The sequence below is a fragment of the Microtus oregoni genome, unplaced genomic scaffold, assembly GCF_018167655.1.
Source record: "Microtus oregoni isolate MIOR12 unplaced genomic scaffold, Mior012 000000F_ref0000247, whole genome shotgun sequence".
Classification (NCBI taxonomy): domain Eukaryota; kingdom Metazoa; phylum Chordata; class Mammalia; order Rodentia; family Cricetidae; genus Microtus; species Microtus oregoni.
The window spans coordinates 19,439,863-19,728,220 of NW_024543059.1; the positions used below are offsets into that span (position 1 = coordinate 19,439,863).

General features: G+C 43.4%; 1 protein-coding gene across 5 annotated transcripts; it reads left to right on the plus strand.

Moving 5' to 3' along the window:
* Positions 1 to 1,220: 1,220 nt before the first annotated feature.
* Positions 1,221 to 152,856, plus strand: Sv2b (synaptic vesicle glycoprotein 2B). 5 transcript variants are annotated; one of them, XM_041648036.1, is made up of 13 exons: positions 1,221 to 1,365; positions 87,624 to 88,465; positions 108,371 to 108,551; positions 109,068 to 109,219; positions 118,403 to 118,536; positions 119,093 to 119,182; positions 125,718 to 125,828; positions 126,647 to 126,735; positions 129,712 to 129,876; positions 140,749 to 140,882; positions 143,239 to 143,439; positions 147,234 to 147,393; positions 150,039 to 152,856. In XM_041648036.1, exons 2-13 carry the CDS (start codon positions 88,015 to 88,017, stop codon positions 150,220 to 150,222), a joined length of 2,052 nt encoding a protein of 683 aa, XP_041503970.1. In that variant the 5' UTR covers positions 1,221 to 1,365; positions 87,624 to 88,014; the 3' UTR covers positions 150,223 to 152,856. The 5 variants fall into 5 exon arrangements, with proteins under 5 accessions (XP_041503970.1, XP_041503954.1, XP_041503986.1 ...); XM_041648020.1 differs by having other exon boundaries at positions 1,227 to 1,488; XM_041648052.1 differs by lacking the exon at positions 1,221 to 1,365 and adding an exon at positions 1,700 to 1,724.
* The last annotated feature ends 135,502 nt before the right edge of the window (positions 152,857 to 288,358 follow it).

Genomic DNA, 288,358 nt, shown 5'->3' on the forward strand with positions numbered 1-288,358 from the left:
AGAGCAGATCTTCAAAGAACAGGAGTTCTGATTCTGCTGTTCTCTCCCTCCCTCCCTCTCTTTCTCTTTCTTGCACACACACACACACACACACACACACATCTACCAATAACTTTGTTTTTTGGGATTAGGGTCTTTATCCTTGAATTTCAGATCCTCCCACGTCTGCCTCCTGAGTACAAGACATATTGACATAGGACTACAAACATATTGACAAAATAAACTAATTTTTGAATTATCTAGGCTTTTGGGATTGTATCCAAGAAATAATTGTCAAATGCCATGTCATAACTTTTTGTAGAGATTTATGATTTTAGCTTTTGTATATAGATATTTAACTTATTATAAGTTAGTTTTTATACATGAAAGGTCCAGATTCATTTTTTGAGCTATTCTCTCCAGCATAATTTTTAATATTACTTTAGTAATTTATTTACCCAGTTATTTATTTATAAACATTTGTGTTACCGTATCCTTTTTTGTTTACTTTTGTTCTTTAAAAATGTTATCATTTGGGATCGGAGAGATGGCTCAGCGGTTAAGAGCACTTGCTGGTCTTCTGAGGACCCGGGTTCAAATCCCAGCACCCATATAGCAGTTCACAATTGTTTGTAACTATAGTTCCAGGCTATCCGATGCCCTCTTCTGACCTCTGAGAGCCCTGCTCATGTGGAGCACAGACACCCTTCTCCCACTCTTCCCCTAAATACATTTCAATGGTTATTTTACTCTTTATTTTCTCCTACAAGGAGCCCCATGCTTGGAGAATGTCTTTCAGGCTGGCTGAATTGCGGCTGTGAGCCAGCTATGAACATGAGTTGAGGGTGTTGGGAAGAGGAAAATGCCTAGAGCCTTTCTCCAATATGTCCAAACTCTCCAAGTTTTCCTCACTCCCCTCTGGACCCTCCACCGGCTAAGCAAGCTCTTTTTCAGGTCCAAAGGGGTTAACAAGGCCAGAATGATTTGTCAACATCCATTATTTTATGTAGTTTGGGGAGAGCTTAATCCGAGGATTCCCCCTGCCTGAGAACTTTGTCATGTGACATACCCTGGTCAGGAGTGGGTGGGGATAGAGCTTGGAGCCACGTGCACCTTGTCGCTTTAGGTAGGGGTAGGGGGATGGGGAGAGCAAGATGATTACAGTCAACTGGGAGCAAACCTAACGGACTAAGAAGTTTGCAGATCGGTCCATCTGCAAATCCAGAAAGCGGAGGGCGGGACTTGGGAGTGGGCGCTGGCTCTTGCGCTCTGATCTTGCTGAAGAGAGGACTCACGAGTCCTGGGAGGGCTGGGGTGCTGCAGGGGGGCGGGAGCGCGCTTCACAGAGGCGGTGGCGGCGACGGCGACCAGGGCGCGGCGGTGCAGGTGTGTCCCAGGCAAGTGCCTGCCTCTCCCTCTCTTGGGATCCCCGGGGCGCTGCGTTAGCCGCGGCTGCCCAGACTGAGGCTGCTCAGCTGCTGCCGGGCTAGCTGCGGATTTTCCACCCAGGTAGGGAACGGCGATCCTTGCGGCGGTGTGTGCAGACCCGGGTTCCCAGGCCTGACATACTGAGCCCCACGCTGGGACCAAAGGGTGCGGTTGATGGGAAAATCCTCAAAGGACAGCGGAGTTGGAAAGCAGCACCGAGAAGGGAGCACTTGCTGCTGCCCCGGGCTGCGCGCTTCGCTTCTTTGAACGTGGCCTTCCCCAGGACTAGGAGTGAAACCGCGTGAACTATTGGCGCGGTAAATAGTTTCCCAACTTGGCTACTTGACATTTACATTGCTTTCCACAAGGTTCCTGGGCATCCCTTTAGTTTCGATCCTACCCCTCCTAAACCGGCTCGTTTTCAAAGGACAGATTAAATACATGCCCACACCTGCTGGCTCTGGACTGGGGTTTGTGAGTGTTGTGTTTTTCTGTGTGGAGGGCGCCCTCCGCGGGCGTGAGAGCCGTTTCTTAGGGACTCGGGATTTGTTGACGGATGGGTTTTAGCGCAAGGAAAAGAAGATAATTTGTTTTTCAGGGGATGGGTGAGCGAATGCAGTTAGCCAGGGAGGAGCAAGGCGCTGCTGTTCCTTCAGAGGGGTGGGAGATCTCTCATCGGTCGGGGTGCAGCAGAACGGCTGCCCAAACGCTGTCTTTTATCCAGAAATCGCAGATGCGAACAGACACAGTTTTAAAGGTAACTTAACGTCGATGTGTCGGGCTGTGGTAAGGTAGGGTGGGGCGCTGGGGGGATGCTTGCTCCTTCTTTAAAGCATGTTTGGAAGGTGAATGTGGGTGGTTCTGGGCCTCAGGGAGGGGCAGGTGAAGGATGAGAGATGAATGCATGTTGGGGAACTAGACGCTGCGATCAGCTCAGAGGTCTCTTGCCACGTTTTTTGCTGCCTGCCCTGTGCGGAAGAGGCTAGTTGTTCTGCTTGCTAGAGGATGCAGTTGATATGTGAGGCTCATGCTGCGTCTTCCCTGAGTCAGCAAATATGTACCTAACGTTAATACTTGTCAGAGGTGGGGTTGATCCTTAGGGGTGCAGAGGCGATGGGAACAGAGTCCTAACACTGCACAAGCTCACACCCGCTGAGGACAGACACCTGTAGTAAAGAGGTGTAAACAGTCTGAGACAAAATAAGAGTGGGTGACTGTGGAGAAGGGAAGGGGATTATTTAAAACGAAGGCCCCGTGGGGCTTAGTAGGGATGGGATTTTTTCTTGGTCCATTGGTCTTGAGTGACCCACAGTCCTCTCTCATGCCATCATCCTCACTGGCCGATGGGAAGGAAGGCTGACCTGATGTTTGCAGGACATGGCTAGTGCCAACTAAGCACTTGGCTGGCACCGAGGGTGAAGCATACCAATGCAGTAGAACTTTTCACTTTTAATCTTTAATAAACCCCTGAATTCCTGGACTATGGGAGACTGAAATAGCGTTTCATCACGGCAAGGTCTCTGGAAAACTCTAATGGAGTTTCAGAGTAGATCAACTTCTGCCTCCCTCCCTCCCTCCCTCCCTCCCTTCCTTCCTTCCCTCCTTCCTTCATTTATTGACTTATTTATTATTTTATCCCTGGCCATTCATGTCCCAGTACAGCTCAGGATGCCCGTCTACTCTGGGGGAGGAACATCTAGTCTTGGGCTTGATTCTTCTGGGACAAAAAGTGACCAGTGACAGAAAGAAATGCTCATGGAATATTCCTGTTGCCAGAGGTGTGCCTGATATGCATTTTGTAACCAAAACCACCAGATGATGTTTGAACAGTAGCCTGGCACACTGTAGGTAGCATGGCCTTGACTGTTCACAGAGAGCTGGTGTGGGTCTCAGGCAAGTATCTTAGCTTTTTTTTTGAGCTTTGATTCCCTGATCTGAAGCATTGGTGCTATCATGATGCTTATGCAAAACACACTTAAAAGCAATTTGTTCTCTGTTAAATGATTGTCGTGTATTAACCATCTGGCATGAAGTCACTACTTAAGAAATGAAAGTTTGTTCTTTGAATTCCTACCATGGTGTCAGGTATTTCCTGATATGTAAGTCATATAGAATTGAGCAAAGTGTGTGTGTAGATAATGAACAAATAAGAAAGTATATAGCCACTTATTAGCTCAGGGGCTATTGTGATAGAAAGAGAAAGCTGAGTAAAAAGCATGAGGAATGCTGTAAGGGCTTGGGGTGGGTTTATCATCATCTATCTATCATCTAATTATTATCTATCTATCTATCATCTAATTATTATCTATCTATCTATCATCTATCTACTATCTATCTATCATCTATCTATCTATCTATCTATCTATCTATCTATCTATCTATCTATCTTCTATCTACTATCATCTATCTATCTATCTATCTATCTATCTATCTATCTATCTATCATCTATCTACTATCTATCATCCATCTATCCATCTATCTATCTACTATCATCTATTTATCATCTATCTATCATCTAATTATCTATCTATCTATCTATCATCTATCTACTATCTATCTATCAATCATCTATCATCTATCTATCTATCTATCTATCTATCATCTATCTACTATCTATCTATCTATCTATCATCTATCTATCTATCTATCTATCTATCTATCTATCTATCTATCTCTACCTTTCTATGTGGTCAGGGAGATCTTTAACAACAAGGATATCTGATAAGTTCTGGGGAAAGTGAGGGAGGAATCCAGGCAGTGTTTGTCAAGTAACAGAACCCACAAAAGTCAGAGACAGGAGTCAAACATGTTCATACAAAAGCGAGAAAGAGACCCAGGAAGCTGAGTTGTGTGAACAGGGGGAGGGGTATAGTGGTGGGAACTGACTGGAAGACTGGAGATAACTTGACAAGGTCAATGTTGTTTTTCATCTTGTGATTTATGTTTATATATTTGTCACTAAGATATGGCACTGACGTCTTGTTTAAGGACTTGACTGAGTTCTGATGCTCTATGTTTTAGAAGAAGGTTATTTGGTAGGAAGTGGTACCTGGGCATTTCAAAACATGATTTAATGCAACAAGCATGAGGGATACATCCTTGCAAGGCAAACAGGGACTAAGGAGATGGCTCAGATTCTTAGAACCCAGACTGAGAGCTGTGTTTGCATTTGCTTCTTTTTTCAAATGGACCAAAGAGTCACCTTTAGCGAACGGTTCAGCAGGTGTTGTCCTTGCTAGCTCATGTTCTCTTTTCTTTGGCAAGAATTTCTGTGACTACGGAAAGGATGGGATCATCTGGAAATATACTGACCTTCAGTGCACCATGGAGTGCACTTACGTATCGCTGGGTGGCAAATTTATTTGGGGCTTCCATCCAGAAGCTTAATATAAAGATCACAGCTTGCTGCTTTGCCCTTTGGAGAAAGCAGTATTTGGGGATCTGAGGGCTCCATCAGTTCTCCGTGGTGCAATAAGCCCTACTGCAGTGTTTCACGAACAAAGTGGGGGTTGATGGCTGAGCACCTTGTCAAAGCATCTGTGAAATAGGATGCGGGGAGCTTGGGTCAAGGTCAGAGTGGCTGACTGGCCCTCATCCAATCCATCTCAGAAGAAAACATTTATTTCTGTGCATTTCCCCATCCACAGTCTGGCTCTTAGTCATACTTCTTAGTCTCAGAAACCTGATCTGTCTCTCCGGGCTATGTCAGAATGGCTTTGTTCATCTTCATGTCAGGCTATTGATCTGCAGCGGCTGAGACATTGTGTTCCACGGCTCGTCTATGCAGGTCCTGCAGACCTCATGTCATCCGAGCCACAGGGAGCAAAGCTGCTTAGATAACTACCTGAAGGACTGGCCGTACATCTTAGGGTTTGTCTTGCTATTGAGGCTATGAAACATGCCACCTTCAAACTCGCTGACCTTGAACAACCAGCATTTATCATTTTCTCTCACGTGTACGAAGTGGCTGAGAGATCTTCAGATCTGAGTTGTGCTTGGCTGGTCTCTGCTGTGCCTGTTCATGTGACTTGGATGAACAAACGGATGGGGAGTCTGAAAAATTGCTGATTTGGCATGACTTGGCTTGGACCATTATTGTCACTCATCTTTTCCCAGTATAGCTGGACATTTTTACAGGGCAAGGACAGAGAGCCAAGAGAAAGGGGAAGTGTGTGGGCTGGGGATGTAGCTCAGCCCGTAAGGCTTGCCTAACACACACAAAGCCATGAATTTGAACCCCATTACCTTATAAACTTATAAAATGGTGCTACATGTCTGAAATATCAGCATGTGAGAGATGAAGGCAGGATATCAGAAGTACAAAGTCATCCTTCCCTACATCATAAGTTCAAGGCCAACCTCAACTACATGGGATCTTGTCTAGAAAAAGAAAGAAAAGGAGGAGGAGAAGGAAAGAAAGAAAGAGGATGGAAATGTGAATGGTCTCCCCAAACCTAGGGGTAGTGGACAGACCATCACCTGATCCTTGTTTAGTAGCAAAAGCGACTTACAAGGAAGTCAGTGTGAGGTGTAAAGAAATGGATTCCACTTCTTCAGTTGATCTTAGCCAAGAGGTCGAGCAGCAGTTAGACTCAATATTACAAAGGGCAAGGTGCAGGGAGTAGAAGGATTTGGCGTGTCTGGCTCTTAATGCTTAAAGCTCCCTTAGGTATGGAGGTGAGAAGGGTTCAGGAGCCCTACCCCTAACTGAGGAACTACTGACAGTTGATAAGCAGAGTCAATTTTCTTTTAGGGTGTGCTTCCATGTAGGTCATTTGTGCTTTAGGAGATGGCCCAATACTGGAAATTTCATGGGCAGCACAAATTGGGCTTTATAGATGATAGATAGATAGATAGATAGATAGACAGACAGAAAGACAGAAGATAAACACACACACACACACACACACACACACACACACAGAACATGAAGTTGGGAGAGGCCGGGTTATGTATTAGAACTAAGAGTTGTTAGGAGGAAGAGTCAGGGTGAATCTGATCAAGATACAGTGTATGCATAGATGCAAGTCTCAAAGAATTAGCAAAAAATCCATTAAAATTTTAGTTCCCGTGGGTAAATCTCCTTTCTCCATGGACCAAGTTCGAAGGAGTCACCTTGTGGCTTTCCCCTGTGAGTGTCTTTTCTCTGTGTCTCCATGAATCTTTAGACAGTAACTCACTAAGTATTTATTGAAAGTTCTGTAGGGCCAGGCATGTCATAGTCAGAGCAAGCAGCATTAAACGTAGTGCAAGCTCCTCTTCATGAAACCTTCATTCCAGTAGGGGAGGCAAACATATAAATACACGAATATCTGTATACTATATTAGGCAATTAAGAAACACCAAGCAGGGCAAGGAGGAGGGAGGTACTTGAGTGGGGTTGGGAAGCAATGGCAAAGTAAGATGTGGAAATAAAGTGTAAAGATAGACAGGAGGGCAGGTGTGAGGACAGGCATGAGGGCAGATGTGAGGACAGGCATGAGGGCAGGTGTGAGGACAGGCATGAGGGCAGGTGTGAGGACAGGCATGGGGGCAGGTGTGAGGACAGGCATGGGGGCAGGTGTGAGGACAGGCATGGGGGCAGGTGTGAGGACAGGCATGAGGACAGGTGTGATTACAGGCATGAGGGCAGGTGTGAGGACAGGCATGAGGACAGGTGTGAGGACAGGCATGGGAGAAGGTGTGAGAACAGGCATGGGGACAGGTGTGAGGACAGGCATGAGGGCTGGTGTGAGTGAAAAGGAAGAGTGAGCCCCTAAAGACCTTTCAAGGCAGGGTAAACCAATGCAAAAGTCCTGAGGTAGCAGAGTGCTGACATGCTTCAAGTACAGGAAGTAGGCCTCTGTCGAAAGAGCCGGATGAGTAAGCACAAGAATTGGTGATACCAAGAGCATATCATGAAGCTGGGGAATCCAGGGCTTTGGGCGGGCTTTGGCTTTGACTTTGAGTGAGATGGGAAGGCCCCTGGAGGATTCTGAGCATGAGCTGCCTTTATCTGACTCATGTTTCATAGTGATCACTTGGGCTTAAGAATTTAGGCTAAGGACATCTGTCAGGGTGTGACCTTGGTGATTCAGGGATGGTGGTGGTCTGGACCAGATGGGATGGTAGTTGTGATGCTCAGAAGTGATCAACTTCTAGATATGTTTGGTGGCAGAGCAGATAAGATTTGTAATGAGTTACAAGAAAAGGGAGTCATTGCTTTGAGCTAAGGGCCTGGATAGATTAGCCATGACTGCTGTTGAAGATGAGCCCAGTTCACAGACGTATTTAAAGGCATAGCGTCCTTCTTTAAAGGGAAGAAGCCCAGGAGGGAGACTTAAGTTTGAATAGCATAAACAAGGCATTTATTTGCCCCTTCAATGTCACCGCTGTGTGGCCAGGGTCCAGAATCCTGCCAGCCATGTGCTCACTGACTGTCTGCTGGGTGAATGGAAGCAACGGTTTCACTAGAGGCGACTAAATGCTTGCTTTGGTGTCCCTTGAAGTGTAACTCCCTGAAGATATCCCTTTTCTTCTCAAGCTCTCATGGGAGACTTACTGTAGATCTTGGGGAATAAAAACCGGCTTTAAATGTGAAGGTTCCGATTGCTTATGTCTCACAGAAAGCAGCACGGAGCAGCAAAGCGGGAAAGAAAAAGACGTAGAAACCAAAAAATAGCTCAGGCTTACGGGGGGGGGGGGGGGGGAAGAAAAGATCCTCCCGGGAGAAGTGGCTGAAATTCAGGGGTGTGATGTTCTTGGATTATTATTGTACTGCTTTTAATTTGAGACGAAGCAGAAGCAGCAAGGAAGAATTCTGGAAGGGGGGAAAGTTATTTAAATCAACTTCTGCTGAGAGAAAGGCTGCCGCCAGCTTGCTTGAAGAATCCCACGTCTACAGTATCTTGCATAATGTGTTTCTGTTTATAAAAGGAGAGACTTAGGCAGTAGTCTTATTGGAAAATGAGAAGGTTGGAAGGGCTTGCATCCTAGACTAGGTGCTTTTTGATGACTCCTTAGAGAGTGGCTGGTTTGGGGTGAGCATGAGTGCATGAATTCTATCTGTAATATCTGGGGTAGGAGGGCTTAAATAAGAAAAAGTAGGTACTGTAATTGAAAGTGATTGCATGTGTGTGTGTGCGTGTGCATGTGTGCATACATGTGTGTGTGCATGAGAAAGAGACAGAGACAGAGAGTGATGGAAAAATGGAAACTTGTTATGGTTTAGTTTTAATTTATGCGAGAATAATTGCCATTACTATCTCAATCTGAGCACTGCGGTTACTAGAAAAGACCTTCAACAAGGTTGAGATTCCCTCATAGAAACAGAGGGTGGGAATGGTCATTTGACCCTCATCTGAGATTCCAATCACTCAGTTCTGCATCCCTTCCTCCCCATTGTATGCAATTCTGCTCCAGCTGCATATGGTCTCAGGGACTTAGGATACAGAGGTTGGAGATCTCAGGATGTAGAGGCGCTGTGGTCTGTGATTGGAGGTTGGAAGATTAACTGAATGGGGGATTCCAGGTATGTAGACACGGGAAGTCCTTATCCACGCTGAGGTGAGTACTTCCGCTGACGTGGTTGCTTCGGGGCCACCATCCTTCTGACACTAACCTCTCTCCCATGCTTCTGTACATAAACCAAATAAACTCATTGGTTCACCAAGCTCAACTTGGGTGCCCTGTTCGAGGGAGCAGACTTTGCTTACATTTCTAAGGGAAATTCACACAACACCCTTAAAGGTTCATCTGCTGGGGGCTTGGTCACTGGTGTTAGAGTCCTGAGGTGCTAGTCTTTAAAAGGTGGAGCAAGGTAGTTAGCTCATGGGTCCATCATCCTCCAAAAGCATTAGCATTGGCTTCATGGAGTGACGTAGCTCTCATAGGACCAAGCTGTATGAAGCAAGGCCTTTGTCATGTGTCTTGTTATTTGTCTGCCTCTTTGACATGTTGGGGTTCCCCAGAGGACAACTAGATATTGTCACTCTAGCCTCCCAAACTGCATGCATAAAGGTTGTAGCCCCAGGTGTTTTGTTATCACAATAGAAAATAGACAAATATAAACTCAGAAGAGGGAATAGGCTCACCTTGTTTTCCAATGGGGCTGCTAGGTCTGACTATAGGGAGTCTGGGATGGACCCATGGGTTTGGCAATGGACTGAGCTGAGTTTGAACTTAGGATTTGCTGGTATCTGCTTGTGTAAACTGGAGGCAGCTGTTCAGTTTTGTCAGAGTGTTGCTTCTCTCAGCTATCAAATGACAGCGATGATGACAATGGTGATTGGAAGATACCCAAGGGCTCTGCAGTTCTCCTCTCGTTCCTTGCTTTGGAATTTTGTTGAACTCAGTGTTCATTTGAGCATCACCATCAACTGGAGGCTGTGGCTATCCCATGTGAAGGAAGACCCAAGAACTCATGTGTGACACTGGTGGTGCTGGCTAGGGAATTTTTATGAGGCCTCTAGTGCTCATCGTTAGACAGATGAATAATGACGAGCCTTGTGGGCCATCTCTGGTGGAAATCAGTCTCTTTCTGATCCCAATCCAGCCTCCTGGGTCAGCTCTGCCGTGGGGCAAAGTGTGTTGGCATTTCATGATGGAAATCTCTCCATCACCTGGAGAGAATAGGTCCAGATTTTCTCATCAGATTTCCTGGGGATTGTTTCCTCCAAACCTGCCACATGGTCTTGTATGGGGAGGTTCTCTTTCTCGATACTGCAGATAGACATGCACTCGGTATGTGGTTATAAGATACACTAATTAGCAATCGCTGTTCTTCTTGTTCTACTGGCCAAGGATTGTTGTGGTTGCTCCTTATTGGCTTCGGCAAGCACTAAGCAGTTATGACTTGATTGTTGCCACATCACGAGCATTCAGGAGCTCATAGTTTCTCTCCTCCTGCCTTGTGCCTTTAGAAGCTATCTGTTTGCTGTAGAAATTTCTGCTGTGCCTGCCAGTCTTCAGAGCTTGTGTTGCTGGAAAGACAGTAGCGTTTGCATTTCATTCAAATTGAGTTCTCTCTCTCTCTCTCTCTCTCTCTCTCTCTCTCTCTCTCCTACCCTCCCTCCTCCTCCTTTTCATTTTGTGTGTTATGTGTGCGTTTGCCCATATGGATATGCTCACCTGTGAGCATGGATGCAGAGGGAGGCCAGAGAAGGACATTTGTCCTTCACTGTCACTTTTTGCCATAATCCTTTCAGATAACACATCTCCCTGGAGACTGGTGGCCTGAAAATCCTAGTGACCCTCCTGTCTCCACTGCCCACAGTGCTATGGTTATAGGTGTGTTTGTGATTGTGCTCAGCTTTTTATGTAGGTGATGGGAACCGAACTCATGTTTGCACAGCAAATGCTCTTACCCCCCGGTTTATGCCTGGCATCTAACTTTTGGTCCTTCTGCCTCAGTTTCTTGTTTACATTATCTTTCTTTTCCTGAAAAAAAAAATACTCCTAATACCATGGTGCCTGTCTAATGCCTCAGAACTTAGTGTCTTTAAGGACACCACATCTTTCTCCCTGCATCCATTTTAGGGAAGGGATAGCCTGAGGCGCAGAGAAAAGACCCCACAGACACAAGTACCTTTACACAACTGCATTTCCTTCTCCATCAGTTCTGCATAGATACAGGGCAAGGTGGTTTTTCCAAACTTGTAGCCTTATTCTTCAGGTGTCCAACAGTGGAACCCACCCCAGATAATGGTGCTGTCCACCACTTCTTTCCGGATGGACTGACTTTGCCTTAGGGAATGTTGGACAGATTCCCCGTTCAGATCTAGAAACGTCCAAGGCGATCGCAGGCCTGAGCTGGAGTGTAGAATCTTAGTGTTCCAGAGCTGCAGGGAGCTGAGAAAGCAAGAAATCTTTACTCCTTATTTGGCCAGGGAGGAGAAAATAGCTTATCTAAGACCTTACAGTAAGGTAATGTTAGAGAGAGGACCAGAGCCCACTGTGGGACTGCAGAAACACAACTTTCTATGAGACGTCGAGAGAGAACAGGAAAACGGAGCCTGGATTCCCTTCATCATTAGGTCAGACTGGTTAGAAGCTGACCAGATTTCCCAGGCCTTGGTGGGTCCCACAGCAGCTTCCCCTGAGTGTGTTAGTATTCTGGAACTCTCTGGGCTGTGCCCAGTGAAGCCTACTCCTGTTGCCACTCCTCCTGCCTTGCCCAAGGCCTCTGCTCTATTGGCAGTCATGGAAGCTGACTGTTGCCTGATCTGGGGTGTAGCAGATGGCACCGATGTGGGGAGCCCAGCTGGAATATGGCCAGGTCTGAGGGAGAGGAAAAAGCGATATGTTTTAGGCGGAGTTCTGGGCCTGGGAGATGGGCCTGGAGAGGACACAGTAATGTCAGGAGCTCCTGATCTTGACCTTGGAGGGCTCAGGGGACATTGTACTCCTATCCCTGTGATGAATGAGAATGTATCTCACACTTAGCCACTTAAATGTCCAAAGATTAAATGCATATTCTGTCTATCTATCTATCTATCTATCTATCTATCTATCTTCCATCCAGTTAGCTATTTAGCTATTTAGGTCTCAAACTTATGATCCATTGCATTGATTCCTCAGTGCTAGGATTACAGGTATGTGTCACCATGCTTAGTTTTACCCTTCCCCTCCTCTCCCATCACTTTCCTCCACCTTCTCTGTCTTGTTCTTCCTCCCCTGCCCTCTCCTGCTCCTCTCCTCTCCTCTCCTCTCCTCCCCTCCATCCCCTCCCCTTCCTCCCCTCCATCCCTTCCTTTCACCTTTTCTCCCCTCTTCTTAAGCTTTAAGGACAGGGAATCTACAAGAAAGCAATGGAAACAAAACAAAGCAGTAGCATGGGACAACAGCTAACAAGCTCCAGTAGAAGCAGGAAGAGCTAGCCGAGAGTGTGAAGCAGTGTGAAGACAGGCGGGGTGCTGAGCCAAGTTCGCCTCTCTGTCTGCATGATGGATGGGTCATTTGCTAGAGCTGACCACACCTCTAACAGAGAGGCTGTATGGGGCTCACAGTCTTGGTGGCCTCCTGCTTCTGTAGGGGCACTGCAGGGGTTGTCTGGGGCCAGGCGGTCCTGTCAGATTGAATAGCTTCATCTGTGCCACTCCAGTTTGGTTTCCTGTTTCTTCCTGTGAACAAGGAAGCCTCTCCCAGCAGACTTGACTTTTTGTCAGTTCTTCTATTCCTGAACCAGCTCTGCCTGGAAAACAAGGAAAAGGAAATCCCTAGAACAGCACTGCTCAGAGCCGATGATGTGGAAGTACTGGTGCCCTCTGGAAGAGGCATGGGAGAGGGGCAAGCTTCAACACTGCCTTCCCAGAACATGGAGGTTTTCAAAGGAGGTACTGGTTCAGCAAGTCTGGAGTGGGGCCTGACATCGAAGCAGGGAGCAACACAGGCTGCCTTGATTTCTCAGCCAGTTGCCTGGATTTTACGGTTCCACCTGCAGCTCTTCAAAGCCTTATCAGTTAGGAACTTCACCCCATTCTCCTCCTCCTGGTTATTCTGATTATATGAAAACCACATTATTGGTATCCAGAGAGCCAGGAGGAGGAAAACCCATCCACAGCTCTCTCTGTGGATGCATTTAAACCCACTGCTTTATTTTCTTTATTCACAAATAACCATATTTACTATGCACTTACTGGGAGATTGTTCATTAAAAACCTTTTCTTCCTTTCTCTGATCATGCACCGACTTCAGGTGGGCGTGACCATATTACAGTCCCTTTGTTGGGTGGCGAATGGCTATGAGAATGGATCTCTCACCACTGATTGGCCCTGTACAGGGCTGAACCGAGTTAAGAAACCGTTGATGTTAACCCGCTGACACCTTTGCCATGGTTAGTAGGATTATTACCAGCACAGAGCCTGGAGTTCAATAAACAATTTTTTGCAAGCTTATGGTAACACACTGTGGAAGAGCTAAAATGTTTCTCGGCCACACAGAAACAAAACAAAACAAAACAAAAAAAAAACCTATGGCTGAGATGACTCAGATTGTCTGTTCTTTTGCTATGTAAGTAAGTACAGGGTTAGGGTCTGGGGAGATGGCTCAGCAGTTGAGAACACTGGTTCCTCTTCCAGACGGCATGGACTCAATTTCTAACATCCACATGGCAACTCCCAGCTCTCTGTGATTTCAGGGTCTTTCTGGTTATTGCGTGAGTATAATATTCTCTAGCAAGAGACCAAAATCCAACATCTGCCTTTTCTTTCTCTTTTGTTTCTGACTCTACAAAACGTTGGGATGTTCTCGAATTTCCTATCATTTTGAGGTTTTCCCCGATTTGTTTACAGGCTACCTAACCTCATGCAAGATGTTTAACTGCTCAGGGTCAGCTTCGTCATCTGTGGAATAGTCTTTGTAAGATCTGCTTCCTGCATTTGTTGCAGAACCCGGAAGGAGGCGATGGTGTGAAGTCATGGAGCTGGGTACACCGTTTACAACAGGAGCATTCCCATTGGTCTGAGAGTTGAGGCTGCCATCTTGGTTGCTGTTGTAGCTCAGATGTCTAATGTAGTTACCTGCACGCAGTGTGTGTGTCCCTTGTTCAGTTAGTGCTAAACATGGAGAACCTGGAAACTGTGTGTTTCAAAGGAGGACCAATGGACGTTGGATTGGAGGATTTAGGAAGACAGTGGAGAACATGGAGGAGATCTTGGCTATCTCATCCCTTAGCTTTTAAGTGCTGCTTAAACTGTTGACTGAAGGGCGAGAGAGAAAGAACATAGGAGGAAAAGAATGTCTGAGCAAAGGTGGGGGCATGTTCCGTCTCTGTGTGCTTTAGGTGGCTCTATATTTGGACGGTGACTGTCTCAACTAAGGTTAATCCTCTTTGTCCGCGTCATCAGCCAAGGGATTAACTGCTTTAGACTCAAAGCTCCACTGGCCGAACAATGTGAGTTCTGTACTGCCAATGCCCGAGATTCAGGGGGCCAATTTCTATTGACCCAATAGACAAGGCTCCTTTGTGGGCATTTCATCCCAGTCCCTTCATGCTATGGAGAAAGAGACTGAGAGTCCAAGAGGGGAGTGACTTTCTACCCCAGCTAGAATTATGATCCGTAATTTCTGGCTTGAAATTCTCTGCTTTGTACTGCTCTGGTCTCCCATGGAGGAGTTGGGCCAAGGACCTTTGCTGAGAGAGCAAAACAGAGAGTCAGTGGGAAGAGTCCTCACCGGTAGGAATTCTCTACTGTGTTCTAGCAAAGTCGCCAGGTGTCTGTAACAGTTCAGCCCGCTGCCTCTCTAATACATGAGCTTTTGGATGCAAGAGGGATGGCCCCCATCATGATTTTTCTGACTTTTTGTGATTAAGATTCATATTCTGGGCTAAGAGAACTCTGTCTGGCCCAGCTGGGGTCCATGCTCAGACCAAAAGGCCTAAAGGCGAGAAGCCAAAATTGCCTGTGGTGAGGCTAGGAGGAAGCAGGGAGTGGCTACTCCAAGAAGAGGACATGGTTTCTAGGCAGGCAAACCCCACAGATACCTGGGAAACACTGAGCTGACTTCGGCTGAAATAAAGCTCATGGGACATAAGGTACATGGGGGGGGGGGGCGGCATCAAAGGCTTTCAAAGTCTGGCTATTTCTCCAGCTCTTCTTCCTTCCCTAAGGGATTCAAGTGTTCACGGCCATCTTGCTTACTGTAGGGTTGCAGTAAGCAAAAGTCATAGATGCACAATTTCTACCTTAAATCTCCTTTACTTCATTTATTTGTTTATTTATTCCATTAGTGTTATTTTGATGGCCCACTATGCCAGGCATCAGGTTTAGCGGTAGGCATGGAAGGCAAGATTTCTGTTCTCGGCGGGCGGGGGGGGGGTTATCACAGCCGAATAATTTATAAGAAATCCCTGCCCATGTACATAGAGCACACATAAACATTCTTGACACAAAACTTTTTATATTGTCATTCAGCATTGCCAGCTTGTTTATAACTAGAAGACCCATCTGCCCGATTAATACCCATCAGGGTGCTAACCCACGCCAAGGAAGTGGTGCATCCGGATTGCACTGGGTTGCTTTGCTGTAGAGCATGACTTTGCATGCTTTCACTGTACACAGAGTGCACTGGCAAGGGGAGGGAGAAACTCCACCCTGGGACCACATCGCCAGCAGCTCTGTCCCCCTGAGGCTGGCAGAGTGGGTGGCCTTCATTTGTGCCACTTCTGTTTGCAGGCTGTGAATGGGAGCTGGCACCGCGGGCTGCTTTGTTGTCGTGCGATGATGTTTGAACAAGGGGCGGCATATTGCTTTGCTATTATCAGTTTATTTGTGTAATCCCAGCAGCTGGCAGTGGCATAATAATTTTTCAAGTGAGGGGGAAAAATTTTGGCCATATTTGCTTAGAGAGAATAAAAATAGGCAGAGAACGAGGTAGGCCATGTATGACTGTGCTTCACAATGACAGGATTGTTCCCTGGCTAGAATTCCCAGTGGGGTTTCCTCTCCTCAAAGTGCAGAGAAGGGTCATGCGTCCTAGAAGGGAAGCCTATCTCATCTTTGCATGCACTGACAAAGCTAGAAAAATGGCCTTAGCTCTCAGGATTTGGTTAGGCTGTGTCTGATGAGGAACCTACAAGTAGCCCTGAGACTGAATCCCAAGTTAGTGCCAGAGAATCTAATAACACAGACAGTGAAGAGTCATCCTTTGCCCTTTCTGTTTTGTTGTTGCTCCATGGTGGTAAAAATGTTGTGTGTGGTGTCTTCAGGAATGTTATCTTATTTTCTAGTCATGGTAGACAGCTAAGAGGAATGCCAGAGGCCTGTGTTATTTTGGGGGGTCTCTGGGCATTACTGACCAACAATTCATAGGGAGCTGCCCCGTGCCTTGCCCTGGGAGTTTTGTTCAATAATCTGTGGCTTCCTGGGAGAAGAATTATCCACCTGTTCAAGGTGCCTCTCTTCAAACTCCCGTTTGTTAAATTATGTCCTTTTTTCTCCTTCCTTCCTTCCTTCCTTCCTTCCTTCCTTCCTTCCTTCTTTTCTCCCCTCCCTCCCTCCCTCCCTCCCTCCTTCCCTCCTTCCTTCCTTTCTCCCCTCCCTCCCTCCCTCATTCCCTCCTTCCTTCCTTCCTTTCTTCCTTCCTTCCTTCCTTTCTCCCCTCCCTCCCTTCCTCCCTCCCTCCCTCCCACCCTCCCTCCCTCCCTCCCTCCTTCCTTCCTTTCTCCCCTCCCTCCCTCCCTCCTTCCTTCCTTCCTTCCTTTCTCCCCTCCCTCCTTCCTTCCTTCCTTCCTTCCTCTCTCTCTCTCCCCTTCCTCCCCCCTCTCTTTCTTTTCTTTTTCTTTGGTACAGGCTTTCTTGACTATCTGGGAACTCTCTCTGTAGACCAGGCTGGCCACAAACTGAAACTATGTTCTCAGTTAACCTGCACAGCAGCAGCTTTCCATAGGAGCGTTTACAATCCTTAGTTTTGGCTAACTCTCCCAGCACCCCTTTGCTTCCTTATGCCAGTTTGAACCTTTCCACCCTTCCCCAGTTACCTCTCCTCCTACTTTCACACCCCATGTGCTCTATGCCCTCCCTTAAGACTACCATCTAATGGTTTCTTTCTAGTTCTTTTTTTTTTCCACTAAAGGCATTCCAAGTTAAACATACAAATCTGAAAATTTGATCCAAGGGTATACATTTGTGAGAGAAGATGTGTTTCTTGTTTTGCTGAGTCTGTGTTCCCTCACCCAGTACTCTCCAGATACACATGTTTCCCTATGAACTTTGTGCTTTCACGAGTTAGAGCTGACTAGAATTTCATAATGGAAAATAAAGCATATTTTCTCTATCCATTCGTGCTTGTTAGACAGAAACTAGAGTCATCTGAGAAGAAGGACCCACAACTGAGAAATCGCGTACATCACATTGGCCTGTGGCGTGTCTGTGGGGCATTTTATAGATTACTGATTAATGTGGAGGGCTCAGCCTGCTGCAAGCACTGTCATCCCTTGGCAGGTGGTCTACATTGTATAAGAAACCAAGCCAAGGATGTCATGGGGAGGGAGCCAGTAAGCAGTGTTCCTCTCTGGTCTCTGCCTCTGTTCCTGCCTCCAGGTTCCTGTTTTGAGTTCCTGCTTTGGCTCCCCTCAGTGCTGGACTGTGAAGTGTAAGATGAAGTAAACCCTCTTCTCCCTGCACTGGTTTCAGCCAGTCTCTGACTCCAGTGACAGAAAGCAAATGAGATCCTCATTCATCTGTTGATGGGGAGCTAGGCTGGTTCCATGTCTTTGTTCTGGAGAATATTGGAGCAATGAGCATGCATCTGCGAATGCCTCTGTGGTAGGAGACAGAGACACTCTATGTTCTCAGCCTCTGAGATCCCTCAAAACTTTCTAAGAGGTATCAAGACTGGCGTTAGTGCCCCCAGGTCTCTGTAAGAATCGAGCTCTCAAAGGAAAGCAGACTCCTTGGCATCTAGAGCAAGTGCTGTACAAGCCAGGTGAAGGTCCTGTGAAAGAGTCCCTCGTGGATACTGCAGGTGCCTATAGGAAGGTAGTCAGGACAATAACAGGTCCTTGGAAGCTTGATGACCTATGATGCTCTAAGAATGGGATGACTGTGCAAAAGAACTCTTGGCATGTGCCCTGACTTTGGACCATGTGAGAACACAGAGTGTCCATTTAGCTTGGAAACTGTGGTCAGATAGCTTAATCTATCTGGAGATTCAGCATCTATGGGGGAAGATGGCTGATAGTCCTAAGGGAAGAAATCACTTGTTTCTGTGGGTTCCGTGAGGGCTGGGGAAAGTACAGGAACCTTCCAGGAAAAAGCTGATGCTGGGTAGGAGCAGAAGCCCCAGGGACGCTGTAATGGTAGCTGAATCACAAAAGGGGACTCTCTGACCTTCCCTGAGGAGCTCATAGACAGGGAAGAGGGCCAAGGCAACACGGCGTAGGAAAACTGTCTATAGAGAAGCCGTCAGCATTAGAGGGCTGGTCTAAGTCACAAGGATGTCAGAAAGGAGCATCTCCCTGTCACAGTTGTAACTGTCATTGTTAGGTGTGTTTCACTTAGTTTCCCAGTGTGAATGACTTGCTAAATCTACCTCCCCTGCCTCTGCCTCTTCTTTATGGCTCTGTCCCTCCTCTCTGTAGCTCTGTGTGGAGCCTTTCACTATTTTATATACTGGCTAATGAGCTCCGTCTGCACAGAGGCAGGGCCTGGGGGGTGTGGGCGTGCTGACTGATCCGCTTCGGCTCCCGGTTCTTACTGTTAATCCACGGCTTCTGTCTGGCCTGCAGCAGATGGAACTCCCTGCAGGATGCTCGGGCCAGTTGCTCTACTTTTTTTTAGAATAAGGTAGAAACCAAAATACATAAATAAAATGCAGACAGGGAGCCTATCTTTGCCATGAACAAAAGGTTGATATTTCTGGGAGAGCAAGCGTTCCCCAACGGCAAGGGCTGTCTTTTAAAAGAGAAATCCTTTCCTAATTTGACAAGCTCTCAGCTTTCAAGAGGAGATTAGATGACTAAAGTAGATGAAGAAATAAATTAAGATTTATCTAAGGCACTTCACAGCTACGGCGAGCAATGCACTTGTTCTCATGGTTAGGTCTAAGCTACCCAGTGACCTGGCTGCGTTTAGCAAGAGCCCAACTCCCGGCTCCAGTTATTGTAAACTGATGTACCATTCCCAGTGTGATCTGGTCCAGTTCTTGTGTTTGTAAGGGAAAAGGAAATAACCCACGTTTATTGCTAAAGCTAGTGAGGCTTCAAGTTTTCCACCCAGGCACCTGCTCTCTTTATGGTTATTATTTTTACGATTGGAAAAATATTTGCTGTGGAAGCAGATTTGGGAGGTGGGAAAGGTTGAGACAGATGTCTTCATTGGGGCTGCTAAGTCACTCTCTGAGAAGCTCATTTACAGCTGGTGATGGGAGAGTGCTCCCCCTCGCACTTCCATTATATTTCATGAATACAATCATGAAAGGGAGCACCCATAATTTAAAGGGGCAGAGCCATGCTCCGCTGAACCGCACGGATCTCAGTTCTGAAAGGAGCCTCATCTTACCGACTCCCCTCCACTCTGCACCCACCCCAAGAAACCCTCCACTGATTATTTCCAAAGGGGGAAATCTGACATTTGAAATACTGTAAGATTGGAAAGTTTTTCAGCTCCACAGTGACACCGTAGGTGGAAAATTCCACATCTGACTTTATGTGTTACAGGTTGCAGTAAGAAACACAGACCTGTGAAGACTATTGTATGAGGTTGATTTCAGGCTGTGTATATAGGGTGCATGTAACTCTATTTTGTTTTTTTAGGCTTGGGTCCCCTCCCAAAGACATCTCATTATATACGTGCAAATATTAAAATATCTGAAATAGCCCTTGAAATCTGAAATATTATTATTATTTTTATATTAGTTTTTTTTGAGACAAGGTTTCTTTGTGTAGCCTTAGCTGTCCTTGAATTCACTTTGTAGACCAGGCTGGTCTGGCACTCAGAGATCCACCTGGCTCTGCCTCCTAAGTGCTGGGATTAGAACTGTGTAGCACCACACCCAGCTCCTGAAATAGTTCTTATCCAAAGCATTGTGGATAAGGGATATTCTTCAACCTCTATTTACGTCAATATTTTAGAAGTAAAATTTTGTTGACTTCTGTTGACTTCAGGAGTCTAGCCCTGAAGACTGTACTTACCATGTGTGCTCCAAAGACCCCCGTTTGTTAAACTCCCTCTGCTGTCTCTTGTCCTGTTTACAAGTGTCTAACAGGTCCAGGGTGTATCAGATGCAGATCAAATGAGCACAGGGGCAGACTCAGAGTAAAGATATATTTTAAAAAAAACCAAACCCTTCATGTCCTCCTAGAACACTTAGGTCATGATGCTCATAAATGGGGATCCCAGATGGCCTTCCTGGTACTGTCTGGGAATCAGGAACTGTGGAAACCATGCCCTTGTGGGAGTCTTTCCTGCTGCCTCAGCTCTCTGGTCCCTCCCTCCACCTGGGGGCCATTTGGACCCAGCTCCCTGTACCCTCTTTGTCATCTCACACCATGGAAAGGTAGCCTTCCCATTTCCGGCTCTGATTCCTCCCTTCTGGAGTCTTTTACTTGCTTGCTTTGGTTTTCATGGTGATTTGACCAAACTGGAGGTTTCCGTTAAGATCCTTTGTAGTTAGGGCTCACAAGCCCTAATTTTTTTGTCTGTTTCCACTCCTGCATTTTCCAAGTCATCTATGAAATAAACCCCAGAACCTAAAGGATGCTATAGCACATAAAAATAAGCCAGACACAGAGAAAGGCTGCACGACCTCACTTCAGTCTGGATCCTGAAATCTGAAAAGTTCAACTTGTAAAAAGTAGAACAGTGGTTATCAGGGCCCAAGGTCAGCGGTGTTTGGGAGATCTATCAAAGGATTCAAAGTTTCGGTTAGAGGAACGAATTCAAAAGATACACTGTACAATGATGTGGTAACTATTGTTAATAATCATCTTACTCATGGAAGTCCTTAGAATAGATTTTAATTTTCTTTTCCCCCAAAGTGGTTAAGTTCATGAAAATGCATGTATTGATTAGCTTAGATAGTTCCACAATGTATATAGATTTTATTTTTTTCCTCCCTTTTTGTTGAAAATAGATTTTTTTTTACATGCAATATATTCTGATATGGTTCCTCTTCCCCCAGGTCCTTTCAGGTCCTCCCTCCTTCCCCACCCACCCAAATCAGCATTCTTTTCCTTTTCTGTCATTAGGAAAAAAAAAAAACAGGTCTATAAAAACTAAAATACGATAAAATAAAAGCACACTAACCAGAATAAGATCAATCAATCAATCAATCAATCAATCAAAGAAAAAGCACAAGAAACACATACAGCCCTACCCCCCATCAATATCTGAGGCTGGTGGGAGAGATGAGGTCATAGAGAGGGAGAGCTGGCCCTGCCCCACATCAGATTCAGCACTCTGGAGCGCGGCCCCTGTACCATGCCAGGGCAACACAGCTCGTCCTGAAGGTGAAATGTGGGAGATTAAGCCTGCAAAACAGAAAAGCTTGAGAACTGGCCCCGCTCCTTGCTCGTGGTTGCAAGGAAGAACTCACCCTGGTGCTGAGGACAGGGGCGAGCTGGAAGGCTGATCAACCCTGCAACTACCCAGGGCCACAACTAGAGTTATGTGAGGCCCACCCCAACATCCACCCCACCTGTGATATTTTGGAGTATGCGAAGGGACCAGTCCTGCAGACCCAAAGCTGCAGGGTCTCCATAACATGGGGCAACAGCAGGATAACCAAGAGGAGTTCCAGTGAGGGCCTAGTATCTTTAATGTAGTGGAAACCAAAGACCTCAAACCAGACCAATGAATGACTCTTTGCAATGAACACTTGCAAGTAAAGATATATGGACAAGAGGGTTTACTGTGTGATTCCCCCTTCTCTCTTTTTTCCTTCTTCACCACACATTAAATTATAAAAGTTCTATTAAGATTTGTATGTAATCTTCCAGCCTCAGGACCCATCTGTTCTCGCTATTTATTCTCCAGGGAAGTCACGAATCTGTCATTTGTGAGTTTACAGTTTTTCATATCTGTGATGCCAGTGGTGATTCCTCTGCCAGGCTGCCACACATGACTCCCCACACTGGTCTCTTGGGGGGAAATTGTGAAGCTAATGGTATCTCCTTCCCCAGTAAGTGAGAAGCTCTCAACCGAGTGAGAGGCTCAGCATGAAGTCCCAGAGAGAGAGAGAGAGAGAAGAGAAAGAGTGTGGTCTGTGAAAAATCCACCAGACAGGTTTTCAGATCCACCAAAGGACCAGGGGCTCTTTATAATTCATATTGTTATGGTGTGGATCTGAAGAGACTCCCACAGGCTCGTGTTTCGACACTTGCTTCTAACTGGAGATATTATTATGGGAGGCTGTCAAACCTTTAAGACCATACTGGTGGAAGGGGGCCATTAGGGGAGGGGTTTTAAAGATTGCAGCCTTGAGCCAGGAGGTGGTGGCACATGCCTTTAATCCCAGCACTCAGGAGGCAGAGGCAGGCAGATCTTTGTGAATTTGAGACCAGCCTGGTCTACAAGAGCTAGTTCCAGGACAGGCTCCAAAACCACAGAGAAACCCTGTCTCGAAAAACAAAACAAACAAACAAACAAACAAACAAACAAAAAAGATTGCAGCCTTGAGTTGGAGAGAGTTCAGTGGTTAAGAGTGCTTGCTGTACATACATGAAGGCCAGAGTTTGGGTCCAGCACCTATACAACAAGCCTGGAAACCTACAATATTTGTAGCTGATGTTCTGAGGAGGACAGAGCTAGGAACAGCACTGGGACTTTCTGGTTTTCAGTGCAGTAGAGAAAATGAGTTGTAGGTTCAGAGAGAGACTCTATCTCAAAGGAATAGATAGAGAGTGACAGAGGAAGACATTTTATTTCCTCTTTTGGTCTCCATGTGTACACATAGGTATGTGCCCCTGCATATATGTGTGTGTACACACTTGCACAGGCACACAGACATACACACAAATAGATGAATCTTTAAAAAAAATTGTGGGGCTGCAGTGATGGTTCATCAGTTAAGATGACTGGATGCTCTTCCAGAGGAAGCGGGTTCCATTCCCAGTAAGTAACATCCATCTATAACTCCAGTTATAGAAGATCTTATACTTTTTCATGGGCTTTTAAGGCAATGCACACATGTGTAAACAGACATTGCTACAGGTAAAATGCCTTTATACAGAAAAATAAAAAAAAATATTGTACCTTTGCCTCTGGTTCAAAGTTCAGTCTGTGCTTCTGGTTGACCCTGATCAGAAGGGCTTCTGTCACAGACTCCTGCCACCGTAAGTTTTTCCATGCCCATGGATGCCCTGAAACATCCCCTCCCCCAAGATAGAACAAATTGTCCCCTTCTTAAGCCATGAGCCAAAGAACTATTTTCTCCCTGAAGTTGTCTGTCAGATAACGTCACAGTGGCTCAAAACCAACTAATATACATAATGAAGCTTTCTGCTCTCAGAAAATGCCACTCCCCCCAATTTTATTCATAGAAGAATGTATTTTTTTTGTTGTGTCTGCCATAGCAAAAAAAAAAAAGCCAGAGAATGATCAGCTTAAAATAAAAGAAGTTGATTTTCTCATAAGAGCCATCCCTGAATGGAAGTGACCATGTCCTTGGAGTCTTCCCTTTCTATGTCAGTGTCTTAGCTTTCTCTTCTTGTGAGTGTGGGAGCTGTGGGACTGTAACCCACAAAATGTGACAGGCTCATTTTGACTTCATTGCCCCTCTACAGGGCCTGACTTCAAATAGAATCCCTTTCTGGAGTTGAAGTGGGTTAGAAATTCAACACTGTCTTGAGAGAGTACACAATGAGTGAGCTTACGAGTGAAGGCATAAGCATCTTCTGGATCTTCATTCTATGCCGGCTCTGACTGAACTTGACTTCACATTCATTTCCTTCTTGTTTGGAAAGCACCTTATGAACCATACAAGAGTGATCCCAGATGACACTTGTATAATTATAATTATGAAGTCAGTACACACGCTAAGGTTTCTGTCAAGATAAAGTACAGACTAGAGAAATAAAGTCACCTTAAAGAGGAAAAGCTCCCAGCTCTGTTTTTCTCAAATGTAACTGGGATGAGTATATTATGACTAACAAGGGTAACAATAGTGGTGATGGCAGCTGTTTGCAGAGTGCTTCTTTTGATTGGTCTATGATCAAGATGATTGAAATGCGTTACTTATCCATAGTCAAAACTCGAAAGAATACAACCGGTCCTCTGAAGAGGTTGGCCAGCTTGTCATTTCAGGAAATGGACCTTCTCAGAAGGCAGCATGGACCATGTTTTCCAAATATTACCCCCAGAAAGGGCAACATTTTGCCGGCTAGCTCAGGAGTGAGGTTCCCTGAATAATACAGTGTTACTGTTGGCCTAAGGGCAGTGGGCATTTGGCTGGGGGCCCGGACACATGACTAATTTGCTTACTTTAGTTCTGTGACCCTCACCATTCTTCCTTGTCGAGATTTGCTCCCTGTGATACTTTGAATGTAATTGGCCTCATAGTTCATAAGGAGTAACACTATTAGGAGGTAGGGCTTTGCTGGACTAAGTGTGACCTTGGAGGAAGTGTGGTACTGTGGGGGTGGGTCTCATATATGTTCAGTCCTTGCCCAGTGAATCAGTCCATTTCTTGTTGCTTTCTGATCAAGATGTAGCCAGTACCATATCTGCCTACATGCCACCATAATCCTGCAATGACGTTCATGGACTGAACCTTTGAAAATGTTAAGTGAGCCATTCCAATTCAATGTTTTCCTTCTAAGAGTTGCCATGGTCATAGTGTCTCTTCATAGCAATAAGTAAAACCCAAACGAAGACAAAAATTGGTAACAGGGACCAACTGTGTACTGTGACAGGCCTGACCATGTGTTTATTTGGAGGAATTTGGACTTTGGTACTTTGGGTTATGAAAACAGTGAAATACTTTAAGCACTGCTTAATGGGGCACACTGGTAGGAACGTGGAAGATGGAGGTGCTGAGTTATTTGAACTATGGGGCACTCACTCAAGAGGTTCTAGAGGATAAGAATATTAAGTATGCTGCCTAGAGATCATTCTTGTGATACTTTGGTGAAGAAAGTGGTTATTGCCCTTGTCCAAAGACTCTGCTTGAGTTTTGGGTGAATTCCATTGACAGAAGAAATCTCAAAACAGTCAGCTCCAGCACCACGTCTGCCTGCATGCCACCATTCTCCCTGTTGATGATAGTGGACTGATCCTCTAAAACTGTAAGCAAACCACCCCAGTGAAATTTTTTTTTCATAAGAGATGCCGTGGTCATGGTGCCTCTTCACAGCAATAGAAACCCTAACTAAGATGGGGTGGCTACTGCAACAACTGACTAGAACCTTGGTACCTTAAAACTGGGAAGTTTACTCTTGCGATTTTAGAGGGTAGAAGGGCGATGATGTCTTATGAGTAGATGCAAAGAATCTTCAACAAATGCCAGCCTGCCAAATAAGGAACAAATAAAAGAAGCTAGTCACCATGGTACTTCTCCCATGATTGAAAAACGGATTTAACACTGATAAGTCAATCAATGGGATAGAATATGTCGTGAGAATGGAGAGTCCCACGTGATCATCTCAATAAATATGGAAGAAATATTTTAAGGTCAATATTGAAACCATTTCATGTTAAAAATATGGAATTTAGAAGCCAGGTGGTGGTGGCACATGCCTTTAATCCTGGCACTTGGGAGGCAGAGGCAGGTGGATCTCTATGAGTTTGAGGCCAGCCTGGTCTACAAAGTGAGTTGCAAAACACAGTCAGGGCCCTTACACAGAGAAACCTTGTCTCAAAAAACTAAATGGAACTTATGTCTAGAAGGGAAATTCATCAATCTACTTAAGGGCACCTGTGATGAATCCACAGTGAACGCAGCACTAGTGTGGAAGACTGAATGTTTTCCCTTTGAGATCAGAGCAATAAAGGATGTCTGGCAGTTCTACTTTTGTTCACTGTTGCAGGGCACAGAACATGGACTCAAATGCTAGTTCTGTCAGTCATTAGCTGTGTGGTTTGGGGCAGCTCACTAAGCCTCCCTGAGCTCTCCTCAGATCTGGGGTTTCCTTCAGACAATGAGATGATGACGATGTCTCTACTGGAGGGTTTCTGTGAGGACTCCACGAATAGTAGGTTTCCAGCTCTAAGCCAGGCATGTGGCAAGCACTCCAGAGATTTTTTTCCCTCCCCTTTCCCTTGCTGTTCACTTATTCTTCAAGAAAAGAGAAAGATGCACATGAACTGGGGAAAGGAGGAAGCATGTCTACGATGCTCTGGTTAAGGAACAGAGAGTCTGGAAAATAGACCAACGGAACCCTTTGTGCGTTCCAGAACCCTCTCATTTTGTCATGCCCTTGGTGTTAACGTGCCAAGACAGCATCCTGTTCTCCACACCCACGCATCCACAGTGCTTCCTCTGAGGCTGGCTCAGCCCAGGTGCTGATGAGAAAGCAGGGCGTCCACCCTTTCTTGATTCTGCTCTTTGAGTGGATCACACAACTCCTTGGGAAAGAAAAGGAGTACCCAAGGCTCACCCCCCCCCCACCAAGGGGGTTGATGTAGAAGGGTCTAAGAAGCCAGGGTGTGGAGGTGGGTGGAGAGGAAGGGGTGATATCTTTGGAATAGGGGTTCTTCAGGGCTCTGGCATGCTGCCTCCATCAATGGAGCTCAGGTGAAACCATTGTATATTGGAGCACAAAAAGTCACCAGTCCTTACCAGGATGTCCATGTTGACTCTGCAAAGCTGGGGGGATCAGAAGTAGGTCTCGGAGGAGCTCTTCCTTTCCCCATCATAAGCATTAAAGTGGGTGGCTGGGACACTCTGGTGAAGATGGCGAATTAGGGCATTTGGTGCTCTGCAAAGAAAAACATCCCAGAGTATCTGAGCCCACCCCTCTGGAAGAAAGGAGAAGGCACTCCTTTGAGAGTTCTTGTTGTGATGGGTCTCCCCCACCCACTGTGCTTCCCCTTCCCCAGCCCAGGGCTCAGTCAAACCTGGGATCATGGAGACATGGCATTTTCACCTTCTGGGGATGAATGCCATCACCTGCCACACTCAGTGTCTGGCTGAGATTTCCAGCCTTTCCCCAGGAATGTTTTTTGTCTCTTCCACAGTGAGTCACCCTGAGGCTGTTCTTGGGGAAAGTGGGATGGGAGTGCTGGAGGATGTGTCAGATTGCGAAGGATGTTCTGCTCTTCCTTCCAAAATTGACTTCACAGCTTGTAACCGTGAGTTTTCTGCAGAGTCGGAACAAGCAAATGGACCAGGACTCCCCAGGATCTGTGGCCTGCTTCTGATGGAAGCTGAGATCCCTGCATTGCCATCTGACCCTTTACCAATGAGAAAATCATTGAGAAAAATCAATGAGAAAATCAGACCTGTGCTCGTGTGTGTATGTAGATCCTGGGGATCGAGCCATTTCAACAAATGTTCAGTGTTCTCTGGCATCAGTGTATGACGTATTATGGACATGGCATTGAGGGCACTGGCACAATGTCCATCTCCTAAGATAGTGTGGAACGAAGACGGCAGAGAAACCAGCCAAGTGCCGGACTGTGATGAAGTAGAAAAAAATATCAGTTGTTTGGAGTAAGAGCTGGGGGAGGAGGGGGCTCTGAGACTAAGTGAAGGAAGACCACAGAAGCAGCAAAAAGGGAGGAAAGCCCAAAGTGGGGCATGGCCTGATTGCAAGGGCATGACTGCAAAGATGGGCAGAAGTCAGGTGGAAGAGACACCTGGAGGTACATCACGATGGACCCAGCCCAGACTGTGCTCTCATGGAGGAAGTTTGTAGACAATGTAAAGTTCCCAAAGGACTCTTTCGGAGTTATTGATTTGGTCTGTGGATGGAAGCAGTATGCCATCATGGTTTGAGACCATATCCTGGGGTCAGTGATCCTTGTGACTCTAGTGTGAGACCGTGCTTCCTCAGCCTCTGTTTCTTGATCGTGAAATAGGGGGATGAGCAGTGGCGTAGGAACAAGCAATAGTTTAGGGACAAGCCGTGGCTTAGGGAAGGCTGAGTGGGAGGGTTGAGAGCTTGTTTATCTCAGTGCCTGATGCTTGGGAGAAGCTCAGCAAAGGAAGCTCATGCCAACAACCTAACTCTAAGGAGATGCACATGGAGAGGGCAGGGTGAATGGGTTGGAAGGAGAGAGACAGCAGACCTGAATCACGTGCGCAGCTGCTGCCGGTATGCAGATAAGGCTGGCCAAGGCCCAAACCTGGATGACAGTGTGGGAAGAAGGAGGGACAGCAATGACTAATGCTGGCATGATGGAAGGGCTAGGGCCTGGCAAGTGTGGGGAACAGGTTGAGGAAAGTAGCAGGATTCAGCCAGCAGAAGATCCTTGGCTAACATGGCAGGGAGAATGGGTACAGAATCCCATGGTGAGTCTTAATGGGCCCAATGGGCACCTTAGTGGAGTCTGTGGCGTGATCATAAGTGTGATCAATGTGTGAACGACAGGCACGGTATGGCATTTTGAATGTATTTGGCCCCCATAAACTCATAGGGAGTGGCCTTGTGGCTAATTAGGAGGTGTGTGGTCTTGGAGGAGGAGGCTGGATGACACACGTCTTTAATGCAGACTATGAGGCTGGAGGGCACACCTGTCATCTGGGCCACACCTTCTGTTGGAAGTGTGTCACTGTGGGGGTGGTCTTTGAGGTCTTTTTCTCAAGTTTCACTCAGTGTGACAGTCAGCGGACTGCCTGTTGCTTCTGAGTCAAGATGTAGGACTCTCAGTTCCAGCACCACATCTGCCTGCATGCTGCCATGCTCCCCTCCTTGATGCACTAAAACCTCTGAACTGTATGCAAGCCAATTAAATGCTTTCTTTATAAGAGCTGTCATGGTCATGGTGTCTCTTCAGAGCAATAGTAAATCCTAACTAAAACACTTGGCTAGAGCCGAAGTTCTGGAACCAAAAGGAAGCTCCAAATAGAGGTAGCCTTAGAAACAGAGTGGTGTTGCGGAGCTGAGAGGGGAAGGGATGGAGGGAAGGGATAAGATGATCCCAGAGCAGGTGTTTAGTGAACTAAGAGGTGAGGTCAGGAAGTCAGGGAAGGGGAGCTAGAAGTGGGGTGAATTCACTTGAGAGGCTCAACACAACTTTCCTGGGGAATAAAGCTAGGGACTATATGGGGGCATTGGTAAACAGGATTGGGGTTCCGTTGATTCAGACATTGGTAGAGATTGAGAACATGTGTTTGTACTTAAACATTCTCTCTCTCTCTCTCTCTCTCTCTCTCTCTCTCTCTCTCTCTCTCTGTGTGTGTGTGTGTGTGTGTGTGTGTATGGTTTGTCTTTCTCATGAGTGTTTAGCAGTCTGGGCAATGGATAGCAAAGGATGTATTAGTTTTTTCCATGATGGAATACTTGACAGACAAGTTAAGGAAGGACTCAGTTCAGGTGAAACAGTCTGCCATGGTGGAGAAGATAAAACTGTGGTTTAGGATTCTACAGTATATAATGGTCAGGAAGTTTCTATGGCTACAGAATCCTCACATCCAAGAAGCAGACATTGGCAGGAACCAAGAACCCAGCCTAGAACTTATAAGATCTTCTTCCTCTTGAGCAATCTCCTTCTTCTGGCTAGGTCCCACGTCTTAAAGGTTCTACAACTTTCCCCCAAAACACCACCAGCTAGTGGCCACAAAAAGTGTCTAAATTAATGTGCCTATGTAGACGTTTCAGGCTACATCACAAAGGGTTAATAGCATCTAGATATTCTATAATGGCATCCTGTTATTCTTCATGGGAACAGGCACCATTTTACTTAAGTCAAGTGCACAGGGAATTGATAAGACAATGGTAAAGATCTACATTGTTCCATTGGCTCCTTTAATCCTGTTATACCCTTTAGGAGGGGTCCCATCAGCATTCACATTTTTGGGATAGCGAAACTGAGGTCAAATGGCTTAGTGACTTGAATAGCATCACACACACATGGAGGAAGAGGTGGAGGCAGAGAATTTGTAAGAATTAGATTTTATTTTTTTGCCTCCAGCTCATACCTACAGTGTAGATTTGGTCTCAGGGCTATTTAGACATCAAAGGGCAGCATTCCCTTTTGTGTCAGATGGATCAGGGAGGTAAAAGCAAGAAGGAGCAAAACGGAGTCGCCACCTGTCTGTTCCACTACTCGGAGGTGATACGTGTGGGAACGTTTTCCTTTTTTGAGCTGTCTGTTTAAATGCACAGGAATTGGCAAATTCTAATGACAGTCTATTTTGGAGGGAGTGTTAAATTATTCAGAGGGAGGCACAAATAGACTGTCTCCAGCAGCCTTGACTTCCTGCTTGAACTTGCAGATGTCAATTTGGTGGATTTTCTGAGGGTCTGCAGACGAGGCTCTGACCAGGGAGGAGGGAGGCGGCAGGGCTTCCATCCAGAGACCCAGAAGTGAGTGCTGGAGGGTGCTGTCTGCAGTCTTCAAGTCCGAGCCACCAGCCCCACCCCATCCCTTTTCTAGTCTCTAATCTGCTGGGCCACCTAATGTCATTTGATGTCATGGCAACAAAACCCCTAATTTGGGGCTTCTGGTTGCTTTTCTCATCTCTGCATGGGTGTCAGGGAATCTCCTAGGTGTCTAGACCACAGAAAGCTGGACCTACGGTGGTGTCCAGCACATATGGTTTTGTGTCCTCTGGGCTCTGCAAGGCCCAAGTGTGCAGGATGCTATTTGTAGCATAGATAAAAAGTGGGGCTTGCTGGGGAGCGGTAGAATGCACACCCTTCTGTAACTGCCTCTTTCTATCAGCTGCTGCTTCTCCAGGAACCTTTGTTCTAGAGAGGACACAGCAAAGACTCTGAGTGTCTTTGACATTGTTCTGACTTTTGGACTGTTCTGTGGAAATGGCTTGAGAGAGACACAGAGCAATAGGATAGCTGCAATGTAGGATGGTTATTCAATTTATGAACCAAACCAGGCTATCCAAGAGAGTGAAAGGGGAGTTCTTTAATCATGGTTTCATGACACGAAGCACTGTCCGGAGTAACTTGGGCGAACAACCACATTATCAAGACCAGGGCTTTGGAGCAGACTGTTTTGATGGTTGATAAAAAGACACAGTTTTCTCACCACAAAGCTGACCTCTGCTTCTCATAGGCAGATGGGCGCAGTGTCCATAGTGTGCCCACTTCAACTCCTAGGGCATATATTGTGATCCTCAACCTGCCTGACTGTAGAATGAGCTTGGAAACAAGCCCCGAGGATGGTCGGAGGGAGTATCTAGACTGGGTTAGTTGAAGTGGGGCAATATGCTCCAAATGTAAAGTCCACGGACTACCAGAGCCATCTTTCTCTGTATTTGACTAGGGGTGCAATGTGGTTAGCTGCCCTCAGCTCCTGCTGCTGTGACTTCCTGCTGGGCTGGACTGTGTGTCCTTGAACTCTAGGCCAAAGGAAGCTTTCCTCTCCTTTAGTTGCTTTTGTTAGCAGCAAGGAAAAATATATAATATATATATATTCCCCCCTTTCTTCTAAAAACAAAATAAAACCAACAGCAATAACAAAACGTCTTCCTCTGCAACAAAACCTGTTCCTCAGTGTCCATTAGGTAAGATTGCACCTGCCCTCCCCCCGTTCTTATTACCTGTCTTCTCTCCTAAAATTTCTTCTATCCCAGAAGTAGAGAATTAACTTTTTGGCTAGATCCTTCTGGGTTCCATATAACAGTTTCTCAATTGATTTTAATTTTTTCATTACCTCTCGAGTGATCTTTTTAGACCCCAGTATCCCTGCTAATTGCCATGGTTATCACTAGATTTTAGTAGCAGGTTGGGTACGGTCAGATGCACATGATTTGGGGCTAGTATTAAAGCCAAGGTGGAAAGACCACTTAAGTCAGGAGCTCAGGGCCAGCCTGGGCAATGTAATGAAACCATGTATCAAGACAAAAAATATTAATATCACAGATATGGTGTGTGTATGTTCATGTGTTGTGTACTATTGAGGAACTACAGATCACTGTGCTAGTTAGGGTATTTATTTGAACCTTCCGCCCTCCATGGCCTGAGGAAGCAATTGTCCCCCGGAGAACTGACTTTTTCTCCCCCCAACCCCCGCCAGGCAGCATCCTGCTGGGACACTGTGTAGTGTTTATTGCCACCATTTGTCACTCTTCCCACTCAGTCTCGAATGCTCCCACAGAGGGGATGCCACACTTCTCCACAGAGGCTTAGCAAGCCATGGGAGACTACATGATCAAGAGCCCCTCCCTCCAATCCCTGCAGCATCCTTGTGAAGCAATCCTTCCCTCAGGAGAAAGTCTAGGCTCAGAGAGGGTGAGTCATCATGATCGTGCAGTTGACCTGAAGACCACATCTGCACCGTGGCAACAACATCCTGACTCCTCTCCATCCATAGGGCTAGGCAGGGGCAATGGCGGCAGGCAGCGGTCATCACCAAGCTCCTGCAATGAGCCTGTTTGCTTAGATGCTCTGTGTCCTTAACTCTAAAGTAATGCCCTTGCTCTTGAAGAGAAGGGATGTGATAGTTCCAGAAACCAAAGATGAGTTTGCAATGACTGCTTTGTAAAGTCCATAAAGCCAGCAGCTCACGAGGGCTGGGTTGTGACCTGGGTCTCCCTCTCCCCAAATCCTTTCTGCTTCCCATTTAAGCAAGTCTCCCAGGAGATGGACACCCTAGCCTCCCTATACAGGAGGATGGGAACCACCACACCCCTAGATTTTTTCCTACTGCCATTTTATTTATTATGTGTGTAAGCATCCCTTTCTATACCCTGCATTTTTATTTTGCTTACTAGTTGTTCATATTAACAGGATATACTGTGGCATTTCTTTGCATGCACACAGCATTCATGGATCAAATGCTGCCTTCTCTATCCCTCCATGTTTATTGTTTCTCTACTGTTATATGAAGAGAAGCATAGATCACAATGTTCTGCAAACAATGCCTCTTTCCACCTTTGCAAATTACCTCTCTTCAGAGACTCCTGGGTTTCTGGGAATCCCAGGTTAGAAGCCTCTGCTCTCTAAAATGCCAAAGAATGATTTTTGTTCCTTGGAGATAGCCTAGCAGACTGTCTTTCTGGAAATCACACATGGTTTTGGAGTATAAACCTTAGAGATAACTAGGAACAGACAGGCCTGGCCCATCAGGCTGCTCGGTGGTTTGATGCAGGGTAAGTGTGCCTGACACCCAGAACAGAAGGAGTCAGTCTGTGGGTGGCTCACTCTCCAGGAGCCTTTGGTATATTCTTGGGGAAAGAACCTTCATCCATATGTGCTGATCTCAGTTGGCTGAGGACCACCGGGGAGGACACAGCCCCCTGGGATGCTCTGGCACTGGCAGAGGACCCGCAGTGCAACAAGGATCTTGGGAGCAGTTGACCTCCCATCTTTCATTGACTTAATTTGCTGAGCCTTGACTTGACAGCACAGTAGGACCAGGTGTGCCTTCCCCAGAGGTAGGCAAACTGGTTTTTATTTCAGCATGTCTGTCTCCTAGGATCAGGAATGGCAGCTTCCTTCTCTGGGAGAGAGAGGGATAGTGAAGTTGGCTTTCCTGCCAAGCTTTTGGCACATTGAATACTCTTATATGGGATCCAGAGAGGGAAATGGCTGGAGTCAGGAGGGTTCGAATGGGCTGCCCACTGTTCTCCTATGCCTACAGGATGCTGACCATGATTAGGATTTTGACAGCTTAAGGAAGCACTGTTTACTCCTGGATGAAAGTTCCATCCTCTGAAGTCACATCTCAGAGTTTGTTCTAAAAGAGCAGTGACAAACGGTGCAAGCACTTCCATCCACCCAGGTAGCAGGACACACTAGCTGTGTGTGAACCCATAGCTAGGTAATCACCCAGTTACAGGACACACCAGCGATGTGTAAACCCATAGCTAGGTGATCACACAGGTTACAGGACACACCAGCCACGTGTAAACCCATAGCTAGGTAATCACCCAGAGTTCAGAATAAAACAGCTCCCGGCCCCTTCTGGGAGAGGCTGGGAACCAACTCACTCTTTTGAAAATTAGCAAACAAGGGGCAAAGGGTTTGTTTTAACTTTGCCTTTCCCATACAGCATACCTTAGGACAACTGAAAAGGGAAGTTTTTCTTCATATAACTATTCCAGCTGATACATGAGGGAGTGATAGAATTAGAATTCTGTAGTCTCAATTGCAGAATATAGGTGGCGATCACCCGTGTGTGTGTGTGTGTGTGTGTGTTCATCCATGTGCATAAATACGGTGTGCAGAGATTAACATTAAATGTCTTCCTCAATCACTTTCTGCCTTAGGTTTTGAGACAGAGATCCTCACTGAACCTGGAGCTAATTGGTTGACTAGACAGTCTGGCCAGCAAGCTCTAGGATCCACTCCTCCCTAAACCCCTCAGTGCTGGGCTTATAGAAGTGTATCACTATAGCTGGCTTTTGGTGGGTGCTGTAATTCAGATTCAGGCCCTTGGGCTTGTGTAGCAATCACTTTGACAACAGAGCCATTTGATCTCTTGAGAAAAGTAGAACAAGGGTAACTATGAAGCCGTCTTGCCTAAAGTCAAAACAATGACAGCGACCCCCCCATTATGTTAACACTAAGTCTAATATGACCCCTAGTCCTAACTTAACCATATCCTTAACCAAAACTGTAACCCATGCATACCCTAAACCTAAACCAAATGCCTAATCCCTAACCCTAATCCTAACCCTAACCCAACCCTAGCACTAATCCCTACCCTAATCCTAAACCAGTGAATCTCAGTAAGAACATGTTTCTAATAGGACTCCCAGTGATGGCAGAAACATTGTGTGTGTGTGTGTGTGTGTGTGTGTGTGTGTGTGATCATGCACAGAATACATGGGCAGCCCAACAGGAATGGGAGCCTTGTGAGTGTTGAGCATTTGAAATAAGATTTGTGTTGCGGAGAACCAGGCGTTAAATTGTGTTATTCTTCAGTAATTCGAACTCCAGTAGCTGAGCTACTACACTGAGCAACGTAGCTCTAGATCAACCTTGCCAGCTCACAGGAGACACAGGGGACAGAAAACATGTGGAAGGAAATCATAAAAAAAAATAGCCAAGCATATTCCAAGGAAACTGGAACGAACCATCTGGTTTCATTATAAGAAGGCCACAGAGAACAGCATGAGGTCGTCTGGGGAGCATCTCAGTCACTAAAGATGAGATGTAGTCACCAGTGACAAAGTCTAGAACTTGTCTGGAACCGACTCTGAACAACTAAGAAAACTTGAACTCTGTATGTTCAATGTTACAAAACAACTGTGAATTTCTTAGGTGTGATAATGGTCAGTGGATTATTTTTAAAAAGAGTCCTATTATTATTATTATTGTTATTTTTTTTGTTGTTGTTATTGAGCTAGGGTTTCACTAGGTAGCCCTTACTGGCCTGAATCTCTCCATGTAGACCAGGCTGGCCTAATTCGCAGAGATCTTTCTGCCTCTTCCTCCTGAGTGCGGGGATTAGAGCCCTGTGCTGGGTCTGAGTCTTATTCCTGAGAGTTTGTTTGGAGTTTCTGGAGTGGGAGAATAGCTATCCTTGTATCTTTGACTCAAAAATGGTCCAGAGAACACAAGCCTCTACACTGAGTGGTGAGAGAAGATGGACACACTGGCCTAGCCAGATAAATAAACAGCACCAACTCTGGGGGTTGTTGGGGTGACAGTTGTACCCAAATGGTCCTCAGTTTCAGAGTCTGTCTTTAAAAAATAAATGCCACTGATATTTATAGATAAAAATCACAGGATATGGAGAACTGCTTCAAAAATCACTTAGTGGTCATGTGAGGTTGAAAAATTCAGTCAGGGTGCAAATGATACAAGATTGGAATGAGTTAATAATTGTGGGACTGTTTGGAGAATACATAGCGGCATATTATATTATTCTGAATGTGTCTGGTAGTTTTTATAATAAAATGTGAAGAGAAAAAGAAGTAAGGGACTTCCAAGGGATCTCTTTCGGATCTCGGATGAGAGCAGACACCATAGCAACAAGCAGCAGAAATCTCTAGCTGGAGCTAAGATGAGAGCTGAGCAGGGAGAGTGTGCAGTAGCATCCGGAGAAGATGCGCTGGGCCTCCAAAGGGCAAGCGCTGAAAAAACGTGGTCAGAGTCATAGCTGGGGAACAGGAAGTAGGTCTTCCTCATCCTGGGCCAGCTGAAGTGATCCCAGAGTCCCCACGTCTCTGGCCCTCAAGGAAAGCAAAAGCACCTTCCATTTATGGACAAGGGGTTTCCAGTTTCCACAGTTTAGTGAGTCAGGTATCTGAGTGTATTAAGAGGACTAGAAGAGGCATGGAAATCAGGCCCTTTAGGATGAAGGTGATGCTAAGGTAATTCCCAGGTGCAAACTGATGGCAGAAGACGCCCACCAAGACTGGGTTAGGGAAATAAATCCCATGAGCTCCCTGCCAAAGGGGAGGTAGGCATATCTGGCCTCCAGATTCTGTCTTCTCTTCCCGTTTCTGTAGTTTGGTGGATATGAGAGCCCGTGTTTCACCCGGAGCTTGGTCTCAATGATCTGGGTCAGTTGTTCTACAGTGTCTCAAGAATAATAGTGTAGAGTCCATCTGGACGGAACCTTCATCTGGTGATGGATGGAGATAGAGACAGAGACCCACACTGGAGCACTGGTGGTTCTACACTATTATTCTTTTTTTTTCTTTTTTTTTTTATTGAGAAAAAAAAATTTCCGCCTCCTCCCGGCCTCCCACTCCTCCCCCTCTTCCCCCACTCCTCTCCCCCTCCCTCTCAAGTCTGAAGAGCAGTCAGGGTTCCCTGCCCTGTGGAAAGTCCAAAGTCCTCCCCCCTCCGTCCTGGTCTAGGAAGGTGAACATCCAAACTGGCTAGGCTCCCCGGTAAGCGCACCTTGGGGTGCTACACACAGATGATTAGAAATGGGCTAAATTAATATGTGGGAATTAGCCTAGAAGAGAATGGGCCAAGCAATGATTAAATGAATACAGTTTGTGTGTTATTTCGGGGCATAAGCTAGTCGAGCAGGCGGCTGGGGTGTTGGGGACGCAGCCCCACCGCCCTTAGTACTACACCACCTGGTATGGAATTTGTTAGAAATTCAAAATTCTAGTTCCTGCCCTAAACACAGCAAATAAGAAACTGTTTTGGAACAGATGATCTGGTGACCCATCAGGCACCAAGTGTGAGAACCACAGGCGTAGGGATCATTTCAAGATCTGAACTGTAGCCACCCGGGCAGCAAGCATTTCCAAACTGGTATTCTCAAGCTTCTGATACATATTTCCTGACCATTGATTTGCTCATAAGGTTTTCTTAAGTGCAGTAACAGACAGACACAGGATATGGTGGTTTATGCTGTTAATCCCAGAGGCGGGGGCAGGCAGATCTCTGCAGTGAGTTTGAAACTAGCTATCCTGGTCTACATAGTAGCTCCAGGGTAGCCAAAGCTACATCGTGAGGCCCTGTCTCAGGCCAAAGGTCTGGAATACTTACTACATAGGACAGGGATTTCTCCTCAAAGGAGGCTTTAACTGGGCACATATCTCCCCTGGGATTGGTTTGTGGGGGTCCTGTGGTCAAGTTCTCACCCATGTCTGGTTGGAACTAGTTCTTCGCAGGTACTGGCTCATGCCCTGGGTGTCTTTCACCTGCTTGTAATCTGAGGGACAGCTCATTACTGTCGGTCTATAACAACATGGGAAGAGAGCGCTGCCATCCATCCCTTTCCACACTGGCCCTCATGGACCAATCAGAATTGACTTTGGGGCTTGGACCTGATATGTTTGTGCCACAAAAACATCTCCTTCTGCCAAAGGTGTGCTGGTACTCGCCCTAGTGAGTTTTTGCTATGCGTCAGTGGCTGCTTATCACTTTGTATTAAGCACAATAGGCCGGGTTCCTCATTAATTGTAATCTTGCTGAGAGTTGACATCTGGAGTGACAGAACTCCGCTTTCTTATGGCCACAGGCACTGCGCAGAATTCCCTACCGTCTCAGCTGAACATATGCTAGCTCTGAGATCCGCCACACTTCCCCCAAGTCCTCCTAAAATAGACCTATTATTGGGATGGGAGCTGGAGGTGCTACAAGCTCTGAGGTGGCAGGGTTTGCACTGTGGAATGGCAGAGAATCACACTTTCTTAATGTCCTCATCTGGAACCAGCTGCATTATTTGTAGGCTTTGGGGATGGGGAACATGGGAGGGTGTGACTCAGTTGAGAAAGTGCTTGCTGTTCAAGCATGAGGATTTGAGTTGGGAATCCCAGTTCCCACACCAAACCAAACCAAACCAAAAATCGACAGGGTGACCCTGTGCTCCTAACCCCAGCATTAGGGGAGGGCTGGAGGCAGGTGGAACGCTGAAGCTCATTGACCAACCGGTCTAGCGAAATAGATGAGCTTGAAGTTCAGGGAGAGAGTCTGTCTCAAGAGCTAACGGTAGAGAGCTATCAAGGAAAAACATCCAATGTCGACCTCTGGTCTCCACACACATGTGCATAAACATGCCCATGCGCCTCTATACATAAGTGCATCCTTACATTAACAAGTATACACACAGTGACACTCCTATAGATTATCTGTACCCTGTTCCCAAAGAATTCCCTTCCATAGGCCTGTGCTGAGGCACAAGAAACTCCAGTTTTGGAAGGGTTTTGGGGTGTAGCCCCAATGGGGTTGCTGTTGCCAAATTCGAACTGTTGCCGCCGGGGCTTGATGCTTCTGATCTTTGGCTGATGTCACCCAAAGTCTATTGTGTGCTTTTCTTCAGAAAGACCTGGAATTTTCCAGACTATGGCAGTGTCGTAGTGTGCTGTTTCCACCTAGTCCCAATCCACGTGGCAGGAGAGTCTGTCAAGAGAACAGACAGACCCTGCTCGGAAGGTTGGCTTTGCATTGTAGAGGCAATGACAAGGTGACCAAATCCTGGGAGCCTCATATAGTTTATCAGAACAACAGCAAGAATATCAGCCACCTCTGGGGCCTTTGGAGGGAAGGGAATGAGAGAACAGAAATAAAACATTGGGAGAGCTGGGGAGATGGCTCAGAAAGAGGTTGGGAGCACTGGTTGCTCTTCCAGGAGACCTGAGTTCAGTTCCCACCACATGGTGGCTCACAACCATCTATAGTGGGATCTGGTGCCCTCTTCTGGCCTGCAGGTATACATGCAGGCAGAACAATGTATATATAATAAGTAAATCTTAAAAAAAGAAAAGAAAAACACTTGTTTATTGCCCTGCAGAGTGTGCGCTCACTACCGAGTGTACGCGACAGCATTATTTCTCTTCCAAAGGGTTACATTGTTGAGAAAGGGTTTTCTGGACTTGGCTCACACTTTGACGTTTTATTTTTTCTGCTAAGAGAATGTGATGGTTAATACTGACGGCTTGACAGGATCAAGAGTTGCCCAGGAGACAAACCTCTGAACCTATCTGTGAGGGAGTTTCTCTGTAGACTGAGTTCACTGAAATACCTTAAATGTGGGCAGCACCGTGTCATGGTCTGGTGTCTGTACTGAATGAGGAAGCTAGCTACAGCATTGATCTCTGCTTCCTGAGGGCGGGCCCAGAGCGACCAGCTGCCTCCTGCTTCTGCTATCATGTTTTGCCTGTCATGATGGACTGTACCTAAGAGCCCAAAGGAATCTTTTGCTCCTTAAACTACGTTTTGGCATATATATATATATATATATATATATATATATATATATATATTGTCATAGCAATAAGAGAAGTAGCTAAGAAAGGGATTTAGAGCACGTTACATTTGGAAGATGAAAGTATTATCCTCAAATGTTTATGTTTGGAAGAATGATACACTCTAAGGAAGCACCTAGGGTCTCACAATGCCCTTGCAAGGGTTCTTCTGCATTCATAAAAAGAGTCACATCATACAGAGCAGCGGAGAAATGTCAGATGGCTTTCGCAGGAATACAGTACAGGCTGGATGTTTGCGGGACCCTGGAGCTCTATGGGTTTGTCTGCCTCAGTTCATTTGACACAACAGGGAGGACTGGAGAGTTTTTGTACCTCACAGGTGCTTTCAAAGGTCCCCTTCTGACTTGTCGCTCCCGCCGATTCTCCATTGCTACGACCGCTGCTGTAAGAATCTTCTTGCTGTTGCTTGTGCACAGTATGGCTGTCCTGGTCCCCCACTTCCTTCGCTGTTATGCTTAGTATGGCCAGTCCACCTCAAATGCAGGACAGTTTCTTCAGCTTCTACTTTTCGTTATTCTTTTCACTAACTCTTGTTCTCAGGTATCTGCTGCTCCACGTGAGATTCTGAGATCTTGTCCAGGGAAAACAGAATAGCTTTTTATGTAGAGATTATGTTGCTTGCTCTTAAAATGCTATTTTCCCCTCATCTCTCTCCAAGCTTAATATTTAAGTAATGAGATGCTGAACAAACATAGGAATGATAAATGTGGGTGTTGGCATTAGCATCAGAGAAACAAACTGGGTCCATGATTCTGAGAGTTGATAAAATCTCGTGACAAATTTATCACAGAGGAAAAGCAAAAGGAGGGGAAAGGAGGAGAGCCCAACTTTTATTGAATGATAGTGTCTCATATTATCCAAATGTGTGCACAACATGCCATGGTGTATACGTGAATGCCAGAGGACAACTTGTGAGAGTCAAGCTTATAATAAACCTTCTTACTTCCTGCTGAGCCATCTCATTGACCCTAGGTTGATTTTAACCCCAAATTTCCATTAAACTAAAGTCCAGGGATAGAAATTTATCCAATACACGAAATGCATGATCTGGGACCCAGCCCAGTGTGAATTAAAAATCCAAGTTCTTTGTTATGCTTAGTCACTTAATGCTTCCACTGTTGAAGAGAGCAAGGTCCATTTATTTTAGATCAATTGATATTATTATATTATATACATGTATGTATGTATGCCACATTAGTGCCTAGTACCTACAGAGGTCAAAAGGGGGCATCAGATCTCCTGGGACTAGAGTCACAGATGGTTGTAAGCTGCCATGTGGGTGCTGGGAATCAAACCCAGGTCTTTGGCAAGAACAAGTGCTTTCAACTGCTTGCCAACTCTCCTTTTAAAAATGAGGTTTAGTTCCATTCTTGTTTGTATCTATTTATAGAATCAGATGACAGTTTTAAAAGGGGCTGTCCATCAGAATCACCTAGCGAAGGTGTATTCAAAATCAGATAGCTGGGTCCAGCTAAAGAAAGCTCCAGGGAGCTTTCCAACAAACCGTAACACATACCAAGGTTTGGGGACAACTGGAAGAAGTAGTTGTGAAAGTTTGTGGGTTTTCATCTTCTGTTATCAGAAAGAAAGTCTTTTATCCTGTAGAGCACAATGTTCTAGTCACATGAGCAAGGATAATTCTCAAGCACTATCTTTAGGGTGTCAGAGCTATGCATCTTCTTTGTAACAGGGAAATGTTGTTCACTCCAACAGTGTTTCTGAGTGACTGCAGGAGACCAAACACATTTTACTTTGAAGGCGTTGGCTAATGCTTATACATCGGCAGGACATCCAGAGAGAGACCAAGGATGAGATTTAGTTGATGTAGTTATTTTAAGAAACCAAAAGGCAGACTTCAAGGCTGCTGTGTTTCGGGACTGTGGCATGCTTCAATATGCTTTTTCTTTGTACACTTAAAGCAGAAAAAACCTTCACAGAAATGTCAGTGGTGAGTACCACACACTGCCTGGTTTTGCAGAAGACTCACTCTCTTATCTTTGACTCTGCGGTTGATCTGCTCACTGGCTTTTCTTGAGAAACACCCCATGTATTCCATGCTGGTCTTTGAACTGGATATGTAGCTGAGGATGATCCTAAGCTCTTGATCCTCCTGTCTCTATCTCCCAAGTGCTGGGATTCTGGGCATGGGCTACTGTGACCTGCCTGTTTGTGTTTTGTTTGTTTGTTTTTAAAGTATTGGCTTCATTAGTCTCCTCTAAATGGATGGATGTTAGTAATAAATAATGAAAACATTTGAATGCCAGGAAAATGACATGCAATTTTCCTTCCTCCTTGATTTATTAAGCTTTCTTAATAATTGATGGACACATCTTTCCAGTGGCCCAGGGCCTTTCCTTAAAGAGAGATACACCACAGGCAATGCTTAGAGAGGCTTTCTGTGTTGGTGGCGAAGTCTGAGGGGTTCACCTCTCAAACTTCCTCCTTCCCAGCAAAGAGGCAGCTTGCAGACAAGGACACACTTTTCTCATCTCGGAATATAGAGTTGAGCCTTCTTTGGCTGCAGGCCTGTTTCTTTTTTTCTTTTTTCTCCTTTAAACTAGGAAGGCACTATAATTAACTCTAGCTTGTTTCTAATGGGATAATTAATGTGTGCCTATAGGAGATTACTGTGTCTCCTTAAGGTATGATGAATAGGATTGGTTTTCGTGGAAGCCACTTGGAACTCTAGCAGATGCAGCATTTGGTTCTGGAGAACTCTCACGCTGAATGGCAAGACATAACTCATTCTTCTTGGCAAGCTTCAGCAGGGATTAAAGTACAGTCCTCCTCAGATTCGTGCTGGGCTTGTTCTTTGTGGGCTCAGAGGATGGTGAGCAAGCGGGAAGCCACCCTTGCACAAACCAGTCGGATGCGGGTCTGAATGACGATCTATCGTGACTGGGGGACTCTTGGAAGACACTCGACCTCTGAGTCTTCTTTACTCATCCGTAAATGTGTCCTAGAGCTACTTCTTTGGTCTGAATCATCTCATTTGATGGCTGGGAAGCTTCTGAGATCCATAACTCAACCCACAAGCCTACAGGTGGGCTATCAGCCATGGTCCTCGTTAGATTCTGAGCTCTCTTCTCTCCAGATCGCCAATGCATAAGAATTTGTATTCATTAAAGGAATGAGAAGCAAATGGTCTTAGTTCTTCAGCAAGTGCCATAGTAGTGGAGAAGCTGGCATGTTTCTACTCTTATGCTTTTAAAGGAGCTTAGGCCTACTACCTAGATTTCCTTGACATCTTAACAGAGTTGGGTTTGGCAGTCCTTAGAGGTTACCACTGAGAACCAAGCTGTCACCTCCTGTGTGGTCCTTCTGGTCTTGGCATCCCCCGCAGCTCCTTGAGATGGGAGGTAGAAGTGAATCACCTAAGAGATGTGCTGGCCCCAAACCTTGCTTCTGCTCTTCTTCCCTAACACAAGGGACTCTCTATGGATTCTGAGTGAGGTCACCTCTTTTCTTCCATCCTTTCAGACAACTCACTCATACTCAGAATCTCTTTCTAGCAGGCCTCGGGCTTCTGGAACACACAAGTGAAAAACTCTGTTCTCTGTCCTTGGCCAGAAACCCCTCTGGATATCATAGGGCATAATTTCAAACTTGTTTGAATGGGGAAAGGAGAGTTAAAACATTGCAGATGCATGCGGTGCTTTAGCGGGAACAATTGGAGTGGACTCAGCAGGGATGGCTAGTGCTTCAGGGTTTGAGGAGCTATTGATTACCTATGGTTGTAAGACAGCGAGCAGGTATTGTTACATTGGTTAAGATGGGGAGAAGGGCAGAAAAACGGTTATTATTCTTTCTTTCTTTTCTTTTCCCTATTAACAGGGATTTCAAAAGCTTTTTCAGGCACCTCCCATCCAATGTGTTTATCTCTATGTATCGTTGTCTAAATGTCTGTAGCCACACTGTACTCTACAGGAAGCTGGCATGAAAAGACATCCAGGGAGGAGTGGCTTGGAACATAGGTGATCAGGCTGCTGAGTCTGGGGTCCTCAGAGACAGAGCTTGAGATAAAGGTTCGAAATACGTCTACACATGACGTTGTTCTCTGTAATATATAAATATATACTCTATGTGTGTGTGTGTACACCTATGTTATAGTGTATGTACACATACATCTATTCATTAGAAGGAGTTTTTTGGCATGATTTTGAAGGCTGAGCATTGTGTTCAATTGCCTGTAGACCCAGGAGAGCTGATGTTCAGTTCTGAGTTCAAGTCTAGATCAGGAGAAGACTTATCACCTATTAAAAAGGGTGTGTGTGTGTGTGTGTGTGTGTGTGTGTGTGAACTGTGTGGGGGGCTGTGGCATGACTGTAAGGGGATATGTGTGTGTAGGTTGTATGGGGGCTGTGTGGAGGGGCCTTGTGGGGGTTGTTGGGGGGCTGTGTGTGGGAGCTGTGAGGAGCCTCTTATTCTTTCATTCTACTAGAGCATGCATTGGATTGGATGAGGCCATCTATTTTGACCTGTCCTCTGACCCCAGGGTTAATCTCACTCAGACCTTCTTTTCCAAGACATACCCAGCATGTATGGTGAAATGTATGGACGCCCTATGACCAATTAACTAGGGAAGAGGGATTGTCAAGTTGGTGGCCACTGTGGAGCAGCTGGACATAATAGTGTTGGAACGATGCTGGGAACCTGCTGAAAACACAGGAGAGCCGTTTTCCTTTCACCCATCCCTGATTTGAGGGCTCCTGACAGATTCAGTCCCTGGTACCTCTGTCTTCCCATTGACTCAGCAAGCTGGGTTGGCAGAGAATTCTTCCAAGCAAAGCAATGCGGGTGCTGGAGGACCAGTGGATGCTGTGAAGCAGGTGAAGATGCAGTGGATGCAGTGACATCATCGAAGTCGTCCACACAGAGTGGGTTAAGACACTAACTTGCTTGTTGAATCTTCAATCACTGCTTTGAAAAGCCCTCCCCTTTCTCTCTCTCTCTGTGTCTGTATGTATGTGTATGCACCTGTGTGATGATGCCTGGAGAGACCAGAAGAGGGCATAGCATCCCCTGGAGCTTGTGTTACAGGTGCTGTGAACTGCCTGATACGGGTGCTGGGAACTGAACTTTGATCCTCTGCAAGAGTAATAATCACTCTCATCTGATGAACCATCTCTCCAGCTCCATTTAAGTTTGTTTCTTATATTTAATTATTTTACGTGTTATGACTGTTTTGCTAGTATGCATGTATGTGCACCATGTGTGTGCAGTACCCACAGAGTTCAGAAGAGAGCATGGGTCTCCTGGAACATGGTTGTGAGCCACCTTGTGGTTGCTGGGAACCAAATCTAGTTCTCTGCAAGGGCAACAAATATTCCTCACTTCCAAGAAATCTCTCCAGCCCAAGACTCCCACTTTCTTTATCTTAAAAAATTAAAATTATAAATTACAACCCTCAGATGTGCTACGTTGACTTTATTCAGGAGACATCTGTGCTCTTATGGGATTTTCTCTGGGGACAACCTACCAAGGCTGGAATAAGAATCCACTAGGAGAGTCCTGATTGAACTGTTGACTTTTCAGTATGAACCGAGGTGCTCCAGGATTTCATTTTTGATACGTTTGGAGCTTTAAGAGAGAACAAATGATACTATCATATTCAAGTTCAATGTTGGGCAAGGTAGCGCTGCCTACTGTTTTCAGATGAGAAAATGAGGCGTAGAGAGGGATTTGCTTCAATCAGAGAGCTGGAAGGTTCACGTGAATGGATGCAGGGCTCCAGAAGATGAAGCCTCTCTAAGTGGATGCAGGCCTGCCTGAAGATGAAGCCTTCCCAACACCTGCTGGTTCTTCCTTGGAATATGACCTTGCAAATACACAATATGACTTAATAATGGTATAATAATTATATGACTTAATAGTGGTATAATTATATGCTGCCTGAACTAATTCAAACTAGGCCAGTGGCTGTAAATTATATTTCTGATGGGGAATGTCTTGTACCAATCTCTCTCTCTCTCTCTCTCTCTCTCTCTCTCTCTCTCTCTGTCTCTGTCTCTCTGTCTCCTGTTGGTATGGTCTGACAGTCATGTCCCTGATTCAGTCCCAAGTTCATGGTGGGCTGAGCCATATCCATGATCTATCGATAGTTTCTCCTGAAGGTTGAAAATGTCAAACAACCTTAAGATCTGCAGCAGGGAAACAAGATGTGAATAAAACTTGGATCTCTTTTATTCTCTGTTATTAAGGTTGGCATAGAAATGGATCCAAAATGTGCCTCTTCTTTCTTCAGTCTGTTTCCAATCCACAGCCCTGCCCAAGAGAGCCACACTTCTCTGGGTTTGTATTTCACGGACACTTGACCATGAAAGAAGGCACCAATCTGACTCTAGCTTTGGTCTTGGGCACTGAGTTCTGAGGCTTGCAGAGGCTGTAGCAAAGCTCATTGCACAGTCATGTGTGAGCCTTAGGTTAGCCTAGCAGCAGAGCCCAGAGCAAGCAGAGAGCAGATGCTCGCAGGGAAGCAGGAACAAAAAGAACAGATGGCTCCGTGGGGAAGTGAGCCGGAGTCCTGCCTCGCCTTCCTTCCACTTTTCAGAGAATCCTGTGATTAAACTGAATGACCCTCCTTCGTGAGGCTGTAGAGAGGCTGTGGTCCTTTTCATCCACAGGATTCTTATCAAGTTGACTCAAGGAGAGCTGTGGTCTTGGCCACAGAGGCTGCCTTGTCAGAGCCGTGCTGCCCCGAGCTGATGCTAAGCAGTGAAGCACACCTGGGGTAATTAGAGCCTATAGGATTTCTTGAAACACTGATCAGGGCCTTAGCGGAACTAAACAGAGCCACAGATACCCAAACAGATGAACTGCATTATTAATGGTGGTGCAGGAAAGTGAATTCCAATTACCTGGTGGTTTCTGAAGAAGAGTTAAGTCACAGCTTGACGATGTCTCTCCAACATAGCCTAAGGATTGCAATTTCTTTGATTGTTTATTTCAAAGGATAAACAATCATTAAAAAAATCAGACTCAGATTAATGAACGTTAAGTATAAACAGCCTTGGTTCAGTCATCAATGTAGACAGCCTTGGTTCAGTCATCGTAAGATCACCAGGGACAGATCTATGTCTCCAAAAGGTCAGATTTATTGGCCCATTTCTATGATAGAGATGGCATGCTGGAACCGTGGGGCATTCCACCAAATACAAATACAGGAAAGACAGGAGTAGGGTAGGGTTTTGGGGAAGGGCAAAACTTTGGCGAAATGAAAATAAGGCTTGAAAGCAAAGCAGTGCAAAGTGAATTGAATCAAGCCTCTTGTTTCCTTGGAAACGACCAAGTTAAGGTGTTGGTGAGCGCTGCTGTCAGCATCACAGACTCCAGTGTCTGGAGCTGGAAACCAAGCTGTGTTTACATGTCAGTGAGATGTCAGGCAAGAGTGAGATGCTTCCTTCTCACAGATGCAATTTCCACCAGTGAGACTTCCCACAGTCTCTGATTTTCTAGATCAAGGCTTTTCAGGAAGCAGGGAAGCAGTCCTTCTGAAAAGAAGACGGAAAGTGCTGCATGCCCCGGGGAGAAAGGATGTCTCTTCTTGCTCTGCAGCTGGTCTTCTCTCTCTCTGCTTCCCAACCTGATGATTGGCAGGGTAGATTAATTTGTGAGAATAAATTTGTAAATTTTATGGAGGTCTTTGGTAGGGCATGTGATGGTTGATGTGGTGGGGCATGCGATGGTTGCAGTTTTCTAAAACTTGTGGTGGATTTCTTCCCCTTGCAAGGAGCAAAACCATGTAGTTGTTCTAAGTGGCTAGTGTTTGGAGCCGGATTGGGTAGGGGCCACTGGCTTTGCTGTTGTTTCTGTTGGAGTGTCCCAGTCTTAAGAGGTGGCACAGTACAGGACACGGTTCCCACTTCTGAGTCTTCCGTGTGCCCTTTCTTGACTTTTCCATATGGAGATTTTTATTATTATTTGAATATTAGAAGTATTTAAGTATTAAATGTTTCTGTTTAAATAATAGAAAACTATTATTTACTTAGTCATTAAGAAGTGAATTCACATCCTGTACATCTAAATGTATTACAAAACAAGCTACTAACCTATAATTACTACCACAAAAGCAAAATACTATGACTTCTGTAAAATCAAAGTGTCAAAATGAGAAGATGACCAGGTTCATCTTTCTGTTCTAGGTGATTGCCTGTTAAATTTCATAAGCTTGAGGTTTACCTTGCCTAAAAAAATGGTAGGGGACAGAAGAGTCTAACAAATGCCAGGAAGGTGTTAATTGTGTTCCAACCACACCAAACACACACCTTCTCCATTATGTGTTAAGAAAGATGAGAGAGGGCTGGAAGGAGGTTGGTTACCAGGTATCTTACTCCATTTGTGCTGTTATAGCAAACACCTAAGTCGGAGTAATTTATAAGTGATAGACACTTATTCCCCATAGCTCTGGAGGGCAGGAAGCTCAAGATGACAAAGCCATCAGGTTTGGGGTCTTGTGAGATAGTCTGTGTTTCCAGCATGAGGCGGTGTTATTCTGTCTTCACGCGGCAGGAATAGCAAGCCCGAGTTCTTGCATGGTGGAAGAGATGGGAGGATTAATGAAGTCTATAAATTCTTGGGAAAAATGATGGGAGTAATCTCTTCTCACTTCAGAACCATTTTCGTAGGGGATATGTCCCCACATCTGAATTTGGGAGGGACACATTCACTCAAACCAGAGCCCTAGGATTTAGTTTCGAGATCACGCCACCCACCCTCCAATGTCTACAGGACCTTGTGCGTCCCACTCTCTTGGGAAACTGGTACTCTCTAGGAGCTCTGGCTGCATGGTCACAGGCTCAGGATGGAGTCCAGTGCTGGTATTCTGTAGATGTGTGCCCCTGGGACTGGTATTTAACTCTCTAAGGCTCATTACCCTTATCTGTACAATGGGACAGCAGGAGTTATTACCGCTCCTGTTGGTTTTGCGGATTTGAGGAACTAATCCATGACAAACCATCAGCTCTGGGGTCTGCTGTGCAGATTTCTGTAGCTGTAAGCTGGGATGTTGAGATGAGCCTGTATCATGGACCTGTCAAATGATCAGTGCCTGAGTGAGTCTCTGAACCAGATCTGGGTCTCCAGAGATGAAGAAGCAGGACAGGTTGGCAGCTGAAGATCAGATCCTGCTGTATACAGAGCTGGAGACAAGGGTCTGATGAAATAGGGAAGGGACGGGAAGACCAAGAGACAGTACCAAAGGTGGGCATGCTGTCTTGAATAGGATTAAGGGGGGTGGGGTTTAATAACGAATCACAGGTAGAGGGCCCTGTGATGACAGTGCAGAGGTCGGAGCAATGCAGCTGCAGGCCAAGGAATGGTGGCAACCAGCAGGAACTAGATGAGGCCAGGCAGGATTCATTCCTCCAGCCTTCGGAGGGATGTGGCCTTGCTAACATGCTGACTTTGACTTCTAACAATGTACAGGGAAGTACATTTCTGTTGTTTTAAGTCATGATCCAGTTTGGTGTTGATTAAGTCTGTTGTTATGGCAGTCCTGGGAAACCAACAGACCTTCTGTCTAAGAACATGGGTCCTCAAGGCAGGCCTAGACCGCCATGAGGGAGGGAAGCAAACAGAGAGGGCTTGAACCTTCTAACCGATGGCTAATCACTTGCTATTGGTGAGTCACCTGTCCTAAGTGTCCCCACGTGTCCGGAAGTCAGCTTCCTGCCCGGCTCTTGAACTCGGCTTCTCACCAGGCTACCATCCTCCCCCTTCCCTCACCATATCCTACCTTTCACTATCCCAGAGAAACTGCTGAGGGAAGAAGGTTGGTACCAGGACTCTGACGGAGATAAATGGACACGGTTGTGGTCTCAGTGGAACACAGGAAGGCAGAGTTCTAAATAATAGAATCCCATCCTTCAAGGTCCACAGTAGACAGCTGTGTCCCCAGCTCCTGTTGAAAGGTGCCGGTAGCTTAACTCAATACCTTTGGTCTAGCTTATCAGGTTTTTGTGTGTGCATTCATCAGCATGTGGGGTCTGGGAACACAGCAAGGTAACTGTAGTTATTGTTCCTTACAGTTGGAGAGTGTGGCCAGAACTTCCCGTACGTTTTGTGTCTCTGGCCTCCTCTGAACCTGTGTGCAGGACCCTGTTATCATCCCTGGATGCCAAACAGGGCATTGCATCCTAGATCTGGGTGTGTGTGTCTTGGCATCTTGCATCTGAGTGTTCTTACTAAAACCTAAAGCTAGGGCTGGGGACTGACTCACCCGTAACTGCCTGTTGCAGGGGAGCCTGTGGTGAGTCCCCAAGTGTTCTTTAGCAAATGCACAGCTGACAGATTCCTAGACAGACCCAGTGATACCACTTGTGGGGGACCCGTTTTGCACAGCTGCAGGAACAGTTGTCTTTGGATAGTTGCTGTCAATTCTGTGGAAATCTTGTGGATTCAAGACATTTCTCCCTTCTATAGTATTCCAGTAGTGTAAACCTGACTTTTCCTATACGGAAAACTAGACATCTTCCCCCCGTACAGTGAAGCCATGGTGTGAAAGCATTCACTCAGCCAAACCTTTGTTCTTATCTATATAAAACTAGTCTCCCACAACTGTCTTTATTGACAGGATTCATTGACAAGAAAGGAGCCCCAAGCAGGGGGCATTAAGCAAAGAGACAGTATGTCTGCTCTAACAGCTGACTTAGGAAGGCATAATCTACTGGCCTTTTCTTTAACTCAACAAGCTACCAATGTTCTGCATTTACCCTTCATCTTGATTTCAATTACCATAAGATCATAACCCAGGAAATTAACTGTTTATGCCTTTATCCCTAGAGATAGAGGAAGAGGCTTGCTCCAAGTATCTGTCTGGGAGCTTCGTAGCCATGCCCCCTCTGAGCCGTAAAGCACTTCCTTGGGAGGTTCGACAGGTTTTTGTGATTCCATGAAATGAGTCGTTGTTGACTGTGTGAATATAAACTGGAAACCATGTGGGATGGAAAGAATGGCGAGAGAATAGCAAGAAACACCAACTGAGCATTAGCGAGGCCATAGAAGAATAAACAGGACACGATAGAAAAGATTTATATGAGTTGATTCACTTTGTTTTTACCCTCAGATTCTATTAGTCAGGTTTTTGCCTACTATAGTGATCCTTCTGAACCCTGAGAAGTTTAGTGGGTTTATCGCCAACACAAACCTTGATAGGAACCGTCTCTTCTCATGATATCCTTTTATGAAAGGAAGACAGCCATAGCAATGATAACGACAGCAAAATTTCTGCAGTTGAATTGTATTCGCTCCAAAGAACAAACTTAAAATAAGTTGAACCACTTGACCATGCTGGAAAGATCAGAGCTCCGTGTTTGGCTATCACGTGATGGTTCTTGTTCCTGGAGGTTTAAGAAACTCCTATCAACTCAATGGCTTTTCACGAATTTTAAAATTCTTGAAACCCACATGACTTCTGTAGAGATCCATGCTTGTCTTAACTTTTAAACTATCTTCCCTTTTCAAGAATCTATGGTCCCAGATACCAATGTCTGCACGATTTTACATAGTCTTTGAAGTAAAACAAGGGTTCCATCAGAGAGATTCAAGAAGGTCAAGCAGAAATCAAGGAGTGAAGGGATATTTTATGTTCTGGTCATGGATGGCTCCAGGCCACTGGAGGCTGGAGTCCAGCACCAATGTCTCAGAGGAGTTCAACTGCAAAGCCCGTGACACTAGAGAGTGAGCACTCCAGAGGTACCCCCAAGAGCTCTCCTGTCACACGGAGAAAGAGGGGCCCAGAAGAACACAGGGACTGCTTGGGACTGGAGCCTCTTGTGTGAGGTCAGCTGATGAGTGTGTGCACCTGGGAAAGGTTTATGAGAGACTTGGGGGCTTCTGGAGTCAGAGGACTACAACACAGTTGATCACGGGACCCACAGAGCCCCCATTTCTTTCTTTCCTAGTAATCCTTCCTAGGGGCCAACGTGGGGCCAGAAGCTGCCCAAGCTCTGGAGTTGGAGGTGGGAAGAAAATTTTGAGCATCCAAAGAGTTAAAGCCCAGGAGAATAAATGCTGGGATGCAGGTGCAGGAGCCAAGGATGTGGGAGAAACTTCAGCAACACAGAAGCAGATCAGGGAGGGAAGAGGCTCAGGAGAGATGGGTGCCAGTGACTCTGGGCTGTTACTCTCCCTGGTAACCGGCCTGCCTTATACACGGCCAAGTCAAGCACTCATGCCTCTGAGGTAATTTCTACTCAGATGCCCACGTCGGATAAATGGAGATGTAATCAATTTAGGGTGAAAACTGAAAGTTCCCGGGGAAGCTCCCATGACCTGCTTCAAGCACTGCCCAGAAAGCCTACAGGCCACGACATCCTTTCAGCCTCTCTTCTCAGGTATAAAACTCCCCGGGTTTATGAGCCACACAGAGAACTCCCTACTTCCTTTATGTGGGATGCTAATTGCAGTTTTTATGTTTCCATAAAGCGCTGCACAGATGTTTTATCTAGAAGCTAAAGGCTCAGATAACAGGGCAGGCACAAGCCAGGCTCTCGCTGCCCCAGCGTCTTTTGTTGTTGTCTTTGACCTTGGTGAAGGCACAGCAGGTCAGGAGATGGTCAAAGCTCTGTGCAGATCACACACTGAAGTCATGACAGAAGGTGGCAGGGGCTGAACTGGGAAATGCAGAGAGGATCTTTTTCTCCATTTCTGTCTTTCTTTTTTTGGAGCATTCTTCATCCATGGTCACTTGATGTAGCACTAACAGATATGGAGGGTGGACACACCACTTGTCCACACAAAGGACAGAACGAGTGATATATCAATAACATAGTCTTTAAAAACATATGTCAAGTGGAACATGCCAGACATACACACAATTATCTGAACCCATCTATAGGAAATGTTTGAAAAGGCCGATCCTCTAGATACAAATGTTTTTTTTTAGGGGGCTGGAATGGAAGCGGGGGTTAACTGCAGCAGCGTGGAAAGATGGCGCGTTCTAAGTCTGGGTTGTGGTGATGCCCGTAGAAATATATGACCTGTCAAACCTAGATATGACTGTAAGTTATCTGTCAATAAAGTGATAGAAAATGTTGAGAGTAAAGCAGGAAGGGTACAAAATAAAATATTTGAGTAGGACGGTTAAAGGTTTGCTTAAGCAAGAAATGACAAAGAAAGATATTCAACCACACAAATATTTAAGAAGTCCATGGCAAAGACACTTAAAAGTGAGGCTGGAGAGATGGCTGGGTGAACAAGAGCAAGTGCTGCTTTTGCAGACGACATGAGCTTGGTTCCCAGCACCCAGTCATAACTCCCACCCCAGATGTCTGTGTCTCCTCTGGCTTCTGTGGGCATCTGCACTCGTGTGCACACCATTCCCACAGACAGATATTTAAAATGGACACAAATCCTTTTAGAAAAATTGAATATTAAAAATATGAAAGAGGAGAATGCAGGTTCAAGAAAAATAATGGTGTCATTTAGGAAAGATAAATCAAGACTGTTGTATCAAAACTAAAACAGCAAAGAATCAGATCTCAAGTTAGCCCAGGTATGCACAGACCAACAGAGGGGGAGATTTGCTTATGTAGCCGTGTAACTAAAACCTTAAACCTTTCACAGGCAGTGTGAAACGTGAATAAATGAGTCTCTGGGGGCACAAATCAATCTATTTCTAGAGATTAATGAGATACTAGCTGTTAGCATTGAAAAATGTGTATTCCTTCAGTGAAGTCACTTCTGTTGGAACCATCTGTCTCCTAGGGAAAAGAAACATAGCACAATACGTTCAGGCAGATCCCTAAGATTGCTTGCTGGGTTACTTGAAAATAACAAGAAACAGGGGCATGCACATTTTTGAAAATATGGATGAACTAGAATACACTTTGCTAAGTCAATAATAATAGCAAGTTATTATGCAGCCTGGGAAAGAAGTGCAGCATTGATCTCCCTGACTAGGAAAACTATGTGCTATTGATTCATTTTCTAACTGTAACAAGCTGGGCACTTATTCTTCCTGACCATTGATTTCCTGTTTCTGTTGTTCTGAAGATGGGCAAGGCATGGCTGGGTTCACGGTATCACAGAAGTGGCACCCAGGCCAGCTGAGCTCATCTGGAAGCCCTGTAGGAAAAAGGGCAGAATTTGATACTCTGAGGTTGTAAGAGGAGGTCTCCATTTCCTTGTTTGTTGTCACAGGGCCTAGAATCCAACTGTACTGCCAGCCAAACGTCCTCCTCCTCCGTCTTTAAGCCCAGAGTGTCCATCCTTATACTTAGACTCTCTGATTTCTGTTTCTGACTTAATAGATCCAATTGTAATTGTAAACGATCATTGTAAGACTGATTATTTCTGCTTACTTTTTTCCTTAGTGTGTGTGCTTATGTGTGTGCACACGGACATATGTGTACACAGGTATGGAGGTCAGATATGGATTGTGGATGTCATTCCACACCACCTTGTGTTTTGAGACAGAAGTTCATTAGCCTGGAATTCACTGATTTGTCTAGGCTGATTGACTAGTGAGGCCTAGGGATCTGCTTGTCTCTGCTTCTCCTGGGTAGGAATTGCAAACATGTTCCCATTCTCAGTCTTTTCCTCATGGGGTCGGGGGTGGTGTGTGTGTGTGAACTCAGGTCCTTGTGCCTGCAAGGGGCGGACTTTATTGACTGAGCTATCTCCCCCACCCTATTTCTTTATTTTTCAGTGGAGTTGACTTGAGACCTTAATTATATCTGTAAAACCCATCACAGTTAACACTTAGATTTATTTTTTTTTTTTAGAAAAGACATTTTGTAAAATCTTATAAGTACTTTTGGTTTTCAGAAGATTGATTAAAACATGCCTGATTATGTTTTTAAATTTTTTTTTTAGATTTGTATCTTAACAGGGCTTCACTGAATCTCTCATAATCTATAACTTTATGTCCGACAGCAAATTTGAGAAAAATTTGGTAATTATTTGTTTAAATATTCCATTCCTCCTCTACAAGTGAAAGCAGAAAACCGGCAGTCAAGACTTCCCTTCACTGACTAGCCAATCTAGCCTACTTGGTGAAGTTCTAGGCCATGGGGAGACCCTGTCTTAAAGGCAAAGTAGATGGGTCTTCCTGACCTCCATATATGTGGGTATACCCAAAGTACACACACATACACATCAAACAAAATATTTGCCTTATCTAATGTGAAGTGGTCTGTGCCCCTCCCCCTCACATTTCTTCTATTAATAAAAATAAAAATTTCACAGCATTTTCAGGAAAAGTAAAGAGAACATAATACTTCTCTCCCTAGTAAGACTAAGTCCTGCAGGGCCTGACTTGTTTTTTCTGTGTCCTCGTAGGGTGAGTGGTCTTTATCTTTATTCCACAGAAAGAACTTGGGGTTTAGAAAGCTGAGGTGTTTTCCAGTGCTCGCTCAGTGGCTAATAAAGAACAGTCAGAATTCAAAAGCCATGAGCTTCCACTTTCTCTCCAGCTGACTCTGAGTCACTTATGCTGGGTTTGATGCTAGCTACTGGGCTAGGGACAGAAATGAGACTTTATACCTGCTGTGGGTCCCATGCACTGAGTTCACAACACAGTGTTATGTGTTCTGGACATTTCATTAAGAGGAACATGAGCGTATTTTCTTGTTAATGGCAGTTTCAATTAGGTGACTGGCAGACACTACAGGTTTTGTGGTTGTTTTGTTTGTTTTTGCCAAAGGCAGTTATTTAGGGTGTTAAGGAAGTTGTAAAAATAAGACGTGTAGAAGTGATGAACAGATAAAAACGTCAAAATTTTCAAAGGTCAGGAGGAAAACTCAATTTATGTTCCCTTCCATCCTTGGCAAATGATCACCTCCCTCCTTCCCTGTTTTCCTCACGGTGCATTGGGCTTGTTAGATCTGTTTGCTCATTGACATTCCCAGAGCTTTGGGCCTGGGCTTTTCATTTCCTTTGTCCTCTGATGAATCCCCTGACAATCACACAGGAAATGACTGTGAGATTCAATAAAATCATTGGGCAGAGGCACTGCAGTTAGGCAGGTGAAATCTCATGAACAAGGAATAGACAGTGTCAGAGTTTTCTCTAATTCATGGCTCTCTGGGAGTGGGGGATACACCTTAAATTAAACTTGTGACATACAAGGTCATGTATTTTAAACTGGACGCTAGAACTGGCCTTAGGTGCTACAGAAAGCAAATGTTTACCCAGCCCCAACCCAAAGCACTCTTGACTAGAATCTATGTCGTTAAGGGTAAAATATTTTCTGGTCAATAACTAGCTTCACAACAGGATATTTTGATAGTGGACAACAGAAACGCAAAGGGAATCACTTGAAGAATTCAAGTGAAGGGAGTGGTCCCCTTGATTAGCTAGATTAATTAATCCTCCCTTGTGTGTAGTCAGCATTTATCGTGTTCTTAATTTTTTTCCATAATTATTTGTCATTGAGCTCCCAGTTCAGAGGTTACCTTGCTGGCGACATCTCCAAAAACTCAGATTAATGAAAGCCACGCAAGTGATAACATTTCCAATAGTTTTCACTGGCCTGTGTATTTGTAACGTCCATCTCATCCTTGGAACATGCAATCCATGAAGGTGTTGATGGAGTTGGTTTCTCCATGCGTGTTAGAGTGTTACAGGTGTGGGGAACATGGCAGTCGTGTGTGCACAGGCATGGGGAACATGACAGTCGTGTGTGCCTCTGAGCTTGGTTTAGGGTTAACCAATATCCAACAGAACTGTGGCTTCGTTCCCTCCCGAATGACATTTGCACAGGTAGCAGGAAGTCCTTACAGTGAAGGAGTCACACAGAGGCTCAGATGCAGAACAGGCCTTTGGAGTCGTTTCTTCTAGGATGGATTCAGGACTGATGCAACTGAGATGCCCTGGTGGGCATGGGCACCCCTTTGAGAGGGGATGGGCTGGACCAACTGCAGAGTGTGGGGGCTTGCCTGACTTCCAGGGGAATCAAGTTCACGAACTTGTCCTTAGTAGCATCATCGGAAAAACTTCATCAATGCAACTGCATTCAGTTTCATAATCTAATTTCCATTACTGTAGACAAAAACTGCCCTATTTTGGATTTTCTGAGCTAGCTTTTCTTTTTTATCCAGTTATGGATGCATGCGCACACAAATTTAACAAATATTAGTTGAGCCCTCCTCCTCCACCGCTGTGCTCCTGCTACAGGGTGAGACTCAATTGTACTGCTGGGTCTGAGGTGAGCCGGTGCTCCTCACAGTGGCAGTTAGACAGATGGCCGTGAGTGAGGCCTTGGGAGACTTCTAAGCTGGAGAACAGCTCTCCCTGCTGGAACCGACCTTCCCTTTAAATCAGTCATGAGGAAAACAGTCCTCTTCCTGGCTCACCTACTTGAATCCATTTTGAAGTACCAGTATGCTTTTCATTTGAATCCACCCCTCCCCACCAAGAAAGACAGTGATATTGTAGTTCCTGATCTTGCATTTGGAGATACATGTTTCAAAATAAAATAATGTTCAAAATTTTAAGAGTTAATTTTCTCTTCTTTTAGATTTAAATAAACCCTCCCTCCCTCCCTCCTCCCTCCCTCCCTCCCTCCCTCCCTCCCTCCCTCCCTTTCTCCCTCCTTCCCTTGCTTTCTCCCTACCCCTGCACCTTCCTTTTTCTAGATAGGAGACTAGATATTATATTATAGAATATCTTATGTTTCTTTGCAAATGTTCCAACACGAGTCCAGCCTTGACTGTTACAGGGAGGCAATGACAGATATGATCACTCCGAGAGTGACTGCCTCACAATTATTCTGTCTGACTATTATTTATTTATTTATTTATTTATTTATTTAATGATAACCAGCTAAAAAAGCTTTTTGGGGTTAATCTCATCCTTGTACATTGTACACATGCCAATTAAAAATACCTCAAAATTATTAGAGGACTTAAAAATCGTATTTCCTATTGTGTATAGCAAGGGAAGATGGCCGATTGTGGTAGCTCACATATGTGATCCCAGAACTTGAGGGGCTGAGGCAGGAAGAGTGGTGTGTGTTTGAGACTAGGCCAGCCAAGGGAGTAAACCCAAGGATAGCTGGGGCTACCACTTAGCAAGACCATGTCTGAAAAAACAAACAGTCAAACCCAACCTCTAAAAAAAATCAAAACAAGAGAAATCAACAAATATTCTTCCCAAACAACAGCAAAATGAAAATAAAGGAGCTGAGGTAAAGCACTTGCAAGCATGAGAACATGAGATTAAATTCCTCAAAGTCACACTAAAAAGGGCACCTCTACAGGTGGTGGCGGTGCATGCCTTTAATCCCAGCACTCAGGAGGCAGAGGCAGTTGGATCTCTAAATTCAGGGCCAGTCTGGTCTATAGAGAAAATCCCAGGACAGCCAAGGGTACACAATGAGACCCTGACTCAAGAAACAAAAGAGAAGTAAACAAAAAGAACACCTCTAATCTCAAAGACGGCCAGATGAATAGTAGAGACAGGCCAGCTAGCTTGGCCCATGTTCCAGGCTAATGAGAGACCATATTTCAAACAGAATGTGGAAGGACCCCAGGGACCTACATCTGCGGTTGTCCTCCGGACTCCTTTCAGTGTGGTGCATGCCCGCCACTCCCACGAAGAGACTCAAGGATCAAAAGGAAAGGAAAGTAGTGCCGCAAAGCTCCAGAAAGTTCCTGATGCTTCTGCGCTCCCATCTCCAGCATTCTCTACCTTCTCCTTCCACATCCGCTCAATACAAACTTTGCTTTGGAAGCAATTACATTACATTTTTCTCCCTTATTGCGAAAAGCCCAGCTATCCAATATCATATGTTCCTAACATTTCAGCATTTTTTTCTATTGTCTCTTTAGAAACCCACGAATCCTGAGTCACGTTGCTTGGTTCATCCAGACTCCTCGGTTGATTTTTCTGCACATCCTTAGGCAGGTCATTTAATTTCTCAATGCTTTACTTTTCCATAGAAAGCTAATATAGAGACAAAGAGAGAGATACACATTTACATTACAGTAAATGGCAGCACTAATGGCGCCCATCTTGACGGATGGGAGAAAGCTGTAAGATGCTTGGCAGGATGCCTGGTACCTAGCAACCTCAGTTAAAGTTAGTTCCAGTGCCTTGCCTGAGCATCATGAATGAAAGCCAGGTGTGACAGCTGAGGAGGGGTGCCAGTTATTTATTGAAGACCAGTTTCCTAAGTTTCCTAATGCTTCCTAAGCTGTGCCCTTTTCCTTATAACATTCCCAAGGCAGCCTGCATGGCCTTCTGGTTGCCACTGTGGTTCCTCTCTGCTCTCCGACCGTCTCTCTGTTTTCAGTTGTTTGCTTCTTTAGCGCCCATAGGTGACTGCTTCCTTTGTGATCTTGAGAAGGGCTACCCGTGGCTCATCGGTTCTATCAAAGCGTGTTTCCTTTTACCATGGGCACCCCACTTACCTGCACAGCCTTCACCACCGCATTCAGAATTTGAGCACGTACGTGGCGGTCAGAGGATGACCTTCAGGTGTTGGGTCTCTCCTTCTCCCAGGTGCATCCAAGGGATCAAAGTCAGGTCATCAGGCTTAGCAACAAGTGCCTTTACCATCTTGAAAGTCTTGTATTTTTTTAATTTTTAAGAGGAGGTAATTATACCTACTTCAGGGTTACTAATCACTTTGTAGAAATGTGAGATTGTTCTAGATGTTTCCTAAAATTGAAAAAATAAAAGAACACTTACATCTTTTGTTGGTGACAGAGGTATGCCATGCCAACGAAATACACAAGAGAAACTTATTTTTAGGGTTTGTTTGTCTTTTAAAAGTAAAGCTTATTTTCGCACTGTAAAAAAAAAAATGCTTGTTTGAACCTGCTGAGTTCTTAGAGCCAATGCCATGCCTGGCTTGAGTCACGCACAAGTCATAGTTTCCATAAAATACCGACAGGCATTAACATTTTATAAACACTCATTCCTGTGTGCATGAATACTGCATTTTCAGAAAACTATTTGCATCACATTTGTGGCATATTGTAGGAGGTGAATAATTTATTTGGTGTGACTGCTTGAGGAAATATTTCTCTATTTTTGTGAGTGGATGCCTTTTCTCATTACTCAATAGATTTATTGCATGGGTAAAATGAATTCTACAAAGCTCTTAAAGGTTTTCTCGGTATGAGATGAATGTCGGAGTCTCAAAGTCAATCAATAATTTTCTACTTGACAACAGAGTTGGAGAACATTCCTTGCTCACTGCGACTGTGAGCAGCAGACTTGAGGTCATTGTCCTCTATCCTCAGCTGCTGCTACAGCTCACGAGCTTGGTGGCTTTGGGTTTCTTATCAGGAAGGCATCTGAGCTGAAGATATAATCCAATAGTTATCTGCTTCCTTTCAGGGCTCCAGGAAATGAACTCACGGCCTCCTGTGTGCTTAGTAAACACTCTGCCACTGAGTTGGATGCCCAACCCCATGATGACTTTGACTTCTTTGAGTGACCCAGGAGTGCTATAGCTGGCATACGATAGACCTACTTTTGTTTTTCTTCAGGAGTGCCCACACTAAGCTCCATGGGTGGCTGCACTATTTACATTCCCACCAGCAGCGTCTAAGGGTTCCCTTTGCACCACATCCTCCCGTCATTTGCTGTTGTTTGTTTCCTCAACAATCGCCATGCTGACTGGGGTGAGGTAGAATCTCAGTGTAGTTTTGATTTGCATTTCCCTAGTGAGTGATAACGTTGGACGTTTTTCTCCTGTTTATTGGCCATTTATACTTTATCCTTGGAGAATTGCCTGTTCATTAGCCCATTCATTGGTTAGGTTGTTTGGTTTCTTAGTATTTGGTGTTTTGGCTTTTTATGTTGTCACGTGTGTAGTTATCAGATCCCCCCCCCCCCCTTCAGTTGTTTTCCATGTTCTAGAGAAGCGTTGTAAACTCAGCCAACAGCAGATTTAATCAACCGGGGATGGAAAATATCTTTCAAAATTCCGAACAGTAAAACGTAAATGTTTTTATGTTCTGCACACTGCTGGCTCTGCTCAAGTGCCCTGGTCTGTAGCACATGCTGAGGCAGCCCAGCCTTTTTCTAACTCCTGCTACTTAAACGTTGCTTTTTTTGTGCCTCTTTTAAGTGCTATAGTGTGAGGGCTATGGTGGTTACACCTATATAGAGTAATAAATAAAACTGGGGATCATTTCTTCCTAAATAACAGTGTGGCAACTATGCACATTGCGTTTGTATATGTTGGTGTTGTACGTAATCTATACACGATTCAAAGTATAGAGAGATGTGTGTAAGTTGTATGCAAATAGTATGCAATCTTTTGCAGGCAACTTGAGTACCTGTGGATTTTGATATCCAAGATATCAATGGGAACCAGTTTCCCATAGATGAGTGGATGACTCTCTCTCTCTCTCTCTCTCTCTCTCTCTCTCTCTCTCTCTCTCTCTCTGTGTGTGTATGCATTTCAAATACTTCTGACTTTATAAGGTCAACTTGCTCTGAATTAACTTACTAACACAATCTAGTTCTAAGAAATTTTCTCCTTTAGAATATTTTGATAACTATACATGATGATGGTAACTCTTTCCATATGTGTAGATCTGTTATAAAAGTTTTTTAGAGTTTTAGAATTTCCTCTTGAAAGATTTTATATCGTCCCTTAAAACAATTCTTTAATATTTAAGGAACTAATTATTATAGTATTTTTACTTGATTTCATAACCATTTTCTTGTTAGTTTTTGATAATAATGATAGATGGTGTTTCCCTTGGATCACTGCATCAATATGAATGGCCCCCAATCCTGTTGCTCTCCAGTGATAATTATTATGTGTTTTCATCCCCCCTTCCTTTTTTTATTCTTGCTTAACTGCTTTGGCAAGGCTAGTACTATGTTGTACAATTGTGGTAACAGTGCGCATTCTTCTTTCTTTATTTCCCCAAGATCTTTTATTTTCTCATGGGCTTTGTCGTTTCCTGTATGATTTTGGTAATTATTATTTATCCATCATCATAAAAATGCTTACTTGGGGTGCTTTTAGTATCTTCACATCTCCATTTTGTTTCTTCCTTTTTTTCTCAAAGATAAAATATTTCTTAATTTTCAGGCACATGGTGCTGATTTATAGTTTCTGTTTCATGTCCCAAACCATCGTCCCTAGATGCTTTCCTGCAGGCCTGGTGCATGTCATTCGTAAATGTCCCTTATGCATAAGCAAACATTTGTAGCTCTACTGTAATGTGACTTTTTCTACTTTATCTATTTCTGGAAGGAATTATTAAAATCTTCACTTCCTAGGATTTGTTCATTTGCTTTCCTCCGTGAACCCATGAGTGATTATTTATATCTGTTGCGCTATGTGGAGTTTCACATTCATGACAATTACAATTTTGTAGGGTAGGGTTTCTTCTGCAGTAAATACTAAACCTCTTTGCTTTTATGTCAATTTGACCTCAGACTAAGATTATAAGCAACTGATGACAGCTGAAGAGGGAGAATTGACTTTCCAGGGAATGACCCACTTAATTGATTACCCAATGCAGGATCATCAACTCTGAAGATCTATACACACAAAAAGAGTGGAATCAGCATGTTGTAATTGTATATTTGTTTTACACACACACACACACACACACACACACACACACACACACACACGACAATGGTAACGGGGGGAATGAAGAAACTACCAATCTGAAAGTGGGAGGATGGCACAACAAGGGCAAGAAGGAGGAACATAAAAGGAGGAAAGTTATGTAATTATATTTTAATTAGAAATGTATTAAAATAATAATAAAATATGAAAAATCAAAAAATGTTGTAATAGTTACTTTGGATTTTTTGTTCCAACTTTTATATATTTATTTTGAAAGGGCACAGACTCTTTGACCAAACTTTGTTCACATTCCTCTTAACTTTCTTTTTATCTAAGTCTTGACCTTGACCTGTTGATCCAGTTCCAGCAAAGAATCTTGAGGAGTCAGGTTAGAGAGTACCCTCCCACCCTTGATGTATTGTTATTCCCTATGTTATGCACAAATCCTTGGCCCCCTTTAACAGGAACCACATTAATCCAATTTTAGTAACTTTCTGGCCTTTGTTATTTAATCAAGTTCTTGCATCCACTGTCTGCTTATTTTGCTACTTGGTTGACCTTGCTATGCTTGGATTCGAGCGCCACTGTGTGTCAGAATGTCCTTTCTGTACTGCAGTAGTTCAAGAGCAGACTACCTTGCCATTTTAAACAGATACCTGCTGTCAAGTTTCTTTTCTATGTAACCTTTATGTGTATTTTAATTAAAAGAAATTCTAAGCATCAGGTTGTTGATTTTTCCCAAGATACAATTTGACAATATTTTAATTGCTAGTTGAAATTTTTATAGGAGTTTCAGTTATTATGATACTTCTTATTGTTGCACCTCATTTAAGATTTTTGTATCTCTTCTGTGAATCCTTTTCTCATTGTTTTTGGAGAATTTTGTATATGCATACAATATGATTTCATCATATTCCCCTCCCACTCCCCTTTGTCCATCTGCATCCCCCTCCTGAGTTCATGCTCTCTTTATAGATAGAGGTGGGACCCAGTGTGCCTGTCCATCATCCATCCTTGAATGTTGACTGTGGTCATGTAGTGATAACCATATTGTCAGAAGTATCCCGAGGAGCAGTGGGGTTCACTCATTATTTCCTGTAAAGCAGCATTGACCTTGATTTGTCTTGACCTTTTCCAAGTTGGTTATCAAAAGAAATCCAAGAACAAAATCAGAGCTGGGGGGTGGGGCACTCTGAAAGATGGATACGATGGAGCTGATGGGGGTTTTCTTTGCAGGGCATAATCAAGAGGCACTGGGCACTGTTAAAGATTTGAGGCCTCTGAAGGTTTCAGATCTGTGATGAGAGCACAAGGACATTTGCCAAGGCAGAATGAAAGTGGCTTTCATCATCTCAAAGTTGTGTTACATCTTCACTCTATAACATTCTCAGCTTTTATATCTGCCCCTTTGTATTACTATAGTACTAATTCTTAAGTGAAATGCATGCAAAGTGGTCACAAAAGAGATGAATGGGGGAGACATGAACGCGGTGAATATATTTATCGTCTTGGGAACTCCGTCCAGAAAAATATCTCAGAATTATTCTCTGCATACTCCAGTATGAGTAGGCATATGAAACCTCTTTTTTTTTTTTAACCATGAGTTTCCCTCTTCTTTTGCAGTATAATAATGGGATCTGAAAACACACACTTAGAGTTGCTAGCTGACAGTCAATGGTGAAGAATCAACAGAGATTTTCTCTACTAGGAACCTAGTTAATGGCCACTACATGACAGCTGATTTATTCCAACAGACTGTATCAGTTGGAATAAGCAAAGGGAAACTTTTCAGGTGTCTTGTACTAGCAACCTAGAGGGGAGGAGGCTGTGTCTTAGTTCGAGTTTTTATTGCTGTGAAGAGATGTCATGACCACAGCAACTCTTATAAAATGAAACATTTCCTTGGGGTGGCTCATTTACAGTTTTAGAGGTTTAGTTCTTTATCATCATGAAGGGAGCATGGTGGTGTGCAGGCAGATGTGGTGCTGGAGCTGAGAGTGCTACATCTTGCAAGGCAACAGGAAGTCGACTGCCACACTGAGGGAAGCTTGAGCAAAAGAGTCCTCAAAGCCTGCTCCCCCCCCACACACACAATGACACACTTTTGCCAACAAGGCCACAGCCCCTAATAGTGCCACTTCCTTTGGGGGCCATTTTCTTTCAAACCACCACAGACTGTGTTTCAATTAAACAGAAATGACAGGAAAGGCGGAAAAGGAAGAAGATACTTAGTTGTGACAGAGGTGATTGACAGAACAGTAGACATGGCATAGGAATACATAGCATCTCCCCAGGCTCTGCCTTTTAAGGCATGACTTTGCCAGCCTGCTCTATCTCTGAGCTGCTTCAATTCTACTTGCACTTCTAGTAAAGTTGGGGAAATGTCTTGGGCAGTTTGTTTTCCCCTTGTGAATAAAGCTATTGTAAATATTCTTATTCCTATATAAACATGTACTCCAGTTTACCTAGGCTGAAGACCCAGCAATTTTTCCCCAGAGTTATAGCTATTTCTAGGTTAATTAGCTTGCCTGTCTTTGGAAGTTTCTAGAACATTCCAGAACAAATTTTTGGTGGTTTCAGATGAAGGCCCCCTGCCTCTGAAGAGCCTATTAGGCAAGGGAGGGTTCCATCATCCAGGAATCCCAGTGGGGATATACATCCATATGAGATATAGAATTAAGTAGAGAAATTCTCTATTCTGGCCAGGTGGTGGTGGTGCATGCCTTTAATCCCAGCACTTGGGAGGCAGAGGCAGGTGAATCTCTATGAGTTCAAGGCCAGCCTGGTCTACAGAACTAGTTCCAGGGCAGGCTCCAAAGCTACAGAAAAAACCCCTGTCTCGAAAAACCAAAAAAACCCTTTATTCTAGAAAGTCTGGAAAGTCACTGAATGAATGAAGGCACCAGCTTTGTCTTTAGGTCCTGATACTGTTACTCTTTGCTGTAGGAGGTACTGGTTGAGCCTTTTTGTATGGGTAGATCATGAAAGATTGTTCATTTTCCCTAGTTGAATTTGGCCATAGTCATGTGACCAGTTTTGACTGATGAAATGACATGTGTCCATGTAATTGTGTCCTTAAGAGTAAGCTCATGGTGTTCCAGGTCCTGTTACCCTCTGCCACTATGACCGTGATGATTAAGTTCAAGGCTGCTTCTGCTATGGTCTTTAGCTCTCAGAATGAAGACTGTATGGAACATACTATAGAAGACTCCCAGTCAACTTGTATTATTCTCTCTTTTAAGTCATTGATATTTGGGGGATATTGGCTAACACCACATAGCTTTGTATGTTGTTAGTTATAAAAGCTTTTATTCTGTATCCTTGAGCTCATCATGTACATTTGTTGACTTACAACTTCCAAATGTTTAAAATGAGGGAAAAGGCATCTATTTGAGTTGATGCAACCTGACAGGATTGCGAAGACTGAAATAATCAGTAGATTGTTAAACAAACTTTGAAGATGTGATGATCTCTAAAACTATGAGATTTGGTTTCTGTTGTTGCAGTGTGGTCTAGCCTAATATTCATGTGAAGACAGGCTATGGGATTAAGTAACTAGGCCACTTAGTAGCTGTATGGCTTTGAATAAGCTACTCAAGTCCTCTGAATCCCCTCAGTTCTAACCTGTGCTTGGCAAATGGTACCCATGATACAGGGTGGGGTGCAGGTTAAGTGGTTCCAGCTAAAACACAGTGACTCATCAATTCCTTGATATTGTGATAATAATAACTTGTTACAGATCTGCTAAAACTGTATTCTTTCCCAGAATCAATCAGTGGACACAGAGACCATCAAACTTGTTGTCTTACTCTTGCTATAAGTCCTTGAGTTGGGGAAGGATTTTATTTGATGTAGTTGCAAAACATTTGTTCATTTTACTTTGTGCAGAGCAAAGTATGGTGTAGAATAATAATTCTACAGATATATGTATGATATGAATATATACATATATTAGAAATAAATATAATTATAATAATAGAAAAGGCCTCGCACTAAAAATTACACAATAGAGTGAGAGATGGGCATCTCTAAGCATCATCAAAATATGATGTCATGAGAGCTCCTGTACAGAGTTACTCAAAAATATGACAAGAACACAGATGGAAGAGTGATATAAAATGTTCACGCTGGTGCTAGTCAAAGTCTTGGAGAGAAGATGACATTTAACGTTCTTATTTTTAAGAGATGGGTTGGACACCATTGGAAATGTGTGGAAGGATGGCGCTGACTGGGAGATCAGTGTGGATGTGGCTACAAATGAGATGGGATGCCTGACAGAGCCAGGATGGAAGGTCCTTGAGCTGTGTGGTAGAGAACCTGGCCTTGTGTCCTCAGGCAAGGTGGGATGGTGTGCTTGGTTGGACAAACACCAATGATAAGAAGGCAGAAAACCCAGCAACATTATAAACGATCCCTATTAATATATCAAACACAGATCTCATTTACCGGGCAGGATACTCGTTTCTTCATAGTTTGTTGGGTGGAAATTATATCAAAATGAGAAATATGCCAGTTAGCCTTATTAATGAGTTGATGTGTCACCCCGGTGAGTCTAGGTGCCAGCCCAGCAGGGGCTCAGGAAGATGGTGATAAGAATGCTGGTTACTTTTTATGGAATGCCAGTAGTGTGGCAAGTCCTGTGACACCCACCTCCCAAATAGTCCTGCTACAGGGCAAGTGTGCAGAGTCCTAAGGATTTTGTCTCTCTTCTGCTTAGCCTGTTGACTCTGACTGATAGCCTTCAGCCTGTAGTAGATTTTACTTTTTTCTGTTTTTATTTATTAATTAATCAACATAATGAGATACTCTGATTATTCCTTTTAATAGTAAAATCCCAAGTCTTATAAAGGGAAAATACTTAAATAGAGGAATATAAGGGAATATAACCAGATAAATTAGAGTTATATACATGTTATGGCCAAATCTCCAAAATGCATTATTGGGTGAAAAACATTCTTTCTGGATTTATTACTTATGCAGAGTCTTTGTTTTATCTATCTATCCATCATATATCTGTCTATCTATTATCGGTCTATCCATCTATCATCTATTATCTATCTATCTATCATTTATCTATCCATCTGTCTATTGCCTGCCATTTTTTAGACAGAGTCTCATGAATCCTAGACTAGACTCAATTTACAATCTAACTCAGGTTGCTCCTGATATTCCTTATTCCACCTCCCAAGGGCTGGGAACACAGGCATGTACCACCATGCCCTACTAAAGTTAAAAAAGCACATAAGGTGTGCTTCTAGGGAGGATGCACTGATTTGTGGAGAAAACAAAAGCTAGTGATTCTTTGAAAGGAGGAGAGGGAAATATAGAAAATATTCATAAAGGGTCTTCAATTTCTTATCTTCTGTGCTTACTTTTTTTTGAGATAGGGTTTCATTGTATAGCCCTGGATGGCCTGGAATTCATCACATAGACCATACTGGGCTTGAGCTCATGGAGAGCCACTGCCTCTGCCTCCAAAGGAGGAGTGGGATTAAAGATGTATGGCTCCTTTGTTTTAAGAGAAAGACGGCAAGAAAGCAAATGTTGAGATTAGATGAGGCTGGGCAAGTGTATCCATGGTGGCTTATTGAGTTATTCTTTCTTCTTATTTCTGTATCAGAAACTTAGAAACATTTCACAATATCCTAGGAACACCGGTGGAAATACTTTCATCAAGACACAGAGGTCTATCACCAAGGACATTCTCTTTGGTGTTGGGGGGGGGGTTTGATTATTTCTTCTCTGTGACAGTGTTTGCTTTGCATCCATGATACATGTATGTAGGCATGTGTTTGAAGGTCTGATGGAGAAAGGTAGTATATTGGCTCAGATGGAGTGTTACGTTTGTACCCAGACCTAAATGTTTATTGCCTTTAGATTAAACGTAAATTATAGTACTTTTATGAATAGAGGGGGCTTCTTCTATGGATGAGCCTGGGCTGCAAGGACGAAGGGCATGGGCTGAGAAGAAGATAGAATAATCAAGAGAAGGCATTCTGTCCAGGACAAATGGCAGCGACAACTCATTATAACACTTGGGGCTATGTGGATGACTGGGACCTGACCCAGAGCAGGGCAGCTGTAGGCACATGGTAGGAGCTAGAATCTACAAACTTGAGACTCTGAGCTACATGAAGATGCCCCTCTAGGCCCTGTGGAATCTCCTTTGGTTTTCAGATACATACTTAAAGCTTGTGGCAGCATTGTCATTATTAAAAAATGCAGTTTTTGTTTTCACACCATCTAAATTATCTAGAGGTAATCTCAGCGAGGCTTGAGGGAAGGATTTTCAGAAAATAATTGACTCTTATCTATACCCATCACTCTCCAGGGAGAGAAAAAGAACAAATGACTGTAAGATTTGCTGAAAGGAGGAGGGTATGGTAAATGGTGGAGTAATGCTACTGTCTGCCAGTGTGCTCAGGAGACGGGGACCTAAGTGTGGTGGTGGATGATTCTCTCTCTCTCTCTCTCTCTCTCTCTCTCTCTGTGTGTGTGTGTGTGTGTGTGTGTGTGTGTGTGAGAGAGAGAGAGAGAGAGAGAGAGAGAGAGAGAGAGAGAGAGAGACAGACATGGCATGGACACTTCTCCATGTTTCCCTTTTCCTAGGTAGGGATGAGTCTTAGTTACTCATTATTAAATATTTTTGTGTTAACCACTGTGCTTCTGGGTATGTTAAGCCCTCAAGCATCTTCAAATAAAGCAAATATTTTGAGAATCCCAGTGACAAGCAGTATGTTTCTTGGAATTTGTTTCTAAGTTACCATTGAAGCAAGACCACAGAGTAGGAGCTCTGAGGAAGCATTATAGGACCTGGGTTCAGAACCCATGTGGGTCAGTGGGCCAGTCATGTGACAGAATGGTGGCCCAGTGGTGTTTCTGGTCACGAGCCCTGTGGGTGAGGTCTTGACAGCTTATTTCAGACTGGAGGTTATTTTAAGGTCGTCTGACGAGGATAAAGCAAATTTGAGCTGTCTGGGCACCGTGGCAGCTGGGGTGGGGAGGTGCATTCTCACGGAGGGGGTCTACATGAGTAAGCACCGTGGCAGCTGGGGTGGGGAGGTGCATTCTCACGGAGGGGTCCACATGAGTAAGCACCGTGGCAGCTGGGGTGGGGAGGTGCGTTCTCACGGACGGGTCCACGTGAGGATAGGCTTGCAGACTGCCAGTCTTCCAGTGAACGACCTGGCAAGACAGGCATAGCCCCACAGTTCCGGGTCTGCTTTCTTCTCAACATCTGCTAGTATTGACACAGACTGTCCACGTTTGTATATCCAAGGTGCCTTAGAAAGTTTAGGGGCAAATTCTGCTATTTCTCGTATTCTGATGCGTGATGCTTCGCTGAGAGATTAGGTTTTTTTGGAGGGTATCCGAAGATTTTCTTCTGACCCCAGTCTGGGCGGATATTTCTCCTGAATCCAGTATTGCTCAGCGAAAATTAAAATTCTTACCTTTGTAGGATATTCCTCCACTCGAATCATTAGGAACCTAGATTCAACAAGAGTTTAGAGATGTTTGTGGGGACATATGGCCTTAAAACATGCTCAGATGTGGTGAGAACAGCTCTAACACCTCTGTTCTGTTGCTGACCTTCGAGCACGTCTTCCTGGAATATCAGAAAGGGAGCTATGGGGTACAGGAATGGTGACTGCCAGAGGCCCGTGTGTGCGTGTGTGTATGTGTGTGTGTGTGTGCGCATGCATGCACATGTGTACATATGCATAACATTTGATATGTTATATATTTGGTATGTACAATACCAATATATGTATTGAGACAGGATCTTGCTATATAAAGGCCAAGTCTTGCTAAGAAGCCCTGGCTAGCCTGAAACTCACTGTGTAACTCAGGCCGGCCTCAAAATGCCACATCCTCCTACTTCAGCCTCCTGAAATGCTAAGACGGCTCTCAGCTTCAGGACGAATTTTGACAGGGTCCTGGTCAGTGTGGCAGCTCTGGTGTCACTCAGGGATGGCAGCTGGAGGTCAGGCAAGCTGGACTAGGCTGATCCATTGTGAATATGAAAACGAAAAAGCATTTCCTACCGTATCATGAAAATGGAAGACAAGAACTCTAAGATAACCATTTTATGCTTGGATTTTGCTGCATGCTGGCTGCGTTTTCACAGACACACGAAAAAGGACAGGCTGTTCTCTCTGCCTTGGACATTCCCCCATCCCTCCCTCACCATCTGGCTACTTTCTAATCATCTTTCAAAGATAAGCCCAGGATCCCCCAGATCCGGGAAGCTAGAATTCAGAGCCACCCAGTTGCTTCTCCCTGGTCTCTTCTACTAAATATGAACTTTGAAATTTCAGATGGAGAGCTTTCTTTTCATTTTTAAATCTGGACACGGTGCTTCTTGATTGAAAGCAATTGTTTTCTAAACACACATGGTCACGCTTGCTTCTCTTGCTTCCCGGCAACGCTATGAGGTTAGCACAAAGGTTTTTCCCATTTTACAGATGAAAAGGATGAATTTCAGAACGGAGGACCCAGCATCTCACCGAGGGGCTTGCAGCTGGGAGTGGGACTGAGACTTAACTCTTGGCATCTGACTGTGGAACCTGTGTTTATAACTAGCCTGACCCAGTCTGCTGCCCCACTGCTTGCTGACCTCTGGGGTAACTAAGCTAAGTTGCATTTTGCTCCACATCACCTGGTCTTGTACTACCTTCTTGTTCCTTCCTCAGACCCCTGTATCTCAGGGCACAGCCCTCTCCAGATGCCGAGGCCCAGATTTTGGCGTCATCTTTGGCTTTTCCTTTGCTGTCACACTTTGATCTATTTGCCCCATCAAAATGACTCCACCTCTTGTTTGGATCTTTCCGTTCCTAACATGTCCTTGAGAAGATCTTGATCCAAATGGCTGCCACTGCTGGTTCAGGTTGTGACCAGAGGCCTCCCTGCTTCCTTCTGGTCTCAGAATGCCCTTGAGTCTGTTTTCAATAAAACAAAACAAAACAAAACAAAAAAAACAACCAGAGAAATTCTTTTAGAACTTGCCAAACCTTGCCAGACCTTTGGTCAATATCGTTCATGACTTCCAACTTTGCTCTTGTGTCTTTTTTTTTTTTTAATTGAGAAAAGGAAAAAAAAAAAACAACAAGTTTCCGCCTCCTCCCAGCCTCCCATTTCCCTCCCCCTCCTCCCACCCTTCTCCCCCTCCCCCCCACTCCTCTCCCCCTCCCTCTCCAGTCCAAAGAGCAGTCAGGACTTAACACAGGGCAGGGAACCCTGACTGCTCTTGTGCCTTTTATAGGACACTGTATGCCCTTGAATATCTGTGCGACTCAGTTCCTCTCTTTCACTCAAATACTACTCTATCTCCGAGGGCCTCCCTCAGTTCTCTACACAACACAGTCCCAGACTCCTTTTTCTCCTGAATTCACCTTATATTCCAATGCAGTCCTCATTTAACAAACACGTTCTCATTTATTTGTGTAATTTTTTTATTCTTCTTACCCAGGTCATTCTCTTCCCTCACTCCACACATACACCGGTAGGACCACCCCAACACTCCAGTCACCCATCAGAGGAGTAAACCTGCCACAGTACCTGGCTGGGATGAGGACTTCTGACTCCACTGTTTTAATCTAGGAGTTAATTTGCTGCCTGTGAAGCTCTAGCAAGTCTAGAGGTCATCGAACACAGAGCAAATTAATCTACTGGGAGTCTTAGCTTCCCCATAAAGAAGCTAGGACTCCATGCTGGATCTGATCTACAAGCTTTTCTCCTTGTGGCTTGTTGCCCATGGGTGATCATCCTGGGCTGTCTAACTCCTGTGGTCTCAATTCAGTAGGTTTGATCAGCGTTATCCTCTGTGGTGAAATGAAGGTGATGATTGGGTGATGGCTTTTGGCTTTTGCAGTTGTTTTAGCAAAAATGGGTCAAGCCTTTAGAGTAGTCTAAGTCAGCAGGCCTTATATACATTATGTATTTAAACATATATATTATGTGTATATACATAATTTCCAAATATAAAACTCTGCTCAGTCTGTATGATGTTACTTCTATGTATATGTTTTCGGGGATGACTATTTGGTATTAGATAACCAATTTGAGGCCTCTCTGCCTAGGAAGACATTCCCTCTCCTCCTCTATGTTCTTTCGTCACCTCTAGCTCTTAGAGTAGGGAGGAGGCCTTGTGAGCCTTCCCCCTTCACATTAGCATGTCTGTTGGTGTCATCCTTGTTCAGGCCCTGTTTGGGCATCCATGTTGGTAAGACTTCGTTGGTGTAGCTTCTGACATTTCTGGGAGACACATTGAGAGCTAATTTTTATAGTTGAGAAAGAGTGAATTTAATGATTTGCAGGAGATCTTTGTTTGGGTGGAGACCCAGGTGGATCTAATGCAGAATCCATCATGTCATGGGTGAAGCATGAAACAGATGTGTACGGAGAACCTCATGGATCCTGTAATGAGCATAGGCTACCAGTAACAAATCCTGAGGAGAAGAATTAGAAAGTAGTCAAACCGAAATGTTCTAACTGTTAATGTAAATAAAGGAGGCTTTTTTTTTCCCCCAAGAGTTTGGGTCTGGAGAGATTGCTCAGTTGCCTAAGAGTGCTTAGTGCTCTTGCACAGGACCCAGGTTTGGCTCCCAGCATCCACATCAGGCAGATTCAAACAGTTAGGAACTCCTGTTCCAGGGGATATAGAACTCTCTTCTGGGCTCTGAAGGGGCTTGCTTATGCATGCTGCATATGAACTCACAAAGGCTTACACATACAAACAAAAGTAACAAATATTTTAAGTAAAAGTAATTAATGGACAGGTCTTGCTGGCTGCTCTTTTTTTCTGTTGCCCCATCTTCTGGTAAGTGCTATGGAGGTGGTTCAATGCACATGATTTCTATCTCCTGGAGATGATCATTGAAAATGCATTGTTAATATCTTCTTCCAGAAACTTCTCCATGCATGCAGCAGTGGAGATGGCTTTTTCATACATGGATGGTACACAGGGCTGACTAGGGTCCCTGTCTTCATTTCAGCGAGAAAAACATCAGATATTGTTTTTGATTAGAGTCAGAGTGAAAGCTTGGCCATTTTCTTGGCCTTTAAGAAGGCTGTCTATCCATCTGAGCACGCAGTAGGTGATGCTTTCTCCAAGGCTCAGAGAAGAAAATCCTTTCTGAGTGAGGGGTGAGGGGGATGTAGAGCACACGTTTACTGAAGAGAATAATAGAGTTTCTTCTGGTTTGTCAAGACATGCTCTTAACATTACAAATGTTAGACCTAGTCCTTGATGTCTTTCCTCCTGAATATATTCCGCAGTCAGCAGGGTCTGGGGTGGAGGGGAGAGGTGGGGAAGTTGTCCTCTGAGTGATCTTGAAGCTTGATGGATTGATTGGTTGTCTCATGTTAGGATCTTTGACTTGTGTGTATCATCCCTGGTAGAAAAGGGGGTGGTGGTTCAGAGCTGGGGATATGCCTTCCAGGGAGGCTGGAGAGGACAAGAAGGAAGAATTAGGTTGAGAGTGAAAGCAAATTGGAAATTCTATCTATAAAAGATGTGCAGCTGAGGGCCGGGGCTCTAGCTCAGTGGTAGAGTGCTTGCTGAGTGCACAAACGGCCCTGCATTAAATTCCCAGCACCACGAGATTAAATGGGATCTAAAATAGAAGGGTGACCAGTTTTTCCTAAAATACTCTTATGCAGGTATTCTGAAAAGTGGATCCGAGAGTTTTGTAGAAGGTAGATGCATCGAGGGCAGATTCCTGGCTCAGGAAGGGATCACCCAAGTCACTATGCCTAGAATCAGCCCATGTGATGGGAAAGGTGCCCACTGAGGAGACGATTTGTCCTCTGCAAGCAGAGGGTGATGCTGTCTCTTGTGTTTTATCCACTCAGAAAATTCATTTCCTTACTGACCGCTAAGTTCATGGCTGAGACCCCATAACAAGAAACAGATTAACAAGAGAAAAGTATACACATTTATTTAGTGAACGCTTTGTGCAGCACAGGAGGCTTTGGCAATGCAACTTCAAAGCCGTGGGAAGATCCGTGGTGATTTTTTGTGGACAGTTATGCAAACATGTGAGATGTCCTAACGGGGGAGGATTTTTTTTTTCTTGGTGTTCCTTGTCTTTAATCCCTTCCAACTCCAGATGTAGCACAGACACCAGTCACGTGGGATGTCAGGGAGAAGGTCCGAGAGTTTTCCTCTTAGGTTTTATGGCTTCCTTTGGGAAGGAGATATGAGGGGTGTCTCATTTATACTCTGCTTTTGGGGAGACGGGGGCCAGGCAAATCACACACTGCAGCTTCGGCCGTTACCTCCATGACCAGGGTACCACATTCTGGAGCCGAGTTTCCTGCCTACTCCCAGTATCCTCTGTCTAATCTGATCTCTGGTCCAGTGCAAGCCCCTGGAACTTTCTCCACGTGCTACAAACCTGCTTCAGCCTGAGAAGTTGGTTTCCAATTCCTCAGAAAAGATCACAAAGCCTTCCCTCATGCAAAGCCTGTGTATGTACGTCAGCTTAGACGTACAACAGCTTGCAGGACCTCTTGCTTCTTTGGATTTCTAGGGAGAACCATCAGCGTGTGGTTTATGATAAAGAAGTATCCCCCCCCCCAATCACTGAAAAGAAAACAACAGGGTGTTAGCTGGTCTCAATGCAAGGGGAAAGTGGTTAAAACCCGCTTTCCTGGTGACAGTGTCTGGTCATGCAGCACGGAAAGACATCTTGTGTTTGGTTCCAGGGCTCCTGGTGACAGCAGCCAGCAGCACTGGGGGCGGATCCTGTGGCTGTCTGATGTGGGAATGTCCTTCCTCCAGTGATGTGCCATCTGCTTCTAGTAGCTGGGGGAGGGGCTTTGAGAAGCTTATGAAAACATTCCTGGCGGAGCTTCTCAAAAGAGACCCAGTTTGAGATAATCCTCTCCCCACCATGACGATTTAGAGATAGGAGGGACTATGTAAGGAGATATACACTCTTAATCTCAGCATCTGTGAGGTGGAAGCAGGTGGCTTGTTAGTTTGGTTTCTATTTGGTGAGATTCTGTCTAAACAGAAGAAAAAAGGGACAGGATAACAATGACATAGTATTGATGCTGTCTTAATTAGCACCCTCAGCTTGGTGGCTCTCTCTCTCCTCCCTCTCCTGCTCCCCATCAGACTCCTTTGACACGACACTGCTAGATGTCATAATAGGCTGTGTGAGTTTCCATCACTCTAGGGTTGACTTGGGCAGGAGTCTGCGCCAAGTCCTGATGCATGCTATGTGGGAGGCAAAGATGACGTATAGGTTGGACTCTACAGACCTCATGGGCGGTATGGTGCTCCCAATCTAGCAGTCACTTTAAGGATGAGAGACTGCCCTCTGTATCTTACAGGCTCTCGAAAAAATGTTGATATCGTTGGGCATCTCTCCTTGTCAAGTGTGTAGCCGTCCTTTACACAGGAAAGGAGGTATGTGTAGGAAGTCAGGCCTGTTAGATGGAAGTCACGTGATGTTTTATGAGACCCCTAGACCACAGTATTGTCTCTGCATCTCTGTTACCATAGTGCCTGATAGAAATAGCTCAGGGGAAGAATGGCTGACTGTAGTTTATGGCATTAGAGGGTTCTGCCCATCAGGGCGGAGTGAGGTAGTGGAGTGGCTCAAACCACTGTGGCTGAGGTGTGTGGCAGAGCTGATCATTCATAACAGTTCATCAGTAAGGAGAGAGAAAGAAGGAGAGGGAGAGGAAGAGAAATGAAAAGGAAGAGGAGAGAGAGAGAGAGAGAGAGAGAGAGAGAGAGAGAGAGAGAACCAGCCAAATATAATTTTCATTTCAAAGACCTACTCCTAGTGACCCACTTCTGGCAGCTGTGTCCCACCTCTCCAAGATGCCCAGAACACCCCACATAGTGCCACTAGCTGGAGACCAGTGGTTCAAAACATGACCCTTCAGATTCGACTGATAAAAGATATAAACCCGGGATGGAATCTACTCTGCCCTTCTCCATGTTTGTAACCCTGGCAACATCTTTTGGGTCTCTGAGCTCACAAAGGTCCTTGTCCAGTCTCTGGGAGCACTACGTGAGATTGTGTATTAGTTCCAGACATGGACTATAGGCTCATTAACACCTTCTTCCTTTGTTGTCTTTCTCTGTTTCTCTAGCATTTGGAGTAGAGCCCAGAATAGCACAAAATGCTAGGCTCTAGTGCTAAATGTGTTTGCATTCCCAGCAATGTTTGAGCCTGTTCTAATTACGAAGTTTATACATTGCCAAGGCTGAATTAGGGGTAGGGATGGAGAGACAGACAGACAGAGGGACTAATTACACAGAAGAAGTACACTGGAGTGGGGTGAGTATGTCTGGGCAGAGGAGTATCACAGGGCCAATATCACTCAGGGCTTAGTGATTTGGGATGATTAAGAGATGGAGGTAGAGACTGTGATGTATTGAAATGAGTTAAAAAAAATCATTTCAGGGAAATAGATTGGGCTGCAAGATCAGCTGTGAGGGCTCTATTTATATTTTCCCCATTGAGAAAAGTAAGGAGGTTTCCAAAGGCCCAGAGAGTCGCAGACTAACTCTGTGAGAGCAATAGCTAAGCGACTGAAGCCAGGGAACTGTAAACATCAGGGAGTGGTGACTTAGAGTGTGTGAGACGTACAAAGTACCCACTTTAGGCAGTCCTAAAAGGATGAGGTGTCTCCAGGACTGGACAAGGCAGGGCTAGTTTGTAGCCAAAGGTAGATCATTTCCAGAAGGAAAAGTATACGAACGCAGAGGCAGGTTAAGACACATGAAGTGGATCTTGTGGCTTTCCTTTGTGTGTGTGTGTGTGTGTGTGTGTGTATGTGTGTATGAAGAAAAGTCCAAAATCCATTTTATTATCTTTAGCAGTCTCCCAGACTTCCTTCAACTCAAATCCATAAAGTTATAGTTAATTTATAAGACAGGGTGCTGATTTTATGTTTAGTAAAAATTATACTTACTGTCTTACAAAGGAACAGGACAGTGGGAGCTTGTTAGATTCTCCTGGGTGTCTATGTGACTCCCAAGATTGACAGAACAGATGATGAGAGCAACAATGAGAACCGCGTGAGGCCATTTGCCTAGGGAGGAGCTGCCAGAAAGGGGAAAGTGAAGTTGAGAACTTGGATGTGCACCGCTCAGTGCAGGATAACTTGAGGTCACATCAAGTGTTTTGAAAGTCTTGGGAGGTGACTAAGGGAAATTTCCCAGCTGTTTGGAGGATGAAGGGCCTGGCGGTGTTGGGATGATTGGCATAAGAGATGTGGTAGAGCCATGCCAATAGAATGGTATAAAGTGCTTGGCCCTAGGCCTTAGGCTTGGTAACACAATGTAGAAGCTGATAGTGTCATCAGGCAAAATCTGCCAGCCATACAAGAAGGGAATCGTTGAACTCTCCTTCCTGGTTCATTTCGCAGTGGCCAATGCCATCTCCAAGGTCAGCTGTGATTTCATTATTGGCTTAGTGGTTTAATCTATTTGTTCTCTGTTTTTGAGACAAGTTTTCTACCTGTAGAATTATTTTTCAATCATCTCTATTTTGGGAAGAGAAAAAAAAACATATCTGAAATGCCCAGAAGGTTATAATATCTTTTCCTTTCTCCAGGATATTGATGCTTTCTGGAAATATGACCAACCATAATCAGTGGTTTCTTAGGGGAGCTTCTGTTGCGTCCCGCCAGCCTTTATGTCTAGTAGTACATGCTTCCATGGTAATAGCTTCTACTTTCATTTCTAAAGAAGAGTTATTTCTCAGATAGAAGAAACAGGAGCAGTTTCTGATACTTCCAAATCTGCTCCCTTCCTCCCCTGTCCACCTCCAAAGCTTCCCTGTACTGGCTTCTCTGCTCAGGCTTTGAGGTGTCAAGAAACTGATGCTTTCTCTCAAGTTCTTAAGAGCTGTGACCATCCTTCCCACCCTGTTTCTGTTTTTGCATCCGCATGTTCCTGTAGCCATCTTCCTAAATGTCCCCCTGCTGTGCTCACTGGCCACCATGGGGATCCCTCCACCTGACAGTTTGACGTCACCTGAGTTTGCTCAAGTTCATTCTCCGCCTCAGGGTTCGCGTAGGGAGTGAATGCTCCTAAGTGATCACTCAGGGGTGTCTTCGGTTGTGACTGACAGAAGATGTTCTTCATTGGGCAACCTTGCAATGGAAAAGCAGCATTGTAGAAAAGAGATGAAACCTACCTTGGACTAGGGACAAGGTGCTGCCGCAGGCTGGCCTTCCCAGTAGCAGTCGGTAGACTTCCATGTGTAGTCAATGTTTCCTGATCTATTGTTGGTTGCCAGGAACTTTCCATTTAGCAGCAGGCAATGCCATAAACATGGTGTGTGGGCAGCTTGGTGTAGGAGAGTTTGAATGCCGACTTCTGAATCTACCATCAATGGGGCGGGGGGCTTGGCAATGGACTTGCTCTCTTTGAATCTTTGTTAGGTCACCTTTGAAATGGAAAATTAAAGTTATCTAACTGCTAGTGTTGCAAAATCGAAGAGGAAAAGTTACTCAGTGCAGAAAATGTTTGTTTTGTACCTTCATGTGTTTGTACCTTTGGCAAAGGCCTTTCCCTACTTTCTTCGAAAATACCAGTTGAGGGGCTGGATAAATGGCTCCATCAGTAAAATTGCATAGTACACATATCCAAGGATCTGAGTTCAGACCCCCAACACTTGTGGAAAATGCCAGGCATAGAGTGTGCATCTAGAACTGAGCGTGGAGAGTGTGAAGACAGATGATCCCCAGAGCTCCCAGTCTAGCCAATAAGTGAACTTTGCCATCCGGAAGACTGTCTCAAACAATAAGCTGAAGTGTGATAAAGGGAAACACCAATTGTCAACCTCTGCCACACACACACACACACACACACACACACACACACCACAAACACACCCCACTCGCATATATATACCACACACACTCCCAAACTAAAACAAAATATCAATTCCATGTGTTCATTTAAAAAAGAAACTACAAAATGTAGAGCTCAATAAAAAAAAGAAGACATGGAAAACAAAAAGAAGAAAACTACATTATTACTGTACATGCTATGTAAATCATAAAAACAAAACCGAAGAAAACATTATAATATCCTGCTGCCTCCTGAAAGCATCCCTTTTAAAGGTTCCCTTTTAAAGGTTCTGAGCTTGAGGCTTGTTCCCATTTCACTAGAAAGGATGGTTAGAAAGATAGCAGGGGGCTGGAAGAGCTGAGCTGGTGCCTCTGAAGATTCCTGGACCAGTACAGTCACTCTTCCTCCTTGTAATTTGATGCTATTTAATTGTATAAAGTCATGCTGGCTACCATAAAGAGCAACATCACTGCTTTGGAAATTTTCACCTTAGTAATTCTTCATTTTGGGAACAAAATACGAGTGAGTCCCTGTGCCTCTGTATGTCAGTATGTGGAGGAGATTCAGGAGCTTGTGGAGTAAAGTCAGGACCCTAGACCAAGGTGACATGGGGATTCAGGGCAGGGCTCCAGCAGAGTGTGGTGCCCCAAATCTAAAGGCTCTCCCTGAGAAGACTTTGCATTTGGGCGGAGGTGAAGCTAAAGTCCCTATTGTTCTTCTGGCTGGGTTGTGCTTTGAGGCATACACGATGCATACGAGCAAGGCCTTTCCCCCTGTGTGTATTTACACAATGGCTTCTCTGGTTGTTGTTGAGTTCCTTCTTGGTTATAGGCACCAAACCAAGTTTTGTGAAATGTCAACTCAACTCTCATAACAACTCAGGAACTAGAATGTCACATTCGTCTCATTTCACACACGAAGAAACCAAAGCTTTACAGTCAACTATCTGCTCCTCTCAGGGAGCTCACATCCCTCCTATGGGTCTGACTCCAGTAGTTGGGCATCTCTTTAGCTTAAGCATCAGCCCCTGTCTCCTTTCCTTGTGGCTCAGCTCCTGGAAGAACCTAGGTGTTTGAAGGCAGGTGTTTCTTTGTAATATGGTGATTTGTTTCCAGGGGAAGATGGCTAAGGTCAGAAGTAGGTCTTTAACTTTGAGGGCGGGAGCTTGCTGATGCAGATTTAGTGCTATAGTGCACTCTTGTCCAGGAGTCTATATTTGTGCAGCACCAAGAGGCTTTTCCTGACAGAGCAGACCACACAGTGAAAAACACTGCCCGGGCTTTAGGATGCAGGCAGGAAGGGAACTAATGAACTTTTCACGGGGAAAGAGTGAACACTTGTTGTCTTAGAAAGACTCTCATCGGAGACTGCTTTCTCATTTCCCAGCCACCCAGACATGAATAATCATACAAAAAGTATATTAACTACAACATTGGCCAATGGCTCAGGCGTATTCCTAGCTAACTCTTATATCTTAAATTAACCCATTTCTATTAATCTGTGTAGTGGCATTTCATTTGTGTTTTAATAAATAAAGCTTTTCTGATAAAGATCAGAAAAGTATAACAGCCACACGGGCCAGCCTACAGATCAGGCAGCAATGACACACACCTTTAATCCCGGTAGCCACACTAGCTTGCCATAGAAACCAGGCGGTAGTGGTGCACGCCTTGAATCCCAGAACTAGAGAGGATTGTAAAACTGAAGGAGACAGCTCTCAGTCTCAGTCTCATTCTGAGATTCCTGGAGTCAGGATTGCCATTTTTGCACTGAAGTCAAGGTAAGAGCCAGTGGCTGGCTGCTTTGCTTTTCTGGTCTTCAGGTTGAAACCTAAATTCTGTTTTTATTAATCATGCTTCAAATCTGTGTATCACTACTAGGCTGTGGCTTACCAGTAAGGTTCTGGAATTTCCCCTTCGGTTGCTACATGGTATCTGCCTCACTCTGCCTTCTTTCTCTCTGCATTCAGTTTAGTTTTCCCGCCTACCTATATTCTACCCTGCCATAGGCCAAAGCAACTTCTTTATTAACCAATGGTAATAAAACATATTCACAGCATACAGAGGGGAATCCCACATCAAAAGACAACCCTGTCAGAGATATTTGCATAAAATAATATCTACAAATTTATATAATCCTATGGATATTATTGGCCAATATATGAATTCATGATTTTCCTAATATTTTTACTAATGTAGTTTTTTATATTCTTTTTTCTAAATGAAAGTTCTTCAGAGGCATAGTGTTTAAATATTGCCATACTATTTAACTATATAAATATTTTAAGGTTTGTCTTGCCCCCATTTAGCATATGACTTACTTCAATATTTATTAATATAAACAATGCTATAATTAACATTCTTCATCTGTTGTTGTCCTAGTTTTCCATTTTAAAAGCATTCTCTAACTTCAAACCAAGTCTGACTTTGTTTTAACAGATTTAGTATTACTTTAAAATATTTGTTTTAATTTCTCAAGAAAAAAAACCTGAGGGTTTCTCTGGTCTTCCTTAACTCCACTTGTTTCTCATAGCTTGGAACCCAGCTTTCTGTTCTAATACAGCAGAACTGAATTGGGTGGTTCAGCTATGAAGGGAGAAGTACCCTTAAGATTATAACACTACTGAACTAACATGGTCTTGAGTGGGGCAAATCCGGAAGTACTGCATAGATAGACGACATTTCATTTATGTGTTCATGGGCACATGGGCCTTTGTGCTATTCACTCTTTGGAACTGAGGTAGATGCTACTGCCGTGAACACTTGTGTACAAGTCTTTGTGTAAGCGTATGTCTTTATTGGTCTTAGATATATTTTTCCGATCGGAATTGCTGGGGTTTTGGTAAATACATGTTTAATATCGTAAGAGCCTGGCAAACCATTTTCCAAAGTGCTTGAGCCCTCGCCCACTCTCCCCAGCAGTTTCCAATGGTTCTGGTCCATCACCTCCTAGCCCACACTTGCTGTCATCTGTCTGTTGATTACAGTTAGAGTAGTGGGTGTGTAGCAGTGTCTTGTTGTTGTGCTAAGTAGGCTTTTGTTCAGTACTTACAGCTTTCAATTTGACAGGGTGTCTGTGAATCACCCAAAGAGAATCGTGAAGAAAGGATCCAGTGTTTACCAAATCTATTTGCTCTTAGAACCTTTTTTATCTCTCTTCAACGGATATGTTCAAGGCCTAATCATGTTCAGAGTTCTGGGAAAAATTACATCATTTGATTAGTATTGTTTTTTAACCTCCTTCTGAACAAGGGTCTATGGCATAGTGATTCTGAACCAAGCAGCTCGAGGAGGCTAACACTGTAACCTTTAAAGAAAGTCAGCAGGGGCTGGAGATATGGCTCAGAGGTTAAGAACACTGGCTGCTCTTCCAGAGGTCCTGAGTTCAATTCTCAGCAACCACATGGTGGCTCACAAACATCTGTACTGAGATCTGGCGCCCTCCTCTGGCGTGCAGGCATACATCGAGGCAGAATGCTGTATACATAATAAATAAATAAATAAATCTTTAAAAAAAAGAAAAAAAAAAAGAAAGTCAGCAAACAGATCCATACTAGGAGGTTTGGAAACCAGTAGTTTCTCTGTTCTTGGTTCCCCATCTCAGCCCAGGTGTGTCCAGATTTCACAGAGAGGAAGCTGGGCTCTAGCTGGGATGCTGGTTACATGTTAAGTCCCAATGCACAGATAATAATCATCACAGTGTCCGGATGATAGTAAAATGAGATTTGCATTGTTCCACCTGTGCGTGCTGGGAGTCATGGTGCCTGAGGTTCATGGATAGCTCACTGAATCCTCATGGTGACTTTATACAGGGGTGCTATTAACAGATGAGGAGCCTGTGTCAGCACTAAGAGTCTATGAGTAGCTTCTACATAGGTAGCAAGAGACAGCAGGATCAGAATTTGAATCTGGGTCTCCCAGACATCAGGGTGTTTCAAATATATCCTACTACCCCGCTAAAGAGGCAAAGAGGAAGACCTTTCATTTGTCCTAATCACACAGAAATGACAGAATTCTGGAAATACTGGCAACCTAGCATTTGGCTGCTTAGAATCATCATGGTTTCAATCTCCTTGTTCCTCCTCTTTTCAGCTACGGGGCACATTCTGTCCATTCTGTGCATCTCTTCTGGCACATGAGCCCTCCTTGTTTGACTGTTCGCATCCCAGATTTCTGTTACAGGCCAGGACTCACATCCCCACCAGTGAGACCTTCCCAGGCCTCTGTTCTGCACACCAGTTCCACTCATCTTCACAGTCTCTCTTGGCTCCTGATAGTTATAGAAAATTCTCGCCTCTGAGCAAAGCACTGAGATTGGCCTCTTTCCTCTCCCGTCCATCTCCTTGGTTTTCCCGCGTGGATCCTCTTGTGGGAGGCCAGCTGACTTCTCACTGGCTGTCCAACACTGGACGAGCTAGTCTTACTTCTAGGCCTTGCTCTCCAGCTTCTGGTGCCTCCCTTGTGGTACCCACGCTTCTCTGAGCCCCCTCTGCCTTTGGATGTTTCCTTACCTCTGGGATGCTCTCTCCGCAGATCCCAAGGCGCAGTGGCCCTCCTTCCTCTGAATCCCCTTAGAGAATCTTCTCATTCCCCTCTTGGTCACTTGTCTTGCTTCTTCACGCCCAGTCTTGTTCTCTGTAAATGAGGTCATTATGGGAGTGCCTCATGAGGGCTCTGATGCTGGTCAAAAGATGTAAAACATGTAAAGACATGATTAAACTTAGCCCAGGGGCTGACACAAAGCTGTAAGATGAGTGTTCAATAAATGAAAATATGTGATTGATAAATAATTAAGATTGTGCATCCATTGCTTCTCTCATTGCTGTGGCAAAATCCCCACCAAAAACAGGGAAGGAAGGGTTATTTGTGTTCACAGGTTGATGGTGCCAGTCCATCATGGTGGTGAAGGTTTTGACGGTGGGCATGAGAGGCAGCTGGTCACGTCGCATCCGAAGTCACAGAGCAGAGCACATGGCGTTTGAGTCTGTCTGGAACTCCAGCCCATGGGTTGGTGCCACCTCTCCTCAGTTGAAGCTGTCTTGAAACACCCTGAGACATTCCCAGGGAAGTCTCTCCGAAGAGATCCTAAATTCAGCCAAGTTGGCGATAAAGATTAACCAGTGTCAGCGTCATTGCCGAGGGATGATCTGTATTATTTTAACTTGACTTTCTCATGATGGCTCAGCTCCTTGAGAACGGGGTTGATTTTTCAACATTTACACAGAACCTTAAGCCCCAAAGACACTGGGAAATACATGGTGATAGTGGGCAGAAAAACTCGTGTGGGGATACAATCCTGCTCTTCATCAAGATTAGCTCTGCTGCCACCTGGGTGTGGGTTCCAGTTTCTTTGTCTCTGCACGACCCCTGCATCCTGTTTAAACTCAGCACCACACGTAGTTCCTGGTACTGCTTTTCTGTGTTCACTGGGCACATCCTTTTATCCTCCCAGCCCTCTGTCTCTCCACCCACAGCACAGAGAATCTCATCCCATTCTTGGTCCTGAGCATAGACGAGGAATTGTGGGAAGTGATCCCTTTGGTGCTTAGCCAGTGGCTGCTGCTGTGGGCCTCTTTTCATTGCTGTTTTGTTGATAAGCTTGTCGACTGTGTTCTTCCAAAGGCTCACAGTTACAGATAGTACAGATTTTGTGGAGCAAATCAAAGAGATCTGCCACGTCCCGGAGGCTCTTAGAAGTGCTGACTCATGGTACCAGCAGCTCGGTTCCCAGGCCATCTCAGAACCGTTGGCCTCAGGCTGCTGTAGTAGACAGATGACATTGCTGGTGAACGTCCACACCATCTTCCCTCCAACCCATCTGTCTCCACGTCCAGGTTTGCTTTGTTCATAAGATCACAATTGTTTTAGACTCACTGGAAAGTCCTGTTCTATCACTTCTGTAAAACCTTGGTGTGTGTGTGTGTGTGTGTGTGTGTGTGTGTGTGTGTGTGAGAGAGAGAGAGAGAGAGAGAGAGAGAGAATGCTGAGCCTAAAAACAAGTCAGTGGGCATCTTTTTCTCCCCCTTATTTTGTTGGAGCTCACACGTCAGTTTAATTTGCAGGTAGGCTAAAGGCCAGCAAGTCCAACAAGACTCCTGTTTTCTGACACCCAGGAGTTTGGGTATCTGAACACACCACCTCATGCCTGTGCACCAAGCACTAACCCACTGATCTGTCTCCCCAATCCCCCCAGTCTCAGACTCTGATCTTCCTGAGATCATGCTCTGAGATCCTGAGGGTTGGGGTTCAATTTAGTTTTTGTGATAATTTAAGCCACGTTGTTGCAAATGACTAATTGGCATGTTCTCTAGAAAACGTTATGTCGCAAAAGTAAATAAAAAATAAATTAAAAAATAAATAAAAGAGCTTGGCATTTGTCAATGAAAAATAAAAAACCAAAAAACTCTTGACACTGAAGCCCCTTGGCTTGCCTGGACTAGACATTTACAGTGCTTCTTTTAGCCAGCTCGGATGAGTGGGGATAGTTTTGACGAAGACCTGTTTCTTTCCACTGAGAAGGTTCCAGAATCTTTACCCAAAGTGGTATTTCCCACATATGCTTTCAGAATCAAAAACCTTTCATTCCTGGCTCATGACATTTTTGTGGGGCCTCCAGAATAGAACTAACCCAGCAGCTCTTAGGCAGTTGGCACGCTTTCTCCGTGTGACAGCATGCTGCAGAGGGCCCTGCTGTTTATGTGTGATGTATTGTCCTCCTAGGGTTCCTAAACACACGCAGTAAAAACCGATTTAGACTATTCATCTGACAGGATCCAGGCCAGCCTGGTCCAATAGAAGTTTATTTACTGGAGATGGTGAAAATTCTGCCGGGGTGGAGCGAGAGTCATTCTGTTAAGTATTCCTTGCTAGGTCCTTTAGCGCTATTGCTCCAGGTCCCCTGGGCTGGTAGCGGTACGGAGGATAAATGTCCAGGCCTGATTCCCACACTACAGTTTAGTGTCTTCTGAGGGACAGGGCCTAGGATTCCATTTCTAATGAGCCACCTGGGTGGTTCTCACTCACTCTGTGTTTGGGAGTCAGTGTTTCCTGTCATGATTCCGGGAAAGCATGCATTGTCTCATCGGGGTTAGATGATTCCCAGAGCCGGAGTCTCCCAAGGCTGAAGGTGTGGAGATCCAGGTGGCATTTGTGGGGCAGAGGGCCCAGAGACGGGCTGTGGGCAGGGGAAGAGTCTACCAGCTGCGGCAAGGGCATGTGAGCGCAATCCATTGTGAGATGACATCTGTTGAATGTGGAGGAGGACGGCAATTCCACGTGTGGAGGGGGCCTGGTAGGGGTTGATGGCTCTGAATTTGTTGGTAGGTGGCCTGAACTGAGGAACAGCTTTCTGTAAGCTCCTATGGAAAGAAATCTAAATATCTTTCCCAGGAAATCTGGCTCCTGGGCGCAGCTGGTGGGGAGAATGGCTGAGAGAGGGGTCTAGCCTGTACTGCTGAGGGTCTGCTCACTCAGGCGAAACCTTGGGCCTACTTGGGGAGCTGTGCAAACATTCAGATCTCTCATGTTCAGTAGGCCCTTCTGCGAGCTCTGGAGACTTCGTTTTCAAAGTTCCCATCTGATCTAATGAGTCGTTCACCCAGGACAGTATTTAGGACACAGCCTCCAGAGACCTGTGGTCCCTGCAGTAAATCCTGGCTTTGTGACGGCCTCGCTTCTGTTTCTACCTTCCTCTGAGTCACACTTGCTTTGTCCCCTAGATGATGTGTTCCTGCACCCCCTACTCTTTCCTCTTTCCCTCCCCTTCTCCCCCCTTTCTTTTTTCACTCTTCCCTACCTCCTATAGCGCTCAGGATGTAGTTCATTTTCAGGCCACATTTGGGAAGATGGTAAGCATCATTCAAGGATGCCTCAAATCTTGGGAGACTTGAGATTCTAGAAGAATCTTGGATGTTGGACTTAACAGAGGGATGCAATGATTAGAACTGGGTTATAAGACAGCGCCTTGGCCCTAGACAATACTGGTTCCTGGTTTTTCAGAGCTAGAACTAGGAAAATAACATTGCCTGGGATGATATTGACACTCGGGCGGGGTATTTGAAATATATTCTTATGCATCAAGTACTGTTGTCCTTGATTTACACAGGAGAGCACTGGCGCTTGGAAAGAGGTGTGTATGTTCATGTCTGTGGTGCATTGGAGTCATGTTTCACAGAAATCCAGGCAACATGGCTCTGGGTCTCAGACACTGTGTTCTTGACATTGAGCCAAGTACGAGGTCAGAGTGGTCCTTGAGCTACAGTGCTGATCTCCACAGCACGCTGGGCCTCCAAGAAAGCTCTCTAGGATATTTCTGGGCTCTGCATTTCTACATATTCTGTGCTTTGCATTTCTGGTTACTTGATAATAAAGTTGGAAAAGCATTCATTTTCACAGTGGAAATTGGCCTATAGAATACTTCCATTGATGCCAAAAGCTTGACAAGTTCAAAGGAAACCCATAACACAAAATTGTCTTGTGCTGGAAACCCCTTGGCTACTTCTTATTGTGTTCCTGTGTAAGATCTGACCTTTGACCAGAGAGCTCAAAGGGCTCTCTGCCCAGGGTTTCCCTTCACCTGCCTCACTGATTCAATACTCATTAGCTTATGTGAATTCAAATGTCTAAGATCTACTTTACCTAATGCGCAAAATACGGATATTAGTAAATACATTCACTTAATTCAGAGAGCATGTCAGAATCTCAGCCTTCTGTAACTATCCCCCTTTCTGTCTCTATTCCCAGGGCATCACCTTCAGTAGAAGGACAAATTACCACAGTCAGTGAGCTGCCAAGTGCTGCCCCCACCCTGTCAAAGAAAGCAGCTGGTCCTGTTTTTAATCAGCACCTCCCAGCACAAGCCTCTGGGTCACGGGAAGAACAGGGCAGGGTTTGAAACTTTCCGAAGACAATTAATACACACTGAGTGCAAAAGGCCACTTAGGTCGTCTCTGTATGAATCTGCTTAATTTGTGAGACACAAACAAGAGAGGTGCAACTTTCATCGAAGACTTCACACGGACCTACTCTCCATTGCAACCATACTATAGATGATGGTCATTGAAATAGCCCCAGCATTTACCACTGAGCAAAAGATATAGCTTGAGAGGCTATCGGACAATTCCAGAACCAAAGAATGGATGACTACAGGTACCGGGACAACTATGAGGGCTACGCCCCCAGCGATGGCTACTACCGGGGCAACGAGTCAAACCCAGAAGAAGATGCCCAGAGTGACGTGACAGAAGGCCACGATGAGGAGGACGAGATCTATGAGGGCGAGTACCAGGGCATCCCTCATCCAGATGATGTCAAGTCCAAACAGACTAAGATGGCGTCCTCCAGGGCAGATGGCCTTCGGGGCCAGGCAGACCTGATGGCTGAGAGGATGGAGGATGAGGAGCAGCTGGCCCACCAATATGAGACCATCATTGACGAGTGTGGCCATGGGCGTTTCCAGTGGACCCTCTTTTTTGTCTTGGGTTTGGCCTTGATGGCCGATGGAGTGGAAGTGTTCGTGGTGAGCTTTGCCCTGCCCAGTGCGGAGAAAGACATGTGTCTGTCCAGCTCCAAGAAAGGAATGCTTGGTAAGTAGAAACTTCCAAGGTTGTTTCCCTGTGACCTCAAATATGTGAAAGGAAAAAAATATACATATATACTATCTTCTTATATATGTAGGTATACACGCATATACATAATGCAACATACATATATTTATATATAAAGAGAGAGAGAAAGCCTGTCACCATTAGACACTTTAAATATGCCATGGTATCCTGTGAAATTATAATTTTATAGTCATTTGCCATTAAGACATTATTGTTTTATAGAAATAAATTAGTCAATTGATTGTGTCAGACTTACATAGCTAGTATTAGAACCCAATGACCTCTGCTTCCAGCTTCTCTTATACTAAAGTTAGTGGCTGAGTGCCCATGTGCTTTGGATAACTGAGGGCCTTGAGCAATACCCACAGCATCTCCGTGGGCAACTGAGAACCATGGGGTGAGGCCCAGATAAACTTGGAAGGGTAAAGGAGCAGCTTGCAAGTCAGTTAGCAGAGCAGCACTGTCAGAGCCAAGCCCCAGTCATCAGAGCTTGAGGCACAGAGGCTTCTGTGCAGTTAGAGAGGATGGGCACACATGGTGTGGAATAGAAGAGATTCATCATAATATAGCTAATGGCTCATCTCAGTCCCCAAATATCCCGAAAACAAATCTTCTCTCTAAATTTAGTGACCATGTAGAGCCCAGGAAGCCTGCAGCTATTGAGAATTTACTGTGAGTCAGTTTCTTATTGAAGATGAAAAATACTTCTGGCCCTCAGGAGTTCAAGCCTGTCTAGCCACCAAACCCATTAATTCAACAAATAAGTACATATTTTTGGTCTATTGTATGCTACTACCTGTGATACAGTCCTGGAGAGACAATAGCTCTTGTTTCTTAATATATATCATAAGGTCAGAAGGTCTTCATGAACACAGAAGTGACTTAACAACGTCAGGGGTCAGTACTAGCATGTGCCTGTGTGTTTCTAGACCTTGACTTTGGAGAAAGAGTTAGCAAATGGTTCTGAGATAGTACACATATTCGAAGCCCAGATGGCCCCTGCCACAACTATCCAAATCCAGGGCTGTAATCAAAATCATCTGGAGAAGACATGTGAACAAATGGACGTGAGTGTGCTCAGGGGGTGGAATCAGGGTCTGTGAGCTTTGAGGGCAAATCTGAAAAGAGTGAGAAAGTGTGTATATGGCGAAATAAGAAAAATTGTCACTGAGAAACAAAATGACATCAACCAAGACGACAAAACTAGCCAAACAAAAAAAGAATTATCTATGGGTCATTAAAACTTGTCTTATACATTTATGCTTAGCTATAATGCCACTTAAAAGGATTAGAACTCCATTAGACACGACCCAGAAAATCAAAGGAGATTGAGTGTATACAATCAGTATATCTCAAAGCGAAAAATGCTTTGAGAAGCTGGGAAGTCATTCAGCTTGTAGAGCACAGTAGAATTTTAGTTGTGTGTGAGCACACGTACATTCGTCCACACATGCACATACACACTACCCACCCTCAAATGTTGAACAGTAGATTTGTAACAATTTATTTATTTGTATTTTATATTCATGGTGTTTGGCCTGCATATATATCTGTGTGATGGTGTCAGATCTCCTGGAACTGGAGTTACAGATAGTTGCGAGCTGCCATGTGGGTGCTGGGAATTGAACCCAGGTCCTCTGGAAGAGCAGCCAGTGCTCTTAACCACTGAAGCATCTCTCTAGCCCTGAATAGTTGATTTTTAAAAGGGCAAACAAAAGAACAAAATTCCCTACTGAAACCAAGCCATCCCTAACCGACTTAAGCATTTTTTTGCATTTTTTCAAATTTATTTATTTATTAAAGATTTCTGTCTCTTCCCTGCCACCGCCTCCCATTTCCCTCCCCCTCCCCCAATCAAGTCCCCCTCCCTCATCAGCCCAAAGAGCAATCAGGGTTCCCTGCGACTTAAGTAATTTTAAGTCATCAGCTCATTTTGTGCTGTTCCCAACCGAATCCTAAGTCCCTGTTTACTCTGGCAATGCTAGTTAAGGTTTCATGCCCATCAGTATCTCTGGCACCACTGTGCCCAGCAGACTTATTAGCAGAGCTGCAGCACTGTGGCAGCTCCAGCCTCTTGCAGGGCAAATGCTGGGCAGAAGCTGAGGGCATGTGGTTATGATCTGAAGAGCCCACTCTGGTGTAAGTTTGTCCCATGTTTACCAAGAAGACGCTATGACTCAAACTGAGAAGGGCACATAGACCCTGAGCAGAGATTTCCAGAGGAGATTTCCTGTGTGGTCAAGAAAATGGGAGTCTAAGTGAATCCAGGTGGATGACTGAGAGCCTCAGCGTCACCTTGAAGACTGGTCACATGTAGACATAGATTCAGAGAGCCTTATCTAAGTGCCAAGCAGGGCATGTTGGCAAGATTTCCGACTTTGAAGTCTGCTCTCACTCTTTGGGCCCATCCTACCTTTTCCTTATACATGGGTTGCGGAGAAGAAGCCCTGCCCTGGAGCAGGCTTCTCTCCATGTGGGACCATGCGACCGTGAGGGTTTGGCAGCTAGCTATATCATTATCGGTCAGTGACCTAGGGCCAGTCCCAACTCTCGCAACTAGTTTTCCCGAGGACGAGGTAAGGATGATGGCACATTTGTTGTGAGGACTGAGATAATGCCGACAACGCGACAGGATGGATGCTTTCTAAACAGCCGAGCTCCCTTCTTGGTGCCATGCCACCATCCTGCCAGCCCTGGCATGGATCCAGACTGCACTGACATAATGGAGATCAGGGCCAGGCTGCCTGGTTTGAAGTAACACTCTGCTGACTCTTAGTGGGGAGACCTCAGGCAGGTTACTCAGCTGCTTCATGCCTTGGCTCCCTCCCCTGTAAAGTGTGTTTGATGGTAATGCCTGTTCCGTAGGATTTCTGTGTAGATGGACTGAATTCAACCGTACTTGATTTAATGTGTTTAACTTGGCTGACTTGCTGTCTGAACCTCACAGGTGCTCAAGATATCTTTATTGCTTTTGATTGAAGTTATTATTATTATTTACTTAATCTCTTGGTATAGTGAGGATGAGGTACCCACACTCAGGGGCAGATTCGCACTGATGACTTTGAATATGTGCTTCAGTCAAAATGATGCCTGTGGACCAAGGCTGCTTGACCTTAGAGGGCAAAAGGCCCTTGTGTTCCAGCATTAACCCAGAGTGCTTGCTCGCTCTCTCTCTCTCTCTCTCTCTCTCTCTCTCTCTCTCTCTCCTCCTCACCCCCCATTTCCATTCTGTTTTAAAAAGAAACTCTCTCAAGTGAAGTCTCTAATTTGACTCTCAATGAGTGGCCCAAGAAAACAACACAGAGAACAACCAAGGTCTAACTCATAGATCTTTTTTTTTTCTTACGGGGAAGAAATGAATCAAATTAGAAAAATTAAAGATGCTCTCTTGGTATCTTAGTTGTTTCTCTTGAACATTGTGTTCTAGCAAGTCCCTCATGAACATCTGCCTCACGGGGTAGAAAATAGGTTCAAGAACACACAGCCATCACTGTAGCCTCAGCTGTGCTTCTATCAGTGGTGGACACCTTTAAGACAAGGAAAATGTATCTGCTTGTTAGTTAAGCATGTCCTTTGTTCTTTTAATTATCTATTTCTTCTCTCTCTCTCTCTCTTTCTCTCTCTCTCTCTCTCTCTCCCTCTCTCTCTTTCCCTCCCCCTCTCTCTTTCCCTCTCTCTTTCTCTCTCCCTCTCTCTCTCCTTCTCTCTCTCTTTCTCTCTCTCTCTTTCTCCCTCCTTCTCTCTTTCTCCCCCCCCCTCTCTCTCTGTGTACGTGTGTGTGCACATGTTGGAGGAGGGCCGCTTGTTCTTCCCGGCTACCCAACTAGCTCAGACCCAAAATAATCACACAGAAACTGTATTATTTAAATCACTGCTTGGCTCGTTAGCTCTAGCTTCTTATTGGCTAACTCTTACATATTAATTTAACCCATTTCTATTAATCTGTGCATTGCCACAAGGCTGTGGCTTACTGGGTAAAATTCTCAGCAACTGTCTCCAGTGGCTCCATGGCTTCTCTCTCTCTCTCTCTTTCTCTCTCTGTTTTCCTTCTCCCAGGATTCAGTTTACATCCTCCACCTACCTACCTCCAACTACCAAAGCAGTTTCTTTATTCATTAATGGTAATCAGAGCATACGGAGGGAAATCCCACATCATGGTGTGTAGATTGTACATGCATGTGTGTGCTCATGTTTTGGGGACTCAGAGTTGATGTGAGATATTTCCCTTGATCTCTCTCCACTTTACCTACTGAAGCAGGGCTTCTCGCTAAATCTTGGAGCTCACCAGTACTGGCTAGTCTAGCTAGCCAGGTTGCCCTGGGACTCTCCTGTCTATGCCTCCTGAATACTGGAATGACAGGCGACTGCATGGCTGCCCAGCTTTTACATGCTTTCTGGGGGTCTGAACTCCAGTCCACATGGTTGTATGACAGGGCCTTTACCCATTGAACCATTGGCTCTTTTAATTTTTTTTTAAAGGAGCTAGGGGGTTGGCTCAGTGGGTAAGAGTATCTGCTGTGTAGGGAACCCAGTTTCAGGTCCCAGTATCTAGGTGACAGCTCACAATCGCCTTCATCTCCAATTCCAGGGGAGACTGCATTCTTTTCTGGTCTTTCTGGACACCAAGGATGCAGGTGGTGCCTTTATAGACATGTGGGAACAATACTTGTGCACATAAAAGGAAAACAGTCCCTTAGAAGTTTATAAAAAGGTTTTTGGCAATTTCATTCATCGAACTCACATACTAGAACACCACAAGCATGTGTTCCACTCTGAGCTCCATCTCCAGCACTTTTCTTCCTTTCTCTTTCTAAATTTAAACTGTTTTTGTAATAGGGACTCATATAACTCAGGCTAGTTTGAAACTTTTCATATCGCCAAGGATAGCCTTGAATCCCTGGTCCTTCTGCTTCTACCTCCCAAACACTGAGCTTATAGGCATGTGTTTCCATGCTTTACCTCTGATTGATTAAATATGTTTTATTTTTAATTATATGTACATGAGTGTGTATGCACATGAGAGTGCCGTGCCTGTGGGGGCCAGAAAAAAATATCAGATCCCCTGGGGATGAAGTTAAATGTGGTTATTAGTTGTCCAGCTTAAGTTCTGAGAACTGAAATCCAATCCTGTAGAATATGACCAAATGCTCTTAACCACTGAGAGCCATCTCTCCACCTCCACTTTATTCACCAGCGTGTAGACCACAGGATTGCTTAGGAGAGAGCGAGAGCTAAGGTTACTGACTGCTGTGTGTGGCGATGGCAACTTGATTCGCTGACAATGGAAAGCTGTTCAGTGTTAAACATCTTACATAACCATGTCAGTCCTGAGCTAGATGCTGGCAGTGGCTGCCTGTTAGCACCACCCAAGACGCTGTAGATGAATGTGTACCTGGACTGGGAACATGCCTTCTGCATAAGCGTGAGGACCTGAGTTTGGATTCCCAGGACCCATGTAAAAAGTTGGTAATGGTGGCCTATAACTATAACCCTACACTAGAGGAGAATAGTGGTAGAGAAAGGGGATCCCTAATGTTCATCAGCCAGCCAGCCAGTGTAGCCAAATCAATGAACTTGAGGTTCAGAGAGAGAATTTGTCTCACAAATAAATAATGTGGAGAGTGATGGAGGAAAGACAGTTAATATCTGCCTCTGGCTTCCACACATCTGTGACTGTACACATGCACATACATGCACACACTTATATTGATAGCTACATTCACTATACAATGTGCACATTTACCCACACGAGTATGCATGCACCTATGCTAGCAAGTATATACATTACACATACCATATACCGCATGCACACGCATGCGCACGCACACACACTCACACATATCTGGCTCTTGTGGGCTTCAGAGATGCCCGGGCCTTTGCTCCCTGTGCCATGCAAGGTGGCAGATGATTCCCACGTAGCTTCCCTTGTGTTTTCTTTGATAGTTAATCTATCTGCTGCCTTGGTTAGAATAACAGGATGGATATACATCAGAATCTACTCGGTGCTTTACAGATTTTCAACTGTTTTGCTGGTTGTTCTCATATTATTTTTACGTGACTCAGTGTGATGAGCACTGTATGAACCCCCAGTTCCCCAGATGAGGGAGGTGTTGCCTGGAGACCTTAAGTGATGAATGCTGGATTCCACTTCCTAATGAAGTTTCCTGGCCCTGTGCTCCCCTCATTGCTATTCATCCTTGCGTGTGTTACTTTCTGCTAATGAGGTTGGAAGGTCAACTTTTATCATGCACAGATTTCTTCCTGGGATGCCAAAGGAATGGAGGCTAAAGAGCCGGTGATTTCCCAGAACCAGTACAATCTCTGCTCGCTTTCTTCTAATTTATAAGCAAATTATAATAATTACACCACCACGACCGAGAGCTATAATTTGATAAGCTTGCTCCTTTCATCAATTCTGCATTAGTACCTGATCTGTGTCATCTCTAATCGCCACTGCAGCACGCAAGGTAAATATTGGCTTCACCATTTCACAAGTGAGAACCTGCAGACTTTAAGAGGTTAAAACAGCTTGTCTAAACTAGATGGAGACAAATCTAGGATTTGAAACTGGCTGTATCTAACTTTGCCTATTGCTTCTCCTTTCTCTTGCTCTATAATCCACGGAAGACTTTGCAGGGGCCATCACGTACATAATCTTAACCTTTTATGAAAACGCACCATGTAGTAAGTCACAAGTGAAGGTGTGGGGCTTCCAGCTGAGTGCTGGAATCAGCAACAACCCATTTCTGCAGGTGACAGGAGTCTCAGCCAGCTGTGTCACGAAGGACAGGAGACTGCAGGAGTCTGTAGTAATTCCTTAAGGCATAGACTGTCTACCCAGGGCAGGCCTCGCTCTGGAGAGTGGGGAAGCATCTGTGCCATCATGCACCTGGCTAAGAGGGATACCCTCTAAGTAAAGTCTGTCACCATGAGATACCACAGCAGCAGAGGCAACAAGTGCATCCCTCAAACTCCCCTCCAGCAACCACACTAGGTGGAGCACTTGGGTCCTATGTGGAGCTCATGACGACACAGCTAAAATGGCCCCCTCTAGGCTGGTGGGTCTAAAACCCATCTTATAAATCTTAAGCTGAACAAGCCCAGATGCTCTGATTTTTATTCTGCAGGGGATTGATTTAGTTCCTAGAGAAGGAAGGGTAAATGTCATAGATATTAACGGGGTTGGGCAGAGGGGAGAAGATATCTGGGTCTAGAAATGCCATGGCCTTTGACGAACCCCGCTGAGGTTCACTGAACAGACTGGATGGGCACACTCTCTTCTGGGTGGGCTGGGCAGGTTGCTCAGAAGCGCAGAGTGAGCACTTTGTGTTCCCCTGCAGGAGATTGTGCTGACTCAGAGGCACACATTAATCTCTGTTGGGGGTGTGCAGAAAATAGTCCAGAGAACTCTCCTCCGTGCCGTGGCCTCTCTGCCTCACTTCTCCTTGGCTCTGAGGAAGGGAACTATTTATTATCGTTGAAAGAGGATGTGTTAGCTGATTATAAGTCAACCATGAGGCCCAAGTTACAGTGTTGAAGGCCACGTGACATCAGCTGTGAAGAAGATGGATAACTTCTAGCATTTTCTTCATTTCTAGCCCTGGGAAACAGATCCCCATAGAGGAAGCAACTGGGTCAAGGTCATGAGTCCTGGAACTAGAGCCTGGGCCTCCTTGTTACTGGCTGTCTTAGTTAGGGCTTCTATTGCTGTCATTAAAAACCGTGATCCAAAGTAGACTGGAGAGGGAAGGGTTTATTTTATCTTAGGACTCTGTGGTTACACTCTATTACTGAGAGAAGTCAGGCCAGAAACTCAAGACAGAAACCTGAAGTCAGAGACTTAAGCAGAGGCCATGAGGGAACACTGCTTGGCTTGCTCTCCTTGATTTGCTCAGCCTGTTTTCTTATATACTGCAGGACCACTTGTGTAGGGGTGGCACTGCCCACAGTGGGCTAGGCCCTCTTACATCAACCATTAATCAAGAAAATGGCTACACGTTTGTCTATAGACCAATCTCAAGGGGACATTTTCTCACTTAAGGGTTCCTCTTCACAAATGACTCTAACTTGTGTCGAACTGACAAAAACCTAGCCAGATCACTGGCACGGGGCCCTTTCTCTACATCAAACCCTCTTGCTTTTGTGCCTAAAAGATACCTATAACCTGAAGCCAATCAGGTGATGTTTTTATCTGCGTGGTTTCTTTTTATAGGAGACAATATGTGCGCAGGATATATTTGGCTGCTTTCAACAGCGGCTTTGAGTCATAAAGGCATTCATTCCTTATTTACTGCTCCAGAATTCTCCCAGTATGTGTCTCCAAGCATTGAGCCAGTGACTTGCTGATGTCAGGGCTGTGAGGTTCACATCTCCATGAGTGTCTTTTCCATTTCCTTAAGGTCATAAGGTTGACACCCCAGTTCTAAGATCTCTACACACTACTCAGGACCAGTTTCTAAGTGGAGAAAGGAGAGGGATAGTGGACAACCTCCATTTCCCTCCATGTTCCCTTTTAGTCCACTTGGCACTTACAACATTCCTCATTGAACTTAGATTTTATGGACACTAATCAGAATCACTGCATACGCGTGAATTTCCTTGTGCCTCTCTTCTTTCTTAGATTCCGCACTGCTGTTTGTATTGGCTTCATTACCCATCTCTTTTTGCATCCTGTCGCTGAATGTGGCTGGTGAAAAACATGCACAGTTGTGTGCTGACCCTACTAAACTCATGATCAAGGACCCTCACAGGCTCTCTGTGCTACCAGTTATTGCTTTTTATTTCCTAGGTCTATTTCCTCTTCCACTGATGATGGTTGCTTCCTTCTCTTCTCAGGGCCTCACTCCCATGCCTACACGCTGACTTATGAACTCAGTTCTTCTTTCCTAAGACTAACAGGAGCAACCGGAAGAGAACTTCCATGGCTCCTCTCTCTACGACTCCCTGCCTCCTCCCCTCTGTGCTGCCACCTTTCTCCTGTCACTCTGGGGAGGGAACCTGGCCATTTGCATATTGGTTCTCATCACTACCCATCTTCCCCCAGGATATCACTTTTAAAACTTCTTATCTCCTGTGACATCAACAGGTTTTTTTTTTCAATGGTCTTTCCTCTGTATCAGCGCCCAGTGTGCTGCGGTTTCACCTGTGTTTACCTACATACATCTTTTCAAGTCTCTGTTTTAAGAAAACTCAGAATCCAACCCTCTCTTCCCATTCTCCCTTGAACCCATTTGAGCTGGGTTCAGTCCCAATCTGCTTCAGAAGCTTGCTCTTGCCTAGACCACTAAGTGACTCCTATGTGTTCAGCCCCGTGGTTAGATCCTAGTGCTCAGCACCCTGGCCTGATCACAGCAACTGTCCGCATTGCTGCTGCCCCCAGCACTCATTAGACTTCTCATCTGTCCCTGTCTCCCGTTCCTGTTGCTGCTCAGCGGCTGTGCCTTTCCAGTCTCCATCGCTAGGTTCTTATCTTTCTGACCTTTGAACATTGGGGTATTCTAGTGCTCAGTCACACCACGGCTACCCACACCTGTGGAGAACTCATTCAACTCTACTTTAATGTTGCCCTTCAAGTGGTGTTAATCTGTGCACCTTTGGAACCCAGCCACTTTGTCCTACCTCTGCTGCTTCCCTCTCTGCCCGTGTTGTCAGCATCATTCACTTAGAATATGTAACAACAGTGTCCTTACTGATTGTCATGGTCTCGCTTGTTGAAAGGAAAGGCTAGGGTGGATGCTTAGTCAAGATAGGCCTCTCAGAGCTAGGTTTGGAGCGTGAGAGGGACCAACCATGTAAAGACCTGCAGACAGAAGAATGATGGTGTGTCCAAGTACTAGAGGAGACACTGAGGCAGGGAAACATAGGACATCAACATCTCGGGGCCATTCAATGTAAAGATCACGTTAAGTGTATTTGGCAAAAGAGTGAAAATGAGATTGGACCATGAGTTATATTTTATTTTTAACAATATGAGTATTCATTTTATTAACATACTATTAAACACAAATCAAACAAGACACATGGGTTCTCAAGCAATAGATAAAAATAACTGTTTTGCTAGAAGAGTATTTAAAAAGCAGAGTTTTATTTAGCAATTCAAATTTCTGTCTCTCTTTGAAACTTTAATAAGATCGGTCATACATAATTCAGCAGTTGTTTGAGGTTAGGTGGTGTCTACTCCCTTTAGATGAAACATCTATCTATCTATCTATCTATCTATCTATCTATCTATCTAATCTATGTATGTATCTGTCATCTATCTATTTATTATCTATTTTCATATTCTTTAAAAATACCACTTTGTTTGTGTGTGTGTGTGTGAGAGAGAGAGAGAGAATCTGTGTGTGTGTGTGTGAGAGAGAGAGAGGGGGGGGGAGGAGAGAATGTGTGTGCGTGTGTGCAAGTTTCAGAGAAAACAAGAAGGTATATGATTCCCTGGAGCTAGAGTTACAGGTAGTTGTGCGTCATCTGATATGGGCTTAGGAACTGCATTCATGTCATTTGCAAGATCAGAAGGTACTCAGCCTCTGAGCCATTTCTCTAGCCTCTGTCTTCAAATGCTTTGGTTTTCCAACAAAGCTTCTGCCACCCACTCCTTATCAATGCTCTGCCAGCTTTGCCCATGTGTGCTACTTATCTTGTTCTGTAAACATCTGGTTTTGAAACCTCAAGGTCATGATGTTTAGTTGATTTTTTATTTTAGTTTATTTATTATTTGTTTTATTTTAGTTTAGATATTAAAAAGGATCCATGTGACCCCTCTAAGCATGTTCATGAAAGATTTAAAGTCAAAGAATAAAGTCGATGAAGAAAAAGAAAGGGTAAGCAAATACTGGAGACCTAAGAGACATCTAGCCATGGTCCTGTCTCCAGTCTGAGCTACTCAGATATGTGCAAGAAATTTTAACTTTGGAAGCAATCAAGGCAGAAAATGCCCAAAGGGCATCCAGGTTGAGTCAGTTGTCTAACAAGCTGTGTGTGGTCAAGCCAGGTAGACTAAACCACTACGCCACTGAGAACTGCCAGTTAATGACACTAGAGTCTTTTAGGAAACTTAGACTTTTGTGGACATCATAGATGCCCCTATGTTGAACAAAAGTCATAGGCACATATGTACCTAAGTGTCCCCAGAGACAAAGGTCTGGCTTTTCTTGCTATGAAACAACTTTGCCTGAACGTAGGCGATGCTGATTCCTCAAGAGGAGGGAGTCTGGTTCGGCCACTGGATGAAAAAGGTGTCTAGATTCTGGAAGGACAGATGTGGCACAGGCGGGAGTTGGATTTCTGCCAGTTTCTCGTCCCATCACCTTCTGATCATGTGATGTGCACTCATCGGCCCTGCCCCCTTCTTCCTTCCATTCCACATTCAAACGCTAAGTCAGCCACACTCAGATCCCACCCTCCTTCCAGACACCTGTCTGCCAGTGATCTATGTTCCTTCTCTGGATGCTAATCTTATCTTTTTCAAAACCTATTGGATTATGAACTTTCAGAAAGCAGAGATTTTTTTTTATTAAATACGGTTAAAGATTTTATTTATATTATACTAGCCTGTAGACTTTCCTTCACTAGAACCATACTGAGAATTGTCATTTATGTTCTTTAAATTTTTATTTATTCTTATTATTTTGAGATTACAATATAATTATATCCATTCTTCCTTCTCTTTCCTATCTCCAAACCCTCTCATATACACCTCATTTCTCTCTTTGAAATTCAAGTCCTCTTTTCTCGTTACATATATTTTGTTTATATATATATATAACCAAGCAGAGGAATTTTGACTTATTCATCTCCACTTCCTTGTCATGGAGTCACTACATATGGCTCAGCAAATTGCCATGTAGACTTTGGATCCTTCTCTAGATCTTCGTCATCTCTCAGCTTTACTCTGTGACATGAGCAAATGTTAATGGAGCACCTACTATGTGCTCACTCCCTACTCTGTGCTAAGTGTGTGACACATAGTAGGGACTTTAGCAGAACTGACAGGACTCCTACCGGAGTTCACACTCAGAGGAGTGTGATAGGCACTGGATATAAGGTTATCTAATAGAAAGGTGGGAAAGATGAGCAGAGTAACCATGTTTCTTTAGGACAGAGGTCAGCAAACTATGCCCCAATGTCCTGTGACCTATTTCTATTTGTACTGCTTAAAGGGAAGGACATAATTATTTTAAAATGTAATCGATGGACAAAATTGCACATATTTATGGCATATAATTTGGTAATTTGATACATGTATGTGATCTAGAATTAGTCGATCCAGAGAATTAGCATTCCTATATCAAGCATTCATCATTTTGCTGTGTTGGGACCCTTCCCACTCTTCTCTTTTTGTCCTCTAGCTCTCTGGAGCAGGTCTCATTGTACAAGCCTGGCTGGTCTGGAATTGCCTGGTAGACTAGACTGGCCTTCAACTCATAGAGATCTACCTGCCTCTGCTTCCTGAGTGCTGAGATTAAAGATGTGCACCACCACACCCAGCTCTTCTCAGACTTTCTAAAATAAACAGTAAGTCCCTGTAAACTCTAGCCTCCCCACCATATTCTAGAACACCAGAATATATCCCTTCTGAATGTATGTTTATATAAAGTACAAACTTGAAAATAAAAAAGGAGAGAGAGAGGAGGGAGGCCAGGATGAGGATAAGGAAGACAAAGATGAAGAAGAGGAAGCAGTGCAAGCCATATACAAAAAAACCCTAGGGGGTGGTTTATGATATAACTCCCTGCAAGTAAAATATGTACTTTCTGGCCCTTGGCAGAAAAATGTAGTGTGGTGGAGTTTAGAACATTGCGGATGTCCCTCTAATGGAAAGACATTTATAATCTGAAATTTAAGAATTGGGCTGCAGGAAAAGTTTTTCCATTTAAGTTTTATTTTTTTTTTTGTTAGAGAAAACTGAGAAGTATTTTCATCAAAGGAAGCTTTATATTGGAGCATGGCTCCCTCTCCATGTCTGGAGGAAGGCGAGCCTATTTAAAAGGCACGCTGCTATAAATAAGTACCTCCTGCAACTCTCTAGCCTCCTTTATGATTCCTCTCGTATATGGTTGGCTTGGTTTTAAAATGCCACCATTTCATCCTCAGTTCCCTGAGCCCTGACTTCCTAAGGCAGTAGCCCACCCCGGGGTGGACTCTTGATGACAATAGGAACATAGGGCGGTTGTACATATGCTCTCATGCTGGACCCCCTCCCGCCCCTTCCAGCCCATCTCTCAGGTCACCATGACAGCTCTGTAAGAAGACCACTGGCTGAAGTCTATAAAGATGTATCTGGCTAACCATCGCCATGTGGCTGGTTATTGTGCACAATGTGAAGATGTCTGTTTCTTCCGCCATGGCTGTCATTGAAGATGGCTTTCTTTTCCACGCAGAAGGAGTCCATGTCTTTGTTGCGCTGTCACCAGTTGGAAGCTATGGCTCCCCGGCCATATCCACCTCCATTTGACGTTATCAGCTCTATTCTTTATGTAGTAATCCCAAATTTTAATTACTAAAAAAAAATGATGAGGCCATTTCCCTCATCTCCCAGCAGCCTGTAAATGGAATTGAAGGATGATAGTGTAATCCTTTCTAAGTAGTCTCTCATCTGCTTCAAGCTAAAGTAATTTTTGAGAACTCCACTGCGCTCCAATTTTCCAAATTTATTGTCTTAATTTCTTTAGCTAAAGGCGGGTTCTAAATGAGTTTAGTAGTGCAGCCATTTCAGAGGCGTCGTTAATTTCACATCTCTCTTCCCTGATGGATAGGGTCGTTTCTCTTCCATTACTGCTCCCCAACCTCACTTAAGAATCTTGCTCTTCCTGTGCCGCCATTGGCTTGGACAGGGAGGTTTGCCAGTGGAAGCGCCAGGTTTGGTGCCAGGAAACCAGGGAGGCAGTGACCATGGACCCTCAGCCAGCATCAAGATTCTGGGAAAGTCATGAGCTTTCTTGGGGCTAAACCTTTATCTGATAAAATGAGAGGTGGTGGTGGAATTGAATATCCAATTTCTAAGACTTGCCGATTTCCTGGTGAGTCCAGGTCTGTCGGGGAATAGCAAGGACACCAACATCATACCAGTTACCTGGAAAGACTTGGGTGTAGAAGATGACTCATTGGGTGAGCGAAGTGTGTTTGAAAAGCATGGCTTAACCAGTGAAAGGAGAATGCAGCTAGGACCTGCAGGACTGCAGACAGAGAGAAGGTACTGGAATTATTATAATTGGACAGACCAGAGAAGGGCTACCCTGGAGCTGTGTTCCAGAAGAAGCGTCCTCGGATGGCTCACCCTGGTGTGAGAGAGGAAGATGGCACAGCGGGGCTTCTGCTAATTGGATCCAGCTGCTACAATGAGGGGGCATTGTAGCTGTCAGGGTGATAATGATGAAACCATCAGAGGTTCAACAGGATAGAATGAAGAGGACCTTCTTCTTCTCTCTATGGTCCTCTGTGGGAAGAACTTAGAGGGAGCAGCGTTAAGTAAGGTCCAGAAGAGCTTTGGAGATATGGGATACAGTAATTTAATGCCTGGTGCGGTTTTCCCTTCTGATCTAGCAAACGGGTAAACCTGGAAGCCACTTCCGGTTAAAAACATGTCTTGTGTGGTCCTCAGTAGATATCTGTGTTTAGGCTTACGCTGAAATTTTATACATTTGTTTATTTTTAGTGTGTGTGTGTGTGTGTGTGTGTGTGTGTGTGTGTGTGTGATGTGAAAACAGAGGACAACTTGGGGGAATTCAGCCCTCTCTTTCCACTGTACAGTCACAGAGATTGAATTCAGGCTGTCAGGCTCAGTGGTAGGCGCCTTTCTTTCTAAGGCATCTCCATGAGGCTTGTTTTTAACCTGAAACGCTTCTAAGTGAGACGTCTACAGAACCTCATCGTTCATGATTTGTATTTATTTAAAAAGTTTTGGAATATGGTTTGGAGTTCAGCAAATAGTTTATGAATGAGGTAGATAAGACCCACCCCCCAGAAGGCAAGAGATTTTTCTCCAAAACCATATACTTGGTAAATGAAATCTCTGGGTTCTGAGGCCAATGTCCTTCCTTCCTCACTGTGGTTAAAGAACATCAGTCCTTTTGCTATGCCATGTCTCTTTTTCTGAACCAGCATGGCCAGCCTCACCTGAGAGCTTCTTAGAGATGCAAGAGATCAGGCTTCCTCCTCTGTCACACACAGACACAGAGCTCTGTGCGAGCAGGTCCTACACTTTAGCCTCAGCTCCCCATCAGCCACTACCACATCAACTCTACTCCATTCCCACTCAGCTATATGCCAGTGGTGACCCAGACATACCAGACTTGCTTTCTGCTTTCCTGGATTTGCACATGTCACTGGACATTGTCTTGTGTGCGTATAATGTATGGGTATGTATATGTGTGAGCACTCAGGTATATGAGTGTATGTGTGTGTATGCAAGTGTATACAGTGTATGCAAGTGTATACAAGTGTTTGCAAGTGTATACAGTGTATGCAAGTGTATACAAGTGTTTGCAAGTGTATGCAAGTATATACAAGTGTTTGAAAGTGTATACAGTATATGCAAGTGTATACAAGTGTTTGAAAGTGTATACAAGTGTTTGCAAGTGTATACAAGTGTTTGCAAGTGTATACAAGTGTATGCAAGTGTATGCATGTGTATGCAAGTGTATGCATGTGTATGCAAGCATGTCCAAACTATGCTGTGTATTTGGAGATCAGAGGACAAACTGGGACTTCCCACCTTGTTTGGGATGAGGTCACTTTGTTGTTTTCCACTGCCCATGGCAAACTAGCTGGCCCATGAGCTTTTGGAACTCTCCTGTCTCAGTCTCCTGCCTAGGATTACAAACTTACACTTTTATGTGGGTTTTGGATATCTGAAATCAGATCTTTATGCTTGTATGAAAAGCATTTTTTTCTCACTGAGCCATTTTCCTAGCTGCAGGCAAGGTTTTTAATGTCCACTATAAGAAGAGTAGAACATTTCTCTCTTGGAAGCCTTGCCACACTGAATGATATTCCCTTTCCGTGATTTAATAATACTTGACCAATATATTTTCTGGATTTTGTCGCTTGGTGTTGATCATATTTTTATTACTTATCTCCTTGGAATGAAGGAACTATTCCCCAGTTAGCAGATTGTTCTGGAGGTGAATAATGAAGAAGAATGGACTAATATAGAGACAAGAAATCTAGCCAATGTTTATCTCGAAGGAGCAGTAACGTGTAATAGCTGTAGGCTCATTTTTTCAAATTTAGACAAAACTGATAGACTTTTGGCTGACCTAAGGAAAAAGAGGGCAGACTCACAACAATAAAGGGAAGAGGGGACATTGCACCTGACACCACAGAAATATAAAAGGTAATAACAGACCTCCGTGAACAGTAGGTGTCAACAAATTAGATGACCAAAAATAGATAAACCCATAGAAACATACTGCTAAGACCAGATCACAAGGAGCAGGAAACCTGAAGAGACTAAAAATTAGTAGAGATTGAATCAGTAATCAAGTACTTGTCAGTACAACAAACCCAAGACTTGATGTCTTCACCGGTGAGCCCTACCAAATAGCTGAAGAACTAATGGAAATATTTCTTAAAGTCTTCCCTTAAAGTTTAAGCATCTCCAGATGCATTTTTATAAAGCCAACATCACTGTGATGCTAAAGCCAAGCATATGCACTCTGAAAGCTGAAAAGAAACTCTTTATTTGCCGGCTAGCCACTGAATGGAGGAATTAGCCCAAATCATGTAACCCTGAGCTGTACAACTCTTGGTGTTTTATGCACAAAACCCACATCCTGGTTGATACACTTCAGCTAACAAGAAAAGTTAGAAAGAAGCAAAACTGCAGAAGCTAAAAAAGCAAGGTTAGTACATTTAGGGAGTTTCTCGGCCATATTCTGGAACCAGTGACCTAGCCTTTATTTCTGGTTTGGCAACCGTTGCTTGTAGAGAGAAGTTTCTGGTCCTGCAGCCATTCAGTCCCAAAGAAATACACAGAGGGGTATATTAATTACAAACTGTTTGGCCTCTTAGCTCAGGTTTATTATTAACTAGCTCTTAAAACTTAAATTATTAATTAGCTCTTACAACTTAATTAAATTCTTGTCTGTGCTTAGCCACATGGCTTGGTAACTTATCTCAGAGCAGCATTCTTATCTGACTTCTTCTGCAACTGGAAGGTGACTGCAGACTGAGCCTTTCCTCTTCCCAGAATTCTCCTAGTCTGGTCACCCCACCTATATTTCCTGCCTGGCTACTGGCCAATCAATGTTTTATTAAACTAATATGAGCGACAAATCTTGGCAGTGTGCAAGAGCATTATCCCACAGCAATTGCTGCCTGTGTGCTGGGTCTCAAGGCCTGAACAATGCTTCTATCATGGAGACAATTGTGCTAAAGTCTGGGGGCCTGTTACAGGCAGAGAGAGAAAACTCAAAGAAGATTATTATAGGTAAAATCCCCAGTAAGCATTTGTACAAAAATCATCAACAAAATATTACCAAATAATCACCAAATCAAATACAATTGCAAATTTGGAAGATCATACAACATGATCAAGTGTAGTTATTTTTTTCTTGCAACACAAAGACAGTTCACTATTTGTGTCTTAGGGTTTCTATGGATATGATGAAACACTATGACCAACAGCAACTTGACAAGGAAAGAGTTGATTTGGCTAATGTTCCCACAACCATAGTTCATCACTGAAAGAAGTCAGGACAGAAACTCAAACAGGGTGTGTACCTGGAAGCAGGAGCTGATACAGAGCCATGGAGGGGTGCTGCTTACTGGCTTGCTGTCCATGGCTTGCTCAGCTTGTTTTCTTATAGAAACAAGGGCCACTAGCCCAGGGTAGCACTATCCACAGCTATCTGGACCTTTCCACATTAATCACTAATTTAAAAATGTATCACAGGTTTGTAACCTTACAGACTGATCTTAGGGAGGCATTTTCTGAATTGGGTCTTCCTTCTCTCAGACGACGAAAGCTTGTGTTAAGCTGACATAAAGCTATCCAGAGCAATGATTAAAAACTTAAAGCAGGTCAGGTGAAGAAGGAATGCACATTGCTGTATTCGTATTCAAAGCCGTGAGTGACAAGCCCTGAGCCAGTATCATGCTTAATAGTAAAAGCTTTTTAATTAGACCAGGAGTGAGGTCAGGATGCTCCACTCTTCAGTTAGGACTGGAATATCCCAGTGAGAGCATTCAGGCAAAAAAAGAAAAATAAAGCCATCTCAATTAGGAAGGAAGAAACAAACGTGTCTGTTTGCTGATGATATAGCCCTATAGCAAATAAATAAAATAGAATTAAAAAACCTAAACACCATAAAAACAACCTATTATAACTAGTGAATAAATTCAGTTAAGTTGTAGCATGAGGAATCCACATGCAAAAATCAGTAGTGTTTCTGAAATATGTGAAGGATGAGCTATCTGAAAAAAGAAATTAAAACCATTGCCATTTATATAGCTTCAATAAATACTTCAGAGTATTTTAAGCAAGGGAATAAAAGAGCCACACACTAAGCTATAAAACGTTAAGGAATGTTGAAGAAGATACAAGTAAGTGTACGATGTCTCTTGTCCATAGACTGGAAGAACGGACACTGTTCAGAATCCTCATACTACCCAACATGCAATCCTTATCAAAATCCTCATACAACCCAGCATGCAATCCTTATCAAAATCCCAATGACATTTTTCTCAGTGTTAGAAAAAATATAAAATTTGTGTGGAATACAAGGCACTGAATAGCCAAAGAAAGCTTGAGCTAAAGGAACAAAATTGATGGCATCACACCACCCAACTTCATATATGTTTCAAAACTATAGAGATGGAGACAGAATGGTACTGGGACAGAAAGAAAGAATCAGTGGAAGAGAATCATGACCTAACAATAAAGCCACAAATTTAGGGTTGGTTGATCTTTTAAATATGTATATTTAGATTCACTTAATGCGTACGGGTGTTTTGTCTGCATCAATGTCTGTGCATCACATGTGTGCCTGGTGCCTGAGGAGGCCGGAAGAGGGTGTTGGGTCCCCTGCAACTGGAGTCACAGATGGTTTTGTGCTGCCATGTGGATGCTGGAAATTGAACCCAAGACCTCTGGAAGAGCAGCCAGTGCGTTTATGCACAGAGGCATCTCTTCAGCCACATGGTGGGTTTGTCTTTGGGAAAGTTGCCAGTAAAATGTAACAGGGGATGGACAATCTCGTGAATAAACAGCGTGGCGAACACTAGATACCCGCATACAGAGGAGTGAAATTGGACTCATCTCACAGCGTTATAAATTATATAACTAGAAGTCCAAACACTGTAACGTGACAACTCTTGCTCACGCGTGTGTGCATGCCAGTCAATGCTGTTGCCAATGGCTGTTCTCACATTTACGTTATTTTCTCCTTTGGCTATGTTTCCTGTGCAATTTACTCTGGAAATTCTCTCTTTAAACACCACACCTCAGGTGAGGTCCTTTAAGGTACACCTTTCCTTGTTTCAAAGCAAGATTCCGGCATTTTCTCATCTACAGATTGTGAGGCTAAAATGGAGGCCTTTAGAATGATGTTACAAACCTAATTTCAGTTCATCTGTGTTGATGTGTATACATGTGAAGCTGGACAGCTTATTGCTTCATTGAAATAGCAGCAAGGGTAGAAAATCACCTGTGGAGAGTTTCTGATTTGCCATGGGGATCTTGTTCCATCCCCTTTCTCCTGGGGTTGCCATGGGATTTCTAGGATGGGTAAAGTGTCCATTGGGTGACATGCTTGTGATCAGCACCTGGCTCGTCTCTTCAATTCTCACATATTTCACTACAGAGCCTGAGGGTGCAGTAGAAAGTTACTAAAACTCTCTAAAGCCTTGTCTTCTTTTGTTAACCCCCTTCTTTCTTCTTCACAGGGCTGATAGTCTACCTAGGAATGATGGCAGGAGCCTTCATCCTGGGGGGTCTGGCTGATAAACTGGGAAGGAAGAAAGTCCTCAGCATGTCCTTGGCCATCAATGCCTCTTTCGCCTCTCTCTCCTCCTTCGTGCAGGGATACGGAGCCTTCCTCTTCTGCAGACTCATCTCAGGCATAGGGTATGCACTGTTGTCCACTGTAAGTCCATCTCCTCTGGCCCTCTAGCTGCACGCGATACCTCGGGAAGCACTTGGATGAAGTGTTTTTGTTTGATTTTAAAGATGCTGTATTACAGTTAAGAGCAGGTGAGATGACTCAGTGGGTAGAAGTGCTTGCCACCAAGCCTGATGACCTGAGTTTAATGTCTAGAATGTACATGGTGGGAGGAAAGCACCAACTTCCACAAGTTTTTGCCTAACCCCTATGCATCGCGCCATGTCTTGTGTGTGTGCGCACACATAAATAATAAACAAGCAAGTAAGAAAATGCAATAACTTTCCAAAAGCCCAAACAACCCAAGATTGCTTTTCAAATGGAGGGGAAGCCTCCTTGCTGGTCTCCTAAATGAATAGACTGTCATCACAGAGCCAAAATGTGCAGTAGAAAGCAATTTGATTTCCTTTATGACCTTTTTTTTTTTTTTTTTAGTATATTACCTGATTGTCTCTTTCTGCTGTTTTTTTTTTTTCCTTCAGTATTGGGGGCTCCCTGCCAATTGTTTTTACCTACTTTTCTGAGTTCTTATCGCGGGAGAAACGAGGTGAACACCTTAGCTGGCTGTGCATCTTCTGGATGACTGGGGGCATCTATGCATCTGCCATGGCCTGGAGCATCATTCCACACTATGGTGAGCCACTGACTTAAGATAGCTCCAGGTTCTCTGTTTCTATGGCAACTGCATCCAATAAAGACCCAACTTTAGCCTTATTCCCTCTCTCATATACTTTCTGCATGTGACCTTTTTTTAGAAAAGAATTCATAATGTTGAATATAAATTCTTAATTTCAATTTAGAAATAACATCATCTCTTCCCCTCTTCTTTTCTTACTCTTTCTCCTCCTCCCCCTGCCCTTTCCCCCTCTGTTAAATTTTCTTTTACTTATGTCTCAGTGTGTGCTCATGCTTGTATCTGTGAAAGTGGGAGGACAGCTTGAGAGAGTCAGTGCTCATGCAACCTTCATTTTCTCTAACTCTCTTCATTTCAATGAGTCAGGCTTTGGGAGTCCCATGTTATAGATGACAAATGTAAAACAAAACAAAGTTGATAGAAATGGCTGACTTGCCCAAGGTTACACACCCGAGAGGGTAAGGCTGGGAAACTGGTAGTCCTTAAGGTGTTGCCCACTTCTTGTGCATTTTCTGTTTTCGTCCTTTCTTTTTAGATTTTGAGTTAGCATATAGAACAATGGGTGTCCTTGTGGCATCTTCATACTTAGGTGTTATTGTACTTGTTCTTGTTAATTCCCTTTTCCTTCTGCTGGCTGGTTCCTGTCCCCTAGTTAGTGCCCCACCCCAATTTATCATCACATGTATTCCATTGCTCTCTACAGTCCCCTGCCTCCTTGAAGAACTCTTCTTCCCTTCTCATGATCCACATACATACAAACATACACACATGCATGTACATTTAGGCATGCATATACACACATACACATACAAACATATGTGCACACATATAAACACACACGCACACACATTTACTTTTCTCTAGTCACCTTTTTTCTATTTTACTTTTAATTTTTTGATATTATAACTGCATTATTTCCCCTTCTCTTTCCTCCTTAACCCCTTCCATGTACCCACTTGCCGTCTCTCAGATTCATGACTTCTTTTTCTTTAATTGTTATTACATGTACATGTTTCTAACTATATGAATACAACCTTTTCAGTCCAAGAATTGTTACTTGTATATATATTTCAGGGTGTGTGTTCAGCCTATAAGAGAAAATACGAGTTCTTTATGTTTCTGACTTGTTTCACTTGATGCAAAAATTTATATTTATACCAATTCCCCTGTGAATGTTATTATTTTTCTTTACGAATACATAATTGCTGTTGTATATGCATTCTACGTTGTCTTCATCCACTCATCTGTTGATGGATGTAGGTTGATTCCATTTCCTGGCTATTGTAGATATTGTAGTGATAACATGGATGTTCAAGTGTGTCCGTGGTAATGCCTACATGGAGTCCTTTGGGTGTGTATCCAGGACTGGGAGAGATGATCCATATGGTAGTTCTATTAGTGTTTTAAGCAAATTCAATCCCAATTTCTATAATAGGCATTTACAGTAACATTTCCATCATCCATGAATCAGGATTCCTCTTTGCCTACACCATTGTCAACATTTTTTTTTCTTGAATCTCAGAGAGATTTTAATTTGTGTTTCCTTGATGGCTGAGGACGTTGAACACATTTTCTGGTACTTATTGGCCATCTGTTCTTCTTTTAAGAACAATCCATTCAGCCCATTAGTTAACTGGATGATTTGGGTTTGTTGATGATTACTTAACTGGATGCTTAATCATTGTAGTTCTATATGTACCCTGAATATGAATTCCCTGTCCGAAGTGTAGTAAAAAAAAGAGACTTTTATTCTGTATATGGCCTCTTTTATTTGGTAGTATTTTCCTTTTGTTGTGCCAAAACTTTTTTTTTAATTTTGTGTAACTCATTTGTCATTTCTTAGAATTGTTTCCTGTGTTGGCGGAGTCCTTTTCAGGAACCCGTTGCCTGTGCCCACATCTTCAAATATTTTACCTGTTTTTCTCTGGAAGCTTTATGTGTTTCGTTGAAGTCTTTGATCCATTTTGAATTGACTTATGTTCAGGTTGAGAGGTGTAGCTCCAGCCTCTAGAAGAAAACGGTGGAAATTGAGTTTTCCAAGCACAATTTGTTTAAAAGGCTGTCTTTCTACCGAAGCATGCTTTTGACATATTTGCCAAAAAAAAAAAATAAAATAAAATCTAGGTTGCTGTAGATGGGTTGGATTGTTTCTGAGTCCTCTATTCTATTTTTATTAGTTTACATGTTTTTTTTTGTTTTTTTGTTTTTTTTTTTTTTGCCAGCCTATGCTTTGTCACTGTGGCTCTGTTGTATAGTTTGAACTCAGGTATTAGGATACCACTTTGCTTCTTCTGGGTAGTTTGTGAATTTTAAGACTCTTCTTTTTTTTTTAGTTCTATGTAGACTATCATTGGGATTTTAATTGAGACATCACTGAATCTGCAGATTATTTTTGGTAACAGTCATTTTAATGACATCAATTCCACCCATCTGTGAGCAGGCCAGTCTTTTTGTCTAATACCATCTTCAGATTCTTTAAGTTTTCCCAGTAAAGGCCATTGGTCTCCTTTGCTAAGTTTAGCAATAGATACTTTTGAAACTATCATGAATGGGATTAAAAAGATTCCTTCTTCATAAGCTTGTTATCGGGACATGGTAGCACTGTTGACTATTGTGGGTTGGTATTTGTATGCTGAAATACTCCACTTTTGTGCCTGATGTCATTCTTGTTTGTCCACAGAGGTGAAGCAGTTCACAGTCATTTGTTAAGTCAGGGAAATTTTATTATCCTTCAATGAGTAAAAAAAAAACTGCAATCTTGGCAGAGATCTGGCAACATTAACTTTACTCACAGTTTTGCTGAGAGTTAAATGGGGGGAGAAACAGCAGTTTTGAATTTTATGAGGCCTTTTGAGTATTCTGGTAATATCACTAGCATCCTTCGAAAGCTTTTTTTTTTTTCTCCCAACTGTTGTTTGTGGAATCCTACAGAGCAGTAGGGAGGCACTGTCCAGAAACTCTTCTCTATGAGTTGTTTTCTTGTTTTAAATCAGTCTCTGCTGTGTGTGCTGAGCTCGGGGAGGCTGATGAGCATCTTAGTGAGAAGCAGTTGCAAGGTTGACGATGCTGCCGTGTTAGCTGGGGGCAGTATTGGGCGCATTACTGTGAGAAACTGATAGACTCTGAAATTTCCGTGGTTTAGCACAGTAGAGGTTGCCTCCTCCCATGTCAGGCTGATGTTTCTGGTTGGCAGGTGGCGGTGCTGTATCTGCAGTTTGGGGGCTCACATCTCGCAGTTCCGCCCTCTCTCACGGAAGACTGGCAGCGTGTTACGGCTTCAGTGTTCAATGCCCCTCACGGGCTCATGTGGTCTGAACCGTTAGTCCTCAGCTGGGGCTGCTGTTTAGGAAGATTGTGAACTCTCTGGTCATGGGCTCCAGCTGGTAGACATAAGTCCGCGGGGCAGGCTAGGAGGTTATAGCCTGCACTCTGAGTTTTGATCTGAGAGCCAGAATCAAAGCTTTCTCCCTTATTCTGTCACAGGGATGCGGAAGGTAGCTCCTCAACCTTGAGGATCATGGGAAGTTCTGTGCAGGATTTTCAGGGCCAATCAGGAAATGGAGGGTGCCACCCCTCCTCACATCCCATTGTCCCCATATCTGGGGTGTAACAAATGCAACTGCAGTGGGTTCTGGGAAACACAGGCCAGCTGGGAGTCTAGAAATAGAAGAAAGGGGTTTGGGAGTTTCAGGCAGTTGTGTCCATTTTTACTATTTGAGAGCCTACTCAGTCTCATATCATTAGAAGCAAGGAAAGTTAGGGATAGGTCTAGTGAAGAAAAGAGGAGTTTCCTGGCAATTCTTCCATTAGGTCATTTTCCATGACTTTAGGTATGAAATTGCGTACTCCTAATGGAGGCCTTTCTGTCCTTCGCCAGATGCATATGTTAATTTCCCACCAACTAGGTTATATGGTTCTGAGAATTAGAATTATTTTTATTTCTTTATTGATTTTAGCCACTATCCTTTCTATAACACCACTCCCTCTGCTAACTGACCTAAATGTGCTAACACCGCAGAACGATTTCCACATTTACGGGAACTTAACTGGAAAGCATTTTGGTTGGGGGCAAATCTGAATAAAAAAAAATAAGGATTCACTCTGAAACAATCTGAATCAAATCTGGGTGACATCAGTGGTACTGTGCAGTCTGGGCCACGCCACCCCATCTTTGCAGCCCCGGGTCTGTCACTCACAACACAGGAGAGAGACGTGATAAGAATTCACAGCAGACTCCCCACAGCCCACAGGACAGTGACTCCCGGGGTGCACACAGTGTGGAGAAGATTGTCCAGGTGACCTTAGTGCTGGAGCCAGCTTTTTTCCTGGAAGCAGTCACCGTTATAACCCATCTGTTTACAGAGGACATGGGCAAAGGAAGCGTGTCCTCAACTCAAGACAGGGAGCAGAGAGGCCGTGGCTTCCTCTGATTGGATCAGCGTAAAACCTGTTCTCCTCTCAACCGGTTGCTGTACACTGGAAGTTGCAGGTCCTGGGTGGACGAGAAGTACTTCCTCACCCATGGACTGGCTGGGGCCTTGGTCTCACCCATGTCATGTGTCTGCCACACAGTGGGAGAAGTGGGGAAAAGAGGGCAGGAATGGACGCTGTAAGAAGAGGTGAGCTGCAGTGATCATTACCACCTGCACAAGTTTATAAATCTTCACACACACACACACACACACACACACAACCCTGAATGCCTGGTTTCTTTTGTTGTTGTTGTTGCTTTAAGACAGGATTTTACTTTGTGGCCCTGGCTGTACTTGAACATGTGGCAGCCCTCCTGCTTCTGTCTCCTAACTGCTAGGATCACAGACATGCACCTCTAAAGGTCTCATTTTTAAGACTTTAGTGAAAAATTGAGGTGGAGAGCAAATGAGAGGCCACATGAGGGACCCTATGGGTGCTAACTGGTTACTACTGGCTGATAGCAGCTCTTGGGGCTAAATACTACACCCCAAATAAATGGGCACCTTCTTTATTCATATGCCTGTACGCAATCTGTGACTTTTAGACTCCAGTTTGAAAGTCGATGTTTAACCAAAGCCAGCAATGACTTAGAGGAAACTATTTGAGAAACATGGACTGGTAGAATCAGAATACAACAAAAGCAATTATATACTTTAAGCATCATTTTACCAGGACCAGATGTCTGATGGGCAGTGAACAGATATTTGATGGTGTTTCTCGAAATTTGGGCAACAAGTTCACTGAGAGAGAAAATGACAAAACTCAGAGTCTTTTGTTGTTGTTGTTTGAGAACTCATGGAGACAGCCCAGGAAAAACTAAAACCAAATGGGTATATGATGGAAGAGTGGCTCTCATTGAAATCATCCCCGCCAGATGTTTGTGAAATCCTGACACAAAAAAGTAGGGCAAGCTGAAAGATCAGCCAGCAGAACACTCCCCGCCTCTAAATTAATATTGTTCCAAATATTTGGAAGCAGTTTATCCCTGAATTCTAGTCTATTTAAGGCCCTAAAGATGTGCCTAATGGATCACAGAAATGCGAGGAGATATTTCACACATATTATAATGAAGAAAAAAATCTTTCTGATGGAGGATGCTGTATAAATATACCAATGTCTGTCCATCTTTCCTGGTCTTCCATTTCAGTCCAGGAAAGTTTTCACCAACTTTGCTTCTAATGATGCCAGAACTGGGTTTGGACCTGCCCAGCGAATGTAGACATACTGCTATGGTTTTATCTTCCCTTGGCTAGTGTTACTCCCAGGAGGAAGTGAAGGCTTTTTAGTTAAAAATAAAATGAACGAACCAACCCCAGTGAGACAAGAAGAGACCAAGCTATGCAAAGAAAAAGAGTCTTCGCTCTATGGAATACACTCGTTGAGGTGTGAGTGCCCTCGCTCTATGGGGTGCACTGGGTGAGGTGTGGGTGCCCTTGTTCTATGGGGTGCACTGGGTGAGGTGTGGGTGCCCTTGTTCTATGGGGTGCACTGGGTGAGGTGTGGGTGCCCTCACTCTATGGGATGCACTTGATGAGGTGTGGGTGCCCTTGTTCTATGGGGTGCACTGGGTGAGGTGTGGGTGCCCTCGTTCTATGGGTGTACTGAGTGAGGCATGGGTGCCCTTCTTGTAGTCAAATGTGCCTAAGGGGCCACATCTCAGCACCTGGACTCCTGCTTCGCTATTCATTCAGGTGTGTATCAAGTAGGAAAGTTCGTAGCACAGCAGATGCGGGTTCAAAGTCTACTGTGGAGAAACAACTTGAACCATGATGCATAAAAATCTTAAGATGATAAGCCTCCCACTACCCGAGCCAGCCATCAAGTGTTTGTTTTAAACTAAAGAACTACAAGTTTTGTATCCAAGTAGCTACTGCCTTCTAAATGTTAGGAGTGGGTGTATTTATTTCTCAGGCCTTATCTATTAAAACACTGATTGGGCTGTTTTTAGATAAGCCCCAGGGGGTATTGTTACCAGAGTCTTTGCTTTTCAAAAGTAATCCATCCATTTTATCCAGAGACTATGACACTAAACGTCACATAGTTAATTATGAAAATGTTGACTCTAGTCTTGAAAAAGGTGAGTTATTATGGATTGTCAGGAACGGGCATGCATAGCAAACTTGCAGGAGACCATTGCCTGCATTCTGTCGCGGTGAAGACCCATTAAGATAAGACATGGTCAGGATTTGAACTCTGACCTATGTGACTACATAGTCCAAGCTCCTCTTCCCATTGTGCTGTATTGCTGCACCTTAAAAGTGGGGAGTTGGTTCATCATGAAGACATTAAAAATTAGTGCTTGGGTAAACTAGCACAGCCACAATGGAAATCACAGCAGAGTTTCCTCCCTCAAAAAAAAAAAGGCAAAATAAAACTAGGGATCTCCTATGATTCAGTTATACCCTTCCTAGATGTCTGCCCAGAGGAATCTAAGTTAGCATACTGCAGAGGTGGGTGAACATCTGGATTTACTACAGCACAATTTACGGTAGCTGAAGTATGGAACCATCCTGTATGTTCATCAGCAGGTGAACGGATAAAGCAAATGTGGTGTAGATACAGAATAAAGGCTCATTCAGCCGTGAGGAAGCACAGCATTGTGTCCTTTGCAAGATAATGGATGGGGTTGGAGATTATCATTAAAGTAAGCCAGACTCAGACAAATATTACCTGTTTTATTTCATATGTACAGGCTCGATTTAACTATGTACGTATGACATGAATGTAGAAGGGGACACTTTGGGAAGAGAAGGGATCATAGGGAGGGGCACATGATGGGGTATTGGGATATGAATATAGAGTACCGGATGCTTGAATGAAAACGTCACAATGAAACCCAGAGCTTCATGTGATGAGCACAAACATGCTAATAAGTCCTCAAAACTGCTTTCTGAAGGTAGCCTCTGAAGAAGAATCTAGCAACACTTTGCACAACAACAGCTGACAAGACCTACTCACCTCCTGTTCCCATGGTAGGAGGGTCATCTGAATGGAGGAGAACGGTTGCTTTGGATAACATACACAGTCATGTCGGGACTTTCCACTTCTCATCGGGGCCACCTGGAGCTGGTGGGGGGAACCCTGACTCCTGAGGCACCAAGCTCTGGTTGATGCCATCAGGATCTCCTGAATTCCCATATCCCTCCCCTGCTCCCGCCAGATCACACTCTGGGCATGCAGGCTCACTAGATACCTGTAATCAAGACAAGAGTGGCCCTTTACACCATGCTGGTCTGTGGGGTGTGTCTACCACGTGGTATAGGGCTCCTTGCTCACTAGGAGGAGAAGGGCATCCAGTGAGAATGCCTTCTAGGCCACTGTTTGTGGTGGTGTGCCAGTAGGGTATCTTCAGTTAACAGCTTGTTCACTCAAAATCCAATGTCCATACAGGGCTGAGAATGTAGCTTCGTTAGGACAGTGTTTGTCCAGTGTGTACAAGGGCCTGAATCTATCCCCAGCACTACATAAGCTGGGTATGGTGGTGTATGCCTGTGATCCCAGTATTTTGGAGGCAGAGGCAGGAGGATCAGAAGTTCATGGTTAGAGATGGAGAGATGGCTCAGTGGTTAAGACCAGGTTTGGATTCTCAGCACCCACCTAGTGGTTCACAACCATCAGTGACTCCAGGGTATCTGATACCTTCTTCTGACCTCCTTAGGTGCCAGGCTTGCATGTGCTGTACACACATCCATGCAGACAAAACACTCATGGACGTAAAATAAAAATAAATAAATAGTTTAGATAAAGGTGTTCAAGGTGATCCTTGACTAACTACGTAGTGAGTTCCAGGCTAAGTTGAGCTGTATGAGACCCTATCAAAGAAAGATAAAAGATAGAGGTAAAAATAAGACACGGATGCTGATTCTCTCTTTTAGATAAAGTCTCACTGTGTAGCCCAGGCTGACCTTGGACTTACAGTAATTCTCCTGTATATTGAATATTCAGCCACCTGAATATTGAGATTATAAGCATGCACCCCATGTTTGATGGATGTTGTTTTTCTTTGTTTCCTTTTTCTTTTTTAAATTCTTATTAAATTTTTGATTTATTTTACCTACCTCCCACAGTTTCCCCTCCCTCCTCCGCTCCCATCCCCTTCCCCCAACTCTCATCCCCCATTATCTCCTCCTCCATCTCCACTCAGAAAGGGGCAGGTCTCTCGTGGGAGTCAATGAAGCATGGCAAGCAGAGGCAGGACCAAGCTCCTCGCCCTGCCAGGCAGCCCAGCATGAAGAATGGGTTCCTAAAAGCCAGCTCGAGAGCCAGGGACAGGTCCTGATCCCACTGCTAGGAGTCCCACAAACAGACCAAGCTACACAACTATCACACACATGCAGTGAGCTTGGGTCAGTTTCCTGCGGACTGCCTAGCAGTCAGTTCAGAGTTCATGAGCTCCCCCAAGTTCAGGTCAGCTGTCTCTATGGATTCCCCTGTCATGTCCTTGACCACCCCCTTTCTGGCTCATAGAATCCTTATTCTCTCTTCAACAGAGAGACCTTGTTTTTTTCTATTTGTACATTTATATAAGGTTCTGTAAGTGCCAGGGCTCAGGGTTTGTCAAGATGCAGACTTCTAGTTCATCCCAGAGTACCGGGGAGCCGTCATTTTTCGGCAGCTTCTTCCAAAAGGTTTGCGTGTCCTTGAGACCTAGTTCTTCTGTTTCATCTACCGCGGGGAAGCCTGTTCCACACGCCTTCTGCTCCTTTCCAGGCTGGGGCTTCAGCATGGGGACCAACTACCATTTCCACAGCTGGAGAGTGTTCGTCATCGTCTGTGCTCTGCCCTGCACCCTGTCCCTGGTGGCACTGAAGTTCATGCCGGAAAGCCCCAGGTTCCTGCTGGAGGTGAGTCTGCAGCGGCTGCGGGAGCCCTGGCCTTAGTCACTCAGTCCCCAGCTGCGTGTTCTCTCCCCGTCGCTTGCTGCACGCTAACCCTTGATTATGACCTTGCTTATCGCTAAATCTGGCGCCCTTCCTCTTGGTGACAGTGACAGGCCAGGGGTTGAAGCTCACGGTGAAACAGGAGGGGGCTCTCTCTCAGGGTAGGAGGGACAGCTCCTAGGCTACCTCATGGTCACCTTCTCACAGAGTCCTGAATAGGAGAGATCCTTCACGTTTTCACAAGCTGTCCCCCCCCCACCACCACCCATGTGGCCCTAGTGAGCTCTTTGGTAAATGATAATAACATGTGCCATTTACCCCTTGAAGTCACAACCTGGTTGTCTTTCCCACACAGGTTGGGGACTTGCTGTAGGGTGCCATAGTTGTCCCCTATGGCTAATGGGTCCATGTCCAATGCGCCAGACCTAGTGCACTGTTTAGGGGTGTAGGGCTTCCCATCCCAACAAAAAGAAGGCGTATGCAGCCATGAACTTTCGTGTCCCTATCTTTGGATTTTCAGATGGGCAAACATGATGAAGCCTGGATGATTCTCAAGCAAGTCCATGACACCAACATGCGGGCTAAGGGGACCCCTGAGAAGGTATTCACGGTGAGTGTGCTAGCCTGGACCAGCGAGGCACTTTGCCACTGTGTGTTGCATGGAACATCAACTTTGTTGAAAGAGGAGTATTTCTATCACTTTTATACCAGGAAGATCTCTTCATTAGAGTTATTCTTTGTATTTTGCATGTATATGTGTGTGGGGGAGGTGCACATGTATGTATGGCTATGTGGGTGTACATGTGGAGGCCAGAGGTCAACCTCGGCTGTCTTCCTCGCCACTTTCCACCTTGCTTTGTTTGTTCATTTGTGTGTGTGTTTAGTCTCTCACTTTTTAGTTGGATCTCCACAAGCAGTTTAGGCTCTATGGCCAGCAAACATGAGGGATCCACCTGATTTTCAGCTCCCTAGCATTGGGATGATAAGGGCACACACAGCATTCTTACTGTGGGTTCTGGGGTGTCACGCTCAGGTCCTCATGTATATGCAACAAGCACTCTGTTGACTAGCATCTCCTCAGCATCGTCTTTGCACTTTAGTGGCTGTCTTTCTAGATTTTTCCTTAGGTAATGCTATTAGAAAATTTTAACAGAAAGAAAAACTAACTAGGGCAGGCAAGACAGCAAAATGGTTCCATGGGTAGAGGTGCTTGCATACAGCCTGATGACTCGAGTAGAATCCTTGGATCCCACAAGGTGGCGTGAGAAAACTGACTAGTGGGAGTTATCCTCTGCTGTTCACATGTATGCATGCACTCATGCACACACACACATGCATGCATGAACACACATACACACACTCATACACACACATGCATGCATGAACACACACATACACACACTCATACACACATGCATGCATGAACACACACATACACACACTCATACACACACATGCATGCATGAACACACACATACATGTACTCATACGCACATATGCATGCATGAACACACACATACACACACTCATACGCACATATGCATGCATGAACACACACATACACGCACTCATACGCACATATGCATGCATGAACACACACATACACACACTCATACACACACATGCATGCATGAACACACACATACACGCACTCATACGCACATATGCATGCATGAACACACACATACATGCACTCATACACACACATGCATGCATGAACACACATACACATGCACTCATACACATGTACGCATGCACGTGCACACACGCATGTGCATGCATTTACACACACATGTGCACTCATACACACATATGCATGGATGCACACACGTACACATGCACTCCTACACACACATACACATGGATGCACACACACATATGCACACACACACGTATGCATGGATGCACACACATGTACATGTGCACTCACACACATATGCATGCACTCATACACACATGCATACACTTATACACACATACACTCACACACATGTACACATGCATGCACACACACATACGCATGAACTCATACACATATACACATACACATGCATGCACTCATACACACATGCATGCACACGCACATACACATGCATGCATACACACATGCACGCACACACATGCACTCATATACACATATATGCATGCACTCATACACACATATGCATGCATGCACATACATAAGCATGCACACATACACACACACACACACACAGAACTATGGGGCTGGAGAAATGGCTCAGTGGTTAAGTTGCTGTTCTTGCAGAGGACTGGGGTTTCATTTCCAGCATCCACATGATAGCTCACTGTAACTTCAGTCGTAGGGGATTAGACCTCCTCTTTTGGCTTCTGTGAGCACCAGGCATGTGTGTGGTGCACACACAGACACAGCTGCAGGCAAAAGTCACCCCTGTGACAAAGTGAAAATGAGTGAATTTAGGACTACCTGTATTCCTATGAACAACAGCACACGTGAAGATTTGGGTGTTGTATTTGGAAGTGTGCACTATCGTTTTCAGTGCTGCCTCGTAGTCTTCAGAGCCATCGCTTCCCTCCATTAGCCTCTCATCGTCTGTTTAATGGACGATGCCACCATTTTAACGAATGTCAGTGCTCAGAGCAGTAACACTGTTTTCAACATGCCCCTAATGCCAGAGGTCCGTTTTCACTCTTTATTGCCTTGTTTCTATGAATGTCATTGTGATGAATCTTCTCATTCATGTAGCTCCTTTCCTGTCACGCTCTGCAGAAATGAAATTACCAGCTCAACTGGTATGGAATTTTTATTATTCGTTTTATTTTTTGAGATTATAATATAATCACACACACCCATCCCCTTTCCTCCCTCCAAACCCTCTCATATAGACTTCTTTGCTCTCTTTCAATTTCATGGCCTCTTTTTTTATTAATTATTATTACATACATACAATAAATACACACATATATATTTCTAAATGCTTAGAAACAACCTTGAGATGAATTGTCAAGTTACATCTCATTAGAGTCCTGTCACTCTTCAAATCCATAAGTAGCAAGCTGCCCATCTTTTCCCCACCCTGTCAGCACTGGCTGTTAGCCTGGGTTTAGGAACCAGGAAGTGGTCATTTCCACGAAGAGGTCCCTTACAGAGAGATCTGTGTGTCTGCTTGCCATACTTTGTAGCCAAACACAAGTAAGCCTTGCTACAGGCAGCTCTTCACACCTGCACTTAGTAGGTCCATTCAGATCCACATCCAATCCACTTCCTCCGAGAAGCCCTCCCGCGTGAGCAACCACCTAACTCCCATCCCCTAACGTCTCCTTGCTAATGTGCTGCTTAAAGCTTTGGGTTCCCAGACAGCAGCACGTGGTAGCACACGGGTTCCCTCATGGGAAAGGAAGACAATGTGTCTGTGAAGACAGTTATTACAGAGATTAAACAAAGCACCCGAAACAGTGCCTGCCTTGGAGTATCATAAAATATTAACAGTTATGAAAAATGTTATGACATATATTTTGCATAAATTACCTCATTACAATCTTTATAGAAAACTGCTTAATGGCATGTTGGCCCAGTTCTGATGCTCCTAAATTATTTAAAAATGATAAGCATTTGAATTTACTTTTAATTTAAAATCTTTATAAACACATATATTGTATATATTAGCAATGCCCCCTTTCTCCCCACTCCCCTTCTCTCTTCCCTTCCATTACTTCTGTTGGCTCTCCTAGATACTTTTCCTTGTTCTTTTATGTGACCAATGCCTTCATTACTAAAGTTCATTGCGAAGCACAAACAGCAGAAATACTGCCGATGAAGATGTGAAGGGTTGATGGGCCTCCCATGATGGAGGAAGGTCATTGGCTAATAAAGGAACTGCCTTGGCCCATTTTATTGGTTAGAGGATAGGTGGGAGGAGTAAACAGAACAGAACGCTGGGAGGAAGAGGAAGTGAGCTCAGTCTTGACAGCTCTCCTCTCGGGAGCAAACGCCTGAGAGAGACGCCATGCCCCGCTCCCGGGATGAAGCTCCGACCCAGGATGGACATAGGCTAGAATCTTCCTGGTAAGCGCACCTTGGGGTGCCATACACAGATGATTAGAAATGGGCTAAATTAATATGTGAGAATTAGCCTAGAAGAGAATGGGCCAAGCAGTGTTTAAATGAATACAGTTTGTGTGTTGTTATTTCGGGCATAAGCTAGCCGTGCGGGCGGCTGGGGTGCTGGGGACGGAGCCCCACCGCCCTTAATACTACACTTCCGTCTTCTAACCACATGCTCTCTGTGACAGACTGTGGTACCCAGGTGGGCTACCATTGCAGAAGCCAGGCATTAGGGCTTTCTCCTTGTCCATGCCATCATTTCTGCAGTCCTCACCCTGCCCTGTCCCACAGCCTGGGCAAGAACAAGTTCCTGGTACATCCTGGGAGATGTTTCCATCACTTGTTCTGCCTCAGCTCTCCAAATCCATCTCAGCTTCAGTGGCGTTTGGACCACATCACCTGGTGTGGAGCACATGTCGTCCAGACAACCACCTGCATCAAGCATTTGTGAATTTAGTGATGTTAATAAAAAGCTGATGATAAGGATTTATCACAACTACGGACTCTCCTAAGAGGTGTCATGATAAAAGTTCCTCTCCAACCCGCATCTGTGCATGCGTGCCTGTGTGCATGTGTGTGTGTGTTCTTATGCTTGGTCACCTTTCACACAGAAGCCTCTCCCAGGGCAACCAGACTATGGCTTCTGTAAGAATACTTGTGAAAAACTTGCTTGGCTTCTAAGACTGGCTGTCCTTTGTAGAAAAGTGATCCCACATTCTCACTTGAGAAAGAGCAAAGAGATAAGCTCCGGCACGTTTACAATTAGACTTTTATCTGAACAGAAGAGATTTGTGAGTCTGCAGCTCCAACCCTGAGGTGGTTGGGATGCTGCTGTGGGAGTTCAGGGGAAAGCTTTCCCGGGGAGATGTTGGAGCGTTCTGCTAGTTTCTCTACTCCTTCGAGGAAGTCCAATGACATAAGCAGCAAGCACTGCAACATCTAAAAGGTACAAACTAAGCCATTTGCTTCAGGACCACTCTTTATGTCAGGGATGGGAGCACACTGGGAAAAAAGTCCACGGAGAGAAATGCACCGGGCTCTCAGATGCCTGTGCATCTGAGATGGAGTTGTGTTTCACCCCAACACCTATGCTGCTTCCTAGACTGGAGGCCTCATATCTGCTTTTAGTGATTTTTGCCTAATTGGAAAGTGCAATTAAAAGGTTATAGCTCAACGTTCCAAACTGCCTTGTTGGTCATGAGCTTGCTGCAGTGAATAGATAGTCCAAGAAAGAGGAAAGAAGGGAGAGAGAAGGAAGGAGGACAGAAGGAAAGAAGAGAAGGGGGAAAGTGAGAAGAAAGGTGGGAAGAGGGAAGAAAGGAAGCGAAAGAGGAAGGGGAGGGGGAGGAGAAGGTGGAAAGAAGAGGGAGAAAGGGGAAATGAAAGGGGAAGTGGAGGAGAGGGAAGGAAAAAAGGAGAAAGAAACAGAGAGCTGATTGACCTCAGGCAGCTGGGCTGACCTTGGCCGTCAGTAGGTGGTGCACACTCAGCCCACTGGACAGGGCCACCAGCTGGTTCCTGTGTGTCCCCTAAGCACTCACAGTGCACTCTGCAGCCTAAGAAGGTCAGGTCTGAATCTCTGAGGTGAGCGCCCACCCCCAACTGACCCGAGCTTTACAGCTCTGATATACAAACCCACGTGTTCAGACAGCCACAGCCAGAAGCTTTCCCCTGCAGACAAACCCCTGGAGGGTCAGGACCTTGGAGCATTCTGCTGAGAGCTTGTGTTCTGCAGGAGAAACAGGAACACAGGCCATATGCTGTTCTCCGTGGCACCAAAGAGAGTGTTCTAATTAATTGTAAATTACAGCACTTGCGCTTCAAATCAACACGCCCACTCTCCAGGACTGGGAACAGGGTGTTATTTCCCCAAGGAGCAAAGCAAAGAAAATTTACACCATAGTGACTACTTTGGTGATTCGGAGTACAATTTATTAAGGGGCTTTCTAACCCGGAGGCACCCTTTCCCTTTGGCCTCCTCCCGCGGTAGCTGGTGCTGTGATTTCCAAGGGGCTATTTGATGATTTGAGGCCCTGTTCCATCTGCTGCCGCCGGGTCCTTCTGCTGAGACTCCTATGACATTTGCCCAGTTTCCCCGGCTAACCCCAGAACAAAGAGCATTTTTCAAGGCTGTGCAGCCGGGAGGCCCAGACTGCACAGATGTGACCGTCAGCACATTGTGGATCAGGCGTCTGGCCATCCTGAAGGTTGCCCAGCTCCATCTGTGTTTCTCTTATACATCTTCTCACTCTCAGTTCATTGGCTGGAGAAAGAGATGGAGAACTCGGATCTGTTTTTTTATCTATTCAAATGCTTTCTTAGAGAACAGATAAAACTGCTTCTGAGTTTTTTGAGCACACTCCTCTTCTGGTCCTGTGACTTTGGGGGGAATGTCGGCCTTGTGGACCTGGATAACTCCACTAAAGTGGTTTGCATGGTCAGGAACCTCCTAAGCACTCACTGGGTCTGCAATCCAACGGTCGGTTTAAGGATCATGTTTCTTGAAAGTCTCTGTTTTAGTGAGTGAGGGTTGTTTGTGTTGGGCTTCCCATGTTTTTCATGTCCTTGAGCGGAACACACTTTACCTGACTCCAAAACTCGTTTGTACCAAGGAAGCTGCGATGTCATGGCAACCGCGATTCCTCTCATTCTGTTGGGTTTTTCAAACTTCTTAAGTAGCAGCATCTCTCCTTGACACTGTTGCCAGGCTGTATTCCAAACTTCTGTGATGGTTATACCCACTCATGTACAGGGGTGAATTTTAAGGCAACACCGTCTCAGTCAGTCAACATATTATGATCCCGGTAATAAACATTTCTTAATGTCTTGATTGGCCTGATTTACCGGGAAAATTCTAGTTCATTTTGCTTGCAGTCAGACATGTCCATGTGGGAAGGTTCACTCTCATGCAAATCTTTGATTAAAAGTCTTAACTAGGGGGATAGGCAAATGCTTTTTGAATAATAAATAATTCAATAAAGCCAATTGCATTAAAGTAAACATTGAAAAGAAAACAAAGAGAAATGGCATTGAAATAGCCACATCTGTCTTTGTCTTCCAGGTTTCTCACATCAAAACACCCAAGCAAATGGACGAATTCATTGAGATCCAGAGTTCAACCGGCACTTGGTACCAGCGCTGGCTGGTCAGGTTCATGACCATTTTCAAACAGGTACACACTCTGTGAACATGCATAAGAGTCTGTTATTTCAGTGGGTGAAGAAGAAAGATGTCATAAGCATCCTTAAACTAAGGCAACATACAGAGAGCAGGCAGCCCCGAGGAAGGTGTCTGCTCCATGCAAGGTCACCTCCAAACTTGCCCTGTGCCTAGAGATGTCAGTGCTTTAAAGTGTGGTGTCTTTGCCTTGCTGTTCTTTCTGGTTTTGACAGCCTAAGCAAGCCTCCTCCTTCCCAGCAATTTCTCTTTAAGTAACCCACAGCAAGGAAGACGTGACAAAAATAAATGACTTTGGGATTTTAAATGATTTGGGGAAGGAACTATAAACAGTGATTCCGTTTTGCCAGGGGTCTTTCAGGCAAAGATCAAGCCAGTTGTTGAGTGGGGTAGCCAGCTAGCTTCTCCTGAGACTCAGTGGGTTCGTGCTTTATGGTAAATAAACATTTAAAGTGTTACTCTGCCCATGGGTTGTGTGGTGGAGGTGGGGTAGGGTGGGGGGGTGGAACTGACTGTTACAGGTTGCTGAATGCTTTGGAACCCAAACTCGGTGTGCTTTTGGTCACATGCACCCAAATCCAATGTTCCTTGGGGAAGGGGGAGGGAAAATTACAGGACTGTTGATGTTTAAGGCTAGCCAGAAAGAAAGGATGGATTTGCCTTGTTATGTAGACAAGGCTTCTTCCTTTAGGAGAGGATGGGCTGCCCCCTTCTTCTGTGATGTCTTAGTTACTTTATTAGCAAGTCTGAGGGATATGCTCTATCTGTTGCCAGTCCCTGGCTTTAATTGTCCTTCTCTGGTATGGGTCTTAGGTCTGGGACAACGCCCTGTACTGTGTGATGGGACCCTACAGAATGAACACCCTGATTCTGGCAGTGGTCTGGTTCACCATGGCGTTAAGGTAAGTTCCACCTCACGCCAGTCCCTCCGCAGCCTGGTTTGTTGATGGAGGCTTATAAATTGGCCAAGTGCAGTTGGCATCAGAGTGGATGTTTTGGATCACACATCACGAGCAACCCTGTCTAGTGGCTTTTGTGAACAGAGACCTCCCTTAGGCCAACAAAAATCCTCAGAGCAGTCAGGAGGAGGAGGCAGTCCAGCCTCGGGCTAGTCTTGTTGGGATTGCAGAATGCCTGAAGGTTTCCTGTGGACTAAACAAGAGTCTGAAGGAAGGAGAGGCTGACTCTTTTGAGCTTTCTCTTCCGTCCATGCTGAGGTATAACTGGCAAATAGGAAATATGTTTAGAGTGTACAACTGAATTCTTCAATATACAAAAGTGTCGTGAAATAATCAAGCTAACGGTAACATGTATCACCTCGATATCATCATCATCTTCTCCTCCTCTTTTCCCTCCCCACACTTAATCCCAATGCTTTCCTCCTTAGCAGAGTTCAAGTAAGCACTGATTATCGGTTGTGAACTGATTGTTACTGTTAGCTATAATTGTTAATTACTGAGCTTCTGGGTTTTTTAAAAACCAATGGCCCTTTTTCTCAGAAACCCCTGAGCCAATATTTCCTTTTGTCTCAGTAGACAGATGGCAGTCTTTTTTCCTGTTACTAAGGAAGTGAGACCGCTCTGTCGGTTTTCACTCACTTGGATTCACCTCCACGCTGAAGATGCCTGTACTTTCCTGAAGGCTGATGTCTGAATAAAGTTTCAGCTCCTGCCCTACTGTGCCCAATGATACAGAAAAACAACTTACAAAGAGCTGCAAGTGGCTCTGGTCTTAAACTGCAGCCTGGTACCCCAGATAGTTCTTGTCTTCAGACAGCATCATCTTGCTCCCTAGGGGGGCTCTGGAGGGCACTACAGCACGTAGAGCTGTTCAGCTGTCTGCACAAAGGGTAGCTGCTACACAGTGCTCAGTTAGCAAGATTGTAAACTTAGATCCGTGAGATTGCTTTGTTCTACAGCCTATGACCCCCTCAACCCCAGAAAGGCAATGGGCTCTGGTGATCTCTTTGATTATGGGGTAAATATGGGCGAATCTAACATCATTCAGTACCTGGATGGAAGGGATGGACTCAAGCCTATTTGAATATAGAGGAAGGCTGACCCTGATACGCTCAAGTTTCAACATTTCAGAAGTCAGATATGGTGCGCACTAAGAGCCAACTCACCGGCAATTAATCAGTGGGCTTCATTTATATTTATTTATGTTGAATTTAATTTACTTGAATAGGTAATGCATTTCAAAAGTTGGAATGTTAGGGAAATCTTGCCTCCACTCCCGCCTCTTCCACCCACTCCCTTCTGCCTCTACTATATAATCATCTTTTATTTCCTGTTTATCACTCCAGTGTTCCCCTTTTTTAAACAAATGTAAGCAAATGTATACAGATATCTATAGATATTTCCAAATGTCTATGTATATATGTGAGTGTTTCCTAAAATGTATGTATATGTAGATTATTTCCTGAGGCTTATGTATCTATGTAGCTGCTTTCCAAGATCTATGTAGCAATATAGCCATTTCCCAAGGTCTGTGTATGTATGTAGCTGTTTCCCAAGGTCTGTATATATGTAGATGTTCTCATGATCTGTGGTCTATGTATGTAACTGTTTCCCATGGTCTATGTATGTATGTATCTTCTTCCCAAGGTCTATGTGTATGTATAATGTGTAGATGTTTCTTCTTATTCGAAGGAAAACATTTTGCATTTGCTCATTGTACTCAGTTATATTTTCTGAATATCAATCCACACCAATCAACCAGCGTTATGTTTGCTTGCTTCCTTCCCTTTTCTCTCCATCTTCTCTCTTTTCTCCTATTCTTTTTTCCTTCCTTGCTTTTCTTTCCTTGTTTTGAGATAGGATTCATGTAGTCCAGACTGACAGGAAATTCACAATGTAGCTGAGAGTGTCCTTGAACTCCTGATTCTCCTGCCTCCACCTCCTAAATGCTGGAATTACAGGCATGTGCTACCTAACCTGGACTTTCCTTCTTTGCAGTGGAATGATATGTCTGGGTCGTACCCCACACTACCCCATCACCCATCATTAACCAAGGCTCCCTTTCTAGACTCCTGCGAGGTGCCAGATTTTTGCTCTTGTAAAGGGTGCCACATGGGGCTGGAGAGATGGCTCAGAGGTTAAGAGCACTGGCTGCTCTTCCAGAGGTTCTGAGTTCAATTCCCAGCAACCACATGGTGGCTCACAGCCTTCTATAATGAGACCTGGCATCCCCTTCTGGCATGCAAGCACACATGGAAGGAATGCTGTACACATAATAAATAAATAAATCTTAAAAAAAAAAGAGTGCCACAATGCCTAGTCCTGTGTGCAGGACACTTTACAATGGGACTGTTTTGTCAATGGATGAGTGATTCAAGGGTCAAAAGAGATAAAGCCATCAGAAATATTTTTAGACACTCTCCAGGGGGGCCATCTTGTCTACCCAGCCTTTAGGAACGCAATGATGAGGGCTTTATCCACTGAGCTGTTTGTTCAGAACCCCGTTCCTTTTTCTTTCTTTCATCTGACCAGGCTGGGTAAGAGCTGCTAAGTCAGTGGTGATGAGCATGCTGCCTTGCTCCTCACACTAGGTGGAAAACCTTTAGTATGTCCTTTTTTTTTTTTACTACAATTCTGGCTTTTTAATTAATATGTTTTCTGTAGGTTAAAGAAGGGTCCATCAGTCCATAATTGTTGGTAGTTTTTTTTAAAGTAGCAAATGAGTTTTTAAATCAAATGGATTTCAGAATGCTATTTTCTTTTGCCTCTTAGATGTGTTAATGTGATGGACTTTGTATTTTCAAATAATGAACAGAATTACTACATTAAGTCTGATCTACGTTAAGTCATCGATGCAGATTCTGCTGCTGAAGACATGAGCGCTGGGGCTTCTCAGACCTCCTGCCTTCTCTCTTACAGTTACTATGGCCTGACGGTGTGGTTCCCTGATATGATCCGGTATTTCCAGGATGAAGAATATAAGTCTAAAATGAAGGTGTTTTTTGGTGAGCATGTGCACGGGGCCACCATCAACTTCACCATGGAAAACCAGATCCACCAGCACGGGAAACTTGTAAATGATAAGTAAGTGTGTGGCCACGGGCTTTCCCTGGACCTCAGTGACGGTCCCTGGGGCTTCCCTTGGGAGAGAACACGGGGAAGATGAGAGTCCAATGTGCTAAGGATAAGCTCCAAGGATAAAGTGGTCCTCAAACCCATCCTGGCTGCTAGAGACACTAGTCCCCCCTATGACTGAATCTGTATTGCACTAACCCCCAATCTCCTCTCATCCCCTGACTATGAGATGACATTTGGTGGCGGGTGGCCAATGTGGCCTTCTTTCCTGAGAACTTGACCCTTTGATGAAAGGGAACAGAAAGTCACATGCCATTATGGTGCCACGTTATTCGCTAGGATGCCCATGCCCTCCTCTGAGCATGAACTGTGTTTATCAAGCTCTCAGAGAGTAGCTGACGGTCATGTGAGTGACTACGGGCTATGCCATTGAACCAGGAAATAAAGGACCCATGGCTTTTAGTGCTGAGGTCTCTGAAACAATTTGTGGCCTGGCAATTGAGCTTTTTCTTTGATTCTGGAAACTTCTCTGTGCAAGGCTATTATGGAACTACCTTGTGTTAGTCTTCAGAAGGTGAACCGGGATGCTCTGTGGTCAATGGGAGCCTTGGCATCAGGGGAGAAATCAGCGGAACATCAGAAAGGTTCTGCCTACATCTTTATGAGGACGCTTCCTCAGTCCATCTCATGCATCTCTGTGGTCCTTGGACAAACGAACCGGAGAGCTTAGCCCACTAATTTGCCTCTCTGAGGCTGCCCTCTGGAGGTGAAATGGTAGAGACAGGCGGGGCATTGGATAAGCTTTCTCTGGGTCATATTGTTCTTCAAGGTGAGTATGGGTCCCTTGAAGTCTGCCTCCTGGAACTGTAGCTAGCAAAGTCCCTGAGTCCAGTGGTGTGTGAATGACCATAGAATTATGTCGAATTGTTGGAGACGTCACGGCCTAGACACATCACTGTCAATGCCATAACCTCTGTGTTCATCACAATACAACATTGGCACCATCACCAAGCACTGGAGTACATGAATTATCACTGGTTACATAACTTCCCCTTTGAGTTCAGTGTCATGGACTGAGTCGAAAGGACACCATGCTTCTCATCTTGTGTTATGCTGCCATCTGCTGCTCAAGAAGCGACAGTGCTTTTTTTCCTTCGAAGCCCAAGCTGTAACACCTGGGCATCTAACCTTTGTGCCAGTATTCTCCTGGGACATTATGCCCACATTGCTACGCTAAAATTTAGATGACCTTGATTTATTTTATTTACTAAAACATACAGAGGAAATGACTTCTATATAGACGGGCCTTGGACTTCCTCCATGTATTGAAGGTCCCACTAAAAGCTAACCCTCACCCGCTGAGAAACCTATCTGCTTGACCTCAAGAAGAAATGAAAACACCCAATCACCCACTGACTCCTAGTGCATCTTATGGGACACAGTGCCTCTGAGGTCCAGCATACTGTTTACCCCAGAGCTTGTTTTTCAAAGCGCAAGAAAGGCAAGGAATTAAATTCATATTTTACACTCTTAGCCAAAGCGCCAGTTCAGGTTACACTTACTAGCAATTAAGAAGAAGAGCAGCTCCCATCTGAGTATGTGTTAACTAGGAACTGAGTAATTAATGTGCCTCCAGCTGGGAGGAAGCAGTTTAGCTGGACTGGCTGGTGAAAGGGGCAGGCTTGGGGAAGGGCACCAGGGAGAGCTACCTGACTCCTGTCTGCCATAGTTCAGGGCCCTGGAAACAATGTCCTGATCCCCATCTTTCCTCACTGCACAAGGAAAGTCAGGGCTGTATTCCAAACACTCGGGATTGGACCCGCAGTTGAATGCGTCACCGTTCACGCAGGTGATTTGCCAGCAAGGAGCAGAAAGGCAAAGTCAACAGGGCTTTCATTAAAGGTCAGCTGTGGGCAGCTCAGGGCGAACGTGAGGCTTGTGAGATTCACCTGTAAATGAGCACTGTAGGAAGCAGGGAGAGCAGGGGAGAAAGCAAAACCACACCAGGAGCAGAGGTGGATCTCATGCATCCATGAAAGGTCCCCATGCAGTTGGGGCCCCTTTTAGAAGCACATACATGGTTTTTAACATGCAGTGTGGCTAATTTCAACACAGTAAAGTCCCTTACAAATGCCAGCAGTAGGTGGTGAGCCCAGGCAGATGCTGGGATACACTGGGATGTCTATCCTGAACAGTTACAGTTCAGATATGGACCACGTATCAGATTATGAGCTAAAACTTAGTACGGTATCTAGCTTTATGTGGGTCCTGTGTAGTTTTTGTGAGAGTCTTTCTGGATACTTTGTGTTTTGGTTGGGTACTAAAAATAGGATTGCTTTCTCCCAAAAAAAGGTTTGCAGACATTATTGTAAACCGACTCTAAGTTGACCTCTGCAGGCTGTGACACACGTGTGCCCCCACCACACATCACACACTCACACACATCACACTCACACACACATCACACACACACTCACACACTCACACACACACTCACACACACATCACACACACACCACACACACACACATCACACACACACATCACACACACACATCACACATACACACATATCACATACACATCACACACACATCACACACATCACACACTCACACACACTCACACACACATCACACACACACATATCACACACACATCACACACACATCACACACACACATCACACACACATATCACACACACACATCACACACACATCACACACACATCACACACACATCACACACATCACACTCACACACACATCACACACACATCACACACACATCACACACACATCACACTCACACACACATCACACACACACACACATCACACACACACTCACACACACGTCACACACACATCACACAACACACTCACACACACTCACATACTCACACACACATCACACACACTCACATACACACTCACACACACATCACACACACATCACACACACATCACACACACATCACACACACATCACACAACACACTCACACACACTCACATACACTCACACACACATCACACACACTCACATACACACTCACACACACATCACACAACACACTCACACACACTCACATACACACTCACACATTTAAAATGTACAAAGAAATATTTAAAAGTATAGAACAGTGGTTCTCATCCTTCCTAATGCTGTGACCCTTAAATACAGTTCTTCATGATGTGGTGACCCCAATCATAAAATTATTCTCTTTTCCACTTCATAATTTTGCTATTGCTAGCATTCATAATGTAAACATGTATGCTTTTTAATGGTCTGAGGCGACCCCTGTGAAAGGGTTGTTTAACCCTCAAAGGGGTTGCGACCCACAGGTTGAGAACTGCTGGTACAGGGAGAACAGATATTTCTTTTTTATAAGTTGATTTTCTTTTTACATTCCAACTGCAGTTTTTCCTCCCACCCCTCCTCCCACCCCTTATCCCCAGCTACCCCCATCCACTCTTCCCAACAGGTAAGTACTCCCATGGGGTGGCAACACAGTATGACACATTAAGTTGGGGCAGGATCAAGCCCCTCCCCCTGCAGAGAATATACATTGAAGAGTAGGAAAATAGAGGCGCAAGAGAAAAGCGAAGAGGACACCAGGGGCCAGGCACCCAGCCCCACAGCCAGAAGCCAGGGGCCAGGCACCCAGCCCCACAGCCAGAAGCCGAGTAAGAAGTAAAGAAGAGGTATAAAGGTAAAGCCCAGAGGCAAAAGGTAGATGAGATATTTTACGTTAAGAAAAGCTGGCAAGAAACAAGCCAAGCTAAGGCTGGGCATTCATAAGAAAGAATAAGTCTCTGAACATTTATTTGGGAGCTGGGTGGTGGGTTCCCAAAAGAGAAAAGAGTAAACATAACCAACTACAGATTGATTGGGGGGTGACAGGAAGTCATTGTCCTTCGTGATGTAGCCACTGAGTTATCACACTCCCATGGATAGCTTTGCACCTATGTCTGGGTTAAACCCAGTGAATCAGAAAACAAAACCAAAACACATGAACGTAGAGTAGAGACTTGGTAGGAGGGTGATGCTGGTGGGCCTTGAGCGGGTAAGAGAGGGCAGGAGATGCATGTGCCTAGAATGTATTTGATACATAAGTGAAATTGTCACAGGATACATGGATTTTTAAAATTTGGCTCATAAACAAAAAACAAGTTGTATAATAATTTGCAGCTAGGGATGGTGGTAGCCAGTTGTAATCCTAGTGAGACGTGAGAGTTGGAGAATCAGAAATTCAAAGACATCATCAGCTACATGGCAAGTTTGAGTCCAGCCTGGGCTATATAAGGCCCTGTCTCTAAATAACAATAATAATAGCAATTAACATATACATCTATAACATACTACATATACCTGAAATATGACACATATAAAAGCCAATTGTGAGATGCTTGTAGATATAGAAATCCATTGGGGAAACACAAAAGCATATATGAATATGAAGTACCAACTATGACAATGGTGACCATTTCCTCTGGAGAGAGACAGGAGTAGTGTCAAGAATTAAATTTAAGGATCTGGGGGTGCGGTTCTATGGTCAAACACATGCTTAACATTGAGGGGCTGGGATCAACACCAAGCAACTTCCTGTCACCAGAAGGAAACAGGGTTAACAAACTGAGTATGTGAAACCTAAGTTAGGTTAGTTTCTAGAGGTTATAAGTTTATAAAGCTAAGTGCCCTGAATAGTGCCATCTGTATTACTCGCTCACCTCTCAAAGTATAGACTATTCTACCATAAAAAATAAAAAGAAAGCAAGGCAATAGGATTACAGAACCAATAGTGAGGAAAACAGGAGCTCAGATGGATACACAATAGTAAATAATAAATAGGATTCCTATATATTTACAATAATGTCTGCAAACCTTTTATTGGGAGAAAGCAATTCTATTTTCAGTACCCAACCAAAACACAAAGTATCCAGAAAGACTCTCATGAGAACTACACAGGACCCACATAAAGCTAGAAACTGTACTAAGAAGTTTTACCACGTAATCTGATACGTGGTCTATATCTGAACTGTAACCTTCAAGTGTAAGCTGTGAGGATAGACATCCCAGTATATTCCAGCATGTGCCTGGGTGCTGTAGGAATTCCTACCGCCAGTAGTAGCCTTTAAGTTACCCACCCATTTGGGCATGGCCTCTTATACTGTTTATGCCAATGTAAAGTGTGCATCCGGCCTCTTTTCTGGCTGCCGGATTCGGTTGCTGTTCCCTGTTCCAGCAGAGAACTGTGATCTGTGAGTCTACCTCTAAATAAGTAACACTCGATCATACTCAATTCTGAGCTAGTGTGGGATTTCTTTTAAGCGTCCTTCTTCACCTGGGCTCACCACCTACCGCTGGCATTTGTAAGGGACTTTACTGTGTTGAAATTAGCTACACTGCATGTTAAAAAACCATGTATGTGCTCCTAAAGGGGGCCCTGACAGCATGGTGACCTTTCATGGATGCATGAGATCCACCTCTGCTCCTGGTGTGGTTTTGCTTTCTCCCCTGCTCTCCCTGCTTCCTACAGTGCTCATTTACAGGTGAATCTCACAAGCCTCATGTTCGCCCTGAGCTGCCCACAGCTGACCTTTAATGAAAGCCCTGTTGACTTTGCCTTTCTGCTCCTTGCTGGCAAATCACCTGCGTGAACGGTGACGCATTCAACTGCGGGTCCAATCCCGAGTGTTTGGAATACAGCCCTGACTTTCCTTGTGCAGTGAGGAAAGATGGGGATCAGGACATTGTTTCCAGGGCCCTGAACTATGGCAGACAGGAGTCAGGTAGCTCTCCCTGGTGCCCTTCCCCAAGCCTGCCCCTTTCACCAGCCAGTCCAGCCAAACTGCTTCCTCCCAGCTGGAGGCACACTAATTACTCAGTTCCTAGTTAACACATACTCAGATGGGAGCTGCTCTTCTTCTTCCTCCTTTTCAGATTTCCCCCTTAGCCTCCCAGACAGGGTCTCACTATGTAGCCCTGGCTGTGCTTGACTCACTACATCCACCAGGGCAGCCTGACTTCACAGAGATCCGCCTGCTCTGCCTTCAGAGTGCTGGGATTAAAAGCCTGCGTCCCACATCTGGCCTGGTCTGTGTTGTGTTTGGGTATAGGATGCTTCTTCTACCTCCTCTTTCTTGTGCCTCTTCTGTACTTCCTCTGTGAACCTGTCAAGTTCCTTACAAAACTCACTGCTTTGTTTTCCTGTTCCTTTAGGAACATTATTCAGCATCATCTCTTCAACTCTTTCTTCTGCCAAATTCTCTCCCGTTTTCTCCTTGAGTGATCATCTGTCCCGTATTTCTCCCCAGCATTTGCCTGTTCTTTTCTGTCCTTTCTCTCTGTGTTTCTGTGGTAATTTCTCTTGAGGGTTGGATAATTTCAGCCATTCCTTCTGTTCGTTGTGACAAGCATCCTAATGAGTCTATCAAATGCATTCTTCTTAAAAGGAATTTTCTGTAGTCATTCTTAGACAGTTTCCTACAAGTGCAAGCCGAGTCTTGGTCATATCCAACCCTAATTTTCCTCAGACTCTCTCCTGGGATCTCACTAGCAGTCCCTGCTTCACCTTCATCTCCTCCTACCCCCTCTTCGCCTTTGCTTTATAACCCACTAAGTTCAGTTAGTGCTTCCTGAATACACATGGGTATGGGATCACCCACCGCGGCATGGACCACCTACAAGTGGGCATACTCGTGATGACAAATGACTTTCTCTACCCCAGCAGCCATCAGTTTCTGATAGCTCCTTAGCTAGGACTAGAGCTCAAGGACCCCCCCCCCATCCCCATCTATGCTGGCCTGTTGACTGGTCTGTTGACTGGCGTGTACTTGTGCAGGCAGTCATAACTGCTGCTAGCTCACGAGAGCAAAAGCCCTGTCATGTCCCTTAGCCAGCATTTCTCCTCATTCGTCCCTATACCTGAGCTCTTACACGCTTTCTCCCTACTCTCCAGCGGGATTCCCTGAGCCTGGATGGTGACTGGATAGTATGGACTCTGTCTCGGTAATGATAACTCTCAATTTTAATCATCAACATTTTCTTGAGAGCCACTGTTATATGGATGACACCATCAAACCACAGCCACACGGAGGACTACACTGATATGAGTCCCGTGTCCTTTAGATCCCCTGGCAGGCAAAGCATTGATTCTAAAGGAGATCAAAATAGAGTGTTCAATAATGTCTTTTCTCAAATTTTAAAATGTATTATTTAGCATTGTCCTTTGACGATTTCATACATGCACGAGATGCTCCATGTGTCTTCCTTCCCTCTCACTCCTGCCAACCATCCTCACATATTTATGCCTTTGTATTTGGTCTGTGGCCCACAGGGTTCACCCAGGGCTGCCCATATGACCACAGGGTTGGAACTATCCCCTGGAGCCCGGTAGGCTCAGCGGAACTATCACAATCATTTTCTTCTAGACTCTGCATTATCAGTGGCTTCTCTTACCTTGAGACAGGATCTCACTATGTGCCCAGACTGGCTCCGAACCCATAATCCCCTGCTTCCATCTCCCAAGTACCAGACTTGAAGGTGGATACCCATGTCCCTGTTTTTTTTTGTCATGTTGCTTTCAGCTCTTGAACTCTCCAGAGTGAGGAATCTTGGGATGGCTCAGTGTGTAAATTGGCATTGGGAGAGATGATTTATGTAAAGAAAGACCCAGAAAATATGTGTTGGTCCTTTCTCCTTTTATCCTTTCCCTCATAACTTTGGCTTTTTATAACCCACTTGGAGATACATTTTAAGGTCTGCCTGCGTCAGACTCGTTTTTGATTTATGGCTCGGCTTTCTCAACCCCCCTTGGAAGAATATTAAAATACCTCTGGAGGCCACATCATCAGCCTATTATTATATTAAAGAGAAAGATATCTTAAGGAAGGAAAAGGCTGAGACAGGAATAGCTGTGCAATATTTGAAACCACAGACATCTTCCTGTAATAAAAGTGCCCCAGATAGCTTTCTTTCCCTCTCTTCCCCTCCCTTCTCCTACCACCCTCACCTCTGCCCCTTTACCCTCTGTGGCAGGATTTCCTGTAGGCCAGACTGGTCATAGATTCCTTGCTGAGAGTGACTTGAACTCCTAATTTTGCTGTCTTTGCCTCTCAAATGCTGGGACCCCGGGGTCATAGGCATGTGCCACCATACTCTTGTCCCCCCCTCAGGTCTCACTCTGTGTCTGAGGCTGCCCTCACCTCACAGCTGTTCTCCTAACCCAGCCTCCTCAGTGCTGTTTTGACAGGTGTTAGCTGCCATATTCCAATTAGCTTGTCTCTAGAAACGAAGTTCAGACGCTAGAAGCTGGAGTTTAAATGCCCATTCAAATTTGTGCCTAAGGAAAAAAAAATGATTTAAGTCATTGAGAGCACAGCATGGAGGTCCTTGTGTCTACAGATTTCCAGAGAAACAAGGAATGCTAAGCATGCCGGGTTGTCTGCCCAGGGGGGACAATGTCAAACCTGTTCTTCCATCCAGAAAGCTGGGAATTGGAAGTGACTAACCCCCTTGTCATTTGTTGACCATATCAAGACCCTACAGCCAGAACTGGAGATCTAAATGACTCTTCCGTTATCTGTATAGCCAGAGGATCCCACAAGCTCTCACAACCAGGACCAGAGCTAGCTAATAGCCTAAGTGACCTCTATGCTGTCTGTATGACGGAGGGCAGGTCAGGTCCTTCCTCTATAACCTAGAAACCATCTTCTTGGAAGAAACAACTTTTACCATGAGTTAAGTTTTCATGCAATTATGCCTTCTTGTGCACCGGTACTTGTATTACACCAGGAAACTCTTTCCCAAATTATACTGCGCTTAAATTTGTTGGAAATAAACTGCCCGGGGTTCAGACTCCCTGAGCAGACTCTTGGTCCAGGTTGATGAAGTCAATCTGACCTGAGTTTTCATTCTCACCTCTTCGTGTTCCCTTCCGTGCCCGTTGTCACCTCCTGCAGGGTTCCCTTCACGAAGTAGTTTTATTTTAGACCAATAATCACAACACACTTTGAAAGTGTAATGATCTGGTCTTTGCCTCCGGTGAATATGATATATATATTTTGAGAGAGGTTTCACTGCATATCTTGATCCTCCTGCCTCAGCAACCCCAGTGCTGGGATTACAGGTGTTCACCACCATGTCCAGCAAGGGAAACTGAATCTCTCAGTAGTTTCCTAGTTTTATTCTGATGATGCGGTCAGGGGCTATCACTGTGGCAAGCTCTAGTTTGGTTCAAACCTTCTTTGGGGGAGGGAAGTACCTTTGCAGAGCCAATGATTTGCATCTCTAGGTCAGGCTCTGGGCAGGGTATGGTGGAACACTGGCCATTCTGTGTTGTCAGAAAGCATACCATCTGGGTGCTGAAGAGGAACAGTGGCCCTCAGCACCCCACGTTTCTCTTCCTTTGACTCCACTGTATGGCAGGGGTCTACTTTGCTTGAAGTATCGCTTCTTCTGTCCACTTAGCCTGAAGGGTGGCGAACATAGTTTTTCTCTCTACTCGTAGGATGAAGTCCCTATGAGTTCTAGTACCATGCTCAGAAAGGGTTGGCTAAAGATTGAACGTACTGAAGTATGAAGAGTGAGTGGTTTGTGATTATTAACTAATGAGAACCTATCTGAAGGCATCCTGCCTAAGCATTTGACCAAGCTACAGAGAATCACATTAACATGTACACAGTGGAATTCCTTTCCATCTAAGTTAGCATGGGCTTGGAGGCTGAACCACGTAGCCTTCCAATGTGGCTGTGCCTCTTAACTACCTAGATGCCTTCCTTGCCCGCTTATTATTAGCTGCCTATTTTTAAGGGAAAACAAAACCCCCTGCATACCCTTGGTCTAAAGTGAAAAGCTGACCCAATTTCTATTCTTACTACAACAATTTCAGGCACCGTGACTGCTTTCATTTTGTGGTATAACTGTGAAAATACATTTGGGAAAATATGTGTCATATTCTGTCAACTCTATTTATATCTTGATTTTAAATATTTTTATTTTATATGTCTCTTTCTTCTTCCCTCTCATTTCCTCATTTCCTTCCAGGACAGAGGCTTGCTTGCATCCCAGGCTGTCTGGAAACTCACTAGATAGTCCAAGCTGATTTTAAACTCAAAGCAGCCCCCCTGATTCAGCCTCCCAAGTGCTGTGATTACAAGCATGAACCATCATGCTTGGGTCACTTAATATATCTTAAACATTGCTCCTTATTAATACAGAGATGTCTGTCTTACTTATTATAATGGCCATATAGTATTACACTGTATGATAGCTCTTTGTCATCTCTCTAGCTCTCATGAATATGCAGATATACACCCATAGGTGAATAGATATAGTAATCCATTGATATCATAAACAATATTGCTATAAGGACCAGTAAATGTATCTCCTTGAATATATGAGCAAATGTGTGTAAGATAATTCCTAATCAAGGGAGATGTAAGATTTAAGTTCTGTGAAAATGTCCCCCAAAGGACCTGTGCTGATTATTGTCTGCTATGAATGTACAGGATGGTACCCATCTGCCTGGGGATCTGCATGGGTTCCAGGCTCGTGGGAAAGTTGGCTATAACTCCATTTCATACTCTCCACACTTCTGTCATTCTAATGGGAAGGTCCGTGGGTCTGAATTTGGGAGCTCTGCCGCCGGTGCAGCGTCCTCCACGTACACCCGGACCAGATGTTTCTTCCGTGGCCCTAGAGTTTATTGTCAGACATAGAAACACAGCTGAGAAATGGGACAGTAGTCTGGCTTGAAATTAGGTCCTAGTACCTTTGTCACGGACTAGTCGCTCTTGTCCTCCTGTGTTTTCCATGTTGGTCCCCAAATGTTCTTTTTCTGGGAAGCTTCACTCAGGGACGCTGTCTTTCCCGCAGGTTCATAAAGATGTATTTTAAACATGTCCTCTTTGAGGACACATTCTTTGACAAATGTTATTTTGAAGACGTAACATCCACAGACACCTATTTCAAGAACTGCACCATCGAGTCAACCATCTTCTACAACACAGGTAAGAAGGTGGGTGCCCTGGGAGGAGTACAGAAAGGTGGCCTGGGCTTTAGAAGCCACAACTCAAAGCCAGGTGACCGTGAAAGTGTTCGTAGTGAAAGGACTCATAGTCATGAATGCCCCAGCCTCAGTGGAGAAGAAATGGCTTCTACCCCATACGTTAGGTGCCCTATGGAAGTCTGGCATTTGTCTGATCTATATCTCAGCTTTTTTCACATGTCAACTGAAGCAAAACTCTGGCCCAGTGTCCTCATCTGAATGGGACTGCCTTTTTCTGAATGAGACTGATGCTACTCAAAACGACATTATGACAGTCATAAAACCAGCATTCCAGGAGGGCTGCGTTTTCAACCTGGATTCCTTCCTGGAGACCTTGCATAACTTAAAACTTGCACAATTAAAAACTGTTTTTTGTGATACTAAATCAAAAGGGAATGTTACCTCTGTTCAGACTTGGCACATAAGGCAAGCCACTGAGAGCATTCTAGAATTTCACCGTTTCAGATTTTCATGAGTGAAAAAAAAAATCACAGAACTCTTCTACTCCACCACCCTTGCTACTTCTGCTGTGCTCATCATAACTTAACAACCTCTTCGGTGCAGCTGGGACACACGGGAGCTCATTGAGGAGGAGTACCAGAGCCTTCCCTTCAGGGTCTCAGTGGAGACATGGATTCTGATTATCCCTACCTTAGAGCTGAGGAAACAGACTTAGGCAATTGATGAGGGCCGCAGCTAGCAAGGAGTTGGCATCAGGAGCTGTTTCTTGATTACCTGGCTCAGAAAGCTGTACCCTGCGTGGACTGCTTGCTTCACATCCATATTTACGCTTTCTCCTTGGCATCCATGCCAACAGACCGTTCACACAGCGTCTCTGCACCTCACTCTCTCAGCTTCAGAAGTTTCGATATCCGGTCCCTAAAATCCTCCAGCCACTAATAATCTGTTATTGGACATATCTTCCTGGATTTCTGCCTGGATTTACCTTAAAAATAACCAATTCCAGAAGTTCTCTTTGTCATTAAAAACGGCCATATCCTTTTATTCTTTGAGGTGTCAATGATGCTTCTTCATCTGCATACTCATCATAGGCTTTTTTTTATTTTTTATTTTTTTGGTCGACATTTGTAGTTGGCTAATGTCACAGCTGGGAGAAGCAAAGGCCATAGTCAGTGTATGCCTTCAGTTGTGTGTGAACATATGGAAGCCGGAGGTTGACGTTGAATGTCTTTTTCAATCACTTCTCCGCCTTACTTTCTGAGACAGGGTCTTTTACTTACCCTGGAGCTCACCGATTTTGCTAGACTGGTCAGTAGGTCCTAGAGATTGTCCTGTGACCAACTCCCCAAATCTAGGATTATAGGCACAGGCTACTCTACTGGCTTTTTTTTTTTTTTACACAGGAGCCAGGGATCAGAACCCAGGTCCTGATGCTTGCTTGCATGGCAAGCACCTTATGACCTGAGCCATCTGGCCTCGCCAACCCCTGTATGCCTTTGGTTTTATAGGCAGACATTCAGGGAAATGAATGCTCGCGATAGGGTCAGCTGTCAAACCCAGATTTCTCTACTTAGTATTCTTTCTACTCGGAAAGTTCGTACTTGATGGTGTCGGAAAACACGTGAGTTGTTTTCACAGCAAGGGGTTTTTACTTTTGAGAAAGTTTAGGGTGTTTGAGTAAGCTACTGCCTGGGCTCTGAAGTGGACTTCAGGCTGCCCCTAATTCTTGTGTGTGAACAGTGTGTGTGTGTGTGTGTGTGTGTGTGTGTGTATGTATGTGTGTGTGTGTGTTCATTCTTTCACAGACAGCGCTTTGCCAGTCCCTAACCCCAAAGGCCCTGGATGATGTGCTTACCACATAAGTGTGAGGGCTGGAGTTCCCATCCTCAGAATCCATGCAAAGATTGATCTGGTGTGACTGATGCCTGTCATCCCAGCACTAGAGGTGCAGGGACAGGGGGTCCCCAGGGCAAGCTGGCTAGCTGGAGTAGCTGGAATAAGTGAACTCCACTTTCAGTGAGGGACCCTGCCTCAACAGACAAAGTGGAGAGTGGTTGAGAAAGACATCCAACAACTTCACGTCTTAACATGCGTGTGCACATATATATACCTACACACATGTGAACACACACACTCGTGTACATACCACACAAACATACACAAGTGAAAATATGTCTCTAAAATTGGTATCAGTTTTGTTTCTTTTTGTGGCAAGAACTTGAACATTTTTGGCAAACATCACTCTGACTTTGAGGTTACAGGTTGTTCATAAAGAGGGCATTTCAGTGTCATCTGTCTGTCTGTCTTTCCCTAGCTCCCAGCCACTCACATGAACCAAGGCTTCTTTCTCTCTTCAGACCTGTACAAGCACAAGTTCATTGACTGTCGCTTCATCAACTCTACCTTTCTGGATCAGAAGGAGGGCTGCCACATGGACTTTGAAGAGGACAACGATTTTCTGATTTACCTCGTCAGCTTCCTCGGCAGCCTGTCTGTCTTGCCTGGGAACATAATTTCTGCCCTGCTCATGGACAGAATCGGAAGAATCAAGATGATTGGTGAGTTGCTCGCAGTGGAGCATTCGGGTCTCCTGACCACAATGGTTTGCTTCCCTCTCTTAAAGAAAGATTTCACGAGGTAAGGCTGGACCTACTGCTGTAAGACCAACGAGGCGCATTTGCAGGATCCGAGGGTTTCATAGAAAGACTTTGAGGGTGCTGGGGAGGGGTCCTGCATCATTTCTAGGGTGTTCTATTAGCACCCTCTTAGCAGTGATCAAGTAGACCCACACAGCTGCTTTATATTATAAAATTATTTAGAAAATATATTTAATGTGCTTCAATGATAGTTTGATGATTCAAGGCAAACCATATTATTTTTCATATTTAAATAGCAACTTTCTGTTGATTGATAGCGGAAATGAGAGGGGATGACAGACATATTGGGACTATGATTGAATTCTATTATATATGTATGAAATTGTAAAAGAATAAGTGAACAGTTAAAGAATAAAAACTATTTTAAATTGCATAAAAATAGTTTAGGCTTTGTTGGACTGACTCATGTTGAAATCCTTGTACACACGGCCATTTGATTGTGAGCATATGCCTTTCCCCGGGTTTTGGTTTCCTAATAAGATGAGGTGTAATAGCTGGGAGGATTTTGTGAGGGCTGAACATAAGACAGTCAGAACATTGTATTATTCCCAGCATGTTGTTGGCTCTCTGAGTGGCATCTGCATTCACAGCTGCCCTGCTTCCTTGCAACAGGACATGCGCCATCCGATGCTGAAACACAATGGTGTGAGGGGGTTAATAGGAAGTGGAATGTGTGCATTGAGGGCCGGGGGTCTGTGTGCTAAATATGAGCTAAGACCAGAGCTAGGAAGGCGGGAGGCACATTAATAAAAAAAAAGGCCATTAAGGATCTGCCCCCAGGATGTTGCTGATCAGGAAAATTAATACCAAACTGTCCAGTGTCAAAACACAAAAGGAAACAAAATAAGTCACACTGTCCATGGGAAGAAACCTTTCTTTGTGTTTGGATGTCATTGGATATTATTATTATTATTATTATTATTATTTATGAGATGAATATTCAGAATGGTGAACACAAGGTGTGCCTGTGGCTTGGCTTTTTTGTCTGATCAGAAAGATGGAACGTCATCTTCTGGGTACAACAGATAGAGTCATATTTATTAGGGACATGTCCTTGTTAGTTCAGAAGTCTCTTCAAAGACACACACACACACACACACACACACACACACACACACACAGAGAGAGAGAGAGAGAGAGAGAGAGAGAGGAGAGAGAGGAGATCGAGAACACTAGTGCTAGCACCCAGGCTATGGCTTTCCCTCACCATTACAAAAAGGCCCGGAGCCATGGACCAGCTACAGCACTGTGAGTTCAAAAGCAGCACTAGCCAATCCTAGGTAGAATCCCGACAGGATGCAGGCAGCTGCTTTAAGGCAGTGTTTTCTGGGGTCCTCAGAGCAGCCTGGCTGCTGCAGCTTTGTCCAGCTTAGTCCTTGGGGCTCTCATCTGGTTGCAGTCATTTCTTATTAAGGACAGTATAGAAGTTCTCTTAATGAGCTTGTTGCTCAGTCATTTATTCATTTAATAAACATTTGTTTATACAGTCCTTACTCTGCACCAGATGGGAGGAAGTAATGGGAATACAACAGTAATTGAGACCGTCAACATCCTCATGTTTAAAGACCCAAGGATAGATTGAGAGAGACAGACATAAGCTAGAGATTTCATTTAACTAACACTGGGACGCTTATTATCCGCCAGGCTGTGCTCCAGGCATTTCATAAGCACTAATGCATTTGAACCCTCACCATAACATAACCCCACGGGGCAGGTACTCTTTTTATTAACATGTGACAGATGAAAAACTGAGACCCCGCAGAGAGGGTAAATGAGCCATTCAGAGTCACACAGATAGCAAGTGGTGAGGCTTGAATTTGAACTCAGACCTCTTAATTAGATGAGGCATCAGGATCATGGAAGTGAAAGGGCAGTGGGTCAGGAGGCTCAAAGGTAGGAACAGTCAACACGGAGTCAAAAAAGCTCTCCTAGACCATGGCTTGGTTCAACAATGGTGTTTTATTCATCAGAATTTATTAGCTGAGCCTCACATTGGTCCCGCTGAGGAGAGCGTGCCTTTAGGGGAAACTGTTCTCAGGATTCTTGTGGCCCATAGATGCCAGCCTCCTTCTCCCATGATCCTCTCCTGGCTGTTAGAAAGAGCCTGCAGTTCCTGCCTACAGTTAACAGTTAACCGGGTGGACGGTTATCTTTCTCTAGTTCTTTAGACAGAGGCCCCAATAGTCTTAGAGCCCAAGTCCCAGGGTTCCCGTGTGACTTCAGGGTGAGGTCCTGTCAGGAAGCAGTTTCTCCTTAGAGGCAGATGTGCATTTGGATCCCTGGCAAGGAGAGGCTCTTTCCTCACCTGCTCACCCACCTGCTTGCTGGAACCCACTTCTTTTACTTTCTTTCTTTGGGGTCTGCCCTCCTTCATTCCTTTTCAGCCTATAGACATGACCAGAACTAACCAGAGGCTTCCCAAACTCTCCTGAGTGGACTTCCTGGGTTCGGAAAGGGTTTGGTACAGCCCTTTTTAAATGGGGGCCTCTTATCACCAGCTCAGTTGGTGGGGTCCTAGTCAGCGAATTCACCCGGGATGGCCTAGTGAAAAGACATTGTGGATGGGCAGCTTTAGACGTATGGCCAGGCTTGGGAGGACAAATGAGGGAGGCAAGACTCTCGCTGGCAAAAGTGGGATGACAGTTATCCTCTGCTGGCAGGAACCAAGGGAGAAAAACAGCATTCACAGAGCCTGGTAGCGGAAAAATAACCTGCAAGGCGCTGTGGTCCCAGAGGGATGCAGCCATGGCCAAAACTGAAGCTCCTAAAATGAGATAGGAATCACGGAGCATCCTGCCCCTCTCTCTTCCCATAAAGGTGATAATGGTTCTTGCAGGTCAGCTTCTCAGAGGGTTGCAGTAGGACTGTGAGGGCAGGGAGATCTCTTGGATGGAGTTGGGGGTGTCCGAGTCATGATCCTGTTGCTGTGATAAAACATCCTAGACTTTCCACTTAGAAGGAAGAAATTCTTTTGATTCCTGACTTCAGAGATATCGGTCCATGGTCCTTTGCTTCCCTTGCTTTAGGGTTTGTGTTGAGGTGGAACATCATGGCAAGGAGATATGGACGTGCAAGCTGCTCACCTCACAGTGGCCTGGGAGTAGAGAGAGCCTACTTTTATTATAAAGCTCCTCCTTCAGACTCTAATAAGCTATGAATCCATAGTCCACAAATGATTAATCCACCCATGATATCAGAGGCCCCACATCTGAATTTTGCTGTTTTGTGGCTAGCCCTTCAGTCACCACATGTGCTTTTGGGGGAGTCATTTAAAATCCAAACCAGAACAGGTTGTAAGCGAAGCAGAATAGCCCTTCTGGAATTTTTCCTTGGTAGCTTACCTACAGGTGTGTTCACCCTGGAATGTAAGCTACATGAGCATGGGTTCTTAAGTTTTTATTTTACATTTCTTTAAAAAAGGCTAAATTTTAATATCTTCAATTTTGAGTTATATATAAATGTATATCTACTCTTTTCATGTGCATATGCCAACATTCACTTTTCCAAGTATATATAATTGTATTTAAAATATGTATGTGTTTGTTCTTCCCATTTGTGCTCTTTTCAAGCTGAAGATGGACCTAATAGCTCAAGTTACTTCAGCTGAGGCTGTGAGGATAGAAGATGGGCAATCCTGTGGGGGAACAGACTCCAGGGCACGGGCTTCACGTTTCTTTTGACCCTTGTCTCCACAGGTGGCTCCATGCTCATCTCGGCAGTCTGCTGCTTCTTCCTGTTTTTTGGCAACAGCGAGTCTGCGATGATTGGCTGGCAATGCCTGTTCTGTGGGACCAGCATTGCGGCGTGGAATGCTCTGGACGTTATCACGGTGGAGCTGTATCCCACCAACCAGAGGTCAGTTCTTCCCCGGATTTCGCTCCAGGACTTGTGGGTCTTGGAGCCCACGTTCCAAAAGTATCCTGGGGATTTTCTCTCCAAGATGGCGACAGAGGCCTGGACCTGGGCAGGCTAGGCTGATAAAGATAAAGCCTTGTGTATAATGCAGTCCTCACGGCAGCTGAGCCCAGACTTGCTGATGGGAACTGAGGAGAAAAGGTGAAGATTTGGAACAGCATGGCGTGGGGGCACACAAGGAGGAGGTGAGCGGAGGCAGAGCGGTCCAGGACTGCCAGGGTTTACGGTTTGAAAGCAGAGGGTAGAGGCCATTACTCAGTAGGTGTTTCTCTTCATGAAGGGGATCTCGAGTTGTAAGTACGACAGAGAACTGCTCCTAACGAATGGGCATGGTACGGAGGATGGGTAAATGGAATTCTGAAAAGTATTTTAGTGACATTCCTAAAGTCTATGACAGAGCATCTGGGGTTTGGATGGCTATAGTTGTGACCTCATACCAATATTTGAAATACCATATACCATATTTGACCAAATACCATATTTGAAGCCTCTTTCCAGAGCCAACGAATGCTAAGTTTTACAAATAGCAAGGAACAGGACAGTGGCCATTATTGAACGGGGTGTGGCTTTACAGGTAGGAAATTTAGGAGGGTGAAATAAAGAAATACTTAGAAATAATAGGTGACCAGGAAAAAAAACCCCTTAGAACGTGTTTAACTGTATCAATAAGGGTAGAAATGCTATCAAAGTACATCTGATAATAGAAGTTATAAAATACCTAAAAACCAACCTGAAACATTCATGAATAAAACCATAAACTTTTACTACAACATAAAAAGAGACATAAAATAGAAATCAAGGCATGCTTCATTATGGATGAGACAATTTAATCTTAGAAAAATGTCAAGTCTCATTTAATTTTTCCAAGTTATAATTAAAAATTCAGCCTTTTTCTTTCCTGCAAACTTAGAAAAATCCTTTTAAATTTTATTGAGGAAAGCATGCGTCCGAAAATAGAATAACATTAAAGCAAACACAGAAGGGCCAGGGCTGGGATTGGGGCTTATAAGCCACCATGTGTTAAGTATTTTCTTGGCCAACAAAGCTCTCTGCTGACACAAATAATCCCAATCAGACCAAATCAGACGGAATTAAAAGATGCCTAGGTTTAATGGATGGCAATACTTCCAGGTGGCCCCCGGAAAACATAGAAGGGAAAAGAGGGGAAAGGGGAGACCACAGGGAACCCAGAGACCACGTGTTCATTCTCTGGGGGACAGTCTAATAGCTTGTGGGAGTGGTCTTGACCTTCCCTGGGGAGGGGTTACTGTTTGGCAGGCTTTCTTGGAGGTGGAGTTTGGACTGAGGCAACTCCCAGGGGAGGGAGCTTATGCCAGGAGCTGGGGTGAAGCCCCCAGCTAAATATTCCAAAGTTTTTTTATAAAGGGGTGCCAGGGAGCTGAGGTGATGCTTCCGACCAAACACCATGTTGTTCAGGTATAGATAGCAGTAGAACAAGATCTGTAACTGTAAAGCTATGCTAACGTTCTTAAACTTTTGATATCAAAAAGAAACATTTCACTTCAGCCAGGGAATGCCCAACTTAAGAACACTGTCTCCGTAGACCAGTGGTTCTCAACCTTCCTAATGCTGCGACCCTTTACTACAGTTCCTCCTGTTGTCATGACCCCCAGCCATAGTATTATTTTCGTTGCTAACTTCATAACTGTGATTTTACTACTGTTATGAATTGTAATATAAATATCTGTGTTTTCTGATGGTATTGGGGGGATCCCGGTGAAAGGGTGGTTAAACTCCAAGAGGTGTCGTGACCCACGGGTTGATAACCTCTGGTATATAGTACAGCCAGGATCAGGACAGGCTGTGTGGTTCCTGATGGTTATCACTGAAAAGCGATCTAGGGATAGGGATAGGGTACTGGGTTCTATGGTGAAATTACGAACAGCCTGGGGGATTAGGCCCTGCATATGCTCTTCATTAGCCCCTTGAGCACATGGCTTAGGCTCCTATGTTATTACTATCCTTTGTCTATACTCCAACACAGACAATCTCTGTTGCAGGAAGTAAGACAAAAAGGGGAAAAGAAATAAAGGATGGGAGAGCAAAAGCCCACTCAAAACCTTCGGGAAATTTCTCCATAGCGGTAGCGGCCTCTTGCACTTTTGTCTCATTGGCCTAAACTAAGTCACGCCCACACAGCCAGCAGCAAAGAAGTCTGGGAAATGTAGTCTTACACTTGGAGAGCTGCTTTTCAGGACAAGCTAGCAGTCTTTGTGTTGTGAAGAAGCTGCACTCACACTTTATTTTGCATGCAGCTTGATTTCTTGATATAGTTCTGTAAGCAAGTACTACTCTTAGCTATTTTATTAAGAGATAGGCTTGGGAAGATATAGAAACTTGATGGCAATACTCCAAAATGTTAATAGTGATTATTAGTCTAGGTGTCCCTGCGTCTTTATATTACTCAGTATTTCCAATGTTGGCGAAAATGAAAACATCGTTTTTATATCTAGGTAAAAAACTCACGGCCACACCCCTCCTCTTATGACAAGGTCAGAACCTAGTGCAGCTCGACTGGTGACGTCCAGAACCTCAAAATTCTCTCCTATGTTCTTCTTTTGCAGGGCCACGGCGTTTGGCATCCTCAATGGATTGTGCAGATTTGGCGCCATCCTGGGAAACACGATCTTTGCTTCCTTCGTGGGGATAACTAAAGTGGTCCCCATCCTTCTGGGTGCCGCTTCTCTGGTTGGAGGTGGCCTGATCGCCCTCCGACTGCCGGAGACCCGAGAGCAGGTCCTGATGTGAACAGCCCCCTGGGAGAAAGATGGGAAGATCTTCTCCAGGACGCCCCAACACAGCCACACCTCCTGCCTCTCCCTGTCCATGCGCATCATGGGCAGTGCAGGAGGAGAAATGGACTTTGTAATCCCTAGTTTAGGACCCACTGCAGTTGTCAATACATGCCTAACTCAGGTGATTGACTAGGGGTGTCCTGAGTCACCCCTTAGGATCCCAGAGCTGTGTGTTTCTCTTAAGGTCTCTCCATCCAAGGCATGGAGGGGGAGGACCCTCCAGTAAATGAATACGGTGAGCAGGGAGTATATGTTTCTCTAAATGAGGTGCAAGGAATTATTTGCATTTCAGACTGAAGTTGAGGACAGGAAACATGTTGAGCTCCTCCACGTAGCTCCTGGGAGCCCTGTGACCTGGCAGGTTGCCTTGGTTGGGAGTTGGAGCCATCACATGGATACTGGGTGAGGAGAACAGGATTTACGTTTGCATTCAAAGTATGACCTAACATACTTTCCGTCTGAAAATTGGCACAGTAGTACTGAAGATATTCTGATATCGGAAAACCAAATACTTAAGCAAATTCTGTATAGAGTGACTTTTCTACCCAAGCGTCCTCAACTTTGCACGATACACCAAGAATGATATTTATTATGACTTTGCTCGAGTCAGAAACACTTAAGGATGGGTGTTCTGTAAACTCAGTTTGTATATAACAGTTTTGAGGTTTTATTTTGACAAATGGTAGCTGCTCACGTTGTCAGCGTTTCAGCCATATTTGGGGAGGACTTGCCGTTCAAGGTCCCAGGACACTAGGTGCAACTGAATGACATTTGAGCACAATTTCAATACAGCCTTCTAGCTCGTTGTCAAGAGAATGCACCAAGTAAGCCATGGGCAGTTTTCTCCACCTTGGGACTTTTCAGTTTAGCGGGGCAGTTCCTTTTCTCTCCTATGTCAATCACTTGTGAAACTCAAATCCAAGGGCCCTCTGACTGCTGGCGCTCTCTATATAGAGACTAAAATAACACAGCAACGGACTAAGGTTGGGAAAGTGTTCTTCAAAAGTGCGAATTCTTCCTGTTTGATTTGGCAGGAAAGCACAGTGGACATTATGATGTTCAGGCCCTACGAGAAATTTGCGCTTCATGTCCTGGTCGAGGGCTTCTGAAACAGGCCGTTAACGTGGAAGTTAGGAAGTGATGGGTGTTACGTACATTCACTTCTTCAGCGTTCTAAGGGATCTTTCCTGAGATCCAGTTCGTACCGTGAATGTGGAAGTAGGTGGGGAGAGGAAGTCAGGGCAAACTGCTCTGTTTGGTGTCATCTGTCATCTGAGGTCTTCACTCGATGCTGAAAGAGCAACGTGCTTTTCGTCAGGACAATCTAGCAACAGTGGAGACAGGGAGGTAGGTGTTCCTGTCACTAGATCTGCGCTTGCCTGGGCCAGGGAACATCAGTCTCTAAGAACTAGTTTGCCCTCTTTATTTGCAGCATACCCAGGAGCTGCAATGTGCTAAACTTTGCCTATCAGATACCTCCCCAAACCTAAATGAGACTAATGGCTATGTTGAATGTTTTCTCAGTTTGGTGGGAATGCTTCGTTCCCATGACAGCTCAAGCCATCGTTCTGTAAATCCTTGAGTATAAATCAGCAAGGGGAAAGTGAATTCTTTTTTTTGAGATCTTCCTTCCCATCTTCAAGTCTGGCTAATATGTTTACTCTGCTTCTCTGGTCCCCACCTCTTGACATCCCCACTACTTTCTGTATAGGGAAGGAAGATGTCACATCAGCTCTGATGTGACACCCCGATTCCCCCAAATATAAATATATATAAATATACAGAATGTATTAATGCTTCTCCTGGTGTTTTATAGACATTAACTAACACAACACTCTGTTGATAACAAGAGACTTTCTGTAATATAGCTCTAATATCCTTCCTCATTTTCTCGTGATATGGAATGCATCAGCTAGGACCATGGGAGAATTGTGTAAATCTGTGATTACACATCCCTTATAGCAGTAATCTTTAATGGGATAATACAACCCAGTGAGCAGCTGCCACTTAAGAAATGTCCGAGGCAGAGTCTGCCTTTCCAGCCGGGTGGATCTTGCAAACTTTAATCTTATTGCCTTTTGAGTGCGGGGGTGGCTGCAGCCCTTTGTAGATTAACCCTGCTTAGCTTCTAAGCTCTGTCTAAATTGCGTTTATGGATCCCTAAAAACCATCTACCTAACCAACCAAGGGCAGTTCCCAATCCATTACTTGGGCTGTATGAAGGAAGCAGCCATGGTCTGTAGCCCCTCTCATGAAGGATTATCTGGCCGTGGTACCTGGCCACCTCATAACTCCTGTCACTCCCAGTGAGATGAATGTGTCTTTAAAAATAGTCTCTGTGGCAGGTCACCGGGGGATAATGTACAGCACTCTTAGCCATCCATCTCTCGTTTTGCCCCGAGAGACTCCTCATGGCATCCTTAGAGGGTGAAAGGGCAGGGCCGTTCCCTCATTGAACCAGACTGTTCACAGTTCATGACATAGTTTACGATGGTCAGTTTGGGAGTCGTTACTTTCAACTGCGTTGTGTTATCTCTTGATGCTGAGTTTTGATCTTTCGTTTTATTAAAACTAATTGGTGAAAGAGGCGTCCTGTTTCTGAAATTTGTAGCACAAGAGTTTGAGATCATGTAATAAAGAACTCCATTCTCTGGGTTCCCTGGCTATTGGCTCATGGCAGAAACAATAAAAATAACTGTTAAGTGAATCTCTAAGAACTGAGGCTAGAGACCATTTTTGGGCACTACTTAGGTCTCTTCTGTATTCCTAAGCGACCGAATTCTCCCTTCTACCTTTCTTAATTTTTCATATGGGGACTTTGAGAGGTTGGCCGATGTGACCCAGCCACCCATGGTGCTAGGATTATGCAAGGATGTAAAAGGCCTATTGTGATGCTGTCTCTTTTTCTGGACCAACTCTCCCAAACCTGCCCTCCTGGAGGTCCCTCCCAGTTACTTCCACATGAACACCATTGATCTCCTTTGCTGCAGGGCATGCTGGGAAATATATTTATGGGGTGCATGACCATCATTTCTTCAAAGTGAGGTCCTTGGTACAAAAAAAAAGAAAAAGAAAAGAAAACAGACCAGTGAATCATTCTTCTTAAATTTCTTGTTCATCAGCATCATCTGGACTTGGGACTGGGGTGATATCTCAGCCAGCAAAGTGCTTGTTTGGCAAACATCAGGCCCTGAGCTTGTTCCCCAGGACCCATCTAAGCTGTACATGGTGACTTGGTAATAATTCCAATACTTGGGAGGTGGAGAGAGGAGGATGCGTGGTATTGACAGTCAGCCTCGTCTCTTTGGGGAGACCCCAGGCCAATTAGAGACATCAAGGAAAAGGTGAACAGTGCTTGAAGAATGACACCAGAGAATGTATCTGGTCTCTACACTCACATCATGTGTACACGCACATACACGAACACAAATCTGAACGTACTGCTTGGCCCCATCCCCCAGACTCTGACTTAGTATCTCAGACTCTGGCTGAGAATCGGCACTTTAAACTCTCACGTGACGTGGGTGGCATTAGTCTCCAAAGCGTGTTTGGAGAAACACAGACTCCCTGTCTTTAGCTAAGTACTTTGGTTTGTGGGGTGGGGGTGGGGTGTCAGAGTCCTTTTTTTTCCCCCTCAGTATCAGCCCAACCAGAATCTCGTGTGAGTCCATAAGAAGCAATAATACCTTTTCAAAATTTCAAAGGTTTTGACTAGGGGCAGACATCAGGGACTCAGTGGTGTCAGTGGTGACATTTTCATGACTGTGGTTTTCCTCAGGTCTTGGCCTCTGGGCCATGTCCAGTGGTCTAGCTCTGCCTCTTGCTAGACTCTGGGGATGGCTTTCATCTGGGATTGCTGGTGTTTACCTTGATTATTTCCACTTGGTCTGTTGTGGTGTGGCTGTGTTTTTAGGTTTTGGCAGACAAATATGCCTTTGTGGTATGAACTCCCCAGGGCTCCATAGTGACAGTTTGACCCTAAAAGCTTTTCCCTACCTGGTGATCATGACAGACTGAGGTAGAGTATGACCTGCTGACCATCAGCTGACCTTGCGTGGTGACACTCTTGACAAAGATGGGAAGCTTTTTCCATTAGAGACGAGGCAGGTTTGGGTACCTTCCTCCACGCAGACCTCACGGGACACAACTTTTACAGAACAGCTCCTGTCCCTTTGTGCTGTCTCAGGTATCTGATCCTAGGAGGATTTTTCCCAAGTTAAAATGCTGTGCGACTGTGTGGGTAGCTCTGTCATCTTTGGACATAGCCCAGAGCCATTAGCAAGTCATTCGCAAAGCACCTTTGAATTCAAGCAAGCTTAAAGCACATTCTGTTTAATTTGCAGAGGCATGGTGATGAATTTATATGCATGGCTTTTGTGCAGCAGGGGTGGGGGAGGCTTCCCCAAAGGTCAATAATGGGATGAAACATAGTCTAGAACTATGCACAGATGTGAAATAGAACAATGTGCATGGTAAAAAAAAAAAAAAAAAAAAAAAAAAAAAAAAAGAATATAAGTTGTTTGTAAGTTATGGGTTGGGTGGGGAATTTATTTAGCAGATCCATCCCATAACCTGTGTAAGGTTCAGTTCAGGAACAGGGGGTACTCATAGTCACCTCACTTTAGACATTTAGCTTCCCAGCTGCCCTCTTTCCCTTGGGTACCATGGGTTTAACAAACTTTAAAGAGGTCGAGGTCACAAAGACACACTGAGAGATCTTCTCCTGGAGTTAGTGTGGCCACCATGTTCAATAATTTCACGTAGGGAGGGACATCTACTGGATCACAGCCACTGTCACTTTGGAGAGCAAGCCACTCAGTAATGACAGCCCCTACCTTCTCTTACGATAAGCGTGCTCGGCAGTTCAGATTTCTTCAGATCAGCACTTGTGATGGTTTCAGCAGTCTGAACAAAAGGGCTACAAAATTGCATTTTATTACATCCAAAGGGGGGGGGGATAACTATGTAGAGTTTAGTAGCTCGAGTTAGCCTCCCGACGGTGCATACTTAAGCGTGTGTTTAACCAGGGAAGCAGGTGTGTGCTGAGAAATGAGTGTTGGGCAACCCTGAAGTCGTGCAAGCATCAGAGTGTGTGCCCACACACACACAACTGGGCACAGAGTTATCAGGCAACCCCATCTCCGAGGGCCATAATTATCTATAGAGTTCACCTCCACCCAGCACAGATCTATATATCAAAGTACGCTGCACACTATAAATATATAGAATTTGTGTCAGTGCTAAAGGTAAATAAATGAAAAAATGGCTTTCCAAGGACATTCTATCACGAAGGAATTGAGGAGGAAAACGCTGAAGCAATTGATGCACGGATTGGAAATGAGTCTTGCTGGTTCAGGTCCTTCTCCCGAAGCATTGCCAACCAAATTCTACTGGTCTCTAGAATGCTGGCAGGGAGAGAGCTTTCGTTAGAAAGAATGTGATGTGCTTGCTGGCATGGTACCAATGGTCTTAAGAAGGCTCCCTTTAAAGCAACCCGCGTTTTTCACACTGAACAGCGGAGATGGGATGTTATTGTAGCTCGTGATTTTCAAGGGATTTGGGTAGTAGGTTGCTTAACTGTGACTGGTGAGCCAGAGAAAGCATGCTGTGTAGGTAACTCTGAACACATGTGTCCTTATCCTGGGAGATTAGTAGATGACTTGAAAGGAAGCCCAACATCTTAAAATTATATTTCGGCAAAGTGCAACGTAGGTCCTTATGACATAAAAACAGGAAAAATGCCTCACAAAACACACCCACATACCAGACACACACAGACACCATTTTTTTGCCTAATTTACATGCCATGAATTAGTTTTAATTTAGTTTATTTTTATATAAGACCAAAGCATGGAAAGATACTTTACAATTTGAAATATTTATCAGATAGCTGATGCAAATTTACAAAGTATGCTTCATTTCAAATAGGTCAAACAGCAACGTGAGTGATAAGTACATTTTAGACTTCAAGAATGGAGCTATATAAGGTTATTTTTCTACATGAAAATATGGCACAGACAGATCCTGGAGGTCTTTGACTTTTAACAGACTAGAAATGTCCTTCTGTGTTGTTCTCAGTGGGTTAAATAGGTTGAGGCATGAGAAAACAGAGTTTGATGGCTTATAGATCTCAGCAATACATGTTGGTGATCTTTTGTCTTTCCCCAATTCCAAAGTCATGTCCTAAATTGGGAAAGTTTTAGGCCCTAGCGAGAAAAACCTGAAGACCTAACGTTTTTTATTCTTTGGTGGGAGACAGTCCTCGGAAAGTGCTGGTGCTGGAGGGAGGACGAAGTATGTTTGGATGACCGTCTCCATTGCGTGTTCCTAACAGAGTGCTTGTGGCTGGGCAATGTACGATGAAAAGGTTAATAAGGTTCATGATTTTGGTGGTTGGGAAGTTTAAGTAGCAACGGTGCCAGGTCTGTCAGGGACTCCTTGGCTATGTCACACCACGGCCGGTGACAAAGTGTGATGAGAGAGAGGTCACAGGGTGGGAGAGGAAGAAAGTTGGCAAGGAAAGGGCCAGGCTCACTCTTACAATAACGCGCTATCTTTGGGACTAATTCACCCCCATCAGATCTAATCCCATCTGAGAGACGGACATTTATCCCTTCCCGAGGGTGAAGTGTGATCCTATCATTTCCTCCCGCTACCTACCACACCCCAAGATCCTGCCAACCTTCGGAACCCTTGTATTGGGAACTAGGCTCCAACATGAGTCTGGATGGGGACAAACCTCATCCGAACTATAGCTGTGACTGTTACTGGTCTAGGGATGTCCACAAAGTAGTTTCGCCAGTAACTGCCACACAGGTGCCTATCCTAGGGCTTTTAGTAGGTGAGATGTTACCTCTAGCGTTTTAGATGTGAATCATGGAGGAGGCTGTCTGCGGCAGCCTAGGTAGCCTAGGTAGCCACAGTAGCTTCAGGTACTTGGGAGTCTCTAGTACTCTTGTCTAGTGAAGGGTGAAGAATAGTTTGTAGGTAAAGGACACACGGGGAGGATTTTTTAAAAATTACCATTTAAGGTCAGCACACAAAATAATGGGTTTCCTCATGGAATCTTCATGCATGTGTCCTGTACTTTGTTCTCGTGTGTTTCCGTCTCGCACCGCCTTCACTAGGCCCAGTCCTTCCCTTCTCCGAGCTGCTTCCATTTATTCCGCCTCGTTAGTCCATCCTTGTGCTTTATGACCGCAGGTCTTCTGTGTTCCTCTCCATTCCACCTCCACCCATCTCCTTTTCCCTCGTGACCCACCCAAAGAAGGCATTTGCGACACTCCTGGTGCCCGATGACATGTACTCAACCACATCAAACGGATGATATGCTTCTTGGGAAGCCTGTCATCTTCCTGTAAAATACCTTTAGGACAACTTTGCTTTAGTCTTGTGTCACAAGGGCCAGTCCTATGGTACCAAAGACGGAACAGTTTCTAATAACTGGGGTCAAGGGTTGGGGCACAACTTGGGAAAAGCTCTTGAGCCTCTGGCATTCATAAAGCCCTGGCTTCAATCCCTGGTATGAAAAATCCAATTTTCAATAAAAATCCCTATCATCAAAACAAATTCAGTTGATGGATGCTGTGGGAGGGGGAGTCAGCTTTCCCCAGGGCTGTGGCTCCATGGGTGTTGCCTTGGAGATGGTCTTACACCCATGCCCACAGGGGTAAGGGTAGAGCTAGTTCAGCTTAGTGGGTTATTTGGGGAACTGGATGAGGTGAAGTTGGGAGTGGGATACTGGGGTTTAGGGAGGAGTTAAAGGGGGCGTGAGTGATGGATACGATCAAAAGACATTGCATATACAAATAACAGTGCTCTCACCACCACCTGTGCTCTGTGTAGCAACCCACTGATCTCCGAGAGAGGCCTGCGTGGAGACTGGCTGTCAGTCAGGAGTGTTTCAGGGCCAGCTGGCTACTGTTTCTAAATTAGTAGCCATCTTAAATGTAGCGCTGACACAAGACCATGGCAGGAAAGGACTTGCCTCTTCATACATCTGTGGCTTCTTTGTGTGGTCACAGTGGATGCTCCTAAACGATGGAGAGACGCTGGGTGAATGCTGAGACTAAAGACATTCAATCCCTGGGTTGGTTCAGCCCTGACACAGGTTATACAGTAGGGAAACTGCAGAGCTGGTTGGGTGTCTGGAGTCCCTTGTTGGCTGGGATTTTTAAAAGTTTTGTTTTAGTTGTATGTGTTTTTATTTTATGTGTATCGGTGTTATGCTTGTCTGTGCACCACATGCATGCCCAGTGCCCACAGAGGCCAGAAGAGGGTGTTGGATTCCCTGGAGAAGGTTGTTAGGCGCCATGCAGGAGGTGGGTCCTCTGGAAGTAGCAAGCAGAACTTTTCACCTCTCAGCCATCTCCAGCCCGTTTCCTAGAGCTTTAAGGCTTAATTGCTAGGTAGTGGCCAGAACTGGGGCATCCAGGAGGGACCTGGCTCTTTGCTGACTGGTTAGGAAGTACGGAAACACGGTGCGAATGAGATGAGTAGGCGCTCCAGAGGCGCGATGAATCAACTCCACTGAGGTCACCTTTCTGGCGGGGTTCCCCAAGCCACCTGCCAAGTCTGCTGAGGCGCGCCTCTAATTAAACTCCGGTCTGAGGATGCATGCGGCTTTACTCCAATACCAACGCTAGAGGGCAGTAGCTACCTGTATCATGCAAGGCGGCTTCTCCAGGCTTGGTTACCACGTACCCCAGTCTCTAGCCCATGGAAGAAGACAGCTTTTGAGGAAATGCTTGTTTCCCACTCTGTTGTTTAGGAAGCATGTGAGTGTAAAGATGATTCCAGAAGACATTTTCGAAGGACTTTGGAGTTCCCTCAGACTCATTATAATGTTAAGTCTGAAACTCGGGAATTTCTTTGTCTCTGGAGGAATTCTAGATTAGTAAGCATTTATTAAACACTGGTGTGGACATGCCCTGCCCCATCCTAGTAGACAGCTGAGTTTGAACCCAGGCATATCAGCTCTTCGCTGTTTCTTGTCCTTGCTTCATTTCGTATAGTGGAAACCTCTGGGTGTGTTTGGAAATTCACGAGGATAATGTGTTTAAACAAGAAGATCTCGCCTCTTCCACGTATGGAGGTAATCTTGACATCAGCTGATTAAAAACCAGATAGAGCCGCTGACCTCGCTCAGGTCACGGAAATGGGCATTTCCCCCCACAGCAGAAGCTCTTCCTGGGAGCCCCGGAGTCTCTTGGGTGTGCTTGTATAATCTAGAGAAAGGCTTTGAGGTCTCAGGATGGTTGCTTGATCTCATTTGCTTCATATTTAGCATAGAAAGGGTTCAGACAGAAAGGGCTGGAAAGTGACCACGGGGTCGAGAACAGTGCCCACCTAAGAACACGTGCGAACTGAAACACAGGCAGAGAATCTCGACTGGATGCGAGAAATTGCACATGCCCTGTTGGCTGTGTGGCAGGGTGACAGACTTGAGGCTCTGTTTTGCTTACTGCTCACCAGTGGAGGGAGCAAGTGAGCAGCAGGTGAGTTGTGTTTTGCTGAAGGAAACATGGGTTCAGGGTTAATTTACAGGAAAATCCGAGAAAATTGAGCTCAGCTTTGAATGAACACTTTGAGATACCAGCAACATGGTGGCTGAAATAGGGAAGATGGAGAGAAGATGGAGAGGAGAGGAGAGGAGAGGAGAGGAGAGGGAGAGGGAGAGAGAGAGAGAGAGAGAGAGAGATCAGCGACATGGTGGCTGAAACAGGGAAGTTGGAGAGAGGATAGAGGGAGAGAGAGAGATATCAGCGACATGGTGGCTGAAACAGGGAAGTTGGAGAGAGGATAGAGGGAGAGAGAGAGATATCAGCGACATGGTGGCTGAAACAGGGAAGTTAGAGAGAGGATAGAGGGAGAGAGAGAGAGAGAGAGAGAGTGCTTTCCTGAGATTCATTCTCATCTGATGGCCCATGAATATTGCTTAAGCCCTTTGTCAGTTCCTAGGGTCTAGTAGAAGATCCAGGGTACTGAAGAAGCCATAATGTTTTCAGAAAAATGGGTGAGGGGACTTGGAAATTTTCTTAATTCTAGTCCTTTTGTGTTACCTTCATGACAGTAGCTTGTGTGACAGGATTCTTTGACTTTCAGAGCAGAGATCAAAAATGAGCACACTAGCAGTCAACAGCTTCCCATCTGGGGGGTGGGATCTCATGAGTTTCTTTCCAGTCGATGCTGGGATTTTTGACTGGCTTGATTTTGTGCAGGTCTTGCCCATGTAGCCACAACCACTGTATGTTCACGTGTGCAATGGCCCTGCTGTGTCGGCCTAACACTGTTTTCCTGCAGACGTTCACTGCTTCTGGCTCATGCCATCTTTCCATCCTCTCTTCTTGATGAGCCTTTCCGGGAAAGGGTGTGATATAGACGTCTCATTTAGAGCTAAACATTCTGCCTTCTCCTGTTTTCTCTCTATTGGTCATTTGTGGGTTTCTGTATACATTTCCATTTACAGCAAAATGAAGCTTCTTGGCGGTGTGGTGGGGGGGCTGTTCACTGGTGTGGGCTCCAGAAAAATTGGCATGGAAGCCCCCTTCCCCAACCCAGAAGTGATCTAGCTATACCATTCTCATAGACAATACCCAAAGAGCTCCATATCTCGCAATAAAAATACAATGTTCATTGCTGTTCTGTTTACAATAGCTAGGAGATGTGATTGATGTCTACCAACGGATGAGCAGATAAGGAAAATGTGGTATATTACACAATAGAATATTATTCAGCTGTCAAGAAAAGCAAAACGATGGAACTTCCAAGTTAAAGGAGGGATCTGGAAATAATCATTTTGAGTAAGGTCACCAAGACCCAGAAAGACAAATATTGAGTGTTCTTTCTCATATGTGGATGCTACATTTGAATCTTTAGATAGGCATGTTTAAATTTGAGTACTACGTGGCTCTTAAGGACCCTGAAATCCTACACAGACATACTTCCTGACCAATAATATTTCCCTTCCAGTTCATGATGGGGCAAAACGATATATATTCAGTAATAACCATCCTTTAAAATTTGAATTTCAACCTTTTCCTGGCAGGTGGTATGCAGTATGATTAAATTCTTGTTATGTAGGGCATTGGCTGTAAGCTGTAGGTTCTTGTCAGCCACTAAGTGAGATGCATTAAATGTGTTCTCTCTCTCTCTCTCTCTCTCTGTGTGTGTGTATGTGTGTGTGCGCGCGTGCATGCATGTGTTTGAGTGTGGGTACATATATGCCACAGAGTGTGCATGGGGTTCAGATGACAACTCTGTCTTTACATGTGTTTGGGGGACTGAACTCAGTTGGCCTGTCTGCATCAAGCACTTTTGCCTGCTGAGCCGTCCCGCCAGCCAGTCATTGTATCTTCCATGGCAGAGTGTAACCCCACTCAGAGCTGACTGGCACCTGCATTAGCAGTACCAGTGTGGAGAAAACCCTAAGGACCACGGGAGAAGACCAGATGTCGTCTGGGGTAGGAGACCTACAAATGTATACACGGAATAGTTACTGGTTACATGCCACATGACGTGACCGGAGGAAAATGAATCATCTCACCTGGAAAAGGAGATGTGGAGAAACTGGACAAAATTCAGTGAATTATTTTGTCTCCAAAAGTCTGGGCATTGACGTTTCATTGAGGCAGCAATCAATGGTTCAGAAGCATGGGTCTTTATGCATTAGTCCTTATATATTATATTTTTAAAATCAACCTTGTTTCAAAGACCTTCTGCTTCCTAATTTTGTCAAAGAAATTCCTGCAAGAAGAATAGACTACCAGCAATTTGCATAAGCTTGCTTCTGAAATCAATAATGTATTTTTCATCAATTTCTCCGATCTAATTTACACTGCATATAGGATTTCCCCCCAGGAAACCAGGCCAAAAAGAAAGATGCTAAAGAGAAGAGAGAAAGAAAATGACTGAGATCAGGAGGGCAGAAGGAGACAGAAGTCAAGACAAGAGCTTGGAACAAGGCCAAGTCAGAAGTAGGCAGCAGGTGGTTCCCAGGGAAGCAAGAAACAGGTCATCACAAGAGATTCTACAACTACAGAGAGGAAGCGTTTGGAGATCCCGAGTCTTCCAGCAGGGGAAATGAAAAGGTCCAGCATGTGAGTCAGACCTGGGGCAGCACCATGCCTACCAATAGGTCAGAGGGGCAGAAGGTGATTCCAGAGGCAGGTGCGCGAAAACCATCACAGTACAGTGCCTGGCAAAGATGCTGGAGAGGGTATTTGTATCCTGGGGTCAGAAATGGATAGTCCATTCACTACTATACCCTTACCAAGTGACCAAGCATTCAGGAATGCATCTACTATCCCCTTAGTTGTTGGTAACGTCTGTGGATGCTATGGCCATCAGTTGCACAGGCTTGACAACCTTCTTGCCGTGAACTCCTCTTGCTTCCCGCTACCCTTGAACCCACACACAGGTAAGGAAGGGGATGCCATGTATCCACTGGCTTTTGGCTCTTGGTGGTCCACTCACTCCCACACCTAAGGCCTTAAACTGCCCTCCATTTTATATGTAAGCATTCGTTAGGATGGCCAGTCCTTTGGTCATGCCGTGCAATAGTGGCTAGTGAATACACATGGTGTGAGTGTGTGTGTGTGTGTGTGTGTGTGTGTGTGAGAGAGAGAGAGAGAGAGAGAGAGAGAGACAGAGAGAGAGAGTGTGTGTTCAAGGGTAGAGGGAAGCAAGAGGAGAGGTCCTTGGAGGGTGTCTTGAATGTGCCATTGCAGAGGCAGATAAGTGAGCACACAGGACCCATGTTGTAACCAGCGCTTTCTCCACAGAGGGTGGCAAGGGCCTGGAGCAGGGGTCTCCCATTCTGCTCTTCAGAGGTGATGTTTTGTAAAACACAGGCTTGGACTTTCAAGTCTCTAAACTTCTACAGGTCAAACTCCTCTTGTCTTCCACATTATTTTATACTTATACTGTATACGCATGTGTGCGTATACATGCATACACTTGTGTGTGTGTGTGCATGCTCATGCCAGAGTATGTGTGTGACCATCAGAAGACAGTTTGCTGGAGTCATTTTCTCTTCCCACCATGCAGGCTCTGGGGATTGAACTCAGGTCTCAGGCTTGGCTTCAGCTGTCCTTCCCAGTGGGCCATATCACTGGCCTTCCTCTTGTCTTAAAACAAGGAATTTCCAGTCTGGCTCAGTCTCTGGCCCCTGAATGTGGATCTGGCCATGCTTGCTTCTCCCAAGGCATCTCTTGGGGTCTCTCCTCTCTAACTCAGGTGTGGCCTAACTAGCACCTTTTGTGGGATTCTTATCTCTTCTCATTGAAATTCAGCTCCTGGTCAAATAATGGGCCCCCCCAGATTACGGAATGCAGGTATTTGCTGCCAGGAAATTCAATTACCGTGTTGAAAGCACTAATTACCTGCCTTGAAAGCCAACGTGATCCGCCAAGAATAGTTATTACTGCCAGGAAAGGGAAAACAATCAGGGGAGTGTGCTCGTCTTTGAGGCCACCTTCAATTTCCAGTTTCTGCTGCAGCACAGAGGGAGGCTGTATGAATTTCTCATTCTCAACCCAAAGGAAGCCTTCAGCTGCAAACAACCGGCCTCCCATGGATGGTGTCTACCTTCAGTGTGAATACTAATTAGATATAGTGACAGAAATACAACATGGAGGGGGGGTTCATACAACTTTAGTGTCTGTTATTTTCAGCTCACTTGAAGTACGAAAGTCATTGTTGGAGGTGTGGCTGGTGGGTGAAACTTGTGCCTCTTTCTCTCTCTGTGTGTGTGTGTAGCGTAGTGACTTTCAAGGTTACTATGACTACGTCACATAACTCCCTTGGCACTTGAACAGCCTGTAAAGGCCACAGCAGGGGGAGGGGCTTGACAAATCAGAGACATGAAATCAGAAGGGGTTACAAATTCCCAATTTGGAAAACTGTATTTCCTTAAATACCTCTACCATCTGGGCCCATTCTCTGGGAAGATGCTGTACTCCAGATGCGATTTTGTCCAACAAAGCAGAGTTATCTTTAGTCAAGTAAGATTAAAGGGACCATGGCTGAATGGAACTATTTAAAAGAAGGCCAGGACCCTGCTCTACAGTGGTGTTTCACTTAGTGGGCACGGTGGGGGCCTCCGGGCCACAGAAATAGGCCGTACCTTCAGTGGGAGTGCTCCTTGTTGAAGTAGGGCGGATGAGCGTACAGGGAAGGTTCCCTTTATCATCGTCTCTTACTCCTTCTGGAAAGCTGAACCTGCCACATCCCCTCCAGGTCCACTTGGGCCTCACTCAGGCCACAAGGTTTTTGATAGATTCAGGACCACCATACCAACTCTTATTATTTTCTTATTTTATATTCTCCTTTCTCTTCTAACACCAGCCTAGAACGGGAGAAACCTGGCAAAGGAGAGAGAAGAAATAACTGAAAGTTATGGCCCTATACCTCAAAATCCAAATAATTTATAAATTTCACTACTTATAGGCTTATGTTACTTTTTAATTCATTATTTTCCCCTTTCTATTGTTCCTTCTTTCCCAACTTACCTGAGTCCTCTTATTTTTCTGCTTAAGAAGAGCTTAACTGGAGGGAAACACCCATTCAGGACAGTTCACATCACCTGTGCAATTCCCTTTTCATTACCATGCAAACCGGAACTCATGCCACCAGACTCTGTCAGCAGAGTCTCTAGAGTCCTGTCTGCTCTGACTAGGGGAGCCGCTCTGCTCCTCAGCTCTGCCGTGGCTGTCTGTGAAGGTTGTGTGTTTGAAATTCTCCCTATGCTCTGTATTCTCATCGGTGTGTCTGGTTCTCGGGTTTCGTTGTTCCTCGGGCAGTATTGTTTTTCCTTGAGTGCATTTGTCTCGATTCATTCATTGTGTTTTCTTGTTGTGTTGTTTGGTCTCATCTGGATCCTCTCTTCATAGTAAAGGAGAAATTCCTCCGTTCTGTTGGCTGAGGAAAACTGTATTGCCCAAGGTTGTACATCTCTGCTGGGGCAGGCACACCCACCTCTGTTGACACTGGAAACAGGACAGCCTGGGCTCTCACCCCAGACTTCTTATAGAACCAGCACAGTCCCTTCCCCTGCCCAATTCTGTTTCCTTTCCCGCCACAGGGAAGATCCCGAGTGCTTCCTAATAAGCATCCTGCAAACTACGGCAGCTTCCTGCGGAGCAGAGGAGTTGGGTCATTTCCAGCTTTCTGTCTTTTCCACTATTGTTGCCACGCACGCTCTTCTAGTTCTGTTGAATGTGCATCTGCATCTCAGGGCAGGGCCCTATAGCCCAGAGTGGAACTGCTGGAGTTTAGAATTAGCAAACACTGAAGTTGAACAGACACTGTTCAGAAAGTTTCCAGAGGGGTTTGTAGCCATTGTTGTCTTACCAGCAGTCTGGTTGCTTTATGTCCTCACCAAGGCTTGGTATTGCTCCTCTGTATATTTTAGCTACTGTGGTAGGCACAGTGCTTTGCATGTAAAATGTGCCCCATGGGCGCACATGTCTTGCGAGGTTATGGAACCTTGAGGTTGGGCCCAGTTAGAGGAGGTGGGACACTGGGGGCTAGACCTTAGGGGAACGTGCCAGCTGTTCCTGTTTCCTGCTCTGGGAGAGGTGAATAAGCCCCATAACAAGCCCATCCAGACATAAGCTATTATTCCCACCTCCTTACATTATGAGATACTTGGTCACAGGAAGGGGAAGAATAACTATCGGGAATATCATTCATTTCAACACGACATTTAATTGGCTTTTCTATTCCAGCCCAAATACATTTAAAGCATTTCTCTTGGACTCTGAGGAAGACACTCTTTGGTTTTAAGACTTAGTTTTGTGAGGAAGCAACTTTAGAAAAATTAAGAGGAAGTTATAGCAATTTCCCCACATGTAACCCACAGAGACAGTCTCCCCTGGAGTGGCACTTTGGTGAACTTACACCGACACACGGTTGTCAACCCACGTCTGCAGTTTGCATCCACGCGGCTCTTGGAGTTGGACGGTCGATGGCTTTTCATTAATGCACACTGACACATGTCCGTCATTAGGGAACCACGGGGGCATTTCCACCCTGCTAGACATCCCCTGTGCTATGGGCGCTCTTCATAATGATCTTATTTGCCTTCTTTCAGGGAGGCAACAGATGTTCCTGGGGACAGATGTTTACTAACTTTAGTGCCTTTCAATCTGTCAAATGTAGTGAAGACTGACATTGTTTCCTGTGGGCTGGGACTATCACTGGGATCATTGAATTGCCATGGTACTCCAGAGTCAGAGGTGGCAGAAACTTAACGGGAACCCCCAGGGCAAGCTCCCACAGGACAAGGGATGTGTGGTGAGTAGCAGAAAAGGATTTGGAGCCAGGAAAGGGAGTAACGACCCCTGCAGAAATCAGATATAGCAGCTGATGATCAGAGGTGAGACATAAAAGAGGATACATGCTTGAATTAAAAACTAATATGAGTCTAAGCCGACTGCTGTCTAGTGGGGTAGCCTTGAACTAATGACTTTGAGCCTCAGTTTCAACATCTATACATGAACAGGTCTGGAGTAAAAAAACTCTTATTTATTTATTTATTTATTTATTTTTACTTGTCATGGTAACAAGATTGATGGCAAACATTTATGCAAGGCTAGTGACCAGACATCAACTTCTGGTGCTAGCATGGAACTGTAAGAACCCACTCACCAGGGAGAAAAACTCCTGGAAGCCAAGTGAAGAGGTCTTGATGGCCAACAAGTGTATAGAGCTACTCACTCCTGAGTAGCTCTGTGGATGTTGACTAGGAAAAGGGGTGTGTTTGCTTATTCCCTTCCTGTGAAGAGAGCTCTCTCCTTCAGCATATGTGCTGACCAAATTCACTCCTCTTCTGAAAGCTGCAGCCAAGAACCCAGGAGTCCCTGTCTTTTAGTTCACAGCCGGAGACATTTCTTTGGGGAGGAGCAGACACTAGCATTCTTCTTGTTCCTATCCATTTGCCATTAGGGTGAGTTCCGGTGAGAGGCTTCCTTCTGCTCAGCCTGCACTGTGGATTAGGGCAGGTTGAGGATATCGGAGCCCCCTATACACCCTTTGTTCCAGCCTAGAAGCCATGAGTCCATTTCAGCAGGCAAGCCACAAAGACCCCAAGCTTTAGTACCCTTCTCACCGAACGTCCGTTCTAGAGCAGAGAAAAGCTGACGACATTCTCACCTCACCTCCAGAGCTATGTCATAGAGAGTTTGCAAAGCTGTTCACAAAGGAGGGAGATACTCCTACTCTCTTCCCCAAGCAGCTGATGTCATTTGAAGTGTGATGTTCAAACCCAAGGACCTTCACAGATGCTGTGGGGAGAGACAGTTGACACACAGACTTTATGGTAGCATAGCTCACACTGTTGGCTGGCCAGTTTGCTCACAACTGGAACTGGAGATCCCCCTTGGGGCCAAAACAAATCTCTTACATGAACATCAGGAATCCGGCTGGATTATGTCTGAGTACATTTCTACCTCGGGGGACTGTTGAAGGTGATGGAATTAACTAGAGTCTTCTAGTAGAGCTAGACTTCTAGGAGAGGTAGGGGAAGGAAAGCAAACCTAATGAGAACCTCTACCAGGTGACTATGTCACACCCAAGCCTAAACCTCTCTAGGGAACAGCATCAGGTATTACACTCACGTTAAATCCAGCAGCAACCGAACAACAAAAAATAAGAGAAAAACAAAAATGAGCTTTTCGGGGACACTGGTATCCAGAGCTGTTATGATCCACCATAGAAAAGATTTAGTTTCCACAAGGAAATTAGACGCTACATAAAGAAACATTCCCTACATGGCAGTTTAGATAAGCTATTTTCCCATAAAAGTAATGGCTAGAAAATTATATGTTGTTTCTGTAAATCATTTTGTGTAGTCTGTTAGATTTATTAATACTGTCTGCTTGATTCCAAGAAGCTGGGTACAAGCCACGTTTTCCAATGGGCAGTTAAATTAAAGGGACACATTTGTGTTATAAACTAACACCATTTAGAGAGGCTTTTCACTTCTGAAAACAAATACAGTCTCCAATAAAATAGCCCAGGAAAATATTTATCTATGTGCTGGATGTCAGAGAGCTGGCAAAACTGCTTGTGAGAGAGATAAGATGCTGTAGATACGTGTTTTAAGTATTTATAATAAAATTTGTATTAGTCTCATAGCCTTATTATTTTTAGGGTAGGGACTAGTCTAGTTCAGAGGGAGGGTCTTCATAGTAAAAGAGAAAGGATGCCAAAGATGAACGTGTTCAATATTTTTATTTGATCATAATTTCCCACATATCAAGGGTGCACTAGGTGGGCCTCTCCCGTTGAGATTCGCCAGATCCCAGCCCACTCCCTATGAGGGACTCTCAAGCTATCATGGCTGAGGGACCCAGACCTGTCCCTTCCTAGAGACCGAGCAGCCTCCCCTCCCCCAGTTGCATGACTGGGACCCACCAGTTGCCCCCTCTCGCTTTGAGACTCAGGACCAGTCTACATTGCCAGGGAAAGTTTGTTTCAAGTGTGAATGGGAAAGCTTTAGATTCTGTGGGAGTATGGCTCAGGTGAGCATAAGACCTGGGGTTTTATTCTGGGTCTGGGCTTAAATTCTGACTCACTGATTCCATTGATGTTGTCCATAATGATGATAACAGCCAACTGCAACATTTCTCAATGATATGACGTTATAGTTTCGATGGGTATTTAGTTGATCTCGTAAAAATAGGGCATGCTTAAGAGTTCCCTTTTCAACTTGGCATTGGCATAACTATAACATCTGAGAAGAGAGAACATTAGTTGAGAAAATACTTCCATAACAGTAGTTCTCAACCTGTGGGTCTCAACCTTTCCCAGGGGTCACCTAAGGCCATTGGAAAACACAGATATTTATATTATGATTCATAACATTAGACAGATCACATTTATGAAGTAGCAATGAAAATAATTTTATGGTTTGGGGTCACGACAACATGAGAAACTGTATTAATGGGGAGCATCACTCGGAAGGTTCTGAACCACTGCTTTATAAGATTGGTCTATAGGCAAATCTGTGGGGAATTGTCTTGATTAATGATTGATGTGGGAGGACCCAGCCCTTTGGGAACAATGTCACCCCTGGTTCTGAACTGTCTAAGAAAGAAAACTGAGCAAGTCATGAGGAACAAGGAAGTAAGCAACTTTCTTCATGGCCTCTACATTAGTTCCTGCCTCCAGGTTCCAGTTCTGCTTGATTTCCTGCTTTGACTCCCCTCAGCGATGGGCTGTGCTTTAGAAGTGTAAGCCAAGTAAACCCTTGGTTCCCCAGCTTGCTTGGATCGTGTTGATTCATCTTAAGAATAGAAACCTAAGACAAAGGGGGTAGAGAGTAGTTGCTAGGCTTGAGGGAGCATGGAGAGAGAGGTTGCCCACAGAGAACAAAGTCAAGTAGACCAGCTAAGTTCTGAAGTTCCGTTACGTGGTAGGCTAGGCTGACTGCAGCCAGCAACTGTGCACCGTGCTTTCAAAACAGCTAGAAGAGAGGGCTTTGTGATTCTTTCACAAAGAGTGATAAATATTTGAGTTGATTTGTCAGTTACCATGATTTTCTCATTACACAATAGTTTTGTAGATGAAAGATGGCATTGTTCCCAGTAAACTATGTGTCAATTAAAAACAGAAGTTAGCTCCCCAAACACGCTAATATTTAGTTCAGCTCACAGGTCTGTGGGACAGCATGAGACTGGGGGAATGTGGGATGGGCGTTGGGGATAGGATTAGCTGCATTTGACTTAGAGGGGGTGGATCTAATTCATGCCCCGCCCCCACGAATACTAGACTAGTGAAGGCAGAAGGGCGAGGTTGTAGGTCTACCTGCAAAAGCACATTCCACACCTCTTCTGGCTTTTGAGCTGCTAATATCCTAGGAGCCCAAAAAGCCTTCTAGCTGAGCTCAGGAGCCTGTGGGGTGTGTGCTCTCACGAGGAGGTTAGAAAAGGTTATGGGTGTGCAATCCTATTGCTGGAGAAAGAGTTAAGACCTGGGACCATAGCTTGATTTATTGTTGCCATCTGTCAGCAATTTCCTTTGTGTCATATGAGGAAGGAAAGAGAGAGAGAGAGAGAGAGAGAGAGAGAACGAGCTGTCCACCTTGTAATTTTGTCCTGCAAGCTAGTTGTACTATTGTAGGTACTTTCCTTAACATTTCATATATAAGCACTGGCTATTAACTTCCTTCCTTTATAAAAGTTATCATGGATAATATGTTTCTCTGATGCTCAAATTCTTAAATGATATCATTAAATTGATAAAATAAAAGGTACACAACAACTTAAAAAGCTTTTTTTCTCCAGTACACTAGTACATAATGGAATTCTACTCATTGTGCCTAGATGTTCCCATTAGGGATTCAATTAGTTCGAGTTTCATAGATATCTTTGCAAACGTGTGTAAGTGAGTGAAACAATCTTGGATCTTGATATTTAAATTTTTCTCATATCAAAACATCATCTGAATTCTTTTCTCCTTCATGCGTCATGGTTGTGAGCTACTTGGTCACTTCACGGGACCACAGTGAGGTTTTACAGTTTCATGGAGAGCTTCTGAAGCCTACAGACTGAGCATCCATTATCTGAGCTGGTGTCCATTGGCTTCTGAGGATTGGCACCTGCTGAGTGACGACAGGGAAGGTCCTGAGGCATGGGGACTCTCAAGCACCCATAAATCCTCTCTTCTCTGAGAAGTCAACAAGTGCATGAGGAAAGCAAAATAGTACTCTGTGCTATATTAGCATCACTGCTGCCGCGGGAGGAAAACAGGGCCGTCTGCTTGTCAGCGACAGTCACGCCCTGCACCAGGCTCCGACCCCACTGCCCCAACTTTGTGATCTGAAATAATTTTAGCCAGACATAGAACTGAAACTGAGGCTTAGTGAATCTGATTGTGCTGTTTGAGCCTATTTGCTAACATTTAACTCGTACATGAAGAGAACTTAGAGCCACTTTAATGAGGATCCAACCAGTCAAGGAAGTCTGTGGTGGATGAGCGCTGCTATCTAGGCAGATTTAATCCACAGCCTTAGAGAGGCTAAGTAACCCTAAAGGGGGACAGGGATGCATGGATTTCTCTGAGAAAGAAAATAGATCTTCTGGGTAGACTGGGGACAGGCAAGGATGGGAACATGAGGGATTGGGTTGGGAGGGTGGGTGGAGGGGAAGAGTAAGGAAAGAGACATCTTGATGGGGGGTGTTTAGGGGTCAGGTAGAAACCTGGTACAAGAGAAGCCCTCATTTATCCACAAGGATGACCCCAGTTAACTCTTAACAATAGTAGTTAAGTAACTTGAACTGTGATTAGATTGTTATCAGAGAGTCTTCATCCAGTGGCTGATGAGATAGGGGAATCCCATTGAAGAGAGGGAAGAAGGATTGTTTGAGCAGAGTTGTGTGTGTGTGGGAAGTGGGAGGGGTTGATGGGGTGGTGGTGGGTGGTGGTGGGGATGTGTCAAGGTCATTACAAGGAAATGTACAGAAACAACTAACCGGGGCTCAAAGGGGCTCACAGACTCTGTACCTATAGCTAGGGAGCCTGCGTGGGGCTGACCTAGGCCATCTATATATGTGTGACAGGTGTGTAGCTTGATCTACTTGTAGGACTTCTAGTGGTGGAAGTGGGGCCTGTCCCCAGTGCTTTGGCTGGCTTCCAGAAACATATTCCTCACGCTGGGCTGCCTTGCCTAGCCTGAATACAGGAGAAGAGCTTAGTTAGTCCTACCCCAACTTGATCTGCCATCCTTTGTCGATACACATAGGAAGCCTGCCCCTATCTGAGCAGAGACAGAGAAGGAGTGGACTGGGGGCAGCTGTGAGGGGTAGGTGGGGGAAGGGAATGGGAGGCGAGGAAGGAGGAAAGGTGCTTGGCGTAGTTCATGACAGAGAGCATTATGTAAGTGGAGCTTTCATTATTTTAAGACCTCAGTGAACACGGAGAAAATGAGACGGCACAATGAATGTTGCAGCGTATTGAACTGTACATTGTTATAGTTATTGTTACTGATGCCGGTGCTAACCTCCCTCCATAGCTCCTGCTGTGTAAAATGCCTGGGTGATAATGATGAAGTTCTTAAAGGTAGATAAAACCCTAGCCTGTGTTTTCTCTTCCTGGGTTTGAAGTCTTCTGTGTAAAATACGCTTTAAAAAAAATGTTGCTTTATCATGTGTGTGTGTTTCTACATCTTCAGATCACAGGACAATTTTGCCTAAACAGCTATAGAAATTTTTCTGAAGCTTGGGATTTCATATGGGGCCAATCACTGGTAGTATTTTCAACTCTTCTGAAATAATACTAACGAAGAATCATCCCTCCTCACTCCTGAGAGATGTGACCATACTTATTAATGCCCCCTGTATATCAGAAATTTATAGTGTCACTGGAAACATTATCCTCAATAAAAACATATTAATAGTTACCATTTATTGAGCATCTAGAATGCACCAGACATTTGGAAAATAAATCATTTCAAATTTCTATTATGGAATACGATGATTATCTCTGATTTCAGAAGGGCAGGTTACAGCTCGGGTCTGAAGACTTCTGGATGTCACTTTGCGAAATTGTGATGGGTGAATTTGGCATTCTTTGCAGCACTTAAGGGGATTAGATAAGAAGAAAGAAAAGAATCAGTCATTAAAAGGGGATACATTCATGTTAAAATTTAGAAAATGCTTCCTAGGCGTTTCTTGTCTGAGTCTTGATATATAATAACCTGGGCCAGCCTCTCCTCATGTTTGCTTCTCCTGTCCTCTTGGGCATCAGGACTGTGTGAACTCCTGCGGCTTCTCTGCTTTCCTGCATTTTCTACTATCTCTCTTCCCTCCACAGTGGGCTCCTTTGCATGGTTGACTTGCATCTGCCTTCTCCCATCAATTCCCCCTCTCCCCCCAACACACACACCTTTGGACAGGATCAGCCACTGCTTTTTTTTTTTTTTTTTGACTCCATGGAGTGTTATTCCACACTCATTCCCTGCAGTTAGCACACGGAGTTCTAATGGCTCAGTAAGAAATGGAATGACAGAGCAAGGGCAGCCCCTCTTTCAGATGAGTGTTAATACAGTCTTGGCTTGTTCTGATAATTCTACTTGTTCTATTTTATGCGACTGTGTGTGTGCGCTCCCATGTTAGCTCACATGCGTCACATCAGTTCAGGAGCTACGGAAACTAGACGAGGATATTGGGTTCCCCAGAACTGGCATTACAGACACTTGTGAGATGCCACGTGGGCACCGGGAACTGAACCCAATACTCCGCAAGAGCAGTGAACACTCTTTTTGGGGGGTGGTTTTTCAAGACAGGGTTTCTCTGGGTAGCTTTGGAGCCTGTTCTGGAACTCGCTTTGTAGATCAGGCTGAACTTGAACTCACAGAGATCCACCTGCCTCTGCCCCCCCCCCGCCCCCAATCCCCCCAGTGCTGGGATTAAAGGCGTGCGGCACCACCGCCGGCGCAGTGAGCTCTCTTAACCACTGTCAGGTGAGATGAAGAGAGGAAGTACGCTGTCTTATTTTTAAAGCAATTAATCCTCTCTTCCTTGCCATGCTGGTGGATTGACCATAGGGCCTCCCACATGAGAGCCAAGCACTAAAACCCCGAGCTATACCACTCCACCCCAAGAACCCTATAGGATGCCGGAAGGCAAAAGGTAGTTTGTGCCCCCCCCCTACTTAAATGCATGCTAATTTGCAAGCTGCCCCTATTCTCCCCACTTCATCAGCTTCATCAGTAAAGTCACATCGTGTCTTCTCCCCAAACTGATTGAAATAAACATCAAAATAATCTCTTGATGTGTCTTTGCATTAGAAGAAAATGCCGACCACCGACATCTCAGCGTCTCCCGTGTCTTTCCATCTAAGGCTTGCTTTACACAGAGCATCTACCTCTCTTTCTTTACTCTGTGGGGAATTCTGCGTTTTCACGCCTTACAGAGGACGGTTAAAGGAAATCAATTACGGTCAGACCTGTGAAGGGAGTGCATCGACAGAGGGGGGATAAATGAACAGGGATGTTTGTCATCATAGAAGCTGAGCGGCTGCCATTGCCTAAATCACCTTTCTCAGGCATGAGACTGACAGCCGCAAGCAACCTGGGAGGACGTGGTGAGGGAAAGGGTTGGCGCTTCAGCATGCTCTCAGGCTTCATCTCCCACCAGCTGGTATAGGGCTCAGGTGTTCAGTCAGGTGAGACAGAGAAGCGGAGTGCACCCACCGAGGCAGACAGGCTGCCTTGTCTTCCCCTAGCAAACTGAAGTCTAAAGCTGTATCACCACCAGTCACAGTGCTCAACAGAACTGTGCTCAGCATGGCTAGCCTTCCTGAGTGTTTTGGGGAAGTTTTCTTTAGGGATAAGATAGAAACCATTAAATGCAAATTACGACTCACTGCTTCTAGGAAGGGTCTGTTCAGGCAGTATATAACAGTGCTGTAGGACAATGAAGAAAGCAGCCATTGGACTTTGGGTCCATACAGGGAACTGCATCACCATCCTGAGAGTTCCAGGCTGGGCCATGTAGCATCTTCATCCCTGTCTACATCTCCAGGCCCATCTTCTTCTTGCTACATAAAAATGGAGGGAGTAGGTCTTAAGACTTCTCAAGAACATCTAAAAGGCATCTTTGCCTTTGTCTATGTATTTGTGGAGGTACACATGTATGTCAATGCCTCTCTCTTCGTGTGTGTGTGTGTGTGTGTGTGTGTATGTGTGTGTGTGTGTGTATGTGTGTGTGTGTGTGTGTGTGTGTGTGTGTAAACCAGAGGACCTCAGGTATTTCTCAGGTGCCAGTCACCTTGGTTTTCTAAACAGGATCTCTCACGAGCCTGAAACATGCCAAGCAGATGAGTCTGGCAGGCCAGTGAGCACTAGGAACCCACCTATTTACTTGTCTCTAGCACTGGGATTACAAGTGTGTACCAACACACCCACCTTTTTAATTGAGTTTCTGGGGATTACTTGTCTCTTCATTAATGCCTCTTCATCCTGATGTTGGGCTTTATGATTCAGCCTTTTTTTTTAATTTATTTATTTATTAAAGATTTCTGTCTCTTCCCAGCCACCGCCTCCCATTTCCCTCCCCCTCCCCCAATTAAGTCCCCCCCCCCTCAGCCCGAAAAGCAATCAGGGTTCCCTGTCCTGTGGGAAGTCCAAGGAACCCCCCACCTCCATCCAGGTCTAGTAAGTTGAGCATCCAAACTGCCTAGGCTCCCACAAAGCCAGTACGTGCAGTAGGATCAGAAACCCATTGCCATTGTTCTTGAGTTCTCAGTAGTCCTCATTGTCCGCTATGTTCAGAGAGTCCGGTTTTATCCCAGGCTTTTCCAGACCCAGGCCAGCTGGTCTTGGTGAGTTCCCAGTAGAACATCCCCATTGTCTCAGTGTGTGGGTGCACCCCTCACGGACCTGAGTTCCTTGCTCGTGCTCTCTCTCCTTCTGCTCCTGATTTGGACCTTGAGAATTCAGTCCTGTGCTCCAATGTGGGTCTCTGTCTCTGTCTCCTTTCATCGCTTGCTGAAGGTTAATATTCAGGAGGATGCCTATATGTTTTTCTTTGGGTTCTCCTTATTTAGCTTCTCTAGGATCACTAATTATAGGCTCAATGTCCTTGGTTTATGGCTAGAAAACAAATATGAGTGAGTACATCCCATGTTCCTCTTTTTGTGTCTGGCTTACCTCACTCAGGATAGTGTTTTCTATTTCCATCCATTTGTATGCAAAATTCAAGAAGTCCTTGTTTCTTACTGCTGAGTAATACTCTAATATGTATATATTCCATACTTTCTTCATCCATTCTTCCATTGAAGGGCATCTAGGTTGTTTCCAGGTTCTGGCTATCACAAACAATGCTGCTATGAACATAGTAGAGCATACACTTTTGTTGTATGATAAGGCCTCTCTTGGGTATATTCCCAAGAGTGGTATTGCGGGGTCCAGGGGTAAGTTGATCCCGAATTTCCTGAGAAACCGCCATACTGCTTTCCATAGTGGTTGCACAAGTTTGCATTCCCACCAGCAATGGATGAGTGTACCCCTTTCTCCACAACCTCTCCAACAAAGGCTATCATTGGTGTTTTTGATTTTCACCATTCTGACAGGTGTAAGATGGTATCTTAAAGTTGTCTTGATTTGCATTTCCCTGATCGCTAAGGAAGTTGAGCATGACCTTAAGTGTCTTTTGGCCATTTGAAGTTCTTCTGTTGAGAATTCTCTGTTCAGCTCAATGCCCCATTTTATAATTGGGTTGGTTAGCCTTTTACGGTCTAGTTTCTTGAGTTCTTTATATATTTTGGAGATCAGACCTTTGTCAGTTGCGTGGTTGGTGAAGATCTTCTCCCAGTTAGTGGGTTGCCTTTGTGTCTTAGCGACAGTGTCCTTTGCTTTACAGAAGCTTCTCAGTCTCAGGAGGTCCCATTTATTCAATGAGGTCCTTAATGTCTGTGCTGCTGGGGTTCTATGTAAGAAGTGGTCTCCTGTGCCCATGTGTTGTAGAGTACTTCCCACTTTCTCTTCTATCAGGTTCAGTGTGTTCAGACTGATATTGAGGTCTTTAATCCATTTGGACTTGAGTTTTGTGCATGGTGATAGATATGGATCTATTTTCATTCTTCTACAGGTTGACATCCAGTTTTGCCAGCACAATTTATTGAAGATGCTCTCTTTTTTCCATTGTATACTTTTAGCTCCTTTATCGAAAATCAGGTGTTCATAGGTTTGTGGGTTAATGTCAGGGTCTTCTATTCGATTCCATTGGTCGACTTCTCTGTTTTTATGCCAATACCAAGCTGTTTTCAATACTGTAGCTCTGTAGTAGAGTTTGAAGTCAGGGATGGTAATGCCTCCAGACGCTCCTTTGTTGTATAAGATTGTTTTGGCTATTCTGGGTTTTTTGTTTTTCCATATAAAGTTGATTATTGTCTTCTCCAGATCTGTGAAGAATTTTGATGGGATTTTGATGGGGATTGCATTGAATCTATAGATGGCTTTTGGTAGAATTGCCATTTTTACTATGTTGATCCTCCCAATCCAGGAGCAAGGAAGATCTTTCCATTTTCTGGTGTCCTCTTCAATTTCTTTCTTCAAAGACTTAAAGTTCTTGTCAAATAGATCTTTCACATCCTTGGTCAGAGTTACCCCAAGATATTTTATGCTATTTGTGGCTATCGTGAAAGGTGATGCTTCTCTAATTTCCCTCTCTGTTTCTTTATCCTTAGTGTATAGGAAGGCCACTGATTTTTTGGAGTTGATCTTGTATCCTGCCACATTACTAAAGGTGTTTATCAGCTGTAAGAGTTCTTTGGTAGAGTTTTTGGGGTCGCTTATGTATACTATCATATCATCTGCAAATAACGAGAGCTTAACTTCTTCTTTTCCGATATGAATCCCCTTGATCCCCTTATGTTGTCTTATTGCTATTGCTAGAACTTCAAGCACTATATTGAAGAGGTATGGAGAGAGTGGACATCCTTGTCGTGTTCCTGATTTTAGTGGGATGGCTTTGAGTTTTTCTCCATTTAATTTAATGTTAGCTGACGGCTTGCTGTAAATAGCTTTTATTATATTTAGGTATGACCCTTGTATCCCTAATCTCTCCAAGACTTTTATCATAAAGGGGTGTTGAATTTTGTCAAATGCTTTTTCAGCATCTAATGAAATGATCATATGGTTTTTTTCTTTCAGTTGATTTATATGCTGGATTACATTGATAGATTTGCGTATGTTGAACCAGCCCTGCATCTCTGGGATGAAGCCTACTTGATCATAATGGATAATTTTTCTAATGTGTTCTTGGATTCGGTTTGCCAGTATTTTATTGAGAATTTTTGCTTCGATATTCATGAGTGAGATAGGCCTGTAATTTTCTTTCTTGGTTGGGTCTTTGTGTGGTTTTGGTATCAGGGTAACTGTAGCTTCATAAAAGGAATTTGGCAATGACTCTTCTGTTTCTATATTGTGAAATACATTAAGGAGTATAGGTATTAGCTCTTCTTGGAAGTTCTGGTAGAATTCTGCATTGAAACCATCTGGTCCTGGGCTTTTTTTGGAAGGTAGATTTTTGATAATGGTTTCTAGTTCTTCGCGACTAACAGGTCTATTTAGATCGTTCACCTGGTTTTGGTTTAGCTTTGGTATGTGGCACTTATCTAAAAACATGTCCATTTCTTTTGCATTTTCTAGTTTTGCGGCATACAGGCTTTTGTAGTAAGATCTAATGAGTCTCTGAATTTCCTCTGTATCTGTGGTTATGTCCCCCTTTTCATTTCTGATCTTATTTATTTGCGTGTTCTCTCTCTGTTGTTTAATTAGTTTGGATAGGGGTTTGTCGATCTTGTTGATTTTCTCCAAGAACCAACTTTTTGTTTCATTGATTCTTTGGACTGTTTTCTGCGTTTCTATTTTGTTGATTTCCGCCCTCAGTTTGATTATTTCCAGTCTTCTGCTCCTCCTGGGCGTGTCTGCTTCTTTTTTTTTCTAAAGCTTTCAGGTGTGCTGTTAAGTCTCCGATGTATGCTTTCTCTGTTTTCTTTAAGTGGGCACTTAGTGCTATGAACTTTCCTCTTAGCACTGCTTTCATAGTGTCCCATAAGTTTGAGTATGTTGTTTCTCTATTTTCATTGAATTCCAGGAAGACTTGAATTTCTTTCTTGATTTCTTCCTTAACCCAGGTGTGGTTCAGTAGTTGACTGTTCAGTTTCCATGAGTTTGTCGGCTTTCTGGAGGTAGGATTGTTGTTGAATTCTAACTTTAATCCGTGGTGATCTGATAAGACGCAGGTGGACACTGATATTTTTTTGTATCTGTGGAGGTTTCCTTTGTTTCCGAGTATGTGGTCAATTTTCGAGAAGGTTCCATGGGCTGCAGAGAAGAAGGTATATTCTTTCCTATTTGGGTGGAATGTTCTATAGATGTCTGTTAAGTCCATTTGCTTCATTACCTCCAGTAGTTCTCTTACTTCTCTATTAGGTTTCTGTCTGATTGACCTGTCCATTGCTGAGAGAGGTGTATTGAAGTCTCCTACTACTAGTGTGTGTGGTTTGATATCTGCCTTGAGTTTTAGTAATATTTCTTTTACATACATGGGTGCTTTTATATTAGGGGCGTAAATATTCAGGATTGAGACATCATCCTGACAAATTGTTCCTGTTATGAGTATAAAGTGTCCATCTCGATCTCTTCTGATTGATTTTAGTTTGAAGTCAGTTTTGTTAGAAATTAATATGGCCACACCTGCTTTTTTCTTAGGACCATTTGCTTGAAAGACCTTTCAAGACCTTTCCCAACCCTTTACTCTGAGTAGATGCCTGTCTTTGTGGTTGAGATGTGTTTCTTGCAAACAGCAGAATGTTGGATCCTGTTTTCGTATCCAATCTCTTAGCCTGTGCCTTTTTATAGGTGAATTGAGACCATTAATATTAAGTGATATTAATGACCAGTGGTTGTTCATGCCAGATATTCTTATTGTTTTTGGAAGTAGAATTTGTGTGTCTCCCTTCTTTGAGTTGTGCTAGTGAAGGGTCGCTAGATGCCTGAGTTATTGTAGGCAGTGTTGGCAATGTTGGATTCCTTGGGTTGCGGTTTTCCTTCTATTACTTTCTGTAGGGCTGGATTCGTGGCTACGTATTGTTTAAATTTGTTCTTATCCTGGAATGTCTTGGTTTCTCCATTTATAGTGAACGAAAGCTTGGCAGGGTATAGTAGTCTGGGCTTGCATCCATGGTCTCTTAGCTTCTGCAGTACTTCTATCCAGGACCTTCTGGCTTTCATTGTTTCCATAGAGAAATCAGGTGTAAGTCTGATCGGTTTACCTTTATAAGTTACTTGGCCTTTTTCCTTTGCAGCTCTTAGTATTCTTTCTTTAACCTGTATATTTTGTGTTTTGATTATTATATGGCGAGGGGATGTTTTCCTTTGATCCAGTCTGTTTGGTGTTCTGTATGCTTCTTGAATATTCAAAGAAATATCTTTCTTTAAGTTGGGAAAGTTTTCTTCCATAATTTTGTTCAAAATATTTTCTGGGCCTTTGAGCTGTGACTCTTCTCCTTCTTCTATTCCTATTATTCTTATATTTGGTCTTTTTATTGTGTCCCATAATTCCTGAATGTTTTGTGATGAGAATTTGTTGGCTTTGCAGTTTTCTTTGATCAGAGCGTTTATTTTCTCTATGGTGTCCTCAGAATCTGAGATTCTTTCTTCTATTTCTTGTATTCTATTGATTATGCTTGTTTCTGTAGGCTGTGCTCGTTGACCTAGATTTTCCATATCCAGCTGGTCCTCAGTTTGTGTTTTCTTCCTTGCTTCCATTTCAGTTTTCAATTCTTGAACTGTTTCCATTACCTGTTTGATCGTTCTTTCTTGGTTTCCCAGGGTATTATGTACGTATTTACTCATTTCTTCAAATTTTGGTTATACTTCTCATCCATTTCTATAAGGGCATTTTTCACATGTTGTTTAAGGGACTCTACTGCTTTCAAAAAGTCAATTTTTTCCACTTCTTCTGTGTTAGGCTGTTGGAGACCTTCTGTTGTAAGATCATTGGGTTCTGGTGTTTTCATGTTGTTTTTCAGATTATTGGGTGAATTCTTTCCTTGACGCCTGCCCATCTTCTCCTATCGATGCTATCTAAGGGGTCTGTTAAAACTGGTTCAGGTTTCCCTGCTGGCCAGGGGCTCCTCTTACAAAATGCCCTTGCTCTGTTTCCTGGTTCCTGCCGGGGGGCCAAGATCCCTCTCACCCCTCAGAAGGGTCTTCAAGAATAGGACCCGGCTCCTCCTTTGCCAGGGACCTCCCCAACCGAATGCCTACCTCTTTGGTTTAATTGTAGTGGGGCGATCTGTTCTCGGTGTTTCGTGTTTCACGCGGTCCCTGCAGCCTGCTTCTACTGCTGGGATGGTTCCCGCCACCAGCAGCCTGTGTCCTCTGCTGCCGCTTAGGTCCCAGCGGTTCCAGCCTGTCCCAGTTGGTCCCCGCCGGCTGCGCTGGGCGTCCTCCGGCCGCCTTCCGCCGCCCGGCCCGGTGTTCCCTATGATTCAGCCTTTGACCTCTTCAAGAGTTTCCTTTCTTTCTGAGAACTGAACATTTTTAAATTATTATTTCTTAATAAATAGTATAAAGGTTGGTGATTTTCATTTGTCGTTTTTAAAGTTGACGTTTCGTTAGAGGGTTCTGAGCTTAGCTGCAGTTACACCTAAGTGAATGATGACCCTTCAGTAGTTAATCATTGGACATGGTATTGTTTAGCATCACTTAGGTACAAGCAGAAGAAAATAACACTAGTAAATTATATGTCATATGTTCATTTATGGTTCTGATATGTATCATAAAATCCAAGAACACAAATACGACCAAGTCTCAGGACCCTCTAGGTCAAGAACTTAGCTCTCAGGGTTGACTGTATTTCTTTTATCTGCCATTCTCCCCACATACTGACTACTTTCTTCTCATATCTATGTGTATGATTTATTTCATGTGCAATCCATGCCACAGAAGATAGGACTATAAATATGCCCTGAGCTCCCAATCAAACAGTAAGCATTTAAAGGCTGATTTTCTGGATCGAGGTCCAAGACTGTCATGACAGCACTTTGATTGGCCTGCCATGGATAGTGGCCTAACTAACAGGGCTTGCATTACATCAGTCTGGATGAAGGGACTGGATATGACAGGAAGGCATTGGAGGAAAGCCATGGGTTCTGAAGATGAAAAATAGACATGAAAAGTAAGAAATGTGTTCATATAGTTAGAAGCCATTTCCTAAGCAAACATTGATTTTGTTACTTCCAGTAAGTTAAGTCAATTCATTTGAATTAATTAATTAATTGTATGTATCTGTTTGTTTTGTTTTCATGTGTGTCTGCACACCGTGTGCATTTCTGGTACCCTCGGAGTCCCTGGGTCTGGTTTTATAGATAACTTTGGTCTGGGTGGGGATGCTGGGGATGGAACCCTGGTCCTCTGGAAGAGCAGGCAGTTCTCTTAACCATAGAACCTTCTCTCTATCCTCAAGTCAATTCAATTTTGCAGGAAGTAAGTTGTTGTAGATATTTAATCTATGAGCTGTTAGCTTCTATTAATTGAATTTAGTTACTTAGAGAAATCAATTCTTTCCTCAGACAACCATTCACTGAAAAATATCTATTTACATTGATCTTTTCATAAGCACATAAAGGATGAACACATTTGAGCTATCTCTCTCTCTCTCTCTCTCTCTCTCTCTCTCTCTCTCTCTCCATCTCCCCTCTCACTCCCTGTGTGTGCATATGTGTGTCTACTCTTCCAGTTCTCAAAACTATCACATGAGAAAACTGAACATGTAAACTTGCCCAAAGAGTTTGAAAAACTGTCCAAGGTCAAGACATAATAAGTTGTGGACCTTATATTAAAGAAATGGAGTTGTTGGGGAGAGATGTACTTAAATTAATTATGTCAACTAATAACACATTACACAATGTGATATAATGTCCTTGCATTTATAGGAAGTTTAATGACCACATAAACTAATTTCATAGAAAGTATATATTAACATAGACAGTTACTACTGTTTCACTATCAGAGAAAATTATTTTAAATGTTCCCAATAACTTTTTGTGGTAGTCTGTTTAGAAGTAACTATAAAAAGATAGTGAGAAACAAGAAAATTCAGAGGGGAGTCAGATATAAGAGGACAAACTTTCTCAGGATGGTACCAGAGGACAGATCCAGCAAGGATTGGCTTCTGATTTTGTTCCACTGGGAAATCCTGCTGACTCTTAATTCAGCCTGTATTTGAGCAATGTGTCCTTCAGAGTAGTGACATACCAAAGTGTGGTCTCTGGATTCACAGCAACAGCGTCCTCTGAGGTATCCTGCCTGAGGCAGAGGTGAAGCAATATACAGTGGCAACTGCTGTGGATCCATCACAAGTCACCAGGAATGCCACCTTGTTTTCAATGCACCACTATATGAAATACTGGGAGAAAGTGACCCTGCTGGCTAGAAAGACCCTATATACATGCAGTGTTTCTCGTCATGTAATCATATTCATTTGCAGAAAATTTTATACGTGCATAGCACATTTTGGTCATCTTCACCCTATCACTCTTTCTCTGTGATTCCTCCCAGACCCAACCTCACGACTGCCTCCCAACTTCATGTCTTTTGTTTTGTTTTGAAATTTGTCGAACTCAGTTAGTGTAGTCCATATATGCAGGGGTGTGAGGCCATCTCCTGGAGCATGGCCAAGCAAGCAGGCCACACCTATAAAGAAACCTGACTCTCAGACAGAAATAAAGAAAAAAAATACTTGCTAGAATTCAAGGAAAACGAATATACAACATAACCAAACTTATGGGGTACAATGAAAGCAGACCTAAGGGGAATGTTCATAATTAAGTGCCTACATTAAAAGCAATTGGAGAAGTCTCATAATAGCAACTTAACAGCACACCTGAAAGCTCTAGAACAAAAAGAAGTAAGCACACCCCAGAGGATTAGATGGCAAGAGATAAATTGAACTGAGGGCTGAAATCAATAAATTAGAAACAAAGAGTTGGTTCTTGGAGAAGATCAACAAGATGGCCAACCCCTTACCCAAACTAATTCAAAAGCAGAGAGGATATAGAAATGAACTAAATCAGAAATGTAAAGGGAGACAGAACAAGAGACACCAACAAAATCTGTAGAGTCGTGAGGAAATAGTTTAATAATCTGGACTCCACCAAGTTGGAAAATCTAAAAGAAATGGACAAATTTCTTAATAGACACCACTTTCGAAAGTTAAATCAGGATCAGATATGCCATTTTAATAGACCCGTAACTCCTAGTGCAACAGAAACAGTCACTAAAAGTCTCCCAACTCTTAAAAAGACAGGGTTGGATGGTTTTAGCACAGAATTCTACCAAACTTTTAATGAAGAGTTAACAGCAATACTCCTCAAATTATTTCACAAAATAGAAACAGAAGGAACACCGCTCAATTCATTTTATGGGCCCACAGTTACCCTAATACCCAAACCACACAAAGTTTCAACAAAGAATGAGAATTACAGACCAAATTCCCTTATGAACATAGGTGCAGAAATACTCAATAAAATACTCATAAACCGAATCTAAGAACACATCAGAAAAATTCTAAATGGAAGGTCTCAATCAAATCCCTCCCTTTAGAGCTCAGGGGAATCCCAGGAAAGAGGAGGTGGAGTGATAGTAAGAGCCAGAGGGGATGGAGGACACCAGGAGAACAAAGCCCTCTGAATCAACTAAGCAAGGCATATATGAGTTCATAGAGACTGGAGCAGCAAGCACAGGGCCTCCATGGGTCTGCACCAGGTCCTCTGCTTACGTATTATAGCTATTAGCTTAGTGTTTTTATAGAACTTCTTACTTTGAGAATAAATGGGTCTTTGACTCTTGCCTGCTCTTGGGACTCTTTTCCTCCTGTTGGGTTGCCATGTCTGACTTCAATATGCTAGTGCTTGCTTTATCTTACTGTATTTTATTTTGTTATGTTTGGTTGTTGTCTCTTGGAAGTCTGCATGTTTCTACTGAGAGACAGAAACTGAGTGGATCAGGAGGGGAGTGGAGGTGGGAGAAACTGGGAGCAAAAATGCGAAGGGGAATTATAATCAGGATATATTATATGAGAAAATAATCCATATTCAATAGAAGGAAAAAATATTTTTGTGGGAAAAAAGGAAACCTGTCTCTCCTCCTCCCCAGGGGCTATCGACTTTCAATAGTCGATCTTAAAGTTAAAGGTGGGACCTAGTGAGCCCCTCTCTCATTCCTGCCAGATTGTTGAATGACTTGATCTTTGCAGGTCTTGCATAGACAGCTACAACCACTGTGAGCTCATAAGTGCATGATTGGCTCTCCTATCTGTGCAGTGTCCTTTATTTAGAGATCTCTGAACCTGTGTTGGAATGGTCTTCACTATCCCTTACTATAAGTTGGAAGCAGAACTGAATTTAGTTATAGGAGAATCTGCACTGTGTTGGTTGGTGAGTGAGTGTGTGTGTGTGTGTGTGTGTGTGTGTGTGTGTGTGTGTGTGTTGGTGGGTGATATCTAAGTGAACGATATCTGAGCCATATACACATACTTCTAAGGTTTCTGAACTGCTCAAGGGGACCATCGACTGGGCCTTTCCATAATCAAGAGAACTTAATTTTGGTGAAGCACCCCTACTTACCAGAGGGTGAATCTATGGTAGGCATAAAAGAAATGAATCATAGAAATCATCCAGTTTAACTCCACGTGTTCCTTTTGCAGATAACAGAAACACAACTAAACCCTCAAACATGAAAATGGTTAAAGTACATAGCTACCGAATACCAGCCAGTCTCTAGGCTTTCAGAAGGATTTCAGAAGTGCACTTCCTATTGCTTCCTGCCAGTGCCCCTTTATCTCATTGTTCTCACTTTCATAATAGGTATGACGTTTATGTTCTTACTTAAAATAGAACTTGCCAGAGACAAAATGCACATCAATTGAAAAGCATTTTTACAGATTAAAATGTTAAGAGCATCCAAGTTATTATTTTCACCATTGATTTTATTATCAGATCTGTCCTGTATATTAAATAGCCATCAGGCACAGGATTTTAATGCTAGATGGGTCCTTGGAGGTTGGCCTTCCAAACCCCGATTTTGCAAATGAGGACACCAGGACACTGAGGCCCAGGGAGGCCTATGTGACCTTCGGAAGGTCACAGGTAACCAAACAAATTCTCTTTGGTATTGCCTCTCCCTGAGGATCCACACTTCAGGGAGTGCCCTTCGAATGCGTCCCTAAGAGGTGACTGAGGCTGATGTATGCTTCCCATGTAATTTCTCCTCTGGTATTTGATGTCACACGTGGAAGCACAAGGCCAGAGGCTTGATAGCTCCTAAATGGATCTTTTTCCATCTTTTCTGGGGGTCTTTTTGTCTCCTCCAAAGTCATAGATTTTTGTTGTGTTTTTTTTTTCAGACTGGGAATTATGAAAATGATTTTGAAGCAGCAGATTACTTATGAAAAACTGTAAGATATGGTCTTTCTGATTTCTTTTCAGGAACTGTGCAGTTATAATTGGTATACTTCTGGTCGATTTCTAGCAGAACAGAAAACTCAGTATAAAGAGAAAGGCTCTTCTTGAATGTATTATCTCTTTCTTTGAAGAGTAGAATTTATTTCTCTCACATTGTAAACAACCTTTTCATTGCAGAAAAAAAATGAAAAAAATTCTTCTTTCTGGCATTACAGAATACTCTGTATTCATCTTGCGTATTTCTACCTTAATCCTAAAGTCTGCCAATTGGGAGCCCTGGTTCTTTGGCTGGAGAATGAGTTCAGAAACCAAGATTTGGTCTCTAAGTTGTGACCTAGGCTAACAGAAAAAAGAAATATGTTTGTGTTTATTAACTGTCATGCACCTATCCATGGGCATGGTGGTTATGCCTATATTAAAAATGGCATGAGCTTTTATTGATGTCTACAGCTTCAAGTTATTACTACATAGATCACTGTAGTCATCTTGTCTGTTTATCCTGAATTTCCCACTCCAGTAATGAGAAACTTGGCTGGCACCATCTTGCTATCCATTTATGTAATTGTTCAGTTCTTGTTGACATATGTAGAGATGCTATAATTCTTAACTTGGTCAAGACATTTTCCAGTATATTGTTTTTTTCTGTTCATATTAGTAGTTATTACAACAATGATGGCATGCAAACCTAACACTAAAAATCAAAATTCAATAAAATTCTTCAACTTACATACCGATAAACCTCAGAACACTTGAACTGCAGTCATCCCTTCCATTTTTTGTTAAATGGCACTTTAATTCTCTGTGTATGTGCGTGTTCACCTATTCACATGTATACGTTATTGCATGCTCTTTAGATTACATATAACTATGCGTGTAGCTTTCTTTATTCCCCATTCGTTCTTAAATCTCACCTTGTAATTTCATTTGAAATGTATCTTTTAGCATTTCCTCCAGTGAGAACTTCTTGGTTATGAATCTCAACTGTAGTTAGTGTGAAGAGTTTTTACTTTGTCTCTCGTTCCTGACACATACTCTTGTCAGGTCTAGAAATTTTGGCGGCCTTGAAGTTTCTTTCAGCTGCCAGAGGACAGCAGTGTTCTACGTTGGCTTTTCTTGCTGGTACAGAAATCCATCATCAGTTGGCTATCCCTATGGAGGGTGATCTGGCTCTATGCCTTTTTATCAATTTCTTTTGGCTAACTAGTTCGACTGTCTCAGTTTGGCCATGTTACACCTCTCCCCACCATTTAAGTGTGTACGTGTGCATATATATGCATGCACACAGGCACACACACACATACACACACACATGCATACACACGCACACATATACAGACACACACACACATCCCTTTCCACACCCAAAATTCTTTTTATTTGTCTTGATGGATTTTCTAAACCTGTGTAGGTTGACTTAATACATCAAGTCTCGAAATCTCAGACATTATTCCTTTAAGCCCCGCCTCTGTTCTGTTCTCGCTCTTCTCCATTGGCTGTTCAGTTTATGCTTACCTGTCTTTGTGTTGTGTCTGGGGAATGCTATTTTCTTTTCTAATTTCTTTTCCGCTCAGTCAAATTTACTGTCCAGTGTAACCTCTGAGCTCTTAGCTCTTATGTCTTCTTATTTGTATTTTATACCCAGAAGTTCTGATTGTTTTTCTTCTTCTTCAAATCTATGATAGCACGCTTCTTTTAGTTTCCTACAACCACTGAAAATCTCCACCTCTTATCTATGTAACTGTAACAATCTCGGTCATTTTATGTTAGTTTATAATTGAGCTGTCTGCTCCCTGCTTCTGCTTTCTCTCCAAGTGCGCCTGGTTACCTTTGATAACCAACTTGTCACTGCCCTGGAAAATTATTTGACCAGATTCCCCTTAGTTCAAGGATCAATGTGCTTTCTGGGTTTCCTACAGAGGCCCTTACAGTCTTATTTCGGGCCCATTTTGGGTGAGGTGTGCCTGAGAATAGGAGGATAACAGGTAGTTTATAGTGTATGCCCCAGTCTTAATGCTCTTGGTCTCAGGGATGCCCTGGGCTGGAACTTCCCCCTTCTTGTTCTTCACAGCCATGCATCGGAGTCTAAGCCATTACCATTGGAAAACAGATTCATGGAACACATTTGGGATTTATGCACCATGTAATAATGTTGTGCATCCTAATATGCTTTTCTCTTAACATTGTAGTTATTTTCTGGTCTTATCAGAACTGCTTTTTATTTTTTTATTTTCAAACACATTGGTAACTGTTACAATTATTTTTTTTTCACACAGTTATCGACCATCAGTAAATTGTGGTTATTCTTTTAGATGGCTTATGATAGAAAAAAATGAAAATATCGAAAAAGCACAATTAAAATTTCAAACTGCAAATGGAAAACAGAAAATTTAATTTAACAGTTATAACAGGTGAAGCAAAAAAAATAAAAGCATATCAATTGCATGTAATGTAGCAGAGAGGACGTAGAAGGACACATGCTAAGAAGGGCCTGTCACTAGCTAGATCTTGATTTCTGGACTACCTTTCTCTGCTGTGTGCTGGTCCATGTGCCCATGTGTGTGTGTGCTTATGTGTGCATGCATGTGTGTGTGTGCGTGTGCTAGTGCTAGATAGCTACACCAAATGTCATTCCTCACCAGCCATTCACCTTATTTTATTAGTGTCTCATGTCCTTGGATATGTCAACGATGCTAGACTGGCTGGCCAGTGAGCCCTAGGAACCCACTTGTCTGCCTTTCCAGGATTGCAGGTGTTTGGCATTGTGACTAGCTCTTTAAGATGGATTTTATGGTTTGAACTCAGGCTCTCAAGCTTATATGGCAAATATTTTAACAACTGAACTTTATCCCTAGCCTTTAGGCCCCCTCCTTTTGTCCTAGGTGGGCACCCTGTACTGTCTCTTGCAGTTCTAAAGCTAATGACCATAAGAAAGTGAGGCCTGCTCCAGCCAGACTTCCTTCTTTCTAGAAGGAGTGCAAATTGCTATAATGATTCTAAAGACCAATTCGATAACATGTAGCACAATTAAGTGTATGGCTACCCGGCAGCCTGCAATTTCTAAAAAGCGTTTCCAGAGAAACACTCGTGCAGGCAGATAAAGATCCGTACATGAGTGTGTTTGCAGAGGGAAATCCTGGAGGCAACCCAACTGCTCATTCCTAGAAGAATGGGTAAGTAAAACGCGCCATGTGCAGATGACAGGATGCCACCCAGTAGCCAGAAGGAGCGAAAAGAGATACAAATAGAAATTTCTCAAGTACACAGTGTTAGATTGAACAAACAAAGATGAGATCCACAGCTTCGTCATGCCAACTGCTGCTAACAAAGCACCCCAAACTTACCGGCTGACTACCTCAACATTTTGGGCTAGCCCAAGCCAGGTAATTCTGCTAGCTTTTTCCTGGCCTCACACAATGATCCTAAAGTTGATTGACAGCGTGCCAGCTGTCTCCACTGTCTAAAATGGCTTCATCCACAAAAAGTAATCATTGACATTGGCTCCTCAGGTCCTGGAGGACCTCCTGACTATATAGCAACTGGCAGGTTAGCTTAGGTTTTCTCATGTAATGCTGGACAACATGCCAACACCAAGAAAAAGAAACTCCAGTGAAGAAGATATTATTAAACCTTTTCAGGAATCATGCTTGCTAAAGTCTCATAGAATAAGTTATATGCCAAGCTTTTGGGGCCAAAGATATAAAGGGATCCTTGATGGTCCAGGGTATGGTATGTGGCTCAATGGGCACCATGACTGCAATATCCTCCCTTCACTGTAGAACAAGCCTTGTTTTTAAGATGAATTGCAACCTTCCCCCCATTCATATAGTGTAGCTCTCTAGGGCTGGTGATGTAAACCTGTATTACCAGCACTTGGGAGGTAGAGGCAAGAGAATCAAAAGTTTAAGGTCACCTTTCGCTACATAGTGGGTTTGAGTCCAGCCTAGGGTACATGAGCTCCTGTATCAATAAACCAACCAACCAAACAACTAAACAACCATCTAAAAATTAAGGACAGAAGCCTTGGAAGAGAACCACATCACCAATTTTGGATCTTGGATTTCTTTAGTCGACAGAACTAACTAGGAAGAAATAAGTTTACTCTGTTTAATACACCTGATCCATGACATTTTGTCTGTTTCAGAAAATGAATATAATATTATTCAGATAAAAATATAAGATGTTCACTCAGAAGTCACACTAAACACATTGTATATAGATAAAATGGTAATTGAGCAAACATGTGTAGTTGGGAGATATGTGTACTACACTACAGAGTAAAAGGGCTTAGAAGGACAGAGGAACAAAGGAAATGTCAGTTTAGGAATGTTCTGAGGGGAGGGATAGTGCACCTTGGGCCAAAAAAAGTGTTCAAGAGAATATACATGAACTTCAAAGAGAAAAATAAAGTAAAATAAATGTATTTTTTCCCAAATTGAAGCAGAGTTGTTATCGCACAATAAAGTTTCATATCATTTAACATTTTCCAAGGAGATACTATTAATTGCACTGACTACAGGAAAGGAAACTGAGGCCGAGACAATGTTGATAAATTCCTCACAGGTGCATAGCAAGAAGTGGTGGTGGGGGGGAGAGATGAGCCCAATCTTTCTGCCTCCAATTTGTATGTTGGCATCTCTTCAGATCAGTGCTTCTCAACCCATGAGTCACGACCCCTTTGGGGGATCAGACAACCCTTTCACAGAGGTCGCATATCAGAGAACCTCCATAACAGATATTTATGATTCATAACAGTAACAAAATTATGGCTATGAAGTGGCAACGCAAATAAGTTTATAAGTTGGGGGATCACCACAGCATGAGGAGCTGTATTAAAGGGTCATAGCATTAGGAAGGCTGAGAACCACTGCTTTCGATCATTGTTTCCTTGGCTGCGTGTGCCCCTCCAGCTGCTTAGGCCTGCGCCTTGTATCTGCGATCTGATTTCTCTTTGTTCACGGCTGCCAGCACTATTTCTCGTTCACTCCGCTCTTTACACCCTGCTTTGCCTTCTGTTGTCTTCTGGTTCTGATTTATAGCCTGAGAAAAATCCAGAAGGTGAAGAGCAAAAGAATGCTGACAGCAATGGACAGAAGAAAGCAAGGTTCAGCCTTAACTTCCTCAGTTTTGAGCATGATTTTTTTTTTTTTTAAATAAGACCAGTGAGAGCTGATGGCAAGGTGGGGGTACAGTCCCAAAGCTGATTCCTTGTTTTTTTGACATTGGCCGTTGTGGCTTAGGTCACAGACTTTGGCAAATGTGGCAGATTCTGTCTTGCTGCCTGGGAGGCTAGTTTGTCAGAACAAGGGCTGTAATTTCTTGCACGAAATAATACTGCAAGATCTGAGCCCAAGTCAAAACCTAAGGTTTTAGCCAATGGTTGAAGGGAATAATAGCACATTTACTTGAGTTTTGATTGGTTCAGCTTTCAAATATGAATAATCATATCACCCTCACTGAATGCCGTGAGAAATAGAAAGCACTTTCGAAACATGAGCACAGCTAATTTTCCTTGAATCAGTCTGGAGAGAAAAGGCTTCAGAAAATACAGATGATAACAATGTTGTTTACATATGTTCACGGGATGCTGGTACTGTATATATACTGTATTTTTAATGCACTGGCTTACTACACTTTGAGATAGATGCTATTTCTTTGCCACTGTTTTAAAGATGATTAAATTCACGGGGTGGTTTTTCTCTGACCAGTCTTGGGCCCATCAGATTCCAGCGCTCTTTCAACCAACCCACGCTGCTGGTAAAAAGGCTCGGCTGCTGAATGAGGCTAATGCTTGCAGTAAGCATGATGGCATGGGCTAAGCGTGTCTGCTTGTTCAATTAGGTGTGAGGTCATCTGGAAAACAGAATGCTTGTATCAATTAATATGGAATCACAGCTTTGGTGACTCCTCAGGGGCTGCCTGAGATCCTTGCCCTGAATTGTGGGTCATGTTTTATTCACTGCGGTCACTCTCTTCTGTCCTGTGGGGATTAGAGTCTTCCCGGAAGAGGTTCTTATGGTCTTCAGCTAAACCACCTTTAAGCTCAATTTTCATTCCAAGATCCTATTAGCCGACCTTTGATATGGCATTGATAAGCGCCTGTCACTCAGCGATTAGTTTCTCTGTCATCTTCTAAGCCTAGCCAGTTCCTCTAAAGAATATATGAAGTAAAGTTTCTCATTTCAATCCAGGCTCCATGCTCAATTGATTATGCTGTATCTGGGTCACTAGAAGATCCCAGTTTGGGGGCTGGCAAGATGGCTCAGCGAGGGAAGTAAGGGTGTTTGCTATGGAATCTGATGCCCTTGGTTCAAGCCCCAGAACCCACGTGATAATGGAGAGACCTGACATCCCCAAGTTGTCCTCTGACCTCTGTGTGCTTACCAGGATGCATGTCCCAACACAAGATGAATAATAAACGTAAAATAAAACTCAGAGGCTGGAGACATGGCTCAGCAGTTGAGAGCACTTGCTGTCCTGGCAGAGGGTCCAGGTCTGGGTCCCAGCACCACATGGTGGGTTACAACCATACCGAACTCTAGTTAAAGGGGATCCAAAGCCCCCTTCTGACCTCTGTGAGCATGAGGTGCATATATGATCACATGTATACATTCAGGCAAATGCTTATATACTTAAAAATAAAATAAACAAATCAAGAATACATTAAAGATTCCAGTCAAAAAAATTTCAAGCGAAGACAGCATTTTATTCTCCTTTGGTATTTTGTCTCTTGGCTGGCTTCCTGCAGGATATAGTCAATGCATGAAACTTCCTCTTTCCCTTTCATGAAGAAAGAACTGAGAAATGGATTTCATTTCCCTGCCTCTGGCTTTATTTATTCAGCTATTCTTTGTTTTAATTTACATTTTAGAAAGAGTTCCCTACTTCCTCTCCCTCCCTTCCTCACTCCCTTTTCTCCCTCCCTCTATCCCTCCACCCTCCTCTCCCTCTCTCTCCATTCTTCCTCCTCCACCCTCCCCCTTCTATCCCTCCTATCCTCTCTTCTTCTTTTTTTTTCCCTAACCATAATGAAAAGTTGTATTTAATAGGTCATGTTAAGGAGTCTGATGAGGAACTTACCAAAGTGAAGTAATAAGGGCGGCGGCGTGGGCGCCATATGAAGTAATAAGGGCGGCGGCGAGGCTGCGTCCCCAACACCCCAGCCGCCTGCCCGGCTAGCTCCAAAGTATCATTCTGATGATCCAGAATAAAACAATGGGGCCAGTTGTTATAGCAGAACTTATCAGATATCGAGAGGAAGTTTGAAGCCTTGATTTGGGAATCAAGTCTCGAAATATTTTCTATTACTTTCTAATTGCTGATTAGTAAAATTGTCCCTTATATGTATAACCCAGGTTGCTGGAGTTTTTTTAAAAAATTACCACACATTAATTATTCAGTGAGTTTCATTAATTTCACATTAATCACGTTTATGGGTTCCACATATGCATATGATGTATCTGATCTTATTCTTCCCTCTACTCCCCTCCATTGCCCTCCTCCCACATCTCTCTCCTCCTTTCAGTGATCCTCTAGCTACCTCTACTTTCAAATTCTCTCTCTCTCTCCCTCCCTCCCCCCCCCCCTCTCTCAGACACACACACACACACACACACACACACACACACAGAGAGAGAGAGAGAGAGAGAGAGAGAGAGAGAGAGAGAGAGAGGAAAACTCAATGATTATCTTTCTGAATCTGGCTTATTTTGCATAATATGATCTGAAATTTTATCCATTCTTGCAAGTGTATTTGAAAAAAAATTAATACTTTTGCTAGCAAAGAAATGAAAATCAAATCTACATTCAGATTCCATTTCCTTTCATCCTGAATGGTTATCATCAAGAAATATAAAACTCAGAATTCTGATGAGGATGTGGAGAGAAAGGAACTTTTCTGCTCTTTGAGAGAAAATGTGAGTGATCTCAGTCACTATGGAAATCAGTGCAGAGATTGTGGGTGAATTATGTGTGTGTGTGTGTGTGTGTACATATTGGTATCAGAGTGTGTGTATGTACATATTGGTATCTGAGTGTGTATGTTTATGATGTATATGTGTGTATGTATGTGAGTTTGTGTGTGTATTTGTGCTGTATACACTATACCATGAGATTCTGAGCACTAATTTAGAATGATTGAGAACTGCTGAGAAGTGATCCAAGGAGAACCACATCCTTTTCCTCATGAAAGAAGGTTTGGAAGTGTCAGTGGAGGGCAGTGGAGGAAACAAGCTGATGGGTTCCATTCTAATCTCAGGGGCTCAGGCTGGGTGACTCCTTAAGTACAGAAATGCATAGCGTTTTACAGAACAGTGGGTCTATGGCTCAGGTGGGGACCTGGGACAGCGTTTGTCACTCTCTCAGCCTGTACATAATCCCCTTTTCTCAAAGCATTCTTTGACTTTGCAACAGCTGGCTTCACAAGAGAATTTATGCCATCTAGGGAATAATCAATGATTCGATTGTTTATCTCTAGTCTACAAAGCCTTACTGAAATAAATCCTGGCTTAACAGTTGATATTTTTCTTCTTTCTATTATCTGTAGTGACCCAGGACTTCCTAACCTCATCAGGCACAATGTCTTCAGCGAAGAAGCGCCATGCTTTGATATCCCTACGGAACAGAAATTAAAAAACCTAACAAGCTCTTTGAACACATAGTAGGTTTCAAATGGGGTTCAGTAAACAGAGGACGTTGTATGTGAAATAATTCATGGCTGTGTAGGGGGATTTGGGTGCTCTCGATTTTGTGTGTTGTGTATGTGTACATATATGTATGTGCACATGTATGTATGTATGTATGTGGAGACCAGAGGTCAGTGTCAAGTGGTCAAGTGTCTTCTTCAATCACTCTCCACCCTATTTCTTTTAAACATTTATTTTATTTGTTTATTTTGTGTGTGTGTGTGTGTGTGTGTGTGTGTGTGTGTGTGTTCAAGCCCTCTGGAGTGAGAGTATGGGCATATGTGTTCAAGCATCCACATAGACCAGAAGACAATGTCACATACCTTTGAGCTACAACTACAGATGGTTGTGAGCTGCCTGCTGTGAGTGCTGGGAACAGGCTAGTGACTTCTGGAAGAACAGAGAGAACTCTTAGCTGCAAAGCCACCTCTCCCCACTGCTACCTTATGTTTTGAGACAGGCTGTCTTACTGAACCTGATGCTTGCAGATTTGGATGACTAGATAAAAATCTCCAAGCATCCTTCTGTCTTTGCCCCTCTCACTTTCAGTTATATATATTTTTTATTTCATTTTATATGTATTCCAGGGATCCTGTTTAGGTCCTCATGCTTACCTGGGAGCTACTCAACAGAACTTCAGTTGGAATTACCTCCAAAGAGATGGTGTAAAATACACAGGGACTCCCTTTAGAGTCAAACAAACAAACAAACAAACAAGTAAACGAGCAAACAAGTGAAAATCCAACCACAAAACATTCGTTCATGATGAAACACTGACTGGTCCCATCTTGTGCAGGTCCTCTGCACGTCATCGCATTTCCTGAGTGTTTGCAGTGGCCACGCCATGCCTGAGTGCTCCACAGTGTTCCACGCTTCTACTGACTCTGCGTTCTCTGGTGAAATAGATTCTTTGGATGTGTGTTTGATTTGAGGTTTTTCAAAATAGTGCATTCTCCTGTCTCTCCCCCTATCCTGGCCACTCTTTCTAGGACTCAGCTTCAGTTCCACCAGCATTCTTAGAGTCTGTTAGTCCCCGCAGCTTTTCTCTTAATTCTCTTCACATCACGCTTCCTTGTAAGCAGAGATGGAGCTGTTTTGTTGTACCGACTACCTGGTATTAAATAACACGCAGAAGCTTATATTAATTACAGAATGTTTGACCTAAAGCTCAGGTTAATTAATAATTAAACTTAAATCAACTTAAATCAACCCGTTTCTATTAATCTACATTTTGTCACATGACTGTGGCTTTACCTGATCTCCAGTACATCTTGTTCCTCTGGCAACTGGGATGTATCTCTCTGACTCTGTTCTTCTCCTCTCTGTATTTTCAATTTGACTGTCCTGCCTGGCCTTATTCTACCTTGCTATAAGCCAAAGCATCTTCTTCATTAACCAATGAGAGCAACACATATTCACAGAGTATCGAAGGATTATCCCCCATCACTCTCCCTCCACTCAGTCAGCAACACTCTGGTACTGGTCGTGATTGTCATTAGCCCTTCTGCCTCTTCCTTCTTTTCCTCTGTTGTTTTTCCTAGACCCAATCCCAGAAGCCAACAGCACCTATCAATGCTGGTAGGAAGTCCCTTTGGCTCCACCCTCCCATGCCACCTGTCTCAGTACTTTGCCCAAGCAACTACTCACACTGCCTCTGGCTTTTAAGCACCTTGGCTCTGCCCTTCTGCCTGTCCTGAGACCTCACTCATTCAGAATAAGAAAAGCGAACTCATCTTTGATTGAATTGAAGATTGAGATTGATTGAGATTGAATTGAAGAAAATCCAAGTTGAAACAAGGATGGAAATAAAAAATTCAGCCATTCAATAAAAATCCTTACTGGAAATCCATACCAACAGAATCAATCAGGAAGAAGACAGAATGTCAGAGCTTGAAGTCAAGCCAGAGGAGTCGGGCTTCTCAAAGGCACTGACTTTTTTTTTTTTTAAACTCAGAAAAGGAATATCCAGGAACTTTGATGGGCATAGAAGAAGAATAATTCCAGGTTAAAGGCATAGATCAGATCTTCAATTAAAATCATAGAGAAAAATTTCCTAAAATGAAGAAAGGTGATGCCCATTCATATATAAGAGGCACAAAAATATCAAATAGACAGGGCCAGGAAAGAACCTCCTCAGGGCATAATTATACTTAAATGATAAATATACAGAGTGTTGCAAAAATTCAAGAGAGAGGTCCCAAGTCACATATAAAGGTAAACTTATCTCAGTAACAGCTGATTTGTCTATGGAAACTTTGAGAGCCAGGACTTAGAACAATGGACCTCAAGTCCCCAAAGACCACAGATGGCAACTAGACTAACTTACCCAGGAAAACTATTTGCTGTCATTGAAAGATAAAGATAAATTTTCCACGATAAACTGGATAAAGACATTCATGCCCATCAGACTAGTCCTACAGAGACTATTGGAAGCAATACTTAATCCCCAAGGGAAGATCAAGCATGACCAAGAGGTTACGGGAAAAAAAAAAACCCTTACGGGAAAAAAAAAACCCCACATATGATCAGGGAGTTTGTAGAGAAGGCATCATGAAAACACTGAGCATAAAGCAACAAAATGGTGCCAATCAACACACAGCTCTTCAAAGATTTAGATTCATGTGTGTAACTTGGAATAACATTAGAAACCAGGAAGGAAGGGACCATGAGGGGGAGAGGAAGAAAGAGTTCAAGGAAAGAGCTAGAACAAGACAGGTGAGGAAAGGGGGGTAGGGTGGGGAGGGAAATAGGAAGATGAAACAGAGTGTGTATGTGGAAGGGTACGTAAATAGTATGAAGTGTATTTGGAAAAAAATCATTTGGAATCGCCTTTTATAAGTTGGAAATAGAGAGATGGGTCATCATGTAAGAGCTTTGGATGCTCTTGCAGAGGACCCAGACATTTCTCAGCACCCACACGGCTGCTCACAATAATCTGTAACACAGTTTGAGGCAACCCAGTGTGTCTGGCATCTGCAGACACCGGGCATCCATGCAGTGCACATGCATACAAGCAGGCAAAACATTCATACATATAAAATGAAAGCAAATAATGGAAACAGTTTGATTGGAGTTACCACATTCAGCGGAACAATGGTCTTCCTAGAAACCCCTAGATTCTGCCCTCTAAAGGCCATTCTGCCCGGCTCACAAAGCACTTTCTAGATTAGATCATAGGGGTCTTTCTGTATTTTGTCCTAAAAACACCAAGAATTAAATTTAGAAGCAGGGAGGTCGTATTTTATGTCTTGATTTCAGTTGCTTTCTTCAACTTTCCAAGGCACATTTGTGACCTGGGTACAGATTCAGGCTGTGGGAGGAAGCCCAGTGTGTGTTTCACTAGATCATCAGATTTCCCGAAAGGGGATGGCGATACCTGGGAGTGGAGGGACCCACTACGTAGGAGCTATGGACACATTAGAGGGATCAAGGAGCTGAAAGCAGCTCAGGGAGAGAGTATTTGCCAAGTATAGAAGAGTCCCTGGACCCAAGACTGCACTTAAAAAAAAAAAAAAAGAACCTCACCCAAATTTCTAGCATACTGCTCATTCTATTGAATTTTTTCTCTAAATACATTTTTATTACATTTAGTTGTGTGTGTACGGTGTGGGTGCACAAGCCTTGGCCACTGTGTGGAAGTCAGAGGTGAACTTGCAGGTTCTTTCTGCCGTGTGGGTCCTGGGGATTGAACTTTTGTTGTCAATGCTCAGCAGGTCACTGAGCAAAGGTTTGTGTAGCTTAAAATTCTGGGTAATAGGGTTTTTACTATGGATCCTAAAGAACAAGCTTCCATTTCACTCCTTCTCATAGTCTTTGACACAGTTTCGCTTAGTGGTGCTGAATCTCTTACTTTTACCAAATAATCCAATTGACAGATTTACTTCACTGTTCCCTCCACTTATGAAAACATGGAAGAATGAATGTCTTTATTTTATAATTTTTTTTCTTTTGAGATGAGCATGGGGTGACAGATGCATTCTCCATAGGACTCCTGGAGACGTTACGGTGGTGACGCTTTCACAGCGCTCTGCACGGTGCCGGGGAAGAGCTCGTCCTTCTTATTAGTCATAGCTATTATTAGTGCAATTTCAAGCGAGCTGTGATTACACGCATGCCACTCAGGCTCAAACCTCCACCACCAGTTGCTAGTGCATGCTCACCAACTCCCGGATCCAGGTGGACACTTTCTACAGCGTTTGACGTCAAACATCCAGAATGTGAGGACTGTTCTCTTCTTGCTCAGGTTTTGTCTTTGCTAATATCTTCAAAAATCAACGAACCATGAAAAAGCAGAGCACTCTCAGAAGTGCTGTAAGTGGCAAACAGTCAAAGCAGATTCCTCCTGGTTTCACCGCACCAGGTGCAAGTCAGATATCTTCTTCTTCAGAGCCAATCCTCCTGCATCCAGAGGCAGTGCAATCAAGGCCAGGGCTCAAGTCTCTGGGTCTGTTTAATCCTGGGAGTGAGATTGTTCCCTGGGATCTCTGGCTGGGCAGTGCTTAATTAATTCTAATGAATGTGTGACCTCAGCCCTGTGCTTTTCTGAGATGCAACCAGGGGAGATAATCTCCCATCTCTTGGTTAATCAGTTTCATCATCGTTCTAAATTATACATCAGTTTTCATTGTTGACTGACTCCGTCTTTGCTGGCAGAAGTAACGTGGGTAATCTGGAAAGTCTTCAGCCTGAACTAGCTTTGTGGGAGCTCCAGTGAGCATATAACACCTCTGCTGGAATTAGTTCCTGGAGCCATTTGATTTCGAGATACTTAGTTACCTGAACTGTTACCCAGTATGTTCCAGGCTGTTAGACAATTGGCCAATGAATCTAGGATGACAGTGCCTGACTCCATTCCAAGCAAATTCTTCCCCTTTGGAGAAATGGCTTAGGGGCGAGAGGATGGGGCATGAACAGTGGGTTTGCATTTTGGCTCTGCCTCTCATGTCTTCTTGCTATAGAGATCAACTTAACGTCTTAACGCCAATGATAATCACTAAGCCATTTATATCAACACTGCTCAAAATGTGGTTCATGGGAGCAGCATGTGCATTTCCTGGAACCTTGCCAGGAGGTCAACTGTTTCACAACACCCTAGAAGTAGGAACCAGAGCCTGTACTTAATCAAAACTCATTAGTAATTTGCATGCTCCAGAAAGCTTGCAAGGCACCTATAATCACTAATCTCTTCTGCAGCGTGATGCTGGGGAACACTCATTATATCGACATCATCTCTGGTTATGCTGACAGATGCCTTTCTTTACGTGGAGCAATATAGGCTCAAGAGGTCAAGTAGCTCATTCATTATTAGACCAACAGAAATGGCCTTAAACCTAGTCATTCATCAAAGGAGATCTCTTACCACTATGCAACTAGAAGAAATACAGTTGGCCTTCTATAATCCAGGTTTTATTGTTAGTTTTGAATCAAAAGTATTAAGGGGAAAACATGTCAGAGCAGAAAGAACTGGTACAGATTTCTTTCTTTTGGCTAGGTATGGTAGTACATACCTTTAGGACCAGTGCTTGAGAGGCAGAAGTAGGAACTCTGTGAATATGAAGCCAGCTGGTCTACACAGCGAGTTTCAGAACAGCCAGGACCACAAAGAGACACTCAAACAAACAAACCGATCAGCCAACAAACAACTCCCCAACCAGATTTTCTTCTAAGACCCTTCTTCCATCAGGCAGTGGTGGCACACGCCTTTAATACCAGCACTTAGGAGGCAGAGGCAGGCAGTTCTCTGTGAGCTTAAGGCCATCCTGATCTACAAGAGCTAATTCCAGGACAGACTCCAAAGCTACATTGAATCTATACTGGAGGGAATGTTCTCTTTTGATCTCAGGATCCTAAAGCATCTTCGGCCAGGTGTAGCTGGCTCTGCTTCCTCTTCATCCCATCTTAAAGACCCCAATGCAGCCAGAATAAGGAGCAAGGCCCGGATATGACACTGTCCTGCTTCCTTCTTTGGATAGAGAAGTGTGAATTCAAGACTGTATCCCTTATTTCCTTTTCCCAATAAATGCCACATAAGTGGGCCAATTTGGGGGAGACTTGCAGTTTCGCTATTTATTTTATTTACAAAAAGGAGTCGTTAATTTACAAATATCTTAAAGGCTGGACAAGTTTCTAATTAGCCTTTAGCTTTTACAGTTTGGGTTTCTCAGCAATAAGGATGCTAAATCATAAAAGATAGGAGGATTGGGACGGGAGCTAAAGGAGAAACATGGAACCTGGATCAAATGAACAAACCCAGAGGCCGTTGTTTTAGACCCCAATTTTTCAAGTGTAGGTGTTTCAGATTCTGTTGGGTGATCCTCAGAGTACAGGTCAGATAGGAAGAGTACGTGACATTCAGCTACCTGGTAAACCTCATCTCGGATGTTAGAGGCAAGTAACTGTGAAGAAATGACTTGAGGACAAGATAAACAACCTCTGGAGCGGCTGGGCAAGGCTACAGAAAATCGGATTATCTGGTCGCATCTCTCCTTTGATTAATTCCCCTTAAAAGAGAATTTAAGGAACTGCTTTGAGCGTAGATTTATGGCTTGGTTTTAGGAAAAGACAGCCCCAAATTCAGGAGGATAGTGTGCCTACCCCTGGAAGCATCAGCATGGAAATTACATTAGCTTTTTATTGCTTCATAGAAAATTACCTCAAAACTGACTTAAACGGCAATAAACATTTGACTCACAATCCCCACACGCCAGGAAGTCATGAGATTTACGGGGGCACCTCTGATTCAGAGCTTCTTCTGAGCTAATAGTCAAGGCGCTGGCAGAACTGTGACCACCAGAGGCATCCCACCTGGGGCTGGAAGACCATTTTGCTGGAAGGCCCACTCCCCCAGCTCCAGGCCTCTCCACAGGATGTCTGTTTCCAGCCATTTGGAGCCTTGAGAAGTGCTATCGAGTGTCCTGAAAACAGGGCAGTTGGCTTCCCTTAGAGCACAGCATCTCAGAGAACAAGACGGAACTCTGAGAGCTTTTTCTAGCTCAGCTGCAGAGTTCTTCATTGTTCTTCATCACATGCTTTACAAGCCAGTCAGTCCCAGTCAGTGCAGGGTGAACTAGAAGAGACCAAACACTGGTATTTGTGGGTCATGGGGAGCTACTTTTTAGGTAGAATTCATTTCCCAAATTTTGAAACTTAATCACTGAGGCATGGGTATTGAAGTTCTGGTCCTGGAGTTTTACTTTCTTTTTAAATTATTTCATTTTAAAAATTGATTATAGCCCAGTGGTGGTCGTGCATGCCTTTACTCCCAGCACTCGGGAGGCAGAGGCAGGTGGATCTCTGTGAGTTCGAGGCCAGCCTGGTCTACAAAGCAAGTTCCAGGCCAGGTTCTGAAGCTATGCAGAGAAACTCTGTCTCAGAAAACAAAGCAAAACAAAATAACAAAATTTAGTTACCTATCAATGAATTAAAAATCCTCTTACTTTTTTATTAAGCTTTCATGCAAGTGGATATTGCATTTTGAACATACACCCCTCATTGCCCCCTATGCTCCCTTTCTGACTCCCTTGTTCCCCTAGACACTTATACCTTTAGTTTTTTTTGAAAACGACTTTATTATCTATGTGTCTATAGTGGCTCTTTATTTATTCTCTCTCTCTCTCTCGTGTTGCACAGGTAGAGGTCAGACAAGAAGCCTCTAGAGTCAGTGTTTCTTCTTTCACTACGTTGGCTCCAAAGGCTCCAAGGATGGATCTCAGCCGCTTGGTGACGGGCACCTTTACCCACTGAGCCAGCCCGCTGGCCCATGCTCTCTGCTCCCTGCTCTTAATCTCCAAAGATGTCAGAATAGATTGTCTCAAATCTTGGAATGCTCTGGGGGGTGGAGGAACCTGTATGCTGAGGACCCCAGTTCCAACTCTCCCTTCTCATTTGGGCAGGAACCTCTAAAGCAAGCAAGTCATTTCCCATTTCCCATCCTGGAAGAATGGATTTCAGATTTGCCCACCGTCAGCAATGCCGATGACTAAGAGGGATAACGGTTGGGGGATGCTTTGCAGACCTAAGCTCCATGAGCTCGCATGATGCTGTTTTATTTCCTCGTGAAAACATTGAAGCAGAGGAAGCCAGAAGGCAGGGTCGTTAGCATGAAAATAAAATTACCTGCTGCTCCTCGGCACATGACGATTTCCCAAAGAGGCTCTTTCACCCACCTGGAGAGGTTGTGATCTTTTGAGCTTTGCCAGGTGGTTCTTATAGTAAAAACTAAAAGCCTTGCTGTTTCACATGTTTGCTTTGCAATTCAGAAACCTTTTTTACTGGCATTGCGTTATTCGGGCTTCATTTCTTTCCCCCAGCTTAAGATACCTTGCTCCTGAAGTACTTTCTAGCCTGGTACCTTTTAGGAGTGTGAAGGTGCACTTAGAAGTGCTGGTCCTCACTTTCTGCCTGCTGATCAGGTGTGCCTTCTGTGAACAGGAAGTCGGAGCTCTTCCTTATCTGCTGACACATAAGACATTTGCATCTCAGAACACTCAAGTGGCTATCTAAAGCTTCACCACTCCGTGGGATGAATCTGCAAAAGCTTATCCTTGATTTTAGAAGCTGGTGCTCTGAGCTACTGAGATAGACAAAGATAATAACACTAATCAAAAGTGTCATCGTTAAATTTATAAACTCTATTATGTTTTCCTTATGCAAAGTACTGGAGCCATAAAGAGGTCGGAAATGTGAATTCCAATTCTGTGCAGCTCATTTGCTGGTGGAAATGGCAGATCAGACTAGAAAACTAGTAAATAATATCTTCTTGGAGAAGTAGGTGGCTTGGGGAACAATTGACCAAGGCACAGCCTTTTGGGGCTAAAGATGTGTGAAGAGGGGGTAGGGGGATTGCTCTGCATCGCCCCCCCCCCCCCCCCGTGTCTGCTCTCGGTGCTCTATTACCCAGTTCGCCAGCTACAGGCAAGGGGGGTTGGACGTTGAGAATACAGACGCAGACACAGACCGACACACGGACCTCGAAACGCTGGTTCAGAAAGCCCCAAGAATGCCCCCTTTATTGTGTTCAGGGGGCAGATTATATAGAGATAGCCACGCCCCAGCCAAACCCACCAGAAACCTCTCTCCTGCCATCAGGAACTCCTGAAGGTCTCGTGCTCAGAGCAGCTGTAGGCACTCAGCTCAGGGGAAAACAAGTTGTTTACAAGAAATTCAGGATCTGGGGTCTCACTGCTCCCAAAAGGGGATGAAGGTGATATCAGGAGCAGGACAGGAGGGCACACAATATCAACAGGATGAGGGGTGGGTGCTAAGCAGCGGTGGTAGGCAGGGGCTAGAATAAAATGGCCAGTTTATCTATAAATGATAGATCATCAATAGTGTATTAAAGCACATTTTAAAATACGTTTCATGAAGAACTAGGAAGAAGAGTTGGAAGTATCTAAAAAGAAAAAAGTTTAGGAAGCATTCATTACTCGGATTTGATCATTATATGTTGTATAATATATGTATCATACCTACCCTAGAAATATATGTCAATCAAAAAGAAAAATTATGTTCTTTTCCTGATTAAAGTATATATAGAAAACTTGTGAACAGAAGAGAGCAAGCACGAGGGAGGTCATGACAGATGAGTTTAACAGATAGCCATTCCTAAGGGATTAGGGGGTGAGTCGGGCTGGAAGGGAAGACAATTAGCATTGGCACATGTTAGGGGTAACAAGACTTGGAGATTTTGTAGAGGAATGCGTGTAGATTAAGGGTTGGCAAACATTTTTCTGTAAAGGGCCAGATTGTAAATGTCTCAGGCTTTGTGAGCCATATGGTCTCTGTTTCATCTACTCAAGCCTGCTGTTATAGCAGAAAAGCAGCTACAGACAACGTGTAAATGAGTGTGTGGGGCCGTGTTCCAATAAAACTTTATTTATAGATGCTACACTTGAATTCCATATAATTTTCATATGCCATGAGATATTATCTTTCTTTTGAGATCTTTCAGAAAGTACCTCTTAGTTCCTAGGTCTTTCACAAACATCCTTGGAAGCTTGTTTTCCATGCTGGTTATGGATCTGTAACCCCTATGGGGGCTCTTTGAAATTCCATGCCGTACCTCCCTGCGTGGACCTGGAAGAATTCCCTCCTGTGAATGGAAACATCACAGAGCAGACTTCTGCTCCAAGACCTCTTTCTCAGACTACAGCTGGACTGACAGCACACCCACTAAAACTAGAACTTCAGCTCGAGCAAGGAAATGTGGGCATCTTACTCATCCGTCTTCCCTAGCAGACCACGCTGAGATTTTCCAGACAGGTGAGGGCCTCACTAAACTCGAGACGCTGCTCTTGTTGTTGAGCCCCTTGAGTTGACTGTGTCTGTGTACACGGTTAATTGGATGGTTGAAATATACAGCTCAGAAGGAAGACCAGTGTGCCTATTGCCAGGTGGTGGCAGAGAAGGTGAATCAAAGGAAAGACATGAGGATCTGGCACATTGAGCTGAGCAGTTGGAAGTCAAATATCTTAAACGATGCTTCTGGGACTTTCATAGTTAGTGTACGTTCATAGATGTGTAGGTAATATTTGCCGTATCTCATTGACAATTCCCATAATCTTATTTTATGCACAGAAAGGGTAGCCAAGAGGTTACAGTTTAGAGTGACATAAATAAACAGCAACAGAAGTTGGAGTTTATACCATATCATTTGACTCAGAATGTCTTTTCTTTTTCCTGTTTAGTCTTTGATAGACTTAGAATGGGCAGATCGGAAGCATAGCAAGAAAGACATGCTTTGGACTTAGAGTCTGCTTTTTCTAAGAAGCACTGACTCTTTTTTTTTTTTTTTTTTTTTTTTTTTTTTTATTTGTAGCCCTGGTTGGCTTAGACCTTCCTGTGTATACCAGGCTGGCTTATCAAGATCACTCATTGAGATCACTTATCTCTGCCTCCCAAATGCTATTAAAGGCCATGCCAGGTTCAAAGCACTAACTCATTGCTTGGTCCTAGGGGCTACTAAAGCAGGTTAAAAGTGTGGCATTTCTACCTTCATTTCGGATTTTTCTACTTAGTAATCAAGAGTTTGTTAACTTCTATCTTTTACAACATCCTGTGTGAGACTCCTGGAATGGTCCATGAGGCTACCCAATTCCATCTTGCCTTTCTGACTAATTGGTCTTTCCTGAAGATGCTTTGGATACCAGAACACGAGGCTTGATGGAGTAATGCTGAATGACAAAGCCAGAACTAACTCTAAAGCAACAGTGAATGACCTTCTTGGTGCTTACAAAGATGAGCACGGCTCAGAAGTGAGGAACCAGACCACAGCTAGACCAAGATGATCTGGTTCACTAGTGTGGAAAGCTCTTTGTTCTGTGGTGTGCCTTTGTTCTCTTCTTATATAGCCCTAAGAATGCTGTGAATATCATAAAGATAGTATCTTGGATTCTTAGGTACCTCTTCCTCTTCTTCCCAGTGTGCCAAGTTAAAGCTATAGCTCCTTTCTTGCCTTCGCCACTCACGTGTCAGCTGACTTTCAGAAATGGGTAGTCAAGCCTTGTCCACTGTGACATCTTTCACACTAACGCTGATAACAAGGGGAGGGTGAATGGAATCCCTAGGAGGCTGCCAGGAGAAGCATGGCTTGGACACATTTGTTCAGCCTCTGAAGGACAAACGTTAGCATCCTTAGTCTGGTCCTGTTCCCTGTCCACCTCTCTGTTCTCACCTCCCTTTCCTATTTGTCTTGTTACCTACTAGTAAATACAAGCTATTATCACTGTACTAGGGCCGAGAGACATAAAAGCAAACAATTTAGGAAGCATGATTTTAAAACACAATGATCCAAATATTTGAACTTCAGTGACATTTGTATTCTGTCTTCTATCAACTGTTATTTTTATCAAACAGGGAAGAGCGACACTCAGGGGACTTCATGACTTTCCAGGTACTAGAAGGAAACCCTTGGCTTGTCTGAAATTAGGCTAGCAACAAAGGAAACAACTAGGAACATTAAGGACATTTTTCCAGTCTTGCTCCTTCCTTCCTCCATTCCAAATTATGCATGCTCCTTGAAGGTCACCTGGAAGCATATGCATGGCTAATCTTCTAGGCTTGAGGCAGTATGCTGGCTTGCTTTCTGAAGGATTTGGGTCTCCACTGTATGCTGGCTAGACAGAGCACAATCTATCAGCACCTAAAGCTACTTGCCATATCTTCTCAGATTGTATAGGAGTGTGTGGTCACCCTACCTCTGTTTTGCCCCCAGCCTCATTTAATAAATGCACCCCAGTCACACCACGTCGTTCCTCTTTCCCACCCAGCTAGCATGTGGCTATTGGTTTCTGTAAAAAGGCTCAGATGGGGGCTGTCCTGGGTGTATTTCTGAGTCACTGCTCAGTGGGGTGATGGGGTGAGCTTCCGGACATAGGGAAGCTCTCAGCATAGGCTAGATGTTTATGAGCATTCCAAAGTTAAAGAGGCCTTTTAACATGTATCCAGGGCAAATTCCTCAACCCCCTTGGATATTTCCTTTCTCCCCAGCCCTTCCTCCTCTCATCTGTGCCATTCACCTCCTCCTCTTTTCCATTTCTCCCCTCTTATCTATTTCAAATTCATGCCCAGAAATCCCTACCCCCTCAGTCATTTTTCGGAGCAATTTGACTCCATAATTTTTAGACTCTCAGAAGCCTTAAGGTATCCCAACCAGCCTCTTCAGAACAAAGGTGGATTTGACTCTGCCGCATTCTGAAGACTTATTTGTCTTTGTGATGTCATGTACAAGCTGCATGAGATGACATCAATTACTTTATGTCTCAGAATCAGTTTCAATGCTGTCCAGTTTGCTACCCCAAGGATCTTCTAAACGAACATATACAATAGCTAATAGGTGAGCAGTCAACTATAAACCAGGCACCCTGTTGAGTGTTTTATTTATGTGAATTCACTGACCTTTGTCATTGAAATGATTTTCAGATTATTAAATTGAGTATCTGAGCTGTTCAGTCACCTGCCTAAGGTTGTTTGTTTCAAAGAAGACGGAAGAAAGATGAAATTGAGCTGGGAGTGTTCTTTAGATCAGAGAACCTCAAATAATATCTGTCTCAGGTTAAGGCTGTTTGTTCATGGAATGAATGGAGCTGGGTCTTTCAGAAAACGGGAGACATTTCATGGGTTCCTCTAAGAAGAATTCAAAATTTCTCATTAAGTTGCCTTACTTGCGTTTATACTATGGATTAAGTGTGTTTCTCACACAGAAGTCTAGTGTAGCAGCTTTGGAAAGAGAAGAGCAAAAGAGAGTTGAGCAAGGCATTTGACTTCTTTCGGCAAGTGGTTATCAACATCACATACACACACACACACACACACACACACACACACATTGTAAGTCAGGGAATTCTCTAGAGGGAATAGAAAGGCATTGGAGAAAGGGTACTGAGGAGTAAATCATTTAAGATTACAGTTATGCTTTAGCTTAGGTTGTAAAAACTGGTCACGGGAAATCAATGGCATAGTAAGGTTGGTTACATTGTTCTCTTAAAGGCAAGTTAAACAGGCTGAAAACACAGTAGGGCAGCAGTTAAACAGGCTGAGCACACAGTAAGGTGGCAGATAGTCTTAAATGATCTCAAGGCACATTATTAACGTGGCTACAAGGTCTTGAAAAAGCTCTGTCTCTGGAAACAAAACACATCAGCACAACTTACCAACCGGTTTATTTATTAAGGGTGATCCTAGCCGTAGTAATTAGATAATAACGATTTGGTAAAATGTCACCATAGAACTCTTAGAGTTTTGATCGTGTCTCTTGTGCAGTGTAATGGCTGTATAATTTCTTATGACTCATGTTATTTCACAGCTGGGGATGTAAATCTATTTATTTGTGTGTGTGTGTGTGTGTGTTTGTGTGTGTGTGTGTGTGTGTGCGCGCACGCTCGCATGTGCACATGCATACGGCAGACATGCTGCCCCATGTGTTTGGAGGTCAGGGGACAACTCGTGGGAACTGGTTCTCTTCTTCTACCATGTCGGTCCTGGGGAATAAAATTAGACCATCAGACTTTATGGCAAGGGACTTTGACAGCTGAACTAAAAAATATTAATAACAAATAAATAAAAATAGACCCCCCAAATGGGGATTTTGATAGACATGTAGAATAGAGAACCACAAGATTTATATTTTCACCACATAAGTATATCCAATATTTTGTGAATTTAAGCAAGTTAATTTTACCAAGCTAATTCATTTATGAAACAACGATGCCCTTGCTACCTGTCCCTAATAGAGTGAAGTACTGTGTCGACATCTTATAAGGTTTTATAAATTCTAAGGTGCAACATGCATGTTTTCCCCTCCTTTCCGTTTAGATGTCGTGCTTTTCTGCCCTCTTTCAATGACCCGGCCCTTCATGCCTTACTAATGAACACACCACCTGTGCACGAACATTTGGCCAGTGGAAAGAGCTGAGTCTGCGATTGATGCTTCCCCTTAACAGCAAGGCGAGCCACTGCGAGCTAATCTGAAGCCGTGGCATTTTCAATTAGAAGTTTATAAGAGCAATGGCCACCTAGCTTCTTTTACTAGCTTGCTGGGATAGAGAAGATTTAGAGCGATTAGATCGGTAAACTGGCAATTTAACAGAAGGGTTCGAGAAGAGGGTAGAAAGAAGTGAGTGTTTCGGAGTTTGCTCGTATAATTGGATCAAGAAAGAATGGAGCGTGAGAGTAGTTACCAGGTATTTGGGAGACACCATATCTCAGCCACTTGCTTGCGTCACTGCCATGTAGACAGCATCCCCGCGTTTAGAGTTGAAAACCTGAGGTCAAGGTCTGTCACCCCCTTGTTCGCTCTGATGGGCAAAACCCCACCGAGCAGCTTTGATTCACGTTTTTCTTGTGCTTCACGTAACCACTGTACCCCATAGGTCTGCTGATTTTTCCCTCTTAAATATCCTGATCAGCGATTCTCAACCTGTGGGTTGTGACCTTTTATTTGGGGGGGGGGGAGGGGGGTTGAACAGACCCTTTCACAGAGGTCATCTAAGACCCACCTGCATATCAGGCATTTACATTATGATTCATAACAGTAGGAAAATTATAGTTATGAAATAGCAATGAAATAATTGTATGGTGGTGGTGGTGGGGTTACCACAACATGGGGAACTGTATTAAAGCTTTAGGTAGGAAGATTGAGAGCCACAGCTCTGGATTCTGGTTAGCCTTTATAGTATCAACCTGGATCTTACCTAGATTCCCACCCTAACGGTGTGCTGCGTCCAGGCTCTCTCCTAGTCTGTACGTCAGAATCTGGCCTCTTCATACTCTACTGCTCGGCTCTCCTTCCCACTCAGGACAGATCTGACTTATGACTGCGCGCACCTCCACATGTGATCTCACTGTGTGGTCTGCTTCTGATTGCCTTTGGGTGGGCTACTCAGTCTAGGGTTAGTAACCCACCTGGCAGTCAGTTATTCCAGGGTCACGGAGAGGCACTACCTGGAAGATATGAGCTAGGAAAGCGGAAGGAGGCTAAGCGAGAGTTCTTGTCAAAGTCTCCGTTTATTAGAGACGGGGTACAACTTTTATAGGGTAAAGAGTTGGGGGATGGGCACAGGGGCCTGGGCTCTTGCCGCGTGGTTCACGTTGGTCACATGGTCCTCGTTGGTCACGTAGGCAGGAGGTTATCTTCGGTCAGGTCACTGTAGGCCAAGAAGTCACGAGTTGACACACCTAGCTCCCTAGATAGTTTGGAATGTGGGGTGGGTTCCGCTAACAGATAGCTCTCCATAAACAGCCAATTTGGGTGTGGGGTAGGCTCTGTCAATAGAACGATTCCTAACACAATTATGGGTGTGGGGTTCTCTGCAGACTCCCCAGGGTGATGGTTCCTGCAATGATTTTACGAGGAAATTGGCTCCTAACATGCTTCTTTGTCACAGATCCTCAGTCTCTCACACTAGACATGGTCCTCACCGTCAACGACGGTGTCTTTTCTTGGGATCCTCCCTCCTCCTTACATCTCCTGACCTCATCCATCATTACTCTGATTTCATCTCTAGCAGCTCTTCCTTTGGGAACCAGACTCTGAGCTTTGACCTATGACCTATGTCCCCAGGGCACTCGTAGTCTCTGGGACATCCTTCACAGCATCAGTGATAGGAAGCTGTTTATACGGACTGGGGTAAGAGTTAGTATAAACTCTTGAACCTGGCTCCTTAAGGTGAAGAGGGGAAAACAGACTTTGTTTACTTCCGAAGTCTTGAGTGAACTACATCCTGGCTACAAAGGGATGGATTTTGCATTTTAACAAATCCCCCTTTTTCTTCAAAGGAGCTGGTCATTTTATTAATGCTAAAAATGAAGGCCATTATTTTATATTAAGAGTACCAGAGACTCGGAGTTAGAAAAAATTGAGGGACTTCATTTTAGACGTTGCAAGGCCGGGGAGTACCCTGGAATGGTAGGTGTACTGGGCACAGAGAAGAGTTCTTTACATCCAAGTCCCTCTCTCCCTTTCCTCACCCACTGAGTGAACAGGAGCAGGAAGAAGGAGGGGGAAAGGTGCAGAGGGGTCAGGCTCCCAATATCTGCCACGCTGCAAGTTAACAAGCTGACTATGAGCAAATTTAACCTAGCTGGGGCCTTAGTTTCCCCCTCTGAAAAAGTCAATGGAATGCTCTGAATTCCTTTAAATCCGACAGGCCGTTATCTGCCTCTCCACCAAAGAAAACACTAGAAACTACTGTTCACGTGTTCTTTCTTGTTGCGCTTTATAAATTCTGTATTACAAAGGTGCCATTTCCGACTTAAATAAGCCCTCTAGGAAATAAGTGTGTAATCATAACTATTTGGTCAGTCGAAAAGACATGAGGAGGGGGCTGGCTGTCAACAGTTCTGTGGATGGCACACTAATCCGGAGGAAAAGGCTTCTGCAAACACACGTTCACACGGCCATCATTCGCTTTCCATTTTCCTTCCTAACACAGAAGAACGAGAAGGATTTCTGATGACCTTCTCATTTGAACAGATGGAAAACCATGTCGTTAGTAAAGGGGGCATTTAATTGATGGATTACCAAATATCTCTGAGGATACACACAAGTTTTCAGTTAGGGATAATCAGCCGAGCAGAAAACGGTAACGTCTTAGCGGCAGAGAAGCGCTTCAATGCTTGTACGGTTTTTCTTTGTTGTTTGGTTGGTTAGATTTTCGGTGCTGAGCATTGAACCCAATTGTCTCCCACATGCGCTCTCAGGTGCTCCGTGATTGACAAGCGATACCCCTAGCCCTTACGTAGAAATGTGAAACAGAGCATTCAAGGTCATTGCCAGCTTAGGGGTCATAAGTATTTCCTTCATGTTCAAATATGGGTCTTTAATGCTGTGGCGGCAGCATAATAGGTGAGATGTGTTTGTTTGGGCGTATATTACCTGAGAGAAGGTCAAAGTGCTATCTATACAAGACTAAACTGTAAAGTTCCTCATTTCGTTTTCTTTTCTGCGCACGCACCTTCTTGCTGCCGCGCTGACATTTTCTCAGCCTGTCTGGGACTGCCCCTTCTTATCTATCACAAGAATGACCTTGCCAAACTGCTTAAACATTCCTTGTCTCGTTTTGTCTCCTCTATCATTTGGGGCAATGGTCTCGGCTTTTCCTGTTTGAGCTATTGCTACTCATGTTTCATAGGACGTCATCCTTAGAGATGATCCCCTCATGCAGGTGCTTGGCCTTAGATGTGGAGAAAGAGGCCAGAGTGGAAAGGAGCCAAGGATAACATTTTCTTAAAAGCCTGATTTTTTTTTCCTCTTTAGAAAATGAGGTTGCTCTTACATGTGAAGACATTGGTCCATCTAGGAATATGGATTGTCAGAGCTTTAGAGAGCTTCAGGACTGTAAGCTCGGGGCTATTATTTTACATTACAGGTTCCAGTCAGTGGGCTGGTCATGCTCCCCCCATGAGAATCTCGCGGGTGGGCGTCAATCATCTGGAATCACATTGTCCAACCTTTAGATCCAGCGGTCCCAGGGGAGCAATGCTGAAGATTTAATTGGAACATGTATCAGAAGTAATGTGGAATCTATCTCTTTAAAGTCTTCCTGGAAGGGTTCCTGCACATTTGATAAAACAGGCTGCATTGACTGAATGACTCTGACTCTCGCCTCTCGGTGGAAACATTTCGGGTCATGAGGTTGGTTACAACCTCTGTGTTCCTTCCTTAATAACCTTCACCCACAGAACGTACTGAAGGAACAGCACATGCTGCCTAACAGAATATTCTGATGACTATATGATAATATTTCCTTGAGATACAGATTCTAAAACTGTAATTTGTTATTAGGATATAAAAATTTTATAATGTTGAAGGTTATTTGATTTTTTTCATCAAAACCTTTTAAGCTTTCATTTAACCCAACTTCTACAAATATGTCATATTCCCAATATAGAATAATTGGCATTTAAGTAGAAATATAAGAAAAATGTCATCCATAAGCTCAATTCCAAATGTCAACAACTGTTAATATCTTGGTCTGTTCTTGTTTTTCTCTGCTGTGTTTTTAGTTTACATAATTTCATCATATGCCATGAAAATTGTGTTAGTTCTAAAATATTTTGTAAATATATATTTAATATAAAATAATCATAACATATATGAAAATTTAAAATGAAATACAGTAATTTATAATCTTACCAGATAGAAAGAGTAAGTATTTGTTTATTTTTCGAAATATTTTTTCTGTCATTATTATTAAATACTTTAAATGTGTATAAAGTAAAATAGTATAACCATCATCCATGTACTTATAAAAAAATTTAAATTCTCTTTCAAACACATGACTCATATCCTCTTTCTGTTGCTCATTGCTTCCTCCTATCCCTTCTTCCTCCTCCTTTTCTCCCTTTCCACCAATCTCCTCCCTCTTCCTCCTTGTTGGCAAAATAAGATATCACAACTGAATTGCCCTATGTCTAGGGTTTTTTTCCCCCCACGGTTTATCCATATTGAACAACTTAGCTCTGGTCTATAGAATTCCTTTGCTGAATGAAATTCTTCCATGTAGAGATGCCCCAGAGTATGATTAGAAGAAGCATTGCCATCTACATGCCCGTGCGGAAGCCTTAGTCATCCTCTCAAGGCACTTTCCAATACTTCAGGCGATGCCTACAATCATGGCTAGTATATGGTAAAATTTAATTATTTAAAATTGTGTGTGTTCATACGAATGCAGAGGCCCTCAGAAGTCAGAGAGGGGCTTTGAACCTTCTGGAACTGGGGTTCCAGGCAGTTGTGAGTCACCTGAAATGAGTGCTAGGAACCAAACTCAGGTCCTTCCTTACCAGGGAGAGCAGTATGCACTGAGCCATCTCTGCAGCCCTGTAAATTTTAATTTATAATAATAAGTAATGATAAAATAATATGCATGATAACCTAATATAATAAGAATTATTTGAAAGTCATGAATTACTTATTTCTGCAATCTTCCAGTTGGTAATTTTGGACCACAGGTAATTGAAGAAACCTGAAACCATGGAAAGAGAAATGGAGGACAAATGGGTCACTGTGTATGTTTCTTGAGAAGTACTGCGTTTCCTAAGAACTGACACATTGTTTAGAATAGAAGAAAAATCTTGCATACCGAGAAGCAAAATTTAAAACTGAGTTTGTTTGACACATCTTTACCTGCGAGTATGTGAACACACACACACATACACATTTTTTAGTGAGAGCTGCAAAGATGATTCAGTGGAAAAGGGCATTCCAAGCTTGAGGACTTGAGTTCAAATGTCTTAAAACTTGTAAAAAAAACAAAACAAAACAAAACAACAGGCCTGGCTGTGCATGCCTCTAATGTAGAATTGGGAGAATTGGGAGGCAGCAATAGGCAGTTGCCGAGAGCTCACTGGTCAGCCGACAGCTGAGCTTTAGGAAGAGACCCTGTGTCAAGCAATTAGATAGGAAACAATGGAGAGAAACACTTGATGTCCTCCTCTGGCTTGTGTGCCTTCACACATGGGTGTGTACATACACATAGTCATATGCATGTACACCATATACAACACACACACACACACACACACTTAAACTTTTCCTTTTTTTTCCTTTTTTCTTTCTTTTTTTTAAATTTATTTATTTATTTATTAAAGATTTCTGCCTCTTCCCCGCCTCCCATTTCCCTCCCCGATCAAGTCCCCCTCCCTCATCAGCTCAAAGAGCAATCAGGGTTCCCTGACGTGTGGGAAGTCCAAGGACCACCCACCTCCATCCAGGTCTAGTAAGGTGAGCATCCAAACTGCCTAGGCTCCCCCAAAGCCAGTATGTGCAGTAGAATCAAAAACCCAGTGCCATTGTTCTTGAGTTCTCAGTAGTCCTCATTGTCTGCTATGTTCAGCAAGTCCGTTTTTATCCCAGGCTTTTTCAGACCCAGGCCAGCTGGCCTTAGTGGGTTCCCGATAGAACATCCCCATTGTCTCAGTGTGTGGGTGCACCCCTCGCGGTCCTGAGTTCCTTGCTCGTGCTCTCTCTCCTTCTGCTCCTGATTTGGACCTTGAGATTTCAGTCCGGTGCTCTAATGTGGGTCTCTGTCTCTGTCTCCTTTCATCGCCTGATGAAGGTTAATATTCAAGAGGATGCGTATATGTTTGTCTTTGGATTCACCTTCTTATTTAGCTTCTCTAGGATTGCGAATTATAGGCTCAATGTCCTTTATTTATGACTAGAAACCAAATATGAGTGAGTACATCCCATGTTCCTCTTTTTGGGTCTGGCTTACCTCACTCAGGATAGTGTTTTCTATTTCCATTTTGTATGCAAAATTCAAGAAGTCCTTGTTTGTTACTGCTGAGTAGTACTCTAATATGTATATATTCCATACTTTCTTCATCCATTCTTCCATTGAAGGGCATCTAGGTTGTTTCCAGGTTCTGGCTATTACAAACAATGCTGCTATGAACATAGTTGAGCATATGCTTTTGTTGTATGATAGGGCCTCTCTTGGGTATATTTCCAAGAGTGGTATTGCTGGGTCCAGGGGTAGGTTGATCCCGAATTTCCTGAGAAACCGCCACACTGCTTTCCAGAGTGGTTGCACAAGTTTGCATTCCCACCAGCAATGAATGAGTGTACCCCTTTCTCCACAACCTCTCCAGCAAAGGCTATCATTGGTGTTTTTTATTTTAGCCATTCTGACAGGTGTAAGATGATATCTTAAAGTTGTCTTGATTTGCATTTCCCTGATCGCTAAGGAAGTTGAGCATGACCTTAAGTGTCTTTTGGCCATTTGAACTTCTTCTGTTGAGAATTCTCTGTTCAGCTCAGTGCCCCATTTTATAATTGGGTTGATTAGCCTTTTACGGTCTAATTTCTTGAGTTCTTTATATATTTTGGAGATCAGACCTTTGTCAGTTGCGGGGTTGGTGAAGATCTTCTCCCAGTAAGTGATTAAAGACCTCAATATCAGTCTGAACACACTGAACCTGATAGAAGAGAAAGTGGAAAGTACTCTACAACACATGGGCACAGGAGACCACTTCCTACGTATAACCCCAGCAGCACAGACATTAAGGGCTTCATTGAATAAATGGGACCTCCTGAGACTGAGAAGCTTCTGTAAAGCAAAGGACACTGTCACTAAAACAACTTTTCCTTTTTTGTAAAACTAGACTTTATACTTCTTGCCAATCTTTTTTGTGTGCATGTGTGTGAATGTGTATGCTTGGGTATGCGTATACATGTGTGCATATTCATGTGTAGGTTATAAGTCAACCTTAGTGATGTCCCTCAGGTGGCTGTCCACTTTATATTTTTGAGACACATAATAAATAAAAGTACAAAACCTCCTTTTTTCCTCCTCCCCAAATAAATGACCATTTATATATAATCTGACCAAATGCACAGGTTGTTTCTGAGCATGGATTCTTCTCTCCTTTGATTGTGAGCAAAGGTTCCATGCCATTATTATTTTTACACGATGCTATCTGTCAGCATCAGCTGGGTGTTCTAGAATATGGATATATTGTAACTAACTCTTCCAATTATGGGCAACTGGAATGTTTTTAGTTATTTATTCTATCAAACAACGTTATGGAAAACATTCTTGCAAATGTCTCTGGATGTCAGTGTGAGACTTGCTGGAGGATTGAGTACTCATTGTTACTTCTGTCACAGCTTTTAAAGCTCCTTAGGAACCAGTGACTTCTACATGGGTGTAGAACTCAGTGTTTAGATTCCCTTAGCATTAAGTTCCCGAGCATGGGGCAGTTAATTATAATTATCGGATAGGGTAGTTTTGAGGACTAATGAGATAATGTACATAAAGTCCATAGAGTCTCAACTGCCGTGTGGACTAGGCGGTCACAGTCTGTCCTTGGTCCCATGCTCTTGGATATTTTTCTGGCATAGACTTTTTTGAACCTGTATAGAAATGGAATCATGTAACCACTCCATGACCCAAGCTTCTTTTCATCAAGGAAATGTTTTTAATATTCATGTTGTTACAACTCCAATAATTCTTCTTCTTCTCCCTACTTCAGCATCTAGAAAAAAAGATTTAAAAAAGAATGAGACATTTCTACCCATATCAGCCTTTGGATAAGAGCTGACCCTGTTACCAACTACATCTAATAGGCTTACCATGGGGGAGTTATCGTATACCAGAGTATAGCAAGAAACACAATAGAAACAAAAATTCACAGTTTTTCTGTGTGAACGTCTATCATGTTGATTATATTTCTCAAGTGATAAACTGAAGTCCAGAGGCAGATCCTAGTCTTTGTTTTCTCGCCACCAGCTTCCTTCCACTCTTACTCTTATTATTTTAATTTAGTAATAATAATGCCAATTGAAATAATAAAGAAAAAGTAGGGACAGACACAGCACAAAATTTGATTGTGCTGGATCTAGCAGAGAGCAATTAGACATGGTATATTTTTTCCCTTTCAAAATTTCTCTGTGATTTTTCTCATTATTTACTCATTAAATAATAGCTTTACTGCTCCATATATTCTCTGGGTAATCTCAAGTGTTTAAAAATCTTGTTTAGCTTAATTAAAAATGCCCAACCAAAATAAAATGTTATTTTTACTTGTATATTTTAATATGCAGAACAATCAATGATAAATCATGAAAGAAGGAATAAAAGTCAAGTGGATGATTTAAAATAGAATTGTCTAAAGTATTTAAATAATTCAAAGGATATTAATACAAAAGGATCAGGGATAGCAAAAGCAAGAGGTAATATATAGCAAATTAAATCATTATTAAAGATAACAAAGTGGTTATATAAATCAATTATCCAAATATTTTAACATTTCATATTAGGTGTTGATAAATTACATACTTCAGTTAGAACTTCAGAGATTGCAAGAATTGGTGTTGAAACCCTTGATACCCAAGTACATGTGGTATTAAGAAGAGATTCACTTTACATAGAACAAAAATAAAGAGAAAATATAGCTTTTTTTGCCATTGAAGGAGATAACACGTGACAAGCAGGGTGTGAGCCCAGAGTATCTGTGTTCCTCTCAGATAAAATCCACAAACCAGCGAGCCATAGATAAAAAGAAGAAGGAAGATAGAAGAAAGAAGTCTAAGTACCTGATATCAGAGCTTAGATCTACACTTTGAAGAAGTGTGTGTATGGGGACTAACAGATAGTTTATAATTGTTACTGGTGATTTTAATACAGAATTCTTAGATGAAGAAAACAAAATATTTGTAATGATACAATTAATCTGAACAGTATTATTGAGTAACTCAAACTATCCCATAGAAGACTGTACCCCATAATATACCCAATAACCATAGAACACACATCCCTTTGAAGTACTTGTGGGCTTCATCAGCATAGGTGATATGCGCTGTCCTTAAAAATGTGAGACTCTACAACGGATGTGACTCACTGGTACCTATTTTTGGATGAGGACCTTGCTTTTAGGATGTGTAATTCAAAACACATATGATTAAATCCTTTATTTGAGGTGCTTCTATTTGTTATTTAAAACAAGTTTTCAAGGCTGTGTGGTGGTGGTGCACACTTTAATCCCAGTACTCGGGTGGCAGAGGCAGGTGGATCTCTGTGAGTTTGAGGCCAGAAGAACTACATGAGCTAGTTCTAGGACAGGCTCCAAAGCTACAGAGAAACCCTGTCTTGAGAAACGAAAAATAAATAAACGGATGAATGAATAGATAAATAAAAATAACAAGTTTTCCTTAGATATAGTGCTTCAGAGAACAACATGATTAGAAGACAGACAGACAACCTCAAGCAAAAAACAACAAGGACGTGACCAATGTTTTACCATTTGGAATATTAACACATTGAGCATAACTCAGCAACTACCTGGAGCATCATATTTACCACATGAATGGCCATGTGAGGGTGTCAGATCCCCTTGAACTGGAGTTACAGAGAGTTGTGAGCTGCCATGTGGGTGCTGGGAATTGAACCCTGGTCCTCTGGAAGAACAGTCAGTGCTCTTAACCTTTGAGCCATCTCTCCAGCTCCATGGACTTGAGTTTTGTACAGGGTGATAAATATGGATCTGTTTGCATTCTTCTATATACCAACATCCAATTAAACCAGGCCATTTGTTGAAGATGCCTGCTTTATTTTAAAGTGTTGGGACCTTTAAAATGAAGATTTTAGGTCGACATAAAAACTGTAACATAGTCGGGCGGTGGTGGCACACGCCTTTAATCCCAGCACTCGGGAGGCAGAGGCGGATCTCTGGGAGTTGAAGGCCAGCCTGGTCTACAAGAGCAAGTTCCGGGATGGGCACCAAAGCTACAGAGAAACCCTGTCTCAAAAAAACAAAAAAAAAAAACAACAAAAAAAAACTGTAACATAGTATTATATAATATTCTTATATCTCTAAAAATCTGTTCCATGTCTTGTGTTTGTTTTAAATACAGGTATTTCATTTTGTTGCTGAAATATAAATAGTTTCCTTGCTGAATATGTTTTAATCTGAAGGACATAAAATACATTCAATATGATCATAGATGAAATTTTGGTCATCACTTGAAGGTAGTAAATGCATAAACTAGACTCATAAATTAAATCAAATTGAAACTGTATAGTGTATGTCTCATGGCACAACAGAGCCAAAATAGAAATTCACAAATATTTTGGAAGGTCCCAAATATGTGGAAATCAACTGTACTCCATATGCCACAAGTAAAAATAGGAAATATTCTTATTTTAACCAAAACAAAAGCACAGCACATGGGCAATTTTGGAATATAGTTATAGTAGTATTTAGAGGCAGCTCATGGCTTTAAATGCTCACATTAACAAACAAGTAAGCTCTCAAATTAATGGCTTAAAGGTCCACCTGAGATTTGAAAAATATCTTTAAAATAAAACTTAGAGGAGGAAAGAAGAGGGACCCTAAAGGATGAAGAGATAGTAGAACATCTATGATGTGAAAATAATATGGGACAATGTGTACAGGGAGAGGAGGAGATGGGAATGGGTTTAACCAAAGCTAAGGGCATGTGAAAAATGTCTATGAAAACCCATTACTATGTAAGTGAGTTAATAAATGTAGGGTTTTTTTTGTTTTTTGTTTTTTAAAGAAAGGAGTTTGAACATATGTACCCTATGTGAGTGGACAATGCTTGACCTGGAAGACGTGGACTACAAAATGAAAATTTCGATGTTACCTCATTAGAAATTTTTGGTCATGAAGGCTCTAGAACCCCTACCTGCAAACGACAGAGAATATTGCCATTGGCCTTGATTGCACACCACAAATAGATGGTGGGAGCCTGTTGATGAAGATCTACCACACTGGTTGCAGGGCATAGAGAAATGAAGCTGTAACAGACCTGAAAATTCCCTCCATGCTGGGTGGCTTTCATAGTGATGGTAGTGCTATGTAGTCTGCTGGGGAAGAGGAATCGGCAATAGTCTTACCCAGTGGTGAGCCCTGAATGCTGTAGTCTTGAGCTGCCAGGAAACATATGTACGCTAGTGAATTAGGGACATAAAGACTATGGAGATAATTAAGCCCTTTCTGATTGGGTCTAATTCCTGCTTCATGGGATGGAATTGATTCCTGGTACTATAAACCTGATCAAAAACCCATGGCTCAGGGTATTCTAGGCCTTAGAGGAGAGCCCACTACCACTGCTTTTCTAAGTGGACATATTGCTGAAGTGTCTTCTGGTTTGTGCTTATAGTTATGCTTACACCTTTAGGAGAGTGCTGTTCTCAACCTTGATCAGAGAAGCTTCCTTTTGCAATGAGCAGCCATCAACACAGAGAAGCAGACACTCGAAACTGGCCAAAGTGCCAGGAATCAGTGGCTGTGATTGCTCAACCCCAAATGGGACATCTATACCAACCCCCTCAGTGCTTGTGGAAGAGGGGACAGAAAGAATGCAGGTTACTGCATTGGCCAGGTTACTTTGGTAAGTGGGTGAGCCTTTCCTGTGACAGCCCAGGTAAAGGGAGGTCCGAGCGAAAAGCTCTGCTGTTTTGCTCATGGCCTTGTATCTTGTAGGTGAGTTCATTTACTCTGCTGTTGCTGCCGCCACCCGCCGCCACCATTCCTTCACTGCGGCCATGTTCATTCATTCCACAGCCACTCCCTTGAAATTCTGATGTAGACTGGAGACTGGTGGCTCTCCAGGAGCACTCCATGCCCCCAGTGCCAGTTTAGGATGGTGGAGGCATCCAGCCGGCTGGACTAAGCAGTTGCCAGGTTCTCAGCCTCTCTCCAGTGCGGAAATAGCCATTGTGCAGAGTGACCTGTGTAAGGCGATCTAAGACATCTCTTTTAAACGTATATTCATTCTGTTGGTTCGGTTCCTCTAGGGGACCCCAGCTAATATAACTTTCAAGTTATAATGAATTTATCAGGATGTAGTGTCGTGGTAACCAGCCTAAACCTTCCTCGTACTTCCCATTTTCTGACAACCTCCACCTGAGAACCTACAGTGGACAAGGGAGAAGAGGGCAGCTATGGGCTTTGACTGTTCCCTGCTTCTTCATTGTAATGGCCGCTGGCATCTCTGGGGCTGGCTGGGAGGTCGTTCAGGAGAGTTAAAGTTACACAGGCATTATTGAATAGACCAGTCCTATTTCAGCCTCACATTCTAGGGTTAGGTGGGCACTTCTTGTGTATCTTCCCTGTACACAGGGCGGTCATACTGCAGCTCTATAGCCCAGGCAACATAGGCTCAGAATGACTATTTAGAATAATCTCGTACCATCTGGTCTCTGTGGCCCAGGGCAGCCTCTTCTGGCTGAAGTTGGCTTGCCTCAGACAGGAAACCTTTGAGGGTAGAACCTTTCCTGAGACGCACAGCTGACTGGCTCTTGCGGATGCCGTATTTGGTGTGTGGGATACACGCACAAACACACCATTGCTCTTCTTCTTTTTTTCTCATGTAATATGTTTTAAATTTATTTATTTATTAAGGATTTCTGCCTCGTCCCCACAACCGCTTCCCATTTCCCTCCCCCTCCCCCGATCAAGTCCCCCCCCCCCCCCCCCCCCCCCCCCGTCATCTGCTCGAAGAGCAATCAGGGTTCCCTGACCTGTGGGAAGCCCAAGAACTGCCCACCTCTATCGAGGTCTCGTAAGGTGAGCATTCAAACTGCCTAGGCTCCCACAAAGCCAGTACGTGCAGTAGGATCAAAAACCCACTGCAATTGTTCTTGAATTCTCAGTATTCCTCATTGTTCGCTATGTTCAGCTAGTCCGGATTTATCCCATGCTTTTTCAGACCTAGGCCAGCTGGCCTTGGTGAGATCCCAATAGAACATCCCCATTGTCTTAGTGTGTGGGTGCACCCCTCGTGGTCCTGAGTTCCTTGCTCGTGCTCCGTCTCCTTCTGCTCCTGATTTGGACCTTGAGATTTCTGTCCGGTGCTCCCGTGTGGGTCTCTGTCTCTGTCTCCTTTCATCGCCTGATGAAGGTTAATATTCATGAGGATGCCTATGTGTTTGTCTTTGGATTCACCTTATTTAGCTTCTCTAGGAACATGAATTATAGGCTCAATGTCCTTTATTTATGGCTAGAAACCAAATATGAGTGAGTACATCCCATGTTCCTCTTTTTGGGTCTGGCTTACCTCACTCAGGATAGTGTTTTCTATTTCCATCCATTTGTATGCAAAATTCAAGAAGTCCTTGTTTTTTACTGCTGAGTAATACTCTAATATGTATATATTCCATACTTTCTTCATCCATTCTTCCGTTGAAGGGCATTGCTCTTCTTATGTTGAAGTATCGGCCCAACTTATCTGAAGCATGGGCGTTCCCTATTAAAATCTTTCTTCTCCTTGCTCCCTAGTTTCATCTGGTCCAGTCTGTGCCTCTTGACTGCTGGCTCTATTCAGAGGCAAATGGCAGTTTCTGAGACTTTTCAGTCTTCCAAGATACCTGCTTCTCTTGCTGCCCCTTAGTTTGAAGTTCTTCATGTAGCTCACTTGCCCTTTAGGATGAGATAAAGGCATTTTTTTTTTTTTAAATCAGAAAGAGACCAGGAGGGGCCATCTACAGCATCTACAGATCCGGAGCCCCTCAAAGTCGATCTTCTAAATCTCTTGTGCAGTTTTAGCCAGACTCTCTGAGACATTGAGGTTGGTTAAGCCTATCTAGGAAAACCGCCCCCTGAGCAGACTCCTTCCAAGCCTTGCCAAGCATCTCTGTAATCTGACCTTACATGAAAAGAATCTTAACAACTAATGTTTAGCATTACTTCTCCTTTTCAGTGGCAGCCGGGAGAAGACAAGTCTCCTCTATAATAATAGCTAATCTGCTTCGCCTCACTGTCTCTCCTAGAGCTGGATGTTTATGAGGAGCAGCTGTTTGCTGTTTTGGAAGCAGAAGTCAGAACCCTGACCAGAAATGGGCTTTGGAGACCCACTAATCCAATGCCTTCCCTTCGCACAGGAGACATCAGGGAAATACAAGTAGCAGAAGTGATAAACTAATTTCTAGTTCACTGCTCAGAAATTAGTTTGTTTTTTTTTAATAACCTCGGTTCTGCCGGGGATATAAGAATGAAGGCCTCGTTTCCTCCCCATCTCTCTGCTGTGACTGAAGCTGTGCTTCTCTGTGGCTCATGCTAAACCTATGGGCTGTGAATGATGGAGAGCAGGGTGCCTTCCTGAACTCCTTGCTGGGACCTGCGGGCCACCTGAAGCTGACTGCTGACCTTCCCGTCAGCTGATGCCCCTGCTTGGCTGAGTCCCGTCTGCTTCACATTCAGCTGGAGGTGGGCAATGAGGAAGCAATGGTGCAGAGAAAGGGATCATTTGTCTGACAGCCTGGAGAAGCAGAGCCGTGGGATTTTCCTTTCTAGGAGTAGAATAACCTGTTGTCTCTCATGAACCCTGACTTCATTTAATACTGGCTGGTTCTTGTTTTGTGTGTCGCAGGGGGTGTTATTTAGTTTGCTCTCTGCTGAGTGGTAAAACAGAAAAAACATGCAGAGATTCCCAGGGTGGATGTTGGTAGAGTCAGATGGCAGTGGCCAGTGACAGACCGGTCACCAGGCAAAGGTCTTACCAGTGGGATTACAGCCTTGTTTTTCCTAGGGTCAAGGGCTATGCTTGTCTTATGGTCTTCTATGTAGCATGTCCTCAGAGGAGAAGGAACTGTGTAACTTCTGCAGCACACTGTGGGTGCAGTCCCCAGGCTAGAGATTTTATCGACTTCAGGGGATTTGGCATACTTGGGCACCTACCTGTGTGCAAATCCCTCCCCCCCCCCCCTCTCTCTCTCACACACACACACACACACACACACACACACACACACACACACTTCTTTTAGCCCAACATTTTGGTGGAGTATTTTTTAAAAGTGGGATATATATCAAAACATTTCTGAAAAACAACTGTATCTTTCATTATTATTGTATTATTGAGTTCCTTGTAGATATCGAGGCTGGAAATTATTCAAAGCTTTCCAAACTATTTTCCAGGTTCTGACATTGTTGTAAAGAGGTTTCGAACCATTTCGGTTTTTCTTTTATTGTTAATTAAAAAAAAAATCTGGGATCTTGTAATCTGCTGTGGTGTGGATTTCATGAGTTTCAGTGTGGGGAATGGGGGATTTTCTTTACTTTCTTGTATTCCCTTTCTGCCTGTCCCTATTTTTCTGGAATTCTGATCATTGAAACCTAAGGCATGTTCTAGTTTTCTTGTCTTTTTGCTTTTGGGTTTCAGCTTTAATTCTGTATGAAACAAGAGGCTGTTTCTACCAACTTTGTCTTCTACCCCTTCTGATGAAGATCATTTTTAAAAGGTACTGGTAGTATCTTCAATTCCTAGGAGTTTTCTTGTTTCTGAATTGGGTTCCTATCTCAAGAACACAACACTTACTTTTCTCTTTTTAAGTACACACAGGTGGTCTGAAGTTTTATCTCCCACTACAGTCCTCTTCCACTTAGGTTGTTTTATCTGCTGGCTCTGATTCATGCCATTTATCCTAGGAACTTTGTCCAGATGTCTGGTCACCCTTAGCTTTCTGTTCCTGCTCAAAGTGAAGCACCAGGAAACAAAACCCTGATAGAAGCCTGGGCTTGTTCTCTTGGAGAGAGTGAGCTGCCTAGTTCAACTGCTCTGAAATTGTTTCCCACAGTAACAGCATCATCATCTTTTGAAAGTCTTCCTTGGGCTGCTGAAACCCTTCTTACCATCTGCCTGTGTTGGTTACTGCCCTGGTTAGGACTAGGTGGGGAGAAAAGTAAAGGACCTCAGTATTCCATATGGAAATGTTCCCTGGTATGTTCTGTTTTAGCATTCCATGTGTGATAAGCTCTAGCCTGAGAAACCCCTCTCAATCCCCACTAGACTGCAGAGAAGAGACCTTCCATTGCTGTCACCACGGAGACAGTAGTCACCAGGCAAGAAGAGGCCTTGAGATTTACTTGCTACTTTAACAGAATTCAACTGAACTCAACACTTTCCATCCTTTTGTCTTGGGTACTAGAAGTAAATTATGTTGCCCTGGCTAATTTCTTGTTGCTGGTTTACAATTCTGAATATATCAGGGTACCACTTACACATTCTGCATGGTAGTCTACTAAACGTTACATAGATATTGTCTCTTTTTCTGATTGTTTTAAAAATGCATCTGTGTTAGAGTTTATTGCATCCTTTCCTTTTCTTTAAGAATATTGAAAGAGAACTTGACAATGATTTTGAAAGAGAGCAAGGAGAGGTATATGGGAGGGCTTGGAGGGAGGAAATGGAAGAGAAAAAATACTGTACTTTATAACCTCAAAAATAAAAAATAAAGTAAAATGTCTCAATTCCCCTCAAAGAATATTTCATTATTTTTTGAAAAATTCATACAATATATTTTGATCATGTTCACCCAAATTCTCCCTTAATCCCTTCTGGATCCATTCCATGCCCAACTTTGTGCCCTTTTAAATTTTTGTTTAATAATCCTGAGTGCAGAGAATAAGTGACTGAGGGGCTCAGCAACAAATTGGACATCTACATCACATCCCCTCCTTAAGGTTCAGGGACCATTGTGGAAGAGGAAGTAGGAAGACTGTAAGGGTCAGAGGTCAGGAGAACTGGAGTGATGCCTTCTGGACCCAGCAGGCCCACTGCACTCGTGAATCAGAGCTGAGGTCACCTGCACAAGGTCAGTCCAGTCAATATCCGTCATGGAGTGGGAAGGACCTCACGAGTCCTCGACCCTGGCTGAGGTGGTATGGACAGTTCTTTCCTTTCTCCTTGTGGGTCCTGAAGTCTAACTTAGATGGTCAGGCATACACCTTGACCCACTGAGCCATCTTAATAGCCCTAACTTAAAAAAAAAAGCATGTGATCCAAGCAGTGGTGGGGCATGCCTTTAATCCCAGCACTCAGGAGGCAGAAGCAGGCGGATCTCTGTGAGTTCGAGGCCAGCCTGATCTACAAAGTGAGTTCCAGGACAGCCAGAGCTGTTACACAGAGAAACCTTGTCTTGAAACACCAAACGAAACAAAAAAGAGCACGTGTCCATTTTTGCTGAAATCTATATATTCATCCTGAAGATTATAGTCTTAATATTTTGGCCAATCAGAATTTTCTATGGGGAGAGGGGATTGTCACTGATGAGTCCAGAGATACTGGGGGCTAGAAAGAATTTAGTTTTGTTTCTTCTTCAAAAAGAAACATTGTTCAGCCATCTATCTGCCAACCCACACATAGGCTGATTCTAGACTTGGCTGTTGTCAAGATTCTAGCAACAAACATGATGCTCAGATATTTCTGTGATAAGTCGTCTGTGAGTCCTTAGGGTGTATGTGGCTAAGAGCGGCATAGTGGAGTCATATGGCAATTCTTAGGAACGGACATACTGACTTCCACGGTGGTCAGAACGATTTATATTCCTACTAGGAGCACACGAGAGTTCCCCTGGGGCTCCCATACTCACCAGGATTTACTGTTGACAGCATTTACTGATGACAGTCATTCTGACTGTAGGGAGACTGTCAGAGTGGCCTTTGTTCCTTGATGGTTAAGGCTTTGATATAGCTACACGACAGACTTTTATTTAGCCATAAAAAGTACAAAATTATGTCACTTGCTGGTAAATGGATGGATCATCATATTCAACTGAACAGGTCCAACTCAGAAAGATGAATACCCAAAGTTTTCTCTCATTTGTGGGTCCTGGATTATAAATAGATTCCTATAGGACATGTAGGTTGAGGGGACACTGGGGAAGGAAGGAGATTAGGAGAAAGGAGAAGTGGGGAGAAAAGGAAAGATCTTGGGGGGGATAAAATTACGTGGTACAGTGAAAACCTTTTTATAGGGGCCGTCATCATGTATAATGAATTAGTGTCAGTAAGGTTTTAAATCTTAACGAAAGTAAACTAGAAATAATCATAAGACAGATTGTAAATATTTGATAGGAAGAAACCGGTTCAGGAAGCATCCCTGCCTTTCCAGACCAAGGCAGGGGTGTGGGGATGTCGGGGTGTGGGAGTGTGGGTGTATGTGTGTCAGGGTGTGGGGGTATGGGAGTGTGGGGGTGTGGGAGCATATGTGTGTCGGGGTGTGTGGGTGTGAGGTCTGTTGTCAGGATGTAGGGATATGGGGGTGTTTGTGTGTCAGGGGGTGGGGGATGGGGGTGTATGTGTGTCGGGTGTGTGAGTGTGGGGTGTGCGGGTGTGGAGCTAAGGAGGTGTGAGTGTATGTGTGTTGGGGTGTGGGGTGTAGGGGTATTGGGTATATGTGTGTCAGGGTGTGGGGCATATGTGTGTTGGGGTGTGGGGGTGTATTGTGTCAGGGTGTGTGGTGTGTGGGTGTGAGGTGTATGTGTCAGGGTGTGGGGAATGTGGGGTGTGGGGGTGTGGAGATGAGGGGTGTGGGTATGTCAGGGGTGGGGGGTGGGAAGATGCTCCTGTGTTCTGTTCTCAGTCTTCAGAGTGAAAGAAAGAAGCCTGAAAACAATGTGGTTTTAAGTTTCCAGAGCGATTTCTGATGATCCCGGAGCAGCTGGAGTTGGAAGGTGCGCTTGCGTCTGAGAGGCTCTTTCCGCCCGCGAGTTCGACATGCACATCCTTACTCTTCATCTTTGAGTCAAAGGGAGACGCGGGGAACTCAGAATAGTTTAAATAAAAGGAACAGGTCGCCCCCTCCTCCCACCCAAACAGAAGCATTGCTAACAGCTCCTATATTCTCTTCCCGTGCTTTATTCTAGGAACCCCTTTCCCCCTCAAGATATTTTTGTTCATGAAATTGTCTTAGACTATCAGTAAGTTGTCAAGAGGACCGCCCACTCTTCTCGCACCCAGCCTCTTTGTCGTGAAGGTGATTGACTTGAGAGTTCTGAATCTGAACTTTGCAGCGTTGATGCCACATCTTGTGTCTGGCTGCTCACTCGGCAGTGCCCTCTCTCCCTCAGCCTCTCCTTCATTCCCTCCCTCCCAGTTCATATCTGCAACCACATTCAATAGGTCAGGGCAGCCCTTGTCCGAAATATGTTACATCTCACTCCAAAACAAGCGGCAGCCGGAAATAGTCAGGTCTGCTTACGAACGGGATTTTCTTTAAGGATCGACAGTGTGTGTGTGTGTGTGTGTGTGTGTGTGTGTGTGTGTGTGTGTGTAAGTCTATGTGCACACATTGTGGGATTAAAGGACAGGTGCATTGTGGGAAGCTCATCCTGACTAAGAGCAGGCAGCTGTAGCATTGCGATAGGAGCTTGGGACGCTTCACGGAGCCAAAACTGTCAGAAACTGCTCCTGGGGTCAGAGTGACGACTGTAAGAGTCTGCATCCCTCTGACAACTGCTCAGAAAATCTAATGCAAGGAAGACAGAGGAAGAGAAGATGCGGGGCACGTTTCCTGCTTCTCTGTGGATGCTTAGCAAATGCCAGCATAGGCTTTACAATGGTGGAAGCAGCAGAACTGGGGGCCTGTGCCCTGATCTTGGTGAAGGAGGACCACCGTCCTGGCGTCGACCCAAACACGTGTTTTCATAGAGAGATTCTTTATTAATTGGGGGAAAAAATTAAAGTGGCTGCTTTCTGACTCAGGCAGAAAAACAGCAGCAAAATGACTCGCAGGTGCCATTCTTAAGAGGAGGCGAAGGGAAGGTCTAGGAGGGTGGTATATTTTGATTGGCATGTTAATAAGGTGAACCAAAGCGCGCGCCGCGGGGGAGGGGGTGTTTGCTGGACTTTAATTCTTTGATAGCTGGACCTTGGTCGTCAGCCTCAGGAGGAGGGATTTGCCAAATAAGGGAATGGACCTTGGGGCTAACTTCAGGAATATAATCCAGTGATTTACAGGGGAGATGGGAGGGGAGAGAAAAGCCTGCCAGGATCTGGCTAGGGCTAGCTAGAGTCCCTTGGAGACTTGGGAGAATGAATTTCCTTAATTTAAGTAGTTGAGGAGGCAACACCCTTCTCTGCATAATCCATGCTTCACCTGCGTCATTGTTCCATTTTCTCAAGGGATCGCTTGCTTGACTGTTTGTGCTAGGGATCAGCAAACATCAATGAAGGTATAGGTAGTAAATTTTTGGCTTCGTGGCCCATATGGTCTCTGTTGCAAGTGTTCCATGTTGCTATTGTGGTGAGAAAACAGCCGTGGCAATTCATATGTGAGGGTGGCTGAGTGCCAATGTAATTACATTTATGGAAACTGAAAGTTAACTTTCATATCATTTTACAAGCCATGAAATAATCTTAATCATTTGAATGTTTCAGCCACTTTGAAATGCAAACACCATTCTTTGCTCATGGTCTATACTAGCAGTTCTCAACCTGGGGGGCATAAATGACCCTTTTGGGGGCTGAATGACCCTTTCGCAGAGGTAGCCTAAGGTCATCTGGTATATCAGATATTTATATTATGATTCATAACAGTAGCACAATTACAGTTACGAAGTAGCGGCAAAACTAATGTTATGGTTAGGGATCAGCACAGCATGAGGAACTGCATTAAAAGGCTGCAGCATTAGGAAGACTGAGAACTACTGGTCTATACAAAAGAAAACCACAAGTGGGGGTTGGCTCCAGGCCATTTTTAGTCCAACTCTGGTCTGTATCCAAATTGTGGTACGGCAGAGGGAAAAGGGATGTCTGGGCCTCCTTCCATCCCCATCTTCTTCTTTATCTTTCATTGTGTTGATTCAGAAGTCCAAAATCTCAAGCCAAGAAAGTGAGCTGATTCTTCCTGAACCTGCCAGTGTCAGCATCAAGATAGGAAGCCAGCACTGAGTGAGTCCAGGCATATTTGGAGATTCTGCATGGTTGGAGCTTTGCTCTCGGGAATGACAATTAAAATAAAGTCACATTTATAAATTAATTTGTTCTTCTTGCTCAGTAATGATGCTTGAGTCAGGAACTTCTGGAAAAATGCATTGTGAGCAGGCGAATTATCATAGCAAAGACCCCATCTAACATGTAGAGGCAGAAGAAGGAAGGATACAGATTTTACAGTCAGTCAGATGCATATCTAGATCATGCCTGCAACGTGTGTTAGGTATGTCATGTTAAAGAGGAGGTCTTATGAACGTCCCTGTCTGGAAAGTGAGGCTGTGGGTACTTACCCTCTCACCAAGGTTGTGGGGACCAGAGATGCTGCACATAACAAATCCCAAGGTATTTAACAGTCACCACGTACCCTCATCAGGTCAAAGACAAGTTTGCCTAAGTCAGAGAATCTTTTTGGGATAAACCCTGAGACAATGAAATAAATAAATCAAGACATTTTTTCATTTCCAATTTTGAAACAGGTATCTATAGTATTTTTAAACTCTTTACTTTTTACTCTGTGGGGGTCCACCACCCAACTCTGAAATAAATCACACAGAGACTTATTTTTTCTTATGACGCCTGACCTTAGCTTGGCTTGTTTTTAGCCAGTTTTTCTTAACTTAGATTATCCCGTCTACCTTTTGCCTCTGGGTTTTTACCTTTATCTATTTTATATACTTTTCTTTACTTCTTATTCCATGTCTGGTTGTGTGACTGGGTAGCTGGCCCCTTCTTCTCTTGCTCCTAGATCCCCTTTTCCCAGACTTTTTCTTCTATTTATTCTCTCTGCCTGCCAGCCCCATCTATCCTTTCTCCTGCCTCTCTATTGGCCGTTCAGCTCTTTGTTAGACCAATCAGGTGTTTTAGACAGGCAAAATAACACAGCTTCACTCAGTTAAATGAATGCAACATAAAAGAATGCAACACTTCTCTGCATCATTAAATAGATGTTCCACAGCATAAACAAATGTAACACATCTTAAAATACTATTCTACAACACATGTCTTCTTTGACTTGGGGAATATTAAACTTTTCCACAGAAAAATGTGTCAGTTCACCTCTGGCTGTACTAGAAACACTGTTTCTGCACTTATTATTATCATTTAAATGACTGTTATTTGTCCAGCTCTTCTTGAACAAACCGCTAAGTGTCATGTTAGCCCTGCTTCTGCCAAGATTCTTCAAAGTATTAACAAACACAAACATCTCCTCATGCTCAAGGTAATGTACAAAGTATTATTCTATGTACAGCATATTGGATTTTATTTAAAAATGTTTTTCCCATATGACATGTAAGTCCATTATACAACAGCTGGAAAACACACAAAATAATGATGAAGTATTTTTTTTTTCATTTGGACACCACCCAGCATAACTTCAGATAAACTACTGTTCCTGTTTTGACATGTGTTGTTCTCTTGTTTCTGCTGTTTTTACTCATCTTCTCTGCACCCATGCTAGGACAAAGTGATGTGTGTTTCCTGAAATACTCACGTGCACAACTCATACATGTATCTTAAATGGTATCAGCTTATCATTAGCAATAATGAATATGTATTATCATGGATAAGTTGAAAAGTACTAAAAACTATTCAGGAAGCCGGGCGGTGGTGGCGCACGCCTTTAATCCCAGCACTCGGGAGGCAGAGGCAGGTGGATCTCTGTGAGTTCGAGGCCAGCCTGGTCTACAAGAGCTAGTTCCAGGACAGGAACCAAAAGCTACGGAGAAACCCTGTCTCGAAAAATCAAAAAAAAAAAAAAACTATTCAGGAGTTATGCAAGATACCCTATAAGCTCACCACACAGGAATAAAATTTTAATATCTTTCCTATTTTGTTTTCAGAGTGCTGAGACTACTGTATTCTTTGATTTTTGAGAATGGTTATCATCTATATGTAAATATATATATATATATGTGATTACCATCCTCCTCATATATGTGTGTATACAAGTATATTAGCCTTTTCCCCCGAGAAAAGATCGTTGCCAATAATTATATATACATAGTTTTAGGTGAACAGTAAATTAGAATAGAGAGTAGTAAAATAAAAGAGAATGTTCCCCACCCACTCAAGTGAACACTCCCTCTCTCCTAGCAACCGCCCCACTAGAGTAGAGCATCTGTTCCAGTGGATGAGCCAACATTATCATGCTATTTACAGTCCCTGGTTTACATTAAAGTCTATTTGTGTGTGTGTGTGTGTGCTGCACACTCTATGGATTCTGGTAAATGTGTTTCTAAACGTGTCCACAAAGCTCTCTGCTCTAAGCATCCTCTATCTTTTGCTTTTTCATCCTCTCCTCTTCTCCCATCGAAGGGATTAAGTTAGGTTTGGATTCTGGGTTGAGCTTTGTAAGAGGGTCTATTGTAAGTACAGCAAGGCTCATCCCAACTTTTGCTTTTCGACTCACCTGGTTATCTCTTCTTCCGGGATGCACCCTGCCATGATGCTGGCTCCCTAAAGAGACCAACGCAGCGGGACCCTTCCTTCCTTGGAAGTGTGGCCTCCAACACTATGGATTCAACAAACCTCTTCCTAAGCACTTAACTTTGAGTATTGTTATAGCAATGGAAAATGGTCTAACACATGCGTGTAACGATGCATTGTGTGACTTTTCTTCTTTAACCTGTTGAGGTTATGTGACAGAGAGTATTAAACGATGGATATTTGTACTAGGTTTTTTCTTTTTGGTCACCAACCAGTTCCCAAATCATGAGACAGAAACTTATTATTAGTTTTGAATGCTTGACCTTGCTTAGACTTGTTTATGTCTAGCTCTTTTAACTTGTTTTAGCCTGTTTCTCTTTATCTACCTTCTGCCCTAGGGCCTTTTGCTTTTCTTTCTTTCTTTCTTTTTTTCTTTCTTTCTTTCTCTCTCTCTTTCTGTCTTTCTTTCTTTCTTTCTTTCTTTCTTTCTTTCTTTCTGTTTTTCTTACGTTCACTGCTTCTTGTGTCTGCTGTCTGGAGGCTGTCTGGCTTCTGGGCTTCTCCCTTGCTCTCTCTCTCTTCCTTCTCTCTCTTCTTTTTCCTTCTCCTGAGCCTAGAATTTTTTTCCTATTTATTCTCTCTGCCTGGCAGCCCCACCTAATCCTCTCCTGCCTAGTGATTGGCTATTCAGCTTTCTATTAGACCAATCAGGTGCCTTAGTCAGGCAAGGTGAAACAAGGACAACACATCTTTATTTAATTAAACAAATGTATCATAAACAAAAGCAAGGCACATTTGCATAGTTAAAGCAATATTCTACAGCATAAGCAAATGAAACATATCTATGTCTATTTAAAACAGTATTCTATAACAGATATTCTATCAATTAATTTATTATATCATAAGTTTTATACCACAGTCAATGGACCTTATTCCTTACATATCTGAAATAAATCCCACTTGGTTATTTTATTTATCTCTTTTTTATTTTATATTATATTTTATCACTTAAAAAATACCAATCCAAATTCACACTCCCTCCCCTCATCCCACTCCCCTCCCACTCTCTCCACAACCTTACCACTCCACACCCTCCAATCCGAAGAGAAGGCAATGCACCTGGCTCTGTGGAAAGTCCAAGGCCCTCCCTACTACATCTAGGTTGACCAAGGTATACATCCAAAAAGTATAGGATCCCCAAAAGTCAACACATGCAGTATAGACAAATCCCAGTGCCACTATCAGTCTGCCCCTCAGTCTGCCCCAACTGTCAACCACATTCACAGGGACTAGTTTGTTCCCATGCTTGTTCACTCCTAGTCCAGTTGGAGTTGGTGAGCTCCCATTAGCTCAGGCAAACTGTTTCAGTGTATGAACCCCTCATGGTCTTGACTTCCTTGCTCATACTCTCACTCCTTCCACTCTTCAGCTGGATCTTGGGAGCTCAGGCCATTGCTCCAATGTTGTTTCCATCTGTTGGATGCTCAATTTCCATCTGTTGTTGGACGAAGGTTCTGTGGTGATATTTAAGATAATCATCAGTCTGACTACAGGGCAAGGCCAGTTCAGACACCCTTTCCTCTATTGCTTAAGGCCTTAGCTGGGGTTATCCTTGTTGATTCCTGGGAATTTTTCTAGAGCCAGGTTTCTTGCTAACCCCATAATGACTCCCTCAATCAAGATATCTCTTTCCTTGCTCTCATATCTGTTCTTCCTCCATCTCAACTATCCCATTCCCTCAAGTTCTCCTCAACCCTCCCCTTCCCCCCTTTCTTCTACCTCTTTTTATGAATTGTGTTTGTTTCAATAATATTTTGATGCAAGTGTTTATGTCCATGCTTGTGGAATTCTGGTATGTATCTTTTTCTTATTTGAGAGATACTAGTCTATTAGGGTGAGTGAAAAATATTTCTTCTGCCTTTGTCTTCTAGGAGAGATTGTAGGGAATTGTTGTAATTTCTCCCTTGCACGTTTGATAAAATTCACCAGTAGACCATTTGTGCGAATGCTCAATTTTGGAGTCATACACCTTTTACATAATCTCCTAATCTCATGGAATATGATTAGCTTCATAATAATAAATTAGGAGGTAATCCTGGCACTCCTAAACCCCCTGTGTGTCTGTCTCTGCTCTCGTTCTGACTATGGCTTGAGTTTCTCCTCGTTTTCAGGCTACACATTTGTCTTCCCTTCACTCCAACCGATCCGTTTTCGCAATTTTCATTTTATTTCTCAAGTTCGTTCTGCACAAATTTAACTTTCAGAGCACATAACCAGTCTCTTTATGACACTGCTACGGAATTCTCTTAGTGTGATAGGTTATTTTTTCCAGTATTATTTGTCCACTCATTTTTTTCTCACAACTCTCTGTTTCTCTTTCATGGAAAATCTCCTTTCACATTACACTTATTTTATCATGCTTATTTTCTACCTTTATTCCCTCCTCTGATGTAGTAGAATCATTAAAGTAATAGGATTGAAAATTAAACTGTGAGTTCTGTTCAGCATGCAACAAAAATCCATTGCTTTTTTATTTTCTGTAGCAGATTTGCTCTTTATGGACCATGACCTCCACAGCTAATTGGGCGACGTATGTAGTGAAAGGGATAGAGATAGAACACATACAGATGCTGTTAGTTAATGACACCTCCACTTCATCCAGCTTGGAGATGCTATTCCAGGAGACATGCCATCTCTCGGGAAAATGCTCCAGCGTTAGGTTCCTCCCAGCTCTGTTTCACGAGTCTTTAAGTTCTTAGGAAACAGGAAATTTGGATCCCTAAACCAGGCTCTGGATGTGTCCTGGTATATTCTTTGGAAGGATGGATGGATAAAATCTGGCTCAAACTGGACTGAGGTCCACTGGGAAACAATAGGTCTTGTTGGAAGCTAGTGCGCATCGCTGTGTCTGCTAGTGAAGTTCTAGTTGTTTGTCTCAGGTTTCAAGGTCCCTACACAGATACCTCTTTGTTGAGACTAGGTTCTGCTAACCCTTTGGCATGGTTGGAAGTCCACTATCTCTCCCAAGGTCACACAGAAGCATCCATCTCCCTTGAGCTGTTCTTGAGGTCACTGGCCCTGGGCTCATGGCTCTAGTCATATTTCTTGATATATCATATCTATTTTTATATGAGATGCTGCTTTAAGATAAAGGATGTAATATGCTTATATAATACTGGCCTTTTGAAACCTACTACTGTTACAATGAATATATGCAAGTAGAAGAGAAAAAAACCTAGTATCTTCCAGTCTGTCTAAGAAAGTGAGGAGAAAGTTCCACTAAGAATTCTGGAGTTACCCAATAGAGTTGGTGTTGTTGGTGCAGCCTCCTCTACTGTTTGTCTTAGCCAAGAGACCAGGTCACCATGTCTGTTCACAAGCTTGCCCTTCTCTGCTCAGATGAGTCATCTTTTGGTCCTAGTACTTTGCTTCCTCAGTGGGACTCCAACTTCCCTTTACCTGTGTGTAGATCCCTAGGCTCTTCTTACTGTAAAAATCTGAGAGTTTTACCTCAACACTTGTATGAGTTCAGACGTCATTCATATTTTGCATTTGATTGGACTAGCAAGAATAATTTTCTTCTTCTTTTTGAATTTCAAAATTTCTTTCACTTTTGACAGAGGTTGATTTTCACCCAAAGTATAGTTTTTGCTAATTAACTTTCTGGCTCTCACACTCAGGAGATTCAATGCTATGGTTGATGATCCATGTGGCAATGAGATTCATGGCATTTAAAAATACATCTGCCACTTCCAAGTATATCTGGTCACTGGCCATTTAGAATCTTCAGAGATGTCAGTTTTCTGAGGAAAACAGGAAAATTTTGACTTTCCCAAAGGTTTAGGGATTTGGCTGTGGAACCAGCAGAGAAGGTTTAATAGCTCAAAGGGGAGAAAGAGGGGCCATCCCCAGGGTTGGTGTGACTCACACATCGTACAAATACAAAGTCATTGGGAGTAATTACAAAATAAGAACATTTACAGGTTCTTTTTTATTCCTCAATACAAAAACAGAGGAGGTAGATGGCAGTGACTCAAGCGTCTTGGGAGTAGCATCCAGCACCCAGGACGATCTGGAGGAGGGAAGAGCATCAACTCCCATGAGGTCCTGACTTCCTTCCTCAAAGACTGCCAGTGGTTAGAAAGCCTTTGGCTTCATTTCCCGGACTTAACCACCACAAGCTGAGTAATGATTTTCACAGCTCAGTTGCTTCATCTCAGCTGGCAATGCTAAAAGCCGTTGCTTGCTCGGCTATGTAAGAGCTAACATGCAATTTCTTTTAAAAAGACTCAGGCTTCTTTCAACCCGTGCACCCAATTTATTGGCTCTTACCTAGTCGGTGTTCATTTTTTTTTAATGGTACAATGTGCTTCCTTCTGTTTCCTAGCTTCTTCCACGTGTGATCTCACAGTTTCAATTAGAGACAGTAGTGATGATTGGTTGAATAGACACATGTTCACCTTAAATCCACACTCTTGAGGTTGATCCTTAATTCCCTCTTCTACTCTAGAGCCTCTAGGAAGGACTCCCACTTCCCAAACAACAGTCTCTGCCTGAACTCTGTGGGAGGAAGCAGAAACTAGTTGAAGGTAGCACAAACTGTGGAATGGCAGTCCTGAAAAAATGTATTGGTGATTGCTAATTTAAATATTAATGGGTTCAATTGTTGTGGGACAATGGTCTGTACCCTGTCAATTGTATTTTAATAAAATGCTGAGCCGGGCCATGGAAGCACAAGCCTTTAATCCCAGCACTCAGGAGGCAGAAGCAGGTAAATCCCTGTGAGTTCAAGGCCAGCCTGGTCTACAAGAGCTAGTTCTAGGACAGCTAGGGAAACCCTGTCTCAAAAAACCAAAAAAAGAACAAGAACAAAAACAAAACAAAACAACAACAGCAAAAAAAAAAAAACCCAAAAACACTGAGTGGCCACTGACATCACATTGGATAGGGTGTAGCCATTTGGCCTCACATTATACAGGTTTTAGTTATTTGACCACATAGTGGATGGGTTGTAGTCATCTGACTTCACATTGGATGGGTTGTAGTCATCTGAGCTCACACTGGATACGTTGTAGTCATCTGACTTCACATTGGATGGGTTGTAGTCATCTGAACTCACACTGGCTAGGTTGTAGTTATTTGACTTCACATTGAATAGGTTGTGGTCATTTGACCTCACACTGGCTAGGTTGTGGTCATTTGACTTCACACTGGATAGGTTATAGTTATGTGACCTCACACTGGGTAAGTTGTAGTCATTTGACCTCCTGTTGGATAGGTTGTTGTCATTTGACCTTCGTATTGGATAGGTTGTAATCATTTGATCTCACATTGGATAGGTTGTGGTCACAGGACCTCACACTGGGTGAGTTGCAGTCATTTGATTGACTGTAGTCACACACTTCCTTCATCAAAGAAATCATATGTCCAAATGAAATTATTTTTTGTGCTTATGAAAGGGAGAGGATAGAATGGGAGTGGGAAGTGGACTTTCAACAACCTCTACAGCAGTCAGAAATCTACAGGTCTAAACCCTGGCTTCTTTCAGTGATGGGACGTGACACCGCCTGGAAGAGCAAGCTGAATAAACCTTTTCATTGCCCAGGTTGCTTTGGGCTGTGTTTTATTACAGAAAGAACACTTAGAATCTATTCAACACCTAGAAGTACATTTTTGTTTTCTTGTTTTGAGACAGGGCTTCCATCTGTATAGCTCAGGCTTGTTTTGTATTTGTGATTCTTGTTCAGCCACTCAAGTTCTGGAATTATAAGTTTGCACTATCACGTTTGCTTGACTACAAATGTTTGCAGAAAGGAAAACACATTAATGAATTTTTTATAGAATGTTTTTATAAGGTATCCTCCCCGAGTGAGGTTTCTGAGCTATTCAGTTTGAAAATGAATTACTTATTTAGCATGATTTTTTATTTATGTATATTAATATTGCTAAAGTTATATTAACATTACTCTTCTAAATTATAGTCTCTTCTGAACTGCCTGGCTCTCACTTGACACGCAAGTAAAATGTTCTGTGTGTAGAAGAAAGACAAGTACTGAAATCAGTCTTGTAAGCCTTTCACAGAGCAACAGCAATAGCTATCCAGTGAACAATGGACTCCTGAAATATTTAGGTCTGCGACGATACTACTGGGGTGTGGCAGAGCTCAGAACATGGAACGACTGACTCAGAGGGATTCAGGTCATGGAGTTTAGTTTGGTGCCTCTCCTCTACAGTTCTATTACAACACTCTCTCATAAACTGGAACCCCACCATGACCAGGCAATGGAGTTGGACACCATAAAATGAGACTCATTCTCAAACTCCTCTCGTGCTTCTAAACTGCTAACAGTAGGACATTTGCCCAAGGCAAAACTCCACTATCTGCTCTTTTCCTTTGGGTCCATACTAGAATTTGACCAGAATAAGTGGCTCCTCATCCATTCAATGAAATCCTGAAGACGGATAATTTCCTACGTGAATTCTGAAATTTGTAAGACAACCGTAACTGGGCATTCAGCCCGTTGCCATTTTGATTGCTGACCCATTCTTTGATGTTTCCTTTCTCTGCTACAAACTACAGGTCTCAGGCTGCCTTGCCACCTGACTGTGCTCAACTAATAAGAGGAAATCAATGGTGGATAAGCTTTAGTATTTCTTATCCACACCTGGGCTGTAGGAAGCACGTCTGTCAGTGGCTGTGTCTACTCAGGGATTTCAGATAAACTAGAAGCCATCAGCCTATGTTCCCAGACTTCTTCGCTGTGGGGTTAATTCCCTGGAGATAATCCCAGACTTATAATCTCCATCTGCAGTGACAGACTTTTTTCGTCAACAACTGCATACTACTTCAGAATTACCTTTTGATATGTTTGTTTATAGTTAATTAAGTGTTGCACAGCTTTCCTGGAAAGCTGCCACAAAAGATCCATGGGCAGACCTTTAGTAACCTGACCTTTCCCCTGTTCATCTCTATTCTTACTCTGAGGCAGAGTCCAGGGAGGCATATGTTGTTTGACTTAAAAATTAAATAACTGTAAAATTTGACAAGTAAATTGTGGACTAGGTTCTGATTGAGCTATCAGATCATGAGCTTGCTTGTACTGTCAACCCTACATCATCAAGTGGAGAGGGTCAACAGGAGAACAGACTCTAGAACTTTAAGGAGATACGCATCAAGCACAGAAGAAAGTGCCTTAGGTTCCCAGGGCACCTGCTCCTTTGGGGTTAGCACTGTCCCTCTGCACCATTCTTGCTCCTCAGGGACAGCATTCTATGACTGTTGGAGAGAGGAAGAAGAAACTTGGTGGATCGACGGGTTTGATGACAGGTTGTCCTCTGGCTGTGTAGCTCTGTCTAACAGCGGTGACAGGAATCCTCCAAGTGAGGATTTCTGGCAATGTATCTGGCTCCCTACTTCATACAAAAGACAGGATGAGCATAAGTGTGTGTCTACACCAATTTGTGGTACTGGTTTAATGTACGACTATAGATGGAATGAACTACAAGACTGGTTAAAAAACAGAATGGGTAAGAGGAATGTGGGCACAGTCCATGGAAAAGGAACAGTATTAATACAGTCATCACACAATATAGCTACCAAAGGTCTCCTTGTAACCTGAACATTCTCAATTATTAAGGGAAGAGGTTAGCCTCTTCTAGGCATACAAGACAGCCTCTTTTGAACTCCTTCATAGCATAAACAATCATATAAACAACCATTTTATGTGTAGGTATTCATAATAATAAATCATTTATTAGTTCAACTGAATGCCATGTATGACCCTCAGCAAAGTCAGTCTGCTTACTTACCACTCCTCAGTGCCAAGATCCTCTTCGGGATCAGTGCTATGCAGTCTGACACCAGGTTGCTTACACAGGAAGCAGGGAGAGATATATTTGCTCCACGATAAACAGCTATTCTGGAAAGTCTTTTGCCTTTTTGGACCCATAGTTTCTAAAAGCTATATTTGCCGTTCAGTCATCCGGTTCAGTTTCTCCTAACCACTGACTTTATAGTGGGGACTATTAATACAAGACTAAGAATTCAGTGTCTTATGACATAAAATTCTGACCAACAGATAAAGCTTTTGCTTGTAATGGCTATGAAGAGATGTGATCTTTCATCCTTAGAACTCTCCCTCTCCCTTCCCCCATCCTCTCTCTCCCTTCCTCCCCCTTCTCTGTTACTACTGCAGTCCTTTTGCTGTCTATGGCCATTACTGATGCAATAGCCAGAGACCATTTCTATGATTTTGAACCATTCTTTAATACATGCTAAACTGTAGCTTTGTAAGTAGCTCTAGTGTTATTTCGGGTCAGTTCCATACTGGTAATAATCAAGTAAGTAGCCAGGTGTTGATAAACAGCGGCTTTGTTTTCAGAGTAAATAAGAAATATATATTAGTATGAGTACAATTATTAACTTGTATATTGATCCCTCTTTATTTTTAATTCAATTTTTTTCTTTTCTTTTTAAGATTATAATATAATTAGTCTATCTCTCCCTTCCCTTTCCTCCTTCTAAACCTCCCCATACAAGAGACAGGGTGATCCAACATGCTCACACCTGAAAGGTGTGAGAGAATCTCTTTGCTTGGGATTCTAAACCAACATCACTTGTTGGTGCCTGTGTAAGTGCTCTCCTCTCGGACCCTGACTTTAACTCACTTTCAAACACTTTTACAAACAAAAGAAGTCTTTGAGAAGTCCACCGTCCCAGCCATGTATATAGGTGTCTCTGAACCATTCAACAGTCAACGCTCTAGCTAGAAGTTTGCCCCTCCGCAGCTGCTTCTCATGCCAGGCTGCACATTATGCTGCTTCCAGCAAAACTCTTTTGCAAATCTGTTCACAGCAGTTTCCCAGTGGCAAGAATTCAAGTCTTCAGCAACAAGAAAACTAGAGTTCCTTCCACATTTTAATCTGAATTCTTCATGAGTTTCTACCGTGTACAATGATCTCTTAAAACCAACAGCTCCATTTCCCCAAAGGTCATAAGCATGTGATTACATAAATGTTTTTATTTTTTCTAAAGCAAGAAGTGGGGGGGGGGATACCCTTTATTCAACTGGCGTGTGCCAGCTGGACACACAGCCATATTTATACTTCCGTATGTCCTTCTGAGATAGATAATTACTGATCTGTTCAGGACAGAGACCTGAGGCATCAGGAAGTTAGGTGACACACATCAGACCTGGGACTTGAGATGGTTAATCTTGTTTGTCAGCTTGATCAGACATAGAAGTGTATCTCTAGGTGGGGAAGACTGACTGAGGGAGTAGAGCCCTTCTCTAGAGTGGGTTCCTCTACCCACTGGTAACAGCCCAAAGAGAAAGAAGTATAACAAAAGCAGTGCTTCTTTTGCCTGCTTGCCTTCACTCCTTACTGTGGTTGCATTGACTCTGTTGCTTCTTTCATCCTTTGCTGACTTTGGAATGAAGTCTCTTTGCCCTTCCAGTGTGGACTAAAGATCAGCAGTTGTCCAGTTCTAGGCTTTCAGTGCCAGATTAGAATTGCTGAGGCTTTATGGACTTGGAAGGTACTGGGTCCTCAGTCTCTCCTGCATATAAAGAGTCATTATTGTGGGGCTGGAGAGATGGCTCAAAGGTTAAGAGCACTGGCTGCTCTTCCAGAGGTCCTGAGTTCTTCTATTTTCAGCAACTACATGGTGGCTCTCAACCATCTATAATGAGTTCTGGTGCCCTCTCCTGGTGTGCAGTCATACACGCAGGCAGAACACTGTATACACTGTATCCATAATAAATAAATAATTCTTTTAAAAAGTCATTGTTATATCACCTAGGTCTTATCTTGTATGCCAATTGTCTAATTCCCTGGGTGATAAATATTCATTCTGCGAGTCTGCAAATTTAGAGAATGCAGATCGATGCAGACCTGGAACAGAAATCCCTGAGTGTTTTGTGCTCACCTCTGATGCATCTGTGTTGAGCTCCCCTGGTCCCGTGTGTTTGATTCCCAGATGCAGCCAATAGCTCTTGTACCAATAGCTTCTCTGCTGCAAACAAACACTAACACCCTTCCTTTCCCTTGCAGTCACTTCCAGCTGTTTCTCTAACAATACAGGCTTAGAGTCATGAAAATGTTACTTCTTTCTGTACGGCATGAAGAACAGTGATTAACAGTCATTGAAGATCTTATGTCAATGTCTGTTAGTTAAATTACTTGCTATGCCCTCTGACCTCAGCCTAAACAATTTTGGCTTTGGCTTCCTATAATGCTCCTTGATTTTTTTCTATTTTAGGATTGTTTTTCTCTTTTCATATTTGGCTCTCTAGACCCTTGCTGTGTAAAGGGACGTGGGTGGGCCAGCATCACCATCTAGGAAGGTACTGCAATGCAGATTCCATGCTCTACTAAGCCAGGGTAATCTGTGTTTTCTCAGAAGTCTCTAGTGGTTACTGTGCATATTAATGTTTGAAAGTCACTTTTGGAAATATACTAGCAAGTCAGACCTAGCCAGGCATTTGTAGTCATATTTGAAATGGTTATGTATGTACTTATCTTGTCTATTCCCCTCCAGGTCTAATAAGACGACAGTGTCAACCCTTAAGAAAAAAGGTTGCTAACCTTTATTCTTGTACATAGATACCTCACAGAACTGAAATTCTAGAATTTCAAAATGATTTATTTATTTTGTGTGTATGTGTGTTTGTTTGAATGTATAGATGTACCCCACGTGCATGCCTAATGCTCTTAGCTGCCAGAGGTATTGGGGTCCTCTGGATGCCAACCTCAGTGTCCCCTTCAGGGTTCAGAAGAAGACTTAGAGCAAGCGCAGGACTTAGCTCTGAGGGTGAAATGAACTCTGCACTATGTACTGTTCTGCATCAGCTTCTTTGTCTTCTCCTGCTGCCCTGCTGCTTTTCTCCCCCTGTTCTGCAGAGTCTCCAGTTTATATCCACAGGCAAAACAAGGGCGATTCTCCGAGCTTGGATGTCCCTTTATCTTTGAAGGTCCCAATGTGATCTATATGAAAGACTCCTTTCCTGACTGCATGTCCTGCCAAATGGAAGATAGTTGCAGGAAGGTGGCTTCTGATGGATCTCAAGGAATGAAATGGAGATTAGACTGGGAACCAAGGTTATTGCCTGCGTGACTAAATTTCCCACTGGAGGTCCCAGAGTGGGGGGCATGATCCAATATACCAGTACATGGGAAAGATTTGTGCTAAATAATCCATACTCTGCTGAATCTTGCGCCAAGGGAGAGTGCTTATGGCTTCACAAGAGATCCACTGTGAGAATCAGTCGATATGCCCAAGATGGTAGGCCCAGTGCCTTGAGCACTGGGTTTGCCTCCATCAGAATGCATTCATCCCAGTGGGTCAGCCTTCTACCTTATCAACTGAAATCTCAGGGTGTGATTCCTGCAGACTGCAGCAAGAAGGAATCAGGTTATCTGGAGCTAGAATTACAGATAGGTGTGAACCACAGTGTGCATGCTGGGAACCAAATATGGGTCTTCTGCAAGAGCAAAAGATGTTCTTAACTGCTGAGCCATCTCTCAAGCCTCTGGATTAAACCACCACCACCACCACCACCACCACCACCACCACCACCACCACCACCACCAGTTCATTGTTTACACCCATATTCCATGAAAATGAGCACAAATTCAGTTCTACCTCTTCGTCTTTGTGAGCTTCTGTGTGTTTTGTTGTTGTTGTTGTTTATTTGTTTGTTGTGGAATATCATTTAACTAGGCAAAGATGTGTTACATTTTTTTATGCTGTGGAGTATTACTTTAACCATATATGTAAAGATGTGTTACATTTGCTTATGTGGCGTTTGTTGGATTATAAAAAAACTGGTTTACCTTGGCTGCCTAAGGCACCTGATTGGTTTAATAAAGAGCTGAATGGCCAATAGCAAGGCAGAAGAGGGATAGGTAAGGCTGGTAGGGTGAGAGAATAGGAGGAGAAATTTAGGCTTGGGAAGAAAGAGGAGAGGAGAGGATTGGGAGGAGAGAAAGAGGAGACACCTGAAGCAAGAAGTCAGACAGCTGCCAGACAGCAGACACAAGAAGCAGTGAAAGTAAGAGAGACAGAAGGAAAGAAAAGTAAAAAGCCCCAAGGAAAAGGTAGATAAAGAGAAACAGGTTAATTTAAGTTAAAAGAGTTGGCCAGAAAGGAGCCTAGGCAAGGCCAAGCATTCAAAAGTGATAATAAGTCTTGGTGTCATGACTTGGGAGCTAGTTGGTGGCCCAAAATAAAAAGCCTGGTACTGTTGTTGATTTGCTTTTACACTAACAGTGATGACTACCCCCTGTATTTTGTGCATGTGTAAATACAGGATTCCCTCTTGATTCAAAGCTCCTGGTAGACAGATCAAGGTGAGACTCTCTGGGAGCCAAGTCTTGAATGGGAACATCTGTGGGACTGGCTGAAGTAGTGCTCCCAGAGGGACTTGTGAGAAGAAAAGTGGGGGTTGGGGGGCAGCAGAGACAAGATGCTGTGTCTGTCCTGGACTTGACTTCTCGTCCAGCTGCTTCCATGCTTCCCTGCTATTGGCCGTTCAGCTCTTTATTAGACCAGTCAGGTGCCTTAGGCAGGCAAGGTGAAACAGCTTTTCATAACTAAATAAATGCAACACAAGCAAATATAACAGCACATCTTTACCTGGTCAAAGGAATACGCCCCAGAATAAACAAATGCGGCACATCTGTGCCTACTTAAACAGTGTGTAGATCCTAGAGTGTGAACAGAATCAAAGAATTATCCTACCTTGTGGCTGGGGTCTGGGAGTTTTTAACCAACGTATTAGTCCTTGGCCTGTTATTCATGGGGGAAGTACTCTTTGCAGGCTTATCTAGGGCAGGCTTCTCTATTGGCAGAAACCACCCCCCCCCACCCAGGTTTTGGCAGCTGCCATTATAGCAGCTGGTGGGACAGGCAGGTTGCTGTCATGGCTTTAACCTCGGTGCCCTTGGTCTCTAGAATAGTCCTGGGCACCTAAAAATCAAGAAGTAAATGTTTTACACAGAGATGCACCATGCTTGTTTCGTTTGGTGCTGTGATAAACTACTCTGACCAAGAGTAACAGGTAAAGGATAAGGTTATTTGACTTAAACTTCCAGGACACAATCCATCAAATTCAGGCTAAAGCAGGAAATGGACAGCAAACACCATGGAGAAATGCTCACTGCTGGTTTGCTGTCTGGCTCACTCATAGGCTCTTGTTCTTGTACAACTCAAGACCATCAGCCTGCCTAGGGATGGTGCTCCCCACTGGGGGCCTTTCTACATCAATCAACGACCATGACAATCTCTCCCAACCCCAAACATGCCCACAGGCTAACCTCATCTGGGTAGTTCTCAGTCCTGGCTTTCCTCTCAGATGACTTAACAAATTGACATTAAAGCTAACTAGCACGTACATCTTCCCAAAATACATCTTACTTCTTAATTAAAGTAGACTGTTTTCATTGTCTTTTTTAATGTTCATCCAATTAATAAAGCAAATCATCTCGGTAGTTAGGGTAACAAGTCTAATAACAAGCCTAAATAGAGATCCACATGGAAATACCCTGTGTACCGCCTAAGCTATAATAGGCAACCATAAATGTTAGTTTATTTCCCTTTAAGATTAAGTATGCTATGCATATTTTACTATGGAGAATATCAACTTCCCTTTTTATGGTTTCTAACAAATTCAAATGAGCTGAGAGAGATTTTAGCTGTTATTATCTCTGTGGTCTCTCTACTTGCTCTTCTTGAGGCTAAATAAGATGACCATCCTCAGAGCAAAGAGGCATGAGGAGCTAATCTGAGATATCATAATGATAATAACACTAGAAAATGGGTGAGATACATCACTGAAAATATTGTCTATTTTGCAAACAGTGATTACTGCCAGGAAGCTCATGCCTCTTGCAAGACAGGCAAGGGGCTGGGTGCCGTACACTGCCGTCAATAGCCAAAATAGTCCCAGACAGTAGTAGATACATGATAGGTAAGGTGCATAACTCACACAGTGGCAAAATGGAAGAGCAAGTAAGCACTTTTATATTTAAAAATATGTTTAAAGAAGTCAAAACTTTATGAAAAATTTACATTATAAAACTGGTTTTAAAAATGTGAGCTACATGCAAGAACACTGTCTCCCTTTAGTTCATGAGGTTTCTAAAAGTCTTGATTTCATGTATTAAATGTGTGTGTGTGTGTGTGTGTGTGTGTGTGTGTGTGTGTGCATGTGTGAGCATGTGTGAATACATGCACACGTTTGCTGCTTCCCTTATGTGGAGGTCAGATGACAAATTGAGGTAGTCAGTTCTCTTCTTCCATGAAGTAGTACTAGGCGGAACTAGTGGGTCCCCAGGATAGAACTCAGGTCATCAGGCTGTTTAAAGCCCAGTGCTGAGTCTTCTCATTGACTGGTTTCACACCTTCCTGTTGCTAGATAGTATTAATCCTAATTTTAGAAGTGAGGCCGTAACTCTCTGGAAAGCACAGAAAGCCATGGAATGTCGGAAGACAGGAAGACTCCGGCAAAGGAGTTGGAGGGCTGGAGGAGCCAGAGGGAGATGAGGACTACCACTCTGTTGACATCAGGCACCAGTGGCCTCTTGCTTCTCACAGTGATTACCTTTTCTAGTTAGTTCTTCCTAAATAAAAAGCCACCATTCAGAAGAGCCTAAGACACGCATCTTCACAGACCAAAGCCAGTGAGCAGAATACAGAAGAGTAGGTATGAGTTGCAGAGATGTGATGTGAATAGCCAGGACACCAATATAGCTGGGGAGCGGGGAGGTGGGGCTGCACCCTACTGCCCCGCTATAGAGTGCAGATGTGTAATGCAAAGCTCTAACAGTGAGTAACCTTCTTCACTCCACTTGAGAATTCATGTTTCTTAAGACCGAAAACTGCTCATTTGTCAGCTGATGCTGGCTCCTTATTAAACTTTAGAGATGATCTTTCAAGAGAGAAAAGAAATTTTCTCATATGGGCAACCTTATGAATACTAGCACTGATGCTGTATCTCAGCATTGGAACACCCTGTGGACATCTTCTGCTGCTATTCATTTTGACATTTTTTCAAGTTTCAGAAAGAGCATGTTTTAAACTGAAATAGCAATTCATATTTCTACTTGCCATAGCTCTGTTATTTGGTAGCAATTTTTAAAATACATTGACAGTTGTGTGGTATTGGAATATTTTCATTGTTGGTGCCCATTTTTTATGGTCACTTATCAACCATCCCTGAATTAGGGTGGACTAGAACAGATTAGATTAATTTCCCATTAATTTGGAACTCGTAAGTGTGTGTGTGTGTGTTTGTGTATGTGCTAGTGTGCATGTGCATGTTGTAAGCCTGGGATTGTATGGTTCCCACCCCTATGCATACTCATGTGGGCACTAGTTTAGAGAGATATATCAAGTTATTTCCCTGTCACTCTCCATCTTAATGGCTCGAGAAGCACCTCACTGAACGAGAAGCTTGCTGCTCAGGTTAGGTTGACTGTCCAGCAAATTCTGAAGACCCGCCTTTCTCCACTTTCCAATGCTAGGGCAACAGGCATGCACAACCATGCTTAGCTTCTTAAGGTGAGTTCTGGGAATTTGAACTCAGGTCCTCATGCTGGCAGAGCAGATGCTCTTCCTCCCTGAACCATCGTCTCATGCCCTTGTCCTCTAAATGCGCCCTCAATTGAGATGTTCCATACAAGTATTCTAGCATATCTTCCCTGAGAAAAACTTTAGATTACATAACTTCTTTTCTTGCTAAAGATGCCAACTCTGCATTTTTAGCTTCAGAGTTATATTAGTCAGGATTCTCTAGAGGAATAAAACGGAATGAATATGTATCATAAGAAAGACTTATTAGATTGGCTTGCTTGATCGGGGCTGCATAGCTCAAGAAAGGGTGTTTGTACGCGGGAGAGCCTCAGAGCTCAGTGTTGACACAGTCCCAGGCTGGGTTTGAAGGCCTGGAAGATTTGGAGAGAAGGCTACAAAAGCTGTATTCTGAGGGTGACAGCCGCAATGGCAATAGAATAGGCACCATCACTAGGAAGTAAGTGACAAGGTTGCTGCTCCACATTGTAAACTGTCTTTTATCCTCTTTCGGACACAAAGGAAGTAGTCGGTGATTCAATTAATTTTAAAGGGGAGGATGTTTATGCTTACATAGGTCTTTGATAGTTCTCTTTTAATTAGTGAAGATTTTCCAAACTTGTTTCTCTGTCATACATGGAATGACTTTTCCTTCTTCTTTGGGCCCCACTCAGATGTCACATCAGTCATAAACAAAGCCTTTCTTGAATGCTTGCTCGCAGATGGAATCATGTCCATTCCTCTGAATGCCCAATAACTGCTTTCTGACCATCTTTGAAGCCACTAGGCTTGTGTAACACAGCCACATTCGTGTCTTACATTCCACGTGATATTATTTAAACAAGATTTGTGGTAAAGAGGTATAAGGTTATTGAATCTTCAGTAGCCAAAAGTGCCCTTCCAACCCTTGACTGACAATGAGGACCAGATTTCTTCACATCTTGATTCCCTCATTGTTAACTGGGGCTAATATTGTCTCCTTCTAGGACCTTTTGGTGTTGTTATTTCAGTAAGATTAAGATAACTTAAAAACACTGGGTGTTTACACTCCAAGTTCCTTCTTCAAGATTCACCTCTGTGTCATCCACAGGACCTACTAGAGATTCTTGTATGAAGTCTACCCACGATGAGTGTTTATGGGATGGCTGAACTCAATTAGATCAACGAACTTACTATCCCAGCAGACATAGAGAGAGTTAGGTAAAACATTGTCTTTTAACAGAAATGTGGAGACTATCAAATTTTATTAGAAAGAAGCTGAAAGTATGATTGAATTATTTTCCCTCTGGGCAGTTTTCAGGTGCTGGATGGTGCTATGAAACTGCCAGAGGAGAAAAGTTATCATCAGTCTTACACAGCTGTGAACCCTGCAAGCTACAATCATGACTGCCCTGGCAAGATATGCCTGCAAATGCAATTGAGCCACAAATGTTTTAGAGTGGCTGAACACTTTCTCATTGGATTTAAGACTTGATCCCTTATGGATGGAAGAAGGAACCCACAGTGACACTGTTGTTGGGTCCAAGAACTTGTGGCTAGATATGGCATAGACTCTAGGGGAGAACCTACCGCCCTTATTCTGCTAAATGGGAATCCTATTAAAATAACTCCTAATGACTGGTCTCTATTCCCATAGAGTAGTGCATCCTGCATCAAAGAAGCTTTCTCTTGTATTAGCTGATGATTAACGTAGAGAACACAACTTGTCAATGTAACAGGGTCCCAGACTTAGTAGACCCCCCCCCCCCAGACCTTAGCACAACTGACTCTATGTAGTTTAGGCTGTAAAACTCAGCACATAGACAGCACCACCTGTCAAAACTGAAAACAAACATCAAAGTCCATAGTTCTGGGAAAGTCTCTAAATGTACTAACCTTGCTTTTGACTTCTGGCTAACTGTTTTTGCGAATTATAGTATGTCAACCCAGAACACAAAAGCTCACACTGGGAAAGAATCAGTGCTATACTGGGATCCTAAATACCCAGTGTAGTCGCTAGCTGGCTAATAAAGATTTACTATTGGCTTGTACCCATGCCTGAGCAGCCTTCTCTGGGGAATATCCCACAACAGTCAATGTGGAGAAAATAACAGACTGTAGATAAAGCATCTACATCATACCTGCTCCTCTCAAGGCTCAGGGACAATTGCAGAAGAGAGGATAGGAAGATGATAAGACCTAGAGGTGCTAGATGTTTTTGTAAGGAAATAGTGGTGTCTGGACACAAACAGGACAATTGTACATATGAACTCAGAGCGGTTGTGATAGCCTGTATAAGACCTGCGTAAGCTCAAGCCGAACAAATTCCCAGAATGGAGTTGGGAGGTGAGCACAAGGGCCCACCCCTAGCAGAGGAGCTACTGGCCTGGAGAGCTGCTGGGAAAGAGAAATTTTTTTTTAAGAGTGCAACCCCTAGGAGTTTGATCATGCTCCAGGGCAGCGGTTCTCAACCTTCCTATGGCTGCCACCCATTAGTACAGTTCCTCCTGTCGCGGTGACCCTGAAACCACAAAATTATTTTGGCTGCTACTTCACAACTGTAATTATGCTATTGTTATGAATCATAATGTAAACATTTGATATGCAGAAGACGGTGACCCCTGTGAAAGGGTTGTTAAACCCCCAGATTGAGAACCACTGCTCTAGGGAATGTCCCAGCACTCAATAATAATTGGCTAGCACAAATCGGATTTGACAGATTTGAAAAATTAAAGGAGGACATGAATGAAGTTGGATGGGTAAGGAGGTGGAGTTGGATCTGAGTATAGTTGGAGAAGGAGGGCTGAATATCATTGATATATATATCATATGACATTCTCAATAAAACGAATGAAATATTATTTTAAAAAATCGTTTTAGTATAGAAATCTTTCTTATCCATGCTTTTGCTGTCTGAGGCTTTAGCTACCTGCCACCAATTGGAATTTTCACGGCTCAATGAATCTTCTTCTCATATGTTATTAGAAGGCCCAGAGGCCCCCTGCTGGGCCACAAAACCGCCACCATTTACCTCTCCTATCTCATCATATTAGCACGGTATCATCTTGCATATCACAGAAGACAAAGGGAGATGATAGTTCGAGAAAATATCGATGGAAAGAAACAGAGAGACGGCATCACAGAAGTGTGACTATAGTACAATTGTTCTCTTTATTGTTAACTACTTTTAATCTCTCATTGTCCTGAGTGAGCCACTAAACCTTATCTTCTGGATGTAAGTATAGGGTGGGCTCATGGTTCTCTTCTGCAATGGTCCCTGCGCCTTGAGAGTAGCAGGTATGATGTAGATGCTTTATCTACAGTCTGTTATTTTCTGCACATTGACATTGCGGGATATTCATCAGAGAAGGCTGCTCAGACATGGGTTCAAGCCAATAGTAAATCATTCACCTGCTGGGGGTCTTGAAACGGCTTCCTTACCATTTCAGATTTCCAAAAGGTACACTATAGGATTGTATGTCTCATTATTCACTAGGGAAATTCTAAGGTTAATATTCTTTGCAGTAGAGTTTTGAGAAGTGCAGAACCAGGCTACAGGCCCTAGATGGTAAAAGAAAAATATTTTCTTTTCCTTTTTCCATCCAAGGCAGGCTGCACTTAAGATGCACTTAGATTCAAATGGGATACAGTCTCCAGCATCCCTTCAATCATGACTATGTCCTAAGGACCACAAAGTTAGCTCCCAGGTACTTTTCAAGTACCTACGATCCTGCAAATGAGCAGCTTATGTTTTTGTATTTGATTTAAACTGAGTTACCCTTTATTAACCACCTAATGAACAGTTCTCTGTAAGTGACCCCGGAGGTGGGCATTTCCTGGACAGATTTACTGTGGCCCACGGTTGGATCTTGTTACCTCTGAAAGGGATCATTTTAAGACAGCTGAGCGGGCTGTCTCTCTTGGACTGACCTGCTGTTAACCAAGTTTAGAGACTGATGAGTCAACGTTAGTGTGAATTTGTTCCTTTGCCTCGAGCGTTCTTCCATCAGGTGGGATACACCGTGTAAATTGGCTTGCTGGCAAAATCCCACCCCCACAGGCTGATCTATAGAGAAAGTTGGCTTATACACTAGAGGGCTCAGAATAATCAGGGAATAATTACTAAACTGATGTTAGAAGAGTCCAAGTCCCCCCTCCCCCTGCCATACACACACACACGCACGCACACACGCGCGCACACACACACACACACACACACACACACACACACACGCAACTACCTATCATTGGTACCTCCTTTTTCCTTCCTCCTCTGTCCACATGACAGATAGTTCCTGAAACCCGAGTGTCAGGCTGTATGACAAAGGACCCTGTAACAGGGCTTCCTACATTTCACTCACAGACTTTCTGCTTTTCAGCCTTGTGACCAGGGGCAAGTTGTTTAATTGGTCAAGGCTGCAGATTAAAGGAACTATAGCCTTAGGTGGTTTGATGACCCTGCTCCTGCCCCAGGGGTATGGAAGGCTGTAAATTCCCTCTCGGTCCTCCACCCACTGGGAGGTAGGGGCCTTCAAAATGACTAACCCTCTTGCCCCAGGCTGCACTCAGCCGAGTGGCAGAGCTTGATCAGTACTGAAGAGTGAAATCATTGTTAGCTTCAGAAGGTAGATGTTGTCACACTGGAGGAAGAAACAAAGCACTATGGGATGTGGCCTCTCATTCTCCTCAAAAATGCCTAAGCCCTAAGCAATAGAGGGTGGACTCCATTTGTTCTGTTTATCATCTGCTTTTGACTGATTTTGTCATTTTCCATATTTATCTTCTGTAATTTGGACCTTCCTCAAATGATACCCTAACAAATGAGATCAATTTTCCCCTGAAATGTGTTTTTAAAAGAAATTACAGTCATCTCAGGCTCATGTTCTTAGGGAGGAAGCAGTCTGTTTGGCAATTTCCATTGCTTCTGGTTGGGATGAGATTGGATTTCAGGCAGCCATCTTCAAGCTATGCCCTAATTAAGATGAACAGATTCTGCTAGCTGGCCTGTTTAATCAGTTTCCCATCTGGCATAATCATGTTTGTGAGCAGGCCCTGCTTTTGCTCGGCTTGGGCTGCAGCTAAAACAACACAATGAGGCAATCATGTCTCCTAAGAATCAGGTCAACATTGTTTGCTCTAATCCTACCTGGACAACAACATTTCAGACCTTCAGATTAAACATATGGGATGCTGGACTACATGGAGTCTCATTAGGCTATTACATCAATCTATCTATCCATCCATCCATCTATCCACCCATCTATCCATCCATCTGCCCACTCACCCACCCATCTATCCATCCATCTGCCCACCCACCCACCCATCTAGCCATCCATCTGCCTGCCCATCCATCCATCCATCTGCCTGCCCATCCATCCATCCATCCATCCATCCATCCATCCATCCATCAGTCCATCCTTTCACTCATTCCATGCCGATAAACTTCCAGAGCCCTCATATATTCTGGGCTCCCTATGACTCAACATATGATATTATGAAAACAGACTAGACCTGTGTGATCTTGGTAGAATGGAAGTTTCTAGAACATGTGGATTTAAAGAATTTAAAATTGATACTTCTTTTTTTAGAGTCTTAAAATTGCTGCAAAAGAAATAATTGCCCACACAGTTCTATATTCTTTTTCCAATAATGGCAATTATGCCAAAGGAAAGGATGGAAGCTGTCTTCTATTATGTAATTTCCTGGGAGGAATATGTTTGTGATTGATTATTTGTATCTTTATATTGGACGAAGGCATAACTCACCTCCTAAGTAACAAATTGCAGACAACACTGGGAGAGAGATTTCAAGTTAACACTTGCATGAATGAACTGATATGCCACAACTTTCTGCCTGGAAAACAATCGGTGTATTAGGAAAAATACATCTACAAATGTTGCACTTATTCACGACCGCCCACCGTAAGTTCAGCCTGAGTTGTAGCTTTTGCATCACAACCAGACATAGAGAAGATACTACAGTAATCAGCTCAATCATCCTAGACTCTGAGACTAGACTATTGTAGGAAGAAATGGAGAATTGCTAAGCTGAGGTATATGTCTATGGGGGCAAGGATTCTGTTGCATACAGGCTATTGCCCACGCTGGATGAGAACACAATATGACATAGGAATGAGGTTCTCCTTTCTCCCATTCTCAGGGCCCTCTCCCTTGAAGCTTGTTCTCTTCTGAGCTGGCAAAGCCTAGACAAAAGAAGCCAAAAAGGCAAAGAGGAGTCTGGGATCCTTTCTTGAGTAAAGAGAGCTAGAGTTCCACACAGGAAGCAGGTGGTAACACCCAGACTTGAGATGAAGCTGTGGGAGGAAGACAAGAACTGTGAATGGCAAGAGGGTCTTGGAGAAGAAAATTAATGAAGCACTATTAGCCCCTCAGTGTGTCCTCTAAAGCATGCAAGTTAACACTGAGTCCTAACGCCCTGTCTCTAGCACCTTGACAAAGGGACTCCTAACACTTTTGGCTTATCTGTTTCTTTAAGGGGAAGAGTTAGCATATTTTCACAAATGAAGCAGTCCCAGATAGGATGTGGGGCCACAAGGTCACATTCCTGTGAGTCAGTGTAGGTGGAAGGGAACACATGGACCTTCCCCCTGGAGTCAGTGGTGTGAGAAGAAGCACATGGGTCCTGTACTGGTTTGAATGTAATTGACCCCCATAATCTCATAGGGAGTGGCAGTATTAGGGGGTGTGGCTTTGTTGGAGAAGGTATGGCCTTGTAGAGGAAGTATGGGGGCGGGCTTTGAGGTTTCCTATGCTCAGGGTATTGCCCAGTCTGTCAGTCGACTTCCCGTTTCCTGCAAGATGTAGCTCTTTCAGGTCCAGCTCCACATCTAGCTACATGCCCCTATGCTCTCTGTCATGATGAAAATGAACTGAACCTCTGAAACTGTAAATGAATCCCCTGGTTAAATGTTTTCTTTTTAATAGCTGCCGTTGACATGGTGTCTCTTCATAGCAATAGAAACCCTAACGAAGACAAACACTGTGCACTGCGGGACAGATTTAGGTTCTTCTGATAACCTCCTCCCCGTTGAGTACCGAAAATAGGCTAGCATTTTAAAATAGGAAGTGAACCATAGAGGCAGGAAGTGAGACTCTGCAGGAAGTGTCTTAAAACATGCTGTCAATGAATGACCCGAGAGGGCTATTTGAGGTGGAATTCAAACATCCCAGGGTGACCAGAGGTTCCGAAACTTTGTTCCATCTCAAAGCCAGATAGTAAAGGGTTACAAACATAGAAACCTGGGCTCTATCCCAAGAATATTCCTATTAAAATATTTTGGAAAAAATCCATACTTATAATTTTTTTGCAGGGATGTGTTTGTTTTAGAATCTGTGGTCTGGATGATCTTTAAGATAGAATCCAATTTTGAGAGTTTATGATTTACAAGGCAAACAGCTGGGATTCCAGGAGGTAGATAAGTTTTGATACCATACCGTATTCTGGAGTGCTTTTAAAGCTTCAATCCTGTGTACTTTGGAGAAAGTAGATCCATTTTCACAGTGTGTTGGGAGATTGTCACATTGAGAGTAATTGTGTTTCAGTTGCTCCCTGCTGGCACTGGCAGGTAAAGCTGCTGGCTGACCAGTGTGTGAGCTCCCCAGGAAGGGCAAATAAGATGAGAGAGGATTGTGGAAGCCTTTCTGGGACATTGAGAGTGTGTACTTAACTCCATACACCATCTGGTACCTACCCTCTTTCTACCTTGGATAGCCTGAGTTCAACAGTGAGAGAAAATATCATGACCAAAGCAAGGCAGATAGTGCAAGCATTTTTAACACTAGGTTTCTCTGTATCAGTACCAGGCCAATGATGGGTAGTGCCCTATGCCTATTGGCCTTAAAAATATTTATTTGCTTTTTGTTTAGGTGTATAAGTTTTTGCCTGTGCACTATGTGTAGTCACTGCCTTCAGAGTTCAGAAAAGAACATCAATCCCCAGGAGTTGGAATTACAAATAGTTGTAATTCCCAGAGCCACCATGTGGACATTGGGAATGGAACTCAAGTCCTTCGCAAGAGCAACGAGTGCTCTTAACCAATAAGCTATCTCTTTATGACCAATGAAAAACAAACCAACAACCCTACAAAGGGCTCTATGAAGCCCTCTGCGAGACTCATTTCCATACTTGTTAGCAGGTAGCCATCAAAGAGCTTGTTAGCTTGGTAGCCCAAGGTGATGGCCTATTGCTCTTCGAGAGAAGCTACAGAGGTTAGCACCTGTGTGTGAGCTCTTAATTTGGACTGTTCTGAACTTTTACAGGCACTGCAGAGATTTGCCTGTAGTCCTGTTTATCTGTTATCCTTGGATCTGGGGAGCCCTTTCTCCGAGTTGGCTTCTACTCTCTTTCCATGGCAGCTTTTCTCTCCTCAGCATCCTCCAGTGACTCTCTCTTGCGGAAAGGACACATTGTGGCATGAGAAGATGCCTGTGATGACTGACATCATACAGTATCCTTTATCTGGATACAAAGGAAGTTCATCTTTCCTTAGGCTAATCAAGGACAAAGCTTTGGAATCATATACTAATTCTGAGTGGCAATGATACTATGGTGTAGAAATTTAGCCCCAAGCTAGATCTGAGGGGATAGTGGCAACCCTCTTCTTTTAAAAATAATTTCTGAATTTTTATTGAAAAATTAACACATTCATGTAGTGTGTTTTGGTGAATCCCATCCCTTCTTCCTTACCCACTCCACAGGCTACCCTTTTCCTTCCAACTTCACGTGTTCTCTTTCTAAACTCACTTAGTGGTGCTGGTATGTTCATGGGTGTAGGACCATGGACCCGAGCATGGGTAACCTCTTGGACGCCTATCCTGGAAGACAAATGATGTTTGTTTCCTCAGCAGCCAGCAGTTGCCAACCGTGCTTCAGCTAGTTGGGACTTCATGAGTTCCCCTCCACTTCCCATCCAGGCTGGAATTTTGGCTGGCTTGATTGTTCCCTCTTCCTTTTGTTCAGTGGTTCTCAAAGACCTTTCCCAGTTTTACATTCATTAAAATGGAAACCCTCAGTCTCTAAAGGAGTGGACTAATTTAGACGCCTGGGGGTGTGGGTGGGGTAGGTGAAGAAAGCCAGAGATTTGCATTTGAACCACCTCCCAGGCAATGAGGAAACCACAGTGTCTTTAACCCTGGCTGCTCACTGTAGTCACTCAGGGCTGCTATTCCAGCAGCCAAGCAATTGCACTGGGTTTCTGGGGACCAGGCCGGGTCACAGGCATCCTAACGAGACCTCTGTGGAAAGTTGCTCCCGTAAAAGGTGATGAAGGGACTTTCAAAGAGGCGTTCAAGGGAACAGTGGCAGCGCTGGGGGCAGAATTCAATCTTTACTGGAAAGCAAAAAGTCTATCTGAGTTTTGAAACCGAATGGGCACACATCCGAATCAGAGGAATGGAGCTGAGGGCTTGAGAGGAAGGGCTGCAGATGCTGTAGAAGCAGTTGCTGATTTGGGGGCTATCGGTTGCTTTTGTGTGCCGGCTGTAACCTGGTGTGCTGCGGCTGAACTGTATTTAATCAGGGTCTACTGACAGCAACGGGATGAAATCGCTGCAAGAGAAAAGCCGCAGCTGACACAGTCCTTGCCATTACCCAGCGAGGGGCCAGTACAGCGGCTGTTTTGCTCCTGACAAACAGCCGATGGCCCCAAGTAAACCATCTAAACCAATGAGGAGGAACAGAGGAATCTGGCTGTGAGCTGAGGCAGAGAACCGGAAAGAACAGATTTCAAGAAGCCATGGGGGATCGTCCTGTGTCATTTGGTCTTTTCTCTGAGCACGTGACTGGAGCTGGAAGGCAGCCCCTCTGAACTTACACCTCTGCTAAGCTTCCTGGGCTTCAGCCTCAGGCAGAAATTAAATTCCTCAGCTGTGGAAGACAGGGGCTGTGATCAGCTTGATTTTTTCCCCCCCAGCTGTGTGCTTCTGATTGGAGAGGGGACAGCGGAAAGAGTGAAAACCCATCCCTGGACGTGGCTGCCCTGTCATTACCTGTGCCACTGGCTTAATTGTGAGTGCCATGTGATGCTGCTATTTTAACCGGCAGCGAGTTCTCATTGGGGATTTAGTCAGGGGCAAGTGTGTTTTTGAAGCACAGCTCACTGAAGAGTTAACATAGCCCTCTGTTGGCCAGAGGACCACTCAGGTGGGTGGGCTTTCCCAGGCTAGCACTGGAGGGGTGTGCGTAGGATATGGAACCCTCTCCAGGCAGATCCTTACCTTGGCAGGGCACAGGTTCAGTTACAGGAGCAGATTTGCAGAATTAAAGGAAGACAAGATGATCCTCACTTGAGTGTGTCTGAGATACAAGGGTACTATAGCTTCATTATCAGATGACCCAACCTCCCTGCTTCCTTTAACGGAAGGTAGAGACTTGGGTAAGACAAGGGAGGGGCGAACCTCAGATCTCAAATATAAGTGGCTCAGCAATCAAGAGAAACAATACCTCAGTGCAGTGTTTTAATACTGAAATTCGTGTAAACAAACACATTCAACAAACTAACAACACGTGGGATCAAGATAGGCTCACCAATAGCCGTGTCTAATCAGTCTGGTGGCTGACACCAAGAGGAAAATCAAAAATAATGATTTTAAATAATAAGGCACCCAGAAATAACAAATAATAGAAACAAAGGCGGTCAATACCTGATGAATTGCAGAGCGGAACACCAATACTAAACAATAAAGACTTAAAACGCCGTAGTAAACTGCAAAAGGATTTCTTGTACACCATTCAAACAGTGTTAGCTATGAAGGAAAAGTCTTGACAAATGGTACCATAAAAACTGTGGATTTCTCTTTACGCAAATCTACATTGGGAGGATGAAGAGGCTGCTTGCAGTCGGGGGAGGGTGGATGATGCTGAAGCATAGTCAAGATTCATGGCTTCTGGTTTGGGTGGGCTGGGGGTAGAGAAGGACTCAGTTTTCTTTAAGGGGCTGGCTACTGGGAGTTTGACCATGCTCCAGTGAGTATATGGGCAAGACAAATTGGATTTGTTATTTTCTTTCTTTCTTTCTTTCTTTCTTTCTTTCTGTCTTTCTTTCTTTCTTTCTTCTTTGGTTTTGGGGAGGTCACAAGGGTAGGTGGGGGAACCTGAGAGGATTGGAAAGTGATTGTAACCTGGGTGCATTGTGTAAAATTCTAATAAATCAAACAATTCCAATGATCAATAAAAATATTATGTGATTAAAAATAATCAAAATTTCAGTCTATTAAAAACCCCTCTAGATGAAAATAAAGACTGCCAAAAAACACAAGCAAAAGATGAAAGAATCTCATCAAGAATTCATCTCCATGTGACCAATACATTCCACTAGTTACCAGGGACCTATATATCAAAACTGCAGTATGATATCACTGTGTGCTCCCCAGAAGGGCTAAGATAAAGAAAAAAATGATACCCAGAGCTTATGACAACATGAGACTACTTGGACCATCATGAGCTGCTCACTTTGTTTGTTTTAGTCTTTGTATCTCTTGTCCTTGCTGCTTTGAGACAATGTCTTATATATCCCATCAGCCTGGCTTTAAAGGGTCAAGGTTGACTTTGAACTTGTGATCTTCCCCAATGCTGAGATCACAGACATGTGCCACCCTATATGGAATGCTACGAATTGAGTCCCGGACTTGTGCATGCTAGGCAAGCACTCTATCAACTGAGCCACATCCTCCCCCATTTATAGGATGGTTGTATGAATGGATCATTTGGGGAATCTGTTCCACTGTATCGTCTATAGTCAGGTAAAACCTGTGTCACCAAGAAATTCTAGCAAGAATGCATATATATATATATATATGGAATTCTCCATATTTCTGTTATTTAAAAAATAAAAGAAAATACAAGAACATATTTTTCTATATTACATAAAATTCTAGGAATGCAAATTAATCTGTATTGATGATGGATATTGGAACTATTAACCAACATGGAGATGGGGGAAGGGATGGACAAAGGGCATGGAGAAACTACTGGATTATTTGCTTTCTTGATTGTAGTGATAATTTCATATATGGTTTATATATCTATATTTGCTTCCCAAGGCAGGGTTTCTCTGTGTATCTTTGGCTGTTCTGGAACTGGCTTTGTAGTATAGTTTATATTTTAAGTATATATAGTTCAAAATTTATTAGAGTGTACATTTGAAGTATATGTAGGTTACTGTACATCCATTATATCAGGATAAGGCTGGCTGGGAGACGTTAGCATGAGAGGCTTTGCTCTCAGGTTACTGTGTCTAATTATAGATTGCTACAGCAAGGTGTGTATGAATGCCAATTCCACATTGCCTCCTGCCTGGAGGAACGGGGGCGGGGGGAACTCTGGAACTCTGGGTGAGCGTTGTGAATCTGAAATGAAATAGTTTAAGCAAGGTTGGAACCAGGTGACGAAGGACTCATACCCTTCCTATATTCGGAAGAACAGAGAGATAGGACCAACGGGAAGCCACAAATCTATCAATCGTACCGATCACAGTATTTGGAGGAAATAACATTTATCATGGTTACATTTTACATTAAATTCTAGTCACATAGAGATCAATAGGCTGTGGCTAAATGACTAGCCTGACTCATTTGCACTCATGTTTATATCTTCTACTGTATGTCCTAGAAAAATATATAGCATCACAAGAATATTGATTCCATTTGTAACTATCAAATCTGAAGGGGTGTGCTCTAGCAAGGTAGGGCTCAAGATTCATCTTTATCTTTTTGAATCATTTTTTTTAATATTTATTTATTTATTATGTATACAATATTCTGTCTGAAGGCCAGAAGAGGACACCAGACCTCATTACAGATGGTTGTGAGCCACCATGTGGTTGCTGGGAATTGAACTCAGGACCTTTGGAAGAACAGGCAATTCTCTTAACCTCTGAGCCATCTCTCCAGCCCCTCATTTTTTTTTTTAATTTACTCTCTTTGAACTTAATAAATGTACATGTTTTTTTTTTTCCTAGAAAGATTTCTCTTAAACTCAGGATAAAGAATGTAATACAGTGTCATCAGCTGGTTCAGAGTTCTGGGATTTGTGCAGCATTCGGGGGTCACCCTCTCAATCTTTCATGACTATACTAAGTCTAACTTGATCTTTCAATGGCTGGAGTGAGATGGGTAGCAGAAGGGAAGAAGTGGTTGAGAGGGGACAGAAAGAGAATGGGGTGATGTCTAAAGTAATGAAAATGCTGTCAAAATCCTTCCTGAATATTTGTTAAAAATCTCTTTGGGTGCATATGTGTATGTGGGGGTTAGAGTTGAATCCTCAAATTCTCTCCACTTTATTTTATCTTATTTACTTATAGTTACAACACCCCCCTTCTCCAACACTTCCCATGCCATTCCCCCATTTCCTCTCTAATTCATGGACTCTATTTCTTTATTACTGTTTTACACACACACACACACACACACACACACACACACACACCTTATACACACATACGCACACAACTCATATACACACATACCTCATACACACATACAAATACACACACTCATACACACACATACCTCATAACCACATATACACACACACCTCATAAACGCATCCACACACATCCACACACAACTCATACACACAAACACACACATACCTCATACAAATACACACACATTCACACATACACACAAATACACACACATATGCACACAAACACATACACATGTGAATAAATACATAAATGTGACCTTGTTGAACCTGTTTAGTGTTCTTTGTATGTATACATTTTAAGGACTGAACACTTGGTATTGGATAACCATTTAGGGGGTCTCATCCCTGGGGACTACAAATTCTCACTCTCTTAGCTGCAGTTAACCACCTATAGATCTTCACCCAAGAGATTTCCCCTTCCATGGTGGTATGCCAACTGATGTTATCATCATTCAGTTCCTGTTTAGGTAGCCATATTGTAGATATTTCATGATTATAGCTTTCCTCTTCTACATAGAAGACACAGTCTCACCCTACATGCCCTGTCCTCTGGTGCTTATAATCTTTCTGTCCCCTCTTCCATGATCCCTGAGCCTTAAGTGTGGGGGATGTGTTGTAAATGTATTAATTGGGGCTGGGAAACTTGTCATTCTAATTGATGCTTTTGATTTGGCACATTCCAAAGGAGGTACATTAAGACTCAGAAAGCAAACAACTCAAAAGCCTTAGGAACTCCTTGAAACTTATAAGATAAACAATGTTTCTCTGTCCCCAAGGTTGAAGAATAAGCAATCAGTGATGCAACTTCCTTAGAATCATTTATAGTTCTACATGTAACACCAATAAATAAACCTATGCTTCTGCTACTTCTGATTTCCTCATGTAGATTTGTACATCAAATACATACAGAGGGATTGATGATGCAGCACTGGAACATATCAAACACCTTTGCTGCATAGTTTTATGTCTAAAGTCATAATCTAAAGTCAGTGTTGTAGAAGGAACCTCAATTAAGAAAATACCTCCATAAGACTGGGCTATAGGCAAGCCTGTAGGGCATTTTCTTATTAGGAAATTGATGGGGAAGATTCAGCCCATTGTGGATATTGCTAACCCTGAACTGATGGTCTTGGGGTCTATAAAAAAGTAGCCTGAGCAAGCCATTATGAACAAGTCAGTAAGCAGCTCCCCTCCATGGCCTCAGCATCAGCTCCTGCCTCCAGCTTTCTCCCCTATTTGAGTTCCTGTCCTGGCTTTCCTTTGATGATAAACAAAAATATGGAAATGTAAGCCAAATAAACCCTTTTCTCCCAACTTGATTTTTAGTCGTGGTGTTTCATTGCAGCAATAAAACCTCTAAGAAACCATAGAAATTGAACTGATTAAAAACTGAATTGATTGATTATAATTAGTTTAGAAACTGACATGTTTTTCTGTGGCATTTTCAGACACACTTCACTTAGTAATTGACCTCATTTTCAAAGTATATTTTGTAAATTTCAACTTTTAGAATTGGTGCTGATGAGAAAATTTGAGGGGGATGCCTTGTGACTTCTTCTCTTGGGAAGAGTCTCTCCTAGGGATAATATCTATTTGCTATAGTTTGACGTCAGCTTCTGTCTCATAGTGAAGGATGTAAGTATGTGAGCTATTCAGAATTGATGCCCAGATTTTTTTGTGCTGCATGAAAGAAAGAGAAATTCACTCTCTTGAAGTTTTAGTATGCAATGCTGCATGCCTCCTGACATGCACATTTCTCCAAGTGGAGAGCAGATGCAGGCAATGATCAGGGAAATGAAGATGTTGAGAAACAGAGGAGCTTTTTGACTGACATTGTTTCTACTGTTTTGAGGCCCATCCTCATCGCAGATTGCTATGGTGTAATTCTTCAATTTTCTCTCAGATTCTAAGAGTCAATAGGTTTATTCCTTTATTTCTTGTGAATTTAAGAATGAGGCAGTGGATAGAAGGGTGGTCTGGTTGTGACATCTGTCACCCCACCTTATTGATCTTGAGGTTTGATTAGGCTGATCTGGCCGGTTAGGCAGGTGTTTCTTTCCTGCGTCACTGTTCTATCTGCATCCTTCCTGAAACTGTGCACTTGGTTAAAGAGGATGACCTTCACTGATCAGAAGAGAACCAATCTTCAGTCAAGAGTCTATGTGTAGCTGTGCCCCTGCTATGATCTCCAAACAAGCTCTCGAGAATATGGCTGTTAATATTGATTGGATAAAGGGACACCTCGGAGGTTACTAAATTACACCTCCAGGTGTGTCTAGGAGATGTTTCCAGAGATGGGTAGGTCATGAAGACTTTGGCTTAGTCAATCCTTTAATACAATGAGAGAATCAAATTAGAACCGACTATCAGGAAGTGAAGGAAACTGGGAGGTAAGGGCTGATTGAATGAAGTGGGTCAGTATGGGCCTGTCTTATACTTGGTCTCCTGTCAATTTCCTGTTTCTTCTCTACCACGAATTGGACAGTGTTCACCTCCACCTGCTCCTGTGCCATGACTATGCCTGCATCATGGTTCCAGAATCAAATGTACAAACCCAGTAATTAAGTACTAAAGTCTGAAACTGAGCTAAAAATAAGAATTTCCTCCCTTAGATAGCTTTATTACACACACACACACACACACCCACCATGCCAGGTATTTTGTCACAGTGATGTTAAAAAACAAAACAAAACAAAAACAAAAAACTAGTTATTACAAATAATGTTACCATATTGAGCACATGTCCTTGTGGTACAACAGAGTATTCTTTGGGTATATATCCAATAGTGGTATTGCTAGGTCTTGAGGTAGATTATTTACTGATTTTTCTGAGAAATCGCCATACTGATATCCAAAGCAGTTGTACAAGTTTACATTCCCACCAGCTATGGATGAGTATTCCCCTTATTCCATATCCCCTCTAGCATAAGCTGTCTTTAGTGTTTTTGATCTTGACCATTCTGACAGGTATAAGATGGAATCTCAGAGTTGTTTTGATTTGCATTTCTCTGATGGCTAAGGATGTTGAGCATTTCCTTAAGTGTCTTTCAGACATTTTAGATTCCTCTGTTGAGAGTTCTCTGTCTAGGTTTGTATCCCTTTTTTATTGGATTATTTGTTCTTCTGATGTCAAGTTTCTTGAGTTCTTTGTATGTCTTGGAGATCAGTCCTCTGTCTAGTGTGAGGTTGATGATCTTTTCCCATTCTTCAGGCTGCTGATTTGTCTTATTGACTGGACTGTGTCCTTTGCTTTACATAAGTTTCTCAGTTCAGGAAGTTCCATTTATTAATTGTTGATTTCAGTGTCTCTGCTACTGAGGTTAAACATGCCCCTCTACAGAAAAATGGATAAATAAAATGTGGTACATTTACACAATGGAGGACTACTCAGTGGTAAAAAATGACGACATCCCGAAATTTGCAGGTAAATGGATGTATCTAGAAAAAAAAATCATATTGAGTGATGTAACCCAGACCCATGCACTCACTAATAAGTGACTTTTAGGCATAAAGCAAAGAAAAACCAGCCTATAGTCCACAACCCCAGGAAACCTAGACAACAAAGAAAACCCTAAGAGAGACATACAAAGACAAGATCTCCTGAGTAAATTGGGAGCATGGGGGTGACAGGAGAGGGTAGAAGTGTAGAGAGAAGGAAGGGAGGGGAGTGGAGAAAAATGTATAGTTCAATAAAAACAATTAAAAAAACCCTAAAAACTAACAGATATGGGTGCCTGTTAATAGTGGTTTCTGTCCTGCCTGGTCCTGCAGCCATTCATTCCCAAAGAAATACATAGAGGTCTACATTAATCATAAAATGGTTGGCCTATTAGCTCAGGCTTTCTTATTAACTAACTCTTATATCATACATTAGCCCATTATTCTTGTCTGTGTTAGCCTCTTGGCTTAGTACCTTTATCAGTGAGGCATTCTCATCTTGCGTCCTCTGCCTCCGGGACAGACTGAGACTTTCCTCTTCAACGAATTCTCCTGTTCTCATAGCCCCACCTATACTTACTGCCTGCTCACATTGCCTATACTTCCTGCGTGACTACTGGTCAATCAGCGTTTTATTAATGCAATGTAAGTGACAACTCTTTAAAAAGAACAAGACCATTGTCCCACAGCACTCCCCTCTCTTTTTTTAAAACAAGAACTCTGAATCTAATCTCCTTTGTTTAGCTTTCTTCCTGGCCATTATCTATAATAACTTGTAACCAACACTCTAAACAAAGAAAAACATCCATAATCCATTTTTTGGGAAGGCAGGTATAGTTTACCAGGCTACTTCCTGTTGATTGAGGGCACTGATAATCTTATGGGGACCTAAAGAAAATTTTGAATTAAGGTCATTTCCTGAATGGAATATTCTGTGAGGCTTGATCATCTCAGCCAGGAGTCTTGGGGCTATCCTGGATGTAGAACTCAGACCTCTGGGCCATTCGTTCCTACTGGAGATTTCTTAGGAGATCTTCCTTGATCAAACCTGACTTTTCTTAACCCAGAATGAATCCATAGCCTCTCATTTCCTGTGGGAACAAAAGCAAAATCTTTTCTTCAAAGTAACATATCTTTTGACCTAAATTTTGAAGTCAAGTCATTTTCAAAATATATGTGCTGGATTAATAATCCAGCAGCATCTATAATCAAATGTCTTTTAGCAGCTGTTGCTCCATCCTCAGCGTTCAAACATTTCAAAGACAACACAATAACATACAGTACCCATATTCTCTGTGTGTTTTCCATCTTTATGTGGCTTTATTTTAAACTCAATTTCTTTTATTTTTATTTTTAATTTTGGTTTTTCAAGACAATGTTTTTATCTATATCTTTGGTTGTACTGGAATTCACTCTGTGGACCAGGCTATCCTTGAACTCACAGAGATCTGCCTGCCTCTGCCTTCCAAGTGCTAGTATTAACAGCCTAGACACTCAAAATATCAGTGTGACTATGGCCTCCAGGTGCCTGTTTACTGACTGAATCTGCCACAAATGTTGGTGTTGTCTATGTGGTTTTGCAGACATCCAGAATGTAATAATCACAGAGTTATGAATGTTTTGTCCAGGATTTTGAGAGAAGATTTAGATGGGGAATCAAGATATTATAGAGGCAGAATCCCTTCAGGCAGCCCTTTAGAATGCAATGTTTGAAGCTGAGCAAGGAAGACTATGTAATAAAGATCTTAAAAGGTTGGAGATGCCAGCAGTGTTGAGTCTTCTGAGGAAAGTTATATGCAACAAACAGAGCCAGTACACGAGACAGAAACCACGCAGGATGCAAACAACAGGGTCATAGGAACAGGGCTACTAGAGCCCTTGAGGGCTTACATCATGCCATGCTATGCAGTGGATTTAGGTCATGGGACTACAGGATTCAGTGTTTACCTTTCCAGCTTTTAGTCTTGTATTGATCCATCCTTCTTTACTATTTTTCTGTTCTCCCTTTTGATATGGAAATGTTGGCTGTGCCATTGTGTATTGGATTGTATCAGTTCTCTTTGATTCTGCGGGTGTTCACAACTAAGAGATGTTCTTGAATATCAAAAGAAACTATGACCTTGGACTTCATGGCAGTGCTGGAAATGACTACCGTGGGAACTCTTGAAGGTAGATTGCAGTTGGAATGATAAGATTCATTCATAGATGATATGAACATTTTCAAAGAGCAGGACTTGTGTAGTTTTGGCTTACAGAGATATGTGAGAGTGTCAAGTAGACAGAGCAGAGCCTTGTGATGATTAATCTTGGCTGTCAGCTTGGTTAGACTGAGAGAAACCTAGAAGGTTAGTGAGCATGTTGCTGAGAAACAGCTAACTATTTGAAGGCACAGGAGCAAATCGAAAAAGAAGCAGAAACCTGTGGGAATTAGATGCTTCAGAAACTCAAAGAAGCAAAGCTAGGCAAAATCTCTATCAATACAGTTTCTTTTATGCACGCATGTGCTAGACTCCACACACATGGGTCAGCTAGCACTCAAACAGAAAGCTGCAGATTTTTGACTTGATTCAAAAAACAGAATTTAGGTGATGCATGAGCAGTTATAAGTTAAGGGAATATGTCATAAAAGGCAACATCTAAAGATACTGGTTGCCTTTGTCAATTTCACACAAACATATATATATCTGGGAAAAGGATTTTTTCTTGTTTTTTTTTTTGAGATTATAATATAATTACATCGTTTCCCCCTCTCCTTTCCTCCTGCCAACCACTGGTATACCCCATCCACTTCCCATCTTCAGACTGATGACATGTTTCATTGACTGTTGTTAAATATTTGTGTTCATGCATGTTTCTAAATATATAAATACAACCTTTGTAGACTGCTACTTGTATGTCCATGTTTTCAAGGCTGTCTGTTTACTACTGGATAATCAGTTGGTGTGCTCTTCCCTGGGGAAGACTATGTCTCCCTCTCTTAGGGTTCTTAGTTTCCTGTAGTTGTTTGTCTAAGGTTGAGGCTTCATGGGGTTTCCTTATTTCATGTCAGCATGTCTATTGGTGGTATTCTTCGTTGGCTGTATTTAGGTAGCCATGTTGGTGAGACTTCATGGGTGGAGCTTCCAACATCTTTAGAATCTCACAATGGGCCTCCTGTTCCTCTGGCTCTTAACAATCCTTCTGCCCCATGGAAGAAGGAACCTTAATGGGGAAAATGCCTCCGTAAGATTGGCCTCAAGCAAGTCTTGATTACTGACTGATGAGGGAAGGCCCAGCTCACTGTGGAAAGTGCCTCCACTGGGAGGCTGGTCCTGGCTTGTATAAGAAAGCAGGCTGAGAATGAGCTGGAGAGAACAACACAGTAAGGCGCCTCTATGGCTTCTGATTTAGTTCCTGCCCCAGGTTCCTGTCGTAAGTCCCTATCCTGCCTTCCCTCAGTGGTGACGTATGACCTGAGAGCTATAAGCTGAAACAAAGCTATTCCTCCTCATATTGCCTTCAGGCATGGTTTTTCATCACAGCAGCAGAAAACCAAACTAAGACAGCAGTTAAAACAGAAATTACAGTCTCCTTTCATAGGGGTATTATAATGTGAGAGAGTAAATTATGCAATAATAGCACATTGTTTGGGAGACACAGAGAATTACCGTGTTGCAGTTTTCTTCTGTTTTATGTGATATTGTAATAAAATAGTTCTATATAGGTTGTAATATGTTAAAAACTAATGCAAAACCTAAAGAAATAAGTACAATGTCAGCAAAGAGGCAGCTAAAAGAGGCAACATAATTAGCATGATGATAAAACACACACACACACACACACACACACACACACACACACACACACCCAAAAGACTACATTATTACATTACCCCAAAAGATACAGGAAAAGAGAAACAAATATATTGGAAAAGAAAAAGAAGAGAGAGTATGAGAAATAAATAGCAATAAGATAAACTTACAGGCAAAATATGTTCATAATTATCATAAGTATAAAAACTCTTACAGTACATTCCAATTAAAAAGCATGTTATCAAACTGCATTTTTTTTTAAAGGCTGAGTCTAATTACATGCTGGATTTAGTAAACTCCTAAATGAGGTTTCTATGGCGATATAACTGCTCAGCAGTTAAGAGTGTATATTGTTCTTCCAGAGGATCCAAGGTTGCTTCCCCGAACGCATGGTCTGGCTTTTCAAAACTTCCAGCAGCTCCAACGCCAGGGCATCCAGTTCCCTCTTCTGGCTTCCAAGAACACTAACATGCTGCCCCATATGCCATATACAAGTGATTGCACTGTTAAAATATCACATCTTTAAAAGAAAAGGGATGGATTTTAATTCAAAAGTGGTTGAAAGTAAATGAATTAAAAAAAGATATATGATGCAAATAGTAAGGACACAAAAGGTAGATCGATATCAAAAAAGGGGGTGTAGGGCAAGGAGAATTAGCAAGAATAAAGAGGCAATGGAAATAAGGTTAGTTTATTGTGGAAGACAAACCGGGTATAAATTCCAACATGAGTTTGACTTGGATTGTCGGGAAGACTGTAAAGGACCAATGGCACTTCTACAGGTAGCTAGCAATCCCCAGCATTGCTCTCAGTCGTGAATGGAATTCACAGAAGAGATGGAGAAGGTTTGAAGGAGATTGCCAGCTGTAACAAACAGATCTCATTTTGAACTATTACCATCATGAGGAGAATGTGCTTTTTATTTCAAGCACATATGGATTAGACACCCAAATAAATCGTATGTTGGCAATTAAATACCCCAATAAAATCAAGATATTACAGATTCATGATTTTAAGGAAAAGAATTTAGAATTCAGTCATAAGATATCAGAAAAAAAATCCAATCCAATGTTGAAAATTTAACATTTTTTTTTTTTTGAGACAGGGTCTCCTGTATCCCACGCTAGTTCCAAAGTTCTTATGTAGTTGAACTTGAACTATGGATCACCCCTGCCTCCACCTTCCCTCCCAAGTGCTGGGCTTACAGACGTTGGCCACCAGACACAGCTGACAACAGATCTGTAAAATTTTGTTGGCTAAATGATAAAAAAAATCAGAAATTATTTTGAAGTATGTGAAATGGAAATAAAATATTTGCAACTAGGAGCTGCCGAAAGAGCCACACTTAAAGGAAAGCATGAGGCTTGGAAGCTTCCCAGCTTTAAAGTCGGTGGGCTTTTATTTCGAGAATTTCAAGAAGATAGGCTAATCAAACGCAGAGAAAGTCAGAGGAAAGAAAACTGAAAATAAACAAAGTAGAAAGTAAGCAATGGAGGAATAATGAAGGAGATGCAAGCTAGCTCTCTGTAAGAACTAATAAAATTAGTAAAATCATGTTGAAAAATACAGGAAATAGAAAATACTAATTATCAAGGGTAAATATTAAGCATATCATTACCCAGTCAGCTAGGAGGCCAGCCTGAAGAGACGGGGCTCTTTTTACACATTAAACTCAGATGAAATTGACAAATTCCCTGAAAGGCTAATACTTCCAAAAGTGACTTAAGAATTGATAGAAGCACAGGGAGATGGTTCTGTCAGCAAAGTCCTCATAAGCATGGTGAGCTGGGTTTGCCTCTCAGTTTAATTCCCGTACTTTGATCTCTGTCAGTGAAAGTTTATTGATAGAAAGCTTTATAAACTACAACTGAAAATATCTTTATTTCTCTTTATTTATTAGAAGATTTAACTGAATATAAAATTTCAGTGTGAAATTTTGATGCGGCTATAGAAGATAGTATTTTTTATCATCTGCATCTTAGTGTTTCATTTCTTTCTAGTCTGTTCTCACTGATGACAAATCTGCTATCATTCCTTTTTATTTAATTTAATACATATATTAAAGACCCTTTTAGAAAATATCTTTTCTTCTTGTTTTTTTAAAACATCTTTAAAAAATATTTTATTATTTGACAATTCCATACATTTATACAATGTTTCTTGATGATATCCACCTCTATTCCCTCTTACCATGCCTCCCAGACATGGCCTCAAGGCATCTGTCTCCCCCATCTGTTCTCTGCATCACTGAGCAGGATTACTCTGGGATGCTAGAACCTTGCTTCATCTTCTTGGCTTGGTCTTGTGCAGGTCGTCCTCGCTGTGGTGGATTTGTGGGCGCAGAGGGCATCATTTCCCAGCGTGGTCCCCAACCTCTTGCTCTTACATTTGTTCTGTTCCACCTTGTCTTCGATGATGTTGCAGGAGCCTTGAGGGAGGTGAACAGAAATGTTCATTTAAGGCTGAGAACTCAGTCATTGCTTTTTCTCAGCATCTTGAGCAGTTATGAGCCTCTGCATTAACTGCCACCAATTAGAACGAGGAAACTTTTCTGGTCAAGGTTCAACAATTTATCCTTAGCTTAGCACTGTGCAATCCAATATCTCGTTCTACTACTATAGATCTAGTTTGATTTCATTTCTTTTAATTATTCCTGCTTGGAACTTAGTGTGCTACATCAAAAAAAATGAGTATTCATTCTTTTTTTTTCAATCTGTAAAGTTTCAAAATATTTTCTTTGAAAGCACAGATATTACCATGTTGTGTTTATCTCGTCTACTCTGGTTTTCTATGACACACTTCAGAAATACATTAAACTTTTTATTTAGCTTTCTATGCCTTTCTGAAATGGAGCACAGGCTGTTCTTTAGCATCTTCTCAGGTATAGCTTCCTTCCAGTTCAGAAATACTCTCTTCAGTTGAGAGAATATGCCGTTTAATCTCTCTATTGAGCGTAATCCTGGTAACTATTTCATTTATTTTATTCTACAACTTGTCTGGTTATGTTGCGTACATCTTCTTTCATTGTGACGTTTTCCCCTTTTAACAATCCTAGTGGTCTTAAACATACATATTTTATTACAACTAATAGCATAACATTTTCTTCTGTAAGTTTGAAGTGTTAGGAAACAAACTTTTCTCATGTTATTGCTGGAAGCTTTCTGCTGGCTGGTTTCCTTTTATCGCTTGTAGAGTGCTGTTGAGAGGCCACATTCAGTGGGAGTATTAACTCTATGGGAATTGAACCTAATCTTGTTTGAGGAAGTGTTGCCAAAGCATGGTTCCACATTTGTTTGTGCCAGGTCTGGGAGTTTTCCCATTACATGACCAGTTTTTATGTTGAACTCTCAATATTGGTATTCTAACACCATCGAGATTAAAATCATTGGAAATACAAAAAAAAAATGTATCTGGGCCTTGTTCTATAAAAGGATTAGGACTAGAGAGGGAGGGTAGTTGGGCCTTTTGGAAAGGATATGCAGTTCCACCATATGCTACTTCTAGGGTTTTGCATGGAGAGCTGAGCCCATTAGTAGCTGGCATGTTAAATCCCGAAGAATCTGGAAGGAAGACAGTCTCACCAGTGCCAAAAGGAATCTTCATTCCAGCACAGACAAGTGGCAGCTTGGATTCCAAAGGATGCAGAGTCGGAAAAATTCATATTCTCTGCTTAATACCCTCAAATACCAGAAAGAGGGGTTACTGTAGAATAAGCGCACAACTGTGATAGTAAAGATAAAAAAAATAGTGATTGGTTAAACTCTCTCCAGCTCAGATTGATTTAGCAGCAATTAAAACATGGAGTAATAAATGGAGCACACAAAATGCAGTCTGTGCATGTGTGTGTATTTGTGAGAGTGTGTACGCATGTACACATGTACCTGGATATATATGCATATGGAGAGTGAGAGAAATAGGAAAACAATATTTCAGAAACTTTATGTGTATTGATTATTATCTTCCAACTTATTCCTCTACCCAGCCTCTTGCAAGCCTTATTTCAGCTTCTAATTTAGTGCATTTGACCATTTTAAATGCTGCAATAGTGTAACAGTGAAGTCTTCCTGTGCTGTCTTATTTTATTTAGCATCATTTCCTCCAGATGAACCCCAGCTGCTGCACATTACAGGACTCAGTAGTATCCTACTGCAATGCAGACCACATTATCTTAATTTATTCATATATCAGTGGCTGTTTGGGTTATTACTATGCTTCAGCTATTGTCATTTTTTTGTTTTTGTTTTTAACGTTTTGTTGATTCTTTGTGGATTTCACATCATGCATCCCGATCCCACTCATCTCCCCATCCCCTCACTTCTGCCCTCTGCCCTTGCAACCTCCCCACAAGACAAAATTTAAAAGTAAAACCAAAAAAGTCAAAGTCCAAAACAAACAAACAAACAAACAAAAAACAAATAAAAAACCCTTGGCATGGAAGCTGGAGTGTGGCCCAGTGAGTCACATGGTTTATTATTTAGACCATTTATCTTTACTTGTAAGTGTTCAGTGCAGTGAGTTATTGAACTGATTCAAGGCCTCTGGCTTCCGTTATACCCTTGATACTGGGCCTTCACTGGGACTCCTCCTAGATAGCCCAGTGAAGGCATTAAACTGGTCTAATAGAATAGTGATTGTAGGTTCTCTCCCCATGAGCCATGATTTCACTTGCCCTGGGTAGCTAACTAGGTTTCCAGTACCAGACATGAGTTTTCCTCTTGTTGGGCTAATCTTAAATTCGACTAGGGAACTGTTGGTTACCTCCAAGGTACATGTGCCACTAATGTACCCCGAGGATTATCATGCCATACTGGTTGTTGTGGTGGTTCATAGGCATCATAGCTGTGTAGGAGTCTTGGTTGCTTCCCTCCTTTAGAAACTTGCATGGTGCCTTCTAAGACCAAGAAGGCTAGCCCTCATGATGGAGGCTTTCAGTTAGATCCAGCTTGTTGTCCTCTGGGTCTTAGAGGGGTGAAGAAGAAGCAGAAAAATGTAATTATATTATAATCTTAAAAATAAAAAAATTAAAATTTTATTCTAAATAATTTTAATTAACTTTAGTTATTCTAAAATATTCTAAATAATTTTGAATAATTTTTAAAAAGGGACAGATTCTCTGTGTCTGAAATGCATGGTTTTTTCAGCAATAGGAACTTACCTTCCACTTTTGGGTGCCAATCAAAAGCAATAGGCTGCATGTTTGGGGAGTCTCTTGGAACCCCAAGTGACAACTCAAAAGAGGGCTTCTTATGCCTGGCACTTGGGGTTTTGTTAGGTGATCTTCAGCTCTTGGAGAAAACGTTATCAACCCAGATGAGAAAATTCCATTTAAACTCTATGTGTTTATTTATGCGCAGACTTACATGTATTATAGGTTTGTTTTAAGGACATAGCTAATAATTTTACTCTTTGTGAAACTTTGAGACATCCTTACTATTATTTTACCCTCCTCCTCCCTCCTTATTCTCCCTCTCAACCCCCTAACTGGAGGCTCACGCTATTCCCATTTCCCCATCAGATCTTTTGTACCCTGCTATTCCCTCTCTTTCCCTCTCCCATTCTCCTGCCAGAGCAATGGTCCCTTTTTACTTTACAGGTTTCTGAAGTTACTCCAGGATATGTATTTATATTTGAAGTTTCTCTCTAACATCTTAGGTATACTCCAAATATAAAAATAACATTTGGATATCAAAACCTAAACCGCTTTTAAAAATTTAATTTTCATTGTTTTCAGACAAGGTCTTATGTTGCTCATGCTCGTCTTGAACTTGCTATGGAACCAAGCATGACCTTGAATTTAGGGTCTTCCTGCCTCTACTCCCTTCACATCAGAGCTGAGATTATGGGCATGCACATCCAGTTTCATGCAGTACTGAGGACTGAACTCAGGGCTTTTTGCATTTTGGGCAAGTATTCTACCAACTGAATTATAGCCACAGACTCCAACATTCCTTTAAAAGAGTGTCCTGTATCTGATCTTAAAATAGTTTATTATTATTATTATCGTTGTTGTTGTAGCGTTGAGAGATTGCCTTTCATACACACAGGCTCAGGAAGCGTTGGCTTAGCCCATTTCAAAAGTTTTCCCTCTAGCCACTGTCTGAGGCAGGTACCATTAAAGACAAGCTCCTACATTTATGAAAACATCACTGTCCCTTTAAAAGACAGCTAGTATTTAAAGATGTTCTTTCTTTCTGATTTCACCTTCAACTCTTTGTGGTAACTGATAAAAAGCCAGTAAAAGTCACAGAGTGACTCTGACTTATTCTTCTAGGACCTAGAGTGAACTTGGCTCATTATAATGCTAAACTGAGCAAGCCCCAAAGTATTCATGTCTGCCCTCCTTATTTTTTAAACATGTGGCCTATGACCTTAAACTGAGCATGCTCAGAAATGTACATCTTAAACTAACCATACTTTGAAATGTGTCCAGTTCTTTGACTCTGCCTACTTTCTCTCTATATCTCTGTTCAGATTTATCACCTGGCTTTATTCTGCCCTGCCATGGGCTGAAAACAACTTCTTTATTAACCAATGGTAATAAACATATTCATAGCGTACAGAGGAGAATCCCACATCATGTAGCACACTGATGTAGGCCAGATTGGCTGACCAGCAAACCCTCAGTGTTCTCATGTGTCTGCCTCCCTGATGCTAGGGTTATGGGAGCACCATCTATCTTGCATCTTGATTCCTCATGTTTGTGTGGCAAACACTTTACCCAGTGAGCATCCCCCACTCCCAGGAGCACTGTGTGACTCCATGATCTCCCTGCTTGCTGCAAGTGAAAGATTACAAAGAGTAGAGATTCTTTGATCTCCTGAATGTGTTCATTGGATTGAAACCCATCAAAAGGAGAATGCACCATGTCCAGTTATATTTCATATGCCTCTCTCATGCCTGCTATCAGCTAGTAAGAGTCTATCTAAAGAGAGATGGGGGTGGGGAATCTATGCTGGAAAGGGCAAGAGTTGACAAGTGAAATGGATCTGAATCAGTCCTGACCTTGTCCTATACCAGCTGAGTGACCTTGACAATGACACAATGCCTGTGAACTGCACTGTCTTTGTAAAACTCAGGAACGTTGTGTAACTTAAAAGCAGTAACCTTGTAAAGTCCCTCATGAGAAATCAATGCTTCCTGTCTACCTCCTTCCTTTTGGTATGATAAGGGGATTTGGTTCTTCATGACTGAACATAATATCATTGAGTGTTCTTGGAAGATCTTGGCAAGGAACCGATAGCTATTCCAAGGACAACAGAGGGTACACAGGGAAAATTTTGGTGGCATCTTCCATCTTATTAATACCTGTATTTGCAGTTTTGGTAGATTGGTCTTGGCTTCTCCTTATGAAAATCATACGGCCACAAATCTCTTTCCTCATTAACCATCTAACTAACTCCACCCAATGTCTAATATATAAATGCATACAAAATGTATAAATAGAAACCACCTGATATTTGCGGCCCAGGAAGATATTAGCACAGTAAGTATGCCAAGCACCAGCCAGTGGCAGGAAGTATGTAAACTACAAATTGTTCTGTCTCTTTCCCAGCATACGATTTGGTGAGAAGACAGATATGCAATATCTCATGGAGGTATAGTCATAATTCTCTCCCTTTATGAAATACTGCACTTTATGATCCCACAATCCTTTCTCCTACTGGGTTGCAGAGCTGCTCAAGGGTATCTTAGCTCCCACTCCATCTCTTTCCACTCACAAGCAGTCTCTTAGTCACGTTCGCCTTTTGGAGATATTTGTAAAACATTCTTCTCAGGAACTCTCCAGGTCTCCCTTCTCCTCTGGCCCAGACAGAGGTAGAGCTGCGGTGTCCGTGGCTGGTGTAGAGAAATGTGGAGTCACGTGTCTCCTGCCTTGTCCTTACACCTTCTCTGGGTCCTGTGAGCAGGGATGGGGTACTGCAAAGAGAAGGCGAGCAAGCTTGGGAAGTGGGACCACCAGGCCTTATCTCACGGCTATGTTATTCTCAAGCGTAGTTAGTCTTTGGTCCTCCCCAGAGCAGGGCACAAGGCACTGCCTAATGCGATGAGTTTTCATATAGTGATATAAAACTGGTTTGTTTGACCCATTCTGACTGACAGCACCTTCAACAACAGACATCTAGATTCTCACAATTCTGAAGGCTAGATGTTCAAAAGGAAGTATTGACAATGTGGCTGCTTCTCTTGTTCCTTGACTGGTAGATGGGACCTCCTACCAGGCATTGCTGCATCCCCTTTCTCTGAACAACACATCTCTGTCTCCCTGTGACCTAATTCCTCTTGTTCAAAAAAAAAAAGCAAGGCAATTGGGCTAGGGTCCACTATAATGGCCTCCCTTGAACTTGATTACCTCTTAAAAAGAACCTGTCTTCAAATGCTGCTGTGTTATGAGGCCCTGAAGCTAGAACATCAACACCTGAATCTGAGGAGAAACAATATAGCCCACATCTTATACATACATCATCCAGGTAACATTCGGTGCATCTTATGAGGATAGTTTATCAGTTGTAGAAAGACCAAAACATTTTCTCCTTCTTGGCAGTCTTGGAAGAAAGGCCATGTGAGGACGTAGCCGTCTGCAAGCAAGGAAGGGAAGCCTATCTACTCACATGTCCAGGGCTGTGAGGAAACAAATGCTTTCTACTTAAGCCAGCCAGTCTGTGGCATTTTGTCAAGGTGTCCTCGGCAGACAAATACAAATGTCTTCTATGAAAAGGCCCAGAAGACTTTTTTATTTGCTTTTGTTTTGTCTTTTTGATCTAGTTAGGTGTAAGAATGGCTATGCAGCACTGGCCAGTACTACGGGTCCCTCCTAATCCAGGGAGGGACGGTGACCAGCAAATGCTGCACAAAGCCAATGACCAATCAGGAGATCCAATCTAAGATCATGTGGGAGGGAGGGATACAAGAAAGAAACCCATACCCCTCAGGAGAGAGTTCTGGAAACTTTTCTGGGGCAAAGTTAAGTAGTTGAGGATCCGACAGAGACACGGGGAAACTAGACACGGAGGAAAATGGTGGTCTTAGGATTGGGATGGTGCCACCAGTGTCAATGGCAGACGTTTTAGGCCACCAGATCTTACCTGAATGAGAAAGACCTTGTCATAGAGCTACTTATGTCCGAAAAACTTCTTCAGAAAGAATGAATCTGTTTGTTTCTGGAAGTAATGGCAGACTAGGAAAATATTTTTTGGTATGTGGAGCAGTAGGCTTCTTCTTCCTTGGAGAGATGCTCGCTCAGAAGATTCCCTGCATTTGTGCAGGGAAACTTTAAATCAGAAGTCAGAAAACAAGACTGTTCCACGAAGTTGGACATTAAGGTCAAATCATGCAGCCCTACCTGCAAAATCAAAGCCCACGGCCAGACCCTGCCTGCTTGGGCTACGTTTCCATCAGCTCGCACAGGTTTTGATTTAGAAAGCTTGTCCCTAGGCAAACAAATATTCGCATTATAGATTTTGATGTTGCTCTTCATATTTGTGCTATCATGAGCCTTCTCCCTTTTCAATCCTGAAATCATTCTAGAGGCAGAGTACAAGCAAATGGACTTCCTCAGACAAAATGACATCCTTTTACAAGTGTAATGCGCTTTTCTGGTAGGACGAGCAGAAAAGAACAGGAGTAACAACAGCTATCCACTCTCACTTCTCTTCAGAAGATGTAAATCTTTCACCTTTAGCAACACCTATGCAGGTTCTCTGCTCTAAGGGATCAATCGTGACTGATATTTTACTGTACATAATATCAGTTTATTTTACTTTGTTTAAACATGTATGCGCGTGCACGCGCGCGCGCACACACACACACACACACACACACACACGCACACACACGGAGGTAGGGGAGAGAGACAGACAGACACAGAGAAAGACTACGTATAGACAGACATTACTTAAAGTTGAAATTGATTCATACATTTCCACAACCCGTAATACATCCTAGCAACACCCCAGCCTACTGATGAATTTACAAATTTGATTTTTAAGACACCACCACCCTATTTCACTTATGAACCACCTATGAACTCCAATGTCTACCCACTGAATGATTGTGACGTGGCCAGTGTCCTTCTATTAAAATTGATACTGTGGCGAGCTCCTTGAGCAAATGTTTTTTTGTGTTTGTATTTCTGGTTATTTTCTTATGATAATTACTAAGCAAGGCATTAGTGGGCCAGCACCGGAGTACCCATAGCCTGATGATGGAAGTTGTTGATTTAAGTTGCCCCCCAGAAGGACACGTGCCGCATGCATTCTGATGCCTGGAGCATGAATTAGGCTGCTGACTCGGCGTGCTTCATTAGCTGTAAACACGCGATCTAAAAAGAAAATTTTGCCAATTTGCTAAGCAAGAGTAGACTTGCAACTTCATTATAATGCATTTGATTAGCACAATTGATTTTTTTCCTTCGACACGGTTTTAATGATTTAAATGGCTTCTGTTGAGGATTGTCCATGTAATTTGCTGATTTTTCTACTTTTTAAATATTTTTCTTGTTAATTGAAAGGTGCTTTGTAGTGTTTAAAAAAAAAAAACCCCGTGACATGTAATTTCTTTGGTGGTTTGCCACTTTTCTCTCACTTTCCTTTTGCCATGTTTTAGCTTAGCCTGCAAGGTGGTGGGCTTCACCGTCAGTTGGCCTCCCAACACCAGTAACTTACAAAGCCTATTGGGAAATAATTAGGTGACCTCAAGCACTTTATCTTTTGAAGTTGTTTTTCCGTTAAACATAGACTTTGCATTTTTGTCAATCTTAAAATTAAATATTCAAGTATTTTTTTCTAATTTTAACTGCATTATCTCTTTTGGGGGTGGGGGTTGCCAGCACCATAAAACCTTTCTTGTGCCTTGCAGTCTTACTAGCCCTGAGCAGTGTGTGTGTGTGTGTGTGTGTCTGTCTGTGTGTTTGTGTCTGTCTGTATGTCTCTGTGTGTATTCTAAAATGTGTGTGCGCATAAACACCTGAATGCATGTGCAGATGGTAGCCAGAGGTCAATGATAGGTGTCTTTCTCAATTGCTTTTCCACCAAAATTTTTATTTAATTTAAAAGCTTTATTTATTTATATTTTCTGTATGGGTGTTCTGCATGTACACCTGCATGCCAGAAAGAGGGCATCAGATCCTATTATAGATGGTTGTGAACCACTTTGTGGTTGTTGGGGCTGGAACTCAGGACCTCTGGAAGAGCAGCAGTGCTCTTAACCATTGAGTCATCTCTCCAGCCCATCCACCTTGATTTTTTGTGACAGGGTCTCTCACTGAACTTGGATTTCATGAACTTGCTAGACCAGCTGCCTAGAGAGCCCTCAAGGCAGTGGCACTTCCAGACTTAGGGGACTGATGAGAAAAGACATCTCTATATAGCCCTGTCTTTCTAGGAACTCACTCTGTAGACCAGGCCAGGCTCAAACTCACAGAGATCTGTCTGCCTCTGCCTCCCAAATGCTCGGATGGAAGGTATATGCCACCACACCCAGAACATTCTTAACTTTTACGTGGGCACTAGAGATCCAAACTCAGGTCTTCTTGCTTGTCAACAAACACTTTACAAGCTGGTCCATCTCCCCAGCCCTGTGAGCACCATGTTTTTCTTTTTAGCTGGGATTCCCACCACTGAAAGGTTGTGTGAAGATTAGATCGTGTCATTCACCTTAAAGAAAAGTAATTGCTGTTTATATGATCCCTTTAACAAAGGCTCCATGAATGGCTAATGTGTAAATAAAAAGAAAATCTGCCTTCTAAGCCCACACAAAAAAAACAATTATCCTAAATTGGAATTTAATTGTCACAATCTCTGTCTCTCATTTCCTAAGTATGGCTTGAACCCCTAGGTTGTGTTTTAATGAGACAAGTATTTATCACAAAACTTGAGTCTCCAGTGCCCTTCAATGGTGTACATCTCTTCCTAGACCCTGTCAGGACCCCTAATAATGCATTCAAATGGTTGTAGGTTCCTGCAGCACTTGCAAGATAGCTATCCCCTCTCTTCTATTTCTTCCCTTGTCAGTTGATGCAATGAGCAAGGGCACGTTGGAAGCACGGGCAAGCTGTAGATGAGCTGGGAATGCAATCCTCTGAATTCAGTGGGATCCACTTAAGTATCGTGCAGTCTATAGGCAATCCCTCATCAGTCTACCTGACCTAAAGGACCTACTTCTAAGGTGGAAGATGGTTCAGTGGTTAAAGTGCTTGTTGCCCAAGCATGAAGACCAGGGATTTGGATCCCCAGAGCTAGTGTTAATATAGTCCTAGTCTTGAAAGGCAGAGACAGGAGATCCCAGGGTAAGCTGGCGAGAGATACCAGCCTTCTCAGCCAGCTCTTGGTTTGATTGAAAGGCTCTACATCAATGAATAAAGTAAAAGAACAATTGAGAATGATTCTCCACATCAACTTCAGTTCTCCGTGTGAAAGCATTCGTGTGCATGCACACACAGACACATGCGTGCATGCAAACACAGACACACATGCATACTTACATACCCTTGTATGTGCATGGTCTGTGTGGGCATGTGAGAGGGGTATTTCCCTGCTTCTTTGTGTAGCGATTAATTTTGGATTATAACCTGGGCAATTTATTACACTGCGAAGCCCTGGATCTTACTTAAATTCTTAGAAGAACTTTGAATTTGTAGTTCTAGTTGTTGTTTTGGCAACAAACATTAGATCAAGTTTGTGCCATCGATCTAACCCATTTCTATGATCCTATGGTTTCTGGTTTCAACATAGTTCTATTTTTATTACTATGTAGGCTGTCCCATGGAATAGCCCTTGAGTCTGCATCTCATTCTTAGAGCCTGTGATCTGCTTAGCAGGGGAAGATTTAAACGTGTAATAGAGGCAGTGGAGGTTCACATATGACTTTATTGGAATCCCTTTTTTGGTCTCTTCCATCTTTATCACTTGCCAAAACCTAGGGCTTCCTTCTCTACAGTTCTCTGGTCAGAAGTCTGGATATTTATCTTCCCTCTTGGACGTCCCACAACTAAGCACACTCTCAGGACCAAACAGCAGCAGAATAAAGAGATTGTAGAGAGGATTCAGCAATGAGAATTTCTTACTGGCTAGCTCTTACATATCGATCTAACCCATTTCTATTAATCTGTGTAGCCCACGAGCTGGCTTACCAGGAATGATTTTAACCTGCGTCTGCCTGGAGTGGGAGAATCATGGCGACTCCTTGACTCAGCTTCTTTCTCCCAGCATTCTGTTCTGTTTACTCCACCCACCTATGTTTTAACCTATGAGGGCCAAGCAGTTTCTTTATTGCTGAACCAATGAAATCAACAGATAGAAAGATGACCCTCCTCCTTCAAGAATTCACTGAAAAAGAATCTTAGAACTATAGCTATGTTGAGCGGATTAAAGAGTTTGCTGGGCCTTCCTGCTGTCACTGTGTTGCTGTTAGAGACCACCAGTGTATAAGGGGAGCACTCCAGTAGGAAAGCAGAGAGGGGAACTATCCCTTGATGCTTGTTGTATCCATCCCCAGTGAGAACTTTCGGCATCCAGGCTGTCTTTGATTCAAAACGATACCTTTGATACTCAAGGGAGAAATGGTTGAGTAACTGCTGGGTCAGTGGGACTTCAATGTCTCTTGTATCCCACCACCTACTACCGTCCATGTGTTTAAGTCCAGATAGCTCTTCCTTACATTTGATGGGAGTTTTATAGGTTCAGTCAATGGGAGGCACATCATGAAATGTGTTTAATCTGTCTCTCCAAAACCAGGGACACAGCTTACGTTTGGAAGATCTTTTGTAATTATAAACGTAGCATCCATTTATTGTCGCTAGTACAGAACAGACACATTAGGAAATAAAAATAACCCATCATAGTGAGCGTTCATCTAGCGTCTGCTGATTTGTATTTGAGCAGAGTTAGACTGCACTGTGCCGGCAGCTTTGCGCTGGCTGCTTTTCCTTGTCACTTCATGTGTCATGGGACTATTTCCATGGTAATCTACATCCCTCTCCAAGATCAGTGTTCAAAATTGCACAGCGAACATTCCTTCGCTTGCCACATCCCTTTTATCTTCTTTTGTGTGCAAGCCCTGTTTCTCATAATTAACCATTCAAGATGTACAGTTCTGTTGGTGGCTGCGAGTGGGTAAGTACCCAAAGAAAGCAATCAAACTCTCTTAAAACCTTGAATCATAAAAAAAAAAAAAAAAACAGCCAACAGCCTATGCTATTTTATATGCCTGCTTCTTCTGCTATTTGGCAAAATTTATGCTCTAGAAAAAAAGAACTGCATTGTGCAGTGCAATGAATGGAATTCTTAAAACTAATTCAGAGGGAGCCATTTACACACACACACACACACACACACACACACACACACACACACACACTAGCACTTTGCATTTAAGCACAGAGAACTCCATCTGGGGTTCGATGCCTGAAAGAGGAGCAGACAGTGTTGTGTTTTGAAGAACGAGGGCACAGCATTATTTTTATGTGTCTCTTTGCCTCAGCCCCTGCCACACATAATAAAGATTCTACTCTGACTGTGTCTGCACAATAGAGATAAGACGCTGGGGGAAGTGCTTGCAGATGGCGGTGGTTAGGGAAAAGAAAAAAAGGAAAAGCCACAAAGAACACTTTAATTAAGTCTTCCTTTCGCTCTTATTAAAATTCGGTGAAGATTACCATGGAATTTGTGCTCTATCTCAGGAATAAATCATAACAATTTCATAAGGCTACCCCAGGCTGTCTGAAATATAGTTTATTATTTTGCCATGATTTGATAAATCAGAAAATGTATTTGAAAACCTTCAACCCAGTCTTAGCATGCTCCAAGTCATGGCTGCCTGCTTTATTGATACTAATCGAGAACTGACTGGAAGTTGGCCAATTAAAATAATATTGTAAGGGTAAAAAGTATATACATACACACATATACGTGTGTGTGTGTGTGTGTGTGTGTGTGTGTGTCTGTAAGAGATTTGTTCTAGGAGCCTGTCAATTAGATTATGAAAAATAATGTAGTTTTTCTATGTAACCTGTGCATATTTTCCTGTTGCATGAATAATATAAACCCAGAGACAGATATTGGGGTTCCACCTGAAAATCAGAAAAGCAAAGAAGCCAGGCATCTGGAGAGCTCTTATCACTAAGAAATCCTCAGACTGAAAAACAATGAGTCCCTGTCTTATTCTACCTTATATTCTTCTCTAGTGTTTGGATTAAAGGCGTGTGACTCTTGAGGACTGGGACTGAAGATGTGAGACACCACTGCCTGGCCTTTAGTGGCTTAGTTTTATCTTCCTGTCTTCAGGCAAGCTTTATCTATTAAAATATGAATGAAATATCACTACATTTTCCTGTATAGCATATATGTCGGAATATTTTCTATTTTCTATGTATAGCTGGTTGAGTCTATGGAGTAAGTCTGTAGCTATCTAGGCCAACTGTCTGTTTGTCTGTCTGTCTGTCTGTCTCTCTCTCTCTCTCTCTCTCTCTCACTCTGTGTGTGTGGGGGGTTGCACACATGAAAATGATTTCATCTATGGTATTCCATCAGAAGATAACTCGAAATTCACTAAAGAGTTCAAAGGCTCATTGAAAATGATGTGAATACATTGTAGAATATTCTTTTATGATACAAATAATCCTAAAAAAATTATAGAATTTTACAAGGATGTTTGAAGGTGTTGTATATAGATATAAAACATTTTATAGGTAATCCGTGTGGAACCTGGCATTCTGGAAGCAAATGGACCTGTAATTGGGTGTCTGACAAGTAATATCAAAAGATCATTCTAGTGTCTAATATTTATTGATATTTTTTAAAGGAATTTTTCATATTGACCTCTTGCCAAACACTCTCTATTTTATGTTTTTTTTTTTTTAAATCAATGTTAGATTAGTTTATTGTTTTCTCAGGTAAGGAAACAAAGCTGCAGAAACTGTGAAAAAAGAGGCCTAAAGTCCCACAGTTGCTAAATTCGGAGTTCAGGACTTGAATCTATCTCCTTGACCTCAAGGCTTCGTTTTTATTGACTCCCCTCTCCCGGGTTCCAGATATCCCAACTGTGCTCAGTGGTTCTCAGGTCAGTTCTTGGTTTCTAGATTCCATCTTGGTCTTGTTTTACTTGGGAGAGGCGTCTCTGTTGAAATGTTTTCAAAAGAGATAAGCTCCGACTTATCTTTCCTTTTGCTGTGGAACAGTTTGAAACAACGCACAGACGCTAGGGCTAAAAGAAATGGGTTTGCATGAAAATATACTTAATTTTTATTCTCCTCTGCACCTTGGGGAGAACCTGTTTGAAACACAGAGCTGGATTCCTCTGCCTGTTCCAGGAAGGATCCTGAGCCTTGCAGATAGCTCCAGGGACTTTGTTTTTCATAAAAGAGCCACGAGGAAATAAAGACAAAACTGGCGTCGCACGGGGTAAGAGTGTTTGGGGAATAAACAAATGTTGTCTACAGGAAAAGAACAACAACAGCAAAAAAGAGTGAGGGACAGGCATAATAAACTTGCATGCGAAAGTCATAAGCAGGCTGTGATAGGAGCCAGGGGAACCGAAACTGAGACAAACACGAGAAGAGACAAGAAATGTCCACTGTGGTCGTTCACTGTGTCACCTTTCAAACCCCCCCCCCCCCCCCCCCCCCCCGAACGAGGACAAAATGTTGGCCGTATTTTCGCCACTTCCACAGTTGGTCTGTGGTTGTGTTCAGGGCTGGGCCTCCGGATCCCTGCTGCAGACGCACAGATGCAGAAGTACAGGCCCCTTCCAAACGTGTGCTTTCGTCTTCACAGCTGCGTAGCGTCTCTTACTTGCCACTCCAGTTTATCTTTTTTATTGGGTTTTGAAAATCTCAGTTGCCAACACAAAGTCTTCCACTGGGAGCCCTGGAGTTTGAAAGTACAGATCTCCGTGTAAGTAGAGGAGAGAACATGTAGATAAAATGGGGAAAATATCCTACAGGGACAGGAAGGGATTTTTTTAAAAAAATTCTTATTATTTTTCTTTTACTTCTATTTAATCATTTGAGAATTTCATCCATGTGATTTCCTCCCTGCTAGGTCATCTTTCACCCCATGGTTTTTAGTGCTATATATATAAAATATTCCACCAAGTCCAATTAGTGTTGCCTCTATGTGCATGGGTATAAAACCATCTACCAGCACATGGCTAGACCTTTTCCCTGAGGAAAACTTAATCTCCCTCCACCAACAGCTGTCAGTGCCAATGGCTCCTCAAATAGGTGGGCAACTCCACGAGCCCCCTACTCCATCCATGCTGGAACTTTGGCTGACTTAACATTCTGCAGGTCCTAGGTTCCATTTTTAGTAACATTGTTTTACAGTCATTCACAAATGCAAATGTGTTTTATATATTGTTTCTCTGAAAAAATACTAGACCAAATTCATATTACTTATAACTATAGACATTTCTTTTTAATGTCTTTTTTTATTGCCCATCAATTACAAAAATTAATGGATTTCATTATGATGTTTCATAAATGTATGTAATATTCTTTGATTGTTTTCAATCACCTGTTATCATATCACACTTCCCCACTTAACTGTTTTCCGTCCTCTCTCTCATGTATTATCTCCATTGTTTTTTATTTAGTTATTATTGTTAAATATATAAATACATAAAAATATTGTTCGTTTGTTTTTTAGGGCTGACCATGTGAATTTCATGATCTCATTTTTTTTCAGCTACTGAGTAATATTCTGTTGCGTAAATGTACTACATTTTCTTTACCCACATGATTGAGGGACTTCTAGGCTGTTTCCAATTTCTGGCTATTATGAATAGAGCAGAAAAACATGGTGAACAAATGTCTTAAGTGGTGAAATGAACCATCCTTCTAGCTTATGACCAACAGTGGTACAGCTGGATCTTTAGGTAAATCAGTTCTCATCTTTCCGAGGAGCCACCATACTGATGTTCATAGTGGCTATGCTAGTTTGCAGTCCCACAATCAGTGGATGAGTGGGTCTCGTTTCCATGTCTTTACCAGCATGAGCTTTAGCTGTTTTTATTGATCTTAGCCATTAGGATGTGTGTGAGATAAAATCTCAAAATAATTTTGATTTGCATTTCCCTGATGGCTAAAGATGTTGAATATTTTTCAAAGTGTTTCTCAGCCATCTAAATTTCTTCTTTTGATAATTCTTCATGTATATCTGTACCCTATTTTAACTGGGTTTTGGTTTTCTTGATATCCAGGTTTTTTGAGTTCTTTATGCATTTTGGATATTAGCCCTCTATTTCAGATGTGTAGTTATCAATAAAGGGGAAGAGAGAGCCATACCTGACTATATTTTGCCACCAAATGAAGCGTCCAGTAAAGGAATTGTGTGACATCTAATTGAATTGTTGGCCCAAACAAACCAGGCTGTTTCCAAGACTACAGGTTGCTCTCCATTAACCGATGGCAAAGGCATTGCTGACAACACCTCCTCACAGTTATTTAACATGAAGAAGTCAAGATGTGCCTCCCCAGAGCCTTTACCTCGATCTTCTAGTGTCTTTGGTACAGGAAGGAACCAAAAAGAAAATGTAAACACCAAGCCAGCCACAAGACCTTTGATCTACAAAGGTGTCCTGCCTACAAAATATACTAGTACAATGCTAGTACAATTTTTTTTTTTTTTTGGTTTTTCGAGACAGGGTTTTGGAGCCTGTCCTGGAACTAGCTCTTGTAGACCAGGCTGGTCTCGAACTCACAGAGATCCGCCTGCCTCTGCCTCCCGAGTGCTGGGATTAAAGGCGTGCGCCACCACCGCCCGGCTCTCATTCTCTATTCTATATACATTTCTTTACTTCTTACTCTGTAGCTTGTTGGTGGCTGGCTCCTGGTGTCCTCCTCTCCTCCTTTTCTTGCCATTTCTTCTCATAGTCTTCTCCTTCTATTTATAATCTCTACCTGTCAGCCCCACCTATCCTTTCTCCTGCCTTGCTATTGGCCATTCAGCTCTTTATTAGACCAACCCAGGTGTTCTATACAGACAAAGTAACACAGTTTCATAGAGTTAAATAAACGCAACATAAAAGAATACAACACATCTTTGCATCATTAAACAAATATCCCACAACACCAGCAAATACAACACATCCTTAATATTTCACAACACA

What these genes read in the sequence shown, in the direction of transcription:
- Sv2b (XM_041648036.1), top strand. Translation starts at nt 88,015, where the DNA reads ATGGATGACTACAGGTACCGGGACAACTATGAGGGCTACGCCCCCAGC. An exon ending in CTCCAAGAAAGGAATGCTTG is followed by an intron (nt 88,466 to 108,370) that starts GTAAGTAGAAAC and finishes TCTTCTTCACAG; the next exon opens with GGCTGATAGTCTACCTAGGA. An exon ending in CGGAAGAATCAAGATGATTG is followed by an intron (nt 143,440 to 147,233) that starts GTGAGTTGCTCG and finishes TTGTCTCCACAG; the next exon opens with GTGGCTCCATGCTCATCTCG.